The sequence below is a fragment of the Lonchura striata genome, chromosome 3 (assembly GCF_046129695.1).
Source record: "Lonchura striata isolate bLonStr1 chromosome 3, bLonStr1.mat, whole genome shotgun sequence".
In the NCBI taxonomy this organism is placed as follows: Eukaryota; Metazoa; Chordata; class Aves; order Passeriformes; family Estrildidae; genus Lonchura; species Lonchura striata.
The window spans coordinates 24,756,604-25,043,676 of record NC_134605.1 but is presented as its reverse complement, the minus strand read 5'-3'; the positions used below and the strand labels follow the sequence as shown (position 1 = coordinate 25,043,676).

General features: G+C 42.9%; 5 protein-coding genes and 2 long non-coding RNA genes across 10 annotated transcripts; 2 read left to right on the top strand and 5 right to left on the bottom strand.

The window, feature by feature from the left end:
- The first annotated feature begins 14,907 nt into the window (after positions 1 to 14,907).
- LOC110475803 (uncharacterized) lies at positions 14,908 to 18,422 on the top strand. Its single transcript, XR_002466331.2, has 3 exons — positions 14,908 to 15,032; positions 15,653 to 15,774; positions 18,330 to 18,422. It is a non-coding gene; the product is annotated as an uncharacterized LOC110475803 (long non-coding RNA).
- LOC110475802 (uncharacterized) lies at positions 16,858 to 21,730 on the bottom strand. Of its 2 annotated transcripts, none has more exons than XR_002466330.2 (3): positions 21,562 to 21,730; positions 19,879 to 20,046; positions 16,858 to 17,101 (listed from the first exon to the last, which is right to left on the bottom strand). It is a non-coding gene; the product is annotated as an uncharacterized LOC110475802 (long non-coding RNA). The 2 variants fall into 2 exon arrangements; XR_004148099.2 differs by having other exon boundaries at positions 16,858 to 17,070.
- Positions 21,731 to 37,392: 15,662 nt separating this feature from the next.
- On the bottom strand, positions 37,393 to 46,239 carry FAM161A (FAM161 centrosomal protein A). 2 transcript variants are annotated; one of them, XM_021540305.2, is made up of 6 exons: positions 46,099 to 46,239; positions 44,696 to 44,943; positions 43,074 to 44,258; positions 40,288 to 40,387; positions 39,701 to 39,852; positions 37,393 to 39,115 (listed from the first exon to the last, which is right to left on the bottom strand). In XM_021540305.2, the coding sequence occupies exons 1-6, from the start codon at positions 46,216 to 46,218 to the stop codon at positions 38,515 to 38,517; spliced, it is 2,406 nt and encodes an 801-aa protein (XP_021395980.1). In that variant the 5' UTR covers positions 46,219 to 46,239; the 3' UTR covers positions 37,393 to 38,514. The 2 variants fall into 2 exon arrangements, with proteins under 2 accessions (XP_021395980.1, XP_021395981.1); XM_021540306.2 differs by lacking the exon at positions 46,099 to 46,239 and having other exon boundaries at positions 43,074 to 44,202; positions 44,696 to 44,844.
- A 1,630-nt stretch (positions 46,240 to 47,869) lies between these two features.
- On the bottom strand, positions 47,870 to 53,917 carry CCT4 (chaperonin containing TCP1 subunit 4). The gene is made up of 14 exons (XM_021540303.3): positions 53,707 to 53,917; positions 53,190 to 53,242; positions 52,860 to 52,949; positions 52,154 to 52,262; positions 51,487 to 51,629; positions 51,076 to 51,197; positions 50,855 to 50,987; positions 50,376 to 50,515; positions 50,082 to 50,178; positions 49,660 to 49,770; positions 49,289 to 49,419; positions 48,960 to 49,194; positions 48,329 to 48,442; positions 47,870 to 48,049 (listed from the first exon to the last, which is right to left on the bottom strand). The coding sequence occupies exons 1-14, from the start codon at positions 53,822 to 53,824 to the stop codon at positions 48,032 to 48,034; spliced, it is 1,614 nt and encodes a 537-aa protein (XP_021395978.1). The 5' UTR covers positions 53,825 to 53,917; the 3' UTR covers positions 47,870 to 48,031.
- An 8,063-nt stretch (positions 53,918 to 61,980) lies between these two features.
- LRRN4 (leucine rich repeat neuronal 4) lies at positions 61,981 to 69,917 on the bottom strand. Its single transcript, XM_021540175.3, has 5 exons — positions 69,797 to 69,917; positions 67,646 to 68,362; positions 66,283 to 66,487; positions 65,068 to 65,205; positions 61,981 to 63,988 (listed from the first exon to the last, which is right to left on the bottom strand). The coding sequence occupies exons 2-5, from the start codon at positions 68,322 to 68,324 to the stop codon at positions 62,590 to 62,592; spliced, it is 2,421 nt and encodes an 806-aa protein (XP_021395850.1). The 5' UTR covers positions 68,325 to 68,362; positions 69,797 to 69,917; the 3' UTR covers positions 61,981 to 62,589.
- Positions 69,918 to 75,137: 5,220 nt separating this feature from the next.
- On the bottom strand, positions 75,138 to 94,137 carry FERMT1 (FERM domain containing kindlin 1). Of its 2 annotated transcripts, XM_021540299.3 has the most exons (15): positions 93,990 to 94,137; positions 90,862 to 91,035; positions 89,181 to 89,414; positions 87,616 to 87,762; positions 86,858 to 87,071; positions 86,282 to 86,384; positions 84,978 to 85,085; positions 84,005 to 84,136; positions 83,823 to 83,872; positions 81,549 to 81,673; positions 80,379 to 80,485; positions 79,594 to 79,815; positions 78,809 to 78,933; positions 76,902 to 77,043; positions 75,138 to 75,777 (listed from the first exon to the last, which is right to left on the bottom strand). In XM_021540299.3, the coding sequence occupies exons 2-15, from the start codon at positions 91,010 to 91,012 to the stop codon at positions 75,604 to 75,606; spliced, it is 2,034 nt and encodes a 677-aa protein (XP_021395974.1). In that variant the 5' UTR covers positions 91,013 to 91,035; positions 93,990 to 94,137; the 3' UTR covers positions 75,138 to 75,603. The 2 variants fall into 2 exon arrangements, with proteins under 2 accessions (XP_021395974.1, XP_021395977.1); XM_021540302.3 differs by lacking the exon at positions 75,138 to 75,777 and having other exon boundaries at positions 76,933 to 78,023.
- Positions 94,138 to 95,613: 1,476 nt separating this feature from the next.
- On the top strand, positions 95,614 to 282,816 carry BMP2 (bone morphogenetic protein 2). Its single transcript, XM_077781977.1, has 5 exons — positions 95,614 to 95,748; positions 182,885 to 182,990; positions 276,999 to 277,414; positions 278,180 to 278,538; positions 280,815 to 282,816. The coding sequence occupies exons 4-5, from the start codon at positions 278,187 to 278,189 to the stop codon at positions 281,657 to 281,659; spliced, it is 1,197 nt and encodes a 398-aa protein (XP_077638103.1). The 5' UTR covers positions 95,614 to 95,748; positions 182,885 to 182,990; positions 276,999 to 277,414; positions 278,180 to 278,186; the 3' UTR covers positions 281,660 to 282,816.
- The last annotated feature ends 4,257 nt before the right edge of the window (positions 282,817 to 287,073 follow it).

Genomic DNA, 287,073 nt, shown 5'->3' with positions numbered 1-287,073 from the left:
TCTGTTTATGACAAATAACAGCCTATGAGCCTGATTCTCCTTGCTCTACAGTAAATGCAACACAAACTTCTCTACACACTGGATCAGAGTCTCATTTATTTGCAGCAGGAACTGTGCAGCAAATCACCTCACTCCTGATTTCCTCTCCTGTTGGAATTTTCACTTTGTCCCAGCGGTTTTGCTCCCGGTTTTCCCCTGGCTGTTGGAATGTGCACGAGCACCAAAGCGAGGGGCTGTCGCTGTCGAGGCAGGACGGGAATGAGAAGACTGACTCAGAAGGCTGCTGAGAGTAAAACTCCCATTTATTCAAAATACACCGCTCTTTTATACAGAGCTTCGCAAGGATCAAATCCATTGGTTCTGAAGTGAAAACAATCTGCAGCATTGGTGTAAAGTGCTTGACGCACAGTGATAGAACTTAACTATAAACAATGTGAAAAACAAGAGAGATAAAGAATTATTTACATTCTCTCCAGCTCTTTCCCAGGCGTCTGCCTGGCTAGAAACTCTCAGTCTCTTTCTTTGACTGAATCTGAGACCCACAAGGGGCTGCGCTGGGAAAGGTCAGGCCAGCCTGGGGCACAGCGAAGAGCTGGCTGGGCAGTGGAAAGTTACAGCCCTGAGCTGCTGCAGGAGCTGCCCCGCTCCTCGGGAAATGTGATACCTGCTCGCAGAGGCCGTGTGGAAAAGGCTGAGTGCTCTCCAAAGTGCTCCTCTTGTTTGAGGGGAGTTTAGAGTGATTTTTCATGTATCTTTATTAGAGGAAATTTGCTTTAATCCCCGTAACCTATATCTGCTGCTTATAGTGCCAGGGACTGCAAATATTTGTGTTTTATCAGTATTTCTTAATTGAAAACTATTGTGATCTCAAGCATGATAATTCTGCATGAAAATGATAGCAAGCATGACTCAGTATGAGAAGAGTGATGGACAAAAATAGGCCAATTCTTATCAAATCCTATTCTGTCTTTAGTCCTTCCCTGTGTATTGTACCAGAGCCCATGAACACAGCTGAGCAATAATATTTGCTAGTAGCTGTTTGTGTTTCCAGTGGAAATCAGTGGTAAATACCAGTGTAAAAGTGTCTTTCATCCACAAGAAAGAGCTGTTTGTCCAAATTTCATTTGCTGGATGTAACATGGAATTTGTCTTTCTGCTTTTGGTAGGAACTCATTTAGTGATGTTTAATTTTACATCACATTCTAGTAACTGCTATAGAAAAGATCTGGGTGAAGGTTCATGACAACAGTCCAACTATTTGGCACAGGTTTTCTGTAAACAAATCAGTGAGTTGTTTAACCAGTGTGAAATAAGAATTTCCCAATGCCTTGTGAATGAACGTGCTGCAGTTGCAAAGAGATTTCATTAACTAATGTGAACCTCCAAAAGAAAAGGAAGGACAGGAAGAAAATCTCATGAAATGCATGTTGCAATTGTAGCTGGAGCTGTGGATCATGCAGTATGTTTTGGGTCTGGTTATTACGGAAAGGATGTGTTTTTCCCTACTGTGAACTGACTATTCTCCTTGTATTTCAATAATGCCTCAAGTCTGATAAGATGGGGAACTATCAGAAATTGCTGGTCTTGGGAACCCTGTGAGACCTAAACCAGCAGTAATCTGGGCTGTCATGGACCTGAAAGTGGTTTGGCCATTCTATTTAGAGACACACCAAAATATAAATATACTTTATAGTGTTTGAAATACCAGTATGTCTCTAGAGACTTTTATCATAAAAGATAAGAGTTGGAGCAATTCAAAGACAAGGCATGTTGTCAGTTCAAGGTGGCTTTAAAATACAGGGCAACCTGTGTGGTTTTAAGTCCTAGGAAGTGCATCACTCACTGATGACTAAACTCTGACACTGCGCAGAGACAATTCAGAATATGAGTTTAGTGTATCAGTAGAGATGTGATTTACAGTGCTGGTCAGAGTAAGCTGATAGCAGCCATGAAAATGAAGCTACATAGATAAGCTTTGGCAATATATCACATAAGCGTCTTCCAAATTGCTGAGCATTTAACATCTGCTTGCTACTATTTTGCACATCCCTTCACTGTGAGAGACCACGTGTTAGCAAAGAATTACTCGACTCAGTAATGACAAGTTTTTTTTAATGTTGTTTTGATGCTTCTAATGTGCTGTTCACACAGGAAGTCAGGCAGCCTGGTTTAAGTGGCTGCCCAGCTTTGTGGTAATGGGAGTAAGAGAGCCTCTGGACAGGAATCCAACTCCAAAACTCTGTTTTCCAGGATCTGCATTACCAATGAAACTCTAAGCCTTAGGTGTTCCTCACAAACTGCTCCATAAAATGCCATGGTGATAAGGTCCACGGATGACCACCAAGTGACCATATGGAAAAAGGGCTGAGCCCTATCTTCTAGCCTTGCTCCTGACCACTTGACTGAACATTGACAGCTTTCCTGAGCTCTGTTCCCATATCAGAGAAAGAGAGAAAAGCAATGTTCTGAGCTGGATACGTGTCCCCATTCAGTTAAATATCTAATCATGCTCTTTTCCATGAAGAGTGAGGTAAAGATGACATTTGTCCCTTCATTGTGATATCTCAGTATGTTCAGGAAAGTGTCTTTTCTGAGACACATACAGGACAAAAAAAGTTCAAGCACACATTCTGAACTTAGGAAGATTCCTTCTGTGTGGAAATTCTGTCCTCTAACAGGCCAATCAGTTACCTCATGTGGAAAAAGAGCTTTTGCTCAGCAACCAGAGGGCTAAAACACAGAGAGGATTCTCCTTGTTCTTGACATCCTTCTCTTTTGTGGCCTATGCAGCCAAATTATTCTTCCATTTGAAAAGCCAGTTCTCAGTTCTGGCTGCACCTGGCAGCAGCATCACAACTTTTTTTTGTGATATTAACTGAATAAAGGAAGATATGTCAGACTGGCAGCATACAACACTTGGAGGTGGCACTGAGACATGAATGTGTAGTTCATTAACAAAGATAAGCAGGAGGATGATCTTCTGTTGCTCTTTAGAATACCTTGGGCAGGCTCTGAAAAGGCCAAGTCTTTCTTTTTCTTAAAGCTTAAAGAGTTCCAGATGCCTTTAAGATAAGAAATAAGCAGCAGGTAAGTGAGCATTGCTTTTCCTTTTCTAACAGACTCCCCCGAGGTGCCAGGGATGTTTTGTGACCTCTGGCATGACTCTTTCAATGGGGCTGCAGAGTCAATACGAGCCCAGGCTGCTCTCACAGTGCCTTGGACACTATCAGTGACCGTGGAGCTGTTCAGTGTGAGCCTGGCAGGGTGGCAGTGACTTCCAGGGTTTGTTTAACATTCCTGGAGGCTGCAGGGTATCAGCTCCAGCACTAACAGAGCTCACTGCAGTTCACAGCTCTATGTTTTGGCTATGCTTGTACTTAAAATCCATCCCTGGCCAGTAAGTGGCCACAGGTTAAAGGAATGGCACACTGCTACTGATTAGGAGTGCTCTGTGACCTACTTGGGAGAGCAGAAGGGATCTACTAGAAACTGTAAAAAATTGATTGAATTTATCTGTGTAGTTAGCCAGTCATCTGGGAAAAGAAATCTTGCTTAATGCAACAGATTGTTTCAAAGTAAAAAAACAAACAAACCCAAGCTATAATGGGATTTGGATGGAAGACTTTGCATTTTAAACTGGACCCCCAAACCAAGAAAACACAAATTTTTCTTTTTACTGTTTTAGGAGTGGTAACATTTTTTCCCCCATTTGACTCCAAACTCAGTATCTTAACTTTGGTGGGTTTAAAACAAACAATTGGAATATGTATACTTGCAGCCATTCCTATGGTTCTAGGAAATTCAAAGCTGGTTTGTATAGTTTGAGCTTCCTGTAGGAATAAAAAATACTAGTCCCTTGTATCGAAATGGAATTTATTGTCTCCTGAGCTTGCTGGGTCACAGTGTGTCCCATGACATTCTAAATACCCTCAAACTTAACACTGGCTTGGCTACAGGGCAGTGAAGGAAAAAGAGGAATGTTCTGCATTGATAAGCCTGACACCAAGCCCATATGGGAGAGGTAGTGATTAAAAGGACCCTGGGTAACTCTGCCTGGCCCTGTGGTGGGTCTGTGAAGGGGCAAAGCCTGGGGTCTGTCTCCATTTTAACTGGTGGTGCCAGCAGAAACTTTTCTGTTAATTTTAGTATTAGATCCCCACATGACTGTGGAGTTTGATGTTTAACTGTATCATGTGTCTTCTTCTAGCAAACTCTGAAACGACTGAATAAAAGTAGAGTCACACAAGATTAATGGGAATTTTGATTGTTGTTGTTTGGTTGTTTTTTTTGTTTTTTGTTTTTTTGTTAAAGAGCACCATAAAATCTTTCGTAAATTCTGAAGAAATCCAAAGTGCTGCATGTGAGGCTTTACTGCCACCTCTCTTTTCAGCACAGGGCTGGTATTCTGCAGTATTGAGTGACTCCTGGGAGAAAAAGCTGTCCTGGCTGAGGGGCTGCTCCCTGCATTTAAACTGAGAGCTGCCTGACCCACCCAAGTAAATTTTTATTGAGATTACTCTTGGTTCTGGCACAGTGAGCTTCCCTTTCTCCTGAGCTGGCTGTAACACAGGTACCAATGACTACTGTAATCGATTAACTTCCTTTTGGGGTGAAAAGTTAAGAAAGCCTTAATCTTAGTCCATATCTGTGTCCTGGCTTGAAATGTTATTGAGCCTGAGATAGTGATGGGTGCATTTTGAAAGCAGTGCACTGAAGGCCCAAATGATGAATTGCAGCATTTCTAGGCTCTTACTGAAAATATATCCCAGCAATTCCAAGGGAGAACAGCTCCCACATCAGGGAGTGCAACTGTAGGAGACCCATTTGTGTGTATGTAGTTGGATCCAAGTAAAACTAAATCCAAAGTGGCAGTGGCCCAGGATGAAACTTGATGCTAATTGTACATAAATAGCAGAGGGACTGTCATATGACAGGCTATAATCAATAAAACATTCCTGTTGGGACTAATCTGCATGTCAAGTGTCCTTACTGGAATGGAGTGCTGGCACTGCTGTGTACCCTGATTTAAGAGTTGTTCAGGATTTATTCCTCACAGAAAATTAATTTCTACTTCTTTTCACTCAAGAGATCTGGACTAAGCCAATGAATGAAACATTATGTGGAGTAGCTGCTAGGCACTGTATCTATAGTTCTGATAAAATAATATATGTGTAAAAGTGCATTCTTGAAGTAAAAATTGACTTTTTTCCCCTAATAAGAAATTTAGGATTTTTTGTTTCACCTAGTTAGAAAGCAGAGCTCAGCCTTGGTAGATTCTATTCCTTTTTCTCTTTGCACAATATCACATGTCTAGAATTGTTCTAAGGCATAAGTCTGTTTAGTAGATTTTTTTTTTTTTTAACAAGGAACAGTTTGGTGCTCTTTGTGATCACATCACAAATAGCATGTTGAGAATTTGCTGATTTTTTTGGTAAATCTGAATTTCTAATAATTTGCAGCTACAATTGCTTGTAGCTCTAATACTATAATCACTTCTGAAACTTGACATGTAGGGAATTTTTTCCTTACTAAAATTATGTAGAGCTGTATTAAAATGATAATGGAGAAAAAGGAGTGATGGCTGCAAAGGAAACTGTAGAACCAGAGTTGAGAGAAGGTCTGTTAATGGCTGAAGAGTATGATTTCATTCAAACGAAAAGGAGGAAGTAATCTAAATAATTAATTAAATGTGTGATTTCATTCAAATGAAAATAAGGAACTACCCTAAATAGAGGTGTCAGGAAGATGAGCACCTGAACTGGAGCCATAAAATATTCTGATGGAGAACACTGTACTTGTGAGTGTTTGGGTGAGAATTCCACTGACTAAAGTCAGTGTGACCAGATTGACTTTTAAATAAATAACCATCTTCCTTTTTATAAAATCTCATACAGAATTTTGTTACAGGAGTTTCCTACAACAAAGTTAAAATCTTACTGTGTAAATGTTTGGAGGGCCAGAGAATTGTATGAAAATTGGTACATTATGAAAGGAAGTTGCAGGAATTTTCCTTCAACTTTATAAGTTTTAAATCTACTAAGAGGAATTAATTTTAGTCCTCTACATCAAAGAATCAAAAATGCCTGCGCAGAGAACTGGCTGATGAGATGAGCCCCGTTAAGAGCTGTCCCTCTGTGTGACAGTTCCTGCTGTCCCCCCTCTTTGGAGGATGTTTCTGGCACCCTGCAGGTTTGGGGGCTGCTGCACACAGCCAGCTCCCAGCTGACAGCTCCATTTGCAGCCACTTCTGGAGGGAGGCAAAAGTCTTCAGTTGTTAGGACAGAGTGAGGCAGTGTAGGACCTACTGTGGTGCTCTCTCAGAATATCCAGTGTTTTCCTCTCTTCCCCGTGCTTGTTTTCCCCTGTTCTACGAGGGCTGGGTGAGGCTCTTTTGGACTAGAGCAGAGATGAAGGTCCCAGGGACCTTGGGCACTTCTCAGAAGGGTACAAATAACACTTGAAGGGTGCATTGATTTGGGCCCGGCAAGAATTTATCTGGGGTTGGAGGAATCCTTGGGGATTATCCAGCTAAATATTTAGTTACTGAAGAAAACGTGTTCCCATTAATAGCACCATTTATCATTTTTGCTGCTGAGTCCCTTATTTAAGATTAAATTTATGAGACCTCTTATTAGATCCAGTTTCTATTTGGAATCCTGAAGTATCAAAAGAATAGGATGTATCTCACATCCAAAAAAAGCAAAAACTTTTTAAAATATTATTATTTTTGAAATTTTTTTGTTGTTTTGATTTTTTAAAAATTTTATTCCAGGCAATGCTGCAATCTCTCCCCTGTCCTCTGAGGAACATCTCAAAGCACAGTGCCCCACAGCAGGCATCATTCACAACTTCCTTCTCATCGAACCAAAGAATCCCTGAGCTGCATTTCCTCATTTCCCTTCTCTTAATAGTCCATTTTCCTTCCCCACCTTCTCACATTGCTGTCCTGGCATTCTCTTGCATGTGATATTTATATATTTCTTAGCTGGAAATGGATTTCTTCTGGACCTAGAATGGTCTGGGAATTGCATTACACTCCAAGGTGACTTTCCCTGTAGTTACAGCTCTGTTTCCTATGCTAGCAGGCACCAAAGTCTACCCTGCTCTTGTCATATGATGCATTTTTCCTCTTAAACAAGGAATTTCCTTGAAACAATTGTTATTTTTAGCCTAAAACCACCTGATAGTTTCTGATGTCACGTTGTGATTCAGCTCCTTCATCTGAACAAGTGAAGAAACTGTCACTATTTTACTACAAAACTGTTGGTGTTTGCTATTTAGGAGTCTTGAGCTTATGGAATTGTCACAGATCTGCTGGGATGAAATCCCAATATAATTCTGAAAGAGGAATATAGATTAAATTAATGTAATTTGCCTTTAAAAATTTTCTTTTTCATGTGATAATCTGATTAGAACTGAGGCACTGTTTCATGTTTTATTACCCACAGAGGAGAGGTTTATGCCAGGTTCTTGCCTCATGTTTGATTCAGATCTTTGTGAACTGTTGGTAACTGGCAAAACATCTCAGTACAGTTATTTGCATGGAGCTTTCTGAGCCTCTTCTTCAACATTATTGAATCTCTAGAAATAAACCTTTTTTTAAAGGTTCAGAGGCTTTAGTTCATGTGGATAAGCATAGAACATTTCACATCACTTCCAAAGTGCAGCAAGAATGTTTCTCTTATGATTTTTTTCTTTTTTCTTTAAGGATTTCCATGAATAAGGATGGAGTTATGACTGCAGCTTAGTGTCAATCCACTGCATAAACTCACCTGTGCTTTTGGAGAGGGCAGGGTGGTGACTGAATCATGACTTTTTTTATTTATAGGAGAGATTAGTTTATTTTTCAAATTTCAAGTAATATTTTCAAGCTGGTTTAAAGAAAGCATTTGGGTTTTTACCTTAGATAAATGACAGGCATTTGATCTCAGGTGAAACCCAAACACAAACAATGTTTGAAGTGAGTGGGATAAAAACTACATTATCTTCAACTAAAATTATTTCTGTGAGTGTTCACTTCTCCAGTGTTGCATTTTTTATTAACCTGTTTTTTCTCCTTAAATTTCTTTGTCTGGACAATAGAATAGAGTGAAGAACATTTCAGTGGAGTTACTGGAGGTGATGGGCCTGACTCACCATGACTGAATCTTGTAAAAAATTATGATCTCTGTAAAAGTCACAACAGAATTGTCCAAATCTTGTCTGGGCATCTAGAAGAGATGAGAATCCCTCTGCTCAGGGGAATGGGATGCAGTAGAGGTAGCACTCATTGCAGCAGGAAAGAATTCCACAAGATCCAGACAGAGGTATTGTGTGTGTTCCTGGTTCAGGCCAGTGGAATGGCTATGCCTTACCCCTTGGCCTTGATTGCAGGCACTATGAACTTCTCAAGGCAAGAACAGGGTGTTTGGAAAGTGCTTGGCGTGTCATGGATCCTACTGGGAATAATAATAATAATAATACTCAGGAAAAAAGGATTTCTTGGTTTTAGCATGAGGCAAACTTCTTGTCAAAAGTGCTGACCAATTGAGTTGAAATATGCTTGCATTTGTTGTGGGTTCTGAAAGTGTTAAACCTTATAAAAGCTTTCATGCTGCTGAATTCACCCTTTAGGGAAAGCCACTGGAAGGCTGGGACCTGTTGCTCAACACAGAAAGAAGCAGAGCACAATAAAATTTTGAGCATCTTCCCCTTAGGCCTCAAGGCTCCAAATCCTGTGAGAAGGTTGGGTTTTGCTGAACGATGGGGGGGATAATGTTGCATTCCCTGCACAGAAAGCAGCTGCTAGGGCTGGCATTGGGATGGGGCTGGGAAGTAGAGAGGAATTCAGAGTCCTGAAAATCTTCTGGCTCCTCCTCTGCCTCACTAGACATTTGGAGAAGCTCCTTTTCTGCAGCAGTGAGGATGACATGTGGGTGGAGCTGGGCTTCCAGGAATGCTCTTGGAGCCTGTGGGATGCTGGGCTTTGTTTTTCTTGCCTCAGTGCTCACTGTGCCTACATCCATTCTCTCAGATAAACAGAGCTGTGATTTCTCTCTCCCTTCTCCTCCCTATAGAACTGGAACATGTGTTCCACTGGGCACTTTCAAAGTAGGTCAAGGGGCTGTCTGGTGCTTAAACATCAAAATAATGTTGTGACCTAGTAGGTATAAGTGGGTTTTGAGGCAATGGTGTGATTCCAGGTAGTTCTTGTGGAATGGATCTTCCTCCTCTGGTAAATTATCTGTTCTCAGGTGATGCCACCCAGCTGTATATGTTGCTGATTGTTCACATCACCCTGCAATTCCTTCATTTTGGTCTTCTGCTTGACTGGGACTGCAGCAGAGTTCTGAAACAATCTCAGCCAGGGTAAGAAAGAAAGCATTTTCAGATGTCACCAACCACCACATTGGTTCATACATATCTTAACTCCCAGTCCTCAAGTGCTGTTATTTTTGACAAAATAAATGGGGTTTGTTATTTGCTGTTCATTTGTATACAAGTTTGTGGTGAGAGAATGGTGACATTTTTTTCCACATCAATTCTAAATCCTTTATTTTAGTTCTGGTCAGAAAATAGAGAAAATTATGCAAGAAAATAAAGTTCAGTGGAGGGGGAAAAATACTGATGCCTTGTGATTACTTTCACATTGAGAACTGGAGCATGTGTAGTTTAGAAATTCTATATACACATTTTAGAGCATGAGCCGTAGGTTCCCTCCAGCTTGCTTTACTTCTACTGGTTTTTGCATGGCTGGAGTTTTCTTGTTGTAACAGATAATCCCTAATAACTAATGGCACAGAATATTGGAGGGGTTTTCTCCCTGAGCCGTCAAGGACAAACCAAAACAAAAGAAATATGAACAGTCACACCCAGTGTTGAATTCCTGTGATCATTATTTACAGGACACTGCTCTTGAGAATACACTTGGGAGTCAGTGTGGTATTTTCAGCTTCAGTACTTTTAATGTGGCCAGAACTGGATTGAAGATTTTTAGGATTTCCCATCTCTTAAACACCAGTTCAATGGAGATATTCACACAAGAAGTTCCGCTGGTGTTCTGTGTGTGCACATCTTTGGAGGATCACTTGGAGGTTGGGTATTGAGGTGCTGAAGCATCCTTTTTTCTCCAAAAAAAAAAAAAAAAACAAACAAAAAACAAAAAAAAACCCCAACTTTCATTATCACTTGGCAATAAATAACTTTTAATATCACTTCTTTAAAAAATCCTTTTTTCCTCCTGTTTGATTTTGTCATTTTTTCCTCCTGTTTGATTTTGTCAAAGGCCCAGTTAAAAGTGGTATTCAGTGTCACATTTTGAGATCTATTTAGGCACAGAAAGACACCTTGGAGAGTTTTCAGAAGTGTTTAATATTTGGAATGTTTTCCCACGTCCAAGTCTCTTCTCTGCTGCACAGAAAACAACCCCTGTTGAGAGAAAAGAGCAGCTGAATTCCAGTGACTTTCTCCCTGTTTAGCTGGAGAGTGTGAGGCTGTTAGAACTTGTTCTCAGTTTCAGCTCAGTACTTCAGATCCCTGCTCTCTGGGATCCTGAGGAGGAAGTACATAATATGGGTGTAATTGGAGTACCACTCTCTCGTCCTACTCTTTCTGACAAGAAAACTGCTTTAGCTCACAGAGGAACTCTCAATTCATTTAGGCTCCTGTGCAGGGACACTCCCTGTGTTTATTTAACAGCACTTCGTGTTTCTGAGCACCAAAATAAATTATTTGCAGAAAATCCCTGAAATTTGTCTGTGATAAATGTGAACCTGAAGATTTCCCCTGAGCTATGTCTAGCATGAACTTTATTCACTGTAGGGATCATGTTTATGTAATTGAAATTTTGGACAGATTTTTGACAGATCTTTTAGGATGTAACATTTTGTTTCCCATTACATGAGCAAAACTGTTTATTGATGATGAGAAAAACTGAAAGTTTTGATTTACAGTTTGTTTGCTGCTTCATTATTTCAGTATCCTACATTTACAAGGGTTTGGCAAGAAATTAAGCACTTTAAATGAAAGATTGTTCATAGAAGTAAACAAAACACTGGCAGAACCTTCCTCTCACCTTGTCCATGGGTGTGTCTGACAATTTGCACATTTACCAGATTCATTTCTGTCAAGATAATTAATTGCAGAGGTTTGATGAATTGTAGCGTGACCAGAGATGGTAAGTGTTGGTAAATATTACCAAATTTGTGAGGGTTTTAATTATCATTAGGCTAAAAGCACTGAGTTCATATGAAAACTGAGAGTTCATATGAAAGTTCCATAAATCTGGTGATTTGATTTTTTTTCCCCAAACCACGTATCTGGCATTTATTTGTTCTTTCATACTGACATTCTTTATAAAGAATAATGCATTGTACAAAAATGTGCACTAAGAACAAGTCTTTAAGGGTTTTCATCCTCCAACTCTTTTAAATCAACGCTAGAATAAATTTGGCAGTAGATCACAAGTTTTTTTAGAAGATGAGGCTGAGAATTACCTACAAAATGGTCTGGTTAGCAGCATCCTTAATTTTGGGGTGTGATTTCTATGGTCAATAGACACCAATTCTCTTCTCTGATTATGTCAGCACAGCTGAAAGGTGCATGCAGGAATGGTGGTTAAAGGTAATGAAGGCTTCATGGCATTTTGTTGGGGGGGCTTTTGGATAATTGCTCTGCTTCTACCTGAGTAGCCACAGGAAAACATCAGAAGTTTTGAGAAATTCCAGATTTCGGGTTTGAATAAATAATTGCTCAACAATTAGCGCACAAATATTTTGGTATATGCCAAACTAATGAGCAGTTTGCCACACTACAAAGCAGACTGGCAGCCTGTCTCTCTGAAATACTGGGAAGAGTCTGAGCTCTAAGGCTTCACTGTGTTAGGATGGGGGAGCCAAGCCTTTGTGCAGAGCTGTCACCTTCAGTGGCTTTAGGAGTTCACAGAGGTTTGAAACTTTAAGGTTGGAACAGCTGCTGTAAGGTTGAGTGATGTCACACTGAGTGTTTTGGGTGTGAAAGCCGACTCTGAGCTTTCAGAAGCCTCTTAAATGTTTTTGTGTTCAAGCTTTTCAGAAAAAGACCTCATTGAGGAGCTGCTACTCTGTGTTAGAGATGAAGTTTTGCATCAGGAGTGGTGATCAGGACAAAGAGCAGCAGCTCTGAGGCAGCTGTGAACAGTCCATTTTAACCTCATTGCAATGTCACTTCTCAATGGGCATTAATAAAGGTAAGCTTCGACAATTGGAATACCACTTGTTTCTAAAACTGAAGAATTAAAACTAACCCTAATCTGATCTCTCTGCCTTTTTTATGCCATTCTGATAGTAAAAGGGTTTTAAAATCATGGGGATTAAGGGTTAAAAGGAAAAATGAGCTTAGTAGGCCCTAGAAAAATAAACACCCTAAGCACATGGAGAACTTGTACTTGCTAGAACTGCACCTGTACATGATAAATGATATAATTGTTAGATGTGATGATTGTTTAGTAATTAAATATAATTACTGTTTAATCATAAGAATAATCATGAGAAACTGTGGTCACGGACCTAAGAAAGATCACGAGAAACTCATGTCAATGTATACAATAGAAGAATATAAGTTTAATAATTAATATGTAAGTTATATAACTATAGAATAAAATACATTCAGCTCGAAAGCCGTGTTGGAGTCAGATTTGGGTCTGGACCCCTGATTCCCAGAGCTCTTAATAAAAGCACCTGCATATAATCATATCCCCTGATTATGTGTGTTCCAGAACGCTAACACCACCCTCTGGCCCTTGCTGGGGAAGACTCCTTCTGGAAGAGTAGGCATCTATTTAACTTACAGAACATTGATATAAGAAGAAAATACATCAAATATATTCTTCTTGGTATTTTGGTCATTAAATAGAGAAATCTACCAAAGTGTTGTAACTGTAGTCGGTCAGCAAAATAAATTATTTTGCTGTTGGCTGAAGTTCTGTGCCTTTGCAGGGTTGCCTCAGTGGCTAAACACATCTTGCAAACGCTTCACTTTCACCTTTGCTTGCAGCAGCAGTGTTAGTCACTGCAGCCTGTGAAAACTGCATGGAAAATTCCCTGCAGTGCAGCCATTTGGAGAAGATCCCTTTCCCCCTGCAAGCAGAACAGATCCCATTGGTATCCTGGAAGGAAGGACTGCTTGTCCAGAACAACTTGTCTCTGTTTCAGTGACAGCTTTGTGTTTAGTCAGGGACAGGCAGAGATTCAGCTCTTGTCTAACATATAATTTACACGGATTTTTCCCACAGGAATGATTTTCAGTGGTAGCACTTTGTTGGGTTGGGACTCCTCTGAGTTCTTTAGGGAGATTTATCAGTGATGTACAAGCCCATCAGCTGTTTTGCTGTGACATTACTTGTATCTACAGACCCATGGAATCAAAGGGTTTTGTTTGCAGCCTTGGATTGCAAATAATTCTGCAGTTTCCAGCATCTTCAGAAGCCAAGGATTTCTAGGATTATTTGGATAAGAGATAAAAAAAACCCGAAATAACAAAACCCAAAAACCAACTCGCAAATCAGCCATAAATTGAAAGTGGGACCTAGTGGTCATTTAGAAGTGATTCTTGAATATTTGTGGTAACGAGCACTGAATTGTCTCAGGAAAAGATTTTTTCCTCTTATGCTAATTTACTTACTCAGTTTTAAAGCAGTAAGAATATAAACCTATGAGAATTTACTATAACAACACAATAACTGCAGTGGCATCTTGTTAAAATAGTAATTTTAGCAGTGGGCCTAGTGGTGAACACAAACACAAGGACTCCTTATTTTATTGGAAGAATATTTTTGCAAAGAACCCTGCATTATTTGGAGTGTGTTAACTCTGTCCCAGATGTTTTACATCCCATCTGATAATCATAAATTGTGACATGAAAGAAGTCTAGAAATAACTGCAACTCTGACTCGTTTTTGTTGATCTCATGAAGGTGTGTGCTCAAGTCAGCCACACGTGATCATATTGCCTGTGAGAGCAAGGGAGCAGAAGTAAATGCCTCAATTAATCATTGCGGAAAGAATTCCAGATCTGTAAGCATTCTGCCTGAGTGAGGAACTGAGGATTAAACCTCAGGAGCAGCCAATGCTTTAAACATTTCCATGAAAAGGTCATCTCCAAGCCAGTATCGCTTATCCTGGCTTTTGTATTCCCTGTCAGTCACAAAGGGGGAACACACACATGCTGGAAGAAGGTAATTGTTGCAGATTAAAGCCTCATGTGAAATGAAAGGGCCATCAAAATTCTTTATAGTTGCTTGGCATGAGTTCTGATAATGCAGAGTTCTCTTTTATTATTATTTTAAAATGCAGCCTTCTAGCACAGACTAAACAAAAGTCCCCCAAGACAATAGGAGTAGCCTGTAAGCAGAGTGTGGAGCTGCTGTGCACAGCTGGAGCTGGCAGGTGAAACACAGGCACACAAGTGCTTCTTCAAATAGGAAGATTTCAATTTCTTTTACTTTCCCCCGGCCCCCATGTAGCTCCATCTTGTATTTTAGTTGCAGATAAGATTTTTTTGTTCTGCCGTATTTTAGATCTATCTACCAGCCTTTCTTTTACAGAGAAATATCTTTTTCTCTTGTTGGGAGAACAAAAAAACATCAAATTCCCTGGTGCAGCATGGCTGCTCATCATGGAAACTTAAAAAATAATAGTAATTAAATTTATTTCTTATGAAACTCAAATGCAACGACTACTTTTGACACATTATATGTGATAACAGTTTCAAGATATTTATAAAGGACACTTGGGTAATTTTCTTCAGGGTTGTGCTTGAATAAGTTACACACCAAGGAAGAATACAGGACATTTTTTTGCAGTCATTAGACGTTGTGCAGCTTTTTTTCTTGTTCTGTTTGTGTTTTGCACAGGTTGACCCCTGTGTGCTCCCTCTTTCAGGTTCTGTTGTTCCTGGTTGAAGTCAATGAGTGCTCTTAGTGCACACAAGAAAATGTAACCCAGTGAGGCTTCCACCTGCCCAGCCCTCAAGGAAATGTCAGCAGCCACTGATGGGAAGAGGCCTCCTAACTCAGAGGTGATTATTTTTGCTTTGATGCTTCTTAGTGCCTTTGTTGGTATATTCTGAGCAGCATGATCCCAAAATAAAACTAATTCAGGCTGACAGATGCTATCACACATTCAGTGTGAATGGAGTTCACTGAGATTTTGCAGTTTTAAATTACCTAATACTGAAAAGCAACTGCTAAAACATTATCAGCAACTGCTTTAAGTGATTAAAAGCCAAAATATTATGCTTAAGTATGTAAATGCAAGATTAAAAAGCTCAACAAAACTTTGAAATAAAATATCAATAATAAAAATATATTTAAAAGGATTTTTAAAGAAATCACAAAAATGTCAACTGGACTCAATTTTTCTGCTTTAATTTATGCCAAAATCATCCAAATTTTTGTGATTTCCCTTTTTTTCTGATCAAACTGTGGAACTTTCTACTTTGTTTCTGTTTTGCTACTGCAACTAAAGCAGCCAACAGCCGAAGTCATTGTAGAAAACCAAACTTTCAGTAAAATTTGAACAAATGCATGCCCTCCCCATGTTTGCAGCTTCTGTTCTCTGACCAATTTCTTTTTGTGGTGATTTAGACTGTCCAGAGCCTGCATGTTCAATCATCTTCATGTTTCTTCTTGTCCACAGTGAGCCCTGTTTCCCTTTGCAGTGCCTGTTCCAGTGGAAAATGTGTATTTTTAATTATCTGCTGTCCTTAATTGAAGAGATGTGTCCCTGCACTGTATCAATGTACTCCTGCTTGTTCCTTGGTGAGTACCCATGCACAGCAATTTATTAAAGTTGTAATTCGCTTTCTCCAAACATTTGCAGCTATGAGTGCTACATCTGTAACAGAAATTCCTTGGTAGGAACACTTGAAACTAGTCCAGAGTTGCTTTAATTTTTGAATTGTGCCTGTGCACAGATTAGTTTCAGATTTTAAAGAAGAACTTTTTCTGTAGATATTGAGATTCACTTTTCCTGACACTTTTCCATAGCTATTGCCCTCATCAATAGGGATGTAAGAACACAGTATGATGATGATAACAATAATAATAACAACAATATCTTATTTATTCATCCTTAAAATATAGGGTTTTTTTCTGTTTGTTTTCAAGAGGTTATCCAAAAGATAAGAAGAACATCCAGAGAAAATATGTTTGTTAGTAATATTGTTTAAATATGGGTGTTTGCCTACTGGTCTGAAAACATCAACTGGGAGGAGGAAGCCTTGAAATGGTTTTGGTTCATTACTGACTTTAGGCCCCTCCATAATTCAGAGCCTCACAGAACTGATCCAAAGCACTCAAATCCTTGGGATCCCTTCCCAAGGCCTTGGTATATTTTGGAGAAGTTGCTACCCAGAGTGTTCTCCCTTCCTGAGCAAGGGCAGATCTGGCAACATGTTTGGGATCACTCTGGAAATACCCATTACACAAACTTCCTTTGTCTGGGGCTGCTTGGCAAGCAGGATCATTTGTGCCAGTTTTAGGGGAGCTATGAAGCTTTTTGTGGGAATCAGACCTCTTCTTCTTACATAACACAAGGTTTTGTAAGAAGAATTGTAAAAAGCTGGTTAAAAAACACACCAAAAAAGTCCTTCCCAAGTTCTGGTTGTAACTGCTTGGAAGGTGTTGCACTGGATTCTTGGGCCTTATCAATTCCTTGTGAACAGCCTTAAGCGCTTAGTGCTGAGGATTCCAAGTATTTTTCTTGTAGTGCTATTTTTAAATATAAAAAAGCCTCTCTGCTAGGTAGAAAAAGGAATTTAAGCTTCTACTGGATGTGTTAAAAGAAGAAAACATGCCTTAAGCCACTGGTTGCTGCCTGTATACTCATGCTTAGCAGGTTATTTCAATAGCATGCAAGTTAAATTCATATTCTATATTTGTTATTGATGAATTTGCAGTGATGATTGTGAGTTTTTGTGAAACTGGACTTGTAAGTTCTTGGGCTCATTTCTGTCCATAGCTGAGTAGAATTGCCGATTATGAGAGCTTTTCTAGTTGCCAACAAAATGATGACTCAAGTTCACAGCACAAGTATCCCATGAAGCAGAGCAGGATCTGCAGGAGAATAGGAGAATGGTCTTCACAGCTGCAGGTTGGACAGAATTTGTTTTTTTAAGAAGAAGGTGCAAAACCTCTTTGAACTCCTGTCCCTGTAAATAAACCCCCACACCTCAGCAGGGATGCCTGGGAGAGTGAGGGCTGGGCAGGACTGGCATGCCTGGGGACAAGATGTGATTCCTCATATCTCAGTTGGGGTCTGCAAAGTCAAATAAGGAAATGGGAGATGGGGAGAAATGTTTGATACTCCAGGCATGCTGCCTGCCAACATAAAGCAGAGCTGTCCTGAAAAAGGATTTAGTAATTTCCCCTGCTGGATTTGAGAATCCAGTGTTTTGCAGCACTGGAAACTGGAGGGGTTCATGCCTTAATCAGGATGTTTTGGGTGGAAAGTGTTCCCCGTGTACCCACTAAAGACATGCAATGGGAGTTTTGCTGTAATGACTCTAATGAGGCTAAGATTTGATTGCACATCTTCTAATCCCACATTTCTGGGTTGATTCATGCCTCCATTTATTCCTCTTTGACCTTCAGGAGCCTGGAGGAGGCAGATTTGGTTTTTTGCCATATTTGTCAGCATTAGTAAAAACAGCATCTCTAAAACTTCTTGAATTCTGGGTAGTTCAACAGAATATTTTAAGCACAAGGAATCTGAAAAACACTGATATGCCTAAATAATTGTGTCTTTAAAAAAAATGTGTTGTTTGAGAGCATTTTGGTGTAGTATTTAGCTTGAAAGATGCCACTAAACTTCTCAGTGCTTAGTACAGTTTGAGGGAAAAAGGCTGGGAGGACAGACTGCAATCCTGAAAATTATGGAAGCAATTGCATAATGAGGCTGTAGTTAATAATTAATTGTAAATAGGCATTGTCTTAATTCCAAAATCTGCCTTTAAATTTTTTGGCTTGCAGAATTATTGTACCTGACAGTAAAATAAAAGGAGTTGAGCTTGACTTGTGTTTGGTGCTTTATTGGGCTAGAATAGATGAGAGGCCTGTTCCTAAAATGTTGAAGCAAGAATGTGTCTGAGGTCTTTGAAAATAAAACTGTAGAGAGAGATGAGAAGCAAAAGATGTGTGAATGACTTGTAATCACTGTCAATGCTTGGGAAAATTAATTTTTTTCTTTCTAGTTGTCTTTAATAGCATTTATACTCCATTCCAAGGTACTACTTTGTAATTTGAAAATGCCAACTTTGTTGTTTTATGGTAAGATTCTTTCACTCTTCAGTGACAAATAATTTCCCCTTTCCCAGCTTTCTTTTTTCAACCAGGAACCTCGTTGCTGTCTGTGAGCCTTTTGTAACCAATTCCAAAGCACCTTCAAAGCACACTCAAATCTTGTCAGCACCTCAGCTCTTTGTAGGGCACCCCAGGACAGGACAAAAGATGCACATGCAGGACTGCATAAGGTAATTTAATCAGTGTGTTGCCTTCTGAAGGGGTGGGTGACCCTCAGAGAGGTTGCCTGAGGTGTGAGTGCTTCACAGTGAGATTAAATTTCACTTTATAACTCCTTATGGATAGTGGATCTTTAACTGCCCCTCCCCTGCCTTGTCCTCCTGTCCAAACCTCGTTCCCCACTGCTCCTGCCATTGAACAGAAAAAAACAAGGGATATGTGGAAGTCCTGCAAAGCAGGCAAATCTTTAGGCTGACCTAGGCTGGGTTTTAAAAAGGTTCAACAGAATCAACCAACTGCCACCTTAATATGTTGAATTCAATAACACAAAAAAATATGAGTGCCTAGAAAATTAAAAGCTGATCTCCACTTAGCTGCTATGTGTTCAGCATCAGGCAAGAGAGGAAAAAGAATCCAAATGAAACAGTAGCATGTTGCTCATCCAGAAAATTTTTGACTAGAAACGCCACAAGCTGACTTTTTGAGTCATCACACCAAATACAGGGCTATGTCTGCATATAAGGCTCTGTCTGGGCCAAACTCCAAATTTCAGTAAACTCCATGTTAAATTGAGTGGTGTTTGTTCTGAGTTTTCTTCCACATATTGATCTTGTGCTGCCTTTAAATTACAGAATTGTTACTATATCTTTATTTTTATAATATTTATAAATATTTTATTTAATATTATAAATACAAAATATAATATTATTTTATATAGTATTTCTAATATTTATTTATATTTATAATTATTACTGTATTTTTAACTGTATCTTTAACTGGGAATTCTGTGACAGTAATAAATGGGTGAAAGTGGGACATTTGAGGACAACCTGCAACTAAAGAGGCACAGACACCTTCTGGCCCTCTTCAGGAAGCTGTCTTGTTTGGAACAATTTGGCTTTTTGAAACATTTTTCTAGTACTTGTAGGCTAAAGGGATTTTAGTTGCCGTATCTGGAAAACACTGGGATGAAAATTACCCTGGAAAGTCCTTCTAAGACCTTTGCAAGTAAAGTTTTCCTTTGTTATATCATCAAAAAATGCTGTGTAAGAGAATGTTTGCACCTGCTGTGTCTTCCATAACTATCCTGAGCTCAGCACTGGATTTTGTGTTCCTATTTTTAAAAGCCATTTTGCTAAATAGGTGCAGAGAATGTTCCCTCTGGAAGGGGAGGAGAACAGCAGTGCAGCATTAGGGGAGCGCCCTGAACTTGGCATGCCTTGTATCAGCTGAGAGTGTGAAAGGAGGCAGATAAGAGAGCTGAATAAATTAGCATGGCTTTTGTGTGCACCATGCTGACTTGCAACTCCCAATGTCAGCGAAGAAAAACTCTTTTTAAGTCTTTCATGTAGCATAAATCACCTAAGGGAGGGCTGGAATCATCTCTGAAGGAATTTATCTTACCTGCTGCTTAAGATGGAACAGATAATCCTAAGGAAAACGTCTTGCTTGGCTTGCAAGCGTTGGAATAAGTGTCTGAAGAAAGAGATAGCAAAGTAGGGATATTGCAACCAGACTTGTGCCTGCTGCTTGCCAGCTCTGGAGTCCCTTTATAGAAGCCAGCAGCCTTGCCTGGAAAAAGAGCCAAGGAATTATTGCAGCTTTCAGGAAGGCAGGGAAAACAAAGAGAAGGGAAAGCCACACAGAGCTCTTGTTTGGATAAACTGTGTATGGTTAGGCTGAGTGTGTTTGGGGAAAGAAATGGAGAAAAGAAAAGTTACAGCTTAGTGATTCCTCCCCCCTCCCAGTCTTTTTAAAATACTTGTTCAGCATCAATTCACTGCAGGGCTTGTCTGTGCTTAAACTTGCCTGCTTTAATTAAACTGATCACTTAAATCGATGTTAATACCTGAATGTGTGCAAGGATTCAGTACTTTGTATGAGTTTTGTATGCCTCTGTAAACTACAGAGTGGATTTAACCAGTTTGATGAATATTCCCAAGTGTATTTGGAGAGTCTAAATTACCAGCAACCAGTTTCCCCATTCTTTCACTTTGTGTGTGTAAATGTTCTGTTTTGGGAAGTGTGTTGTGTTAACAGTTCATTTGGGATTATTCATGAGATTAATTTTGAAACTCTGTAAGTAATAGGAAGTCTTTCTGTGTCTTGATCTTTGAGTCTTGTCTTGATTAATGTTGATTTCTGGGAACTGGGCAAAGATACTGGGTTGGAATTCCAGGGAAAGGAATTGCTTGCTTACTTGGATCTGACATTTTGTAGTCAGTGTCCTTATGAAGGATCTAGAATTTGTCATTGATTTCTCCTCCAACATGAGACTGGCAAAACTGCATCTTGATGCTTGGCAAAATGCTGATCATGATGTCAGAGCATGCACCCACACCATTTATATATGTATTGAAAAATGGAAGTGGCAGCTACATTAAATGAAGTGGCTTTTAAGGGAGAAAAGCAATAATATAAATGATACAGAACTCCTCTAAAAGGATCATAAAAACATAAGAGGGTAGAAGTGTGAGCTGTTTCAGTGGTGTGATTTAAGAGTGAGAATCCATACAAGATGAAATATTTAGGGAAAGCAGGAAACTTGGAGTTGCAATGAATATTATCAGGTGAGAGAAAATGTGGAGAACGTGAAAAAGTTCTCACCACTTGTATTTATAATAACGTGGGGGAGTTTTATGCCTGTTTGTACTGACACACATTCACGTACCCAGTGTTAACTAACAGAAGTACATAAAAGTATAGTTCAGCTGCAGGGTGGCAGATGCACAGCAATAGATTAGGAAAAAAATGAGCAGTGGTAGGAAGTTCTGGGTGGTATGAGTGGAATAATTCCAATGTGCAGGTGAGAAACATCATCTCCTCTATTAATTTGACTGGAGGCTGTTACTTGCTTTTGTTTGTTGTACATTTAATCAGAATTTCAGGAGGGAAATTCAGGAGGAAGGCAGCTGTAAAAACGATTTTGTTTTTTAATATTAACTAACCTAAGTTGTAGCCTGGGTTAGTCTGCCACCACCATCAAAAATTATCATTTTTCCTATGAGTAAAGAAAATCCCCAGTGGAGCTGTGTTCCACAGGAGAGGTCTCATCCGGTGAAAAAAGCTTTGGAAAGCTTTACTTACGTGTTTTACTTCGACAAGAGGTAACTCGAACATGCAGGACTGGGAGCAGACCTCAGCCTCGATCGTGGAATGCACAAAGCAGCTGTTTTGCCTATAAATAAACCAAGAGCCTCTTCCCGAGTGAGGCTTTTTTCACAGATATGCCATGGAAATTAAAACTGCCCCTTTAACTGTTGGTTTTAAAGTATGTGGTAGCGGCAGGATTTACGTTCTGGTGTGTGAAAGTCACGCCGGCATCAGGTTTCGGCCTTATCGCGGTGCGGTGGAACCGCTTGTGCTGCAAAGAGTTAAATCCGTCAGCATTTCTCTTCCTAATCCCCCCGAGTGCCACAGGTTTATATCTTTGGTAGAAAGCAAAACTCCGCTGCACATAGTCAAAAACATCTCCATGCACCTCTGATTATTTTGTTTCCATCTCTTTGTAAATGTCTCCATATTTTTGATAATTCAACAGAGAATTTTACTAGGGGAGGGCGGGGGTGGAATATCTGTTTGCTTTCCTGGGCTGATTGGCTTTCTTACATTTTTCTTTTCTTTTTTCCCCTTCGGTTTGTGGTTTGGTTTTTGTTTTGTGTGGCTTTTTTCTTCTCATTTTTCATGTGAATGCCGGGAGAATCAGCAGTAGGAATCGCACGGATCTTGAGGGCTGGCCCAGTGCCTGGGGACAGGGTCTCAGCGCCCCGGGTGGTTCTGGTGTCACTCGCTGTCTCCAGGAACTCAGGTTCTTGCACCTATTCAATGGCTGTAAATGACCATCTGGTTACCCCCAAAGCAGAAGCGTTGCCCTCACTCTGATCGCCTGTCCCGGGCGGGTCGCTGTATGGTGCAGGTGCAAAACCAGCAGCGTTCCCCAGCTCGGAATAAGGCGGCAGCTCCGCATGGAAACAGCCGGGCCAAGAGGAGAGGCAGCAGGGCCCCGATGGAGCTCGGTGCCGCCGGGGAGAGCCCGGCCCGGCGCTCCGGCTCCTGCGGGCGGGGCAGCGCCAGCGCCGGGACAGCAGCGGCTGCTGCCGCCCAGGGACGGAGCCCTGGCAGCCCTGGCAGCCCTGGCAGCCCTGGCGGCCCTGGCAGCCCTGCCGGCCCTGCCGGCCCTGGCAGCCCTGCCGGCCCTGGCAGCCCTGGCAGCCCTGCCGGCCCTGCCGGCCCTGGCAGCCCTGCCGGCCCTGGCAGCCCTGGCAGCCCTGCCGGCCCTGCCGGCCCTGGCAGCCCTGGCAGCCCTGGCAGCCCTGGCAGCCCTGCCGGCCCTGGCAGCCCTGGCAGCCCTGGCGGCCCTGGCAGCCCTGGCAGCCCTGCCGGCCCTGCCGGCCCTGCCGGCCCTGCCGGCCCTGGCAGCCCTGGCAGCCCTGGCAGCCCTGCCGGCCCTGGCAGCCCTGGCAGCCCTGGCAGCCCTGGCGGCCCTGCCGGCCCTGGCGGCCCTGGCGGCCCTGGCGGCCCTGGCAGCCCTGGCAGCCCTGGCGGCCCTGCCGGCCCTGGCGGCCCTGCCGGCCCTGGCGGCCCTGGCGGCCCTGGCGGCCCTGGCGGCCCTGCCGGCCCTGGCAGCCCTGGCGGCCCTGGCAGTCCTGGCGGCCCTGGCAGCCCTGGCAGCCCTGGCAGTCCTGGCAGCCCTGGCAGTCCTGGCAGCCCTGGCAGCCCTGGCAGCCCTGCCGGCCCTGGCAGCCCTGCCGGCCCTGGCAGCCCTGCCGGCCCTGCCGGCCCTGGCAGCCCTGCCGGCCCTGGCAGCCCTGCCGGCCCTGGCAGCCCTGGCAGCCCTGGCAGCCCTGGCAGCCCTGCCGGCCCTGGCAGCCCTGGCAGCCCTGGCAGCCCTGCCGGCCGAGCTCCCGCTCCTTCCCAGGGCTGGCTCGGGGCCACGGCTGCAGCTTCTGTCAGCGCATCTCCCGAGTGCTCGGCTGGGAGGGAGGGAGGGAGGGGAGAATTTGGCACCCTGAGCGTTTCTGTCCCTTCTCCTGAGTGGCAGCTGGACGCCAAGGACAGCACAGCGCCTTTTAAAGGAGCTCTTACCCAGTTTTGGGCACAAGGCACAGCTCTTCCTCAGAGGAGCTCTGTACACCTTCACCCTCTCTCCCTCTCTTCACCCCTCTTCTCAACAGGATAGCCAATTCCAAAAATAAAAGGAAAAACAAATGTTTTAGTTCTGTTTAATAGGTCTTGGCATTCTTGTATTTCCTTTGTGACTTTTGAGATCTTGCATTCACTTGGAGGAAAGTTTGAGGGGTTGGAAGTCAATGATCTTTGAGGTCCCTTCCAACCCATAGCATTTTATGACTATGTTTCTGTGATTTGTCTATCCAAATCGGTAATTCAGTTCTTCCTACTCAGCCTTAAGAAAACCAACCAAACAAAAAAAATCCACAGCTGATGTTCTTCTCAATTAAAAAACCCCAAACAACAACCAAACAAAACCAAAAACAACCCTACAAACTACAATAAAATAAATACTTTAACCATAGTGGCTGTTCACACAGGCAGTTCTAGTCAGGTATTAGTTCTAAATTTTATATTAACTCAAAGAAAGTTCTTTAAGCTTTTATTCTCAGTTTAGCCACTCAGATCTCAGAATGCAATTTACATGCTGACAGCCTGTCTTCAGAGGAGTGATTTGTTAATAGAATATTCAGTCTGTTCTTTCTCTGACAAAAGAACCTCCCCTTCTCTGACACAACCTCTTGTGTCAGAGGTGTTAATGTTAATGACAGTACTTTCCTGATCACAATCTGCATTGGCTAAAAGGGTCTTTCAAATAAGTCTGATCTCCCTCCAATAAGGAGAGGATGAAGTGGGCCAAATTTCTGCCAGCAGCTTTGCTGTGGGAAAGCAGATTTCTTCATGTTCTGTGTCCAGCCAGGCCCCTCTCCAGGCCAGGTTTGCTGGGGCTGGCAGCTGTGGCTTTTCTTGTTGGCCAGGGAGAGGATATTGAATGTTCTCCCTGCTGGTCCCTGCACAGAGTGTGCCCAGGGAAACAGGCAGGGCCCACGCTGGGGGCTCAGGGAGAAAGGATGTTCTGTTGATAAGGTAATGGAGTCTGCAGCCTCAGGGAAACTTGCCAAAACCTTTCTCTAGTAACTGCAGGGATTACCCAAAAATCAATAATGAAGTCGGTCACCAGGGGAAGGGAAAAAATGCATCTTCAAGGGAAGCCAAATTCTGTGAATGCTCCATGAGAGTAATCATGGCAGGATTTAGGGTAATTGTGAGGCAAATCAGATTGAGGAAAATTGTTTTAAAAGAGACCCTTAGCTAGCAATAAGGCCCATATGTTCTTTCTTATCTCTACAGAAGTGGCCATCTTTTTTAGCAGATTGACCTGTTTGAGTAGCTGCCGCAGTCTTGATTTTTAGCATCTACAAACATACTTGTAGTGAAAATAATGAATTGCCATAAATGAATATGTTCCATCAGTTTTTGTGCCTTTAGCCTTATTTCACCTCTACCAGATTGTGAAGTGTGTCATTTTAATCTGCAACATGCAGGAACATTGGGATGAATTTCCTGAAGTCAGTGGATCTCTCTCCTTTTATGTCAGGAGTGATTGTGGCTCATCTGTTGCCCCGTGTTCTTCTTCCCAGGTGGGCTGGAGTGATGGTTTCTTCTCCTTTTTTAAACACCAATTTGGTTTGTCTGTGTTTTGACACTATCCTTCCAGAAAAGCAGTGATTGCTCTGAACACTGAAATCATACTTTGGCTGCAGTGCTGCTGCAATCAGGAATATCAGCTATCGAAGGGAGCTCCTTTATGGTGTCATTTAACACTGCCTTAATAACTGGGTCTGGGTAGGACTTCAGAAACACTGACTTTTGTTTCATTTCTAGGGGCAGGATTTGTACTCAAGTGATTTTGTTGTAGTGTCCAGGAGCACCAGCCTTCAGGCTGCCACGTGTTCAGATTTATTTCACCATGAAAAAATATAAGAAATACATCTAGCTCCTCATAACTGGTGACCTGTAAGGCATTTTTGTGGCCTTTTAAAATGTCTGCTTCCATACAATCAGTGGGAGTTTATAGAAAGTAGAGCTTGGTGTTTTGGGAGACATCTACATGCTGTTAAAAAAGCTATCAATTCATCTCAGAAGGAATTGTGGCTTATGTTATTTTCTCATGACTTTGTTCTGATCCAAATAAATTAGCAGCCAACAGTGTGAAGAGCAGCTGCTACCATCCAGCTCTGAGTGTTCCCAGACCTGTGCCATTAGGACTCCTGCTTTCCTTTGTGTTCTCCCTCTCTCCAGTGTTCATTTCAAAGGTTATTAAATGAAATCAATTTCAGCCTTCCTTTAGCCTAATGCTTTCCAGTTTTTCTCTTCCCTGGCTCATGTGTCTCATCCTACAGGGATATTCTTGTCTCCACTTTAACCAGCTCCTCGTTTGAAGTGATTTCCTGAAGTCCAGACTGATGAGAAAAGTGATTCTTCTAAATATAGGTGATAAAATAAATCTAATCAAAGGCACATGCCTAGTTAGCTGAGAACTGGCCTTTTACAAATTAGTGTTATATTATATTGGATTAAGATTCAATACTCATTTGGCTGGGATGTTTACGTATATTTTTTTTCTGTTTTTGTTGAGGATGCAAGTTTGAGAGAGTTAGGAATTTTTATTCAAGGAAATTCCAAGCTTTATACCTCTGACGGTAGAAATTCTTTATATTATATTATAAATATTAGGTGTATTAATTTCCTTCTTAATTGTGGAACTGTACCTTGTGTATCCTTAATTTAATTTATTCAGATTCCTTAATTTCACATAGGTCTAAATTACACCTAGATCTTGGCAGCCAGACAGAAAATTACTGATACAATTTTAACACCTCAGTGTTTGACAGAGGATATTGCCGGCCCAAAGGATGTATTTTTGTTTGTTTGCTCAAAGCCATCAGGAGACCTGTGGGTAAGGTGTGAATCTGGGCTTTGCCATTGCCCTAATAGCAGCAGTTTTAATAAAGCATTAAAGCATTGATTAAGAGGTACTGTTTCTATTGAGAGGGACTGTTCTTAATTATTTTTGTTTTTCCCTGGGGGAATTAGTCACACTGTAGAGTTTTTCTGAAGTAAAAGGTAAAAACACTGATAAAATCAGTTTGGAATAAAGGCTAGGTCATTATTTAACTATATGATAGTGTGCCTGTAAGGCTTGTGTTTCATAAGAATGTAACTTTTTCTGCCTTAACCACCTAGATTATAAACTTTTGGGAAATATTTTTGCACTGTAATTCCAAGCACAGATTTGTCCTCAGTGGTCATGTAGTGTGACTAATCCTGATGATTTTATCATATGCAAACCTCTTCCATACAGCAATGAGAATTTGGATTAAGGTTCCAGAACCTTTTCACTTGGCATCTTTTCTGGACAGAAGTGAGCAGGAGCCCATCTGGCTCAGGATGCTGTCAGGAGCAGTCCCATGGAATACAAGAGCATTTGGGATCTCCTAATTGAGGAAGCAGAACTTGGTTCTTGGATAATGATCCACTTGATGATCCTGACAAAACACTCTTCTCTATTGAAGTGCTCAATTCCTTGGGCTACCTAAAGCTTTTCTAGGAAGTGCTGTAGAAATAATGAGATCACTTCTACTTCTCCATATACTTCAGCATTCTCAGCTCCACGTGGTTTTCCCAGTGTCCTAATCCTGGCATTTCTGATGTAACCATTACTGCTGCCATCGGGGTGTTTTTCATCTGAGACACCCCCTGGAAGGGATGTGAGAAGAGTGCAAGTGTCTTACTCTGTATTCCCTGAAATGATGTTGAACTGTCATTGTCAGTATCAAAACTTACATCTCTCAATATTTTCAGCTCCCTTTCTCTTTATCACGTCTTCTGAGTGCAAAGGTGTGTCAGTAAAGTGAGATGGACCAAAAATCAAACTATGGAGACCTTCCTATTTCAATGTAGTGCTTGTCAGGCATAATGCTTTGGTCTTTTTCCATGCTCCTGGCAATGTTTTTATGGCAAATTGTGAAAACTCGTAGATTTGTGATGGACAGGTGGTGTTTCCAGGTGACTTCACCCAATTCCTAACTAAAACTTATTCATGAAGAAAGTCTTACTGACTTCACCAATAGAAAATCACCTCTGTGGAGAGTATAAATTATGGTTCCATGAGACATATTGGATTTTGTTTTTATTCTTCTGATGAAAACCTGTATTGATCTTCTGCTATTTCTGTTTTCACTGAAGAAAAACTCTGCACTTTATTCTCAGAAATATCCAAGAGAGAAAAAAGAGATTATTTGGAAATTCAAATGAAAGAAAGGTAATAAAACCAAAGTTTTGGCCATTATATTAATTGTAATTGAATGGTGGCTGGTGAATCTGCCTTTAGTTCTTCCTAGAAATAGGAAGCAGGGGTATGTGCTGACATGCAGCTTGAGTTGCATCTGAAAAATGAAATTCTGTTCATTTCAAACTGCTCTTCCTGACTTTAACTGGTGCAAAATGAGATTTTTATAAGCTCTGTAACACCAAAGTAATTTTGAGACTGTTTGTTACTCATGAGGAGCAAGACTGCATAAAAATTCATTTTCATTCTGCTGGTGCTTATTAATTTGATTTTGTTTTGCTTCTGGGGCCCATATTCATCTCTTACAAAAATCCGAGTGTTTCCTTCATCTTCTCCTCAAAAATTAAGAGTTATATTTCCTTTTCTGCTTTTATACCTACTATCTGTTGATATATAAAAGAGAAAAAAAATCATTGCTTCTTCTGTTATTCTCTGAATGTTTCTTAGAGAAACCATTTTACTGCATAAGTTAAGAGTTTTAAGATTGTGTGTTTAGAAGTTTAATTTTTGATAGTATTAGAGAGAGACTGAGCTGGAAAAAAACCCAAATTAGTTACCCACTTCAAAAATCCCACTTTTTAATTATTTTTGAGATGAGGTAAAGGGTTAAGAGAATATAGTATTAATGGTATGGATTATATCTGCTAGGTATCTTTTACGTTTTTATAGATAATTTCAGAGAATTAACATGGCAGCTTGCCAACATTTTCACTTCTTAATGACATCAGTGGTAACATTATTTATTTGACCTGCTGAGAAGACTGATTACTTGAATAATACCACTGAGTTTGTCTCGTGCTGTGAATCCCATCTTAAGAAAATATCTGTTCAAGGAATAGGTGAAGTGAAAGTTAGATATTCCTTCTTGGAATGTTTGTGAGCTTTTACATCCTTAAGAAAGTATTTTATTCATCACACCAAGTAAGTCTTTTTGCACAGCTGGTGCCCTCTTTGGACTTCTCAAAAAGAGAATAACAAGTAAACAGCATAAAGTTTAAGCATTTTTATCCCCACTGTGTCTTCCTCTTTATCACTGTGCTGTGTCTATTCCCGGGCTTTCCCTGCACCTCCTTGAGGTGTAGCAGTCAGGAGAGGGGATGGTCTGTCCGTGTTTCAAGGGATTTACTTTGGAATAGCCCTTTAGTCCTTGGGACCAACTTCCCCCTTGTGGTTGGGAGGCATTTCTTGGTGGGCTTGATCCTAAAGAAATCCAGTTTGCATTTTTCCAGAGTACTCTACATGTGCAAGGCTGTCTGCCCAGAAACCTCAGTGAGTATTGGGAATGTGGATGGATATTATTTCTACTTTAGGATGAAGAAGCAGAAAGTCACTGTCCTGCCACCCCATAGTGGGTCAGAAAGAGAAACCTGAATCCTATTTTCCTGCTCAGTGGATTCCAAGTAGTCACTGTATCCACCACCTTAAACTTTGTATACCAGCCCCCTGCTCACTATAGAGAATATTCCTAGCTCTTTTCCATGTCTCCTCCCCATAACTGTTAGACCCATTCTCAAGAAGGAAACAGCAAAAGTACAGAACATTTAAAATCCTAAAACACTCTAGATGTCTGGCAGTGAGACCATATCAATTATACATATAGCTGTGTGTTCAGAAACTTAATAAAACTCTGCCATTTCTCAATGATCCAGAAGAACAGCCTGTTCTGTAAAAGGCATTTTCTAACTATAGGCAGGTATCAATTCCTTTATTGACTGGATTGATTCCTACCTCTGCTTAATGCATCTGCTGTCCTGATAAGGTGACTCTGACCTGTAGCTTTACTTTTTGGTGGAAGGGGTGAAAAAAAGTGGTGTTTTTTCCCCAGTGCTGTCAGTGTACAGTCACTGCTCACCAGTGCTTTGGAACATCAGTTGTGAGAACAACTGATTGCCCCCAAAGTCTCTTCACTTCTGGTCACTTAAGCAGCACACCACTCTATTCTAATTTCTTCCATCACCCAAATACATGGAAAGAATGAAAGCAACCAATCTTGGCCACTCCCTGATGTTATTTTTGTCTCTGACCACAAATTTCATTTGTTCAGAAGCTGATGAGTTTTATGTCTTCGTGGGGATCCCCACATTGGAATGAACTCCAGGCTCCCCTTGCCTGGGAAGCATTTGCCAGAACTCTGATGTGATTAAGCAGCTGGGAGAAACTCCAGTGCAGGTGAATTCCAGTCTTTGGAATTCCTTAAGGGAGTTGTTGGAGTGAGTGTGAAGTCAGTCTTGGGTTTTTTAAACATGGTTTAATTTTTTAAAAAATTTAAATTATTCCAGAGGTTTGAAGATGCTCGTAAATCATCCCAGCAGGAAGACCAAGCATCATAGTCTTAAGAGCATTCTCTTGGCCAGATTATTCCCCTACAGCTCTGGGGAAGAGGGAAATTGGGAAGGAATCCTAATGGAGAGACCAGAAGTGAAGAGCTACAGTCTCCAGCAGCCTCAGCTGAGAGGCAGAGAGCCCTGAGCATGAAACTTTGCTGCAGATGTGGAGAAAGATGAATCTGTTCTATCTCCCACACAGCTGGAGAAGGGTGAGTGCTGTGGCTGCCAGCATCTTGCTGCCTCAGAATGGAATCAGCAGTGCACTTGGGCAGACCCAGGGATGGGGAAACACAGATGGGATTTCATTAACATTAATGGAGTGGCTGAGGAAGAGCTCTGCATGCTGACAAGATAATGTACAGCTTCAATATAGCAAATTTCTACTGCTGGTGGGGACTCTGGTGTTTTCCTTGTGGAACATGCCCAGCTATAACATTTATTTTCACTGTTTAAAATGAGTCCTGAGGAAGATGTGGGTGAGATGCTGTTCCCTGTTTCTGTCAAAGCACCCACTTCTCTGACAAGGACCAGACTTCCCACCTCACTTTTTCAAATGATTGTTCAGACTCCTGAGGCTGAGCAGAAAACATTTAAGCTGTTTTTCAAATGAACATTTATCAGGTGGTGTCTTTCCCCCTTCCCAGGGCAGAGTATTAATTAAATTGGAGGACTCAAGAGCCTGTCTGGAAGGGATTCTGGATGGAGAGGAGGTGCAAACCCAGAGGAACAACATGAAATGCAGCCAGATGTTCTTCAAAAATGGAAGAGTTAAAAATCCAAGCTCAAAGAAAAGGAAAAAAAGGAGAAATTTTTATTCTAGAAAATGAGAAGCTGCTTATCAGAGGAAATGTGGATGTGTGATGCCAGGATGGAGCGGTTTGCTCTCCAGATCCTGTGCTCCCTCTGAGGTGGTTTGACTTCTGAAATATATAAAAGAAAGGTGACTTGTTGTTTGTTTCCTGTACTGGAAAGGATGGAATGGGAAAAGAGGGCAGATTTTGCAGCACTAATGTTGCAGAAGTAGAGGCATTCCCTTACTGTCTGTTGATATTGAAAACAGCCTGAAATGGCTTTTTTAGCTTTTTACTGGGAAAAATAACAGGAATATCAAAGGATCTTATTAGTTAGGAAAGAAGCAAGCAGCCTCAGCATGAATTTTGTGTTTGTTGTGGTCTGAAGAGAAACACTATATTGGTGGTGGCAGTGAAGATGAATTCTGGGGATGTAGATAAGATATCCCAATGCTTCCATGTTCTCCAGGGATGTCAGTTAGCAGGTTACAAGTCTGATCTGAGGCTAAGGGGAATGGATAGATGAAAAAAAAAAAACCCAGTATTTAACAGGTCAGGTCCTGAGAACTCAGTTGTACTTCCTGCAAAGTCAATGGTAGGGATCTTCCTGGGAATAAATGCTTGGAAATGTGCTGTTAAGTGCTTTTATGTCACACATCCCTCTTTTCTGAAGCTGGGATCCAGGCCCGATCAGCAGTTGGCCACTAAACACCTGCCCCAGTGCAAAATGGCCAAGTTTATCCAGAGAGCTGAGATGCTGCAACAAGTCACCCTCACTTTCCTGTCCTGCAGTTTCCAGTGCTCTGGAGCACTGGGATATGGTTGGAATTTTGCTCCAGGAAAATGTTACCCCTGGAACAGCTCTGTTAACCTCCAGCAAGTCACTTGAAACCTGCAGTGTTGGCCCAGGCATTCAGTGCAAACAAAGCACAAGCTGCTGTAGCACATTTGTGCCAGGGTTTCCTGATTCCAAGTGCAGCCAGATACGGCCTAAAATGAACCATTGTTGTAACAATGACAAGAGAAGCTGGGGTGAAAATCATGTTATTTCCTTTGTAAGGAAAGGAGTTCTATTTTTAACTATTTCCCCCTTAATCTTACTATTTTGTTCTACCAGTGTTTATAGCAGAGAGTACAATACTTCTTGTTGTGATTGTTCTTTGTGTGACTGGGATATAAGTAGATGTTCTGCAGCAAATTGTCTGGGATACAGAGTCCAAAGAGAATATGCTGCAGGAAGTTCTAAAAAAAACCCCAAACCCTTACACAACCCCCCACTCACTCTCTCCAAAAAGCCATAACCCAAACAAATAAAAACCCTGAAAGACTGTCATAGTTCCAAAATAACCACCAAAAACGTGTGCTAGGCTTAAAACAGAAGTCTGGGGGAAATGATTGTCACATCCCTGGGTGCATTTGAGAACTGATTTATGTACATGAAGCAGAAAAAAAAAAAGAAAAGCACACTTGGGCTGTGCTTGTGTGTTCTCACTGAGACAAATGAACAGCTCCTCTCATTCTTTGCTTCTCCATCTTTATTAGCAGTCATCTGATCTTCCCTCCCCTTCTGCATCCACTAATCCTCACCAAAATGGCTGGAAAGAACTTCTGTTGTGCTCTGGAGTGTTTTCCTGGGATTATTTCTACTACTTCAGCAAGCTCAGTAGAGTTACTGGATGCTCAGAAGGACTTTTTGGTCTGGACTTTACAAACCTTGGACCCTGTTCAACAGTAAGTAGCCAGGAGAAAGGAGAGGGACTGCTCCCTGTCACCTGAAACAAACTTAATTCCTTTCAAACAGTTCTTTGAGAGCAGACATTGGTAAAGTATAAAAGAATTCACAGGTACTTTACCAAGTACATTCTTCTGCCTCTGCCCTTTGTTCTCATTTATGTATCCACAGCCATTAATGCACAAATTACAAGTAATTTATCAGGCTATGATATTTTCCATTATTTTGCAGCATGATGACTGAAGGAAACAGCAGAGCTGGAGGCTTGTGTTGAGTGGGTGACGTATGAAAGGAGACTGAGGCAGTGAGTTAGGATGAAGCACAAATAACAAATAAAAGGGAAGCAGATTTTCAGCATCTATGTGCCATTGTTTAGAAAATGTGTTTTACTGATGCTCTGATAAATCTAATATTTAAAGAAAAATCCCCAAATCCAACCCCATCATGGAAACTACCTGGTTATTGCAGGATGATTTGTGTAAGTGGACAAATTGGGATGTGCAGCTTCTTTGGATAATTTTGTGCTCTGCTCTGAGAGACCTTCAGGCATCTCATCTACAGACTTGGCTCTTTTATCCTAATACCTATCCCTTCCAGAATGTCTTTTGCCTGAGGAGTTCAAAGCTTTTTGCAGACTTTGTAGAGCTTTCTTTGTCGAGATACAAGACTTGTGAGAATGTGATGGAAAGCAGGGACAGTGCTGGAAGGTCCTGGATGTTCCCCACTTGGTTTCCCTGCCCCTTCAGCTGCCAGCAGAAGCTGGGAATGGAAATTCTTTTGGGACATGGCAACTCTGACTCAAAAAGAGTACTATTCCCCAGAACCATCTTCCAGGGTGAACTTGATTTTCATTTAGTGTTAAATCAAGTGCAGTCACAGGTTACCAGTGCAGAGTTCAACTGGGTGCCCTCAAATGGGATTTTGGGATTTTCCACATTTTGTAGTTTCTGGCTCTGCATGAGGGTGGGAAGGCAGAGAGCTGAGCTGGCTGTGGTGCTGCCTGTGAGGTGTCTGAGAGAGAACTGACTGCTGCATAAACCTGAACAGCTTTTTCCTAGTTACCTTTTACACAAAGTTGAATATTACCCAGGAGTTGTGTGGCTGGTTGGAAACTGAGGGCTTTTTCTGGGCAACAGTGAGCTGCCTTTCAGTGGGAAAGGGAGGAGAGGGAGCTGTGGGAACAGGAGGGGCTGTGTGCCAGTTCTCAGGGTCAGGAACAAGCTGGAGCAGGCAAACAGGTACCCAGTGATCTCCAAGAGCAGAGTTCAACTCAGCCTCAGCTCGCTAGGCCCCAGTTAAATCAGCATTAACAGAGCACCAGGAGAAGGAAGGCTTCACCAGGGATAAACTGAGTCTGCTTAACAAGCAAAGGATACAGGAACTCTCACTGCCCCGGCAAGTCTCACGGTTCTGCTGCATCACAGATTTTATGAACCCATGGGTAGGTGTGTGTTAGGAGTGGATATTTTGCATGAGCAGCCCCTGTGTGTCAGTCAGATGAACTGCAGCACTGGGCTGGAATTCTGCTGAGCAATGTTTGCTGTTGCATTTTTGGTTAGAAGACTCAGACTTCAGAACCCCAAACTGGTCCTTTTCGAGTGCTGTTGCCTCACACACAACTGTTTGTGGGGCTGATCTGAGAGCTCATTGCTGGAGTAGCTGGGATGGTGCCCTTGGCAATTCCAGTACCTTGGGGATGAAGTTGTTACAGGATGGAACCCCCCAGAGCAGATCTTAAAGAATGACACACACCAAAAGCTGATTTTTTGATTGTTTGCTTTTACTACTTATTGCAAGCATACTCTGTGTGTCTTTCACCCATCTTAGAAAAATGTGGGATGGCATGGGAGGCACATTAAAAAGTACAGCAAGTTAACCTGAGAACAAGGTACACCTACAAGTGTGGAAAGCTGTGTCTGAAATAATCTGAATAATGTGGTTTGTATCAGTTCATTATCCTGGCAACCAGAATTTCCAGGCTGCTTTGGTAGCTTGGTTGCTACAGTTAATCAGCAACCTGCCTAATCTCACTAACCTTCTTTTTGTCACCTTCCTAACTATTGTGTAATCTGCTTATGGCACTGAGCACTGACTATTAGTAGCAAGTTTGGAGCTGTGCAGGTGCAAATAATTTTGTTTTCAGTCTTGTTCACAGCTGGCTTCCATGGTGTTTGTGGTCGCGAAATTAAACCTGATCTCATGGTGTTAATGATGAGAAAACAAGAGTATTTCTGGCCTGTTGACATCTGCTTCCTCTGTGCTACAGCCCCTGAGCCTGTGGGGGGATTGTCCCACTGGATGGGACAATAATCCTGGGATGTAGTTCCGTGGGACAGGGATCATGGCTCCCACAGCTGCTGGGGGATGTCCTGCTGGCCCTGTCACCTCCCTGTCACCTGCTGACCTTCACCCCCTCCCACCCTCTTCATGCCTTAGCCCTGGGACCCCTGACTTCTCTGCTCCAGCTGACTGCTGGGATTTTATTATCAGGAATTTTTCTGATACTCTTTGTGAGTTCTTAGTTCATTCCTCAAATTCCTGGAATTCTACTGAAGAAATAAGCAATTTTGAGTTTTGCTGGAGTATGCAAAGGTTTTTGTTTGTAGGTTTGGTTTTTTCTTCCCCTAAAGCCAAGTAATTACCAGAAAAGATGTAAAACTATAATTCCACTGAAGGATAAGGACAGACACCAAACTATTTTTAATTTCATCTCATTTTATATAATTTATATTATTTCATCAGTTTAATGTTTGTAAGCCAACAGCTGTCATATCTTGTAATAATGAACTAAACAGTATTCCTGGACAAATGTATTCGCTATACAAAACTCATGTTTGACTTCAGCTTGTGGCCAATGGGAAAGACACACTGTCAGAAATAATTAGTAATATATCTTGATCTTTAGGGTGCCTATAGTCTGCCAAGCTCAGGCAAATGTTTTGTTTGCTGCCATTAGAGAAGCCTTGAAAATTCTGCATGAGACCATAATTAATTCCAAAACAGGGATGGCTTTGAGTATTTTCTTCAAGAATTTGAATTATTTTGTTGTTCTCTTCATCTGGATCTGCTGTAAAAGGTAATGATGTAATAATATCTTTTTCCTCAAAGGAAAAAAGAACATAACCTGCTTGGTGTTGTGATAACTATGAACAGGAGGGGATGGTTTCTAGAGGAAGATACACTGTAAATACAAAAAGTGCTTCAAAAAGCACAATATCCCAAACTTCTGGCTTCTTATTTCAGAATAGAAATATAATTATTATATAGGAGCACTATTCTTGCACTTCGAAATTATTTCATACTACAGTTCACATGCAAAGTTACCCCCTTCCTCCCATGTTGTATTTTAAATCCCTTTTTTCAGATACACCTTTCTCATTTTCTTTGCAAATTTTTGAACATGTTCCTACTTTTGTGCTGTGGCCATTAGTTATAATATTAAAGACAGAATATTCAATAATCTGTGAGAAACTTTCCTATTCCTCTCCCTCCTGCTAGGTGGCTTCCCTGAAAGCATAACTCATCAGTATTTCTCCTTTAATGAGCTTCGTGCCTTAAAATGCATCTATTACATCACCTTTGGATTTCGATTTTCATGTTGAAGTTATTGGGGTTTTTTTCTTTAAATATAGGTTTGGTTTTGTTTGGTTTTTTTTTTGGTTTTTTTTTTTTTTTTCCCAGTGCTCTCATCCTATTAGTTATTCTGGATTGTCTACATTTAAATCATCCTCACTGAAAAAAAAAAAAAAATAGAGGTCAAACCATGACTTGGTTTTTAGGCCAGACTATTTTTCATCTCCTGACTGGTGTACATGACTCGTCTTTGTTTAAAATATTTTTTACTGCTTCATGAATTTCATTCACCCTGACCTGTCTGTCTTTGTTTCTATTCTGCCATCTCTGATTTTTCTTTGCTTTTTAATTCCTTATTGGAATGTTTATCCATTTGTTTCTAATGCAATTTCTGAACAGCTTTTTTGACTTAAATCTCATTATCCTCCCTGTCTAAAAAGTCTGTTGCTCCAAGTGATTTCCATAAATGGTTCCTTTAATACCCATTCATGAGGATCTTTCTTTTCCTATAAAAAGGTAGGTTTTTTTTAAGATATTTTGCTAGCACTTTATGTCCTAGAAATGCTTCCTGGAAATCTTGGGAAACCTTAATCAATTTGATCTACTTAGGCCACAATATTCTGTTTTTCTTTTCCAGAAATGCTAAAAAAAACTGAGGCATAACCTCCAAAATCTGTCCTAACACTTCCTGGTTATAGAATGTTTATCATGTTTCCTAATTTTGTAATTATTAAAGTTTGTATTTAAAATATTTAAAAAATCAGTGACAAACTCAATCTGAATTATACAGATTCCCAACGCATTTTAAAACCTTAAAAAACATTGGCTTTGCTACTTTCTCTATGTTCAGAGTAATTTTAGAGGTATTTTTAATCCCTTTCTCAGTAGTTCAATAATTATTTGTTCTTTTAGAATACTTAGGTGAGTGCTGTTAAATCTTAGAAACAGATTTGACTTCTTTTTTTTCCTTTGAAATCACTTCAACTAATCTGAGAAAAATCCCATAATTTAGAGGTCCTCTGCCTTTTTCAGAAAAGGATTTGATTTCCTAAAGGGCCAAGTCCCATCATATCTGACTGGTAATTGTACAACTCTTCAGAGTTACAGAATATTGACAACCACAAGTAAACTTCCTTGTGAAGCAAGGATTAATAATTTCACAGATATTTTATTCAAGTTTAAAAAAAGTTTCAAATTCACATTAGTTATGTTCACATTTGCAAAATAAATAAAAGTAAGAATGCTTAAAAAACTTCCAAACATAGAGAAACTGTCTAACAAAATAAAGAGGAAAAAATAATGACAATTTTTTTTTTGCAAGAAAGTCAGTAATAGTAGGGGAAGGTACTACAGATATAAGAAAATATCCAAATCCCAAACATTTTTGGAGAGTGTTTTGTGGAGTAGTTGAAATCCTGAGTAGCCAGTGTATAAGAAGAGGTATTAAAGCATTTCCTTGCATAGTTTCATACAACTGGAGTTACCTGAGGTAAAATTTCTCCCCTTTTCCAGGGATAAAATGGCAATTCCTGCTCCAAAATCTGCCATAGCTTTGCCAGCCCATGGGAAGAGCTGCGTATGAGCCCTCAGCAGTTACACAGCACACTGTGTAATTTATTAATTTATTATTAAACAATGAGGTTGCAGCTCATTTTGAGAATAGAGGTGCACTCATGTCACAGAAGAGTGCAACAAAGAAGAGTAATACAGAAATACTAAATTATTTTCTAGGTGAAAACTAGCAACTTGAGCTTTCTTACTGGAAAACAAACAGAATTCTTGCACTGGCAGGTCTCCTAAACTAAGAAGTAAAAATTCACAAACTAAGAAGTAAAAATATGGAATTTTGGATGTGTAGCAAAGCACCAAGTTTTTTTCTGGTGTCTGATATAATTGTTAATAATATATCTTGATCTTTAAAGTGCCCATAATCTGCCAAGCCCAGGCAAATGTTTTGCTTGCTGCCATTAGAGAAGCCTTGTGAATTCTACATGAGACCATAATTAATTTCAAAACAGGGATGGCTTTGAGTATTTTCTTCAAGAATTTGAATTCTTTTGTTATTCTCTTCATCTGGAGCAGCTGTAAAAGGTAATAGCTTTTTCCCCAAAATAAAAAGAACATAACCTGCTTGGTGTTGTGATAACTATGAACAGGAGAGGATGGTTTCTAGAGGAAGCAACATTGTAAATACAAAAAGTGCTTCAAAAAGCACAGCCAGCAGTGTAAGAGGTTCCTGAGTCCCAGCCCTTCCTGTCAGTGCCCTTCCTCATCACTGGCCCCCTCCTCAGAATCATCACTCTCATACTCCTCATCCTCATACTGGAAGGCACCCTCAGCTTCGGGCTCAGACTGAGCTTCCTCCTCATGCTCATGGGGCCTGTCAGACTGGGAGCTGGGTCTGGACTCATGCTCCTCCTCCTCCTCCTGGGAATGGCCGTGGGATGGGCTTGCCTTGGCTTCCTCCTCCTCTTCCTCCTCCTGGGAATGGTCCAGAGATGCGCCTGCTTTTGCTTCTTCCTCCTCTTCCTCCTCCTCCTTCTCCTCCTGGGAATGACCAAGCAATGGGCCTGCCTTTGATTCCTCTTCCTCCTCCTCTTCCTCCTGGGAATGGCCAAGTGTCAGGTCTGCACTGGCTTCCTCCTCCTCCTCCTCCCATTCAGGCTCAAGGACATCAGGGCTGGCTCTGGCCTCACCCCCATCCTCCAGGTCACTGCACTGCTCATCTGGGGTGGAGGTTTTGACACGTTTTCCCTTCTTTTCCTCCTCCTCCTCCTCCCAGGACTGCTCAGACTGGGGACTGTCACCAGCTGCTTCCTCAAAGGATCCCCTTTTTTTCATTTTAACCTTGGTGATTCTGAAAAGACAAATTGCATGTGGGGTTTTATTCTCTGAGAAGATGCTTTCTACCTTTATGTAACCCAGGACAAAGCCTGGTAGCCTTGGCTGGGGGGAAGGAAAAGGGAAGGAAAGGGAAGGGGGGACACACCTTCTTTATGCTAAAAAGTAACTCAATAGTATTATATATTCTGATTTTTTTCTTTAAATTTCTGCTTCCTTTTAAATCAAAAAACCCAATAGATACGAAAAACTATTTTAATAAAGTTCACTTAAAAATTTTAAAACATAAAGGTAGTGACTTACAGCAACCTGCCAGATTTTCGGATGAAAGGAACAAAGAAGGAATGTTTTTCTTCTTTTTTCCTTTGAACTGCATTGCATAACATAACCAGTTTGGTTGAGCAGTTCTCCTCTGTTTTATGAAATAATATTTAATTCAGGAAAAATAATCAAAAATACATACTAATGTTAACATACCACATAGTCAAATAGTTCCCTGGAAAATACTGAAAATCATAAAACCCTTAAATCTACACAAGGAAAATTTTCTAATCGTTAGATATGTAATGGGTAAAAAGAAAAAGCTTTCTGTCATCTGTACCTTGCTCTGCCAGCACTGGAGGTAAAATCTCCAGCAGTGGAGAACTGCAGTGATTTGGCTGCTCCTCCTTTCTTTGAAACAAACTCTGGGCAGATCCCCAGTGCTCTCAGTCTGTTTGAATAATACTTTTCTGCAGCTATTCTGGCATTTTTCTGTAGAAAAACCACAATGGTTAAATGTTATCTAATGCATTAAATGCCTGGCTTTTGATACTCTTATTTATATTAATCCTCTGATTCATTAATTGCTGCTGACAAGTGGCAATGATTATTCACTGAAGGTAAGAATGGCAAAACACCACTTGAAAATTTAATACCAGATTTTACTTTTCTGTACCAGCAATGCTTGGTTGTGGTCAGATTTACTCATGTTGTAGCTGATCCAGACACATTTACAACAGTTCTCTGTTCCCTGTGCAAGCACATCTCAAAAATGACTGATATTTACATGGAGATGGGGCAACAGAGATTGAAATGGAGAAAGACTGCCCTGAAAAGTGCTTTTGAAGTATCTTCTAAAAATGTCACACCACAAATGTCTTATTTGGTATCAGTCAAGATTAATTAGTAGTTCAGAAACAAGGCAACCTGAGCAACTCTTTCAAAAAGCAATGGCATTTGTTTTACTCTTTCTTCCATTTCTTGCAATTCTTGCAAATATTCCTGCTTTCTCTGCTTCTCGTTGTTCCTAAGGGGAGCAGAGTACAAGAGAAATCATTATTAATTTATAGTGCAAGGAGTCATTTTCCACAGTAGTTAAATTGCTCATAACAAATTAAATGTTGTTATACTTCAAGATACATTAGAGGTACTGAACAATTCATCTCTGAAGGAGTCACTTTGGCTAAGCAGAGGCAGGTCCTGGCCACTGGATTTAAACAGAGGCCGAGTTTGGATTCTTAAAGTTTTTTGGTAAAAGAAATGTGGATATTTAGGGGTTTTTACATGCTGATTTTATACAGATCTTCCAGTTGTTCTAAGCAAAATTAAACAGAATACACCACAGGAAATTAAGTGCATTAAATAAAAATCTGTACTTTTCAAGTCTGATGTTAAGCATCTTGCTACTTTAGCAGTTGATCACCCAAGAGAGGTGGCCACGCTCTAGATCACAGAACACTTTTTTCCTGAGTTGGTTTGTCAAGGGCCCAATCAATAGAGCAGGGTAATGAAACTGTTGATTCATAACTGGAATGATCTCTGGGATCACAGGGAGCATTTGATAATCCAGGTGGAATGGGTTGTAGCCCTTCCTCAGAGTGGGACAGGCAGGTCAGTGATGTGCCTCTGTACTGGGTACATCTGGCATTGCAGGTCAGGTACTTCAGGGCAAGGATGAGATCAAGGGGGACCTTTTACACCTCTGTTTCCTCCAGCCTCTCCCCCTGACCATCTCTGAATTCCTCACCATGCTGGGAAATCAACTTCCAAGGTTTGCTTTGAATGTCTGTCTGTCTGCCACTGACAGACCGTGCCAGTGCGACACATTCCAGCTGTGCTGAAATGAGCATTATCAGGTTCAACACCTGCACCAGGGAAGTGATCTTGCTTTGCAACAGCAGCATTTTACACCCAGAGACCCAGCATTTTACTCTCCTGACATCTGATTAAGCTGAACACTGTAGTGTGAAATTTGCTGTTGAACAAACCCAAATCACATCTACAATCACCTACTGGATCTCTTTAATTCTTCACCTACTCTGACTCCAGCTGTTTTCTGCTTCTGTCCCAGAGTCAGCAGATCACATGCTCGAGGACACATGGATTATAAAGCTCCTGTTACTAACAGTATGCCAGGTTACTGCAAATTAGGATTTGTGCTTGCTGCACAAGAATCCTGCCCAGGCATGAAGCAACAGGGGCAGAGCACTCAGTGTCTCTCACCATCCCCACATAACAGCACCTTACATTGACAACACTGCAGCAGTACCATTGTGCCAGGCCAGATCACAAACTTCACTAAAGACTTGTTCAGACAGGATTTATTTTTCTTAGGATTAGAAAAGCAGAAAGGGTTAAACTAGCCCCAGCCACGAGGCCAAGCAGCAGTCCTGGGGTTAGAGCTGTGTCAGAGCTGGAGGCATCTGGAGTGGCAGCTTACAGCACTCCAAGAAGGCCCTTGTGCTCTTCTGTGTGCTCAGTCATACACAGACTCTCTGCATTGCATCTCTACTGCAGGGAACCTTGGATTCCATTATTCCTGAGCACCAAGCAGCCTCCTCACTCACTGCTGTTACACTGTGAAGTTCAAGTATTCCCACTTTTGTTTCCCTCTTCAGTGGGGACCTGCTGGGACAAAGGAGTGAATTGTGAAATGTCCACTGCTGCATCAAAATGGTACCCACACCAGCTCTGTAAGGATATTCTGTATCCACACTGTTCCCTTTCCTTTTGATTTTTATAACCTTTTCCTCTTTAATTGATATATCAATGGAGAAAACACAGGACTCTCCTGTTACTGAATCCATAATAATCTAATGTGGTATATATATATTTCTATATGCTATATATTTTTATATTGTGAGCTCAATACAGGTTGGCAAAAATTTCCCAGTCGAAATGCTAAATTTGGCCACTTTTTCACCAGCTGCTTGCACCATGTTTAATTTACCACGTGTAAGTATCTAAACTTAGACTGTGCTTTTTTTTTAACACACTGTATGTTTAACATACAGTGCAATCCCAAACCTCTCCTTCTCATTGTTGAAAGAGGTGTTCAGGATTCAGGGGAATGCAACAAAATACCTGAATGTTTTTAATCTGGTTTTAGACATCTGAGCTAGGCTCTGATGTGGGTCACTGGCCTCAGCCCGAGCCATCACAATTTTCTGGAATTTTTTCATTCTTTGTTTCTGCTTGTTTCTGTTCCTTTTTTGTTGTTCTTCCACCTTTCTCTTTTCCTCAAGGGAATTCCTGGTGGGGAAAATAAACTAAGGCTGAATTCAGTTTAAATCTAGAGCAAGACTTCAAAGGAAGCTTTGGCAAAGATGATTCCAAAGAGAAAAACAGGGTTGCTATGAGAGGACACAACGTATGTGCCATTTCAAGGGATTCAGGATATCCTGGGAAACCAGTGTCATTTGTCTTCTTCTTAGAGACATGGTGACAAAAATGCACTATTAACAATAATAAATTTAACAATTATAAATTTAACAATAATAAATACTAATTAAGTCCTATATTTAAATATTTTAAGATTTATATTATAAGCCCTTATATTAACAAATGAAATCCTAGATTCGCTGCGTGGAAGAATTAACTACATATTGAGAAATACCAAAAATAATACCAAATAAAATACCAAATACATAGTAATTAAAAAAAAAAATCTACTTTTCAAGTATACATAAAGTCAAGCATCTCCAAGCAGTCACCTCAGGGCTTGCAGCCGTCGTCTCGTGGATTCTGTGGTTTTGGGAGGTTTGGATTTTCCTTCGCCCAGGAGATGTGGGTTTGCCCCTGACTGCCCCATCTGAGGCTTCCGTCTTGGAGAGGCAAATGGCCACCTTGTTTCCTTCAATTTTTCCTCATCCTCTTGCATGTCCTTCAAGATCTTGTCCTTTTTTGAGGGAATGTATGAAGTACAGAGGTCGAAAGGCTCACAGACTGTGAGGGGTTTTAATTTTTTTTGTTGCAGGAGGCGTTTCTGGAATTTCTCATGTAGGAGTTCAAAATCGGGAATGCTCGATTTGATCTTGAGCTTGTGTTCCATTCGCTTTGCTTCAGTGCTCTTGTGTTTCTTCTTTTTGTTGGTCTCTTTTAAGGCCAGTCTGCTGTTGGGTACAGATGAATTTTGTAGCAGCTCCTCAGCTCTCATCCTGATCCTGATTTCCCTGCAGAGCTCCTCCTCCTTTACCTTGTCACGGAAATCTGGACTATAAACACATTTTGGGACTGGTTTCGCTCTGAACACTTTAGTTTTATTTTCAGGCAGGGAAAGGTCTTTTAACTGCATTTTCCTGGCTTCATGCCTTTGCCTCTCTCGCTCAATGAATTTAAAGGGCTTTTGGGTAGCCAGGAGCTTGAGCTTGCTCCTCTCCCTCACAGACCTCCTGCGCTCCTCGTTCCGCTGCACAATGTCGTGGTAGAGCGGCAGGAAGACGGCGGCGGGCACGGGATTGGCTCGGAACTTTTTCTGACACTCTGCTTCCTCCTCCAGCTGCTTCTTCAGTAAGTGATTTTCCAGCTCAATCTGTGACTTGGATTTGACATTCTGCTCTTTCTTCTGAGCTTCTCTGATGGTCATCTGGAAGGGCTTGGGCACGGTGACTCTGGGGGACCACACTTTCTCTTTCTTGTGCCCCTTCCTGCAGGCTGGTGAGCTGGGCAAGCTGTGCTTGGCATGGGAAATGTAGTCTTCCAGGCAGAAGCCATCCCACATTTTTTCAATCTGCTGCTTAGCAAATAAGGATGATCCAGCTCCGCTGCAGTTTTCTTCAAACACTAATTCTTCATCAGACGTGTCCGATACGCTCGAGCCCAAGGGATCACTTAAGTCTGAGTCTGAAAAGGATTTGTGCAGGTTAAGAGGCTGATATGAACTCTTGTCCCAAGTTGGCCTTGAAAATAAAGAGGGAGAAAAAAACCCTTGGTTTGAGCCAGTCCAACATTGATGCAAAGCTGGTGACTTCCACTCTAAGGAATCATAACTAGAAACAAAAACAAGTGGCTGAGGGGCAAGAGAAGGGAAAAGAGCAGCACACAGGGCACTCAAAGCAGATCCTGGTTTTAGTGCTGGTCACCAAGTCAGCACTTCCTGACTTGGGAAAGGCCCTGTGCTTTCCTAAATGTGCTGCCCAATCCCTGCTGCACACGCATCTCTAAAACTCACAGACCACTAGCAAGGAAATGAGTGGTTTTATCTTCAAAACTGACTTTTCTCTGATTATCTGGTTATGAGTGTTGGGGAGTGGAACACTTTCCAGCCCAGAAACACAGCTGCCTGCAAAGCATTTGGGAATCTTCAGCTAAAAAACTGAACTGCCCCCAAACTTACCTACAGCACTTTGGAGAGGTGTCATTTCTTTTATCCAAGGCTTGTACTCCTTTTAAATAGAGTTTGTTTTGATACATACTTTCCAGTTTTGCCATTGTCTCCATGTGGGCATTCTTCAACTCTTCCAGCTTCAAGTAATACTCTTGATTTGAATTGTACATTTTGGAAAAGTCTATCCACGTGTCACAGTCTCTCTTTGGAGGGGAGGCCTGCTCTCTGTTAGTATTTGAATCCAAGTCGAAGCCATCCTAGAAGAGATGTTCATAATTTTTTTTCTGCTAGAAGGAAGGGGAACAAGGTTCTTAATATTGGTTTATTCTAATTAAGTCTAAGGATTGCTAAAGTTACACAGAGATACCTGTATACAAATGTTAATGTAGAAGTACATGGAATGTTCTTGTTGCATATTAATTTTTATCCTAAGGGTCCTATTTAAAGCCTGTAAAAATTCCCAAGTCTGCCCTGTAATCAATGTTTATAACAGGAAATATAATCAAAAGGAGTTACCAAAAGAAAAAAATTAACTATTTTGTAAAGTGTAATTTTTCCTTGATTACTATGCAGCTCTAAAAATGCCTTTCTTTACAAGCAAACAGAACCTTCTCTGCCTCCTAGTTCCATAACCAGTCTGAAAAGAAGTAATTACAGATGCGGTGCATAAATGTTTATTCCATTTCCATAACTTACTGTGAAATGACAGGGATTCTGTGCAGCTTATATTTCCAATACTGATTGTCAGTTTGCAGCTGTGTGCAGTGAATACTCTTTAAGCATTTTTAAAGCTTACACCACAAGTCAGAGAAGTTATTAAAGCCAGGTTAGTCAGCATCACAAAAGCTTCATTTTGTTCTAAGCAGCATGTTTTAAAAAGTCATGGGCCAGTTTCTTTACCAAAAAAAAAAAAAAAAAAAAAAAAAAAAAAAAAAAAAAAAATTAGAGGACTACTTTTCCACACAGAAGCCCCAGCGCCAGCACACTCCATCTCCCCGAACCTGCTGCTGCCACCGGCGTGTAGGAGCCAAGCTCCTTTTCTCGACCCGCGGAACGATGCCAGCCAGCCCTTTCCCCTTTCCTGGGCAGGGCAGGCCAGGCCAGTTCCTACATCTGGTCTCCAGACGCCGCGCTGCCACAAGCCTATTAAAGGATCGGCGCTGCGGCCGGGCCATCTGCCAGGTGTCCCCCGCGTGTGTGTGCGTGTGCGTGTCTGTGTGTGCGTGTCTGTGTGTGCGTGTCTGTGTGTCTGTGTGTGTCTGTGTGTGTGTGTGTGTGTCTGTGTCTGTGTGTGTGTGTGTGTCTGTGTCTGTGTGTGTGTGTGTCTGCGCGTGTGACCCCTCTGCAGAGCAGCTTCAGGCGGAGCCCCCGTCCCCCGGTGCCCAGCAGCCCCTCGGCCGTGCCCGCGGTACCTGCGCGGCGGCGGGCGGCGGTCCCCGCTCGTAGAGCGCGGCGGGAGCCCGTGTGCGCGGGTCGAGCGGCGTGCGGAGGCAGGAGGCGGCCAGCCGGGCGGCCCGGTGCGCGTCCTCCATGCCCGGGCGCCGGGAGGCGGTGCCGGGGGGCCGGGAGGCGGTGCCGGGAGGCGGTGCCGGGGGGCCGGGAGGCGGTGCCGGGGGCCGGGAGGCGGTGCCGGGAGGCGGTGCCGGGGGGCCGGGAGGCGGTGCCGGGGGGCCGGGAGGCGGTGCCGGGGGGCCGGGAGGCGGTGCCGGGGGGCCGGGAGGCGGTGCCGGGGGCCGGGAGGCGGTGCCGGGAGGCGGTGCCGGGGGGCCGGGAGGCGGTGCCGGGGGCCGGGAGGCGGTGCCGGGGGGCCGGGAGGCGGTGCCGGGAGGCGGCTCCTCTCCGCTCCGCCTCGCGGAGATGGCCCCGGGGCGGGGCGGAGCGCGACGCGTTAACGCCCGGCCCGAGCGCCGCCGCCGGCCACGGGCTGGGCTGGGCTGGGCTTCGCCGCGCTCGCAGCCGCTGCCCGTGCGGATTTTTAGGTAACTTCTTGCAGGATTTTAGTGGGAACCTCCAATTCTCACAGGCGAGCCTGCGTTTTTCGCGCCCTCAAGTTATTAAAGAAGGTTTTCCGTCTTGAAGTTTGTACTTCAGGTAAGCAATTGCATGGTAAGGCTAAAGCAGAAGCAGGATTCTGTCCTAGGAATATTCTATCCTAAACCAGAAGCAGGAGCATTCTGTCCTAGGAATATTCTATCCTAAACCAGAAGCAGGAATATTCTGCCCTAGGAATATTCTATCCTCTATGAGGACATATTCCTCTACAAAGCAGAGTTAATGCTGGATGGACCTATTTAATGTAGTGAAATTATAAATACTTTCTGTGATTAAATCACACACAATTGATGCTGTAATTCTTGTCAATAATTTTAACTGTGATAATGGGGGATGAAAACTTTAATCATAGTACATAAACTAAGATCATTGTTGGATGTGACTCTGCGGGGTAAGGCACTATTTGCGATTTTCAACAGGCAATGCATAATTAATGCAGAACATTAATGCCTAAATCAATTGTCTAATTTATTAATTAGTAGTTGAGTTACTCTGTTCTACTTGGCAAGTCACAACAGATCAACACCATGGTGGAAATTTACTCCAACCAACCATGCAACAAACCAACCAATCATGAACAGAAATGTGAAAAGAAATGGAAGAAACACTCTCCTTTAAACATGAAAAGGAATCAGGTTGTTTCAATGTAGCAATAATGGAGATGAAAGGGTTAATTCAAAATGTCACGCTAAGAATTAGGAGTTGGAAAGCTAATTTGCATTGTTATAGAGCAGTGTACTTTTGACTTCTCAGCCAGCTTTGGGAAAAGCAATTATTCTGGGGCCAGGGGGAGGAAACCATGGGAAGAACACTTTTTGTAGGGCTCTGGATCATGTGATGGCATCAGGATGCACACCTCAGGAAAGCAAGGAATGGGAGGTACTCCCACTGCAAAGATCCTCCTCCCCTCTAGCCTGGCATCGCTGAGGGCAGTACCACTACTCCCTTAGGGAAAGCTTTGGGAGAAGCAGCTATAAACTAGGTAAGTGTTGTTAGAGTGCACTTCAAGGGTGTTTTTAGAATGTATCACAAGAAGTGACTGGTTGCCTTAAACATTTCAGCCCTAAAGAGGAGCAGAGAAAAGCTAACGTAACTGAACATAAACTCCAAGAGAAATTAAACAGCAAAGAGTCAGGTAGACTACTGTGTGTTTATTAATATAACAGCATTTTCTTTTTGAAAACCAACTTAAGTTAAACCCGATCAAAGTACATCAGTCTTGGTGGAGTTTAAGACAATTCACACAGGTGCTAGGGCAAGAGCTTGAGGCCATGGTCCCCACCTCTGCTCAGCTTATCCTCGAGTGTTCACCTGCAGGGAGGACACAGAGTCAGGCAGAAGAAATCACAGGATATATCACAATTCCTTCTTTGTTTAAAGATCCTGGGCTTTTAGTAACTCTAATTTCTTGCTTTATGGTGCAGTACTTATAATTCATTTGAAGTTATTAAAAAGCTGAAGGGTCTTAAGCAGCACACAAACTGAGAACACTCACACAGTAACTGCATTTTGAAGCACAGCAAATGAATGACAACATGCTGATGCTTGTGAAGGAGGGAAAACCCAAACCACAATATCAACACCACTCACCACATCATCAATCTTGAGAATGCTGCGCACGGTTTCTGTGGCGAGGGTCAGTGCACTCAAAGACACCAGCAGAGGCTGCACAACCAGCTCCTCCAGGATGTTGGAAATGCCACCCTAGGCGAACAAGGAGCTTTCACTTTGTGCAAGACACACTACAGTCGCATATAGCACTTTTTCTTTGACCAGAATCCTGAGGGCAGTCAACTCCTGGACTATCACAAGGCTTTCAACTGCAGCAAGGGCATTACAGCACACATCTTCCCTCCCCAAGCACTTGCCATATCCAGTCAAAATTAGCCAACAAAAAAGGTCAACACTGCCAACTGAGAAAAAGCTGTGGTGCTACTCTCAACTCATGACCACCTTTCATTGTAGATCCTACCTACAGATCATTCTAAATGGATCTTTTGTTGTAGCTGAATCGCTTTTGTGGAGACATGAAATGTTTCCTGTCGTGTGCATAAAGCAGATAATATCTGCTATTATCAATGCTCAGGGTGAGCTCGTGAGAGAACAAGCTGTAATTTCCTTGTAATTTTAGGGAGGCTACCAGCTTGCCCCCTCCTTAGTCCAACCCTAAGGAGGTTAAGCATTTCCCCTGTAACACCCAGGTATTACAACCCCTCATTACCTTCCTGACATTAATGCCAGCTGTTTTCTCTCCTTGGGCATGTCTGTTTCTGAGCTCTGTCACCGTGGAGATGGGATTGAGCCCTGCATTCTCAGCCAGGGTGGAGGGAATGACCTCAAGTGCATCCCCATAGGCACGGACACAGTAGGAGTCCATCCCCTTCAGCGTCCGGGCGTACTCATTCAGCCGCAGCGCCAGCTCGATCTCTGGGGCTCCACCGCCAGCAATCAAAGCCCTGAGGGCACAGAAGTGACATCAAACCTCACTTCACACAAGTGCACACACAATCATGCTTTAAGTGTTACTAACTGACCCAACTGAGACATTACCTTTTCTTCACTAAGCACCTTATGACGCACAGGGCATCGTGAATGGAGCGCTCAGCTTCCTCCAGCACGAGTTTGTTGGATCCACGGACCACGATGCTCACAGTTTTCCCAGGGTTTGTGCAGCCTGTAATCTAAAATACAAAACCAGATACTGACATTGGGGAACAAATAGAAGTTTGGGACAAAAAGACACTGCCACTGGCATTTTCAAATTCTGTAACAGCACTGATGTCTGGCCAACCAAAACCACTGTGCCGGTGGCTACTCAGAGATTAGAAACAGGTACTTAAATGTAATAAATTCCACAGCTACCAGTTATTAAAACATCAGGCAGATGTTAAGTAGGTATTAACACTTTGTTCCTTGCTCACCTTTATCAGTTTCCCAGAACCGTTCAAACTGACTTCCTCTGCCAGCTCAGCAGAGCCCAGCATGTCAGGGGTGAACTGGTCAATGTGAGCCACAGGCTTAGTTCCAATAGTCTGGAAAAATAATGGGGAAAAAAAATTAATCCAGAGACTGACTGCAGAGTCAGCAAGTACACAGCATGTTGTTCTTCTGCATATGACAGTAAAATGCAGAAGGGACTGTAGCTTTTACATGTATCCTGAATCCTTCAATGGAAGTGTGAATGCTCAAAAGAGCAGAAATGTTTTTTAGGGCAATGTCTGCTCTTGCATTATAGTCAAAACATGAAACTTGTGAAAATATCACAATAAACTGGCCCTGGCTAGGCAGTTAGTTTGGGGGTAGATTTTAAAACACTGCTGCTCATTTATATGACCCACCTTACCTTACATATAAACTCAATGTCCTCTCTTTCAATGTCTTTAACCACCATGATCTTAACTTTGTTCAGAAAATGGAGGGCCAGGTCACTGAGAGCATCCCTGAAAATGAGAGGCAAGGAGTCAGTGCTCAAATTCTTCAGAGTACAAAGTAAGGATGCCATCAAACTCCAAATACAGACAGTGCTGGGTGCTGGTACAGCCATTTTTATTCTGCTAAGTGTGATTTGTGTTTGGCTTCAGTTTTCCAAACAATTCCTACTGTGCCGCAGAGGGCCAGTGCCTGGGTGTTAACGTACCTCAGGATGGACTTCTGAATGAGCAGCACATTGCACCCAGCCTTCTTGATCTGCTTCACCAGGTTCAGGATGTAGGCTCTCTCCTCACGCAGCACTCTGTCCATTTGAGCATAATCAGAAACAACAATTTGGTTGTCCATCTATTTCAATTAAAAAAAGAAAAAAGCAAGTGTCAAAGCATGCCACATTCTTTAATGAAAGATGCTGTAGTTCTAAACAAGCATAACAGCAAAATACTATTAGAAACAGTTCAGGTAACACTGAATTTAAGTTCAAGCAATTTTTAACATAATTGAAACGTAATTCATAATTTAAACAATGTTTTTTATACCATGCTGGATTTTTAGGATCCAGCAGCCCTTCACTCTAGCTGTGGTATGGAGTTGACACCACAGCATCTTAAAGAAGCATTTGTTATTCCGTTTGCTTGTCCCAAGTCTTAGAGGATGAGGATTTGCTATAGCCGCATTCTGACTTACATCTGTCTTTGGAGCAGACAAGCAGAACTGAATGAGACCAATTTTTGCTTTTTCCACTCTGGTTACGCCGGTATTTGCCACCTTCTGAGTCAGGACAAGTCCCTCAACCAGTTCACAATCATCAATTGTGCCCCTGGAAACAAACACAACCCAGGACTGTAGCACTCTGGAAAGCTGTGTTCACAGAGACAAAATGTGTCTAATTACGAATTGTTTCTTACCCCAGCTTCTTAACAATTTTAATATCTCTGAGGTCCACACTATTGGCTGTAGTTGGGTCAATCACCTTCATCACTGCATCCACACTCATTGGAGAAAGTAAACTGGAATACTGACACACAACCTAAGGGATTCAACAGTAAATAAACCATGCTGAGAGACTTCACCCTGATGAACAGCAGTTCCACAATATTGTTGCTGTGTTTCAATATTTGATGCCAGAATTTTGAAGCAAAGATGTCTTAAGAAGGCATCTTCTTCATGGCTGCTCCATGGCAAGGACAGAGTGGTGATTCTGGCGTGGGATAAAACCCACACCCAGGGATGTACAGAAAATGGAACTGCTCTTTTTTAGACTTGAAAAGCTACAAGGCCTGCCTGGGCTGGAACTACCAGTCCAAGTGCAGCTGTACCTTGGAGTTGAGGGAAGTGGTTGCACTGTTCAGCAAGGTCTCCCTGTCACTGAGCTCCACGGGCTGGGCCATGTTGGTCAGCACCTCGATACCTTTATCCAAAGCCTTCTGGAATGACTCCGAAATGATGGTGGGGTGAATTCCTGTGCACAGCATTAAAAATGCCTGTTAGACACTTCACCCTTTCAAAAACATGTCTTTTTGTTTCTTCTTCACCATCTCCTTCCATTTTAAAACTTGAGATGCTCAGGTCAGAACAAATTGAAGGCATTTCAGCAGAATGTTCTTCATTGGTATATGACCTCACTCATTATTTTCTGCTATTTAAACTGTAACATTCCAAGCAATTTATCCTCACAGATAAATCCAGCACATTTCCCTGTGATCCCTGACATCCCAGAAACACTTTTTCCAAATTCTCTTGGCATTCCTAAAGCTGCTGCTGTTCAGCTGATGCCTGTGAGGAGGCTGACACTGATAAAATTTCAGATTTTCAAAAACTGCTTTCCCACAGTCCTGTATGAAACTCCCCAATTTCCCTGGAGTGTGGGATGCACCCTTTATACTTCCAACTGATTACAGCTACTTTAAGCTTTATCCCACATGTGCAAGAGGACAAAATGACTTCAGTACCTACAGTCTCTGCATGTTAAATGATTATATTTACCTTTCTGAAGGAGTCTGGAACAGGCATCCAAGAGAGCTCCAGCAATGACCACAACAGAGGTTGTGCCATCACCAGCTTCAATATCTTGTGCTTTTGACAGCTCTACTAACTAAAGGAGAAATTATGGCAAAAAAATTAATATACAGATTGCTGTTTACCCGTACCCAGACACTTCTTTGAACAAAATACAGCTAGGGTACTGTAAGTTACTTCCAGAAGCAGAGCTTTTATTCCCAAATTTAAAACTGAACACACCTATCTTACAGGTTTGCCTTTTCCTTCTCTGGTGGAAAATCACAGGAAGCTCAATTCCATCTCCAACCACAACCAAATCCATGACCACTGAACATCTCAAAGGACAGCTACTGTATCCTCAGACCATCTGGTCACACCTCCTTCACTTATTCCCTTCTGTCCTAATGGTTTGGGACATGAGTTTTTCCTTCTCAAATGACACATGAAGGTTTGGACTACATTTTCTTAATATTCTTTCTTAAAATTTCATTTTTTTTATGTTTTAAAACATGTCCAGAGGAATTGTGCATAAGGGGCACTGGGTAATAAATAAGTAAGAGTTTGTAACTCTTGAGCACACACCACAATCAAAATAAATGCTCCTGGAGCACAAGACACAAAATCTCCTGCTCTGTTACTATCCTGGGTGATGCTCCTCTGATCTACACAGAATGGAAAAGAAACCACTCACCATTTTTGCTGCAGGGTGCAGAACCTGCATTTGTTTCAGGATGGTGGCACCATCGTTAGTGATTGTCACATCTCCCTTAGCATCCTGAATCTGACAATAAAGGGCAGGAACACAGTTGTGATTAGCAGCTGCAAGTCTCTCATTTAAGGCTCAAAATATTTTTTAACATCATTTTCCAAAGGAAGATGTCTATTCAGTTCCCACTTTCCCTTAAATACCTGGAACATGGCAAAAAATTGAGGCAAAATGTGGCATCCTCTATAAGGCACATTGAATTTACAGTATTTCCAGTAAGCTTAATGTTTTGAGAATTTAAAACACAAAGTTTACCATTTTATCCATTCCCTTTGGTCCAAGGCTCGTTCTAATTGCATCGGCAACAGCTAAGAAGAGAAAAAAACGTTTCCAATAGGATTTAAAGAACTAAAACCACTACATTTAAACGTCTTTTCTGAAAAGAAAATGCCTACCCCTTTTAAGTTCCCAGGCAGACTAAAGGATCCCAAAGAGCGAAGTGATGCAAAACGCTGCAGTCTCAAGCCTGATTTCCACAGTTCTTTTTTTTTAAACCATTATTACCTGCCGCTTGACTGCAGCCATTTTAAGTCTGGGCAATCACAAAGGAATAGAACCCAGCGCGGCCGGGACTCGTGTCAGCGACCAACGCCGCACCCCCATCCCGGGCAGCTCCCAACCATCGCACCCATGGAATTCCCGCTCGCACCCCTGGGGCACGGCCCGGCGGTGCCCGGCACCGGGGATCCACCGCCCCCGCCCCAATCGCGGCCCACGAGGGCCCGGCCCGGCTCCCCCCGGCCCCGGGGCGCTCCCCCCTCGGCCGCCGCACCTTTGCCGGCGGCGATGTTGCTGAAGCGGATCTGGGCGGGCTTGTCGCGGTCCTGGTAGGCGCCCTTGGCCCTGCTGCCGGCCCCGGCGGGGGCCCTGCCGGCCGCGCTCTCGGGCATGGCCGGGCCGAGCGGACACAGCGGGACGGGCCCGGGATGCTTCCAGAACGGGGCCTTCCGCCTCGCCTCCCGCGGGGCTGCCCGACGCGCGCCTGCGCGCTGCTCCAGCGGCCAGCGGAACGCCCCCTTCCACCTCCTTGCCGGCGAACGGCGAGGACGCCTATAGAGGAGCGGCGCGCTCTCTCGGGGGCTTAGGGGAGGTTTTCCCGCCGGGCAGGGCCGGGCTCGTCTCGCGCTGCGCTCCTGGCCGCTAGGGGGCGCCAGGGCGCGGCCGGGGGTTCCGCCCTGAGGGAGCCGGGGCTGAGGGAGGGACGGGGCTCAGAGCCTGGGGAGAGCCGGGGCGGAGGGAGGGACGGGGCTCAGAGCCCGGGGAGAGCCGGGGCGGAGGGAGGGACGGGGCTCAGAGCCCGGGGAGAGCCGGGGCTGAGGGAGGGACGGGGCTCAGAGCCTGGGGAGAGCCGGGGCGGAGGGAGGGACGGGGCTCAGAGCCGGGGCGGAGGGAGGGACGGGGCTCAGAGCCCGGGGAGAGCCGGGGATGAGGGAGGGACGGGGCTCAGAGCCCGGGGAGAGCCGGGGCGGAGGGAGGGGCGGGGCTCAGAGCCGGGGCGGAGGGAGGGACGGGGCTCAGAGCCCGGGGAGAGCCGGGGCGGAGGGAGGGACGGGGCTCAGAGCCCGGGGAGAGCCGGGGATGAGGGAGGGACGGGGCTCAGAGCCCGGGGAGAGCCGGGGCGGAGGGAGGGACGGGGCTCAGAGCCCGGGGGGAGCCGGGGCGGAGGGAGGGACGGGGCTCAGAGCCCGGGGAGAGCCGGGGCGGAGGGAGGGACGGGGCTCAGAGCCCGGGGAGAGCCGGGGCGGAGGGAGGGACGGGGCTCAGAGCCCGGGGAGAGCCGCGGCAGCCGGAGCCTTTCCCTTGTATAAATCTCGGTGTGGCACTTTGCAGCTTGTCCCTCCTAAGCTCAGGCCCTGCTGTGCCATCCCACATGTCCTGGGTAGGTTTTGAAGATCTGTTGTTTAGAGAACCCGTTGCCAAAAAAGGGGTTTAAGCCGCGGCTTTGTCACAGGTGAGTTTAGACAGGATTGCCTTACAGGAAAAGAACAGATACCAGGTATATTCTTTGTAACAGCCTGAACTTCCCATGTGTCTTGAGAGGCTCACCTTGTATCACCATTGTAGAACAGTAGGCTTTATCTTCACTAAAAATAAAGTTAGAATTGAAAAATAGCTTATACCTATTAGGATGAACTTAACCACTGTACTGCTATAAGAAGCTCCTGGGATTTTTTCTTTTTTATTTTATATTTCTGAATAGCTATTTAAGTTATTTTCTTCCCCCTTAAGAGAATACAAATATAGTGTAGTTTAGATGCAAAGCACATACTTGAACCCACAAAGTGAATTCATTTTGTATTGTGTTCACAGTAAAACACAGCAGCTGAAAAAAGCTGTGACTGAAAGGAAAATGCCCACATAATATCTAAACCCTATACTTTTTATGGCATATCTTTGGCTGGGTGTGAAATCCCAGGGTTAAAAGTGCTCCTGTGTAAAGAAAATGATCCAAGAAATGTACCCCTGCACCAGCAATGTGTAAGAAACAGGTGGAGAATAGGAGCTCCTGAGGTTGTTTTCAATTTTCAAGGACCTGCAGCCATATCAGGAGCTCATTGCAAGTGAAACACATCTTATAGTGAGCCGTTTTCCAGTGCTGGCGAGACATCAAAATCCAGCATTTGGGCAGTTATCGAAATGAAGAACTAGGGAAAACATGACTCTTATCATCTTTCAACCATTTTTAGCAATTGCTTTTGATTTTATTTCTTTGCTGGATTTATACACCCTTGAAATAGATAACTGAGAAGAGGATTTGGAAGTGGATGATCTTTGCTTTTTTATATTCAATTTTTAGCAGGCAGAGAGGAAACCAGTTTTTGTATAAAGGTAGAGAAATGCACACCTAGGTCATATACAGGGAAAAGGTGTACCTAGTAAAAGTTGGATACATCTGCATTCATATCACCTCTAAAATTATCCAAACACATCCTAAGTGACCAAAATCACTGTGAACTCTGACCCTGCTCTTCAATTACACCGAGCAAGGATGGCAGCAGTACCAAATCCTGGATACTGGGCACTAATGCAATGCTGCAGCTGGCTACAGCTCAGAAAAGAGCCAAGCTTTTAAAGGAGCTGTTGAGGAAGGTCTGAGTTGTGGTTGGTCACCTTGTTACCTTAGGTTAGGGATCATTTAGAGTTTGTTGTGGTATCCCAGGAAGTTTCTGGTTTCTCCTGGGTGTGTATAGTCAGTGGCATGGCTACATCTGAGAATACTGTGTAAATTTGGGTGGTGGCAGATGTCATTTCTCTGCTGCTGAGCTGGGCTTTGGGCTTGGTTTTGCCTCAGCATGCCACAAAGGACCTGAGAAGAAAACACAGAGGGATTGTGCACTGTTACCAGCAGTTACCATGTGCTGCTCAGTGGTGCCCTAGGGCTGAGAGCAAGGATTTTCCAGGATTTTGAAGGAAATCTTGAAGGTTAGAGCTGGTGCTGTCCCAGCCACCTAGTTACACAAGGCTCTGTGCTTGGCAAAAGCAGCTCCTCCAGTGCCAAGAATCATTTGGAGTCAGTTTGTTCCATTGCTGGGTGGAGCCTGGATTTTGAGTTGGCGTGTAGCAAGCTGCTGAGCTAAGTTTAGAGCTGCTGTGGTCAGTGGGTTTCTTACTAACAATTTTGGTCTGGCAGGGTTCCTTCCCTGGGGCTGGATTGGATGAAAGGGTTCATCAGCCCTCAGGGATATACTGGATTTAAGAGCAGTTGTCTGGTTGATTTAAGGGGGTTTTGTTATATACTTTTGTTATCCCTGTCATCCTTATCTGCCTCATTCTGTGTCCAGTATGAGCTCCCTGGCCATGGTTTTGTTCCATCCGAAGCCCTTGCAGATGTGAAGGTGACACTAGATGGGGACTGACCCAGAGCAGGCTCTGTGGTTTAGGATTTGTCATGTCAGGGTGAAGGCTGAGCTTTCAGCCAGGCCACCAAAGGACCAAAGGTGTCATTATGTCACATTTAAAGCCAGCATTTCCTGAAGCCTTTTGGTTTTGTTTTCAGAGCTGAGTTTAGGCTTGGAGTTGCCTGCACTTTATATTGTTCTCCTTATGCTCTTGTCATAATTTCTGGCTATTCTGGCCTTTTCCAGCATCTCCAAGAAGCAATGAGACAATAACAAATCCCATAATCAACACCCCCACACAAGATCCTGGGGTTGCAACAGAGTATTTTATCTTAGTTTCTTGGAAAAAAAAAAGAGGTTTGTGTTCTTAGTACTCTGTTCTTCAAATAGAACATGGACCTAACTGTGACCTATAGAAACTCTGCATTTTCTGGCTTCGTGTGAATGGGCAGCTTCAAGAAGAAGAGAGATTTTTAGTTAGAGCTGCACTGAGGACAGAGCTCAGTCCTCTGGAGACGTTTGTTGCTGACACAATGTTCCTGAAATGGAGGTTAATCTTCCAGGAGGTCTTTTTTGCTTCTCCCTGGAGATAACTCACTGAGAATCCTCGAGGCAGCAGTGATAACAGCAGAAGGAATGACTGCTACAAACAGAGTGACATAATTTCATCCCATGGCCTTAGATAAGTTATTAAGTACCATTCCTAATCATACTCTGTTAACAGTGAGTAGCTTCTAAACATTTAATAAATGTAATACTCAAGTCTTCCCAGCATTAAGTTTTTTGCACAAGTAAATTTTAGTTTTTCAGAGAAGAAGAAAGTCTCTACCTAGAGAATATTTTTTCTTCTTCTATCTGGAGTTTCATGCCAGAAGTTTTGGTTTGCAGTACTTGAGGCTGAGCCCTGCAGGAGCTGCCAGTCCTGCCTGCATGGGATGGCTGCATGGCTACTTCTACTTCCCGGAGAAGACAATGAATGAGGGATTCTGGATTTTATCTTTTTTTCTTGGGATTCTTTTACTTGATTTCTTCTGGTTTTGTTTCCTTCCTGCTCTGGACTATGTATAGTAAAGAGGTTTTGTCTCTTTCATCCTACTCCCTCCATTTCTTGTTAATGTTTTTGTGGGGTTTTTTCTCCCTTATGTTCCTTTAAAAAAGCTAATTTGACATCTGTAGATGAAAAGGCTGCTCACACAATCTTTTCAGCAAGGGATCTAGGAAAAATGAGGACACACACTGTGGGAGTGTGTCAGGAAATGCATGCAGTGCTATTCAAGTATTACCTTATTATGTGTTCTTGTAGGTAATGTCACCCAGCAAAGAAGGGTCAGGGTTCTGCAGCAGCACAATACAGCCCTGTGGCTTGGGAGGGAAGAAAACCACTCTGTTGATAGTGATTTTGTTCTTCTAAGACATCAGTGTAAACATTGTTTATTTTTCCTCTAAGTGCAATGAATGCAACCTGATCTCTGCTTCTAAATCTATAATAGTTAAAAAAAACCCCAAAAATCTTGCTGCACTTGTAGACTGATTTTCCAGTTTTTCCAGGCAGTAATTCCCTCCTTGTTCTTACCAAAAAAATACATTTTTCCTTATCAGTGGCAAGTTGGCAGAGAAGTTCCTGGTCATAAGGCTACAAAAGGAATGAGGCAGGGACACACAAGCAGCTGAATAAGTCTGTAGGACTGTTGCTGCTGTTAATTCTCAGCACTTCTTTTCCTTCACACAGGAGTAGGTGAGGACACACAGGAGCACACGGGTAGTGTAAGACAGTGACCCTTGGTCTGCAGGGTACAGGTTGAAGCTCTTAGGTGAAGGAATAAGTATTTCTTTGTGGGAATACCTGGGGAGATGATTCCCCCCTCTCCCTCTAGATGCCAGCAGAGCACTAGCCTTGTTGTGAGGCGTTGCCTCCTGGATGTATTTCAGAACAGTGTTAATTTGTAATGCTGCTTGATTACTTTTTAGAGAGGTTGGGATTAACGGATTGTCCTGTTCAGAACAAGCTCTGCATCCTTTGGAGAGCTGATGAAAAGAAAAAGCACCGGAGTTTAAACATGTTCTTTTATGGATCTGTTTCCGCAAATACGAAACATGTTCTCACCTGTGATATATCTTTGTATTTCACAGGTAAAGAACAAATTAGAGGCTTCTTGGCAAGCAACATCCTGAGCCCTCAGAGGCATCCTTGTTTGTAACTCCACACAAACGTGCTGTTCCAGAGATCCCTGGGGAGGAGTATGGCTGTTCAAGGGCAGTGCTTGCTGAGGGAGCATTGTGGTTGAACTTGTGCATCCTGCCAGGAAGAGGCTGATGGAGCCTGGGATGTGATGTGAGCTCTCTGCCTTGGGCTGCGTGACCTCCCAGCTGGGCCATTTAATGCCTGTCACTCCTCTGACCTGAGACAACTCTGAAAAGTGGGATTCCTTCTGGTGCTGAGATGGATCAGGCTGAAGCACCTTGTTGTGCTGCTCTGGGCTTTCCCACGTGCCTGCTTACAGGGCTCTCAGGGACTGCTTCTCTAATGGCATTTGTTGCACCAAAAGCAAGGTGGGTGTCCCTCTCTGCTCCCTCATAGCCAGCAAGAGTTCTGACCCTTAAAGAGCCTTTTTTTCCTGCATGGAGGGCATCAGCTCCATTTCCCAGAGTGTTTCTTCTGGGAGAGACTGAGACTCAGCGACTGATTTGCAAGTGCTGTTAGAGATGGAGCATTGTGCACTTCTGCCTTGACAACCAGGAGATGCACCCACAGGCACTGTTGGCTGTTGTGGACTCTGCTTGGACTTGGTTTTTGGGAAGACAAACACAAGTGAGTGGAGAAGGGTCTTGATAAGACTTCTTGCTGAGAAAGAAAAAACACAGAAAAAGCTACACAAGCTGTTAAAAAACTGTATTTCAATGCTCCCTGCACTTCCCCCGAGCAATCTTCCTCCCAGAGAAACAGAACAAGTGGAACTGTGCAACAGTAAGTGAAGTTTTAGTAATATTTTTTTATATGTTGGCTTTTGATAGCTATTGAAAATTGTTTCAGAGATGTTTGGGTAATCCAGTCACACTGCAAAAGCTGGAGGTAGAAACAAGATTTGCTGTTGGGTACAATCAGGAAAAGGGGGAGGAAGAAGCAGGCAGAGCAAAGCTGGGCAGCTCCCTGACATGGCTTTACCGGGAAAGTTTCTGTGCAGCCCATGGGTGGCTTTGCTCCTCTCACTGCCTCATTCCCGAGCAACTCTCTGAGAGCTCCCTCCACTGGAATAAGTTTAGTTAGTCATTACTAAAATGAATCCTGGTGAAAATACAAAGTGGGAGTAGCAAAAAATAAAACAAAGCAAAACAAAACAACCCACCAAAAAAAAAACCCAAAAAAACCAAACAGAAAAAAACCGCCCAAAAATCTGCATTTGAAACACTGATACTTCTCACAGGTGGTGATAAATACAAATCCCATGTTTTTAACCCTGCTGCTACATCTCATGCATTCCATACATTCCACTCATGGAAGGATTGAGTGTTACTGGGCAAGAGAGAGGCACTGCCCCTGGCTGGGGCATCTGTGCTTCAGGATGATTCATCAGCCCAGATGGAATTGAGCTGCTTAAGCTGGAACAAGTAGGGACTGTGGGAGCAGGACTTGTATATTTGTGTGGCTCCCAGAAAGGGCACCCTAAAAGAATGGGAGGATTTCCTTGGTTGTGAAATTCAGGAGAGGCTGGAGTTAGAGGTAGTTGGAGAAATAAATTGTTTAGAACTTCCTAATTCAGTGATTATGAGCTGCAGTGTGGTAAAGGGTAGTGAGATATGTCCTCCCAATATCTCAGTTTAAATGATGTCCCCTTGCTTTGGACTAGCTCATATTTAAGTTGCAGCAATCTTTTTTTCCTGCCCTTCTCTGGAGCTAATCTTCAAGACAATATAAATTGCTATTCACAGATCTTGTATTTTGCTTTGTTTCTGGTAAAACAAATCACCCCAGTCAAGGTGTCCTAGAACTATGCTGTACAAGCACAAGGGAATGTATGATCTCTGCCCCAGTTTGAGATAATGAGTCTTTGGCTCACTTGCTCACTTCAAATGACAATCGTATGTACCCGCTCACTAAATCCTTGAGAAAATGCAGGAGAAGCCAGGCCAGAAATAAGTATAAAAACCTAGGTCCAAACAGAGAAAATTCTGAACTACCAGAATGTGAAAATAGGAGATTTTCAAAGTGAAAGGTGACCCATCCTGCCTTCTTAATTTGCATTTCACTTCTATTATAAGTTTGAGTCATGGGAATCAGGTAAACTTGGGACAGACATGGCAGATCTGCATCGGTCCAGTGATGGTGTCATTCCCAGTGCAGTGCTGGGGAGAGGACAAATTCCCAGGAAAGGACTGCAAGCCTATAATGGTGCCAAGAAGCAATCCTTCTTCTGCCAATTACAAAATGAAAGCTCTTGGGACATCAGAGTACACAAATCTACCAATATAAAAACATTTCTTTACTACATGTTGAAAGTTAATTCCAAAACAACAAAAGGAGTTAATTTCTCAGGCTAAACACTGTAGATGGTAAAGACAACACCAAGATCCATGTCTTTAATAAAAAATCAGAACATAGCTCTGTGGCTTTTATTTCAGTAATACTGAAAACATTAAAAACCCCAAAAGAATGCAACAGAGACTCTTTTACACACTTCAGCACCTTCCCCTCAGAGTTCAGGGGGTTTTATGCATCGTGTCTGTACAGCAGGAACAGGCAGCTCCTGGAACTTGCCTATGGGGAAATATCAGATTGGGACACCTCTTTGGATTCCAATGGCAAGCTCAAAGTTGGGATTGTCAGCATTTCTTACTATTATTGTACAGAAATTGGCACCCAAGAGTTCATTTGAAAGGTGTCTGCAGAACTGTCTGCTGCTAGTGCAGAGGATTTAGGTTTTTCAAGCCTCAGCTGCACAGTAAATTGCTTCATTACTTGACTTTTTGCCTCTGTATGAGGTAAATCGTCATCTGCTAAATCTGTAGATGGGATGGATGATTGGGATGGAACATCCTCTCTGCTTAAAATCCACTGGGAAGCAAATGTTAAAATTTGGAGAGGATGCTCCCCTCCCCCCTTCTGTGGGTCACTGCTGTACTGCAAACCTCCCACTGCCTGTGAGCTTGTTTTGGGGAAGAATTCAGGAGACTCAGCTGTGGACAACCTTATAAAAAGTCATAACAAAACAATTGCCCCTAACCTAAAGATCCTGCACAATCAGTTTCTACAATTAAATTTCATGTTTCTTTTTCCTGAACTGAAGTTAGGTTGATCATCTGCATCCACTACATTTACTTAGATGAGTTAGATCTGCACAACATCTTGTCACTGAGCCCACTCACTCTTTTCAGCTGTACTCTTTATGGATAATACCTTTAAAAAAACTGAACCCCCAGCTTTGCTGTGTGAATAAAAGCAGAGTACGTCTTGCTAAGCCTAATGCACCTTGGATTACAGCTCTCATCTGACTGTGTTCATGAGGGATACTGGAGGCAGACAGCTGGCCAAGCAGCTTCTCACTGTGTGAAATTTATGCTACTCTATTTGTAGGTGATTGCAAAAACAACTTTTCAAAGTTAGTGTCAAGGCTTGCTGCTGCTTAGCATAAGAAGAGGACTCCAAAGACTTTTTTTCTGGTTGACTGCCTTCATTATTAGTTTTTCTTTTTTTGGTGGTTTTCTCTCCCTTAGAAATGTCAGGGTTATGGTTTTGCTGAAGGACACTGTCAGAATCTCACAAAAACACACCAAGGTGATGGAGATAGTGAATTTTGAATGTGTAGAACAATCACCCAGAGCTAATTAGAGGTTTGCAGTTTTAAGGGATAATCAAATGCTGGGTTCTTGTAGGAGACTAAGTGTGTGCCATAATGCTCACTCTGAGGCTTTTTACATGCCTTACACAGACATACAGACAAAATAATTGTGGTAATGAGAAAGAGTCCACTTGCTGCAGACAGACCAGCAAAAACATACTTGTAGCTGGGTTTTGTTTTAAAGCTGGTGCACGAATTACCTGGAATTTCCTGGCCTGTTGTCTGGCTTGACCCTGCTTTGTTGGAGGCTGTCACACAGATATGGTAAGTGGTGAATGGTAGCAGGTTGTACAGAGTGTACTGCCTGGCCGTGGGGTAGATGTTGTCCATGACAAACTTCCTGTCCTCATTGTCTTGGGCATGAAGCATCAGCTCATAGCTGTGAACAACTGAATATGGGGCACACCAGCGTATCTGTGCAGAGCTGTCAGTGATTTCAATCACCTCTCTGAGCCTGGGTGGGTCTGGAATCTCATCTTCCCTCGATGTGCCAGGACATGAACACTGGGATATGTTCTGGAGTTCCCTGCATGGCTTCTGCAGGTGCCTGCAAGGATTGTAGTCACAGGCAACCTGGGCTGTTTGCACTGGGGTTTCCTCCTTTGGTTGTTCATCATAGTCGTAGTCATCGGTATAATGTGGTGATGGCTCTGAGTGGGCACTGCTCGTTGTAGAGTTCAGCTGTGGGAGGCTCGTTTGGGGGGCACCTTCCTTGGCATGGGTGGTAAAGGAGTGAGTGTGGTGGTTGGTGGTGAGGGGGACTCCTGTTCCTCCAGCGGAATAATCACTGTTGCTCTGGTTCAATGGCCCTTCCAGGGGGAATGTTGTGTCGGTTGTTCTGAGCCCTCTCTGTAGCTGTTCTGTTCCACTTGTTCCGGCTGGACTTGTGGAGCTGTGCTCTGGGGACTGAGCAAAAAGTTCTGCGAAAAAAACTGGGAAGGAGGTTACAGATGCCAAGGAAGGGGTATTGCTTGTGGATTCTGAAACTGCCTCCACCTTGTGGGAGGAACTGTTGGCCTTTGTTAGGATGGGCTCTGTTGGATTGGATGTTGTCATGCTCACCACATCCCTCTGGATTAGGGAGCTGGTATAGGTGTCTTTGGTTAGCATTGGGTTGGATTCTGCAGTGCTCACCACATCCCTCTGGATTAGGGAGCTGGTGTGAGTCAAATCTGTGGTCAATAGAGCTGAGTCTGTTGTTACTACAGCAGAGGCATCATCACTGGTGAAGTTGAAAGCATCACGATCAGGAAGGGCTGTGTTTGAATTGGACTGTGTAACATTGCTCTCTGACTGGCATTTATTGTAGAGCTCCAGCAGTGAAAAGGATGTCGAAGGTCTGCCCAAATCTTCTTGGGATGTGCAAAAAGTCTCCCAAGCCCTGCAGAGGGAAACCAGAATAGTTTAGATCCAGAAGAACATTACAGGTTTCTGTAGGCTGCTTGGATTGGAATTGGTGACCTGCTGTCAGAGCAATCTTTATGTTGGTGAGAGTGTGAAATCTAGACCAAAACTAGATTGTCTTAACAGTCCAGGCAGCTTTCCACAGCACTGACTGTGGAATGTAGCTGGAACTGGCTTTTTGGTTTTGTAAGGTGCAGGGATATCTTATGCCCGAGGAGAAGTGTCCTTTGGTACAACAATGGCTGTGAACTTAAGCAAAGGGCATCGAGATTCAACTTGTCTTAAAGGGTCAGACTTCAATGCAGCAGTAACAAGGGAACACATGCAGAGAGCTGTAACAGGATTCCCGGAATTCTTAATCCATCTGGCTTAGGCAGCTGGAGGTGGGGCGGGACTTTTAAATGACTAACATCGAATTCTTTATTTACTCAGAGACTGAAGTTTTGGTAAAGAATGCAATTGCTAAGCCCAGTCCCGATGTAAAACTCTATTTTCAACAAGCTACTTCCCTGCTTTCAGAGAGATTTGATGACAAATCTTTTTGGTGGCCTTTGAAAAGGAAGAGAGACCATTTATATGCAAATATTTATTTTAACTGGTGTAATTAGTCTGTAAAACTGTAGGGGAGCATGAAAACAATAGGTGAGAAATGGTGCTATTTGCAAGGAGTTTTGTTGACTGCTGGTGGTGATGTAAGCTTTGCAAGTAGCAGGGTGAGGAGAAAATAATTTGTTAAAGATCATTCTAAGTTTTCCAGTTTCTGCTGGCACTTCAAGACAGTTCATTTTCTATCTTCAAGTAATATGGAAAAATGTGAAATATGGTCTAAAACAGAAAGAAAATATTCTCACCTTAAAGCAGAATCCACAGTTAATAACACTTTATGCTTTGTCCCTGAAAAGGACATTATTTTGCACTTCTACTTCTTGTGGAAGGGAAAAACACACAAGGAATTTGAATAACTTAGTGAATGGTGGTGAATGTATGGTCCCCAAACAACCTGCACAGTGAAGTTGTTTCTGAAGAGTATTACTTGATCTCCTTGAGCTCACTTACTTTTGCAGAACAACTGTCTTGGGCTTGGACAGCAGCCAGGAGAGCTGGCAGTTGCACAGCAGAGGATTCCCATACAAGTTGATGGTGATGCCATCCGATGAATTGGTGTTCCAAGGATTAAAGGAACTCAGGTTACAGCTACAAGAAGACAAATGCAATAATTAAAAAAAGATGAGCTACCTTCCAATGACTGGAGCTCGCATATTATCCCTTACCCTTAGTGTTGTGTAAGGCACAAAGCAATATTCCCAGTCCCCCTGGCAGTAACCAGTTATTAAACCCACCACCCTGCATGCTCAGAAGATGCTCTCTTTTTTCTAGGACTTTAATTCCTTTAAGTTTAGGCATGATTTTTAGCACTTTGAACTGGTATTCCTGCAAGTGTTGAAAAGTGCTGTGTAAATTCAGTAGGACAAACAAGGGGGGATGGAATCCATAGGATATTTGCTTTGTATGGGTTTATTTTCCTGAAACTGGTTTCTAGTTACAGCCAGTGATCTAGTGCTTGTTTTCTGATATGATTATATCTGGGTCGCTATTATAAAAATGTTTCAAAGTGCTCTCCAGATTTTTTCCTTTATGCTGACTGCTCTGTGTGCACTTCACGTGCTCTGATTTTGATAAATCACTTTTGGACTTTTGTCCCTCTTAGTATTTCAGGTATGTGATGTACCAAGAGGTGCTACCCTTAGAATGAGGACTAAAATACTGCTTTTACTAATGATGAACAAGGAGCTATATTAAACTCTCACACTAAAAGTGGGAGGGACAGGATTTTTGTCTGCTTCTGAGATGCAGGTTTTGGAGACCTGTCAGCACTCATCCTTGCAGAGCAGGGAACCCTCAGTGACCTGCTTCTCCTCTGATGGGATATTGCCCTTGGAAGCCTGGTCTTTATCACAAGCAGGATTCAGTGGATCTGTGCTGATCTAAACAGGCTGGGTGAATTCATCCATTGGACAGGGAGATAAGGCAGAGGAGTGGGAACACAATGGATACAACCTCAAGCAACAATTACTTGTGCTATGAGTCCCATGCTGCCTCTTTGGGCTGTACCAGCTTTATCAGGCCAGATCACAGATTTTGCATGGCAAAGACAGCAAGTCCACACCTCCTTCCTAAATCTGACAAACTGTTCAAGTCAGCTCCCAGGCACCACAGCGCTGTGAGGCAAAGGCAGTATTATGAGAGGAAGGACAAAAAAACCCAACTCACTTCTCAAATGAGAGATGGCTCAGATGAGGAGCACTGTCAAACATCTCTGTCTGCACGGAACCCAGAGAACGCGAGTCCTGACAGTGCAGCTCTTGGAGACCAGGCAGAGACTTGAAGATGTCACTGCTGAGGCTTCTTAACCGTGGCATGTTTGTCAGGTGAAGTGATCTGAGGTTGGTCAAATCTCTGGCCCACTCTGGTTGAACTGAAACAGAAAAATATTTACACGTATTGCCTGAACAGAGCATTCCTGTGGATTTCTGTCTAGAAAAAGGGTTTGAATTAATAGATATAAAGTATCTGTCACCTTCTGCAGCTATTCTCTTTGGGAAAGGAATAGGAAAAAGTCCGTACACCAGTGTGTAAACACCCATGCAGATGCATTTTTGCTATAGTCCCTGCAGGTCAGACTGTCATAGGGCAGAGAAAAAGAGGGGAAAGTAAGACAACAAAGCAAATAAGAGATGTGGAATAGATTTCTTATTGGGTGAAATTAAAGAACAAGGATTTCTCTGTTCAGGAAAATGGTCTACAAGGTCCTGACTGGTGCAAGAAAGGCAAATCACTTATTTTTCCTAGCACAGGGAAAAGAGCTGAGAGGCATGAAACTGAAAGTATAGGTCTTGTACGAAAGGGCCTTTCTATTCCATGACTCAATAGGGTAACTCACTACCACAAGAGGGATTAGGCAAATTCATGGAGGAAATTTGGTGGTGTAGCTGTTTAATGTGAGTTGAAGTGAAGCCTCTAGCTTGAGGAGGCCTTGGCCCTGCCCCAGGCTGAGAGCAGCTGGGCAAGGCATCTAACATCTGTGTGTCTCAACACCTCAGGCATAAACTGAGGCTGGCAGGGCAAAAGGGAAAAAACCTCCTGTGGATTGCTTGGGGCAAGGATTGTCTCCCCCCTCAGTGGAAGTATTCGGCTGGCTGTGGAAGGCACAAAAAGTCTCTCTCTGTGCTACTTCAATGCAGCTCTAAAAGCTGACTGTAACTGTGGGGACAAAGAAAGATTTCAACAGCCTGTCAGGAAAGAGAAACTAACTTCCTTCTGTGCTTCCCAAAACTAATCCCAGGGCTGACAAGGAGATGACTGTCAGTAGCAGACAGTGGGATTAGGATGGAGGTGGCTGACTACACTGGGACAAATCGTCCTGTCTCATGGTGTTTGGTCTCTGCCCTTCGTCTGGGACGCTGCTTTGTGTGAGAGTGCCTTGCATGCCTGGACCAGCTCTTTGCAGCTTTCAGTGTGGGGTGCTCCCCCTGCACTCCAGCCTCAGCCAGGATGGGAGCCATCATCCCGGCAAGGCTTTTGCTACCCAGTCTGACCAAGCCCTGTGTTTATAGCAGGAAATCGAGACACTTACTTTTCTCAAAAAAGGTCCCGCTCAGATCAAGTACATTGATGGAGTTTCCAGAACTGTTCATGGCTTCGTTGAGATCTGTGCTGATGGCAAAAGCAGAGTCCCTTATTCCTCTGCTGTCATCCTGCCCGAGCAGTGTTGCAGAGAGGTTCAAGACCTGCAGCTGAGGGTAGCAGGAAAAAGCCAGTGGCTGGATTTCAATCAGGGGATTTCCAGCCAAGGACAACCACCTCAGGTTAGGCAGGGCAGAACCATGGCAGGATGGCACAGATGACAGCTTATTAAAGCTCAAGTCCAGCTTGCGGAGACTGCTGAGGGTTTCAGATCCCCACCTCACTGACCAGAGGTGGTTGTGCCTCAGTGAGAGGACACGCAGCTGTGGAAGGTTTGATATCTCTGTGCCATTCATCTCTTCCAAGAGGTTATTGCTGAGATCCAAGGTCTCCAGGGCCTCTGGAAGGCAGATGGGGAATTCTGTCAGGTTGCTGTTGGTCAGCTGCAGGGTGATCCAGGTCCTGTTCTTCTGATCCTCACAGGACATGCTGGTGAGATTAACATTCTCCCAAGTGTCATCTTGAGCCAGCTGGAAAAAGGTGGTGACATCCCTGGATGCTGCTCTGCTCACGGGGCCATGTGCCGTGGTCCCCAGCAGCAGAGGGAGGATGAGCAAGGGTGACAACATCCTTCTCCCAGGTGCTTGCAGCTTGCAAGATCTGTTTCCTTTTTATTTTCAGGGAGGGGAAAACAAAGCATCAACATTTAAATTAAAATCTCTCCAGTCATCTAAAAACTTTTTAAAAGAAAAACAGTTTATTAGCACTTTTTTATTATATCCAGACAGTAATAAGTGATAATTAATAGCTCTTCTGTAATTAAGCCTAAGTAAACATTAATCCTTGGGGATAGAAGTATCATGCAGTCTTAGTCTAAGTGTGCCTACAATCATTCATGCAGGAAGCATGAACCAGTTTGTATCCCACACCAGGACCCTCACTGCCAGCAGGTTGTCCTGCTGTCCAGTTTGGCCAGCCCAGTGGGAAGAATTTCCAGTGGGGTGATGCCTAAACAACCGTGTTCAGTGTGCCTTAGCAAGGGACTGTTTCCTGTGAGGTGGTGTAAAGCAAATGAATGATCCAAGGACAGAGAAGAGTTGCTAAACTTGAAAGCCCAGGACCCCAGACTGGGCTGGGTTGTGTTGGAGTGGGCAGGTAAAAGTGCCTTTCCTGTTTTAGGAAGGACTTTCCTTTCCTTAGCAGAAGCTGGAACAGCAAAACCAGGGACTTGTGTGGGCTCTACCAGGGCAGTTCTGCCCCATTCTGAGGACAGTCCTAGAGGAACCCCACAGTGGGCTTGGGGCTCCTGAGCAGCTGGCAGAGCCCACAGCCTGTCTGCTGGGCCCTGCGGTAGATGAGAGCCACAGACAAGGCTGCACAGCCCTGCTGCTGGGAAAGGATGCACTGAAAATGCAGCTCCTGAGCCACATTTCAGTGGAAGTGGTCAGAAGCTGAGTACGCTCCTGGATCAGGGCCCCAAAGGCCTGAGTGCCAAGAAACGTGTTATTTAATGTTACGGCTCCCTCTGTGCTCCCTCCTCCCATCCCTGCTTTGGTCTTTGTAAAAAAAAAAAAAGTCCTTAGTTACTTGTGCGAGGTCCCCACAGGTAATGTGTGTCAGAGGAAAGAATTAACCCCAGTCCTAAACTCGTGCTTTTCTTGTTGAGCTGTCTTTTGCACTTCCTGGCAACAAAATGATTCTTCGTCCAGAAGTATACAGAGTAGGGTGGTAACCAAAGCCCCACGTATTATGAAATATCTCAGACTTATTCCAAAGTTTAATTGCTCCTTGTTGTTCCCTGAATGATGCCAAGTCTTGCCCAGACCGTTATCCTTTGCTGCCATCCCAGGTTTGAAGTAGGGACCAGCAAAATAGTATACACGGACCACCAACATAATGTGCTGTGTTTGCCTATGTCCTTTTTGTCAGACGGAACCATGCAAGCTCCAAGCAGCCTCAGGGCTTCCCGGTCACCGGAGCCGCTGGATCTCCTGCTCCGCAGCATATTGGCAGGGAGAGGATGGGAGGAATTGGGCTGCTGTATTTCAATCTTAGATTTAATCTTAATCCTTGCCCTTAAACCGCATCCGCTTGCACGTACCTGTCCAAAAGTCCGGGTGCCTCGTGCCTCCGCTCGGAGTGGCTCCGACTACTCGGCCTTGCTTTTATACGCTTGGAGTGACTCAGCCGGCAGCGTGAACTGCCTCCCTTCTCTTCCCAGCTTTCCCTGCTCCCAGCTCTGCCCACAAGCTCAGGCGAGGTTTGTTCCAGGCTCGCTCCTCCGCATCCAGCTTTGAGAGGGGGCGGCTCCGGGCAGCTTTCCCCGCTCCCTTGGCCCTAGCAGGAGGTGGGTGGAAGGGAGGGCTCTTATTTCCCAACACTCAGGCAGGGCTGCTCCTGTCTTTGTCTAAGCAGAGGGGGGTAAAAGGAAAAGATCAGTGTCAATAGTCCCAACTCTCACGTCTTCTACCGACCCGACGGGGGGGAGGGAGAGGAATTGTTGTGGTCCTTTGTTGGCAGGTCAGGATGATGTAAAGCTGAGGCTCTGCCTGCTGACATGAGCTTTGGTCTCTCTTTAGGCGCCAATAAGGGGCTTCAAGTGTTTAAATTTCTAAGACTCTTGCTCTTGGGGAGTAAATCCTGCAAAAGTTTACGCAGGACAAATTACTTTTCTAAGGAGACCCTTAGGATATGTTAGAAGTGAAACTTTCACCTGCTTCTCCCGCAGAGAAGGAATTCTCTCTGCCGATGGAGAGGGCATAGGGCATCTCACTCCCCGTGCGACGGCCTTTGGGAGGCCTCTCCTAGTCCCGCTGTGCGTGGGTTGTGTTCTCCGTTCTGCATCTGTGTACCACATGGTTTGGGAGAATTCTCTTCCTGCTACTTCTCTCATCCTTTGCTGGATAAGTAAAACTGACAACATAAACCACGTCCCGCTGAGGGACCTGCCCTGAGCTGGGTTTTTCAGCATTCCCACAATTCAAACAATAATTAGATCGAGAGCAGAGAATAAAGTCAGGGAAATGATCCCAGAAAGGGATGTGTTGATGGAGATTGTTCCAAAGTAAAAGCAAAAGGGTGGTTTGTTCTGTTGCTACTGTAGGACAACTAATTGTTAACATTTCCGAGGAGAAGAGTAGTCGTTTTTCCTTTATCGGGGCAACAAAACAGATCCCTGACATGAAGGTAGCACCGACCTATACATTTCCCTTCGGTGCTAAAGTGCAGATAAAGGTCTTGCTTGCCCAAAAACGTTGAGTCTGTAAGTACACATTAGGCAGACCTTATCTACTGACCGTGTAGGTCATTATGTGCGTGGGGAGAGAGCCTTGAAAAACGCCAGAACATCCACGGAACAGAGATAGGGGCTTCCAGTAGGACTCTCTGGAGCCATTCCCTTGGAGGCTGGGCGATGTGCACATGTTGTTCCCCTGCGGAACGGCTCTAGGGCAAGACAGATGGTTTCCTAAATGAGGGGCTAATCCCACCATTGACCCTGGTGGCGCAGGCGGAGCGGGGCAGCCGGGCCCGGCACGTGCGCGCCCGCAGGTACCTCCAGAGCTCTGCACTCGCTGCGGTTCAAAGGGCAAAGTGGAACAGGTTACAAAAATCTGAAGAATTTGGTATAGCAGGAAGAAAGCCCAGCTCCAGACGGGCCGGTCGAAACCCTGCCTTCCCTCTGGCTTCGCAGAGCTGCCGGCTGCGGTGCTGCTCTTTGGGAAGCCGAGGAGCAGGGAGGTGGCCTGGTTTTGTCCTGGACTATTAAATGCTTGTGTTTGCTGCCCTTAGCTCAGTATTTACAGACAGTGAATTTTCATTGCTTATTTTAGGGTTATTGGTTATCGTATTGATTTTAATATCTTACAAAAAATACTTCAGGAAACTCGGTGAGCCAAGAGCTGCCTTAATTTTAATAATTTCATCCTTACTGACTTAATTTTGGAGACTGAGTCGAGCAGACTGTCAGACTGGGAAAGCAGCTGCTTGTTTTGGTGAAGGTGGAAGGGAAGTGGAGGTTTTCTTTGCCCAGAGACCCTTGATTTCTCAGTCATACGGAGAACCTGTTGCAAGAGGCAGAGCACCCTTGGAAATGAGCTTTGGTTATTTTTATTTTCCATCTTTGTTTCTGCTTTTTTGGTTGCTCAGATTTTGTGACTATTGTATTTTCCCAGCTCTTTGCTTGGCTGCAAAGTTTCATCATCTGAAATATTTCTGCTATGGTGCTGCATCTCGGGCAGCTGCCCAGGTACTGGTGGAGGTTTCCCAGGGCAGGCAGCAGTCCTCGTTCACAAGTTTCTTTGAAATATCTGCTAACAGCAGGCAGAGATTTCCCCTTTGTGATTTACTTTGGCTTGTTCTCATGTCGCCTTTTATTCTTTTTTCCGCTTTTCTGAGAGTTTCGGTGACAACCTGAGGGAGTGGTTAGCAAAGGCAGGTGTTCCTGTCAGCCTTTTCACACGGGTAATGCAAAGAGAGCTGAAGCAGACGCCCCGTCCCCGGGGGCGATTCAGGGCTGCACAAAGCCCCTCTGCCAGCAGGAATTCTCAGGCTGAGCCCTGCATTCCTTAGTGACACCATGATAAGCAGAGCAGGAGAAGGTGAGGATGGTACCAGGCTGTAAAGTTTAAGAAGTGAATGTTTCTTACTGGCTGTGATCCAAGTGCTGGTTAAAAATGAAAATAACCTGAAAAAAAATCTGGAGAATGGCTTTTAAAGCCAACAAAAGAACTGTTTCACAGGTCTGTCCACAGAACAAGCACAAGCAAGATATTTTCCTACAGAGAAAGGGGAGAGAATGGCAAAACAGGATTTAGCCTGAGGTTTCAGAAAACAATGGGGTGGATGTGTGTCTCCTAACCGAGGCTGGGGGCAGTGGTGAAATGCCCTATGGAATTTGATGTCAGAGCAGCAGGACCCATCCAACATTGGCAGTGCTTTACCCTGACCTGGCTTGGGTTTAATTAAACACCTTGTACAGAATAGGGTTGCAGCTGAGCTGAGGTGTAAGTTTCCTGAAGGTTTGTTTTTGTCTAATAACATTCCTGTCCAGGATTTCATCTCTGTATTGCAAAACTTTAGGGCAGACGCCCCTGTCCTGCTTTCACTCATTCTGGGAAACCTCTCCCACATCTGGCACTGTGCAATTAATAACGTGGTTTCTACAGCCCACTGAGCCCGTGGTCTTAACCCTGTGTATAAATAAATGTGATGAGCTCATGAGAGCCAAGAGTACTCAAGTTATTCCACAAATTAGGGAGGGTGTGGAACTCCACGTGCATTGAGGGAATGTCTGGAGCTTGGTGGGACGTGCTGGGTGACATAGGGGGGATGAAAAATGACTCCAAGCTGTGGCTGGTGCAGGTGTCTGGCAGAGCAGGCTGGGGTAGGTCTTCTCTCAGGTGCTGCCCACCATATCCAGCCTGGAATTTGGAAGTGCAGGAATGCCCTGGGTCCTGCCTTCCCATTCCAACCTCTCCAGGAAGGAGTGTTACCACTGAAACCTCTCCTCTTTTTAGAAAGAGGAGCTGCAATCACGTGCAGCACTCAAAGAAGCTAGATGAAAAGTTTCCTTTCCCACCTATTCCCCACCTATTGTGAAAAAGCCTTGCAAAGTGAGTGGGGCAAGGAAATACAGCTGAATGGCCTAAGGAAATACAGCGAGAGGGCATCAGCAGGGGATCGATCACCCTCTTAAACCTAAAATGGCAAAGGATAGGGCTTACAGCCAGCCAGGATGAGCTGGCAGAACTCCTCCTTGCAAGGCAGCAGTGAAGGATTTAGTCGAAAGGCAGTGACACATTGGGTAAAATTGAAGGAGGGGCAGGAAAGAAAATGGAAATATTTGCTAGTTTCTCTGAAATCCCAGCAGAGACAGTTTGAACTGCAAATGAACGTGCTTGTTTAGCAATGAGCCACACTCTGCTAATGACAGATCTCTGCATTCCTGTGCTCAGGTCACATAAGCAAGTGGCAACTGCAGGGTCTTCATGCAGCACTCTGGGACAAGCTCTGCTGTGAGAGAAGCAAGCATAGGCTGTGCTTCCCAGGGAACAATCCACAGGAGTCTGGTATTGCTTGCTGCCAAATGTTCCATCAGGATCCTCACTGCAAAGCCTAAGTGGAGACTGATCTGGAAGGCAGCTGTTTTATGGAAGAGGTGCTGGCACTAATATAAGCATTTAGCTCTCCCATGGCACCCTTAGGCAAGCTTTAAATATGGCCAGTATTTGGACTTGGGTGGATCTCACAACGTGAGGAAAATACTTGGCTTGTGTCAAGCAGGTGACAAGTGACTAAGTTCTCTTCTGAAGGAAAACTGGATGGTCCCTCAGCCTGTACAAAGAGTGCTGATGAGAGGGAAGAACAGAGGGCTGGGAAGCAGGCTGTCATTTTTTCTTTTTGCTAAGTGTTAAGCCATAATTTAAACTGCACAAACTGTGAGTGATTCCGCTGAAGCCCATTGACAGGGGCTGGGGTAAAGCAGAGCACATTGCATGAAAACAAGGGCTCTCCATTTCCAGTGATGTTTATGAATTTATGCTGTGATTTCTGCAGCATCCCTTTATGATATGACAACACCTGTCCATGGTATTTCTTTAGATATGTGAAACCAGTTTTGGGTTGTCCAGCAGTTTCATGAATTCTCCTGGTTTCACTCTGTCCTTGTTTTACAGGGTAGTATTAAATTTCATTCACTTCGGTGGATGTGTGTGGCTCCTTCCAGCAGGCAGAGCTGCTGGCTTCAGATCTGGCTCCTCAGAGACATCTACAGCTCCTCTGGGAAACGTGTGCCAAGACCTTACCACCCCCACAGGGAAGAATTTCTCCCCAGCATCTGATCCAGCCCTGCCCTCTGTCAGTGGGAAGCCATTCCCCCTTGTCCTATCACTGTGTGCCCTTGGCAAAAGTCCCTGTCCAGCTCTCTCACCGCCTTTCCAGGGGCTCTAAGCTCTCCACAGAGCCTTCTCTTCTCCAGGCTGAACGCCCCCATCTCTCTCAGCCTGTCTCCAGAGCAGAGGGGCTCCAGCCCTCTGAGCATCACTCTTTGCATTTGCACACATGTAAAATAATTTCTACAGGCTTTTCAGATCCTCACATGAACAGCTTAGCTCAGTGACATGTCACAGTGAAACAGAGTAACAGAGACAGAAAATAGAAACATACTCAGAGGCCTCTTTAATAGTTTTAGATAGTTCCTAAAGCATATTTTTCAACCAGGTAAGTAACAATGTTCCTCAGAAGATGAACCTTTTGGATCCAGTATTGCCAAGATGAATGCCCTGTGACTTCTCTGGCTTTAAAGAAACCACTTCAGTGGATGAACATGGACATGGGTTCTACATCTTTGAGCAAATGAGTAACCATTACAGGAGTTTCCATAGCTTAGTCCGCAGGACTTTGTGATGTTTTGTGTTCTCAGGGCAAGTGTTAGACAAACCATGGAGCTTTAAAACACGTATTTATTCAGCTTTAGTTCTGATAAATGCTGGGCTCTTTAACAATGGCCAGTTAACAATGGAAGTTGCCTGGCTGTAACAGAGAAGAAAATTCACTGTACTATATCCTCAAGTTACTTGTTTTGGATGCTTAAAAAGATTGCTGCAATTAAAAATACTATATTTAAAAAATTGTCCAATGGCTAGACACCATTTATTTAAAAACATTGATCTGTACAAAAGGAAAACACAGATGATTAAATTTTCTCAAGTACTGATGATGGAGTTGTCATACTGCATCCAGTGACCTTAGCTTCAGTATTAAAAAAAAACCTGTAAACCATTCCAGTCATAGTAGAAAACTGACATGTACAAAAATTAGTAGCCAGCAATTAACAATCAGAGATATTTTTGTCTCTGGTAGTCTTAGCTAGAAGAAGAAGCAGGCAGTGGGAACAGAGTTTACTTCATCTCATTCCTGACCTCCAGTTAATTTGTGGAAGAGTTCTTCATCCAGCGTTTCATTGTGGTCCTTGGAACGTGTTGACAAGAAGATGTAGCCCCCAATATACTCATGGATGATTTTGCAGTCTGCACTCAGGCATGTGAAAGCAATGGACACATTCTGGTCAAACTCGATGGCAACCTAAGGAGAACAGATGTGGCAAAATCAGACAGATAAGAAAGAGAAGTGTGAGAACACAGCTGGATCACAAATACCGTGAAATACTGGTAAAGCACTACATGCCCCTACTAACCAGGAGTTCTGGGTCTCCGGGATGCTCAGGGTGTTTTGCTGCTTGGTTTTAGATTTGCTGCTACATCAGGGCCCTCTCGTGGTGAAACGTTTTTGCTTGTTCAAGCAGGCACCAACATATTTTCGCATTTTTCCAATGGCATATAAAGTGAACACTGGGAAGAGCAGGAATGGCAGGAATGGCACTCTTTGTCTAATGAATAATCTGTCCATTGTTATGTGCTGACCTAAAATCTGCCTTTGGGGTCCCAGTTTTGGTTTCCAGCTACCATTAGCTCTAAAATGCAGCTAACTGAGCTTAGTTGATCACTGTGGGTTCTGCCTTTTTAGAGAGGGATTTAATTTAATTTAATAAACCCAGCAACCTGACCCAGAATTACAGGCTCTGGTGCAGGGAGTACTGCAGGAGAGAAGTAGGGAGTGTATCTGATCTCTCCTGGTTCCTGCAGATGGATGTGGAAAGCTCCACAAGCAGGAAGCATTTCCAGGCTGCTCCAATTTACATCAGGTCACACTAGTTCCACCCCAGAAATCTACAATTTATAGCACTGGATTCAACCTTTGAAGCCCCAAATCAGGGACCACACATTGACACAGAATTGCAGGCCTTGCAAATCTCAGTTTGGGATCTGAAAGACAAACAGGGTTCCTGTATCCTTAGTCTGTAATAGAACCACCACAATGTAGAGGATGATGCATGAGAGTTAAAATGAGGATTTTTACTGACAGAGCAGTAAACACAATATGCTGGAATTCACTTTGGAGTCTTTTTAATCCCATCAAAATCAAGGGCAACTTGTCAAGAATAAGCTTGGTAGGAACCTTTAAAACTGGTGATCTTTTTGTTTCTGATTTTTGACTACAGACTCCACTAAGAAAAACTGCAGACAGCTTATGTAATGTCATGTCACAACACGTTCAAAATCTTTTCAGTGAGGGTAGAAAATATTTTCTGAAAGCATCCTTGAGTGTGTGAAATGCAAGGACTGAAGGCAGAGCTGTTCCAGGTTTACCTGGCGGATTTCCCAGTTCACATTCCACTGCTTCATGTTGGAGAACCTCCATGTTGTGATAGGATCTCCTGTGGCCAGATCTATCCGTATCAGCCTGTTATAGGACACTCCAAGCACATCATCCTTCTTGCTTCCTTTAAACCTGCAAAGAACCCAAAGCATTTGAGCAGATGTGCTTTGCAATGATTTCTGTCTAGAGAAACATTTCAGTTGCTTACCTCTGCAAGTGCAAAAGATGTGGGAAAAGTCACAAGAGCCTGGGGTTAAGGGGAGCTTGGACCCTTCTTAAGAACAGGACTTGTTATAAAGCAAAAGTGTAGGTTGGTGAGCCATGGTGTAAGATGGAAAATAGTCAGGAAGGTAGATCTGGCTGAAATCTTTCCAATTCATTGTTTCCTGCTAAAAAAATAGTGTTCTTCCCAAATGCATGAACTTGATTATATTTTTACTGGAAAAAATGCCAACAATTTTTGTTGCTTCATTTCTCTAATGTTGAAACATGTTCCTCTAGTTATATTAACCTATATTAATCTATATTAACCTAAATTATATAATCAGAACAACTGATATATACATGTTTTTCAGTATAAATCACATTACAAAATTACTGAGGCATTTTAACATTTCAACTTTCTTCTGATTAGAAATGAAAAATAAATACAAAAGCATCAGAATTTTTGGCAGACAGAATTTTTTGATTTGGGAACAGATTACTCTGATAAAGAAACAATCTTCCTCTATGTTCATGTTGAAAGCTGGGAGAAATCTCATCTGCTTGCTGTATTTTCAGTATTTCTGATCCTGTTTGTGAACCTTCTCTCTTTAGATGCAGCTGGACCTTAGGGAGAAAAAGTGACCTGGACACAATTTGTGCTTTGCTTAATGCCCTACCAAGACACTGCCCAGCACTGCGTAGCAATTCACCACTACAAAGTGCAGTTTAAGTGTTGGGTTTGTTCATGCTTTTAACAAGATTAATGGTAACAGAAAGCGCAAAAAATCTGTACCTGTGGTAGTAAATCCAACAGGATCAGGGACCATTTTGGGGCATGGAATTCAGGGAGAATTCTGGCTCCAAACAAGCAGAGCTCTCTCAAGTAACTCCTAGGCACAGTCTGGAACCTGGGACATCCAAGGACCAACATGATCTCAGTTCACATGAGGCTACTGGATTTTGGGAAGTCACAGTTCAATAGTGAAGATGTGGGCTGTTCTATGGCAGCTGGCCTCTGCCAGAGCGTGGCTCCCACCTGCTTCAATTTGTACCACAGATGAGTTCTAGCCAGTCCTGGAAGGCACATTAAGGAAGGTGCCTCCAAGTATGGTTGTGTCAGTAATTTTCAGCTTTTTGGTGTTTTGTCAAGAGAAACAGCTGCAAGTCAGACCTCTGCTGTGTCCAAGGAAGAAGGTGCTGTGAACACAATGGGACATTTTTTATGCTCACTGCTCTTCCAGATTAACTTTTTAAGGGCTCACTGCTCATCCCCTTAAAAAGGCATGATTTGCTGTTTTCTTATTGAAATACAAAAGAAAGTAGCATTTTATCGCATTGCAATGAACAAGGGTCAGAGTGAACACATCCTGCAAACCTGAGCACACCAATTAGACATGAATTTTATACATTTTGGAAAGTTTATGACAGTAAGAGTTTAATGCTAGTGAGAGGTTACTTCAGGCTAAACCCAAGAGGTCTGTACCAGGGCAGATGTAAAGCAGAGTGTCACTCCAGGAATGAGCTACTGGGTGTTACTCCTATAGAAAAAACTAGCAGGATGGAAATTACAAAAATTAAAAGAAGTGGGGGAAAAAAGAGAAAATGTTCTTGGAACAGGGTGTCAAAGAACTTCCTGCAAATCACTGAGCATGAACTTGTTACGGCAGCTTGACGTGAGTCCGAGTACAGTTACCTTACAATGTAGTAGGATAAACCAAACTCAGGGAGGGACTGCCAGGCTTGGATAAAACGCAGCTTGGCCTCCACCAGGGACATCTGGGATACATTTTGGTGGGCTTCCAGAATACGGGCAGTCAGCTGGGAAGCAGAGGAAGAGAGAAAGCTTTCAGCTGACTGGAGAACAAAAATTCTGTTGCTTTCACTAAATCAGAAATCATGAGGTCTGATTCTGTGTTCAGACACTTTATTGTCACTTTGTGCAGATGTAGCACAGAGGGCACCTGGGGACACAACCCAAGTACAAAGGGCAGAATGGACAGCAAGGTCTCAGGTCTGGGTTTGTGTGGCACTGCTCTGACTCCATACACTGCTCTGGGGACCCTCCTCAGGATGGGCAGGCTGAGCTCAAGCACAGGAAAAGCAAGGACAGGAATTAGGTGGAGAGCAAGGAAAGACTTGAGGGGCAAGAAGACCTGAAGACTCTGTTGCTTCAGAAGCAAACAGTGGTTTGCAGTCCTTCCTTTGTTACTCTGAAGAGACTTTCAGGAACAGTGTTATCAGGAGCAGAACATCATGAGTGACTTAAGCCAGGGTGTGGATGTAGGAGATGTGCTCGGAGGAGGTGCCAAGACAACCTGTCCCTGTATTCAGTTTGAAGAAAAGGTCTCTTCTAAAGGGACAAATGACTATTGCAGGGAGTTGTACTGCATGGCTTCTAAATGCTGCTTTGATCCAGCCTCATCCCTAAACAACCACTTGAATTGCCCATGCCCAGCCATGGAGCCATACTCAGGATACCTGCTTGGACTTGAATTTTTTGGTATAGCGTGGTGAGACGAAGCATTCGGGTTTCATATCTACATTCTCTGGCTCAGAGGCAGCCTGGGAACACATGGTCCAGTTCTTCATCTGGAGGAAGGACAGGATCTTTTGGACCTCGGGCTGGTAGGAGCTGTCAGCCATTGTTCTGCCCTTGGAGGCTAAAACACAAGCAGCCATCCACCGAGCGTACTGATCCTCCTGAAACAATTGTTTGTTACTGTTCTTCCTTCCTGACTGGACTAGTTCCAACTACACCTACGTTTAAAATTTTCTAAGAAATCCAGTACCTTGAAATAGATTCTCTTGGAAATTTTATTGCATTACTGGTTTTCACCTATTGAACACTTCTTACACGATTTGATCTGATACGTTTCAATAAACAGAAAACTAATTTAAGATGCTCATCATGCTCTCCTCATTCAAATGGGGAGAGTTCTAATTAAGAAAAAAGAAAACAAAATCCAAACCTCAATTCTCTGACAGCGCTGGAATAAAAGACTCTAACTTTTTTTTTTTTTTTTGATAGTTTGTTCTGGCTTTTTTCTTAATGGCTTTACTTGGCAACTGATGGTAAGCACAAGGTGACTCACTGTCCTTATGTCCCCAGAACAATTATGTATTTGTTAGGGCACCACATCATTATTAAATTTTCCAAAGATTTAGACAATAAGCTCTCTGCAGTATCCTCATTTTTCTATACAGATTCTAGAACAGGACAATCTGCTATAAATCTTGAATCCAAATTTTCTCTTATTACTCACGTTATCACATCTTAAATATACTTCATTCATGCCATCTGCAACAGGAATTAGTAATTTGATTCCAAACTTCTTCGCTGCAACATTTACATCTGGTACAACTTCACATCCTAGATCACAGGGAATCAGAAGGAAATTAATTTATTTCATTACTATATCAGTAACTTTAATTACTGCTTTAACACTAAGGAACAGTGCTTTGTGGTTGTTTTGCTTTGAGACTAAGGGCCAGGACTTTGAAGCTTAGGCCCTAATGAAAGGGTTTTGTTCCAGTTCACTGCCTGGTCTGGCTTGCCAGGGTGATGAATGTTCTGAGCTCAGGGAGCACGTGAGTCAGCATGGAAGTGAAAGGATGGGAGTGCTCCCAAAACTTCAGCCTGATCTTAGGAAACGCTCAGCACTAGAAATGGAGAGGAGCTGGAGGGAGAGGCTACTCTGTGAGGTTCCAGCCACCCTGGCTGTTTTTCCAGGCATTCTCTGACCTACTGAGGATATGCAGATTGGGATGCAGAGCCATTTGTTCACAGGGGTCAATCTTGTATTTCAAAGGTTTCTTCTAGGGTGAGTCCTCGGCATCACTGGTTCCCTGATGCTGAACAAAGGATGTCCCTGCAGGAGCAGATGTAGATGGAGGCTACACAGGGCGATGGTGTCTGTGTGCACAGCCAGGCCTCCTCCTCCAGCAGCTGGCTGTAATCATGGGAATCCTCATGTAGGACATAAATGAGGCACAGAGAAGGCCCTGGAGCTGTCCCTGCACAGCAGATTGCAGGGACAGCCTCTGGCATTCCTGCCCATGGCATCATCCCTAATCCTCTGCTGCCACTGTGTGTTTGCCAAGGACATGGGAGAACACTCCCTTTAGTGTCAAGTGGAAGTATTTGGAAATAAAGCATCCCACAAGTCACATTCCCTATCTGACTTGTCTTGAAGAATTCAAGTACAGGGGATTTTACAAATCAGGCTCTGATAATCCCAGCTCGGGTTAAACTATTGAATCCTTTCTGTTTAAGCTTCTTCTGCAGGTGCAATCTGCCTGCTTAGGAGTCTCAGGAATTGAAAAAGCTCTCAGACTAAATGCTGCTGTGCTTGCCTTCCTGAGTCTAGCAGGGATTTCTTGTTTTATTCAGTTCACAAATGTAACACAAAAAACAAAGAAAGGAGAATTCCTACCTTTCAGGTTTAGTTTCTCAATAGGTTCTCCCTGTGCAGATTCTTTGTTTTTAAAATAAGATATTGAAGTGTCTCTGAAGACAAACCAATATGTCTTGATAGCTTTGAGTGCCAGCTTCTTGGGCCTAAGAAGAAAAAAAGAAATCCCATTTATTTATATCAACACATACAAATTGCTAAGTCCCTCACAAATATTGCAGAGCCTCTGAAATTCAAGACCAGTCCCTCACAAATATTGCAGAGCCTCTGAAATTCAAGACCAGTCCCTCACAAATATTGCAGAGCCTCTGAAATTCAAGACCATACCCATGGCTTTAGTTGGGTATGACACCTCTGTGTCAGTGAGGGGGTGGCTAATGCCTGGATCCAATCCAGGTTATCCCAGGTATGGATGTGATTTTTACTCTAAATTTTAGCTGAATCTCATCTATGATTTTTTTCTCATTTATTTCTTCCATTACTAATCAAAGCCATTCCCTTCTATGGACTAAGTTTTTCCATTAACTCAGTAACACAAATGTAACCCCTGATTTATTAACATGAATTTGCATTAGTGCCTTATCTTGAATATTAGCACCCATTAAACCAACTCGTATTCATTATAAGGAAGCAGAGATCAGCTTTTTTGGCTTAATCTGAATCATATCTAACACAACAAAATTCTGCTTCTTCACTAAGTTTACAGAAGCTTTGTAGCCCTCCAGGAAAGAAAGCCAGAGATATTAGCATTTGAGTAGAGAAAATGTGAGTAGGGAAATACTTCACAGCTAGTGACAAAGGTCATCAATGAAGTGAAAAAAGAAAAAAAAAAGAAAAAATAATCCAGTATTTCACTTTAAATCTAAGAGGATGGTACAAAGATTATACAACCATCTGGAATATACTCTTACTATGTATAGCTCCAAACCGTCTCTAAAAATCCTACTTTGGAATCCTTTCTAGAAAATGGCAATTTTTATGTTTAAATTAAAAAACCTTGGATTTTCAAAACTATAAAATAATTTGGTTTTTAGTTTTCCAATACAGCAACATTTTTCAAACATAAGGGACTATAATTTTTTTAGACAGATAAAATTATTTTTATATTCTTGAAAAAGTTGCTGAAAACTTTTTAGAAAGCTTTTTCTTGTTGTTTTTGAAAAAATTATTGCAATTCTCCACAATACTGTCCTCATGTGAAAGTAGCATTTACTGTGGTGTGTAATGTGAATAAATAGGAATAAAACTTCACCATAGGAACAGTAAGCAATGGGACATGCACAGCTTTGCATTCAGGTTTACAATTAATCAAATAATTGTAGCCACAAAGTGTTGTTGTTTGAAGGAAAGTATTACACCCTATATGGATTCTACAATGCCTTAGGTTTGGTAAGTGATTTAGCATTTATATAGGAACTTTGTCATGATCATAAATGACTGCTAAATTCTTATAATAGCAAACTGTTCTACTGCTGGGGAAAACCAAACAACCTATTGTTAAAAGCCTTAATTCCCTTTCATTGTAAGCCACCTTCATAAGAATGTCAAATAAAATTCCAAATTGGAAAGTAATAATTAACAATTGTTAGCAGTTAACAACAGTTAAAATTTTTCAGGTGCAGTTTTCAGTTCCCAGATTAAAAATACCATCTGTCAACGGATTAATCTGATAAATACTTGTACAACAGAACACTTTATCTTTCTAAAACATAAAGACTGTTTTGTGATAAAAGGCATCTTGAGGTCTCTACAGTCTCTACAGTCATTTAAATCACCCATCAAACAAGATACTACAATGAGATCACAGAAACTCATTTTGAAATTAGAAAAAACAGCCTCCATGTTTGGTAAGAAAGGGGTAATTTGGATGCTCCTTTGGTTTAAAAAATACAATTTTTTAGAAATTCTTCTCAGGGAGAACTGCAAGTTTCTTCTGGATTTTTATTGGCAAAAAAAAAAAAAGTAAATATTATTGAAAATAAAACTTAGGCTTTTTTGTTTAGAGATGATGACTGATGACCACTAGAAAATACAGACAGCAGGGTCTTTTAATAAGTACAAATACAGCTACCCAGCATCTCAGGAGTGGGAAAGATTTGCCAAGGAACAGAAGCTTTGTCAGAAGCAGGAAGAGAAAGATTGGAAGAGAATATTAGGCTGATTAGACCTATCTGGGGTATTTGTCAATTTTTAACTGTCAGATGTACTGTTAGATAAGAATGAAAAACTCAAGAGACCTCTTGTAAGGTTAAGCTTTTGGTTTTGTATGTTTTATTATTAATTTTAACAACTCACCTAACTAGCTTGAGATTATCAGCAAGTTTTGGGATGTCTGTGATGTCCTCCTAATCAGGAATAATTAGGAATAATTTTAGTACAATGCACTATGTAATTAAAAAAATCAAGAACCAGGAAGGCTCATGAAAGTCAACAGATTTGACACAGCAACAGGAATTCCAGGATCCCAAAGGACGTACCAAAATGTTGCTTTTATTTCCACCTTCCAGTGTCACTTCCAGATTGGAAAGGGCGGCTTCTACTTCATCCACTTCCGATTCACAGGTGGAATCTTGTGTCTCTGATGATAATGATAACTTGCTTACGTGGTACTAAAATAAAACATCAGCATCCAATAGTCAATGCACCTATTACCAACACACAATCACAGTGTTTGAAAACAGATCATTTTGTCTCCTGGGTCTTGGACAACTCTACAGGAATCAGGGGGATTTCCCAAGGAAAGAGCCATGTCCACTGTGACTCCTGTGCAATGGCTGATAATGGTTTCCTATTTTAATTAACAGTGTTTGTATTCCTCTGCTGAATAATTGTCCCTGTTCTGGGAGGTTGCTACATTTGGACCCCTAGTTCTGCCATCCATACAAGCTGGAAACTTGGAAGCAAGGTGCTCTGGTGTTCTGTAGTGATAGGCTGTGGATTCTTGGCAGCTCTGTTTACATTTAAAAGGAAGGAATTTATTATCTATGAAGGTTTATTACCTGTGGTCAGAGACTAAGCCATGCTCAGTTATGTCAAATTTCCAAGTACTCCACAGTGCCCCTGTCTTCACATTATGCTGTGGCTTTTTTCCTGTCTGTTGGGAAATGGTGTACACATGATGTACACATAGTGTATTACAGGAATTTTCAGAAAGAGGTGAAGTGATGGTAGGTGTTATGGGAAACCACACTTCATACTAATACTGATATCAAAATTACATTCTGGGTGCAGATAATATTAGTGAATATTTCCATAATTGTGTGAATAATGGTGTTAGTGCTGCTACTGAGTTTAGTTGCTTTAGCTGATGGATGCTGCTGATTGGTTCTCACCCCAAGAGCAGACCCCCAATCCAAGCAGAGCTCCTGGCCCGAGCTCTGCCCTAGTGTTATCCTAACCTGTGCCTGCCTCATGAGGGAACAGGTTTTGCAAGTGGGCTCAAGTACATGCCTGCAGCGCGGCGAAGATGAGCATTTCCTCCTCGGTGCAATCAATCTCCTCCAGCAGGATGGCCCAGCGGGCCTGCTCGTATATTTGGTTGATGCGCACTGCATCATACTGCAGGGAAGAGCAAACAGTGCCCATCAGTGACCTCAGGCACAGCCTCACAGCCAGCTGCAGCTGATCCAACGCTGGGTTGAGCCGCAGTACTTGTTTCCTTCCTCCTCCCACCTCTGCTCCCTCCTTGCCTTGTACCAGCTTGTGTGATTGTGTGCATGGTACCAGGGCTTGCTGTGCTAACACAAAACCAACCAGGAGCCCCTGGCCGAGGCAGAACTGAGGCTCAACATCCCTTTGAGGCAGGAAGCCTTGGACTGGTGTAACCAAGATATGAAACCACACTCGGAGAAAATCATGTGACACAGCTGACCAAATGTAACCTGCAGAACTCTCTTGTTCCTCACTTCCTTTCTTCCACTTGGCTTTTTCACTTCCTGTTCTGTCTGTCTTTGCACTGGCTTGAGATTTTTCAGATCTGTTTTAATTCACTATCTGGTTTTTTGGATAGTGATTATTCCTTATTATCTACTTGGTTAATAAGGTGAAGTGACTCACAGAAATGTTCAAGCCCCAGAGCTGCTGAAATGTAGGTGATGGGAGGGTAAACCTTGGAGTGTGACCTCTCTCAGCAGAGGTGAGATACTAGGTTGCCTGAAGCTCTTTTGGGTTGTTTCATCCTATGGCTCCAGGGCTGGCTGGGGCAGAGAAAGGAAGTGTTTGGCCTGCTGAAGTTGAAACATGTACTTGGATTTCAGTGGGGTTCCATTTCACCCAAAAACATGCCAGATAAACTGGAAAGTGCCCTGATTTCTCTGAGGGCTTCAGCCCAGAGAAGCTGTGAAATTCAATGAGGACATTGCAATATTAATGTCATTTTTAAGCCAAATTTCAAAAACTGGACACTTTACATCATTTAGGATACTGCTAGTCTAGTCTTCCCCTTAACTTTTCCTGTTAAAAAAGATGCAGAAAGTAAAGCAGCCCCTCTGGAAATAAGGGTACTGTTTCTGGTGCTCTTCAGATCCCATCTTTAAATTTAAGATCCAATTTCATGTGAGGAACAGTGATTCAGTGTCCAGAGGGTAAAAGTGCAGCTGTAGCTGAGGGGAAGAAGCTGAATTTGATCTCTCTGAAGGGCTTGTTACCAATCCTAGTTAAAATTCTACATAGAGCTCTATATATTCTATATTGCTGTATAGCTCCTTGACATTAAAACAGGGAAACAATGAATAGCAATAAAAAGAGGCTCTTACTTTTGGATTCAAATCAAAGAAAGTGTAATATTTAAAGCGTAGAAGAAGTTGATCTTCCTCCAGAACACCCTGTTCCATAAGTGATCGAGATGAATCCAGCCAGCTGTGGAAGAAAACAACCCACAGATACATCTGTACAGAAGAAACCATCACACCTGCAGAGCTCCAGTGCAATTGGAGAAACCGTCACACCCGCAGAGCTCCAGGGCAATTGTGAAACAAAAGTGGGAACAAACAGCTCTAATTCCTCTAAATCTGGGGGAAATTCATGTAACTCAAGAAGGTGGAGCATTCATATAGACTTCCAACTTCCATTTTCTGTGTATATACGATAAGCAATGTTTACTTGTGCAGAACCCAGTCACCTATTTTTAATGCAAAATTATTGAACTTATCCACGTGTCTTTCCACTGTCTACTTAAAACCTTTGGAATTTGCCATCCAAATTGTCCTTTAGCTGTGCCCAGTGTGATCAGCTGAATTTGCTTTCATCTAACAACAGACTTCAGCCCAGAGCCTGTACAATGACATCATTCCTCATTTTAAACCCAAAGGATCTCAGGAGAGGCACCTTACCCTGCATTGAGCTTGGCTTTGTCAGCCAAAGTCCGTGGCTGGTACATCTCTGCCAGCATCTCCGGGGAACAGGTGGGATGACTGAGGGCCAGGATGCTGCAATTCTGCTCAGCCGAGGAACCATCACTGAACCATGTAATTGTGGAAGAAGCTGGTGACCCACTGACAGGATCATAAATAGGTGTCATGGTCTTGCTGTATAAACCTGGATTGGCTGCAAGTTAAGAGCATAATGTTATTCCCATGAAAAATGGTCCTGTCCACTACTTTCCATCATAAAAACCCTTTTCTTTCAAGACAGTCTCCTATTTCTGCTGTTTCCAGCTGGCCTTGTCCTTCCACAGGTGAGGTGACCTCAGGGACAGAAATGCTCTTTGTTGCTCTGTGAGATCTCAGTTTTGTTGGATGCAGGAAATGCATGCTTTCAAGCCTTTATTCCTCATTTTCCTTGCAGGTTGCCAAATTTCATGAACATTTAAAGTGTTGCCCCCCTTTTTCAAAGGGCAGCTGCATATCCTGTGTGCAGGGCCACAACCTGTTTTCTAGAGTGGCTTTTCTCATATCAGTGGAAAGGGAAACATTTCTAGAGACAACAGGGAAATACTGATGTATTGGAGATTTCCTGAAGCCACTGATTTCAGGCCCACTGCATCTCCAAGACCATCCTACGTGAAACTCGCCTCCTTTGTGTAACAAAGAATTTCTTCCTCCTTTTGACTTCCAGTCAGAACAATAAAATCATATTGTTTTTTCATTACCTGGTAATCCAGAACTCACAGGAGTGTTGCACAGGTTTAAGATATCTTCTGTAGCTGGTTCTTTGCTGTTCTTGTCTTTTTTCTTTTTCTTTTTGAGTGTGCCTTCTGATTGCTTCAACAAAGAGAGTTCTTCTGACCGCCTGATATCTGCAAAGGCAGTTTGGGAAGTGAAGCAAGATGATTACATCCAAAAGAGCAACCATGGTTGGTAACAGCATTTCAGGAAGCTTCATGTTGCAATCTGGACTTTATTTTTAGCAGGTTGAAAGTAGTAGCTGTGGAAAATTCACTAATTCTATAAAAAGGCCAAAGACTTCAGGCCATAAGAATGAGCTTAGATAGGATTTAAATCTCCTTTTGTAGGAAAATGTAACTGCATTTTAGAGTGTCAGGAAGAAGCTCTTTCTCCCTAACAGCACTGCAGTCACCTATGAGCATAATAATCTATGTGAAATATCTAAATTATGAATAAGCAAGGACCACTATAATTGAGGTTGATGCCTTTTATTATTCAATGTATTTCTCATACAAGATTCTTGGTTCTCACTGTTCCCTAATGCACTACTAATCCAGACAGGTATTTCCAGTCCCAAGCCTGGCACTTCATTTCTGAGAAACACTTTTACCCTGGGGTAAGCAAAGACATTTTTGACAGTATTCACTCATTCAAAGTTACAGTGTTCCTGTACTGACTCAATCTGGAGGGAAAATGTAGGAATATTTAATTTGGCCAAATGCCAGTTAGACAATTATGGCATCATTATATCAGAGCTATTAGGTATAATAAAGACGCTGCACCTTTCACAATCTACTGCTAGGAGATGACATTGAAAGTGGATCAATATGAGGCAGTAAATTCCTTCTGAAGATGAGTGTGTTAATGGATTAAGCTTTGAAGATCTTAATTAAGATGAGGAATATAATCCCTATTTTACCCTAAACTGAAGGGTACTACTAGTGCTTGTAGACTCAGCTGATTCCCATTGGTCACAGGCACACATCTGGCATGCTCCAAACCCTCTACTTGGAAATACTCCATTATTGGGAAGAGTGGGGGACTCAGTGCTGGGGTTGTTAGGTATGCCCTGACCCGAACAGATTTGGGCATACAGAAGTCTTGAACATTTAAAACATGCTACATCTGAAGTGAACACATATAGGCAGAGTTGGATATCATTAATGTTTGTGAAAATAGGTGATAAATCAGTTGACACCAGGAAAATTGCCTCTGGTGAAGGCTGGTGTAGGACATTGATAATCTTGTGCTCTTAGTCACTGGCACAGAATAATCATGACCAAGTCCTACACCAGGAGGACAAAGATTCCTAGAAAACTGCCAGCTTTGACTATCCAGTACTCCTGCAGCTCGTGGGACACATTGCTGACAGTGCATCAGTTATCACAAAGACTAAGAACCACTGACATACACTGCATAGTGAAACTCCCAAAAACCTGTCTCAAATTTCTCTTTGAGCTAAACAGTTTTGTGAGGAAGGACTTCACATCAAAACAAAATCACCCAATAAATGCTCCAGCTTAGTTGCCAGAGATTTATCTTTACTTACTGAGCATTTTGCAGATGTCACTGACAGCTCTAAACACCATGGAAGAGAAGCTGACTTTCAGTCTCACAGTCTTCATGTTTGGCAAGCGAAGCCGCAGCATTTTGTGCTGAGTAGTAAATATCAGCTTAGCATCTGCTTGCACCCCACATTTATCCAGTGTCCAGTGGGTTTTCAGAAGCCAACAATTTTTTTGTTCCCACCAAAAAGCATAGTCTGACCAATCTTGTGCTATTTCTAGGAAAATACAAAATGGTTACTAACAAACTATGGAGCATATATACAAAACACTTGGTTCAAAAACAGGTCTCTGCAAACACAAATATTTTAGATTAAAGCAGCAGCTACAGGTCTCAGCCTAGACCCTGTTTGCTGAATTCTTGTGGTAGTCACTGGGAACCAACTTTGTTTTCCCTGAAGACCTAACCTAGGTGCTGACTGTGGCACTGCCTTAGTCTTGTGGATATCCACAGGGAAAGAACGTCTCCTGAATCTTGTGCTACATATGGTGCAATGCTGTTAGGATTTTGCTGGGATAAGGACTAACAACAAAGTGTCCCAGTTCAGAACTTGTCAGTGCAAGCTGGAAATCCTCTACAAGATCTCCTGTGCACCCAAAAGGGCACAAGTTCTTCCACAGCCTACTGGCAGCAGCACTGAGCAGCTCATCTCGGTGTTAAGAACCAGCTTCAAGTCCATGGAAGTCTTAGTTACACACAGCTAAGCAGCAGCACATGCACAAGGAAGGAGATAAAGTATTTCTGCTCTCAATTCCATGGGAGTTCCAAGATTATATGACTTCCTAGATGTCAATATGCAGTAGCAGATAAAGCTTCTGTGTGATCTTGGCCAAGCTGTTTCAGTCTTTGTATCAATCCTTGCTCCTCATCAGCTCCATGAGGCAGAGGCTATTCCTCAGCATGTCCATAACACAGCAGAGCCCTGTCCTACTTTGGAGTCCCCTGGTAGGAGCTGTGTCTCAAGACAGCTGCTGGCACAAGTCAGTTACAGATTTGCTTTAAATATTAATACAGAAAGCTTTTCACACTAGCTGAGTATTTTTAAAAAATACTGTGAAAAATTATTCTGACTCAGTGGAAACTCTGTTTCCGTCTGAACCGTGTGTCTGAGTGTGCAGAGGGGTTGACAGAAGCGATCTCTTCCTGTGCTCCCTTGCTGTTCCTATACACAGGGGATTTTACTTTTCACTTCCTAACTTTGACTCGGCTAGTCTTGGCTTTTCCCAGCTCTTCCCTACTGTATATATGCAATGGGTAACACAGCTCAGACTTAGGCTAGAATGCCACAATAGCACAGAAAACAGGATTTCCGAAGTGCCTTTTAAAAACTCACCCTCTATGACAGGCTGGATAAACAGGGCATCACCTACCTCTCTTGCCCCCCAAACCACACACCTGTACCATTCTTCTGGAAAGGGACTTGAGCAGTTAGCCTGGTTTAATTATTTTCATCTAACTGAAAGACAACCCCAAAGTTTTGTTGGCACTATGGTAACACAGAGAGTGAAACATAGGGAGGGGTTCTGACCACAAGAACCTCCACACTCTGCTGTGACACAGAAGTGAGGCAGTACCATTTCAAAACACACAAAAGCCTTTCTTCATACAGGGAAAGCTGCACATATTATTTAGTAATACTGTAAATAAAACAGGTCTTTACTCACTGATTTTTTCTACTAATTTCAGCATCAGTCCTCCAACATGAAGGTCCCCTGTGACCTGTAGTGGAATTTCCTTTTCTACACCTTCATGTTGATGATCAACTGTCAGTAAGAGGTCCCAGGTGTGTGACCCATATTCAGTTGAGGAAACCATCTTGGGAAAGGTCTGTGTAAGCTCTGCAAAAGCAAACCAACCAAATGAACAGGATGTTTTTCCTCCACTCTGAAACAAATGCATTTCTCCAGTCTCAACATCATTCCATGCTGCCAGGACTTCACAGAGGCCTTGGGTGGAACTTCAGAGATGTTATCTTGTTACCTCTGAACTAGACTCTGCTCCTGCAATCGCTCTTGCAGGATAGGAATGTGGGATTTTTTGGTTTTATTCTGATTTTGCCACACCCCCAACCCAGATGCCTCCATTTGGGTAGATATAGCTCAGTTTTAACTGGGCTTGCCCACCATCCAGTGCTAATCTACCAGCCTGGACGCTGTAAAGCCTACAGTTGTGGGATCTGCTCTGGTAATCTGTCCAGTGAACAAAGGCATTTTGTTGACTTGTATGCTTAGGGCTCTAATTTTTACTGCAAATCCAAGTTTACATTTGCAGTTCTGCCAGCTTTCTCCCACAGGACCATATCCAGAGAGTAGCTTTACCTATTTGAGTACATGCAAGGGGAGACAACTTTAGTGGCTCTCTGCCAGCATTATCCAGACACAGATCTGCAGTTCTTGCTGACTTGCACAGGGATGTAGGCATGTGTCCTTCTCAGCAGGGTGAATCGTCTGAGATCTCACTAGGCTCCTGCCAGGACAGGTGAACAGTAATCATGCCAAGCCAAACTAGAGGAGACGCTCCAAGTAGAAGCTTTGGTTAACATCAGCTGGGTTCTGCTGAAGAAATAGCTTGTAGATATAAGGTAACTGATGGTGCAGGCAGGATTTGTGATATATAAACAGTGAGACAGCTCTCTGTCCTGAAAAAGGCCTTTCCAGTTGAGGTGTAGGCACTAAAATGGATGAATTCCTTTTATTGTTAACTTTCAACAACACACGAGAACCCAGCTCACAGCCTCTTGTTGAAGGGGCCCTACTCAGACTGCTTTTAACATAGCAAATAACTATGCCAGAAGGGATGAAGCAATGTTACAGGCTGTTGTAGATCTTCTTAAAAATAAGTATTTAGTAATGTAATACCTGATGTCAATGCCGCTGATATAAAATTTGTCATTAAAGGGATAATAGAGATGAGGTGGTAACGACAAACATAAAGGCAATGAAAATGTATACATTAAAGATTAAATGGATTTCCCCTTAAACAAATGACATTATAAATGAATAATCTGACCAGCTCAAAGCCATCATTTTAGTGGGAAATCACCTTACCAGTGAGTTTCACTGGGAAGGAGCTGGGAGTCTGCCCTGAAGTTCCAAAATTACACACACACACACACACACACACAGAGCCCTAAGTCGCAAAACTACAGCTTCATAACTGTGTGACTTGAAGAGGCCAACTCACCCTATGGAGCAAGCCCTGTTGTTAACTGGGTTCTTACATGTGCCAGCCTACACCTTTACACTAAACAGTTACTAAACCAACAAGGGCTGGTACTTATCCAAGAAATTTGCTTGCTTGCCTTGGTAAATAAAGGCATTATATTGGACACTGGGAACACTGCCTTTCCTGCCTCTGGGATAAAGGATTTTGAATTTGTGCTGCTGTGTGCCACATGATTTACGAGCTTAGGTATGCACTAGACCAGGGGGTACCCGTGGAGGGGAAGAGCTGTGGCTTTCCTAAAAATTCCAAGACCCAGCTCCCGAGACGGTCTCTGGGCAGGTGAGGCTTTTAGCACAAGTGCAGTACAAGGTGCACAGGACAGCTGTCGTTGTGCACCTCATAACAAAACAAAAGCCCTGACTTTAGGAAAGTCAAAATGCCCCTAGTTATGCTCCTAAGAATAAATAAACAACTTCAAAAGTAATCCATGGCCAAAGGATGACAACTTTGGGATTTTATTTCAGGAGCACAGGTGTGCAGTCCAGCAGATGAATTCTACTTCTGCCCACCCTTGTTCCACTATAAACTTTGTTCCACTATAAACCATTATTGTTGCAGAAAAGCAGCTGTCTCATCTGCCCTCCTGGGCCAGCGAAAACATTTAGGAATTGATCTGGATTTTTTTGGGGCGTCTTTAGATTAGGTTTCACTTCCCAATCTAATTCTGCACACAAAGCCTGTGCTGATGCGGGTGAAAATGAGCAGCAGCCTAAGGGGTGGGTGAAACCCTTTCTTTCACCAGCATGGAAAACCATGGCCCCAGTGCACTACTCCTGGCACTCCATCATTCCCTGAAGCCGCGCACCTCCCCACTTCCTCTTCTAACCAGGAGGTTTCAGTTTGAAGATAAGGCAACACAAACACTTGCAAATCTACCGGAGTACGCAGCACAAACAAAGCCTGGTCTCGAAAACGGGGCAAGGAAAGCAACGAGGACGACGAACCCCTCATTATTATACCCCAACCAAACCCAAACCGACAGGGTTTACATCTTACAGCCTTCAGGTCAAGCCTGGATCTGCTCGGGAACGCGCCCCAGCTCCTGGGCTCCACGTGGGAGCTGCAAGGCCTGGCACGGGTAGATCAAACAGGCCAGAAACGTGTCCTCAGGCTACTGCTGTCTCCACTCGGCATTTCTGCAGCGCACTGAAAATCAGCAGTTTCTGCAGATCGAGCTCTCCGCAGATTTTAGCACTCACAGCCCCAAACTTCTAACGCTGAGCGGGAACGGAGAAAGATGTGAATCGTGCTGGAGCAAGGTGCTAATGACGCGGGGTTAAGATCAAGAAGGTCCCGAAATATCTCTCAGGCTGGCGGTGCCCGGCGCAGCTCGGAGGGTGCCGGGGGCCCGGCCTGCGGCGCCCACGGTAGCGCCACTTCTACTTTAAGGAAGTACCGGCAGCCGCGGCCCCGCGGAAAGGGCTGTAAAAGCAACAAGCCCGGGCAGTCGGGCACTCCCGCCCCGCCGCAGGTGCCGCGGGGCAGCGCAGAGCCGCCCGCGGGTGCCCCGTGCTGGGGTCGCTCCGGCATCGCCCCGCGCTCCCCGCGGGCGCCCCGCGCTCCTCACCTGCCGTCCCCGCCGGCAGCGCTTCCCTCTCCTCCGCGCCCTACGCCGCTACCTTGCCTCGGAGAAACAGCGGGGGGAGGAGTGGAGCCCGGGAGGGCGGCCCTTCCTTCCCCTTCCCTCCAACAGCGCGCGGTGGGAGTAAGGCGGCGAGGAGCGCTGTCCGCCCGGCGGTGCTCAGGGTCACCCGCTCGCATACCCCCCAGAGTCACCACCTCATCGATGACCCCAGGCTGCCGGGCAGCTTCAGCTGCTGCTTTTAGAGGTTTGAGGCTACCCGGAGAAAATCGGTTCCGAGGGTGCAATGGCAAAGAACAGAAAGTTTGTGAGGTGGAGATGTGTTAGAAGAGGCGTGGATTGAACTGAGAGGAAAGGGGCAAAAGCTTTTCCATGAGCCAGATTTCCACAGAAAGTCTTTCTTGCCTTAAACTTTTGACTTACACGGTGGTACAGTGATGAGGTGAAGCACAGTGGAAAAACCATATCTATGAAAAAGAGAAACAGAGAGAATAAAGGACAAAATTATTTCAGATAAAACTCATATCCTGGAAAAAGACTGCAGAGATACAAAGTATGAATATTTGACACACTATGGGCAGCAAATAGTTACTCTCATGAGAACTATGCAGCTGTGAAGTTGTCAAACCACAGATAGTATCACAGGATATTTGCTCCCCTAGGCTTGCTCCCTGAGCTACTCTGATGATGCTTATCTCTTTAGATTGTCTATGCATGCACTTGTCGTATCAGACATCCTTGGAGACAGGAACTCCAAAGCTCATGAAGACTTTCAGAGCCTTCTATCACCTGAGGGCACACTGAGGCCTTTAATAACCTCAGCCAGACCCAGCCGGGACCAATTTCAGGCATTCTACTTAAGCTCAGGCTGAGGGGCATTTTGTTCTTGGGGTCATGTGGAGTAACTCTACTTTTGCTGCTCCTTGGCACTGGCTTGACACTGTCTTTTTAGCTCTTTGTAGGACAGTTGGGTAAGCTACCTGCTTATTATTATTTAAATAAACATACCTCTGTAGATGAGCAAATAAATATTTATGGACCATGGGGTAATGTAACATTCAGGTGTGAATTGGTTAGTGAACAACCAAGCCTGCTGTTGCTGTGACCTCAGGAACATATTCTTGGGTGTTTTTTTTTTTTTTGTTCTCTAAACAAATAAAGAAAAATCACAAACTTTTGACCAAATTGGGAAAAATGGCGCTTGGGAGATAATCAATAAAAGCAAAGAAGGTTGCCAGGCCAGTCAATAAACATTGATGTTTATCTCCATGCTGGTCCCAATTCTGACCTCTTTTAAGTGTGAGCGTTATTTCCCTTTCCAGTTGCCTGTGAGCTAACTTGAGAGAAGAGACTGTAGAGTTTGATGTCAGCCTAGTCCTGCTGTGCCAAGAGGGATGGGGCTCATGTTCCATCTGGACTGCTGGAAAAATCTGTCGCCTATCTGCCAGATCCCTTGGAGAGGAAATGCACTTGCTGGATGAAGAAAAAATGATCTGGAAAAAAGACAGAAGACAAAGAGGTGGGGGGTAAGCTCTCTGTGAATCTAACAGAAAGTATTGCAAGAAAATAGGTGGGTTTTCAGTTGACACTGATCAAACCCCCAGCATCTGAGGCAGTGATGGTTTACATCTGAAGAGTTGCAAATTAGGGAATGCTTTGGAGGCGGTGTTTTCATTTTCAGTCATCTCTCAAGGGGCTGAGGAAATCAGATTTGAAGACCTGTAATACCCTCATCCTGTCAGAGGTGAGTGGGGAAAACTGTAATTTAGTAATAAATTTTCTTTTCCAGAGTTCCCATGGAAAAGGACAGGAAATGGAACGTGCATTTGTAGCTTCTTAACAGTTTATATCATAAAAGCCTCCTTTAGTCAGGAATAAAGTTTGCTGGAATATAGGTAGTGTTAATTTATTCTTGGGGTTACTCAGCTAAGGCTGAATGTGATCTGTTTAGAGTTTGATCCCTTTTCCAAAGGGTCTACTAAACACCTCTAGCTGAGAGTGTCTTAGTAGACAAATATATGTTTTTGGGAGCATGAGGAAGTAACATGACAAAGACAGAATAATAAATACTGATTTTTTGGTAAAATGTGTATTTTTTTCTTCCAATATACTTTTAAAAGCTTTTCTTAGGCCAGTGTTATAAATTATCACCAAGTGATGATGTAATCATGTAAGACTGGCCCAATTGTTGTGTTAATGCACCGTCTGGAGGAATGTCTTCTCTTTTTTCATAGGCCTCTTTATTTCTGTTATGATTTTTCCTTAACTATAGGAAGAAAAAATGCTCAGTATTTAATTTTGGGTGAGATCACCCCAGTTTGTGGATGCATGTGTTTTCCGAATTCCCATTCCTCTCAAACTTGCCTTACTTAGATTCTCTGTGTTTCCATGCAATAGCTGTACTGCTTCCTCCTTCTCCCAAAGCAGCATTTCCCACTTGGGGTTTGCCAGGCTGTGGCAAAAGCAGATCTAGAGCAGAACCATGGGGGGATGGGGAACAGCAGCGACTTGTTGCAAGTGCTGCATTTCTCCCAGGTCTCTTTAGACACTCATTAACTTCAGTTTTAACAAGGAATTACTTGTGGGAGTGCCAAGAGTTAGGAGGGCAATTGGTAAGTTCTCAGTGTAGGAGAAGTTATATAAAGAAGTTTGTATAATATTTTAATGTTCCTGTGAGTTCCTGGCACATGTAAGTTTACTAAAGCTTTGAAGAAGCTACTGTTGGTGCTTGAACTGAGGGCTTAGATTGTAGGTGAGGACTAAAGCTGAGCAGAGAATGTCAGTGTTGTGTTCTTATATCCTGTAGCTGGTCAGTGGGCATCTTCATGTACTGACATCAAAACCAAGGAGGGGAGATGTAAAAGAGTGGCGCCCTCTCCCATCATGGAAAACTTGTTATTTTGTGATGTGATTTCTGAAATCTATGCTTGGTAGACAGATGGTTTTTGTTGTGCGAAATATTCCACTTGTAGGCAAAGAAGTAAAGTGTGTCTCTCTGTGTCCCCCCCCTTCACTGACAAAGAAATTAATCAATGCAAACCCTGGCATGAGCACCAGGCACTACTGACAAAGCTCTTGAGAAAAGCTGATCTGTACCACACAGGGTCTTCATGTTGAAAATCTGCACTCTGATAAATGTCCACAAGTGGGAGGTGGCAATACTTTATCCTTTGGTATCCCTTGGCTGTAGTGCTGGTTGGTGACACCAACAGCCATTATCTAAATATCTGAAGCTTTGGAAAAATTCAGTTCGTGTAAGAGAAAAATCTAAATCCTGTAAGTGGAACCTGGATTAAGAGGAACAATAAAAGTCCCTCATTTTCTTGGTTTAGAAGAGTTGAAGCTGCTGTTGCAGATCTGAAATGAGGTCTGAAACTGATGCACTGGGGTGCCCCTGGGCACAGAACAGACAGCACTGACCCATAATGAGTCAGGCTCACTAAGGGTGTCTGTGTTCCCACCCTCTGGGTGTTGGGACTTCTGGGGGTTTTTAAAGTCTGCTTTCTGACTCTGGCTGGCTCATGCTTGAAAAGCACCACATAGTGAAATACTTCCCTGCCTGGTGCAGAGGGTGAGTCATTTAACATTGCTACCAAAACCCCCTCCCTAGGGGGAACTGAGAAGGGTGAGAGGGAGGGATCAGAGCAGACTCAAGAGGAACTGACCAAAAAGGACCATAACAGTGAGCATGTTCACCAGACAGCTGATTGGTGACACAGACCTCTCTCATGATGCTTTCAGCTGAAGCAATGAAGCTTTGAAAAGCTAGAGTTGCAAACAGAACTATTTTTCATGACCAAGGATGAATTCATCCTACTATTCAGCCTTTTTACCTTCCCTCAGTCTGGTGGTTGCAAAACAGAGTAAAAAACATATGATGATTTAGACTGTCTTTTAGGCTTTTTCAAAAATGGTGGCTTGGTCATCATATCTATTACATGGTGTAAGACTTTCAGGAATCCTTACCTTTTCTGTGCGCTTGTAAGTCAGGGCTACAGGGAGATGGTACCAAGCTAATCTTGAAAACTTTCCTCCTAAATATGTATCTGCATGGTTAATTAAAGGAAATACATTTTCCTTTTTTACCCTTGGAGCCCAAGCACCTCCTGTGAGGTTGTAAAATTTGAGTTAAAAGTTGTTAATGCCTGACTGAGTACATAAAAGTTAAAGACTACAAGAGACAGCATTACATCAAATGGTGGCCAGTGAGTTGAGTCTGCATTCTTTGGGGGGTGTTTCTTGTGGATTCTGTCATGTCTGATGGGAATGTCTTGCAATTGTAATCTCAGCTGTAGGACCAAGTGAAGGAAGAATCCCAAAGTCTAACATAGGATTTGGTACTATCCTTTCCAAAACAGGAGTGAGAAAAGCTGGGTTCAAAATTATTGTCTGATTACATGCTGTTATTTTCTTTAGGATACTGGTTCTCAGCTGGAGTGACACTCTGAGATATTATCTGATGCTGGATTGAGGCTGTTTGAATGGAAGCTTTTAAGATAAATAGACTCACCTTTGTCTGACCTCTTCAGTTTAAAATTGCTCATATTAATAGTACCCTAAATCATTCTTCATCCTTTTTAGATGCTTTAAATATAACAGTTGTACTTACATGATCTAAATGAAACTGAAAGTTCTGTGTCTGTGCAGATGAACTAAAGATAGTAATTTGCCCTGAGGAGACTGAAACTGAAATGGGAGGCAGGATGGAATGTAAAAATGGCCCCACTCCATTCCCAGGAACAGCAGGATGGCTGGAGATTGCATAGTAGCTCTGTTTTAAATCAGCTGTTTGTGAGCCACAGGTGGCTGAGACAGAGTTCTATAGGTGTTCCCTACTCCAGCCCTCAGCCCTGGGTCAGCCCTAAGCGCTGCCTGAGTGCAGCTATGTGCTGCTCCCTCAGGGCCCACCAGGACCTCTGGTGCAGGTGGGATCTGTGCTGGCTTCCACTGAGCTGCTTCTGCCATCTCCTGAGCTTTGGGCCACAGCCCTGGTGAGAGCAGAGCTGTTGCTGCTAGGATTCTCCCTCTGCATGGGCCACACAGGTGTGCCCTGGGGCTGGACTAGACACTGGGGCTGGATTAGTTTGAGGGAACAGCTCTTCCCTGCTCCCCACAGCTAACTCGGTGTGGAGGAGAAGGCAACACTGTCTGAATTGTGCAATGCATCGGCAAACTTGGGATTCTGCTATGAAAGGGGGTTGTGCAACTTTCCTGAATGAAAAGCAATGCAAATGCTGTATTGCTAAACTTGGATTTCCATCCAAATGTGCAAATACACTTTAATATTTTTTTTTTTTTATGCTAGACCCAGCCTTTTAAGTAAAGAAGCTTTAAGTAAGACTTCCCTTTGTCTATTCCTGCACCTAAATCAGCATTTTCCAGAGACTGAGCAGCACCTGGAGTTCCCCTAAGGCATGTGCCTTGTGAAAGCTGTAGTGTAATTAACACTCTGAAAAATCATGTTGCAGATTCATGTGCCTAAGGGTAGGGATTTTCCCCGTTTCTTCTTTCTCACTCCCCCACCCTTTCCAGTCTCTAGCTGGATTGTCAACTCTTACGGTTTCATTGTTACTCTTGTGTTAATTCATGTTTCTTAGAGCTTACTCTCTAAAAGCCAGGCTAGACTTTGAGAACAGTGAGGAAAACCTCACAATATGGATTCAGGTGTGTTCCAAACCCATTAGCAAATATTTTACTGATTATTTAAAAACTAATTTAAGGAAGAGAAGAGTCTTGTCAGGGTGCAGATCCTTAAAAACTGGTGATGTTTTCAATCCTTGAAGTACTGCTTTAAATATTTCTTTAAAAAGAAGCAGTCTCTGAAGATGCCTGAAACAGCAGTTGTTATGATAGTGGTGTTATTTAATCTCTTCTTTTCGGCTCTGACACAATGTTGTGTTTCTTGCCTGTGCTTGCTGAAGGACCAGTCATCATTTTACTTGCTGTGACAGAAGAAAACTCTGATTTCTTTGTAAGACCAAGCAAGACTTGGATACTTGCATATGATCCTTTAACTGCTTTTTTTCAAAGCTGGGCTGTGTTTATTGCTTTGCAGTTAGAGCTGAGCACTGATAAAAGAGAAACTCCCTAAAGGCAAACTTCTCCCTTGTCCTGACACACTACATACAAATCTCATTGAGGTGTTCACCTTTTTTCTCTCTACCTGTGACTGAATCACATCCTATCACTCACGAATGCAGATCTGTCTGCGGACTGAAGAAATCAAACATTGCAAGATGTCATCTGAAATACCTAGGGAGCACCGAATGTCCCAGGCCAGGGGCTGGAAATAATTGACGTCGTGGACTTTCCCAGAGGCCCAGCTATGCCAGGCATCCAAAGGCACGGCTTTGCTGCTGGTGGGCTCCAGACTGATCACAGTCTGGCTGTAGTGGTACTTTCACCTTCAGAGGTTTTACATCTCCACGGGTGACAGGCACCTGGAGCTGCTGTTGCCGTAACGTCTCCAAAAGCACCGCAACAGTAGCAATAATAAATAATAATAACCGGGAAGAGCAGCGGAGAGAAAACAGTTGAGCAAGAGGCGTGAGAAGCTCTCGCGCCTCGTGGGACACGGGTAGCAATCCTGCCTGTGAGTGACCAGCAGGTGCCACTGCAGTCCCGGGAACAGCGGGGACTGCGGCACGGGGGACACCTGGTGGCCCTCTCGGTCCTCCAAGGCGATGAGAGCTTGTGCTGTGCCTCCTGATACTGGGGGTGTAAAAGGCACACTTGGGGTAAAAAACCCTTACAGACACATCTACATGATTAATTCTTAGGGCGGGGGACGCTCCTCCTATGTTGGACTCTCTGAAATGGTTGTTCTTCCTGTCTGAGTTCCCTGCTTGTGCTTGCCTTATGATAAAGTGAGATCCATCATGGTGTTTCTGCCTCTGCATGAAGGTGTGCAATTAATATTTCCTCCCAGGTTACTGTTTTGGGCCCAGCAAGCACTGGAGGTTTCTGTCACAAGTCCTGTGCTTGGCATAATATTCAGGATTTTATAAACTATTATTGGCTATTGCATGTTCATAAAATAGTTGACTAGTCAGCTTTCTTTAGTATAAAGATGATATCTGGGAGAAAAGATCTTCCATTGAAATAATACTTAATAAAAAACGGAGGTCATGATATATTTTAATATACTTCCCCCCCCCACCCCCCCCCCCCAGAAAAAGCGAAGAGCAGCAGACATGCAGTTTCTTCTGTAGTTCTAACTTCTAGGTAGTTAAAAAAATATTTTTAACCCCCTTACTGAAGTCTGTCTGGAGCATTATCTATTTAAAAGTCATTTCTTGTTACTCATATAAAACCTATCCTCATCAGAGGCCTTAAATTGCTGGGAGAAGATTCTGGGATTAGATCTGGTGCATCTGAGCTGTACAGATATCAGGAGAGTTTGAGGATGTGGTGGTGTCAGGTCTATGTATTTTGAGATTTTGTGTGGAATTTGTTAATGGCAAAAGTAGTTGACAGTGGTATCAATCTCTCTTTGGGCTTTTACAAGCCTGCTGGTGCTATTCCTGCCAGTTTCCTTCACATGGAAGTCTCCCCCTTCCTGTCACATCTCACCATCTCTATCAGGTAGATGTGTGCAGGGTTTCTGTGAGAGGATCCCTGCTCTGAGCACCTGTAACATGTTCAGGTAGCCCTCAAGGGGCACCCCCAGTGTGTTCTCCCTTCCTAGCCTGAATTCCTCTTAACATGAGCCCTTGTTCCTAAGGGTAGGATTATATATTCTGGATTGATGCCTTCTTAAGGCTGCCCTAGAACTGAGACTAGACAGAGTTAAAGAATAAAGTAGGGATTTATTAAAAGGCCTTAATGGATCCACCTTGGGCAGTACAAGTGCCCAGCCAGGGCTACACTCCAGGTTGAACCCAAAATGGTCACAAAGTGGACGACTGGTCACAGGGTCTCTCACTTTTATAAGTTTTGGGCCATTTGCATATTGGAGTTAATTGTCCAGTTATAGCTTTAGGTCATGAAGTCCCATCCTTCTTGTTTTTCTCTCTTCAGTCCACGTTATTTCTCCTCTTGAGCCTGAGATCTGGATAATTTGTCCTTGGTCCCCAGCTAGAGAAGGAATTGTTTTTTCTCCCTACTTTGTGAGCTCACAGTTCCTTAATATGAAGCTCAGAACTAAACACCAAAACAACCCAGAATCTGAAAAATATAAAAGCTAATACCTGAGGCATCAGGATCACTTTGGAAAAAACACTTCAACAGATGCTTAATTTCTGGATATGAGTGGTTCTGTTTAAGATGTTCCTTTGTGGTTGGCTTGGTGTGACTCTTGCTGGACCTTCATGGATCAAACCATGAGCAACTTTTACCTTGTCTGACACTGGAAAGGTGGGTTGTTGTTTTGGCTGAAGAGTACTGCAGATCAAGCAGTGCAGATCCCTCATGATATGATACAGATAGCTGCTCATTCTTACAAATAATTTCTGTCTAGTTTCATTATTTTGTCACTTTGACTTTTTATTTGAAATTTAAGCCCTTCAATGCAATCAAGTTCTATTGTCAGTCTTTACTGTGCAGCTGAAAGGAAGGGAGTTATACCTTGATGAAGTGGATGGTGACATTCAGGAGTGACTACATGAATAGAAGAAAGAAATAAAATACAAAAAATCCAATATAGGATTGGATCAAGAGTTGTGGTAGTCTTTCAAGGATTTGATTAAACTGGATTGGAGTCAGGGTCTTCTTTTCTCCAAAAGAAAGCACATAAGTGTAGTTAACAAGGGAAGAGTAATGCAGTTTAAATGGAGCTTGAAAAATCCTTTGTCTCTGTATGTGGATTCTTTTAAACAGATTACACTAATGTGGTTGTTTCTGTGATTTAATTATCTCTGCACTCAATGAGAACAAGTTGATTAAAAGTCTCTTCTTTTGTTGTCTGAGATGTATTAGTTTTTCCTGTGTGGAACATCATAGCTTTTGTTTGCTCCTCGTGTCACAGGCTGGTTTTGTTCAGTGCAGCTGTGTGCTCTCTACTGCATAATAACTCAATATAGCTGGCTTTGTAGCCCCTCCTTTTTGTGGGCTGGACAAAATTACCTCCAGGGATTCTCAAATGTAGGTCAGTAGTGTAAAAACACAATTCCCACTCCTATGTTAAAGTTTACTCCCAAGTGGGAAATCAGACTAGCTTCAGCAGGTTGGATGGCAGCCGCTTTGATGTTGGAAGGCTGAACGTGTGTGCAGGGAAATTGCTGGGCTTCCAAGCACAGTCTCAGTAGACTGGGTTTGGAAATTGTGTTTTGTTTATAACCAGAAAGGATTTTATTTTAGAAAGCTCTTGGGAGATGAGCTTAACCCTGTGCTACATTAATGTCAGGACTGAACAGGGCTGGGCATGGTTTGTATTTGGGTTGGCGGCAGGCAATGCTGCGTGACTCAGTAGCTGACACACTTCCTCCTGGGCATGAATGCCACAGCACGTTGGTAGGAGGTGCTGCATGCTCCATGAGTCATTAAACCCAAAGCACTGAATTTTTCCTGCTCATTAAACATCACTTGGCTTCCTTGGTCAGATCACAGCTTTGCCTTCTGACTAACCTGACTCCAGCTTCCTCCCTCCTTGGCAGTCAGGATCCTCATGTGCTCTTTGCTTTCCTGCTAAAGTGCTGCAGATCCATGATGTTGGTACAGAGTATCTGGTCCTCCTTAGTGCTGGGGAGATCCATGCACTTCCACAGCTTGAAACATGCAACCTCATCTAGAGCAAGGTGTCCCTGCCCATACAGGGAGCTGGAAATAGATCCTCTTTAGATTCCCTTCCAACCCAAACCAAATTCTGTGATTCTGTGAGACCATCAGACAATATAAACTGGACAATTGCTTTTGACTGTCAGTGCATGCAGGGCCAGGGATCTTGTGCTGTCTGTTCATTTTTTTAATCTTCTTCCTGAGATAAGTCCTTGGAGTGAAATCCACCAACCTGAAACTCAAATATTCAATGTCCATTTCAGGAGATGGGAATTGCTTCCCCTTACCTGCAGCAGGATCCAGAGGAGCTTTGAACTTTACAGGTTCCCAAGGATCTGCTATACTGTGATAGCCACAGATGTGCCTCCTTGTTCATCCATTACCTGGAGCAAGCTCCTGCTCATGTCCTTGCTGTGACAGGAGTGAAACATTTGCATTGTACCTGGCAGAGGAACCACATGCCAAGGCCACTATGACTTGAGGATACTGGGGCAGCTGTGTTCAAGAATGTTCTTTATGGGCAATGGCTCTAAACTTGACTAGAGGCCTTGATGGTAAGGTCACACCCTGGAAAAGGGAGCTCTCCTTTCTGACTCCTACAGAGCTGCAGGACTTCTATAGTTTTAGGAATTGCAGGTTCTGAACTGATGAGGATGAAAGAGGGAAAATGCAGAAAGGAAAAGTGGGCAGTTGTTCTCCCTGACCCCTGGACAGCTTTTGAGATTTGCATCTACTGTAATTTTCCATCTGTGTGGATTCCTACTGGTTTTTGGAGATGTCTTTTCTAGCAAGTTTCATATGTTAATCATGAGGATTTGTAAACAAAAAATTTTAATGTTGTACAGTATACCCTGCCAGCTCTGACTTATGTTTGATCTGGAAATTTTTTGGAAATACCCGAGTATGAAGGAAGTGCCTGTCCTTTAGATGAGAGTAGAGGAGGTGCTCCATTTCTAGGTGAATATCCCAGAATCTTTACAAATACCTTATTTGTAAAGATTGTATTTTGATAATATGTTTTTTTAAGTTACTTTCACAAGAGCCACAGTTCTGTATTTATTGGGATTTTGGCTTATTCAATGCATGGTCTATTTAGTTTGGTATATCAGATAAGGGTCTCAGGTTTCCAGCACAGAGATAAATGGTAACTTTTACTTATATATTTTTCCAAGGTTGATTTCAGAAACAAAAACTTAGAAGGAAGTGCCTACATAGAAAATGTAAATCATAGAGCTGTAATTAATCTTCCCTGGAATTTCTCTGGAAATTAAGGTAACTGTCATTCCAGTATTTGGAATCTTCTGTTGTATTGTCATTCATAGCGTGTTTTGAGATGTTATTCAGTGGCCATCCAGTACATACCTGCTTTATCAGGGCTTTTAAAGGCTCTGTTATATTTCTTGGAGGTGAGGTGAGCAGTTAATAAGTCTTTGACAGGAACAGGAGTATTGTCTTAACCCACTCACTAACTCAATACCTGGAAAACTCCTCAAGTCTCAGATTCAGGACTGCTTTTAAGTGGATACCTGCAATAATATTTGCAGCTCACACACTGATTCCATGCTGTGCTTGTTCTGCTCTCCCTTCAAGGACCTGATCCAAAACCAATTTTGAAATGAGCAGAAAGTCTTCTATTGATGTTGTGTTTGAGAGCAGATCCTGAAGAAACTGCAGAGGAAGTGATAACATAGTGGTGGGTCATGTGTCTTGTGTCTGCAGTACTAGGGAGCTGATGTCATGTTTATTAGAAGCCAAGATCAGAGTTCACAGGCTCAGGAAATGTCTGCAGAGTTTAGGAATGGTTTGTAACTTCTATCCCAATGACAGGTTTATTTGGCACTTCTTGATAAGTGGCCTGTTTGAAATTTCCTCTCCAAGTAAGCAATTTGTAATTCCCACTTGAAAGGGCTACTGTGGGGGATGGTGATGGGGCCATATTTGAAAACCACTTATGGTTACTAACATCCTGGCATCTGTCATCCAGGAGTCCTGTGCCTTTATTGTTTTGATCTGTCCAAAATGACTTCTTTATATAGAAACTGGAAAGCTCTCTTTGTGTCTTGAGTGCCGATAAAAATATTTACGGTCCCTTAAAACATATAAATAGAATTGGAGACTAAGCTAAAGGATCATTAGAAATAGTTCCACTGTTTTCCCATCATGAAATTCGCTCACTTTTTTTGGTCACCTTGTCTCATTCAACCTTATAGTGCATTTTTCTCTGTCCTTTGTTGAAATACCATCATTGTGGCACTCAAATTCTGCCGGTTCTGAGACATTGCACTGATTTCCAGTCCTCATTTCCTGAGCCCAGCCCCTGCTTCCGTAAGCAACAATGCAGTTTTTTTGCAGGTGTTGGAGATTTCCTTCTATTGACTCTCAAAAGCTGGAAGAACTCTTGTTGTACTGGTGATGTAGCTGTAGTATTTAAAGGATGTTAACTACTGGAAGCACTCAAATAATTGGGATTGTTCAGCCTGGAGAAGAGAAGCTTCAGGGTGACCTAACTATGGCCTTCCAATACCTGAAGGGAGCCAACAAGAAACATGAAGAGAGACCATTTACAAGGACATTTAGTGAAAGGACAAGGGGGAATGGCTTCAAACTGAGGGTAGGTTTAAGTTGGATATTTTAACAAGGCTCTTTTCTGTGAGAGTGGTGAGGCACTGGATTCTCTATCCCTGGAAGTGTTCAAGGCCAGGCAGCAAACTTAAACTTGGTTTTCAGCTACTCATTTTTATTTTAAGAATTAGGGCAGGTATTCAGGGAAGTGTCATTGAAACATAAGCTCTTCAGATTTAGCACTTAGGGACTTGGAGGAACCCAACTCCACTGTGTTTAAAGGAGGATTAGCAAGAGTTATGTTGTTACCAGAGTTCCTGAGACGCTCAAGTCTCCTAGAACAGGAATACTCTGGAAACCTACTCTTCAGTACATGTGCAATCCCTGGAAATAACTCTCAGACTACCGTGTATTTGTGTGCTCTTGAAATCTTCTCAGGTCCTTTTTTGGGTAAGATCTAGTTGGGAAAATGATGCCTTCCCTGTTCTGATGCTTTCAAAACCCAAATAGGTAGAGGAGACTTGATTTGCATAGAGACACCCTGAGGAAAAGCAGTGAGGTTGGGAGGACAATCTGGATCCCTTTTCCAAGCTGCTGCACTGTGTACTTGTGTTTGGAGTCACATAGGCCAGTCTTGAATCATATTCAAATTTATTTCTTGTCGTCAGAGGTTTTTTGCATCAAATATCCCCTGCCCTTTGTCCTTACTGGAGGCAAGCCAGAAAAAAACCATCCGAAAGCCATCTTGTCTCAGTCTTGATTTTGGTCTATTCCTGCTTTCCTGTTCAGTCTGTTCAATGCCTGCTGGCAATGATGTCCCAGAACCCCTGGGAAGGTGCTGCTGCTCAGCGTTAAAAGTTGAGGCTGGTTCCCACCAGCAGAGGACATTGTTGTTCAATAAATTTCTCCAAGAGCCTCTTTTGGATTTGCTTTGGCTCTTTAGCCTGATGTTTCATAGGGTTTCGATATACTTGGACAATTTGTTACACTTACGAAGTGTAGTTTGGTTGAGGACTGAAAACTTTCGAGACTTTTGAACACGAATTGCAACTTTACTATCACCCAGGTCCTGGAAGGAGAGAGCTTTTAGTCATGCCAGTTTTCAGCCAGGCATGCACTGATCATGGAAGCACTGCAGTCTGGCACCAGCACTACAAACATTGTGTGTTTTGGGTAAATGATCAGCAGGAAGAACACATTATGGATCTGTTATTAGTGAAAGTTTGACTTGCACATGAAATATAAGAAAGTGTTATGCAGTATTTGAAACTAAGGAGGCTGATGCTGCTGCAGAAGGTTTAGTGGAAAAAATTTTTGGTTTGTTCAGGCATTTCCTGGTAGCAGGTGCGGAGATGGGAGCTGGGGAATCAACCTGTTGATACAAAGGTCCAACAAGAGAAATGTGAGCTCCCACAGATACAGGGCAGCCTTAAGCCATGTGCAGAAGAGAGGAGGAGCTCTGGATTGCTGAACCTGGAAAGGAGTCCTTGCTTGTGTGCCATAGCTGTACTCAGAACTGGGAGCTTACATTTGGGTCAGGTGTCTTCTCCAGGAGGTTGATTCCAAAATTTAGAGGACTTTTGGATGGCACAAATATCTTGTGTGCCAAAACCAACCAACCCAACCCTAATAATCCTGTCTCCCTAACTTTGACAGTAAAAATAGACATTTAACAATTTCTTATTTCATCTGAAATTTCACCTCATTTTGCAAAATAATTTGCAGAATGAAAATAATGTGAAAGCTAACATTTGCTACTTCACAAATGCTTCTAATCTTCATTGTAGCAGAAAATCCTTTAATTCACTGTTAAGTTTTAAAATGAAGGTGGGAGGGAAGGTTTTAAACTGACTTCAGCACAGCAGAAATGTTTTCTGGTTTCTGAGACTGTTGAGTTAACGGGGAGGATTCAGCTTTTTGGTAGCAAGCCAGTGAACATCCTTTTGTCCTGCTTTTCCTTCAGTACTTCTGATGCCTGCCATCAGCCATGGCTCTGTTTCTGATGAGCACTTGAATGAAAATGCCCTGATGCCACTGCAAACTCCTCACTGTGGTCTCCTATCCTAGGCATGCAAACAGAACAATGCTGTTTCCTTATCTCCTGTGTTAGGGAAGAAATTCTGCCTCAGCTCTGTTTAAAAGGCAGGACAAGGACATGTTTTACAGGCTTTGTTCCATCAAGTTCAGTTACGCCGTATTTATATTAGCTGAGGATGTGGCTTTGGGTTCTGATTGCAGTTCTTGGTTGAGTCAGGAAACCCAAGTTTCTCGACTGTGATGCTTTTTTTTTTTTTGTTTGTCTACATGGAATCTGATTGTTGGAGATGGGTCTTTAAACAGAAAAATATGATAGCTAAAAAGAAAAAATGTGAGTCTCCTTTCACAGGTGAGAAAATCATAGACTTAACCAGGAAAGATGTGGTGAGCTTCATCTTTGCAGCTTCCTTTTCCCACTTTCTAGTGCAGAAGTTCAAGAGGGCTGCAAAACCTCAGGTTCCACAAAGTATGACTGTCCCTAATTATAAGGTTAAAGGATTAATATTGCATACAGTACCAGGAAGTGTGAGGAGGAAGTTACTACCCCCTTTTCAATAAAAATAGCCAACTCCAAATTTACAGTAGGAAACGTGAAAGTCCCAAGAGTCTCGGCCTCCTCTGAAGTAATTTCTTCCACTTCTGGGTAGTGAGCTTCCTATTTATTCAGCAACACTGCACCACCTGTGGGACAGAGAAAGCCAGACTTGTATGTGTGGCCTCCTCTGCTGAACCTCAGGGAAAAAGCGACGTCTTCCCCACCACTGCTTTTTCAGCTTTGATTTAACACTTGCACAAACCTGGTGATGGCCAAGGGAGAAAAAAGCACTTGGGACTACTGATACCAAAGAACTGGCAGCTGTTGTGCTGGTTTTAGGGAAGTAGCCATTGGCTTTGGGACCTCATTGGACAGGTAGCAGGTTTAGTCTGGCACCTCAGTCTTAGGCAGAGCCCTTGTTAAAGTTAGTAGGTCTCAGATGATAGGGATGGGATTTGAGAGTTTGAAATGGATGTTATAGTTCAGTGATTGAGAAGAATTAAACCCCAAAGACTGATTTACTTAATGAACTTTATTATGTCTCAGAGACTGGGTGGTTGCATGGTGAAGCGGGGAGAAAGAAGTTTTTGAAATCCAAGTGCCCTTGAGTTTTCCTGGTTGAGTGGTTTAATGAGTGGCCAAAAGCACAGAAGGGCTCTTGCTTCCAGTGCCAATTGGAAGTGGCAAGTTACAGATGAGACCTTTCTTTGTGGTGGAATTGGTGTGTTCTCCCTGTTCACTGGAAAAGGATAGAAGACACATTAGTACCTGGTTGTGCTTAAGAGACTGGCTTATATATGACTGATGGGCACTTAAGCCCTTGACTGAGCACATACCAACCACATCAGCTTTTGGATGTGTAAAATTAGCTGGAGTGGGTATGGAGGAGGAGGCAGGGAAAGTATTTGCCCTTTCCATGTTCCCAAAGCTTTAACTCAAGGTACTGGTACATTAATTTGCTTAATAATTTTATTTAGCTTGTCTTGCAGGTCTGCCTAGTCTCTGTGTAAGACTCACACATCTGGCCCCTCTGTCCTGCCCTCCCATCTCCCTACAGACAGCGTGTACATTTTAAGCATCTCGGCTTCCCTCCAAACTCCCCAGCTGCCCCTGCTCCCAGCATCCACATCTGGCATCTGTTAGTGGCAATTTATGGCATCACAGCTCTCCAGCCATCCACAAATGCAAACCTGTGCTGTGGCTTTGTCCTGTTGTGTGACTTGGCTTGTAGGACACCTCCCTCAAGACTTCAGGTGGTGGATCCTGATGCAGAAAGAAAGTCTTCTTGTTCTTAGCCTGATTTTTATTTGTGGTATGAGATAAACCAGTCAAATGGAAGTTTGAGAATAACATTCTCAATATTTTGAATTCTTTCTCAAAAATTAGCTTTAATAAGAGAGAATTTTTGAAGTTGTGTCCTAAAAATAGTAAAAGGAAAAACTTTGAGTGGGCCCTAATCCAAGTCACTTGCTCTCAGAAGGGAATGACAACTAGTGGCACCATCAGCTCAGTGAAGGCTGTGGACCAGCACTGTTGAGAACTGAGCTGGGTTTTGTTTCCAGTTCATCCAATGCTTCTAAGCCCATGTTTGACTTTAATCCTGTTAGTGATGCTGTGTGATGGTCAGGTAGAAGGTAAGAAGGTGCTGCTTCAGTTGTTCAGATGATGGTCCATCCCTGTGTTAAGTACAGGTGACATTGCCTGCTCTTGTGTGACCACTGTGGATGGGAGGACTCAGTGTTGGGGTTAACTGCTCATGCAGACAAGCAACTCTGCATGTTCCCCTACTGTCAGTGTGCAGAGGTAATATAGACAAAGGTGCCTTTGTGCAAATCCAGGGATCTTGAGATGAAGATCAGCCCTTTAATGCAAAGTGCTTTGAGAAGTGACTCAAAGTAGCTTCATTTCTAGTGTTGCTAATTTCCAGTCTTCTGGAAATTCTTCCAGTCTTCTTGTCTTTTCCTTTTAGTTATGCCACCAGCTTAAGGTGTTTGCTCTTGTCCTTTAGCATGGAACAGCAGAATTGTTTGGGTATTAGTGCATATGTGGAGTTCAAACTGGATGTCTGTGTCTAACGTGGATGTGTATGGATGGATGTGTCAGGTTTTAGAAAATTATTGGAAGCAGCTGTGGGTGGAAGAGAAACAAAGCCGTGGGTCTGTGAGCCAAACAATTAACATAGGAGTGGAATACCGTAGTTACATCAGTCTTTCTTAAAAAGCCAGAGTTTCTCCCCAGTTCCCAAATGTCTATTATTAATTCTCTTGGCATGTAGCATAGCAAAATGAGTGCATTTATGAACTTGACTACTTCTTTTAACAAGTTCCAATAACTGCTTCCTAAACCTTGTGTTTTTATATCAATTACATACAGTAAGCATTGAAATCAACCAAAGAGAACTGCTGAGGCCAAGAAGAGTTATTTATGTTAAATGAGGATTGCCAACTGCCAAAAGTAAAATGTGGATATAATTTTATAACACCATTTTATAATTAAAGTCATAAGTGAGGTTTCCTGCTATTGTTTAAAAATGTGTCACGATAAATTTAAATCAAGGATGAAGGCACAGAAGGGGCTACTAAAGAACATATCAATACAACAAAGATGGTGCAGTGAACATGTCTGTTGCAAAAGAAAAACATGTGCTAACAATTTCAGTGAAATAATGATATTTATTGCATATAGATTCTGTTTTGGGAACTATAACCACTTAGAAACTGTTTTCACTCATGTCAGATGGAGGTTAATTTGTTGTTACTGTATGTCTATAGATAGATTTTACTGTCAGAGAAATTTAATATGTTGGCTTAATGATAAGGCAGGCTTTTAGCTGGACCAGATTTTTTTATAAGGCAAAGAAATCCAGAAAATTTAATAGTTTATAGTTTTGGCTAATATTTATGTGTCCACAGCACTTTTGAGTTAATGTTGCATCAATAAAGAAAATAAAACCCTGGCAAGTAAGTACCCACTAGTCAGAAAAATATTTAAGCACATGCTGAACTTCAACAATTTTGGTGGAATGTTGATTTTAATAGAATTAAGCACATATCTAAGAGCTTCTATAGGGATTCTTTTTTCAGTTGTAGCCTGAACTTGAAGGAGAAATAACTACAAATTGTCAAAGTGAACAGGAATAACAACAGCCTTTTTTTTTTTTTTTTTTTTTTTTTGAATTTACTCATTGTCTGAAAATATAACAGCTCCTATATTGTCAGAGATCTTCCAAAGATTTTAAGGCTGACCCCTTGCAGCCTATGGGTGGTTGCATATGCTCCCTCTTTTCCCAGAAAGAAGTGGTTTAATTCCCATGCATTCGTAAGAGTTAATCTGTAGAACATTCCTGGCTTTGGTAAGTCATGTTCATGGAATAGGTAAGTAATTTCCAATGGATCATTTCATCCATCGCTTTGCTAATAGAACCCATGTGTTTCATATCAGCACCGAGGGGACATTCATCAGTGCACACCACTCCTGCCAGACGTATTCTGTGCACAGTCCCTGGTTACATCTCAAATGTCAATATGTGGAAAAAGATGAATAATAAAATGCAATAGATAGCATTTGTTACACATGCCATTTGTAAGTTCCTTTAAAACAGATCCCAGGGAAAGAGCTGATGGTAATACAGTGTTGAAGTTATGAAGCTTTCAGAGGAAAGAAATGCCAGAGTCCAGCAGTTCATTGTAATTCTGCTGCCTTCTGCATATGCATTATTGTCATACAGGCTTTAACTAGAGAACCACAGCTTATTTCTGCACTGACACAATGTGTTTTCCAAACTGGAAAAAATTTGGAAGCTGCACTATGCAGGAGCTATTGATGCCCTTAGGAATTCTACATCGTGCCTAGAAAATCTCAAGATGTGTTTTTAAGTTGTTCATGACTGTGCTGCAATGGAGGCAACTCTGTAACTGTAGCACAAGAAGTCACCATAGCCACTGGTCTAATAAAGGCTGAAAAATGTTATTGTTAGTGACACTAATTCTATCTTAATTCATCACTAACTTGAGGCAGAATTCTTTAAAGCCTTCCCACATTGCTGGGGGAAGAAGTGGTGCTAGGAAGAGATTGTGAGACAAGGAGTAATGAAATGGGATGTCAGGGGCAAGAGGAGATGCTGGGGGCTGGAAGGTGTAACTGCAATCAAGTAAATAATTAGCCAGAACCACTCTGACAGGGTCTAGAAATCTGTGACATGCGATTTCACAGTCTCTACAAATTACTCAACTTTTAAATATATTTTTGACTTCTCAGTTTAATTTATTTTGTTTTTATAATGAAGTCCTTCACTCCTGTCCTTGGGGGAGGAAGAGAACAAATGACTGACTTCTCTCCAACCCCCAGTTTGCTATCCTGCAGCATGTCTCTTTTTCCCTCTCTCTACTCTCTAAATCTTCTGATATTTTTTTTTTAAAGCCAGTTATCTTATAAAGATGAAATTTCTGTTTGTTCTGTTGCATGTATCAGTTTCTTACTCTTTCTTCTGTATCATAGAGGTTATGTTCAGGTCTACAGACTGAACTAAATGTTCCTAAACTCTTCCCTATCTCTTAAAAATCAACTCTCTGGTCTCCTGGAGTTCCATCTGTGTTTCCAGTGAGCACTGTGCAGATAGCCAGGAATGTCTCAGTGTCCTTAATTGTCTTTGTAAGTGCTCTGAAGTTATCATGTGTGGCTGATCTGGATATATTTAACTATTCCAAATATTTTTTAACATGTTTTCTTTCCGTAGTCTGGACTGTGCACTTAATTCTGTTGCTGTTAAGTTCAGCTTTAAGTATCTGATCTCATTTAACCTCCTTTAAAATCTGAAGCAGGAAAGGCCATGTTTAAGCCTTCTAGATGTTATCAATAGTCAGGAAAAGCATCACACATGCCCTCTCCTATTATGTGGTTTACTATCAATAGCTTGAGAAGGCAAACATGGAAATGTCTTGGAACATTTAGAGGAAAAGATTCTGCTACTGTGGTTTTGTGGGGGGTGGTGGTGGTGGGGGGGTGTTAATGCTGCCAGAAAGCTCAAACATTTGTAGATTACTCAATGTGAGAGCAGATGACTGAGCTGAAATCACAGCCTCCTGCCTTTAACAGCAGCAGGAAGCATTTTGTTTTGTTACTTCCTTGGGTGCTCTATAATGGCAGAAAAATTGCACATTTCTGTCTGGTGAAATTCAGTCAGAATCCTTGGTAGCTGGACAGAAATCAGGCTGGACAGAGCTGCTTAACATGGTTTGCATTACACATGAGCTGCAGATGCTGCCTTGAGGAGAGTATGCACACAGAATATTTTGTCTAATTAACTCCAGTCTGTGTCACCGAGAGGTTTCTAATCTTTGTCCTTGAAGTTAAGATGTTAAAAAGTACACAAGGCTTCTCCCTTTCATGTGTCTTTTCTTATATAGATACAGAAATAGTCTGAGAAACAAGAAAATGTAAGTGACAATGTTTAAGCTGAAGTAAAGTGTGAAGTCAATCCGGTGCTGACTAGTGAAGAGGATCTGGAATTTGGTGTTTTGCTGTTTCTGTAACCATGGGGATAAATGCAATTACTTTGGAGCTGCAGCAAATTTATATTTGCAATCTGAATATCAAACCTTTAGGAAGCCTGCTGCTAAACAGGCCTCTCCATGCTCTGCTGTGGAGAATCTACATGTGAATTCTTCAGTGCAATTAGAAAGAAAAATATTTTTTTTCATTGCTCAGAGAGAGCTGCCAAATGCTAGTGCGTTTTCTGGATTTCAAAATGAGCTGTGCTTATGCTTAGCATCTCTCTAGGATGGAGCACAGCCTTGATCCAAAGCTACACAGTGGTCAAGCCTCCACCTTCACTCCAAGTGCCTGCATTGGCCAGTGGCCCATTGTATGTTTGGACAGCACTGGTGAGAACCATTGTGAATTTTACCCCTTCCTGGTAAACTACATGAAGTATTCATGTTTCCCATCCTTGCTACATCTAAGCACTGGGAAGTCTTTAAAGCTTCTATCTTTCCATGACTTCCATGAGGTAGGAAGTCTCAGTTGCTTGGAAAATGGGGAGGTAGTTTCTCTGTGCCCCAACTTGTATAGGGACACTGTGACAGAGCAAAAGTGATCCTGGATTTCAACAGCTCAAGTGTTTTCTGTAGCTTTTAATCTTCCTTTAAACAGTGATCTTAAAAGCTGCCTCAGGAGCATTTCAGAGGATACTATGCAATGGAGTCCTTCTCTTTGTCCAGATGTTTTATCCTGGATCCAAGTGCATTGTTGTCAGTACTGATGAAACATTTTACAATGAAATCCTGTTTAAAAAGAGAAAACTAAACTTGCTCCTGTTTGTTACAGGAGATCAGTGTTGCTCTGGACAACCCTTACCTTGCCCTTTGACTGGCCTTTGGACCTCTGACCTACAAGCTGGTGTAACTTCTGCTCCTCTCAGCATGCTGGATATTCTAATCTGGTTGTCACAGCTTTCCTCAGCAGCTTGTACAATGCTCCCGTGGGTCTTGTGCATCATGGGATTGGTGGCAAAATTGTGATGTGGAGCTAGAATTAAGGAAAGCACTTTCAAAAAGCCCTAGAAACTTGCCTGGTTTCATGGATCATTAGAAACTTTAAACTCCTGCCATGCATGTTGAAAGATTTGCTTAAGTCAATGAAGTCTTTAGAGTGAGCCTCATCAGGCAAAATTGGTGGTTCCTCTGAGGATCCAGAAGAGCATTACCAATTTGAAGCAGCTTTCGCTATGAGATTTCTTTGATTCACTTGGAACTGACACAGTAGAGCTGTGGAGCAACATGAGAGAAAATACTTAAATGATCTACAAAGCAAAACCACAGAATTTTGTGAAGTTATCATTAGAGCTGTGTTGAAAACTAGATGGTTTTTTGAAAGGAGCAGGGAAATATGACACTAAGGTCTGCAAATATGCCTTACTTTGATTGGCACAGAAAGAAGCTCAAGCCTGGAAACTTCACCAACTGCTAAGTCTCATCAAGAGAACTTGGACCAGCCATTATTCCTGCAGCTACATGTTCAACTTCCCAGTCCTGAGCCAGATACTATATGAAGAAATACACAGTTGGAGCAGTCCTTGTCTTGAAGAGTCTCCTCTGTGCCCATTCAGCCTTCCAAGAGCTTTGTTATCCAAACTTTATTGAAAATAATTTGTACCTTTAATCTGCTTTGAAAATCTTAACTGTGGGAGGCTGATAACATTGATATCTAAAAACGAGAGCTGTTGAGAAAATGTGGGATTAAAATGGGCTTCATCTACAAGGAAACCTGAGGCATTTTCTTTGGACCCTCCTTTACAAGCTGTGCCTGCAGTACTCCTAATGCTGTAATTTCAAATATTTCAGTGACCTCCTTCTGAAGGTTTTCCATAGATTCTAATCCTGGTACTTCTGTATTATTTTGATTTTACTGTTTCAGTGTCCCTGTGTTCCTGTCGGGCAGGTTTGCCTGACCAGGTGCCCATACTGAATGACACTTAAAGATTCCTGAGATGTCCATGCTGTTCTTTTCCTTGTTTCTTTTCCAGTGGAGAGCTTCCATCAAATCAGAGGTGGCTGCACATACAGGAGTAAAGGAACATGAGGCAATTGAATTACAAGACCTGTAATACTGGAGTGGCTTTTTCAAATGGGTGTACTACTGGCTTTGGCTTTTTTTCCTTATCCAGAAGAAAATTACCTTTTCTGTGGAGAAATCCCATCTTTCAGCTTTCTGTACCCTGTACCTTTCTGTGGAAAGGTGTTTTACTCTGGAAATGATTCTTACCCATAGGGATGGTGGGACATTGCTTCAATTGGTTTCCATTTCTCTCAGAATTGTCACCCCTTACCTTCAGTGCTTGAAACCAAGACAAGCTTGTGAAAACAGCTCCTGCTGTTTTCTGTCTTTGTAGGGGAAATCAGACAATGGGAACCACACCTCTTATGATTCCATCTAGAATTTGGATCCCACAGGATTTAATTCTCATCTGGCCAGTTCCTCCCCTGAATTAATCCCCACCAGCCAGGGAAGTCAATCGAAGCACACCTGGACTCCAGGTACCCTACTCCATGCTCAGAGTGCTTGGCTTCCACCATCACCAGGCATGGCAGAAGTACAACCTCCACATATAAACCCCTTCCTGATATCACCAAAGCAAGGGGACCAGAGCCTTAAAATCCAAATTAAATGAACCTAATTTCCTCTGAGATGTTAATGTGCTGCACTGATTTCAAGTTAATCAAAACAGATGTTTTCAAAATGCATCAAACAGGATGTAGAAAATTTGGCTGTTTAATGCAGATTCAAAGCAAATTCCTTACAACCACCACAGAAACCATGGCTGTTTGCTCAGGGCCTGCTAAACCAGGCTGTGCTTTTTAAGTGCCATTTGCTACCTCTGCAAGTGGTTGCCTCCATTCTGTGCACTTATTTAAAGCTTGGTTATACAGAGCCACTAAAGATAGTTGGCCAAACCTTGTTCTTGGGTAATTAATGTATCCTGCCAGTTCCTTAAATAGATGCAGGTCCTGTGTAGGAAGAAGACAGTTTGTATTTTGTCATCTCTTCTGGAAGCTTTGCTCTGAAATTCAGACATTTTGCACAAAAGAATAACACAAACGGAATTCAACTGAGGAGTTCATGTCAGTATTTTCAGGTTCTTTATATCTGTATTTGCTCAGACTTGATTGTAACCCTTTCAATTCAATACCAGCAAGAAGCAAAAAAGAGTTGTCTTATTCCTTCTGAGGCAAAACCAATATTTGATCCACAACATCCATTTGTGTGGCTACCTGATATTAAAGGAGGCGAAGTCCAGTTAATGCAACAACACTTTAGTTGGGGATAAGCCAGTCTGAATCCCCCTCTTAAAATCTTTCCTACATGTATTAATGGATGAAGGAAAGAAAAAAAAATAAGTAGAAGAGAGAGTCTTGATACTTCAGTGTATATTAAACCTGGTCTGCACTTTTGCATTGTCATTGATTTTTATTGCAACTTAATGATTCTGGCATGACCTAATGGAGTAGAATTTGATGTCTATCAGCATTTTTAAAAAGCACCAAGGTAAGCTGAGGAGTTTGGGATTTCTACTTTTGAGAATGGAGAGTCTACAACCTCTTTGGATGACTTATCCCAGAGTTTGATCACTCTCACAATACAAAAAAAAAAAAAAAAGGCAGTTTTCCTATAGTCAGATGAAGTTTCCTGTGATTCAGTTTGTGCCTGTTCTCTCTTGTGCTGTCACTAGACTCTAGTGAGGAGACTCTGGCTCCTCCTAAAGGTATTTATTCCAGGTGATAAGATCTCCCTGAACCCTCTTTTCTAGGCTGAACAGTCCCAGCTCTCCTTGTCTCTCATCACGGGAGAGAGGCTCCAATCCCTTAATCATCCTTGTGGCACTCCACTGGACTCACAGCAGTAAATCCATAAGGGTTTTGTGTACTGGGAAGCCCAAGATTGAGGGAAAGTGTTCCTGATGATTCTTTTATGCTGTCTTCTTCCATTACATGGAATGTATTTTGTCCCAAGTCTTTTCTTCTGCAGATCCCACACTCTTCAATTGCCATTGTAAGTTGCATCACATTGGAACACCATCAAAAGCTCTGCACTGCTGAAGCAGGCTTTTTTTCTTTTTTTTTTTTTTTTAAAGAATTTTCTTATGAGACAGGCCAAATTATAGGAGTTTTTGGAAGAACAGACTATGAAATATGTTTTTTTTATTGCTGTATCCTACCAAAAACACTGCTCAAAATAGTGTGACAGTATTCAATGTTTATTAAGATCTGTGAGGATTTTGTTATTTTTATCTAAAACAAATGGAGATAAGTAGTTATTAAACATTGGATGAAATCCCCTTCTGTATAGAAGGACTTTGATATTTGATGCAAGAGGGACTCGGGTTTTTATAGAGATACAACTTATTCAAACATAACTGGTGAGTTTTTGTAAAGCAGCTGTTAAAATCCTCTCTGAAGCTGGTGGCTTCAGCTCTTTGGTGGCTGGTGTACTGTGATGGTCACAGGCTTTCCAGACATCTCAGGACTATGTAATTTGTGCTGTTTTATGCTCCAGATGATTGAGGACCCTTAAATTCATGTCACTGAGCTTTCTCAAAAGTCTGAAGTTTGAAACATTGTGCAAGACCTTGGGTACAAAGGAGCTCAAGTCCTGCTGATGTCACAGCAGCGTCTCACCTAAATCCTTCTGAAGATGTGGACTGAAGTGTCCCAGGAGCTGGATGTAGGATCATGTCCTGCTACACATGGGAAGTGATGTTCCTGAGAATTACACTCCACATTGCCCTTCCTTCTTGGCTGGCTCTTCCTGCACTTACATGTGCTTGAATGATAGAAGAGTTTAAGTTGGAGGGGAATCTCTGGAGGTCGTCTGGTCCAACCTTTAACCTCGTATTTGTGGAGGAAGGAAAATCACTTGTTTAAACTTTCAGCCGTAACCATTTGCAGTTGTTTAGCTCTCTGTGCCTCCAGGCACCCGTATTTGAATGTTTAATGTGCACACTTGCTGTATCAGTTCCTCAATGGCAAATTAAGGACTAAATGAATGGATTCCAAACCAAACATAAACCAGACCAGATACACATCCAACCAAGCATCTACACTGACTGTATAATCCAGACCACATTTATGAATAAATAGGTATGTTCTTTTTGGTGACTTTGATAATATGTTGTACTGAGTAGCAAATTCTAATTACTGCTCTTTGATACTCTAGCTGTGGGAGAAAAGCAACCTTCCCCTTGTATTTTTGCATGTTTTGTTTTCTGGTTTATAACTCATAATCCAAAAGCAGCATCTGTTTTTCTTTGTGGAATCATCTATGTTTTGTGAATTTATGGTTAGGAAAATTGAGATGTACTCAGGGAACAGTCATATATTTGACTGAGCAGTTGAATAAAAGCACACAGGAAAGGACTGGATTTCTTTTTTTTTTTAATAAATATTTTGAGCCTAGTGAAGGTTTATATAATACTGACTGATCAGCAGACTGAAGATTGGGGAATTGTGTTCTGTCTTGTGTAGCAGGGAGACTTACAATTACATTAAAAGGTTAAATTATGAAAAAATTTCAATTATTAAAAAAATTAATGAACCACAATTTTATACAATGTATATTTGCAATGTATTTGGAGTATCTTTGGAACTTCTTGTTGCCGGTCTGTGGTGAAGAGGCATTGAGTTCGTATCAGCTTTGCTGCTGGTGTGCAAAAAAAAAGAGTACTGAGGATGCTTGTAATTAAAACTCAGTGCTCTTTGAAGAGCCACCATGCTTCGTGGCAAAGTTCCCAGGTAGGATTGGCTCTTGCATCTCTCTGTGGCAGTGTTCTTGCACCTTCTGATGAGGAACCTGGTGGGGTCATGGGTCATTGCCAGGTCTGGGTGAGCTTGGGGCTTTTTCAGGGTGGCACTTTTTGCCTCTGAGGTTTTTTCAAATCTGAAGTTACAGCCTGGAGTAAAGCAGTAGGTGGCACTACAGACTCTCTGTTCTTCAGGGAACTTTTCACAGTAATTCCTCCTTGCCGGCTTGCCCTGAACAAGTGTCCATGCTTCCAAAAATAACAGGGCTGTTTCCAAGTTTTCTTGAAATATATGCAAGGCTGGTTAGTCATTCATAATCACTTCTTTGCAAACTGCGGATATTTCACATAAGAGCAGCACGTCAGAAACGGGAGTTTTGCAGGAATTCCCAATATTGTGGAAAGGAGCCCCTAAAAGGTTCTTTCTGGCAGCAGGGGTGGTGGGTCTGCCTACGTCAGTGACTGAGCTGCAGCGGTTTCCCTGCTCTCCTCTTGAAGCCTTCCTGGGGTTATAGCCTGTGGCACTGTCTGTCCAGCTGAAGGCGGAGGAGAGGCTTGCTGGAAAACTGCTCCTGTTTTCCAGAGGGTTCTGGGTCAGCTGAAGTTGTCTTGCTCCCTTCCAACCCTTGAGAGTGGAGGAGAGTGTATGTGGGAGGAGTGGCTGTTGTGAATGGATGGATTTTGCTAATTGTGTGAGTGAAATCAGAACTGGGCCCTTGAACTCATGCACCATCACTGCCATCTTGACCTGCATTTCTGGTTTTTTTTTTACCAGAAGTGCAAGGTTTGGTTATACAACAAATACCAAGACCAGGACAAGTGAAGGAGTGAAACCACTGCCATGGATTCTTCAGGATGAATGATGCAGAAGATGAAGCAGAATAGGCCAGCTTGGATGGATCTTAGAGCAGCCTGGCCTAGTGCGAGGTGCCCCTGCCCAAGGCAGGAGGTTGGAACGAGATGATCTTTAAAATCCCTTCCACCCCCAACTATTCTATGATTCTGTATCATTCTTTGTACTACACATGAGAGCTTGCTGCAGGCCTGGCCTGAAGTGCCTCAGGCAGAAGCAGTAAAAGGCTCCCAAGTTGATGAAGAGGTTTTAGCAATGTTTTGGAGCAATTTTCCTTTTCTCAGAGAGTTGTAAGGGTAGCTGCCCTCACTGACTCAAAGCTGTTGGCGGGAGCTCAGTGTCAGCATGGTCTTGCTCCTGTCGGGCTGAAGCAGTTGCAGGCTCCGAAACTGAGCCATGTCCTGCTTGTGGAAGAGAACAAACTTGAACCAAAGTGACTGCACATTCTTGCTCTGCCTGCACCAGTGCCTTTGCTCAGGTCCTACAGACTGGAATGCTTCCCGTGCTGAAAACTTATGTCCAAAACATGTCGTGGTTTGGATTTCCTGCTGCTGAGATTTGTCTGCTGGAGCCTCTTGCATGACAAGTTTATGCTAAATCTTCCTAAGACTTTGAACTTTGTCCCTTCTTCCTTGCTCCCTTCCCCACCAACCTGGTCCCATCTTCCCCTCATATCGTGACTCTTGCACCCTGATTTACAAACCCCATATTCCATCTGTTATTTGGGGAAGTATAAAAGCACCTGCTTTTGGCAGGGGATTAAAAGCAGCTGGTAATAAAGGAATTAATGGGACATGTGAACATGCTTAAAGCTTCAGCACCTGAAGATACTGGTCAGTTATGCTTCCCATGTGTTGGTGATGGCTGTTTCCTTTCCATGCACAGGGAGCTGTCAAAACAGGGCTCTGAACTACTTGATACCTGAAGTGGTGTAAATAAAAAAGGTGATCATTTTAGCTGCCTATACTGCTGCAAATGTGATTGCCATTTTTAATTTGATTTTTCTACCAACCTTGGTTCTTGAAGACATAGACTGTTTCCTTTGCTATCCAAGAACTCATGGTGTGAAGGAAGAACAATAAGGATGGGAGCAGCACGGGAAAACTATAGCCCAGGACAGCGCAATGTTTATGATTTTTTTTGTTTGTTTGTTTTTGCCTGCTGAAAAAGCAAGTATTTGATTCTGTTTCTTTTTGTTTAAACTCTGTCTTGAGAGATCAGCCTAAAAAGCCTGAATCAATTAGAAAACAAAGAAATGTTGTCCAAAGACTGTGCAATGAATTTCAGTTTGAAGAGACCCAGGACAAATGGATTGCTTTGAGCCCAGATCTACAAGGGGCACAGCCTCTGCCTTCCAGGGTCTTCTCCTGGGTCCCTGTCCCTCTGAGGGGCAGCCCGAGGCTCCAGCTCTGCCTCATCTTGGAGGAGCCTCCCCTCCTCTCTCCATGGACTGCCAGGGAGCCTAGGGAGATCAGCATCAATAAGGTGTTAAACTGTGCTGGTTGAAATGTTTCTACTCCCTCCTCTCTGCTGAGAACAGATACTTTAAATTTTGTTCAGTTTATTTTTTTTTTTAATGAATTGGAGATTTTAAGCTCTTATTTTCCCCCATTCTCTAAGCCTGTCCTGCAGACTAGAAGCTGCTCATCCTCTTTGCTTCAGCACATCAGTCATGCTGGTTATGCTAATGAAACAAGAGATAACTAGGATTGTCTCTGGCTCTCCAGCAGAACATGTCCCACTGTTGTGGGATTGCTTCCCGGTAGAGAGGTGAGATTTAGGTGCAAAATCAGCCATGTACTCACTAAGCAAGAGACAAAAGTCAGCTACCCACAGTGGTGCTTTGGCAGGAATTAAATTCCTGCACCTGGATTCTGCACATGTGGGTTAAAGCAGCTCCCCAAAGGCCAGTGCATCCTGCAGTGTGTGTACCATCCCCTCCAGTATGCTTTTCCTGCTAGGCTCTAGTGTAAATACAGCTGCTGCCACAGGTCAGTGCTGCCTGTCACATCTTTGGTACTACACTTGGCCAACACCAGGGTAATGGTAATGGTCTCTTTCACCAGCTTGTGTGCATGTTCTCTTTCTTTCCCCCTCTCAAAAAGAAAAAAAAAAAAGGGATTTGGGTGGTCTTAAGCCTATATTCATATAATTCTAAAGACCAAGAATCAGACTAACCAAGAGGCCCTGGGAATCTTTTTAATTGACAGCTGTGCTGTCACAAAGGCATTGCCTTCCTTGAACTTACAACTTAAAGCACTTTAAATAGAGGTTTCAGGAACTTCTTGAAATTGTTATTTATTTCTTGACTTTTGTCATGAAAATGCTTATTTAGCAGAGACAGTGGATGCTCTAAAACCACTGCACAGCTGCCTTTTCCTGGTGGTTGCTATGCCGAGGTAGTGAATGATCCAGGAGCATCTCTGATTCACTGAAATGAATTTTGAGAAGTGTGGAAAAGAAGGTGCTGTGTGACAATGTTGGGTCAGCGATGCTGGGGCAGTACAGGCTGTGGACATAACGTGGTAATTAGTTTACTTTCTCAACTATAAGCTTGACTAAGGTTGAACTCTGGGGTCAGTTAAGCCAGGGGAAAAAAAAATCCTTTCTAATGCTCTGCTTTTAAAAATACACCAAAGGTTTTGCGCTTCTTAAAGACCAAATTGAAACTGAAGGCTTTGGGGGTTTTCTAGAAAGTTTATATAAAACCGTCTACATTCCATGTATGAGAACTTTGTTCAGTGCGTGTATTGAAAAAAACCCCACGTTGTAGAGGATTATCCCCAGGAAAAACATTGAAAGCCTAGGAAATTGGAGATAATGATGTCCTGAAAAAAAAACCCTCTTGACATGGTAATATGAGCAATTGCAGAATCTAAATAAGCGGAACTCTCCCTAGGAGGTGACCCTTTCTTATGATTTCTGGAGCCATTGAGCACCTTTAGTTCTAAGCAAGTCAGTGGAAACTGTGGATGTGCAGCACCCTGGAACTGAGGCTCAGAAAGTCTTGTTTGTTCCCCCTGGGGTCCCTACTTTTTCCCAAGGAGAGATTTTAGTACAGCAACTCAGCAGGGAAATCCTGGGGTTATGATGAGGGTCTCTCTTAACCTCTTTGGATTAATGTCTGTGTAAAGGTTGGGAGAGTTAAAGTTTGCCAGGCTGTGGGGAAGGGATTTCATCACATTCCAGGGCAATTCCCAATGGGATTTGGTAGTTTCTGACCCAGGACATGAATGCTTGGCACTGCAGAATTTAATGGGACATCTCTTTCTGTGGACAGGCAGTGTGCCTGGATCTTTGACCAGGGTATAAATATCATAAACAACTTTTTTTTGCATTCATAAACAGTGCTCAGCTCTAAGAAATTTTAGAGAAATTACTGGGAGATGATCAAAAGTCTCCATCCTCTGTGAGGGGCTCTTTTGCAGATCTGTGCCCACATGAAGCAGAGCTCAGCACAATCCTGTCTTTATTTGCTGGGCAGTGAGCATGGAATTTTCTTTTCATTACTGCATCATTCATGACCTGGCCTGGTGGCTCCAAGAATCACGTAACCTTATCCTGTACTCACGTTAGCATGAGCAGTTTAAATCAACATTTCTGTTGCGGGAAGTTGTTTGGGAAGTGGGGAGCATCCAGTAGGTGTTTCTGCTGGGATGTTTTTCCTGTTGAGTCTCTCTATGGATTCAGATCCCTGTCTAAATACAGGTTCCTAACACTGGCAGTGCTGTTTTGTTGGGGTGGGCAGTGAGCTCAGATCACTACATCTTTGGGTGCAGCACCAGCCTTGTATTTTACTGGAGATTCCTACAGCAGCAGCAGAGCTCTTGTCTGCAGACTCACCGGTACTTCATTCACAAAAGGTGAGGCTTAATTGAAACCAGGATTTAGGCTCGACTTTTAGTGGGAATGAGGTTCCTAAATATACAAGAAGATGGGACTTTGTCTCAAACACGGGAGGCTGTAAGAGAAGCAACATTCATCGTGCAGTAATTTGTAAGAGTGTTTATCATTATTTTATATTGTTCTTATACAAGGATGAACAGTATTTGCAAGTGTATTCTTGTGGCGACATCAGTATACAGAAGACATTCTATTTTGGGATACTGAGATGATAAAGATGCTTAGGATGTCTAGTGAAGTGTCAGTTTGTCATACTGGCAACTACTGTTTGCAAGAGGAGGATAATAAAGATAACTGTCTTTTGGGTAAATCTGTCTTGGAATTTGCCTGATAAAGCTATATCACTGCACTCACATCAGGCAGTAACACTGATAGTGGTAAAATTTGATTTTCAAACACCAACCTTTGTCTACCAGCAACATGGTAAGAAAAATGGATCATTTTGATCATTCTAAATGCAATTTGTTCAGTTCCTTTCAAGCATATAATCCTGATACAATGCAGGGATTTTTGTTTGGGCATTTTTCAATTCAACCAGAACAAAAGCACAGACCACTTGGAGGTTGAATTATCACTTGCAGCTGCACTGATAAAAGAGCAAACACTAAATGCCTCCACAGTTCTGAATGCTTTAGAAGCACCCAAGTTTCTCTAAAGCAGCTGCTTTCTTCAGTGTTATCTGGTTTCTCATTGAAAGCAGTATCTGCTCCTTCCTAGGGCATGCCTGCATCTGTCTTATGCACGTAACACAGGCAGGGCTCAGCAGTGGGAGAAGATCAGTTTTGCAGCCTGGTATCTGTTCCCAGAGAGATGTCAGGTTATTATCTTCAGGCTCCAGCTTCTGGCTGAAGTGTGTTCAAATCAAATTGTGGGTTGTGACTCGGTGTGCTGTCTGGGGCTAAGGGCTTTCAGTGTCTTCATTCTGAATAGGAAATACAGGATATATCTGCACATCATAATATACTTATCTTCTGGAAGAAGAGGCAAATTGCATGGGGAAAATGAGAAACTCCTTGCTTTCAGTGATGCTTGGAATCTGTCATAGCTGTGTTCCTGAGATTCACACAGAGTCTTGGCCTGACATTCATCAAATTTTTAGTATTTCCCTGTGGCCACTGCAGAGATGGAGATAATGTACTAAAAAAGGCTGTGTGAACTCAGCCTCCCAGATTCTCTATAGTGAAGATCTTGATGTTCAGAGTCAGGAGAGAGAGGACTCCTCAGCAATGTGGGATGCTGTGTTTTCCCAGAATAAGCAGTATGATCTCTGCTGCTGTTCCACTCCATTCATTTTCACCTCGCTGCTGACAGTTGCTATCTGCAGCCTGGAGGTAAGCCAACACCAGTGCCACTTTGTGAGTCAAGTGTCAGGACATGGCTTGGACTGATAGTGCCTGAAATCTTCCTGGGCCCTTAGAGATAACAAAGCCAGGTGCTCTTGAGAGCTGAAGTTCAATTCCCATCACTTTCTGTCTGGGCTGCAATCTTGAAAGGCCAAGCGGTGAGGCAGCACGTGTTGACAAGTCAGAGGAGGGGTTTGCTCTGGACATTGACTTTCTGAGGAGTGGGAGAAGGTTGGCTGTATTCACACACTTGCTGGATACTATTCTTACATGTGTATGGGGGTATTTGGGTACTGTAAGAGAGTTGTCACAGACACTGAGACCCAGAGCCAGGCTCCCTCTGGGTGGAAATCAGAGCTGGGCAGGATGGGCTGCTCAGCCCTGGCCTGGGGCACATGCTGTGGGTTCAAACACAAGCACACCACCATGGAGGGCTTAATTAGCCCTCTCATTAACTCAATTTAGGCCTCTCATTAACACTCATCCACACTGCCAAGGCCCTTGGCAAAGCAGGGTTGGTCCCTCATGTCTTTGCATTAGTCATTGACAAAAAGTTAACGGTGGAATTGCCAATATTATTTTCACAGATAGCTAAACAAATAGTCACTCCTCTGGTTTATTTGATGAAAAATCAGACTCAGTTCAACAGAAACTATTTGTAGTAAAACTTGGCAAACCACTTCAGCCCAAATTTCATACCCTGGAAAAAAATGAGAGAAATGAGAGTTGTCACTTCAGTGCATTTTGCATGAAACGTTTAAGCTTTGTTTTGAAAGGAGCTCCAAGATCAGGTTCAATAAAACTTTCTTAAAAAAATTCTGAAAGTAAAGCAGTGCCCTCAAATGGAGAAAAAAACACTTGCCATTTGTGAACATAATGAAACATTTCTCCATTGTTTACTTTTTGACAAGCAAACAGAAACATTTTGGTTTTTGAGTGACCCTAAGCAATTAGAATGAGTAACCTGGAGAAATACTCCTTAGATCATCCCTGCTCCAGGCTCTCTGGGACATCATACATATGTGCTGATGCTAATGGAGGAGGTTTGGAGGGAATTTTATTTTGTGCTGAAGAAGCAAATTTGTGTCATCAGAACCAGCTCAGTGTCACAAGCCTGGTGCTGTAAATCACCCTCAGGACTCCAAGAAGTGCTGGGACAGTGATATGGGGGTGCCTTTTCTTCATGTCCCATTTGTTTGTATTTTGCATGAGGGAGGGAGTATGTCTTCAGCATTTTTATCAGATAATGCCACAAAGTGGGATAAATGAGGGGAAATGGAAGAAAAGAACATTTACAGCCCATCACCACAGCAGAAATTTGCTGCAGTGAAATTGAGGCCCAAGAGACACATATAAAAATAACTTCGGATATGTTTAGTTAAAATAAGACTAAATCTCAGCATTTTGGCCAAGTCAAGTGGAAGAATCAGATACTAACTGGACATCTGCAGCCAGAAATATTTTGGAAGTGGACCTGTTAAATGATCAAATGTGTGTTATGTGTGGAACCTTGTTTAAATCTGGATGTTAATACCACTCAGAAGATTTACAGAAACTGTTTGATTCTTAATACCTCTTCTAAAGATATATCTCTACAGCCCAAGTGTGTTTATTGCCCAATAATAAACAGTGTCAACAGGAAACTCACAGAGAGTAAACACGATCCTTATGTTTTACTTATCTGTTTTCATATGAGGTCAATGCCCTGCTACAACTTTCTTTTCCAAATTCTTAGCAGCTCAATTTAGATGTTTCTTCAGGCATATGTGTCATCAAAGAGTAAAAAAAGCTTAATTTAAGCTACGTTTTTTTAAGCCTGTGAAATATTTAACTGGTAAAAAAGGCTGTAGAAACACCTTACGTAAACAAACATTATTATTATTATTATTATTTCTAATTTGATTCCAGTAATAGCAGTAATTCTTGTACAAACTATTTTCTTCTCATACATTAAGCATTATGTTGACAAAAGTTAGACAGAGCTAGTTCAATAAAGTTAGATAAATTTAAATGTTGGCAGTATATCTTGTTCACATCTCCCATGGAAAATGTTTCTGATGAAAGACAACTTTTTTACTAGAGCATAAACATCACTTTTCTTGCTTTTTCATTAAAAATAGAGATGTTCATCTTTTAGATTGTTTTACCTTTTTATCCTTTATTGAGCCTGGATGCAATAGAACAAGGGTGTCAAAAAGCTTCAAAGGATGAAAGAAAGTCTAGAAAACCAAAAAAAGAAAAAAACAAAAAAAACCACCAAACCCCCCCTCCCCCCCAAAAAAAAAAACCCAAAAAACCCCAAACAAAGTAAGAAAAAGCTGAAAAAGAAACCTGGAAAAGATTCAATCAGTACCAGTGATAAGACATGATTTTGAACAATAAGAAAGGACAAAAAAAGTAACATCCATATTTTTAAAAACACTAAATATTTTATATAAGCATTTAATTTTTATAGGAAATGTTTTGGGAATATTTTAAACAACAATTAATTCCATTATGGAACAAAAATTGCTACAAAACTGCAAGTCTCTATCTAGGATTTCTGTATGTCATGGATTGCTGGCATATTTTAGTCAGGACTTGGAAGATCAGTGTTTAACTAGAGTGCCTGGCCTTTTTGTATCATTTTATTATTATCCAAAACATTTTTCTTTCCAGTTTTTAATTGCAGTGTAATAAATTTTGTAGAGTCTGAGAATTCTGGTAATGAAATAAGACTCATTTCCACCCTGTGTCTAGCTGGAGTTTTTGGAACCCTAATGAACAGCAGTAATAGTTGTAGAAACCTCCTTATAAGATCTGAAACTCAGGATTTTCATTTATGTTTCATTTTCTTGTGTCTCTGTGCTTTCATGGAAGATTCCGTAAAATTGAAGATTCCTGATTATTTTTTTAGAGAATGAGATAGATGAAGGTGTATCAAAATAATGATGTTTATAGATTTCCATCTCCTCAGCTTTGCAGAATTTACATTTTGCACAGATTGTCTCAGCTGGACACCAGCAGAGCCTGTTACAAGACTCTTGTAAAGAAGAAAAGCCTAAATCATGGAACCAGCATGGTTTGGGTTGGAACAGACTTCAAAGATCACCTAGATCCCCATGCCCTGTTGTGGACAGGGACATCTACCTAGACCAGGCTGCTCAGAGCTCCATCCAACCTGGCCTTGAACACTTTCAGGTATGAGGCATCAAACAGAATCTCAGGACCTTGTCTTAGAAAAATCACAGTGTAAATTTCCATCAGGAGGAGGCTCTTACCCTTTTGATTGCGTTAAGTTGTAGCATCCTTGTGCCAGCCTTGGGACACAGGGCTTTACTGTTGGTGTGCTGTGGACCCAGCTGGAACACGTCTTCTGGCTTGGTTTGATGGGAGAGAGTTCAGGTCCCGGGCCCTGAGCCAGCTTTGTGATGGGAACCAAAGTACAGCAAAGGAAAATGACTGAAAGATTTCTTTCAGGAAGATACTTGCTGATCAGCATTCAAGTTTTAGCATACACACACCCAAATTAGTTGGAAACAACAGAGAAACTTCCTTTCAGACACCTCTGTAATTAATTAGGTTCCTTTCAAGTGCAGACTAGTGAGTTTAGGGAAATATTGAAATTACAGAGCTTGGGAATATTTTTTTTTTTTCTGGTGTTCTCTGCTGAACTTTCTTTGAGTTTAGAAGCTGATGGTCTCTCTCTTCACTGCCAAAACTGTTGACTGATTGCCAAGGAGCAAGTTGTGGGGAGCTGAGCAAGATAAGAGGACCAAAAAACAGCCAGACAGGACATCTGGACCTTCCTATGCTGAATTTGTTCCTTGCTGAAGCTGCCCCATGAGGCCTGACTGCTGGGTAACTGAGCTTCTCCATTGCTGTGCCAGCTGAGACTCTAAAACTTAAACCAGCCCCAAACTCAGTGAGGGAGTGAAAAAGTGCTCTTCTCCTGAGTGACTGGGAGCTCATGCAGCTTCTCCATGTGAGTGTCTCAGGATTGGACTTAGGCTGTGCATGTGATAGATATTTTTCCAGACATGAGCCAGTGGGTGTGAGTTCTTCTCTGAATTCACCCATTAAACTGCTGTAGTGTTGCTGTTGAGACCTTTTGGCTGTAGGGAATTTTAGAAACATTTTTTTTTCTATTTCTGAAAAAGGGTTTTCTAGAAATTTTTGTTCTCTTTGTTTGCTCGCTTGCCAATAAATGAAGCACTAAGCCATTATAGCTCTTAAATGTTAAAAGCCAGAATAAATTTTATTCTAATCTGTATAAAGCTGTAACTTTCCCAAGTGAGGGAAGGTCACCGGCAGACAGAAGGTGCACAAATCTGGAGTCATGGGATGTGCTACATATTTATATTGTAATCAGCAGCTCCTTTGTGAGCTGAGCCGGAGAGTACAGTTCCTTTAGTCCCTCTGAGTTAATAAAATAAGGATTTATGTTTAGAAACACTTGTTTATTTGTATACTGCCATGTAGCTGTTAAACTCATGCAGGAAACCAAAATGGTCAGAGAAGACAAAGGCAAAACCCTCTTTCAGCAATGTCAACAGAGCTCCAGCACTGTTTTCCCAGTTAGTCTTTAAAACTGAGCTTAGAGGACTGTGGCCAGAGAGCAAGGCTAGTCCTGCTGCTGGTTTGTGCAGTTTAATCCAGGAGAAGCAGGAGGGAAGAGATCTTGCCTGAAGTCACAGAGCCAGGGGTGCCCTGGTGCACACCTGGGACTGCAGTGTTCACTCCACCCTGTCTGGCCTCTTATGAGCACCAAGGCTGAACTCAGCTCTCAGTTTTTATCTCTTGCATTGAGAAGATGGCTTTGGAGGCAGCAGCTGCTTGTCAGACCAGCATTGACCCCTGCTGGTCTCCTGTTGGGTTTTCTTCCTAAGGAATGATCAGTTATCCCTGTGTATCCATAGGAGTAGTAGCTTGGTCTATAAAAAACCTTGTACTGAGAGACTTTCTGAATCACTGAATCCCAGTGAAAAAAACTCCTTAGGAGACCAGTTCTGTGTCCTTTTCATTTTCTCCCTATGGAGCAAACACAGACTCTTTCCTGCTCTCTTATTTTATTTCAAATCAGTAATTTCATTGCACAGCTCTGCATCTTTCAGTTTCTTTCCCGTCCTGTGAGAGACTCTGGGGATGACCTCTTTCTTTCTGATCCTGTCATTCTCAACATCATTGGAAGGAGCATTTTCAGGACTCCTCTTGTTCCTTCTACCACCAGGAGAGTGCTTTGCAGGGCCCTGTGAGTGCATTTTCATCCTGCCATCCCTCAGGCATGAGCCAGGCATCTTCTGGCTTTCTGCTGCCAGTCAAGAAGTGTTAGCAGAGGTGGTCTTTCCTTTGAAGAAATACAGAACTCCTTGTTGTGGGCTATGGGTGTGATATAAGGATATTAAGTTTTGGCCATGGAATTTACATACCCTACTAGATAATTTCCATTAGGGAGCACCAGTAGTGTGTGGCATCACATGGAAAGTGAGCCTGTGCACTGGTTAGGGGTTTGCAAAGGGAAAATAAAGGTGTTTAAGTTTACTGCACAGTCATTGTCACCTTTACCTTGATTATTGTAGGTTTCATATAATTGTAAAGTTTTTAAATAGCTTACACAATTGTATGCTGGTTACCTTTAACATATTTGCTGTTCTTTTGCATTAGAATGGATAAATATCATTACCTCTCATGGGTACATATTTTTTCCCCACATGAAATGCGAAAAGCATTTCTACAAAAGAAGGGCTTGGGAACACTTAGAGGCATTTATTATTCCAATCTGGTTTTAACCAAGTAATACCCTTCTGAAAAAAAACCCAACAAACCCCTCAAGTTTGGAAAGGACTTTATTTTTTACATTGCGTACTGAATTTATCCTGGGAAAGTGGTGACAGCTTCTGGACATCTAAGCATGCAATTAGCTGATTCCTTGAGCTATCTAAGGTGAGTGCAATTTCCAACATATTTTAAAATAAATGGTTTCTACTTAAGGGTGAGCTGGTTCAAATTTAATGTATTTTGCAAAGGATTTGTGTTCTGGCATATTCATGCTGCTGGTCAGTGAGTTTATCAATATGAAAGTCTTCTGACAGAGTTAAATGCATTGAAGGTATCCTCACTGACGTTCTGGAGTATTTTCAGAAGTGGTGAAGCTGAAAACCCCCTCATCATTCTGTGTGAAGCACAGAGCCTTGTGCTGAAGCTCCGAGTGCTGAGGTCAGGCCCAGCCTTGTTACAATCAGTGACAACTTACTATTTTAATTCCCATTGGCTTCAACTGAGACAGAATTTCACCCTTTAGTTGTATAATTCCTGTAGGAAATCTCTGGGGAGGGGAAGCAGGAAAACATGACTTTTATGCTAGTGAAAGGAACCTGGGCTGATGTGTAGGGCTCAGCACAGGGTGGCAGCCTGGCCTGCTCAAAATGGGATGTGAGGGTAGGGCATGGGGTCAAGTTACTTCTGATGGGCCCTCTGCTGAAGGTTATCACAGGGGCATGGCTTGAGGAAGACAGGACAGCCAAGGGTGGTGGGGGCATAGTCAGAACATGAGGTTTTTGGTGGAGGTGATAAGAAGAAAATAAGGGGTTATCAAACACCAAGTGGCAGAGAACCCATAATGGTCTAAACGGGAACAGAAACTTGGAGTGGCTGTAACACTGGATAGAGTTGTGGTCATGGAGAGTTATTTTAGAAGTGCAAGGAAAACATCCAATAAGTACAGATGAAACTATAGCACAGAAGTGGGGAAGACAAGCCTGTGGTTTGGTGCTGCTGGGAGGTGTGCAGGCCATGCTGTGCAGCCACTCTGCTTGGCATTTAGAAATACCTGGGGTGAAATTCCCAAAATGCAGAATTATGTGCAAATCCTTTATGCCCTCTGTGACTTCTTCTCCTTGCCAGGTAATGCAATGTTCCGATCTCAGTATGAAGCCTTTTTATTCTCTGAAATTCAAGACTGGACTATGCAATCATATAAATGGGATTAATGAATGCAGCTCATTACCGGCTCTTGATTGAGACCACACATGATGGTAATCAATCACTTTGGAGTGCTAATGGCTTTGGGTGCCTGACCCCTAACCCAGTCTTTGATGGCCATCTTGTCGGGGACACTGAGCAGAGCGCTCTGGACAGCGTCCCAAGCTCTGTAAAGCAGTCCAAGGAAGGCTGGCCAGATGCATGTGTTGACTGGAGCAATGATGCACACTCCCAGGAATAAACTGCTGCTACACTCTGCTCTTCTGCCCCTGGTGATGGAACACCAGCTTGGGTTGTGCCAAGGAGATTTTGATGAGGAGGTCCTGTAAGAAAGAGATAAGAATTGCATAAAGGAAGGGCGTCAGGGTAAAAGTCCAGCTGAATTTCCCTTGGCAGCAGGGTCTGGTGGAGGCATTGGTGAATTCCTTCAGCTAGCACACTTCCCTGGTGTCACTCTGAGGAAGGGTGGGCCCTGAATCCCCTGGATGCTGGTGTGCATGACCTGGGGGGTGCTGGGAGGGGCTACAGGACTGTCCAGGGTTGCTGAAGGGTCAGCCTGGCTGCTTGGCAGTCTCCATCTTCAGCTGACTTCTAGGAGCATGGCTTACCTTTCCATGTTGTCCTGGCACTGTATGTTGTACCTAGTTACATCAAGACTGAGAAATACCTGTTCCCTCTAGGTTTGATAAATCCTCGTGGCTGGTTTCAATTGGCTGTAACAAAAATCTACATTGTTGTATTAGGCAATGATCTAAGATTATCTCAGTAAGATAATTTAGGCAGCTGCTGATTTGAAGCAGAATAACACTGGACTCTGAGAAACAGGAAAAAGAACTGTGGAGAAAGATTTGCTATGGAAACTGTGGTGAACCCTCTCATTCAGGGAATGAGCTTTTAGTTATACAGTGGCTACTCCAGGGAACTCTGGCCTTGGTTCTTAGCTAAGATTCATGCTGAACCTTAATCCTGACTTCTGTGCTGGTCAATTCTGCAGTAACTGAGGGTGAGACAGGTTTCTCCTACTCCCTCTACACTGCCCCCGAAATATAGAGCCTTTTGTTTTGCCTAAAAATTAAAAATTCAAGTGGTTCGTTTATGGTTCATTTACAAGATAAATTAAAGCCAGCTGGTCCTAAAATGGCTGAAACAAGTCAGGTTCCCAGAGCATTTGTCTTCGTGGCTGAAAGTATGGTTTGGAGGCCCACTGAATGCAGGTCTGCAGTTCATATTGATTCCCTCTCAATCCCAACTCCTTCTGCCCCGTGATTGCCAGGGGCTGGATATGTTGGCTCCCTGATTAAAATGCTGTTAGGAATAGGTTATACCCAGTCCAGACTATGAACCACTGGCCTGGAAGGATTAGGAACTAGGTTTTGATAGCCTTGCTCATGTTCACTAGTACAAAATAATTTTGAGGGATGGAGGTTGTGACTATAACATAGAGGCAAGAGTGTGACTGATGGAAGAACTGCTCTGTCTGAATTTTGGCCATTCTGCCTTTGGTCTCTCCTGTAATATTTTGACATTTTGGCTCAGTTTCAGCCCATGAAGAAATGTCCGAAGGGGGACACCGAGGTTGTGTGTTCAAGGCAGTAAGGATTGTGTTATCCTGATTAAGGCAGAGCAAGAACTGGTGTGTCTGCATAAAATTATGGAACAGTACAGACCGTGCAGTGCAGAAACGGCTATCCCCAAAACAATTCCATTACTTATATCTCATGGATTTTGTGCCTTTGATATTGCTTTGGCTATCTCTTACTAGGGGTTTCCTTCAGCAACAGGGCTGGATGTTCAGTTTTGACAAGCGGCCAGACGTTTTCAGTTCTCTCAGAGAGGTCACTGAGAGTTGGGCTGGCTATCTGACTGCAAATCTCATGGCTCTGGGTCTTCTCAGGAGATTTCTTATCCTCTGGGTTTTCCCTTGGCTGGCTGGAACTGTTTAACAGCTGCCCTTGTTTCACTACTTCTGGAGCTGGACTAGACGTAGAAGCAGAGGCATGTGCACTGCAGACCCATCATTGTGGTGCCTGGTTCACAGGGGAGGTTCAATGAGGAAAGCATTGGAGTTTGCCAGTTTTATCATGTAGTACCTGGTACTTTGCTAGGGGTTGCAAAAGGTTCTTCAAAGTAAGAAATCTTCAGTATCTATTAATAAAGGTTGATGTATTAATTAACACAACAAAAGGTTGTTCACAGTCAGCTGGTCAAAGAGAAAATAATTGAAATATGTGAGTAAAGCAAAGAAAATACCCCAAACTCAAACCTCAGACTTGCTTGAGATTCTTGTCCTAAAATAAATCAGCTGGCAAAAGACTTTAAATCAAATGAAGAGGAAATCCAGCAGCTTATGGCTGTGATGTGGAAATATAATTTCTACTCTGCACTGGGGCCTTATCACGTGGGTATTGTGGTTTAATCAACTGGGAATACAACATGGAATATTTGAAGGGCAGAAAGTCAAGGCACAGGCTGGAAGTTGAGCTTTTGTGTGGATTTCTCTTTTTTAATTGCAAGGAGGCTAAAAGAGGAAAAAAGCCTTAAACCAATGAAATTTTCATGAATACCTTGTTTTACACCCAGAATAGGAAGGGAAGGTGGGAATTAGGGGAGACTTCACTACAGACACCTGTTCAAATAACATTGCAAAGATAAAGAAGATTTTGATTATATTCTTCTGCTGCCTTGGTTTTCTGTGGAGACTGCACTGTTTTATACTTGCAGAGTTCATTGAAAAGGGAATAATGGAATCAGGCAAGAATCTCTTTGTGACTGCCAAAACCTGAAGAATATTCCCAGCCTCTGGCTTGGTTGATAAATTTCAGTGGAAACAGGATTTTTCAGAAAAAAAATCAGATTTAATTATGATAATAGTTTCACAAATATATGACACTTTTGCTTCTATGACACAGTCATTCTTCTATTTAAAAAATCATTCCAGTCAGGTAGATCTTGTAATCCAACAATTCAAGGGGGGTTTTGTTTCAAAACTGCCTCTTTTAAATGCTTCAGTATTGAAATAAAGTAATCCCTTCAGACTGAGTTACTGGTTCTTTGGACCCAAATTAAGTCATTACAAGGTTCTACTTCATTGGAAGTTTTTGAAAGACACTTGGATAGATCCAAACCAACGCAAACTCAGCATCAGTTATTACATAGTTCAGCTTCTGATGCTGATCCTGGTCTCGTTCAAGACAATGGAAATCCTGGATGTGACATAAGGTGATGGAAGTCCTTGAGATTTTTCTGCCAAAACATAAAATATTTTGAGAAAGAGGCACATCTTTCCTGTTGCCAACAGGCAAAGCCAGAATGTAGAAAGAAGACACTGGGGATGTTTTTCCTTTATTTCCCAGGATTAATGAATATTTTTCTGTCTCCATGGTTCTGCTGTATTTTCTGATCCTCACAAACATTTCCTATTCACAAACCTCACTGCTCACGATGCCCAAAGTGTCAGGATTGTGTTAGTCCCCTCCCTGTGTTTATGTTCTTAGCTGGGGACCAGACGGCAGAGACTTAAATTTGCAGTTACAACTGCAAATTTATGGGAGAGCAAATTCCTAACCCCCTTTTGCCTCAGTCCAGTGTCTGCTGTGGTGCTTGGAGGGTCTGCTGAGGTCTCCTGGAAGCAGTGAGATTCCATAGGGAGCAATCACAGATACGTGCAATTTCTGCCTTACTTGTCTTGCCAGTAAATGTCATTAAGGCTTTTTTATGAAACAAGTTTAATTAATTCCCCTGAATTTAATGGCCACATTGCAGTAGTCTGTCACCCATTTACAACATTAGTTTCTGAATGTACACAGTCCTTTTAGAAGATGAGAGCTGGCTTTGCTACATCAAGTTGTCATTAGGTTTAACTAGGTCTTTAATTATAACCAGATGGATGAATTATTTTAATCGCTGCTATATATCTTAACAGTAGTTTGTACATTGACACAAAGTTGAGAACATCAAACAGAAATTAACTGCTAGAGCAGGAAAGCTGCCAATCTCTAAGGGAAGCAGTTGATCAGAACCTGTCATCTTAAAAGGCTCAAAGAATGCAAAACAGTCAGGATTAGTATACTAAATATGGCTTATCAGCCCTACTCTCTTCTCTGATAATCCATCTATATCATTTATTTTAATACTTTGCTGTGCATATCTCAGAGTCTGTAATTAGACAGCTCCAGGTATTCGCTTCTTCCTGCCTTTGAAATTGTTTGCTTTGAGGCTCTTCAGAGAAAACGATAGTTATTACATGACTATTTGATGCACAGTACAAAAGGATTTCCTCCTAGAACTGTCCCTTTGTGAGTAACAATCAACTGAACTCCTACTGTTACCTCCAGGGATTCTTGCCTTTCAGAACAGCGTGATGGAAACTTGAGGAAAGAGCTTTCAGGTTGGGAGTGGGCAAGTTTTTTTGTGCCATGTTTATAAAAAAACTTTCTTGCACTGACTCCTGCACTGAGGGCACAGTGTTGAAGCCTCAGCTTCCTTGCTGGGAATGCAGGAGAATATCCCTCATCCAGCTGGGAAGAGGTTTAGGTATTTTTTCCTGTCATTACCCCCTGCTTTCTGCCTCTAAGCCTGATGCTGCTATTTGCCAGTCAATAAATCTGGGGTGTGGGTCCAGAAGTAAAGACTGGGAATGGTGTTTGCCTGGATTTGGTACTGGAGCAGACAGCAGGAATAAGAGGACCAGAAAACAGCCAGACAGGAGATATGAACTTTGTAAAGTCTGTGGTCCATGATCCCATGCACTGATGCCAGTTCCTGGGACAGAGCTGATGCTGCATTTCTGCACCTGCCCTCTTACAGTTGGGAAGGAATTAGGAAGGGGCTTCAGGAAGTCTCTGTACTGTCTCAGTACTGTTATTTGTGAATAAACCATCCAAAGGCATAGAATTTAAGTGACAGCAAGTGATTTTGTTAGAAACACCCAGGGTGATTTTGTCTGTTTGATGTCTGATTATACAGCAATTACTTTCTAGTTATGGTGTTGATTTGAATGAGATTATTGTACTCTTGATCAAATGCGAGTGCTGTGATAAAACCCACTGCATTTGTTTGTTTTCTTGCCAAGTAATGATGATGTATGAAGTTGGATTATATTGTCTTTTAAGAATGTTTTGTAATTATCAGTAATGGGCTAACTATGGCTTTTATTGTTTAAAAGAGTGAGCAGGTAGCTATGAAAAACAGTGAAGTTAAAATATACCAGTTTAATTTTCTCTTGACTTTGAATTATCTTACTCTGATAAATAAAGCAATAATTTATACTTTGTCAAGCTATTTTATCTGTAAAAAAGGCCCTCAAGTTGCAATATGCTTTTCATTCAGTTGGAATCTTTTTCTCCAGCCAGAGCCAAAACAACCCTTGCTGTAGGGTCCCACAAATATTTTCCCCCTATACACTTAGGAAGTTCAGAAAATGTTTGTACTCAGGAACTTCTTTACCTGCCTGATAATAGACTTGCTCTAAGACACTGGATGAATCTGTGACAGTCATTTTCATAGGGAATTCTATAAATACCTTTGGGTCTGCTGGTCAGACTCAATGCCTAACTTCCCTGAGTGTGAGGTGATCAGGCAGTGTAAGTTTTACAGACAGAAATCATAATTATATCTAAGGCAAAATGCTTTTTTAACTTCACTTCCTAGTTGTTCCAAACCTTCCCCATGGCAGGGATGGTTGCAGCGGTGTTTGGAAGGTCCTGAGGGTGATGCTCGTTGTGCAGGTTGCTGTGACAAATGTGGCAGAGGTGGCCTGGCCACAGTGGCAGCACATCCTGGGGCATGCTGAGAGGAGGGCTGGAACACCCAGGCAGAATGACCAGCATGAACACAGCAAGTGTCATGTAGTTATCTAAAAATTCATCTCTCTAATGGATAGATTAAAAAAGCCCAGAGCTGAGCGTGCAGGAACTTGCATCTTTGACAAGTAACTCTTGAAAACTGAGAGCTGCTTGCCACCTGAACGCTTGTCTTTCCAAAGATATTGCAAATGTTTTCTTTCAGTCACTTCTCCTTGTTCTATTTGGCAGTCGGTCCACTTTGAAAGCAGAACAGGCTCAGAATTCCTTGTTTAATACCCGAACACTAAAGTAAATGTCACCTAGCAAGTGGGTATCTGAAAAGGAAAGGAGACATTAATGAACTTTTACCTTCTGTCTCCCAGAAACCAGAAGGAAAGATGAGCAGAAATTGGAATTTTCACTCAGAGCTGCATCTCAGTATTTACTTTGACATTTACTTTCACAGAATCAAAGACTAATGCCAGCTTGGAGCAGCCTCTGCAGCCTACCAGGTCCACCCCTGTACTCAGGAGGGCAACTTTCGCCATTAGATTTTTTTAGTTCCTAGTCAGAGTAGAGAGTCAAAGTTCATATACCTTTAAATCTGATGGTTTATGTTTCCAAAAGGAAAGGGAATAAAAAGGTCAGACAAAAACCACTTTGATCCAGGAATGATGAAATATTCTTGATCAAAGTAGAATATTGTTGACATTCTTAAATTGAGACACTTCATTAGAATCTGTTTGACAATAAAATGCATCTGCCTGCAATCCCCTGGCCTCTTATCAGAGCTGCAGTGCCAGCTGCTGCTGCTTTGTTTTTCCTGGTGTACCACGCTTCCCAAGTTATGCTTCTAAAGATGTTCATTCCCTTCTCATGGCTTGCAATCATAGCTATGCTATTTTTCTAAAATTAAATGTGTGCTCTTGCCAGTCTGTAGAGCTACTTTGATCTTTCACAACTCTTCTGAATTTGCAGAAGAACTTCACAGCCTTTGTCCTGTGTGTGTTCTGGCAATTCTGAGGAATCTAGGAGATTTGCCTAAAGACATCATTATTGTTTTAGATGGATGTTTCTCTTCAAAGCCAGAGATTTTCATAATCCATCCCTAGACCTTCCGTTAGATAATTGTGGTGGAGGGGAAGAGAGTTGAGGAGTGAGACCTTTGTCTCCATGAGAAGGTGGATGTTTAAATGCTCTTTACCCACATGCATCTCCAACAGCTGGGAGTACCTCGCTTAGACAGCTTCTGCCAGGGAGAAATAGGGAAATGCATCAGGTGCAGGGATTTTCCTGGTCAGACTTAGAAGCTACTTTTATTAGTGATGGCATTGATGCACTGTTAGAGAAAATCAGCTTTGAAATTCCCTGTTTTCACAGGCAATTTACTGCAATATACCCTTGTGTTGAAGTGTTTGTGGAATCACTCACAGGGAAAAAGGAAAGCCCTGTCCTTTGTGCTGTGCTTGTGGATGACTGCCAGTGTGTAATAGTAGCCCAAAGGGCAGGCTCTGTATTCAGTCACCTCCAGAGTAGCCTGAGCATTTACACCTCCAGGCCTCACTGTACCTGTTGGATGGTGATGATGATGATGATGGTTTCCTTATGCCTCTGGTCCTGTTCCCCATTTAGCCATTCCTGGAACTGGCTTGATTTGCACACTCCCAAGATCCATTAAGGCAGTGGGACAAAGGAGCTCCTGCGAGCTGGGCCAAAAAAAGAAAGTAAAATAAAACCTCCATTCATGGGATGAAGGACGATGAAAGGCAGAGAGGAAAGATGACACAAAGCTGACAGCTGTGGCACACGTCTCCTCTCTTAGCCAAGAAAGCTGACAAGTAGATTGCTCAGGACAGGCACTTACAGGTTACCCTGTCAGCTACTTGAATGCCTTGTCTTTTATCTGCCACCTTCCTAGGAAAGAACAGAGAGAGCCTGTGCCCATCTGATGAGCTGGTTCATACTGGCACATCATCAGCTTTAGCAACACATGAACACAATTTAGTCCCAAAGCTCCACTTGGATTACTGAAATCTTTCCCCTCTCTTTTCTTGTGCTCGTGTCTGCATGGAGACACGTACCTGCCCAAGCAGCTGAGTGCCCTTGAAAAGTACTATTCATAGAAGTAAAATTCCCCCCCTCGTCAGAATCAGTCTATTTTTTTTGTCTCATAAAGCCTCATTCCATCAGTCACTGCACAACAGTGTGACTTGATTTGTGTAGAAGAACTCATGCAATGCCCAGAGCTTGTTCTGTCTGATGTGGTTTCAGTCCTTTTGCCTTGTTTCTGTCACAAATGAAGACAAGAACAATGAGAACTATGACTTTTTTTCCCTACAATTTGCTGAGTTTCATGTAAAAGAAAAGCTTTTTGTGTCTAATCTCAGAATGAGGGAGAAAGACATGGTGCAGCAGTGTGGGGTCAGGGAAGCAACTGACCTTCCCATAAAATGCATCCCAGTGAAAACTATCAATACAGCTGAGCAGAACTTGCCCAAATGCCATGAGAATCCCAGCATTTTCTAACTTCAGTTGTCGATGTTGCTATCCCCTATGTTGACTTAAGATGGGGTATATGCTGGGTGTAACTTAAACACCCTAAAATTTAATTTCAAACTATAATTGTTTTTTGTAACTCAGCCACACTAAAATTACCCCAGGAAGAACATCACTTTCTTTGCACAATTTTGAGTTATTTCTGACCATGACCATGTTGGAGTTACTTGACCTGGCAGCTCATCCTCTATCCTTATTTAGAGAAATGACTTGGTGCTACCTCTGTAAAATTCAGCCAGGAACCAATGTAAAACTTGAAAATTATCAGCCTTAACAGCTGCAGCTCTTTCAGCCATACCCAAAGCAAAGATGTTCCAGGTAACATTACCTATTGTTACCTTTCAAGTTAGACTTGCTCCACTTTCTATTAGTATCTGCAGTAAAGATCTCACTATTTGTCATGCAAGCAAGTAGAGTTTTAAGACTCTGCTCAAGAAAGAGAACTTCAGTACAATTTGTTTTGAGTACAGGCAAGATTTGGTGATGGATGAGCCTCCTGTATCTTGCCTGAATGCAATCTAGCAAGGCAGACAATGACTGCCACTGTAGGTAGTATGTCAAAGTGCTGCCTAGAACCAAATCAGGATGTTTGTCTGAATCATAGAACTAGGACAGGCCTCTGTTGACTCTCTAAGAAATTAACAAAAATAAATGCCAAACAGTCAGTCTTTCAGTGAATGTAGTAAATTCCCTCACACATCATCCTCTCCTTTTCTTCACCAGAACTGTGGAGTCTTTATAGAAGGTTAAACATGTTATGTGGTACAAGAGCTTAAAAATTAATTAGTAAACAATTATTATACACTTTGATGAGGAGAAGGGTTGACTGTGATTATGATAGAGATACATTTGTGGGCCATAGGCCATTCAGATTATTGCCAGTAATTAAAGATATGCTCAGTAACTCTTAATTAGCTTGGATAAATATATATATCTGCGGTATCATCAAGCAATTTTCTTGAGTGCACAGGTTTTGTTGTTATAGATTAAGATGATTGCATACAATGTGTTTTGTGGTTCATGGAATGAATTTAGCTGTCTACAACCCTCAGTATATATAAATCAGTGTCACTGCAGGCCCAGGGAGCTGTGCTGATTCATACCAGGGAAAGCTGCGTTCACTGGGGCTTCCTGGATCTTGTGAGCTTTTGTTGTCAGTAGTGGAGTATGGTCAGGCCAAGATTGTGTCCCTTTCCTGGAAAGGAAAAGACACTTATTTCCTCTGGGGTCTCAGTCCTATGTGCTTTTCAGCTGCCACTCACACTGATGACAAATAGCATTTCCTCATTCAAATACTCCAAAGCCAAACAGATTGTCTATGCCTCAGGAAATCTTGGTTCCAGCTCCCTCCCATTTATTGCCCTGCTTGAGCAACTTATTCACAGCCCAAGAAAATGGATTTGTATTTGGAATGCTCAAGTTGTTTGGGAGTGCTGATAAATAGTGACACCAAAGCTGTGCACCTTGAAGAAAAAAGCAGAGTAAACCAGAGAAAGCTCCTGCTGGCAGGACCACATCTTTGAGAAGCCTGGCTTTGCTGGCTGAGGTCTGTGGAGTGGGTGCGCCCGTTTAAGGAGAGAAAAGCAAGACCTGTTTATTAAAGCATTTGGAGCAAAAACGTGAAACCCTGCCAAGGGGCAAAAATTTGGATGACCTTGGCTGCAGTGAGAATATATTGTTCCTATTCAACAGAGAACAGAAACAAGGAGCTCTGCTCACTCCAGTGTCAGGAAAAAAATTTGTGTGTTCAGTACATTGGAGAAATGTCTAGAAATAGTTCACCTTAGTGAAAGTATTACTTCTGGAATAGTACCAAGGTCAGCAAGACCCTGACTTATCAATTCTGTTAATGTTCACATAAATTCAAGCTGTCAAACACTAACTTGTCCAGCTGAGATATTATGAAATCCATGTCTCTCTTATCTGTATTTCTTTCATTTTTGCACATTTCCATCCTTCTTCCATTGCAATTTAGAGGTTCAGCCTATGGCGAAGCAGGATTGCAAGGCTTTAGATTTTCTAGGCCTTAAATAAAGTAGAAAAGGGAGATTCTGCAACACCTTAAAATAATTCACAATTCCCAAAATGTCCTTTCAGTGTAGCCATGTCTGTGAACAGGACATCAGTGTCTTACACAGATCTGTCGGATAAGCACTGCTGTAGTGACTGTTCTGGTGAGGTTTCAGCACACGGGTTGTAATTCTCTCTCAGAGTTTGGTTCTGAGAGGGGTTGAACACTTTGACACTGGATTAGCAGAGCAAGGTAATGCTGGTTTAAAATGTGGCCTATGCTGTGTATAACCTTGTACATAAAACAAAATCTACATAGGCTCAAAGAAAGTGAATTTGGTCAGAACAGATGGGGGGAAACAAAGTCAGGGCAACTTTGTGGCTGTTTCCAGAGTACTGGTTTGTACCTGTGTGAAGCACATCTCCAGTCCAGCAACACTTCCTACACCTGGCTCACTCCTTATGCCTGACAAGTGCCTCTTATACCACCAAGGGGAGAGTGGCAAATGTGTCCCCTGTGCCTGTTTAAGCACGGTGGCACTGGTGCAGGTCTGTGGACCAACCTTGTCCCTTGGTCCCAGTGCCAGCTCCACTGCAGAGGAGTCTTCATCTCCCCATTTGCAGAGACAGAACAGGGACCTTCTTGCAGGATGGGAACTGCCAAGGCTAAAAACCCTTATGAAAACATAAAGCACAAAGCAATCAGGTCTGTTCTTTTCTTAAAAGTTCAAGAACTTTTTTGCCATTTATGGAAGAGATAATAAACAACTCAAACTTTCCTTTGTTTCCCTGTCTCTGTTTCTTGCTGCTTTAGAACAATAACTACATATATCTCAAAGACTGATAAAGAATGAGAACCCGGGGGTACTGGTGACATTTCACAGGATGAAGTTAAGAGATAGCTGACCTAATGTGACAAGTGTCTTTTTTCAAGTCTTTGCTAATAGCAATAACCACTTAGACTCCTTTAGGTGTGTGTCAAATGCCAAGGGCAGTCAACTGAATCATGTCAAAAGGCTGCCTCTCATGAGTGAATGGTCTCATATCAGCACAAAGCCCTGTAAATCCACCAGGTGGGCTTTAATCATTTTGCTTTCAATGGATTTGGTTAGCAAGAAGTGTTTGAGAGGCTAATATTTCACCCTCTGTGGCTGGAAGTATTTCAGTTCTGCTCAGTGATGCCGACCCTGTAGCTGTACAGATTGGGTTGGTATTCCCTTGTTTGGCCTTTGAGGATTTGACCTGATAACAAAGCTAGGGAATCTCCTGTTGGTTTTCACTGGACTTTAATAATTTTTGACCAACACTGAATTTTGAAGCACTTTTTAGTTGAAATTATGTTTAGAAGAGTCTATGAGAAGTAACCTCAAGGCAGACCAGCTGAATTTATGCCCGAGTATGATGCTTCAGTTCTGTATGGTCACCCTTTTCTTTTCTGTGCTCACATTCAATTAGACAATTCTAGAACAGACTTCCATTTTTCTTGGTGCTTTACAAGCATGTTACCAGGCGAGTCCAAAGAGATTCTAGTCCATTTGTGTTAATAATAAGGTCATATGACAGATGTTATCTTAGAAAGAAATAAAGGAACATAAAAAAATTGTAAAGTGAAGTTTCAGTTTGTTGTGCAGGATTATGTTTAAAAATGAATACGGAAAATAGGAGTGAAAAGCTGGAAATAGATTTAAAAATTCTACAATCTAAAGATTCATTTATCTCAGCAATTAATATACCTTACAGAAAATAGTTTCTTTACTGCCTTTCCCTTCTCCTCTCCCAGTCCCAGTCTTTTACCTACTACTTTCCAGTCCTTGCAATTTCCCTGGAAGAGGAATGATGCTGTCTAATTAGATAATGTCTAAAGCAGGAAAACCCTGAGGTGTTTTTGGCTTCTCCCCAGAAGAAAGAGCAAGTCACCAGCTGTGGCAAGAAAAGGCTGCTTGAGTCCCTCTGTTTGAACACAGGCGCACCTCCTTTTGTCCCAAGGCTTTCTCCAAGAGTGGCACACACTCTGTGGCCACACTTCCAGAGCTGGTACTGCATCCAGGCAGACCAGAGATGGGAGAAGCTGCTCTCCTTGTTCAGCTGTGCTGCAGCAGAAATTGCTGCTCCCAGCTTCTGATCCTGCCTCTCTGCTGAGCTGCTGATCCCACTGCAGAGGGGGACAGTGGTTCATGTGAGCAGTGCCAAATCTGGCTCAATCCACATGACCCAGTTCACTCTGGTTTTGTTAATCTGGTTTATTTTGAATGTAGTGAATTAGGAATTGCTCCTGTGGGATGTGCCCTTTGGGGAGATGCTGGTGGACTCTGAAGAGACAATCCATGCTCTGCTGTTCTCCAAACCCACCTCTCTTCACTCCACAGGTCTGCCAGGTGCTCCCTCCTACAGCTTGGGGCCACAAACATTGACAGCCTCAGATGTTCCATAGTCACTGATGCAAATGGGAGCTTGAAGGGAAAGATTTGAAAACTGATAATGGAATGGATTTCTCTTGTTTACAGTGAGTCCCACGCAGACTTGAGGAGAACTTTGCAGGAAGGCCTGAAAGTGCTCATTTGGAGTTGTCACAAATGGGCACAGGGCTGTTCCCACTGGCCAGAGGAAGCTGGAAGTTGGATGCCAGTGTGTGATAGATGGCAGTGCAGGGAAGAACAGGCCAAGAGGAGCCTGGAAATGGAGAGAATCTCATGCAATGTAAGGGGATGAGTCAAAAGTTTGTCCATGGTAACAGTTTCCTTATTATTTGCTGATCTTCATGCAAGTATTTGGGATTTTAGGCACTCATGTGGCCATTGCAGGTTTTTAAAATTATCATACTTTTAGTCTACTAACTTTCTTTTCTTCCTTCTTTCTTTTTTTTTCTTTCTCAAAGATTCATCCTTAGAAAAACTTAACTACATGGACAGGAAAAAAACCCAATCCCTTCCTTTGACAAATTGGAAATCTCTAAAGATTTATAAGCCAGTATGAAAGATTGACTTAATGGAGCAGTATATTTTTGATACAGCAAGGAGCCTCCCAATCCTCTGATTAGACTGATATAGATTTTCTAGAGATTAGCAAAATCTGAAATGCATTAAAAAAAAATCCAGTGTGACAAAACAGTTTTGACAGCATAAATGAAACCTAAAGCAATGTAAAATGTAATTACTGCAGCTATCCCTGTGACCCATCAGTGTACACTGCCTTGTTCTGCCCTCAGGAGAGCTGGGCTTATTTTCCACCTATTTATTTTTCTGCATGTTTGGCAAGGATATTTTTAGTTTAATCGTTTGCTTTTCTTTGGTGCCCCATTTCTGGTTCCTCTATGTTCTAACGTGGGTTTTGGTGAAAAGATTAAAAAAATAAATAAATAAGGGATTGGAAGGTTATGAGCAGGGTACAGGAAGCTCAAAGACAAACCGGAATCAATCCCTTACTGCCTTTCCACATGCTTTGGTGGTAGGGCTGTGTGGGTGCTTTATTTAACTTGCAGAGATCCAGGAGAAGTGCTGAGGTTTATTTACATTCCAGTGGTATGGAGGGGCCCTGCTGGCATTAGGAATTCACAGTGTTGGGCCCGTGCATCTGTGCAGTGACAGTTCCTGCTTTGGAGAAACCAAGTGACCATTGTGGGAACTCAAAATGTCTCTCAGACATTTTTAGAGGTTCCAGGCCTTGGTCAGAAGCATTTTAGACCCTGGCAGACAGCTGAAAAACAGCTGTGATTTTGAGTTTGAGCCATGGAATGAGTTACCAACTTTGGAGGTGGAACAAGCAGTCACAAAAGGTTAGATAGTATAGTAAAAGTAATTACAAAGTAGAGGGGAAATTTTTTTAGTATTGTACAGGGGGGGTTTAACACATGTACAGGGGGGTTTTCACTTTGTACATGGAGGTCAGAAGTTCTAAGATGGAGGAAAGTGGGCTGATCCTGTTCTTCCTCCTTCTTTTCCTTACCTCCATGTTCTTGGTGATGTTGGCACTCACAGATTGATTTAGAGTAGAAAAACACTTGGCAACGTAGGTAGTAGGTATTGGGGAATAATTGTAAACTTGTTATACGTAATATATCATATAAAAGATAGCAGCAGCCCTGGGCGGGGGGAGAGACGAAGAAGACAGCAGATAGAGAGGATGTCAGGGTGTGTGTGTGCCTCTACCCAGGCCGCTGATCAAATAGCCGCAGTCCAAGAACATAATCTGTTAGATAACTAGCAATAAACTGCCTTGAGACCGAACAGCTAAGCCTGCGGAGTTTTTCTTTGGAAGCACGGGTTGGAGGAGGAATTTCACCACCACATGAGACCCCAGAGCAAGCCCGGGGTTCTCATAGACCATGAGACAGGAGAGGAAGAAAAAGGCTTGGAAGTCCCACAGACACACAGAAAGTGGAGGAGTGTTGGCCTGTGCTTCACCCTCCAAGCAGCATTGCTTCCCAAATGAAGGTCCTGGCAGCAGCTACCCCAGCATTGGGAATGCAGCTCCACCTGCCAGAGCTGTCTTCTGAAAAGCTTCCTCCTCACTGATTTGTTTTTTTGCTGACGGTAACATTGTGGATCTACTGAACGTTGTACTTTGTGTGTCATATCTATACCTGGTTTCGAACTGGCAGCCTTGGGGAATCAGTTTTTGGTCCCTGAGCCCTTGTTTTCCTAGCCATTGCCACAGCAGGGAATGACAAATCAGTCAGCAGACAGCTCCAGATGCAAAAAAAAAACCCCAAACCCTTTAAAAATAAGCACAGGGCAGTCATTGGTGTTTTGGGAAGGGATCATGGTTGGAAATGTAATCTGGCTCTGGGACAGCACCTATCTGAGGTGTTTGTGTGGCTTCCATTCCCATGGGATGTGAGGAAGCCTGTGCTCACAGTGTGCTCCTGCCATAGTCCTGCTTGCAGGGCTGCTGCTCCTCTTGCAGGGTTCACCCTCAAGCCTTCAGAAAAGCCGCCAGTTGTGTGATTTTATCTGGATTCTAAAGCACAGTTTCCCCACATGTTTCTGACCTCTGGAAAGCTGGCAGCCCTCCAGTTTTCCCGGGCCTTGTTGCCATTTCCATCCCCACATCAGCAGAACTTTTAATTAGAGTTGCTGTTCCCTGTGGCTTGGTAGTGGCACATGCAAAATTTTATGCTGCTAATGTACCCTGTGATATTTTTACTGAGTTGCTTCTTCTGTCTTTTGCTCACTTATAATTCCTGATGGAAATTTTGCAGGAAAGGGCACCCTCTGTGTGGGTCCATGTCTTGGACAATGGGTTTTCTGTACAGATGGCAGTAGGTTTATGGTCATTTCTGTAAATGTATGATTATAACAACCATATCAGGGATTTAATTGATAAGCCAATGATAACAGACCCCATAGTAACTGGCAACACAAGCTGTGTTTTAAATTTATGTCTTTTCATACAATCAGATGGTTTTATTGCCCTGGAATTTAATGCATTTTAAGTTTGCTAATCTCTCAAAAATCTATACATCAGTTTAGTCAAAGGATTAAGGTTTCTTTAGTAAATCAAAAATATACTGCTCAATTAAGTCAATCTTTCACATCAGCTTATAAGCCTTTGGAGATTTTTAATCTGTAAAAGAAAATTTTTCAAGTAGGATTTACACTTCTACAATGCAGGAAAACAGAAAGAAATACTAAATAAATAGACATTACAAATAAGTAATGCCTGTGGAAAGAGGCATGTTTTTTCACCAAAATATCTAATATTGGAAATATAGATGTTCCATGTGAGGCACAATGAATTCATAGGGACTCAAGAATTTTATCCTTGAAGTTTTACTAAATAGATTCAGGTCAGTGAGATTTGAGACCAAATTAACTCCAAAATTGGTGTATCACTGCAGAAATTTTCATTATCTATGATGTTATGTCTGATACTCTATGAATCATCAAAAATGATGTCAAGAGGGAAGAAAAAGCCCCTCACAACTTTTGAAACATGCAGAAATCTTCCAGATCCAAGGCACAAATTCAGCCTCTGAGGAACAGGAACTGGGCAGAAATTTTCTGTCATTGGTAGCATTGGTGACCTGTAATTCCCCCAGTGGTCATGTGAGGATCCACTGGAGCTCATGGTTGTCAGTATATTTATTTCCCCAAACCTTTCAGCTGCAGAAAAGCTTAATTTATTGGCTTAATGTATTGACTTTACAGGCAGAGAGCTGAGGCACAGAGTCCCATACATTTGTGGGCACTCCCACACTTCAAAGCTATTGGGCAGGATTCACAGAGGATATGCTAAAGGGGAGACTGAACAGAGATCTTCCAAGCACCTAGACTTCTGGACCACCCACTGCATCTTTTCTCTGGTTATAGGCTGCTCCTAAATACACAGAGGGGCTGAAGCCAGTGGGAATAATTCCACAGTCCCTCAATGCAGTGGCTGCTGTGTTCCTTAATTGAGGTCCTCCTTCACTGTGTCAGCACACACCTGCATTGGTTTGTTGTGGTTGTGCTGCAGAACAGATAATGCCTGTTAGAAACTTGTGCAAACTTCTGCAAACTGCCTTTGAGCTAAGTGACTTATTTCACACAGGCCTGGGAAGGAGAACAAAGAGCCCAGGGTTCCTTATTTGTGCTGTGTGCCAGTGCAGCGCCGAGCTCACTGGGCATAAGGTGCAGCTAAGTTTGACTGCAGTGTCTTAGGAAAATTAATTTGCTGTGCAGGCCCTGTGTAAAAATTATTATAGCAAAGACAGTTGTTAAGGCTGAGTTCTAATCCCCACTCTTGGCTAATAACTTTTGCTAATAACTTTCTCAAATTCTTTTTGCTCAGAAATTTTCCGTGCTTAGTGTTACCCCTAAGGTGAAGTTTTTGGAAACTCTGAGAGGTTTTTTAGTTATGACAGCATGAATAAAATACATTTTTCCTGCTCATGTTTTAATGAAACTTTTACATTCTGAAAAGCCTCTGAAGCAAAAAGCTCCAGATTTGTAGCCCTGAGTAAGGAAAGGAAAGCAGCATAATGTCTGTAGAATATCCTGGGTCACAGAACTGCAAGACTTGTGCTAACTGTGTGTGGTCACAGCAAATTTAAAGAAGAAGGATGACATTCTCAGAAGTCTCTAATGGCTTAGACCCATTTCCAAAGCAACATTTGTTGCAGCATGCACTATGGGGGTGTGCTGGGTGCCTGCGGTGGGACACGGCCATCCCCCTGCGAGCTCTGCAATTGCAATTCCCAGTTATCGGCAGGTCCAACACACGGACAGACAGCAATGACACGGGTCTTGCCAAAGAACAAGATAAATTTATTCCTGGGCTCCCAGTGAGAACTGGGGGGGGGGGGGGGGGAATTGAATTGAAGTTTTTATACAGCAAGTCAGGAGCTGAGGTGTAGGAACATGAGGGTAAGGCTGGGGAGGGGTCAAAGGTGGGACTAACATTTTGTAAACCTATCAGGGAGAACAGGGGAGGGGAATAATACAAAGTAACAAATGGGGTGTTGAGGGCAACAAGACAGACACAGAACTCTGGAAAAAGGGGTAGGGATAGGGAAGACTGACAACTTGGAAGGGAGGAGGTTAGGGGAGGGGCTTGGGAAGATTGGCAACTGGGGAAGGGAGGGGATTAGGAAGGAGAACAGGGGGCAAACATGGATTCAAGGCAAAAGACACCACAACAAACATTGACATTTAGGAGATTAAATGTCATAGAATCTCATAGGATTGAAACACCTGCTTGCCTCTTGAAAGTAAAAACCTGTTTTATTAGAGCTGGGCAAGGAGAGTTTCTCTTTTAATGAAGCCTGGGATTATTTTGATCCCCAGGTTGGACCAGAACCTACCAACACTACATGGAACTCCCATGATGTGCCACAGAGGAGCCCATGGGGGAATACTGGGAATATGTAGTGAGGGACTTCCTCTCTCTGAAGGATGAGAGTCTTCAGCTGCAACTCCTGTGTGCTTTAGGGGCTGTAGGGTTGAGGAGATTCAGTTTGAAATGTTCTGTGTCCTTACAAAAAACTGAGCCTCACTGGCCCAATCTACATCTCTCAGTCAAAAGTTTGACCACTAATCTTAAATGAGACAAGTGAATAAAACAAACCCAATTTTAAGCAAACCTTTACATGGGAAAGTGTTGCAATCAGTCTCTGACTCTGTATGCACTGATAAACATGGCTTGGTTTTTAATTCAGTGACATCTCAAAAAGCTTCAACTGAAGTATTTAAAATGCATAAACGTGGCTCTTAAGGCCTTGGTTTAGTGGTGAACTTGGTAGTGTTTGATTTACAGTTGGATTTGATCTTAAAGGTCTTTTCCAAACTAAAGAATTTTATGGGTCTTTAAACTCAGCTTGAAGTGTCTATTAAAGCTCTAAGATACCTCCAACAAGAGAAGCAAAAAAAAAATTATGCTTCAGTGCTTCCTATGGCTTTTCCACTGCTGTTGGCCAGATCTGAAAGGTCTTTTCCAAGTTACAGGAACAGATTTGTGGCTAAATAAATTTACTTGCCTACATCTTCCATTTTCTTTCACTATTATGTTGACTCTTTGTGTGTTTTTCTAGTAAAGGTTTGCTGCTTGAAGTTCTTAGAGGATCTGAACTTCCACCAAGGAACTTGGCTCTCAAATGCAAGATCCCTTGGTCTGTTAATGATACCTGGCTGAAGGCTGCCGGAGTTAAAAAAATGTTCATTTTCTGGTGCCTCCATCAGAGCTGTCCCAGGTGTTGGTTCCTAAAACACTGCACCTTTACAATGAATGAAAGAAGTAATTGAGATGGTGCAGCTCTTAGAAATCCCTCTATGCTTTAAAGAATTGAAAAATCAGTGCTGGGATAATGTGAAAGCTGAGGAGTCCAAAGTTCAGAGAGGAGGTTTCTGAAATACAAAATTTGTGTCACTGACTGAGCAGTGTGCACATGCACAGGGTGAGACCAGAAGGCATTTTCCAGTTCAGCTTTCCTTGTTAAATATAATATATAATTGTTTATTATTTAATCTATGCTTTGCAGTATACAGAGCGTATTAATGGGGCTGAATCAGTACTGTGACTGGAAAGGTAATTTTTGGATTTTTTTTTAATCACTTCTGGCCTTTTATTTTTTTGTTTTAACTTGGATTTAGTGACAACTTATACATTTTCATAATCTACAGAGGAATGGAGTGGCTTGAATTTGTGCTGGAGTGCCTGCCCTGGGACCAACAGGAAGTGATTCTCCTCTTGATCCCTCAAAACTCCCACTCCCAGCTGAATTAGCTAGATGAGCCTTTAACTGTATCCAACTTGTTTGCTTTCTCTCTCATTTGAACTATTTTTTTTAAACCAATGCCATTATTACTTCCTTCTTAGCAGATCTGCTCCCGTAAAAATTTTAATACAGAGCACCTTCCTTTCCTTGCATTTCTATCATACATTTCTGTATGTCCTGTTTGGTCTTGGAAGTCCAGGGAGTTTTAGATTTTCTTAGGACAATTTCCCCCAATAGCTTTGCAGTGAATCTGCATCATAAGTGCCATGTGCTAAGCGGCTAAATTGCATTATGAATTGGGGCAGTAAGTATCAGCCTCAGATTATGGCATTATTAACACCTTAATACTGATTACTCTTAGCAGTTCACAAGACCATCAAATGTTTTCTTATTAATACTGTCACCGATTTTTCAGCCGGTGCTGGAGATAACAGCCCCATAGAGTTTGATGTATGTGTCTGGAGAGGGGGAAGAAAAAGAAAAGTCGAGACCCTCCAGTCAAACCAATGTCTTTAATGGCTTCCATAGATTAAAATAATCCCTATGGGAAATCCACCATGACAACAGTTCTTATACAGATTTTCTGATTTTCCAGTCACTGCTTCTGTGCCACAACCATTCTTTGAAACTGTTTATGTTAGTGAAAAGCCACATTCTCAGAGCCTTTTTTTTTTCCCTTTTAAAAGAATGTGTTTTTACTCCATTAAGGGGAGTTTGAAGTCCTCACTTTCTTCCTTGGCCATTAGTGTGCCTATTAGTCCTGCATCTTCTGGATGTTTGACAACGTGAAGAAACGTAGGGGTCAGTTCTGACTCTTGTATTAAAGGTCATCCAAGTGTTTGCACTTCAGTACAGTATTTATAACACAGGTCAGTTCAGCCCCTGGGGGGATTGAAGAATTAGGCTGCATGACAGAAGGCCAGGCAGGGACAGTGCTAAAGCACATTGCTGGTGTTAATTTAAAATCAAAATGAGAAAACAGATTTGCAGTACCAGAACCAGGCACGCTTCTTGCTGTTCAGATGTAGCTGCAGTACAAATGTAGCCTTTAACAGGCTCTCTTCAAAAACAAGACCTGAGGCTAGAGTCTTAAGATGGGGAACTTTTTTAAGAGCCCAAGTTCATTCAACACTTTTTTGTTGGAGGAAAAAGTTATAATTTTTGATAATGACAGGAATTAAAACTACTGAGGAAGTTTCAATCTGCTGGGGTGGGGGGGAGATATGAGAGAGTGCAAAGGACTGGAGTGTTTCTGTGGGTGTCCACTGAGAACCAAGATCACATGTTTGTAGCACTGTTATACTTAACCTCTGTACCTCTGCTTCAGGTTCTGTGCTCAGCCAGAGAGCTGTGAACATGATGGAGGTCAGACTATTATTTGTATCCCTGGCACTAAAATTCTGTTGGAACACATTTCTGTGGGCATGGTCAGAGACAGGTCAGAGACTGTCAAATTACAAATGAAGCTTGGACTTTTCCTGCTCGCCACCAGTTCTGTGGGGCTTTTGACTGCTAGGTAGATGTTTAAGAAGCAGTTTCTCCTGATCCCTTGGTGGTGGCAGGAATCAGGTTGATCCCTTTGTGTTCCAGCCCTGAGTGTCTGTACAATAAGGAGCTCTGCAGCTTCTGCAGTATTTTTGGAAGTCCATTGTTACTGCAGCACCCTTCACTGGTTCCTCTGCCTACTTTGCCTCTCTGAAAGATTAATTCTTGTGTATATAATGTAAAAAGCAGCCATTTATTCCCAGTTTAGAGGGGTGCCTCAGGCACCATGCAAATATCAGTGTTGTATTGAGATTAGCTAGAAAAATGCAATAAAACCTATTTTGCTAAAAGTAGTTACGACTCAAGACCCAAACTTGTGATCAAAGGCTACATGGTGTGAGATACATTAGAGATTTAGCAAAAGAAGTTAGTTCAGCCTGAAAGAAGAGAGAGGTGGAGATGAATGGTGCAGTGGACAATGACAGAATAGAATCATAGAATGGTTTGGTTTGGAAAGGACCTCAAAGATCATCTTGTTCCAACCCCTTGCCATGAGCAGGGATACCTCCCTTTATCCCAGGTTGCTCCAAGCCCCAACCAAGCTGGTCTTGAACACTTCTAGGGATGGGGAACCCACAACTTATCTGGAGATCTGGAGAACCTGAAATTCGAGTATCTCTTAGTCTTGTGTCACTCTTGTAGCCAAATGCCTTTCTGGGTTAGTGATTTCTTTTGGTGGTGATGGATAAGTGAAATCAAACCATCTTCAAGGGGTTAAGCTGAAGTTTGTTGTGAAGCTTTGGAAGAAGAAAGTCAAAGTTAGCACAGTTTCAATAGGGGTCAGCCCTGGGTGTGGTGACCTTTCTGCTCTAACTACCACCCAGCTGAAAGTTCAACTACATTAACAGAATCTCAGGGGTGTTTACATGAGAGACTATAAAAATAATGTTGCTTCAGTGAATTTTCACGCTTCCATTTGTTTTAAGAGTTTGAAAAAAAAAAATCAACATTTCATAAATTCTTTTTTTCACATGTCTGCCTGAATGAAACAAGCAGTCCCACAACTTCATTTTAAGCTGCTTTTCCTGTTTCCCACACATTGCAGTCAGCAATCTTTGCCTGGGGCAGGATGACCACTGATTGATATGGAATATCCAAGTCCTGCCTGTAGTGGTAGGGATGCTCCAGCAACTAGGATGTTTGTTCCACTTGCAGGTCAAGGAAAAAGGAATTTCTGGAATGATCTGGATAACAAATAACTGTTTCTTTTGGCTGTCTTGCTTGGACAGTCCTTGAGCTGTTATGTGGTGGTTCTATTTACACCAGGAAAATTCAAGCAAACAGGCTGCCCTGGGCTATCAGGATGCCTTAAGTTTCCAGCATATTTTTCCTGCATATCAAAAGTTTGTATCTTTGCCATGTAGTCATTCTACAGAGATGTGAGTGGAAAGCACTCCAGTTGTGGACAGTCTGTTTCCTAAGCTCTCCAACTCCTGCTTTTCTAGGAATGGTCAGCACAGCCTCCTATCAAATAAATACTTCTAAATTTGTCCTTTCTTGATTTAATTCTCTACAAACAACTGCCCCTCCTGGGCTGTTTTTAGTGCTTGCAACACTGTTGTGTTCATTTAATCCTTGCTCCCTGTACAAATAGACAGCAAGGACCAGGCTCTACACCATGATGGCAGCCATGGGAAATGTGGGAGAAAACACATTGTTTTCTGAATGTTGGTGTATGTCAACAGGCACTCTGTGGTATCATATATGGGGATATTGTATTTCCAGGAATCATCTCCAAGCTTTATTTACCAGGGAAATAGGAAAGGAGCTGTTCATGTTTCCCATAAACAGCTTTCTGGTGCTTCAGATGGATGTTTGCTCATTCTGTTTACATCATGGGGAAAAAAAAATGAAAGTCTGAGATGTAAATCCACAGATTTACATCCCTCTTGCTTCGTTCAGGCCTGGGCAGCTGGATGGGAGAGCACAGAGAAGGGCTTTGGACCTGTGCCTGGCTCTTCCCAGCTCTGCTGTCCAGCCAGGAATGACCTTGGCTGAGCTGTGCCTCCATTTCCTTGTGTGTGAAAAGTCAGTCTGTCATGATCCTGTTGGTTTTTGTTTCTTTTTTTTTCAAAGTATTTTGACCCCTGCTGCTGAAAAGAGCCAGACACTCCTATCCATAATTTACCCAGGTGCATGGGATAAAAGCAGGCTGCCTGGGAGGAACAGGCTCCCTTCTTTGGAGAGCATGGTGTTGCTGGAGGTGCATGACTGTCTGAAGTGTTTACATCCTGGGCTTCTAAAGTAATATCTGTAGGCCATCACTTTGGGTTGAAAATTGATTTTATTAGGTGAAAATGAAAATGAAGTGAAGAAATGAACTGTGAGCCACATTGCTGGGCTTACAAAACACGTTACCCAGCCTGATGTGCCTGGATGCAATGAATACACTGAGACCACCTACTTTGAACACTCCTCTGATTTTCCAGTTTCTTTAAAGTCCAATAATACTGGCGATGCAGGATGAAAGCAATTGTGAAAAGTGAAAAAGTCCTTGTTTGCCTATCCTGTCATCTGGGGTCTGTTTCACTGAAGCTGAAAATGAAGGTAACTTGCCTTAATGCTGTAGGACAGCTTTTAGTCTAATTGAACCATGCATCGGCCAGAACCCAGTATTGAGCCTTCAGTCTCGGGTTAATCCTTTTTATTGGCTTGGGTGCAGGTTATCATCCCTTCTTATCAAACAAGGACCCCTTTCTTCTCATTCAGGATCAGAACTAAAAACCGGTTGAGAAAGAAGTGGCAAATTCAAAGCTTTAAGCCTCCCCCCCTGCCAAAACCCATCTTGTGGACCCATGAGGTGTTGTGCGACACACACACTTCAGCTGGGAGGCTGGGGTGCATTTTTGTTGCTAGGAGGCTCCCTCCCCTTTCAGCTGTGATTTTTTGGAGCTGCAGCTTCAAAGTGTGGACTTGGTTCAATTGTTTTGCCCAGCATTCTCTGAGCAGGATGTCAGATTAAATGTATAGGCAGTGCTTAGTGTTTGAACACCTGTTTCAGCCTCTTCTGCCAGCACAGCTCTGAGCAGAGGTATGTTGAAGTCACCAATAGCCCGTGTGGAATGTGGGTCACTAATTTTTTTTCAAAGGAAAATAAAGAGGGCTTTGGGGAAAGAAAGTGATAAACAGTTATTTTGTATCAGGGAGCTGGTCAGCCTCCTGGGTCACAATTGTCCTTTCTGACCTTAAATGCTGCTTAAACTAACATGAGCAAAAATCCCCCACATTTATTAGGAAACTGTTTTACTATGCTTACAGGTCAAATCACCAAAAAGCAAAGAAAATAAAAGGTTATACTCTGCATATTTTAAATACAAGCAAAGATTTTTAAATTAAATAGGAAATCCCTGACAAAAATCATGCTATGTATGCTTCCGATTTATCCTATACTGGGTTTTGAGAGTGACTTCTCAAAGTTACTTATTCTGGCATGGTATTGTTAAAAATTAGTATAAAAGTACAAAAAAAAAAAAAAACCCAACCCACTTTTCCCCCCTTGATAATCAGTGCCTTGCTCATTTAAAACAGATTCTATAGTGCAAGTAATATTTTAACAGGTTTTATGACAATGGACAGGAGGAGAAAATAGGTTTATTAAAGATATAGTAGGGGATGAAGTAAAAGGAGATCTTTATGAAGGCCTAAACCCTTGGTGCTTCTGCAGTTGGGTTTTTTGTGCTTTCTTATCAAACATCTGCTGTGTGGGTCTCAGAAACAGGATCCCAAATGAACTGAACCACTGATCCTGTTGGAATTGCAGGGTTTGATCCTGTTTGGCATTGCAGTTCCCCGGGTCTGATCCTGTTTGGCATTGCAGTTCCTGCTTGTACAACCCATACTCCAGCAGCCAACAGCAACTGGAGGAGTGTGAGATGTGTATGACCCAGCAAGTTTTTGATGCCCCTGGAAGAATCCAAGCCTCTTTTTTTTGGGGGATGTTCAGCCAAATTCTTCCCATCCTCTGTTGCTTTGCCTTCAATATGCTTCCTGTGCAGGCCCCCAAAAGGAGAGGTTGCAACATCTTAAAAAACTTTCTTTCTCTCCATATTATTCTTTGGGAAAAGTGTAGCTGGCTGGGATGTTTTTTTCATATAAACCAGCCCAATGCCTGCTGGCTTGGGTATCCAAAATATAGTTTTATTGTTGTGGAAAGGCCTTAATGAGGAAGAAAAAAACCCTATTTAATAAAGTGCATCAAGTGCCCTTGGGAAAAATTAGCACACAATGACTTCTTGTGCCGCCAATTGAAAACGGCAGATTGGAGTAGTGATAGGCTTTACAGGAAATATTAAAAAAGCACAGATGGCTCAAGTTTACATGTTTACAGTGGAGCTGGAACAGCAGCTAAAACCTTCCAGGATAGTATAATTTACTAAAAGGTCACAGACCTAGTGGTTAGGAGTGAACCTGAAGACTATTGTAAACATGCTGTTAGGATTTGTAGAGGTTTAATCCCAGCATTTTTTGTTATTTTTTTGCAGTATTAGAAGCAATTGGCTGCAGCAATAGTGAAAAAAGATACTTAAAGCATGGAAAAATGTGACATTCCATTGGTGAGTGTGGAACTGAGCCCTTGCAGGGAGCTGGGAGGGGGTTATGCAATTGCTACTGTTACTATGTAATTAGAGGCTCTTTGGCACTAATCTATGGTTCGGCTCACAACGTGATAAAAAAAAAAATACTGAAAAATGTAAGTTGAAACAAGCTGCTTCGGCAGTCACAAGAGTATCTGCTGTGCCCCCAGAGCCCTGCTCCACAGTTCTGAGGGAGGCTGGCCAGGGAAGGATACCCTAGGGATCTGGGTTTATGGCCTTGCCCTGCCACCAGCTTCCTCGAGCATCTCAGTCAAGCCAGCTAGGATGGTTTCTTATTTAAGTAACTAATGAAATGCTAATCTATTAGAACAACTATTTTATTTCCTAAGTTTGTGGCATTTCTGGTGGGACCTGGTGGAAACATGAGCACAGAAGAGAGCAGGGCACTCAGCATTCTTCGAACTCCCTGAGCAGACTTTTCGTCCTCTAACTGTGGCAAATGTCACTTCTTTCATTCTTCCTCCTGTCCATTCAGACTGTCAGATCTTCAGGATACAAACTGTAACATTCCAAACTCAGAAAATGGATTTAAGGCCTGTTTCAATCTGCAGTGTAAAATGATAAACTGGGATCTCTGAACAGACTAACTGCCTTTAGTGACAGGTGTCCTTTAATGATGTGGTTCGTTCCCTGCAGAAATCAGCTTGGTCTATCAGCTTAATGACATTTGAATGTGGAACCATGTCCTGCCTCCCCTGCAGTTTGAGCTACTTTGTGTCCTTAAAACAATCCGTAGCCCATAGAAACGGGACAAGCAGCTAATCTGGCCCAGACACTGAGAGTAAATCTGAAGCAACAAAAATCCCTAAACAAAAGTATAACAAAATCTGGCTCATGTATTTCCCAGTTTTCAAAGCACTGGGGAAAACAGTTCAGTATTGTTATTCCCTTCCAACAGATGGACTGACTGAAGCATGAAGAGGTGAGGTAGTTTGCCAGAGAAGTGATGAAGTTTGGATTCAGAGACGGGTGTTGTGATCTCCCAGTCCAGCATTCTGTCCTTTGGAGCAGAACCACTGGGCTGTGCCCTTTGTATTTTCACAGATATGGTAGCTCACCTTGTGCAATTAATTGCCACTGATTCAAATGACATCATTCCAAGTGCTGTCAGTCCAGGAGCTGCTTTCTTATTGTTGTTTTTTTTCCTTGCACATGTACATGCAAATGTAAATGGCGTTATTTTCATTTAACAAGCTCCTGTGATATCGTTGGAATAGCTCGGTAGTTAAATCATGTTAAATTAAAACTGGAGGCTGCCTCATCACAATCAACAGTACAATAGGTACCTTATTAACTGAATATTTACTTTGCAGACATTTATCTGCCTCATCAGAAAGTTGACTTCACCTGGGAATGTTAAAATGGGTGAGTTGAAGCTGGAGTTCTTGGCTAATCTGGTGCTGATCTAGATGGCAATATCTCCATGTGAATTTTACCAAATGAAACCCGCATGACTCACCCCATAAAAATCTCAACCAATAACATGAGCTCATTAAACACAAATCAATCACCACAGCAACTAAAACCATAACGTGTCAAGGAGTATTTCAAAAAAAGGGAAATTTGGGTGAAAGTGCCCACCATACCCAGCTTTTCAAGCTGAGTCCAGTGCTAGTGATGATTAGGCACTAGAGAAGATGGTGAGGACTCAGCCCATGGCAAGAGTAGAGACTTTCTGAAAAACCCATGTTTTGTTCACAACACAACATTTTCCAGCTCCTTGCAGCAGAACTCACTTCAGGGGCCAGAAGCCTGGGAGCAAGCCTTGCAATTTAATATCTGGTGTATTTTCAACCTCTCCACTTTTCCACCAGAGATGGGGCATGCCTGGAATACTGTGTCAGGGGCTGAAGTCCACATGAAGAGAGAAGTGGTGTGCAGCACATTGTTAGCTTCAGCCAGGTCAGAAGGAGGGAGTCCACCTCCAGGGCCCTTGAGGTCAAGAGTCAAACACCCTCTGATTACTGCAGCAAGAGCAAGAACCTGTGATGATGCTGGACACAAAGGGAGACCTTTGGGTCGAGCTCAGAGCTGCTTTGGCCTCATGCAGTCTTTCTGTGCCAGCCCTCAGCTTATTCTGGGGATTCTGCCAACCAAAATTCCCTGCTCACTGTGTGAGTAGGTTTTAAACATCTCAGACTAATCTAGGGGTGTAGTTTGCCACCATTTCTAATGGCCTTCTATGAATGCCAGGTTCAGGAGCCCTTTTCAGCTGAGTAGCTTGCAGTTTAATAGGACTTATTCTCTGAAGGATACCTTTGCCAGTGGGAACGATCGAGCAGGCACTAGAGAATGCCATGAGCCAAAACCAGCATCATCAGCCACATGGTGATTTTCATAGAATCACAGAGTGGTTTGGGTTGGAAGGCACCTTAAAGATCATCTCATTCAACTGCCTGTTATAGGCAGAGACACCTCCCACTGTTCCAGCTACTCCAAGCCCCGTCCATCCTGGTCTTGAACACTTAGAGGGATAAGGAATCCACAACTTCTCTGGACAGCTTGTGCTAGGAACTCACCACTCTCACAGGGAAGAATGTCTTCCTAATAGCTAATCTAAACCTACTCTCATTTTGTCCACTATGTGTTTTTCAATAGTCAGTGAAAATTGAGTTTGAATTGATCTGCATGGGATTTATTTGGTATCTGTTTGTGGGTGTATTTGGGTAGAAGCAGCTGGATGATGTGCTGTGATTCTCCTACACACTTCCCTGTGGGGAGAGAAAGGTGATATCCCATGGCAGACAGTTCTCCTCAGCAAGGTCTCCTCGTGTGTCCAAGCCTCATTTCCCAGTTTCTTACCAGTAAGGCTGATGTTCCCAATATGCCTGAGACTGGAGAGCTTCTGCACTGGTGGATGCAATCCTCATGGCTGCAAGAGAAGGAGCACGGAGACAGAATTTATGCTCCAAAACTCACAGGGAATGACAAATCTATCAATTGCAATGGGATCCAGATTGGATCATGCTGAGACCCCTGTTGAATGGTTGTGAATCAATGTATGTGACAATATCCCACTTTTTCAGAGCTGCAGTTAAGTTAAATGACATGCACATACATCCATATTTTAATACACAGGCACACTTATGTAGGCCCATAACCCTCTTTGGTAGCAGCAGTTTTAGTTTATAGAAAGAAACTGAATAGACAGACCCTGTCCATCTCTAGATCCATATGTTTACATGGGCCAGAGTTCCCTGTGATGTAAATCAGTGATAGCCATTAAATTCAGTGATGGATATGAGCTGAGACTGCACTGTTTCTATTTACAGCACAAGCCCTACTGTGTTTTATGTTTTGATAAGAACTGAAAATGAATTACGGGGGCAGGGGGGGGAAAGTTGAAGTTGCTCAGCAGAGAGAACTTCTTAGGCAGAAAATGTTAAAAGGGCTTTAATTCCTGACAAGAAAATGTGACAGGGAAACACTGGGATTTGGAACTGACCTCAGCAAATTCAAATGAGAAGTAGAATATAGTGAAATATAATGTTGGTTAGAGGGAGATAAAACAAATTGTCAAAGGGAAGAGTGGGTTCTCAATGTGAGTGTTTCTTCTTCAAAAATGAGTTACATTTTTTTGGAAAATACACTCAAGCCAAATGTAAGTCAGTGGCATACATATAGAAAACTTGACCTGTGTTAAGCATGAGATCATCACTAAACATTCTAAATCATCCCTTCTGACTCCAAATCTGGCCCATGAAATCCTACTGTGTGTTTACATAAATCCTGGCACAATTAGTTCTTGACCTCAGCTGTGACTTGGTGGTATAATAATTATTAAAAGTGAAATTTTGTCTCCATATGTACGAATGAAAAAATAATTATTTGTGTTAGCTGTAGGTGTGAATTGAAAATGATGTTTTTAGAATGCTTTATACATTGATGAACAAGCACTTCAGAAATAAAGGACAATTTTGGAAGAGAAAGCAGAGAAATCCATTTGTGGCCACAACTTGAAATCAGTTGTTTGGATTTAACAAGGATTTAACATAGTTTAAAAGAACTCCTCCCTAAATTCAAATTAAACTTTCAATCAGTGTCCTCAAGTTGTCCCCATGTAGACAAGTCTGTGGTCATGATACTCCTGCTTGTGCCTTCCAGAATCTCCACACCTAAGCTGTTTCCTCATCTCTTTCTGATGATGGTAATTCTGTCCTTTATCTCCAGATGACTTCTTACACTAAATGCAGAATACATTAAATTGGATCACTCTCAGTTTGGATGAAATTTATTACTTCAGGGCTTAACATTTCATCTTGGCTTATGATTAGGAGGATGAATGCTGATAGAATGTTGTCTTCATTCTCCAGGAATGCCAGAGAGGTAAATACAATGTCTTGCTGAGCACAGTTTGGACCACACCAGTTGTTGGTGCTCCTTCATGTGTGTATCTTTTTAGAGAAAGAAATCTACTGCTGGAAGCACCCTTAAATTAGGGACAGAAGCATGGCAAAGGGTTGGTGGTGCAGGGTGGGAAAAAATCCTGGCACTGCATGGTCTGTACCTTTGGAATTTACTGCAGATTTGCTCCAGTGTGGAATTAGTGTTTAGCAGACATAGCTTGGGTGATTTATGGTCTTTATATTGATGCTTCAAGTTTAAATTCTCTTTCTGTCACAAGCTTCCTGCATGAAATAAGAAATTATAATCCTGCCCAAACGTTGTTAAAATTCAGGAGAAATTTGCTGTCACATCTCTGGATACTGTTACCTGGTTTGGCCAGAGGAGATGATCTCCCACCATGTGTGCAGTGCCTAAAAGATGAGAACATAAAGAGAGGGACTCTCAGGTGACCTGCCCCTTACAGCTCTTTGTGCTTGTGGCTTTCACTAAAGAGAAAGGATCAGACTAAAATCCATGTGAATAAATGCATCATGTCAGGAAAGGAGAGGGCTTTGGTTTTCTCTTCTGTTCAGCTGAGGCAAGCTCCACATTGGCTTCAGAGAAATCACACTGGGAGCAGAATTGTTCAATTGTTCCAGGGGTTACAAACAGGTGACACTTGTGGGCTGCAATAGCTGTGAACTTCTGAGCTCTTCCTAAAGCAGTTCAGTGCCTTCAGCTTTCACCAGGAAATTCTGCTACTTGTGTCTCCTGCAAAGATGTTGAAACATCACCTTGAATATTCAGTGGTCAGCAAATATCATCTGTTCTGCCCCCAGTTTGCCCTGCATTATATTGCCTTGCTGGATTATATTTCACTACTTCCTTTAGAAGTCATATTAGACTTGAGTCAAGAGACTGGAAAATTCAAGAATAAAATTCCTCTGAGACTGTTTAATGCAAAGGCACCATCTGTGGTTCACAAAATTCACTACTTGGGAATGCAGAGCTGGGGGAATCTCAGGGTGAGCATCCCTGCCTGTGCACCCTGGCTGTGTGACTGCTCTCACAGACAGAATCAGGGGTTGGAGGGACTTGTGGTGGCACTTGTTGCCCTGTCCCATGTTGGTCTCTGCTTCCACCTCTCCATTTACTTTGAGGACCCACATGTGGTGCTCTGTTTCCCTATGAATGCCTCTATCCAGGGAGTGATGATGGGGTTAGAGGCATTAATGATCTCCCCTTGCAGTCCTCACTGAGGTCGCTACAGGTGCTGTACAAGTCTCTGCAACAACAGCCTTGGAGCCAAAGGGTGGGGTTTTCATCTTCATCTCAAGATTGGAGAGGAGAAGTGCTTGCACCACCAAATCCCTATGACACTCATAAATCTCTCTTTCCCAATAGACAAGGCAGATGTACAGTGGGAAAGGAAAACAATTGAAAGAGGAGTGAAGGGATTTGCTTGCTGTTACAAAGCAGTTCTTGGCACAGCCAAGCATGGGTTTCAGGGGATTTTTTAGCTTTTCTTCTGTGCAGTGGACATTTCCTCTACTCTATCACGTCCTTTCAGGGAAATGCTCTTGTTAAACCAAATTATTTAAAAGCTTTAATTCAAATACTTCTCTCCAAGCACCAGGTGATGACTCAGAACAGTAAGCTGTCATTTCCACCCCTAAATCCTGCATGTTCTGGCAGTTCCAATATGAGAAACAATAACTTGGGACAAGTAGTTTCAGTGATTCCCATTTTTGACCACTTCTCATCACTTAGGTGATCAGAGATGCTCTCTTTAACCCTGGCTCAGCCTCTGAATATTCCCTACTCTTTTAAGCAGCATTTGGAGCTGCTGAAGCTGCTTTGAAGGCATGATTGAGTTAAACCATCTATAAATCTTACTTGACACAGTATCTATTTCAAGGTAGGGAAGTATACACTTAAACAAAGTCGTTCAGAATCATTAGCTGGTGCTGGGAGAGCGGAAGTATTTCAATCAAAGCTTACAAGCATTTTGTCTTACATTAGCTTTTGACAAGACCCCAAGGGCCCAACTTTTGTCTTTTTAGTGTCAGAGACATCACACAGGACTCAGAAGTCTGGATGAAATATTCACTTACCAGAGAGATTTCTCAGAAATCATTGATGCAATTCAATAGATGGGATTGGAGACATTTACTGCAGCTAAGTAGTGGCTGGATGTGGAGCTCCAGGGAGGAAGATATTACTCTGTATATCTTGCCCATATATAAAGTAGACAAAATGTAGTTTTATCAGGAGTATGTAAGAGTTACCAGCTCTCAGTCATTGTGTCCCGGTGTTAAGTGTATTTAGAAGCCTGCAACATGGATTTTTATTAATTCATAATAGTTGAAGGCCATTGGATACTGTGCTTTGACCTTCTAAACAGCAACAGCAAATCATTCTCCCCAGGTGATTGTGTGATGAAACCAGTAACTGCTCTTGAAAAGTGAGCATATTTTAAAAAGAACAGCGATTTGTAAAGATCTAGTCAGAGGGTTTGTCGACCAATCATGGTCTCCAGGTGTGGGATTTTGGGGTCAGCACCTTTGTTTTTGTATATTGCACCGTGCCGAGCCCTCTAGTAGCTCAGCAAAAGCACTCCACAGTGCAGAGGTTGTAGGAATCAGCCAAACTTCTCACTGGTGTAATGGCCTTGGGGCTGTTCAGGATGCGGCAGGAATTAATTGTCTCTCTTTGACAGAAGTGAGTAACCAGTCCTCTTGTGCCTGGAAGCACCTGGGTGTGCTGCTTCTGTCTGACTCAAACAATAGCTTGGGCATGGGAAAGCTGTGCTGAGGGAGAAGAGACAGACCCATTGTTTCCCTTCTCTTAATCTTCCTTATTTGGTTCATTTTTAAAACATCTTTGAAGAACTGTGCAGTTATCACACAGCTGTCATGAAACAGTTCTGAAGTTCCTTCTTAGCCCTGAGTATTCCATCTGCTGTCACTGCTTCACTGTCAGAGTGTGAAGGACCAAAGTAGGTTAACTGTCCTTTTTGGTAGGATACAGCTAAAAATCCTTATGTGGTGCTATCTGGAAGTAGTTTCCTATGCCTTTCTTATGGTGCAGGACCAACTTAAGCATGACTGCTACAGATCAGTATGTACTGGTATCAAAGTGTGAGCTGCAATGAAGTCTGAACATGCTGCTGCTGCTAGACTTGTTTGCCATGGAGAAAACTGGAAAGAAGGAAGTTGGAAGCAGGGAAACAATAGGCTGGGGAATGCTGATGATGGAGAAGAGATGATTAAAACTTACATCGATGTTTCTTGCATGCAACTTTATGTTGAGTTTGCAGATTTGGAAGTTTTGTTGATCATAATATTGCACCCTCCTCTTAAACGGGCGCAGGAGATTTGTCTTAATCTTTGCTTTGGTACCCAGGGCACCAAGCAGTGGGGTCCAGTCCCTGCTCACTCTCAGTTCTGCAGTGTCCAGGACTCCTCCATTGATTTATTAACAACTCTCAGTAAAACCTTTCTCTTGTCAGTGCCACATTTGATTGTAGTTACTAAGAATTTGGATTATGTGCCAGGCAAGCTGTTGATGTAAGACACCCCTGTGCACCTGTCCACTTAGAAGGTTGATCTTATATCGGTCTTTACTTCAGGAAATGGCTGCTACTAATAATTTATTGGGTGCTGACAGCCTGTTCTTCCCTATCCAAAATACCTCCTCTCTCCAAAGACTGCGTACTGAGTGAGGCAGACAGTGCCTTATAAATCATTATCAAATACAGCCATGCTGCAGTGATTCAATATGTGATTCATTTAAGGTTGAAGGGAAGGAGGAGAGATGGGAAAAGATGGGATAAAAGCAATTTTCCTGAAGAATGCAAAGCCTCGATCACAGATTATTTTCAATTAGATTTGCTGGCATGAGGCTTATGCATGCAGGCAGGAACTGGTTGTCTTGTGAACTGTCTGCTTTATTCACAGGAGCAATGCTTAGATGTCCTTCTCAGGAGCTACTTAAAAAGCAGGGCTGTTTATCTGTAAAGGGAAAAATTATACATGTTGCTCTTCTTTTCAGCCCTAAGGTTATGTCTCTTCTTACCAAGGTCTTGATAAGCATTTGTTCTTGAATCAAAAGATACTTTCAATTGATGAATGCAATTAAATGATTTGACAGTGGCTGTCTGTGTTAGGTCTGTCTTTAAGGATTTTGGTGTCTCAGAAATACTACACTGAAGATTTCTGATGTGTGTCAAAGAACTTGATTTAAACTCTGATTCTGGGGCAGGGTGTGTGTGTAATGACACAGGAGAGGGAGTCTGTCTTTCAGTTCTGGTGTCTGAAGAGGTGTTCAGAAGATTCCACAGCTTTTGTCAGAGCTGCTTTCTTGTGTGAATGACTTAAAGGTTCAAAGAGATGCTTCCACAGACCTACGTCTGAGTGCCTGCCCTCCATCGGGAGTGTCAGCCCAACCTCTGCTCATGGCCACTGAATGATCCCCTGGGAAGTACAGGGGTCCGTGGGAGCACTGTGAAAGAACCTGCAGGGCACAGGAAGTGCAAGGTTCCAAGTTTGACCCTAAGTTGTGTCTTGGGAATATTTATCCCAAAGGTGTCCAGTTCTGGACAGACGCAGAAAAAAGGTACACCATGATCAAAGCCTGGGGGCTGCTCTGCTGTGGAAAGTTCTGTTTTCCCACAGGGTAGGAGTCCTTTGCACACTGTGTTGCCATTTACTGGAGGTAAAGTCTTTTAAGAGCATCAGCATGATTTGGGACTCTCTAGGTTCTGACTACCTTATATGAGACTTGATATTACTGCCCTTGCTCCTCTGATGGACACGGTTGTCCTTAGACAGCAGGTCCTGACCTACTTGGAATTACCACTTTTTCCAGCCTGACATGTTCAAGTTTACCTTTATTCTGCTGTCTTGGCTTATTTTTATGTGTCAGCCTGACAGTCAAGGTTCATGGTACCTTTGCTCTCTGCCAGCTTCTGTCTGAGTCCCACGCTCATCCCCTTGCTTGTCTGTGGGACATTGGGGATTGTCACACAGTAATGTCCCTATGGCAGCTGCTGGCCTGTTGATCATCCTGACTAATGGGAGTGGCAGTACATCCCAGGGTGTCAGGGAATGAATTCTGGCACCTCCAGGGCTATGGCCAAGCTACAGTTCTAGAGTCCAGAAATTCCCCTCTGCATTTGGGCCATGCAGGTGCTGTGCAGGTGATGTGTTCAGCATGCCTGGATGGACAGACAGAGCTTCTGTTCAGGTGCCAAGCAGGAATCTGCATCTGTGCTTTGGTTTGGATTGTGCTTCAGGGGAATTTCAAAAGGAATCTTTCTACTACCACACAACAATTCACATCGCAGAGCAGTCCTGCCATAACATCTGCACATAAAGCTCTAAACCTTGGCAAGCATCTGGTTCGTGGGTTAGGCTTAGGGCTGGAGTACATCTCAACACTTTATTTTCCTATATCCTCTTGTATCACTCCACAGTATCTGGCGATGTCATTGTAGGCTTAGGCTGCTCTTAAGGATGGCTTTGGGCTGCAGTAATCCAGGTTCTTTTTAAAACAGGGTCTGTTTTCAGATGTACTCCAAAGCAATGTTGCCTGTTATAAACTGTTAGAAATCTTCACAAAATTAGATAGCAAAAAGATAAAAATCAAGGAGTTTCAATTTTTCCTTGCTAAATTGGGATACAGACCTGAATGACTCAGAAGGAATGGATTCAGCCCTCCCCTCTCTTGCACTATGTGTGGGATTTTACAGCAGCACATCCATGGTGGTTCTCAGGTTACCAAACCACAGTGGTAGCACCTGCCCTGGGCTTGGGGCATACAACAGGCACAGTTCCTGTAGGGCCAGGGAATGACAGCTGGTATCAGGGAGGCTTTTCCTCAGGTACAGCATATCAAAGCATTGCCTTGACCACAGGCACCATTTCAGGCTGGCAGGTTCCTCTATCCTTGAGAAGGCAGCGAGGCTTTAGGGAGCCTGCCACCCTTGCCCAGAACAAGGGTCATCTTAGCCTGCCTTTCACAAACAGGTGAGTGCTCAGTGTCCCAAAGTCAGGCCTGTGTCAGTCATCTCTGGGGTGGAGGGAGCTGAGATTTTTCTGTGAGGGAATTGACCAGACTTCCCTGCAGCACTGTGGGGAACCTGTGAAAAACCCACTGGCTGCCTCTGTGGCTGTGGGTGGACTGGAATCCCCACCATGAATTGTACAAACTCTTCCAGCGAAGGAGTGGGGCCGTTCAAATTCCAGGCACAAGAACAACTTTGGAATGGATAGTTTTCATCTCTGAGTCACTGACATATGGCAGGTTGGGTTCCTCTCCCATCCCCAAAAGTTTCCTGGTAGGGAGTTCTAGCAACCTGCCGAGTTGTGCAGCAAGCTGGGGAAAGGTCAGGCATTGCTTGTGCTCTGCACCTACACAGAGAACGTGTAGCGACAAATCCCAGCTGGAAAGAGGAGCTTTGTGAATTCCCAGCACTCAATGTACTTGTCAATACACATTTATTCTCAGTAGACTTGGGCTTAAGATCTAATTAGGATTTATTAGAAGGTAAATGATCTTCTTAACAGAAAATACAGTTTAAACTGATGAGGGTTTTGTATTAGCACACATGTGCACACACAGAGATTTGTATAAGATTATTATTACCCAAGCTCTTGCTGTAGAAACCAATATGAATATTTTTTTCTAGTGAATCAGACAAAGGAATTTATTGTTTTTCTTTTTATTAATTAAATATATATTTGAAGTCAAATTGATTTGAGTGTCACTGGTTATGAGTATCAAAATAATGGTTGTTAGAAAACCAGGCATTCTTTCTGCAGCCAGAGCCTCAAGATATGCTTCCTGGGCCATTTCTTAATCCTGTGAAGAGCTGCTGAGGTGGTGAGGCTGCTGGAGCAGCCCATCTGTAGCTCCAGGAGCACAAGGCTGTGTTTTTGAGCACTCCTGACATTAGTGCCACCTAAATGACTTTGATAAATCATGAGGTATCCATGGACAGGTTTGTGAAGTGAGGTCTCTGTGTGCACAGGAGGTGGGACAGGCTTGGAAGCATTCCATGCTCTTATCCTTCTGCATAACCACTCCTGACTCGTGATGTGGGTTTGCCCGTCAGCACTCAGTGAACCAGCGAGCAGGCAAGCTGGACCATTCCCATTGCTTTACCAGCCCTCCTCATGGATCTTTTGTATGTGGGAACAGTAGGGGAGATGGTTTGGTGTGGGAGAGGGGCTGGGTCAGTGAGAGTGGCTGCTCAGTGTGTTCTACACAAGAGAAATGCTTCTCCTGGGAAGGATAGAAGGAAGGATGGAAGGAAGGAGGGGAGGAAGGGGAGGGAGGGAGGGGGGGAGGAGGAAGGAAGGAAGGAAGGAAGGAAGGAAGGAAGGAAGGAAGGAAGGAAGGAAGGAAGGAAGGAAGGAAGGAAGGAAGGAAGGAAGGAAGGAAGGAAGGAAGGAAGGAAGGAAGGAAAGTTGCTGTCCCTCTGCTAATATGACTGTTCCTCTACTGGGAGAGTGACTGCCTGTGCTGGAACAGTCTCTTGTGAGGTTTTGGCTGCCGCAGCACCCAGCGCTGCCCTGGGTTGTTCTGGAGCAAGGTCTGGCAGCAGCCATGCTCCCAGGGCTGTCCCCAGGGCTGTTTGCATGCAGCCTCCCTGTTTTGAAGAGTAAGGGTGTTTACTGGCAGAGACTCGCGCTGTTCCCTGCCAGCTGGCCTCTGTGCCCAGGAATGTTCCCAGGCACACTTCATTTACTTGTATAGATAGAAGCTAATGTTACCAGCTATCATCTGTCCCTGAATCTCACAGCATGGGGCTGGACTGGCTGGGTGCTGCACACAAAGCTTTTGCAGCAGTGTCTTCTGCTGCATGGAGTGTTTATGGCTGGTGTTGTGCATGTTTGAAACCAGGTCAGGTTGCCTTCACTGAGAACCCTAACACCACCACCAGCTTTGTCCCAGACATATTTCTGCTGTAAGGGCTCCAATCACTGCTGCTATTGGGACTTCAGGAATGAACCACCCTTTATGGTCATGACTTTCAGTTCATCAGCAGTTCAGGTTGCCGTGCTGCATGTTCTTATTTACTTCTCATTAACATTAAGTTTACTTTGGAATTGTTGCTTCCAAAAGTAGGAATCCCAACCCAAATGAACTGAGTGGAAAATTTACACTGATTCTATATGGATAGGATTTTGCTGTAATTTCCTGTCATAGAATCACAAATTGGTTTGGTTTGGAAGGGACATTAAAGATCATCTAAGTCCAGATCCATTGCCATGGGCAGGGACAACTTCCACTAACCCAGGTTGCTCAGAGCCCCATCCAGCCTGGCCTTCAACACTTCCAGGGATGGGGGAGGCACAGCTTCTCTGGGCAACCTGTGCCAGGGCCTCACCATCCTCGGGGTAAAGAATTTCTTTGTAATATCCAATCCAACCCTAATCTCTTTCAATTTGAGGCCACTCCCCTTGTCCTGTCACTTCAGGTCCTTGCAAAAAATCCTTCTCCATCTTTCCTGTAGGCGCTCTTCAGGAACTGAAGGCCACAATTAGGTGACCTAAGGCCTTTCTTCTCCAGGCTGAACAATCCAAATTCTCTCAAGCTTTCCTCATAGGAGAGGGGCTCCATCCCACTTATAACCTTGGCCTCCTCTGGACTCTCTCCAACAGAGGTGATATCCATCAATTAACTCCCTGTGTTCCAGGTTATTTTACTTTAGATGAACTTCTTGTAGTCTTTCTAGTTATTTTCTTTCAATATCTTTTGTCCTTCTGAGTCCCACTGTATGATTTTTCTCCTCCTTCTTTGCTATTTTCCTCTTCTCATTCCCAGTCCATCTCTTTCTATAAAAAATCTTTGAACTTTTTTTGTTGTAGTTAATGAAGCTGTATTTGCAGAAGTTTAGGGCAGCAGAGATCACAAAAAAATAACAGGTCTAGTGGAAAAATATAATTTTTGCATGACAGCATCTCCTTTTGGATCAATAGCAGTGAGTCATATGCCAGGGGGTCTAGTTGGATGTGATTTCTTCTTTGGTGATTTGGAGGAAAATATAATGTATTTTAGGATTGTCATCTGTATTCTATTCAAAGACCCTAAGGATGCTTCAAAGACATGATTTACAGTAAGCTGTTAGTCATAGCTGAGACAGTCACCATTTTGTAATGTGGGAGTGATGCTGATATTTTGTATATTCTTTATTAGGTGTCTGTAATTACCCCTTACAACAGGGGTCACTAAACTACCACCTCTGTCACCTCTGTCACTAAGCCAAGGCAAACCAGACATTTTGGCTTATTGTAGTACAATTGTTGAATTTAGTTTTTAATTTTTATATGGATTAATCTTTTGTTGGATTTAATTTTTCATCACCTGCACAGTGATGTCACCTGCAGATAATATTGGGGCAGCTTCTTCCCTCAAATATAGTGGGTTATTTTGGGTAGTTGGAAATAATCATCAAGTTTTGTGTTCTCAGAAGAGCTGCTCAGCTTGGTGCAGGTGATTGATGTGCAAATAACAGACTTGGGGTGCTTTTGCAGGAAATAAAGAAGCAGGGAGCCCTCCATGGTCTTTAATACTGCTGCTTATATAAATGATAAGAGACTGTGGGTTTGAAGGCAAGGCTACTGCCTGATTTCTCCCTGGGAGCTGAACATCTGAAATGCTTACGGTATTAAAATCTGTGATTGCTCCTTCTGAGCAAGTTTCACTTAGATCCAAAGTGGTAGTAGTTCAGAACTGTTGCATTGACCTTGTTTTAAATTCAGATGTTCTTCTATCTATCTATCTATCTATCTATCTATCTATCTATCTATCTATCTATCTATCTATCTATCTATCTATCTATCATCTATCATATATATCTATATATGCCCATTTTGATCCAGTTTTCTGATTTGGTGGGTACAGTTCCTTGGTAAAGACAGAAGCAGTTTCAAAGCATGTTGCACATCTCTTGTATCTCCTGAAGAGATACATTTTATTCTCCTCTGGACCATCAGCTCCACAGCCACATTAGCTGCCTCTATGAGGAGAAAAGACAAATGGACCCAAAGGAAAGTTTTAGGGTTTAATGAAACAGTAAAAAAACAAATACTAAGTTTTTAATGAAAGAAATGGAAATGAAAAGCACACAGTAGTCACTTCTTTATGATCCATTAATTCCTTTCTCTTGCTCTGCAGAAAGCACATGTGTTCTGCAGTAGCTGAGCTGATCCTGTTGGCAGATCATTCATTCATTGTAATGGTGCAGGATCAAGGATTTAGGAAGGAAACTGGGAATACAAGAAGTAGGTGAAATCTGCTGAGACATAGATCCAGCCATCTGCTATCTGCACATAAAATCACTTGCAGCTTTTCAAACCTCCATCTCTAATGGATTTCTTTGTTCTCACAGCCTCCCTTAGCTAGCTTTTCTAGTGACTCAACTTCTTATCTTTTTTTTTTGCCCAGATTGATTCACTGTAGATGCCACTTTTCTTGAGTCAAAGTTGTTTTTAGCTCTCCTGGATCTTCTCCCTGCCGTGCATCCCTCTGCCCTACGTGGTGAGAGAGCAACATTCCCTCTGCCTCTCCCTGTCTAGCTGTCGGCCATCACAGCTACACCCTTCCTTCTGTCACCTGCTTGTGCTGCCCTGTCCCAGAATTCCTGCTTAGTACTGGAAGGCACACATGATGACCCCAATGTTAGTCCCACTTTGGAGACCACCCCAGCATGCTCCAGTGGTGACAGCAAATGGATATGAGCTGTGGTGTCTCACAAATATCAAACCAAACACAATGTATTTATGTAGATGGCTTTTTGTATTCAGCATCAACTTTTCTTCAAAGAAGAATCTGACAATTTCTGTGGGCAAATTAATCACCAAACACAATAGGATCATGAACAGCAAAGGCTTTTAGGGAGCACTGTAATGTGAATAATTGTCATTGCAGCAGCACTTCCAAAATAAGAATTTCCAAATGATTTTATAGTTTTGCTACATAAGTCACACAGTACCCAGGTAGGCTCAAATCAAAGTATTTAGACCGTAGTATATTTGAGCTAAGCCTTGATTGATGGAAATTTTCATGGAACACGTTTTCTTATGGAAATTCAATTTTCTCCATGTTGTATTCTTCGAATACAACATTTGAAGTTGTATTTCTTGCAGATGAAGTGAGTGTGCTTGTTCATTGTGAAGATAACAATACAGCCAATGAATTGCATATGCCTGAGTAAACTCTAAACACACAAGCCTAACATGGAATATAAATCTAAATGTCTTGCACATGCTATGCAAATTCAAGAGTCTTCAATAGGGCCCTGTTTCACCAAGGAGCTGATTCCAGAAAAGTTGGAAAAAGCAGTGGAATAACTTTAACATTATTAACCCACATAAAGACTCCTGAATATAGTACAAAATCACTCATGTTGATATTGGCTCCCCCCTGGAAAGAAAAAGAGATCAAAGTTGTTTTTTTTTTTTTCTTTTCCCTGAAAATATTAGCCTTGAGTTTGTTTTCAGATCTTTAATGTAAAATTGCATTTACTTTCTATGTTTTCAAGACTGAGGCATTATTGTTACTCCAGTTCAGTAGGCTTTTAATAATTTGTTCTTATACTCACATTTGTTTAGCTCTTTCTGAATGGCAAGGAGAAGATTTTCCCCACCAAAAATGGAGGGTCTTTTCAAAGGTGGAAATAACTTAAAGAACTGCACCTTTATGGTTATTCCTAGATTTGTTTATAAGGTTAGAGACCCATAAAGCATTCAGAAGTAGTTTAATGGGTAAGTTGATGCAGATGCTGAGAAGTAGTTTAACGGGTAAGTTGACATAAATTGCTGCATCCTGATACTTTGTTCACTTTCTGTTCTAGCATATTGTACTTTTGAGTTCATTGTAGTACCAGGTTACTCAAACAAGATAAGAATGCTCATTTCAACAAGAGTAGGACTAAATCTGTTTTTTTTCTGAAGAATATAGCACATTGTCTTTTATTGTTACAATTTCAAAATGGTGCCTGTGTATTCTTTTCAAAACACAGGGAATTTCAATGCATCTTAATGGGATGTATTTGTTTAATATCTGCAGAGAAAAACCCTAAGTAACCCTCTCATTTTGAGTTTCTGCTTTGTATTTTTGTTCATCAGGGACCACCCTGACTCCGGGGTTTAGCACTAAAACTTTACCAGTCAATGCACTGCTTCACTTCCAGGCAGAGCCTTACATGGGGTGAGAGGGTGTGAAAAAACCCTCTTCCATTCCAATTTTTCAGTCTAGAATTTCTACGTCCTTCACTTCCCAGGAGTGACAATCCCTTTGTCATAAACTGCTGGTACTGCAAAAATCCAGGCACCCCAGATCCTGGGTGACACCAGCAATTCTGTTCACTCTGCTGAGAAGAAATGCTGAAAATTCTCCTGCTTCCCCAGGGTCTTGAGAGACAGCTGGAAAACCACTGCATGGTCCATTCTTCACAACGCTTGAGAACTGAGGGGAAGCATCTCTGTCCAACCTTTGGCTCCTTTTTCCTGATAAGAAGAACCAAATAGCTGATGTAGAGGGAATGGTGAGAACCAGGATAGCTTCTCTCTGTCCTTCAAAGTTAGGACCCTCTCCTGCAGTCCTGATTTAGAAGGGAGGTCTTGCCTGAGTGAGGAATGCAGCCCCAAATGAGTTCCTTACTCCAGGATGTTAGTTGCTGTTGAGAATATTTACAAATGGGCTTATTTGATGAAGTGATTTGTTGATCCTAAGAAACTTCTTTATCTCATCAAGTCCACAGCACAGGAAATCTAATGTGAAGGTTTGGTCCCAGCAAAGTATGCTTGGCTTCAAGAAAAGAATCACACTTTGGAAAGAAAGGAATAATGGAATGTTAAATTACTAATGACTTTTGCAGCTTGTTTGCAGTTTGATCTTTCTATGCTGTAAAATTTATTTCAGTATTTAATTTCTGGGGCTTAATTTGTGCCTTAGCTTGGGTTATTTAAAAAAAAAAATTCCTTCTGCTTGGGAGAGTTTGTTTCCTACAACAAAAGAATAGTATTACAATAGATGGTTTGCCTTTGGCTGCCAGAAGCCCCAGCTGTTGATAGGAGGTTATTCTGCACAAGTGTGTAAATAATGTTAAGACTGTTAGGCTTCCTTGAAACTGTATGAAAACACAGCTTACCTCTCCCAAACCTCCAGTCCAGGGTGTGATTTTCTGTGTGCTACCTTGGCTTTGATAGGTCTGCTCACACACTTTGCTCAGATAAATGCTCATGTGCTTGACTGGATCAGATTCGTGCAGCTGTGTCTGCTGTGGGCTGCAGCTCCTGTAATCTTGCTCAAACAGTCTTTACATGAAGCCTCTTGCCAGTGCTGTGAATATGGACATGGGAAGCTGGAGCTCAGCATATGGTGCCAAGGCCTGGGCAGCCTGTGCTGAGCCTTGGCCACACATCACAGCCTCCAGGCAGCTTGCTGACATTAGATTGGCACAAGCTGTGGGTGCTGCTTTCAGGTGCCTCAGAGAGCTGGGACTACATGAGGATACTAGTGGGGTCACTTTGTATCCTTCTGTGGGGATAACAGAGCTTACTTGGCCCACAAGAGGGGCAGAGGGAGAGTTCCACCTGCTGACGTGGAGCGGGTGTCTCCATCTGTTTGTCTCCTGTTCCAGACATACCTGGATTTCTCCACACATGAGCTTGTTAAACTGCATACCTCATTCTACAAAAGGGAAGCTGACCTGTGGAGACCTGACATGATTTGCACAGGGTCAGGAATGGTAGAGCTGAAGACTGAATCAAAGTCTCTTGAAACCACACCAGTGCCTCAGCCACAGGGTCACCATTCCTTTGGAGAATATTTTCCTTTGGCTCTAGCAGCTTTTGCAGCTGCCTGGCTTTGTAGAGCAGATCCAAGGCTCACTGAAGTCACTGGGAGTCTACTTACTGATTTCCAGCAGGCTTTGGATCAGTCCCATTAGGTGCATTTTTCCTATATATTAGAAAGAACATGCTCCCATTACCTGTCCCAGTTGTGTGTTAGGGAAGCTGTAGGGCTGGAGATTAGTGCTGTTTCTTTTACCTTGTAAGGACCCCTGGCAACTCTTTGAAAACACTGATAGAAACCAAGGTCATTGCTCCCATCTCCCCACTGGAAATTTCTGCTCCCTCAGAGCACAGCTACATAAACAGCTGATTTGGCATTTACCACAAGGAAAGGAATGGAAACACTTGGCAGGGTGGTGGGAATGAGCTATTGGAAGTGATGGGGGTAGGGCCAAAACCTTGGAGCAGAGCTACTGGTGGTGGAAGAAGCTGTGCTGGATGCTGAATCCACAGTTTCTGTGGCTGCAGCCTCTTTGAAGAGATGGGAACTATCAGATGTGGGTGGGAAGGGATCTCTTCAACTGCTAGTAAAATGTTATGATCAGTGTGATCACTGATCACCCACTTAACCAACAGTTGTAAGTGAAGATTTCCTTTAGTTCCCCAGGGTCAATACTATTCTCTGCCATTACCCCAGACTGCAAAAATGTTGGGTGGGAATTCACTGCTGTTTTTACATTCCCATATTCCCTCACCTGTGGTAATACCAATTTTTCTTAGCGCCCTTGTCTCTGCCCATGAGGATGTCAATTCTGTTTTTTATGAGATCAGTGCCTTCTGTGACATGGTTTCCTGAGGTTTCCTCTGTGAGGGAGGGAGAAGGCTGAGCAGAGCTGAACACAAACCTGATGTGCACCAAAACCCACCAAAACCTGAGTTGTATTTCTGTTGACTGTATTTGGCTTCTGTTTTTACCCAAAGACCATTGAAACAGTCACTTAGATGAGGCTGTCTACTGCAACTACAGAACAGTCATTAGCTTTGTTTAAAATTATATACATGGACTCAAACAAAATTGTGCTCCTGGCAGGTTTTCTACCTGTTTGCTGGTCCTTCTGAGGACCCTGAGTCTAGATTCATCCCAGTTTGCATTAGATTCTTAGTCAATTGTTTGAGTTGGAGACCTAATTCCTTTGGGCCTGGGAGCCCTCAGTAATCAGCGGAGAAAAAAGGTACTTCCCAAAATCAATTCAGAAATTTAGATGGGATGTAAGTGCCTAAATGTCTTCAGTCATTTCTACTGAATATAAAGGGAATTCCGAATAGGGAAACTCCTAGTTTAAGCAGTTTAGTGAAGTGCCTGAAGTTAGATGAGATGGATCTGTGCGTTGGTGACAAGTGATTTCTCATGGACCTCACTAGACTTTCATGGAGCTGCTTAACTACAGATATGTTGTTTAATAAGGAAAAGAGAAACCTGTGGGAAAACAAAGAATATCAATAATCACACATACTTACAAAAAATATCACTAATCACGCATACTTACATCTGGCAATAAAGTTTTTGGAAAAAAATCAGTGCAGCAGCTTGTTGCCTTTGAAACATAATGCTATTAAAATGTTCAACATGAAGTTTCTATTTTTAAAATAGCAGTTGAAAAAAATGCACAAGATTAATAAGAAACTAAATTGAAACCATGTTGGTTCATAGGTAACACAGACAAACACTGAGTTAATGGGGAGGGCTGTGTGTGCGCTCCAGTTTGGGCCACTGCTTGTTTGGTTTTTATTTCGTCTTTCTTAGGAAGCAGAAGGGGGTAGAAATACCAGCCTGTTTAATCTCTTACTTCCTTTCTTTGGCTGTTGTTCAGTCGAGTTTATTAAGCCTTCTGGAACAGCAGCTTATGGCAAGTTAAGACATCATCTGCCACCCCAATACATAGGGAGTTGCTGATATAAACTGTTCTCCAGCAGAAATGGACAACAGTCTGCCCACAGAAAGGCCTTAAACACAAACAAGGGGTTATGTAGCAATCATATTGGAAATTGAGGTTTGAGTATTGAGCTATTGGCCTGGAAGGCAGAAATCACCTGACATAGGTGTCCAGGAGAACTGCAGATTTCTGTCTCTGTTGTTGGAGCAGATGCAGCTGAGAATAAGCAATTCTTGTCCAGATAAAAAGCAGGAGAGAGAAGCTGCACCTCCAAGGAAGTGTGTACAAAAGCATATGGGATTTTGTTCCAAGGTGACTGCAATCTCATGTTAATAACCACAGCTGCCAGCCCAGAGAATTTGATGAACTCAAGTCCTTGATATTAGATTAGAAAAAAGATATTGAGTAGGGAAGTAGAGTGTTGGTAGGTTGGACCCTGGAGAAAAGCTTTGGTTTTGTTGGCACTGTTGTGACCATTTACAGGATATCAAAATCTGTCCCACTGACTGCAGTGGATTTAGGATGATATTTGCCAGCAGCACAACAGTCCCACATGGCTTCTATTTTCTCCCAGATTATTAATTTTGTTTTAAAGTCTAAAGGAACTGTCTGGGTGGCAGTAACAGAAGAATGAGCACTGGAGGACCTTGTTAGTAGCCCAAAGGAGAATATGCAGATAGTGGCTTGGTTCAAGAATTGTTGGCAGCAGCATGAATGTTACCAGCAGAACTGTTGGAGCTGTGTATGGAATAACCTGCTGTAAATAAATGACACACAATGTCCAGAGAACATTTACATAAGTCTGTAAAATATTAAAGAAGTAAATGTAGGAAGGAACTAAGAACTCGTTGGAACTGAATGACAAGATAAAGCCAGGAGAATTTCTGCCCCAAGGCACTCTCAGTCAGCTCCAGCAGTCTCCCTCCATGTGAATATGACCTCCAGACATATTTCCCAAAACCAGGTTTCTGGCTATTCCTCTGAGGATGTTTGATTTTCAGTTGAACCCTGCATGTCTCATAACAAGCTCCAGGTCGTGGTTTGTGCTCCATTTCTTAGATAATGGAGATTGGGATAGAGTCAGTGATGAGAACCTTTGGGAAGGCCACAGATATATGGGGAGGGATCTGCTAGTGTTTAACAAGAGAACATTAAAGTCTTTCAGTTGACTGCTGCAATTACTCTGATTTTATGTATGAGCAAGTTACATAGGTTGCAAAGCTTCAATAACTTAAGCTCTGCAAAACATACACATGAAAACAGGAACACAGGTGCAAATTGCCTGATGGCAGCATTGCTAAATAAATTTTTTTTTTCTGGCCAGAACTGTCCAGAATTAAAGAAAAATAAACAAAAACCTCAGAATTTTGAGTGTTAGCTGAAGAAATCACATTTTTTTCTCATTGACCATATATCCTATTTTCTCAGACACTGACCTATTTACTCAAGCACTTTGAAGTCTCAGAGTTATTGTTTAAGTGTTATATGCTACTGGTAAAATTTGTTGGAAAGTAGAACTTTCTCTATTAGAACAAAATTTGAAGTTTCAAAATGAGTTTGCATACCCCATTGGGAAATCAGGCACTCAATGAAGTTGGAGTGTGTTGGGCACTCACAGTGTAGGGAATATTCTGAGAAGTTTTACTTTGGAAGTGTCAAAATATTTTGATTCTGAAATTTGAAAATACAATGTTTGATAGCAGTGATTTTCTATTATCATACCATAAAGTGTAACAGTGTAAGCTCACTGGGGTGTAACATTTTGCACATATGGTATGTATCAACATTTGTTTTCATGTAACAGATGTATGAGTTGAAACAATGAAATACAGTGATATGGTGAGAATAAAACATATGAGTCAAGATTAACTTGGAAAGTTAAAACATTCAGCTGTAAAACAATTTGGTTTCACAAAAAAACGGTCTTTATTATGTAAAAACTACTACCTCAAACTGCTCCTAGCTTTCAAGCAAGTTTCATTATTATAAGTGAAACCAGTGATGTCCAACAATTTCTATTGTGGCAGCTTCTAATGCTGTTAAACTTTTACCATGCATGCTGAAATCATCCATGCTGAGGGCTGCTGCAGGCTGGGCTTCCCTGGAAATGATCAGCAGAAGTGTTTCAGCAGTTTCTGAGGCTGAGCACAGGGAAGAATATGTAATTTTGCTTACATTAAAACACTACAACTGTTTCAGAGAAAAGTATTAAAAAGGGTACTGGGGTGGGTTTTTTGCCTCCCAAGCATCTGCCCTGGTTTGGCCAAGGTCATATCTCATATCATGTTCACACTTTCTCTATGTAGCTCAGGAGCTCTGTTGGCTCAAGGAGGGATTGGTGGAACCAGGGACTCATGTCTGGCTTTTTGTTTCTCATTTTTTTGCTGCTCAGATATGTAGGCAAGATTTGGAAGGAACAGTAGCTTCAAATACTTTGTGTTCTTGATTGATCTAATTAGGTAATTGTGCCCTCCTACTAAGGGAAAACCAGCTGATCTGCAGAAAACTCAGTTTGGTTCATGGAACATCTGCTGTTCTTCCTTTTCTGCCTTCAACCTCAAGTCCACATTTCGAGGCAGTCACGGTGAGATGATGCTCTCCTCCATGCCAAGGCAGAGCCGGCGGTGCCAGAGATCTAATCAGGTGGTGACATCAAGGACTGGCAGGGATTTATGTGAACATGGAAAAAGTAGTTCTCCTGGCTCTCCCACTCATGTGGCTGTCCAGAAGCGAGGTTTCAATTATAAGCAAGGCTGAAGTACATTTGTGTTAATGAGAAATCTGTCAGCCAAGGTGCAGATACTCCAAGAGTACATGTGATAGGATAATGTGCATGTTGCAAATTCATTTGACATAGCTGCTCACTTGAGTTTGGTTAATTAAGATGGATGATCCCTTTTGTCTGGGAAGTGGCATCACTGAACCCAAATGTCTGTGAGAAGTTTAAGATGTTGTGTTTCCTGGGCTGCTGGATGTCAGGATTTACCTCAGAACACCTGACCGGGGTCTGTGGGGGAAGGGTGGGTGGCAAGGTGCAGGTTGTCACTGCTAACATGGAACGGGGTGGCTTGACAACCCTGCTGCGTGAAAACCTTCAGAACCAATTTTTGGGGGATTTCTGAATGTTTTGGAACACTAAAGCTGCTCTTCCCTGCCCAGCTCTGGGTGCCTGGGCATCAGTCTCCTTGTGAGGCGGGGTTCTCTGAGGCTGTGGGGAGAGATGGGAGGCTGCTCTCTGAGACTGTGAGGGGAGGAAGTGGCTACCCTGGACTGTGAGGAGAGGAAGGGGCACTGCCTGAGCTGTGAGGGACAAGGGGTTCCCTAAGGCTGTGAGAAGAAGAGGGAGCCCTCTGAAGAGTGTGAGGAGAGAGTGGGAGCTCCTCTCTGAAGCTCTGAGGAGAGGACGAGGCTCTCCGAAGCTGTGAGGGGACACAGGGGCTGCTCCCGCCGGCCACAGCAGCCAGCAGCCCCACCCCAGAGTGCATCTGAGTGCAGCACTGAACTAACAATAGCTGAAGGATTTGGAATTAATTCCTACACTGTTTTTGTAAATTATTGAAATCCTTTCTTTCAAAAAGGTAATGGTATTTTGATTGGTTTATTTCTGTTGATAACTTTTACTTAAACAGGCAGCAATAGTCAAGATACTCACTATGAGTTCTTTTTCCTGAAACCTAATTTCTTCCACCCAGATGTCTTGTGGGAATCTCAATGCCATCCAACCATGAGCTCCTGTTTATAATTCAGCTTCCTGAGGGGAGGACAAGCTCAGCTCTGATTTGTTTGCACACATCAGGTCTAACTTTCTCCTTTGGGCTCCTACATGGCACCAAGGGACCTGCCACTCCTGCCCAAAGCCCTCCATGCAGTGTGGAATGTAACCTGGTGTCCAGGGCAGGCTGCTAATTACAGCTTTAATTTTATTGTGCTTAGGAGGAGACAGATATCCAAGCTTCCCTTACTTGTAAGTATGGATCTGAAGAAAGGCAGATAAGGTGTGCTGACGGATGGGACAGCCCAATGGCAAATTGCCCATCAGGTGAGTAAAACCTGCGACTGATGAGCCCCATGAAAGGGTGACTGTTACTAGAACAATACATATGGATAGATAAAACTATGTATCTACATATATATTACACACACACACACCCACCCACACCCCCCCCCCCCACGTATATGTATTTGTTTCTATGTGGTGTTAAGAGCATCAGTTCCAGAAGGATTTAGAAAATAAGAAAATGTGTGTTTTATATTATTCCTGTGTATACATTTTCTTACCTAATACATTCTTCATTTCCTCCTGAGCCTTCTTAAGTAAGTTGCTAATGTATATGCAATGCAACTTATAAGAAACTAATGGGTATCTAAATAATGTCTTGCAATGTCTAATTTTGGTGATAAGTTAAACCCCCCTGCACTTCATGGCTCAGAAACAACCTATTATTTTAGAAGAAATGATCTATTATTTTACAATAAGAAAATAAAAACAAGGGTATGCTCTTAGCTGTAAATACTGCAAAAATTATTTTAAATTTAAAAATGGTAAGCTGTGGTTTTGTTAGTTGCAAATTGCTGCAGCTCCATAACTTTGAAAGGGGGATCAGCTGATTTATATCAGTTGAAAATTTCTCTTGGAGTTCTTGATGTTTTATTCATAATTCTTGGATCACAGTACATTAGAAATCACTGTGGTGGATTTACCATAAATATTACGGTTCTGTGGTGCATTATTCTTTGAATAATCCCATTAATTTCAGAGGCTGAAAAGTACTCAAGAGGACTGATTCCACTGGAAAGAAGAAACGCTGATCAGCCTTGGACTATGGTTCTGGGAGTATCAGCACAGCCTACTTCCCAGTGTGGTGCTGAACTGAGCTCTGTAGTAGTTGCTCTGCTCCTTGTTCTGTGTGCTGTTGTTAACCCAGCTGTGCTAGGTTCAATACAGCACCTCTTGGGATGGGCAGTAGCCTTTCCACTGACTTATCAGGCATGGGGTGTTCAGGGATCTTGAAGGAGATCAAATAGCAGCTAGCAATGGTGTCTGGCCTTCTTCCAGCTTTAGTTATTGCCTGTAGTGCTTATACAACCTATTTGGTACCTAATTTTTTCTCATTTCATAAAACAGAGAGTGACTCAGCCATGCTATGCCACTTGGTATTGTTTGTATATTTTCACTTATCTTTGTTTCCAAAGGAGCTAAATCCAACAGCTATCCAGTTACTGACCTTTTCTATATGAGTTTGTGTCTCCAAAGGCTGACTGTTACCTTTATATGACTAACCAAAATATGAAAGTTCAAATCCTTGTTCATTCTCTCTTAAAATGTTCATTTTTCAAAACTGGGACAGATGTTTGGTGCCATTGGAAGAAAAACCTGCAAAACCTGGAACAACAGTAAGGTCGATGTTAAGGTACTGATGATGTTTCAGAAATGGAGCTGGTTGAAATATTTCAGATTTTAAGATGTTGTTGGTCTCTTCAAATATAAATTTTGGGCAAAGAAAAAAAGCAATAATAGAAATTACTACAAAAAATATTTCCATTATGTAGTTTACATATTTTTGCACTCATAAGATTTGAAAAGGGGAGACACAGTTGATCAGGAGCAACCAAGTGTCAAAGGCACATGAGTTTGGTACTGTAGATGCTGAATGTGTTTCTGCACTGATCACTGAAGAACACCAGACATCCACCATCTGGAGTTTGGTAGCTCTCATCACACCAGGACTGTGCTCTCATTTTTCTCCACTTCCACCAGCAGTTTGTCCTGCTTGCTGAGTTTTTTCCTTCAGGTTATTTGAGGGAAACAGGTGTTTCCCAGGAAGCCTCAGTGCTCACAGCCCTAATCGTTGTCTCTGGCAAATGGATCCTTTGTGCTGTCTGGAGGATTAATAGAGGGTTAGGTGCTTAAAAAAATAAACAGTGAGTTCAAACAGTGGGAAGGAGTGAAGCTGTATGTGGCTGATGAGCGAGGTGATGTCATTTATTTAGCAGAGGTGATACAGTAGTCAGAGATGCCATGAGGGGAAGGCTCCTTTGAAGGAAACAGGAGAGTTATGAGGCAAACCACAGAGGAGCTGTTAGTGGCTGATGGAAAAAGGTTGTTGGGTTTGAAAGCTCGGAGCTCAGGTGCAGTGCAAGAGAATAGGGGCTCATTGTTAAGGCAAGGATCAGCACTCCCTTTTGTTCTGTGCCCTGCCCCCCTCCTCCTCTGGCACTACAATAATAATATCTTGTCACTCCTAAGACATGCTGGCACAGATCGTGTTCACTGATGGATGTTCGCTCAATGGACGTACAAAAATGGTTTGTTTCTGTTGATGTATGTCTTTGCAGGCTCATCTAATGGGAGTGTAAATAAATGAACCCTTCAGCAGGGATTTCTTTCACTGCAGTCCAGTTTAACCTCTGAGTGCCTTGCTGTCAGGAGTCACTCCAAATGCTTTACTGCCTTATACTACTGCTGCCTTTTTCTGGAGTTTCATGTATTCCATTTGCTGCTCATTTGCACAGGCAACTTGCTATATGTGGATGCAATTAATATTTTATAATGAGTATTTAGTAAAACAAGACTGAGAAATTAGGATGAGCACTCAAGGAAGGTAAGAGCCTAATGTTCACTGAGACAGTTAAAAGGATTTCCCATTATTTCACCCAGGGGTGATGACAAGCTCTTGAGATTAATTTATTTCAAGTTGTGTGCAAGACCTGGTTTGTATGAAGTTGTGAATCATAGAACTGGAACATTTTCCTGTGGTCAAAATACATAAATACTACAGTGGTACTTTTCCTCAAGACAATGGAACTCAAAGACATCTTCAGAAATCACGCAGAATGAGTGTATAATAGTGATAAACCAAAAATAGCTTTGCAAAGAAGGCAATCCCTAATGTATTATTCTTTGGAGATTTTTTCACCATAAGTATGTGGGAATAGAGTTTTGAAAGGAGGTCAGCATAGTTTTCATAGCTCTGTTTTAGAGTTTGAAGTGCTCATGTTTGGCACACTTTGCCTAGCCTGGAAGTGCCATAATCTGTTATTCTGCATTTAAAGAACCATTTAATGGTCACTGACCAAACCCCATTTTGTCAAGTCTCCGCTTAAAAAGGCTTCTCCAAAGAAACTTGTACACCAGCAGCAAGGAGCTTCTGGTGAAGATGGAAATGGAAGGTAACAGGCCTAGTGCTGACAGAGAAATTTCAATTGCTACTTGGAAAAATTACAAAACTAGTTGCAGTTTTCCTACCATTTCCATTATCAGTCGAATCAGTCATGGAATAGGATATGCTTGCACAGTGAGAGAATGTCACACAGCTACAGAAATGCTCACCAAGTGCAGAGATCTGACATGATCCGTGTAACCTCCTAACAAGTTGTGTGTTGGGACAACATTCTGTTATATCATACATCTGCAACAAAGACAATTAAAAGCAGCCTTCTCCCACTTCAGTGTCAGGCATGCAAATGGAGATACAAATGCCAGATTTTGCCAGGAGACCCAACTATTGACAGACATTAGCCTTTCCTGAAGTGCTTCTGCTAATTCTAATGCCCTCCGTTCTATTTGGAGTTTTCAATGCAAATGTACTCACTAAGGGAGAAAATCCTCTTTTTCAAATATGCAATTTATTTTTCAGCCTATGTGTTTGCTGACCCTGCTAATAAAGTGCAATTTAAATGCTGCATTCTAGAATGGGGAACACTGTCCCTCCATCCCTTCTCTTATGTGTTTATTGTAGTGAAAATGTAAGGACTTTATTGGAAGGTTGGCCATGAGGACACTGGAACAGAGCATGCAGTATCTCCATATCATTCCTTCATTATTTATGGTTGCAACGTAGTACATGATGCACCAGATGTGCATAAGAAGAAGGAGGGGTGCAAATGAGAACTTCAAATGACTGTGATGAATAGTTGAAAGTGAACAGAGGGGCTTTTAAGGCTCCTTTAAAGAAAGCCTAATGTTCTGCTTCCCTAAGCAGCAGGCTACTGATGATGGAAAAGTCACAGACATACCTACAGAGATTTGGGAAGCTCTTGTTTCAGTAGGTCTTTATGGTAGCTAAAAAAATAGAATTCCTGTGCTCCTGCCAACTAGGCTGGTGTGTCCAGCTCACTTTTCTCCTTTCCATTTTGCTCTATAAGGACAATGTGCAATGACTTGGACAGTGCTGAACACCAAACCAGGTCTGTCCTTCTTTAGCCACCCTCCTAAGACTAGGTCCTACTTGTGAGTGGCACTTCTCCATACTTGAGCAGTGCCATCTCTGAGGACTTCTGATTCTTGTTCTGTTCTGGTTCTGATGGTGGCATAAAGTGCCAGGCCCTGCAAACTATGAATCTTCTTTGCCTTATTAAAAAAAGTGGTGATATTTTCTTAGACATACACAACCTGCACTTCCCTGATGGCATCCTGGAAATCCAACATTAGTATAAATCAGGAAGGAAAAGCCTTATATCCTCTTCCTGTATCACCCTGTTATATAACAAGCTTTCTAAACTATTCTGAATACAGGCTAAAAATTACTGGCTTTTCCAACCAACAAACTCCTTGATTAATTTTTTTGTTTCCCTTTTTGGTAACCTGATTTGAAAAATACAGCAAAAATGTCACAGATGCAAAAGGTTTTTTTTATAGGAATTCTTGAAGCTTTTAACTGAGTCTGTTTTCTGAGCACAGCTAAAATTGTTTAGAGCGGAATCAAACAGCCTTTGTGCACTCCGGGTTCTGCGGGATCACATCTCTGAGGGGGATGCACTGTGTGGATGCCAATGTTCAGCTGACACTGAGCTACTGCTTCATGCTGTCCCCCCATGGGCTTTTTCCCTTGTGCCACTTCCACTTTCTCCATGGTGGTGGGTGTGCTTCAGGATGAGCCCTGAGTGTGGCTGAATCCTGGAGGTGAGGGGGAAGGGGATCTGGGCAGCCTGTGGGTATTACAGAGAGTGGGCAGTGAGGCATGTAAAACACCACCCTGATGTACAACCACCCCGAGCAGCAGCGCTGCCTGAACTCAGCATTTCCTTGGTTTGTGCTGATTGAACTGATAGAAACGTGCCCTCAAAGAGCTTCAGCTCCTAAGTTAACACCATTCTTGTGAGGGTGAATTCATCGCCAGAGCAGACCACCCCTCCTCGCACAGGTCTTTAGGAAAGGGTAAAGCAAATAAGTGCCATGGTGCCGAAATCAGAGCAATGGCTGATGGAGCCCCGATGGGGAGAAGAGCCAAACAGCCTGAATGAAATGTCAGTAAGCATGGAAGTTAAAAATACACTTCTCAGACCTTGAGGACACTCTGGGGACTACAAATCTATATTGATACTAGACTTCAAAAGTTCCAAATAAACAGCAGGATTTTCTCAATGCACAGAAGTGCATACTTGTGATGTCAGAGCAATGTTATTTCTGCACTGCAAATCTCAAGGCACATGCCTTAAAAGCCAGTCCAGATAAGTTGCAACTTATTTAATTTACATTTATAATTGCTCTTATTTTATTTTCATGTATCATAGAAACGTAGTTTTAGATTCATACTGTGATTCCCAAATTTTCATCTTTCTGAAGAGAATGTTACTCTCTTTAGAGTAGAGCTTGTGTGAGAGCAAGTGATTCATACTGTGATTCCCAAATTTTCATCTTTCTGAAGAGAACATTACTCTCTTTAGAGTAGAGAGCTTGTGTGAGAGCAAGTGATCTTTCTGAGGGTTAATATTCATTCTGTGCTAGATGACCTTGGACAATTGAATTAGGAATGATTACATTGATTTGCTTTGGGAGATACTTATCCACAGATAACAGTGAGCCTCTAAAACCAGACCTTTTCTGAATGTGCCTCATTCTAAGTGTTTGGAACACCAACATGTTTCTTGTTTGAATACAGATGGCATCCCAGTTCTCAAAAGGCTTTGTCTTTTTACTATAGAAAAAAGAGAACTGTAGATACCATTGCCTGGATGGAAATTGCTGAAAATAGCTGTAAGTCTGCTTTTTCCCTCTGTGTTACACACAGGAGTTGCTTTTGTGGATGTATTTTAACTTACTTAGATTTGTCTAGGAGAACTTGGAAAGACTGTAGTGTATGGAGAACATATTTTATATTTGTGTCTTTTTGGTCTAATAGTAAAGCTCAGATAGAACCAAACTCATGACAAATACCATAAAAGAAAATCAAGTGTACAGATTTTTTTAATAGTAAACAGAGCCTGTGGAATATTTTTCCATGATATAAAATCCTTAAATTAATTTGTTGTAGGATGAATTAATCAATGACTGTAGCTTATGTGTAGATCAGAGTGGTGAATTGTAACAGTACTCTCAGAGGTAAAAACCCCGAGCACTGATCTAGAGTAAGCGGAAGAGGTTGTATTTATGATAAATGCCAGCCTCCTAACAGGGAGCCAAATCACATATTTTATGAGTTTGTGAGTGTGACATTTGACTGCTGCTGGAAGAACAACCACACTCATGGCAGCAGAGTTTAGGCATAGGTTGATCTGAGTTAAAATAGCAATCTGCATGGCTTCATGGGAAAGCTTAATTCTGAGAACATGAAACTCCTGTTCTACACATGCAGGGAGCAGCATTCTCCTTGTGTGACTGTTTCAGTGTAAAAGGGAACAGCCATATTTAAGGGGGAAGGAGGAGAATTCCATATATATTGTATGTCAGAGGACACTTCACTCCCCAGAGCATGAAGAAACATGCCCTCTATAACTGTATTTTTAATACAACCAAACTCTTTGCATGAGGACAAAGCTCAGAAATATTGCTGAGTTTTTCCATGTGCGTCCCACTGTTCAAACTCCCTTAGTTAATCTCATCTCTGTGTTCAGTAGGATGTGGGGGCTCTGAAGTGCTGGTAGCACTAAGGGGAGCTGCTTTTAGAGCTGGATTTGAGCTCTGTTACTGAGAACTCCTTGGAGGGTTGGGCACTGCAAAGTAGGACACTTGAAAGCCAGGTGCTGGGGAAAGGGAAAGTGCTGCATGAGCAAGAAGTGAGATTATAAATTAGAGTTCAGCTCAGCACGTTTGGAGTCACATTAATAGCTTAGGGGTTTGTAAGAGAACACCATCAAGGATTCAGAATTACAGCCAAAGTGGAGGGAAAGCATAATGCTTTAGTACCGTGTGATTTATGCACCAAATAAGTTAGAATTAGTCACCAATGTGAAGTGGGTTTGGAAATATTAATAACCCTTATCCAGCACTTATTGTATGATGATCAGCTACAAATCTTCTTTGAGCGAAACGGGAAGTAGCCAAATCCTTTCTCCCTGCATATGGGAAGTACTCATGCTGTTGTTCAAGGGCTGCCTGGTTTGAATTCTGTTTTTTTTTTTCTTGGGGTGAGGCCATGGATTGCTCATGGCAACTTGAGCATTTCCAGTTGGCTCAGAGTACACATGATGCAGATGGGATAACTGTGTGGAACTGGGAACTCTCATTTCCCTGGGCTGAAGCAGTGTACACAGTTCACTCATTGGAATGGGCATTTTTGCCCAGAGAGGGCATAAAAAAGGTGTGAAAACTCTGTATGTTGCAAACTCAACATTGTTGCTGTTCATGGTCTGACTATTTTGGTCCTGAATAACTTTTAAGATCTTTTTCCTACTTTTTGTGGTTGTTTGAAGTGGAAAACTTTCCATTAAGGCTAAAATTCTGTTCTGGTTGATGCTTTGCCCATTTGTATTTGTGCCAAAACCAGTACAAGTTTTGATTTCTTCTGAGCATCTGTCAGCTGGTGACCCACCACACCTTCTCTTGTGTGGCCTATATAAACCAGTGCCGACCAAAGCTTCAAAGAGTGACTTCCCTCCCTGTAAGACTCTACCTCACACTTATTTCCAATAAGCTGCCATCCTCTCAATTTTCCACAAGCAACATGTAATTGAGCAGTAACCTCAGTGTATGAAAATCTGTGTGGCAGATGAAAAAAATATCATTATACTAGAGGCATCTGGAGTGCAGTCATGGAGTGTAAAGAGCTCAGCTCCTGTAGAAGCTCTTTCATGGATATTTAGAGTTTAGGACAAAAAAAAAAAAAATGTTTGGTGGAGGTGAAATCCTTACCAACCCAGGAAAGAGGGAGAGCTGTTTGAGGAAACAAATGTTGAAGTGGGCTGCTAGATCAGCCAAGTGTGAATGGCCAAATTTGCTTAGGTTGTTGAGGGTGTTGTGTCCCAGAAAATGCAGAGTCCATAAGACACAGGGAGTCCTGTGCATGGCAGAACAGACTTTAATGCTGTGCCATAAAAGGATATCTTTTGTTTCATGCAGCCTTTTTTATTTTAAATAAGTGTTTGGCATTGTTTTGTTACCTGAAGTCACTCAGCTGATATTTAAAGCAGCTTTTTGTTGCAGACTTGCTGGACAAGATGTAGTTGTTCTGTGTAAAACATCCTGGTGAGCTGAAGCACAAGACTGTGAGAGATACTCAGCACTTGTTCTTTGAGTCCATCCTGAGAAATGTTCAAGCCTTCCCTTCCCTGAGAGTGCACCAAGGAGGTTGTTGTGGTTGCTGGGAAGCCAGGAGTGGAGATTAGAAATGGTTCCTGCTCTTTTCAGTTTAGCTGAGCAGGCCTAGAGAGCTGAAGTAGTTCCTAAACCAAGAGTCACGTGTGCTACCTCAGCTGTTGCCCAGACAAGTTGTTCCAGAGGACCTTGGAACAAGCTGGAATATCCACATGAAAAATCAAGCAAGAATCCTCTTAGTTTAGTCTTACCTTTTCCAAACTGACACGGAAGTACTTGCAAAGCTCTTCAGTAAATCTTTTCCTGGGATTACTTTTGGGAATAATGATTGTGGAATCAGAACCATAAAAGGCATTAGAATTCTCTTCCTAAGCAAACTTTCCCTGTGCACATCTGTGGAATGTGATTTTGAAATGCCTCAAATTCACACACACAGCATCTGTCACCATTCCCTGTGACCTTGATCAGGAGCATTTCTCTTAATGCCTGTTTTGCTTCCAGATAAGCAGAGCACCTCCCATTGACCCAGGCAGGTCATTATCCTCTTTCCCTTTATCAGGAATCCTTCAGCCAATTAATCACACACTGCTCTGCAATCTTGAGGCTCAATTATGCCTGGACAAGTGTTGCTCAGCTGTTCCTCCTACTACAGATGTGACATATCCTGAGATTAGCTCCAATTCACAGAAGTCACTGATCCCATATCAGGCGCTAAGAAAAGCAGGGCAGTCTGGGAGGGAGGTGACACCATCTTGGAAACATTTTATCACAGAGTAAGTGAAGATGTCTAAAAAATCCTGCTTGCCACCACCACATCACGGCAAGTCCTTCTCACTGGCTGTTGCCTCTCAGCCTGAGACAATTTACCAGTATTTTCTAGATGAGATGTCATCAGACTAATAAACTGTTAGTAGTGCACCGATGACAGACAGTAGCTAGTTCTGCTTTGGGATAGTAGATAGCTTAACTTGGAATCCCTGTGAGAAACCTATTTTCTTCTCTTTTGTGAAAACCTGTTTTATGCACATCAAATAGCTTCTAGTTTTATTTTATTTTCCTATTGTTACCATTTGCTTAGGATAGTCCATCGTGGATGTGCAAGTGAAATATTTTGATGGTATTTTTTTTTTAGCCTGAAAATTCTGCCTTAAGTTTTTTGTTTTAGTTGTTGGTTGTTGGGGTTTTTTTTTTTCACTAGCTCTGGCTTGAAACACTTAATTGTTCTTAGAGGGCCTTGGTCAGAATAAATTATGTAGCCCACAGAAGTACTATGTGACACCCACTGAAACTATCAGCAAGCTGTACCTTATCTTGGCAGTGTGATTCTGTGTTTGCGAGGTTGTTCTTTGTAACCATTTTTAGCTACACAGAAACTCAGGCAAACATTTAGTACAGATGCTTGCAATTCTATAAAATTGTGTTATTCTTTTAAAAAAATGGCCTTCTGAGTTCTATAAGCAGACCTTGTTAAAAACAAATTCTGAGTTTTGAATATTTAATTATGATTCCTCCCATTTTTATTTTTCAAAAGCTCATTTTTGAACAAGATAAGCAGATGTTGAATATGTAGTTGCTTACTATGGAAAATCATAAAATCTGCAGAATAACTACCCTTTATCACTTTCAGGCTTCAAATGAATTCTCTTAGAAACCCCTATGGAATGAAGGCATTTGCATTTCCCCTGTGGATGGTGCCACAGAGAGTCAGTTGGCAGATAGGATCTTCTTCTGCACCCTGTCCCTGCCTGGGGGCTCTTTGCACACTGGTGTGAATGCAGGACATGAAAGCAACTTAAATAGGATTTGGGGCTGTAGAAGAACAACTGGATTTAGCTGGGGCTGAGGCAGCTGTGAGCACACAGCAGGACTGGGTGTGAGCTCAGGGCTGAGCTGGAAAACGTCTGTCTTAAAACACCCAGAAATTCTGTCCCTGGTTTTCTGCAGAGAGAGCCATTGCTGTGACTTCTCACACTGGTATCTCAATTTGCAATATAGACCAAGCCTGTTTGTGGATCAGATATCACAGCAGTATTGCACCAGATATTGCAGTATTTGCATTTTTAATGGCCTTTATGGATCAGATTCTCACATACAAATTCTCACTGACTAGTCAGTTCACCTTGTGGGTGAGTCCAACTGTGTCAAGACTCTGAAAAAGGATTTTTACTTCCAAGAGTGTCTTGCAATCCAAGTATGGGGCTACAGGAGTCTGATGTGATAGATTTGCTGCTTAAAAAGCTATTTGCATCTTATCAACAAGACACAGAAAACGGAGACTGTGTAAACATGCATGTGTAAAAAGGATAGTTCACTTGAAACTTGTTGCATTTTACTTTAATTCTCAAAATTATGAGGTAATCCTTGAGTATGGCTGATTCTTCAGTAGCAAATACTGTATATTTATCTATTTTTTATGACACAGCTATTTGAATTATAACACTTCTATTATTTTGGCTCTCACACAGAGAATATAAACTGCCTCTGTTTCTGCAGCTCAGAGCTCTCCAACCATCCCCCTCCCACATCTTAAGATTAATTAAAGGGAACTTTAAACTCAAACACATCTCAAAAAAATCCAAATAGAGGTGGTCTCATCTTTAAGATGAAGAAGAGGATTAGAACTGGAGGAAACTGAAGTTATTTTGGTGTTTTATAAATAATCTTCCAATCTTTCCTATCACTTGCCTCTTCATTTCTTGTAGGGTTACTGCTGGATTCTGCTACTCTTTTTTTTCCCAGACTTTCTGCTTTCTGTGGTGATCAGCTACAGGAGTGGAAAAGAAGCGGGAAAGATGAAAGGAGTTACAGACTCCTAAAGAAGGCACAAGAAATTTCTAGGGATGCAGGTAGGAGCAGGGTGTGCAGTTCAGCAGGGGGGGGGAAGCTAATTTGCCATCTAGTCCCCATAGGAACAGGCAGAGCTAAGAATACAGCAGGTAGGACATCTGGCTTCTGATGAGGAAAGTAAAGGACACATTTTTTGTATCAAATCCTGAAATTCTCAACCTCTTTGGCTAGGAATTAAAGTATTTAACATGTAATCTGAAAGGGGGTTGTGTAGTTTGCTTCTCCAGTGTTGCTCTCCAGTGATGCATCTGTTAGTCTACTTGGGGTCTTAGCAAAATGAAGAAATGCTGAATAAAGTTTATTTCCTCTGTGGCCAGATTTTATCAGTGTAAAAGCATGTCCTTTTATTTTATTACCATAAGTTCTAAAAGGATCCCTTTCTGCTTGGAAAAAGTTACATGTTTTTCTTGTTTTCAATGTATTTCACTAGTTTTAAAATACAGCTTTAAAATACAGCTTTACTTATGGTCTGGGCTGTGAGAACACCAACACCACTTACCTTTCACAGGTGGGGATGTGGAGGTGCAGAATTATCAAGAAAACCCCAGGACCATGCTTTAAATCAGGATGCAAACCCCATGTTCTCTGCATAACCCAAGAAACATCACCTTTTTGGGGACACTTAAAATTTTGTTGAATTGACCAAGGAAAATATTTGTGTTCAGACTCTCCTAATCTAACAGGTGTGACTGGATGTGATTTAGCACAGGGTCTTTACTAAGTTAGGAAAAAAAAGACAAACCATGTGATATCTAGTATGTAAACTGCAATAAAATGAAAATATTTCATTCAAACATAAAAACAAAACTGAGAGCTTGACCTTAGAATGAATTATGGTGGCAAAACACTACTGTGAGGTGAGGTGAGATGAGATGGGGCCCTAAATTCAGAGTCCCTATTAAAGTGTCTGTCAGTTTAAGGAAAATTGCATTCTGTAAGTGGTCCTGTAAATATCTGTACTGTTTTCTTCTGTGAAAACATCTCATTCGTAAGTCCTGCTTCTCCTTCCCTTTTTTTCCCTGGAGGAATGATGAGCACTGTTAGTGGTGATTGTACTTTGCCTTTCCCAAGTTCCATGTTTCTGGATGGATGTAGCACGGATTTCACGAGATTTTCGATTAAGGCCCTGTGAGCAGATGCCAGCATGTGTGTAAGCACTGATGTATGCTTTTCTCCTCCTCTCATTTAATACATTGCAGCATCTGAATACAGAGGAAATTAGAGATTCAGATTTGTACTTCTCAAAGAAAAAAAAAAAAAGGGGAAAAATACTGAAAGAAAAAAGAAAAAGAAAGGGGGAAGGATCCCACCAAAATTGCTTTGTGATTCACTGTGGGGTCATGACCCTGTCCTGCTGAGATTTCTGTTCCAAAGTAGTAACTTGGTAGCTGGAGTTTTTTTAAGTGGTTGTTGATTGGCTTAGCTGTAAGAAAATCACATTTTCCTGAAACTCTTAGGGATACTTTAAATGGGTGGATTATCCAGCTGCCTGATTAGAAGTTTGGGTTATGTAAACACCGAGTGTTTAGATTTAGGCTTTTCAGTTGAAGTCCAGGCAGCTGTTTGCACTTAACTCCATCAAGAAGCCCAGTTAATCAAAGAGCAGGAAGGATTTTTTACCTTCTTAAACCCGTGTCATTATTTCTGCTGTCCAAACCCTTTGGAGTTGGGCTTGTTGCAATGTAGAGCAAGGTCTTTTGGATGTTCTGCTGAGGAAACAGGAAAGAATGGATGGGGTTTGGGTTAGTGAGATGTGGTGCCTTGTGGATTTTTCCCTTTTGCTATGACATAATAATTTTTCCATTAGTTGAAGTCAAACTTGACTTTTTGAGTCTTGGAGAGCTGCTCAGAAGAGAAGGTGGAGGCAGATCCACCTCAAGGCTCTGGCTCTGTCCTACACATGTAACAACTCCAACCATGAGGATCTGTGGAACCTGTTTACACTGGATTTATTTTAGGGCATTCTTGACAGTGTGAATAGGTAGCAGAGTAAGCAACTAGCTTAACACTTCAGGATCCAAGCAATGAAAGAGTCTTTGTATAGTGAAGAAATAGAGCCTTTCTTCTCCAGGAAAAGGAAAAAAAAGGGAATAAGGAAAAAAAAAAATCTAAAAAGTTTGTTTATTTTCCTGTGTTCTGTTTTATCCATTACCATTTTGGAAATTTAAAATTTCAGGAGAAGAAAACCCCTCAAAACTCTTTGTAAAGCAGCTTCTCTCAGTGGTTGTCTCTTTACATTCCTCTTCTGATTGTTGCAATTATAACTTTATTAATTGTTGATTTCTATTTCTGACATTTTTCTTTATTTTCTAAGTCTAGGGGTAGCCAGATGAAACAGGGAGCACTTTAATGTGCATCTATAGCTTGTGTACTTGTGATTAGCTGAAATTAATTTCTGACTATTTGATATAAGTAAGATTTGCTGCCTTTTCTGTATGCTCACAGTTGCACTGTATGCTACGGAAACCTAAATATATAATGTATTATGAATTTTGAAAGTTCTAAACCAAGTTTGGCAGTGAGAAGCAAAGCATATAAAAATATTTTATTTTTTCTAAAACCATATTCTCCAAATCTTTAAAAATTGGAAGCTATTATGTAGTTCTGACCATTGACAGTATCACCAGGGAGCTTTGGTGATGCTGTTAGCACACAAGTGATCCTCCTGAAGCCATCAAGGTCCAGCTGTGATTTTTTATTTTTTCACCCAGAGAACTGTGGTTTCATAGGGCAGGCATTTCTCTATCAGTTTAGTGGATGATAAAACCAAGACCCATAATTTCAGCCTGAATTACTAATCAGTGTCATATTGTAATTATAGAAAATATATTCAAGAACATTGTTGCTAAATATTGATTTGCTTTTAATCTATAAAATAAGCCTTAATTTATATTTTATAATGTAGTTATCTTTCCCTGTAATTACATCTAATGTTTATGATGTTAACAAAAAAAAAAGTGTGCCAAATAATTTTGGAGAAACCCTAATTTCTATCACTGTGTGGTGCCTGGGGACACATCTGCTCCTGTAAGAACTGGAATAAAACCCCTACAAACAATAAGCATATGGAAATGCAATAGGCAGCAAAGGACTCTGGTGAAAAATTGGTTTGTCTTTGCTGACATTTCATTGTGTCATTTGATACTGAGCTATTGATCAATATTTGCAGACAATTTAAAGTGATCAGATGGTCCTGTCAGGAAAACCAGAGAGTTCAATGATCCTTTATGTTTTCCTTCAGCAGGGGCAAGATTATTTAGAAGGGTCTGGAGTGGCAGGACAAGAGGGAATGAATTCAAGAGAACAGGCTTAAATTGGATATTAGGGAAAAAAATCTTCCCGGGCGGGGGGGGGGGTGGGCACTGGAACCAGAGAAGCTGTGGCTGCCCTATCCCTGGAAGTGTTCAAGGCCAGGCTGGATGTGCCTTGGAGCAGCCTGGTCTGGTGGGAAATGTCCTTGCTTGTGGCAGGGGTCTTGGAATGAGATGATCTTTGACGTCCCCTTCCAACCCAAACCATTCTGTGACTCTGACACTGCCTGGTCTCTTGGAAATGCTTCCACCTTATACTCACCAGGCCACTTTATGTCACCATTGCTCCACATACAAAACATGTTTGAAGCAGCATTAATTAAGCAGCAGGCAAAGATGCACTTTCCAGCTTGTTATAGACCTCAGCCTCCCAGAAATGAGAACTCAGAATTGTCCTTGCATGGCTCCTTTTTGTTGGGAACATCGCTCTTGGTTTTTTACCAGCCAGGTGACTCTGATTTCCAAATGCAGGAGATGCCTGGTCACGTGGGTCCCCTGGGTCATTAGTTTCTTTCAGGCTGTTCTCCCTAGGCTTTAGCTGGAAGTAGATGGGCTGAGGAATGATTTCAGTAACATTCTCTCCTTTCTCTCCAACTTTTGGGACAGTTGCTTAGCAGCCACCCAGTGGGGAATGGTAGCAAGCCAGTCCTCCCTCTCTGCAGGCAGGCTGTGGCCAATAAGTAATGTCGTGCTTGCCAAGATAAGCGTAAAAAAATCTCATGCTTGAGGGCATAAGACAGTCATTGCAGAAGTCAAGCTGGAGTCCCTCCCCAGAAGTGCTCTAGCAGTACACAGCTACCTCAGCCAACAGCCCTTGTGAGTCTCCCACAGAGAACCTTCTCTGTGCAAGGAAGGGCCCCTCACACAGTCTGTTCTCCATTTCTGCACCTTGCATCTTCCATGTAACTGTTCTAGTGCTTGTGCACAAAAGTGAAGTTGGAAAAGCTGGGGTTAGTCAGAACCTCACCTTGATGCCAGCTGTGCTGTGGCTCTGTGCTGGTATCTATTTATCATGGACTTTTGGGTTTTCCTCCTTCCTTTAGGGCACATGGCTACCCTGAAGTGATTTCTGCAAAATTCCTGCTGTTGTGATGCAGCTGCAAGGGAGGAAGTGTGAGTTTAAACAAGCTGTGAATATTTCCACCTCTGTAAAGCTCAGCTTTACATCCAGGCTTGGTAGAAATGTGTGCCAGAGAGAAAGTCTAGAGGTTTAAATCATCAGTTGGTATAAATGGGCATCATTCCATTGACTTCAGTGCAGTGACATTTGCCTCTGCCAGCTCAGGAGTCTCTGTGGTGGGCAGAGAAACTGAAAAAAAAAACAACTGTGAGTAGTTTTTGTTCATTTGATTTAGCTTGGGAAGTAATGGAGTATTTTCTCGAGCAACTTGAGTCCAGAAAAGGACTTGAGTTCCCGCAGACTCTGGCTGGCAGCATGGGCTCCCTGAGAGTGCCCTGGGAGCTGGACAGAGGAAGTGCCCAGCCTGGCCTTTTGCAAAATGCCTCTTTCCATGGGCATTGGGAGGCAGGAGCCTAGGGGGAAAAAGGTGTTTTAATGGCCTTTTGATAAAGGAAATGGATGTGAAATGGTGCTTCCCTTTTAGACATGACACTCTGAAGTCTGGTGAATTCTGTGTTTGCACAGTGAATCAGATTCATCACAGAATTACTGATCAGCAGTGATGGAATAAAGAGGAAATAAAGGAATAAAGAAGAATCTCTAATTATGATTCAGTAGGAAAATATACAGTGGTTGATGACCCCCGTAACTCTTCTGTCAGTGTGTGTGCTGCAGCAGTGCAGTTCAGTGTCCTGAGCTCCAATACGGAATACCTACATATTAGAGTGGACTGGATTTTCACAGTTCTCTTCCTGTAGTAAGAGAACAGCTATGTGAACTTTGAATTTTCCTCTTCTGAAGGGAGAGGTGCTGCCATGCCCCATCTACATGACAGACTGCAGTGGGAATTGGGAATCAGTTGCTAGGGAGGTTGGAGCTTCTCAACCCTGGGCAGCTGATCTTTATCTCCTAAACATTGTTGTATTTTATTAGCTGATTCACCTACCACATCCATTGATTATGCTCAATTTTTGGGATAAGTACCTGTATCAATGGTAAAATTGTTTAGACCAATTAGACAAAAATAATTAGGATTATGGAAAGATTATGCTTTTTTTTTTTTTTTTTTACACTCTAAGTATTGAATCCTTATATAGTCCACTACTGAAACACAGGCACAGAATATACTATTGTGAAAGTTTGGTCAGACAAGTGTGGCCCAGAATTTTCTTACAGGAATTACCTGTTTCTGTTAAATACCACTGTAGTGTTTCAAACCCAAGAAGTAAAGGACTGGGGTACTACAATACTACAAGATGCTCAGCTCCTGAAATCTCCCAGAGTTAATGTGATCAGGTGTTTTCATTATCCAGTTGTTCAACCTACCTAGTCCTTTCAGGCTTCTCTCTTTAGCTGTAGAAAAAAGAAAAATGCCTCTGTTTTAAAGTAGTTATTTTTCAGTAAATTCACCCACACCAATAAGCCCAAGAAAGCTGATTCAGTGTCAAGCATCCACCCCATTTTGCCAAGGTACACTGTGCCATGTATTTACTCTGGGGGAGCCTACGAATAGCAAATAATTCCATCGTCTCATTTTACCCATGGCAAGGCTCAGAAGATAACCTGCTGTTAGCAGAGGAGCCATGGAAAGGGAGGTAGCCCAGGGTGCTCAGGATATAAAGATGTGTGTGTTAGTGCAGGGGAGCAGCCAGCTCTTTGCACTGCTCACTTACCTTTCATTTTCAGCACCTCATCTTGGCCCTGACTGCCTCCAATTCTGACAGCCAATTCCTGACCTTTCACTCTCTTATGATCACTGCTGGTTTGTGCAAGAAACTTAGTCTCCTTTCTTGTCCAAAAATTTTAAGCAAATACTGTTGTTAGTATGATTGCCTCTGCAGTATTGGCTTCTAGGAACCAAGAAAAATCTCACATCACCACTGTGCACAGTTACATCATCTCAACATCAGAGCTGCCAACTCTCACTCTTTGCTGGAGAGTCATTATTTCTGCTTTAAAGAGATGGAGTGACCTCATGAGTTTCTGAAGAAAGCCCACAGCTTCCTGCCTGCCATACTGACAGAATAAAGTGGTCAGATGGGACTTGAGTTGATTAATGCTTCAATACAGAAGCACCTGTGCTCATGGCAAGAGATCAGGTCCTCTCCACTGAATCAGATCCTAAATCTGAGCTACTCTTCTGTGTCCTTTTAAAGTGGTAGGCTGAGAATGGAAAAGAATAACTGTTGTCCACAGCTAATCTGAAGTGTGTTGGGATTTAAAAACAAAAGAAATCTGGCATCAGTTCAAGCTTCATTTTTAACTGAAACAAATCTAAATGTAATTGAAAACAAGAATGTGCATAGAAATTACCAACCTGATTCTTATTTACTCTGCAGAGTCTTTGCACCTCTCCAGCAGTGTGAAAGGTCTTGGAGCGTGGTTCAGTTATTTTTACATTTCGATGATGGGCCTGTTTGTTGACATGGAGCTCAGAAATATTTATAGGAGTGTAGGATTTGCCTTTCAGAGCAGTGGAAAGTCTGCACCTCACGGCTGCTGGGCACTGTGCTTTTACTTATTTAGGGTATCCAGTTGGACTGTTGAGGGGAAAATTAGGGTCTGGAACACAGTTGGTCAGAGGTTCAGTAATGAAATGTGAAGTGCCTCATCAGCAGGTCATTTTTGTGAATCAAGTAGGCTTTGGTTATTGGTTGGAAGCAAAGTGGCCTTTCAAGCCCAGGTAAAAGCAAATGGTCTCTGGGTTATGTCCTTGGCCAGATGATCTCATCCCAACTGGCAGCATTTGACAGTCCCACCTTTGATTTGATGATGTAGCTTTCACTGAGCAACCTAAAGGTGCTGCAAGATAATGAAGTACCCTCGTGTCCTAACGGGAGAAGACCTGCAGGCCAAGGTACTCAGCATCCTGAGTGGGACAGTGCATGGAAAACTTATTTTGCTGTTGCCTTTTCTATGCCCATTCTGAGGACTAACAGGCACCATGAGGCTCCTGGGTGACTGAATGCTTCTGCTGAAAGCTTTAAATTGTCTTAACCTTTACTGAAGGAATGATAGAAAACGGAGATGCAAGATGAGACAGTGAAGGAGTGGTCAGGGAGAAACACAGTCATGATGAAGCCAGCAGGAAAAGAAGGGATTGATTATGTAGCTGTAAGAGGGCCCTGCCAACCTGCAGTGCAAGGGTAAGAACTTGAGCTGGTAACAGCCCTTTCTTGGGGCCTGTGTGTAAGGGAGGTGCTTTATGCACGGGGACTTTCCTTCTCCTGCTGTGCCAGTCCAGCTCTGCAGCCAAGATTGTGGTTCTGCCATGGCCCAGGTTCCCTAGTCAGCTGCCTCTCACTGCCTGGGACATAAACAGTTCCTCAGTGTTCCTATTGTAACAGAATAAACCAGGCCTGCGACTGCCATACATTTCTTTTTTCATGTTTTATCAGTTGTCATGGATTTTCTTAATGCATGAACTCCAGGATTTACAGAAGAATTTAACTTTACAGTTTTAAATGAATGTTTTCTCTACATCTGGAAACCACCAGATGTTTTAAAACTTACTCAGAATGAAATAAAAGGACACAAAGTCAATGTCTTAAAAAGTCCTGAGCACTATTTGAGGAATGCTGGAGAGGAAAAAAGATGGAGATATTCAGGTTATTGCCAACACAAAGTACTTGTTATGCAACAACTAACACAGCAAAGCCTTGCTCAAGTATTTTTTCACATTTTGAAAAATTTCACATTTTTCACACTTCCAATTTTCTACTGCAGCACCAATATTTGAATTCATGCAGAATGGAGGAGGTCAAAAGCAAGAACAAGTTCATACCTTCTAGCCAAGCCAAGAATGTTTTCAAGATCCCCCTCCGCAGAGGAGCCAAACCACTGGCAAATCACAGCTTCAAAAATGTTTGACTAAACGCAAAAGTTTTATGAATCAATATTAAAAATAGACCTCAAGAATTGGACTTTAAAAATATTAATTCTGCTGCCCCGAATTTCCTGTCACTCTTGGATGTTGTATTAAATTTTGATATGAAATGTATTTTCCTGAACTGGAATTTGTCCTTAAATTGCTTATGAACAATGAACTCTTTCAAGAAAAATAACTGCTTTCTTATCACAAGAATTAATGCTGTGGTTTTTCTAAGTGGGTTTCCATAGCTTATCAAATCCTTTCGTTCCTCTTAGTTGGAGGGGAACTGAAAAATGTCTATCGGTTAATTCGCTTCAATTTCATTATTTTAAATCAGGTAATAGTCCTTACTTTACTTTGTTCAAAGTGGCTACAGGCCACTATTCATTCTTGTTCTCCCTTTTAATATCTTTAACCCAGAGAAACTCAATCTCTTTTTTTCACTCATTTTCCAGCTGCTTTAACTATGGAATAGTATTAACACCAGGCCATGTGTACCTATGCTCTTTTGCGGCCAGTTTGGCTCTGCAGGATCCCAGCGTGGTTGTGTTTGCCACTGAAGCACTGCCACCTGTGGGTGAATACCATCCCTGATTCCCCACAGCAGGGGAGCGGGAGGGGAAGATTCTGAAAGAGTGATAAAAATGTCTGTTCTGCACCATTTCAAAGCTTAGTCATGCTTACTTGGGAGTGTCACGTTAGTTTTGTGTGCAAAAGGGACATTTCAACCCTTTGGCCCTCAGGCTGATGCTGCATTAGTGCTAATAAGATTAGTTCAAGCCGTAGCTAATGAAAGAGTAGTGTAGCAGACTGATTACAAGACTGTCTAGATGGAAGGTGCCACCAGTGGCCTTGGCTTCTGGCATGCCTTGAAGGTCAGAGCTTAAGGGCCTTTTCACAGGGACACGACACATTACACGTGTTTCTGGTGGTGCCTTGCAGCAGACAGAGCTTGGATATGGGACCTTGTCACAAGACTCCAGGTAATTTCTGCAGTGCTGGTAAGAAGATAAATGTTTCTTGAACACTTGATCCAAACTCAATGGCAATCAAGAGAACTTTGAATCTTTTCTTTGGTGAACTCTGGAAGTTCTCCCAAGCCCTGGCTCCCAAATAAGATTAAATTTCCTGAGTTCAAACCAGCCACAGAGCTTAATCAAATAAACCATTTGAGCCCATAGGAAATCTGGGAGTGTGGTGTGAGATGCGGACCTACCCTGCATGGCACTGGTGGTGCTGAAGACATATCCCAGAACATGGTCCATGTTCACTACTGGATGAAGTGTGAGTGGATTTCAAAGGCTCTTCCTATCAGGATTCAGAGAGGAGGACGAACAACGGATGAGTGTGAAACAGGCAGAGCTTTGAAAGACGGGAGACATCAGTGTATGGAGCTCAAGGAACAGCACTGGTTATGCTGAGCCTTGCTTTTAAAGGCACATAGTTTCATTTGTGAGGCCATGGTTTCTTGGTGATGGGCAGAATGGTTGATTAGAGGACTATGAAAATCTGATGATGAGGAGTCACCTGATTTTGAATATGTCTGTATTTAAATTCTGTGAAATCCTTGGGAGTGTCAATGACTACAAGAAAAACATGTGAAGTTTAGGTGAACTGCATAATTTCTAGTTCAGGTAATCATTTAAGCACAATTTTATTTGCTTCAGGAACTGCAAGAATACCTCCAAAAGTAGTTGTTTCTTCTACTGGAGCTAACAGCTATGAATTGTAGCAACTGTGTCATTATATATTGTTCATTGTTTTTGGAACCCTGAGAAGTACAGGTATGTCATCAGAGTGAATATGTATAGTTCCATACAATAATATGTTCTTTGTACTTTCATTTATGCAAAAAAAAATAATATTGGTTTTCCTTAATGCTGTTGAAGTATGTGCCTGAATAACATGTCATTTGTAAAGCTGAAAGCAGATATCTACAGCAAGTATTTAAAAAGAAAAATTGGATTTCCTAATTTGTATAAAAGGGAAACCCATTAAAAGGGTAGAAAGGATAATGCTGAGATTATTTTTAAAACAATGCACAACTTGCCTAATCCCATTATGAACAGTACACATTTCACAGCCCATCTGGCAGACAATAAACTTTGGGTCTCTGTGGTCTTGAAATGCTGGGTATTGTACTGCCAGAAAGACAAGTTCTGCACATATGGCATTGGGTGGAAAAGAAGTCATGGCATGTCTCACCCCCAACATCCATTATGTTTGTTAGTTTTATGCTTTCTGCAAAATAATGTGTATTTAGTAACTGCTAAGCAGACCTATGAAAGTACTCACTACCTGCTGCTGAAGTGGCAGGATCTTGCCATGCTGGACTGCCACAAAGGCACTGTATAGAACATCAGGCTAATGAATTTGCTCTTCCTGGAATTGCCTGAGCACTCTTTAAGGGATTTTGGTTGGAAGAGCCAGTCAGTCGAGGGAAATGCAGAAGCTGGAGTCATCAGAATATGACACCTTAAGTTGTGGAATATTTTGATGTCCTTAAAAACACATGCACCGTGTTGCTATTAGATCTCAGTTTAACCACTGGAAGTCTTGTGTATCACATTGTTGAATGCTGCTGTCTTCCAAGAGCTCAGGGCTGTAACCTCCTGCAAGTTCAGCATTAGTTCACATCACCTGAGGATGTGACACAAGGTAACTCTCCACACCTGCAATTGGGTTTCCAAAACATCTGGATTGTGCTGGGGACAAGCTTTGCTGATACTTTTGATGTAAGGAATGGAAGGTGTGACCCTTTCCAAGATCCATTACAGGATGAGGTGTGTCATGTAGTCAGTTCTGGTACCTGTGAGTATGAGGCTTCATTTCAGATCTTTCTGGACCCCTATTACTCATGCCATTAGATGTCAAGTTCCAACTTCAATGTGAGAAAAGAGGAAGCAAGCATGTTATTTCCACACCTTGGAGAGTTGGAAAACCTGGGGCTTAGCAAATTGAGTGTTGCCATGATGATGGGCTTTTTTCCCCATATCTTGACTCATTCAACTCCTGGGGGTGTGTGACAACCAGCAGAACAGACAGTGCCCAAAAGAAACACATTTCTACCGTCAGCTGCCTTAACATTATGATTAACATTACCTCTTATGGCATCACTACAGTGAGATCAGATTACTTGGTTTTACAAATTCCATACTTGTACTGATAGTGGAAAAAGTAAATTTGAAGTAGTTTAAAACCCCCTGTCCTTTGCTCCCTTCTGATTTCAGTCTCTTTAAATATTTATGAGTGCTGTAGCCCCATAGTAGCTAAGCCTTCATGATTGCAGCACTGTGGTATTCCTGTGAGGCAGACAATTACCACTGCATTTTGTAGCTGGAGAGTTAAGGCAAAGCAAGGTTCTCCATGACCTGTTCAGGATTATTCGGGTACCCTGAGACAGAATAGAACCAAACATTTGCACATCCCAACTCCTGTTTCACTCATTGACTTGGCTGTCCTGAGATGCCCTTCCTTTTCTACCCATCTGGGCAGTGCTAGGAGGGCTTCCTGTGGTAAACAAAAGCTAATGAAACTCAGTAGCTGCATGTAGGTATTATTTGCTTGAGGTGAGAGTTTTCCAAGTGACTGAAACTGGCACACTGATGAAAACAAGCAAGATTATTTTATGACTGGGAAAGTATTTAAATCGTTGCTTTAGTGGAGGAGTTTCAAAGGATTGTCATGAAAGAGTAGGAAGCATGGTTTCCTGCTTCTGTAATTTTGTTGTTCTCTATAGTTGATTAGAAGTTGAAGAGAGAACTGAGAAGTTCATTGGAGCTTCTTTTTTGTGGAGATCCAGAACTGATTGCTTGTAGGACATCTATTTTCAGCTGCATTCTCAGCAATGTTGCTGTTGGGAAGCTGATAGGCTTTTGTGAGATTTAACTTTCTGAAAAACTCAAGTGTCAATTTGCAATGTTCAAACTCTCTTTTATCATGGCACCTTTGATCTGCAGCTTGTGCCTTCAGCACACAGTCAGGTTGGGCATTTAGTATTTGTACTTTATATTTTCTGTGTCCCATGCAAAACTGTAGTGAGCTTGGCACTTTCATCAACACAGATGACAGCGGCAGACCTGGGAGCAAGATTAGAATATGGGCTTTGGGTTGGTTTGGGATAGTCACACTTTGTGTGGAAGTTAAGTCATTCCAGCCTGGCTTGTCCTTCTCTGTCTTTTTACAACTCTTCATCTAAAAGAAAGGCCAGTTCCCCAGAGACTCCCTGGGTAAGAGCTGTGTGGTGACCTAGGATCATTAGGATATACTTGCTTTGTACTGTGGTTGCTCACTTCTACACCTAACTAACTCAGGTCCTGCTTACCAGAGATAGTGAAGATACATCCTAAAATCCCATCTTCAGCTGGAGTCTCTGCTTCTGGAAATACAGAGGTATCTCATATTTAGAGAAAAATTCATCTAATTTCAGCAAGTCAATAGGTGGGAAAAACCTTCCATAGACACTTAAATGAAAAACAGAGGGATTTTTACTGCTCGAGATCAGTGATGTCTTTGATTGCAAGTCTGAGCATTCAAAATCCTAAGCATCTACCAGAGTCCCATATTAAACACTGAGCAGCTGATGGTCTCCCTCAGATGTCATTGCATCCAGAGGACATTAATTCTGCCTCTAAATTGTGAAAAAACTCCTCCCCTTTCCTCAGTATTTGAATTGCTTTCTACAAAAATATGCAAAAGGCTGTTTTCCCTAGTTTGGTGATAAATCAATTTTTCTTCATGTCAAGAGACAGAAAATGAGGATGACAAATGCTGCCTCCCGGCAGCTCATATGCAAATGCCTTCCCATCTGATTTAGGGAGAGTTTCACATACAGAAAAGCTGCTGAGTGCATAGCCCCTGTTAGCTCCGGAAAGGTAGCAGCCTTTAAACAGAATTAAGGCAAGTGGCCTTAAAAGACATTAGGTGGTCTTGTGACTGGAGAAAAGCAACTGATCTTTCTAAATTGTTCTTTTCATTCAAATCCACTGAAGAAATGGAGTGGCTCTCACTGACATTTTTCTTTGAATCTAGTCCACATGACTGAGGGCAGCTTTATTGTGCAAGAGCGTCCTGGCTGTACTAATCACATATGCAAAATGAGTCCTTCTGCTTTGTGTCTTGCAAAGGGCTGAGCCATCAAGTTGCCTGATCCCAGCTGGCAGGGGGAGTCCCACAGGAGCTGCTGGTCAGCTGGATGTCCTCGCTCTGCCAGTAGCCACTAATCTGACTTTGGGTGTTCTCGTGTAGTATTCCCTGAGAGTCAGTGTTGTTAGCAATGATTTTCACAAAAGGAGAAATCCTAGGATCTAGAACAGTGGCTTTCAACTTGCCACCCATGTTATCCTGGGAAAGAGGCTGTTTGAAGCTGACAAAGCTCACAGAACTCCCTCATGAGAAGATCTTCGCCCTGGGCTCACTGCTGACAGATGTTTCATAAGTCCCTTGCCTTGCTGCATCTTCTTGCTCCTTGTGCACACAGACTGAGCTCTACAGGCAGGAGTACAGTGCCCTGGTCCTGCCTAGTCCCCCTAGGGCCCACCACGGTATAAATCACTTTAGCTGTAACTGATGGGAATGATTCTGGGTGAGGATGCACAAACAACCAGCAGAATCCAGCTGGCCCCTTTACACATGTGTGTTCTCCAGAGTGGTAGAAATGAAGCAATTGAAGCTGCAGATGCTTATGAAGACTTTGATTACCCACAGGAAGCACTAGATCTATAGAATAAATCAGTGTGGTAGTTTCTTTTCAGACTAAAAGGTATATTGAAGTCAGGAACAAACTTGCAGTTGTTGGGAATATTCTGTGAATGGGTAAGTAGTGTTGTTTTTGGCAGTAGTTACAGACATCTTAGGATGGTAACTGCAGGATCACTGATCATACTCAGGCAGCATTCCTGCTCATTACTAGCAGGTATTTGGATCTCTGCTTTCTTCTCAGAAAGTGATTATTCCAAACAACAGAAGATTTTGAAATATGTCACTTCAGCATGCTGTGTTTATCTCAGGAAATAGTATGTTTGATCATTCTACTTAAAATAGTAGCGCGTTGTTCAGCAGCATGTGGTTCAAAGGTCGAGTGTACCACCTGTTTTAATACAGCCTTTGAGATTTCACTGTGGCTGCTAGGAAAATGGGAAAGTACAAGCAGGAGATGACTAAGGCAGCAGATAACTTTAAAAGGCCATAGACTTCAGCTGGAAATGGTGCAGTTGGCAGGTACATGTTGTACCTTATAGCTGTTTTCAGCCCTGCCTGAGGTCTGCCTGGCATTAGTTTCAAATTCCAGCCATGTCATTATGGTGGGGGATCTGATATGCAAGAACAATGTTTAAAAAGGCACTTTCCTTTTATTTTTTAAATTGACTTAGAGATGCAGGTATTTCAGTCTGATTGGCAAGATGTAGAGTCCTATGCAGAAGAGATCAGACTTTGTTTTTGAGATATGTTTTTTCAAAAGAATGAGACATTTACTTGAAGTTAAAATCTTTTGGAATAACGAGTTGTTTTGGATGTTGGGTCTTTTAAATTTTTTTTTTTAAAGAAAACTCAGTTATGCCAGCTACAAACATTACAATTGATTTGTTGAGGATGGGGGAGGAGATGGGAGGGCATTTGAGTCCTATTTTTCATTTGCTTTTGGGAGTGGCTTAATGGCTGAGTGTGCTGAAGGTGTTGCTTGAAGCATATCAAGAAAATTAATCTAGGCCAGAGGGAGCTATTCTTCATCTGGTTCTTCTGGTCAGGCACTTCTCAAATGCCTTTCCTCACCTGGCAGAGTGAAGACTAAGCTTGGATCATGGCCCTACTGTTAAAATCACAATCATCCAATGCATGGCTGCTGGGACATTTTGTTGGGTTTTTTGTTGTTGTTATTGGGTTTTTTGTTTGTTTGTTTTTTGGGGTTTTTCCTAATTTTTTCTGGTTTTTTGTTAGTTTTGTTTTTATTTTTTCTTGTTTGTTTAATTTTCTTTTTTTTGTGGTTTTTTTTTGTTTTGTTTTGTTTTGTTTTTGTTTTTTTTTTTTTTTTTGGAGAGAGAAATCAATTTGGTTTGGGTTTTTATGTGGCTCATTCTTGTTGCAGTGGAGGGGTTTGTGCCTGCAGAACAACACTGACAGATTGGTACCTGCAATCATTTGGTGACCTTTTGCTTCCCTTTTGGCATGTGTACGCTTGCAGAAAATTTGGTTTGAAATAAAATGCATCTCACTGCTAAGCATTTGAGTTATTTAGTAAACATTTTTACACATGTGCTTAAAGGCAAGCCTGAACAATACAGTGCAAAACAGGGCCTTCTTTGTTTCTTATTAAAACATATTAAGCCCAGCTCTATTCTGGGCTTTACCACTTTTCCGTTTTACTTGATTATAAAATCTTTGGAAGGAATCATGCCACATAATGCGCTGTTCTGGTTCTCCCTTTGGACAGGTTGCACAGACAGTGTTCCTCTTTTGAAGGGATCAGGATTTTTAATGCTCTAGCTCACACAGTGCATCAGAGGAGAGCAGGCATCTTCTTCAACAGGTCAGCAAGGGAATCTGGACAAGCCTGTGCTTTGCTGTTGATTTTACTGTTCCTGGTTCAGAGTCCTTCTGTGCATCCTCCAAAAATGAGACATGCAAATGTACTGGCCCAGTCTGGTCATTTATCTTGTGGAGTTTCCCAGCTCAGTCATCAAAGTGTTTTTGTACTGAAAACCCCCCACAGTTTCCACTGTCATGCCTGGGAACTAAAATCTGTAAGCATTCAGCATCAAAGGTTTTATGATACAATTGTGTTTCCTACCCTTCTTACAGTACCTTCATATTCCAATAGCGATAAGTAATTCCTTCTGCCCAATTCTGTGAAGAGTATCACCTTGTTCTCTTAATTTCATGTTGACAATATCCCCCACAAATACTAATTACTGTTTCTTAAATAGATGGCCACACTGAGTACATGTTCAATTAAACTTCAGGCATTTTTTCTTTTAGTTTGCATTTAGTTATGCCCCAGAGATGAACGTCACTCCAAGTGCTGCTGGCCAGGGGTACACGATACAGTGACCTTTATCCAATTGCTCTTCTGCTTATCACATGGCTGTTAGTGATGCATGCCTAGCATAAACACGGGGTGAGGAAAAGAACTGTAACCATAGCGAAAAAAAGAAAAAAGAAAAGATTAATAACCAGAAAATGTAAGGTGAAAGACCAGAATATTTCTGGACCTGGCTTTAGACTTCTTTCTTTAAGCTTCTTTAAACCTGGCTTCTATTTGGATTGATCCTCTGTGGTCTCCTCCCTTAAAGATGATAGATATATGACATTTGAAATGTAATTCACTTAAGGAGTTTGGCTTAAATGAACACCAAAGAACAAAATCCATCTCCCATGGAATATTGCAAAGGCATGCAAAAATGTCTTTGTGCATGGCTGGAATACTTAAATATTTTGAACAATCAGTTTCTTCAGGGAAAAAAAGGATCCTTTTCATGCAGAATGGGCACTTTTCAGAAGAATTGTGTTACAAAAAACCCCACTCTCCATCAAAACATCTGCGACTCATTTCCAGACCACTATATATAATGATAGCTAATTTGATTCATATTTTCATCTTTCTCTTCACAAGTTGTGTGTAAAAAGATGGTGATTTTCACATATGGCTTTACATTTCAGCTATGCTTGTCAAACAGTCTTTGCCTACAGATCATTAACTGCCAGTTTGTTGAAAAGATTCAAGATCCAAAATTTAATTGGTGTTGAGCTGCTGTGACATGGTATAGATGGTGGCATTTCCAAAATAGCTGGTTAATCTACCTTTATTGCTACTGAAGTCAGAAATTATGTCTAGAAAGGAAGATGAAGCTGCCTTGGATACAAAGGTATAGTTTCTGCCAGCAAATATTAAAAGACTGGAACTGTTAAGAGCAATAGTAAATAGTAGGATCTAGCTTTCAAAAGATCTCAACACCAAGCTCACTTCAGAAAAGCAGTGCTGAGTTGTGTCCTCCCTGGTGAGAATACTGGGTGGTGAAGAACGCTGGGTGTGCTTGGCATATTTGAGCATCTGGGCATTCCATTGATATACCAGCCAGGAATTGGGGTGCATGTAAGAATGTGTCCTCTAGTGGGGATGGTGAACTATTTCAAACCAGTCTTTTAGTGCTCATTGCTGGCTGTGTTTACAGGACTGAGATTTTAAAAAAGCACCTCTAGAGCTCAAATTCAATTGAAAATAGATAGCCCGTGTTCCTCATCCACTGAAGAACATTTTATGTCAGTGCAAATTGGAGAAGTCAATATCTGTAGATTGCTGGCCCTAAGATATCACTGAAATTTGTCCCTAAATGACTTGGAACAGAGCATGTGCCACTGATTTTAGTGAGGGAGATGTTGGCATTTATGGAAGACTACCTACAGGGCTCTGGAGTTCTCTTTGGCATGCCCAGGCCAACACATGCATGGGGAGAGGGAACGACAGGGTTTTCCCACATCACCTTCATGACCAAAACCATGTAGGTGTTTACCTCTGGCCATGGGAGTGCCCTCACTTAAATCTTGCTCCACATTTGGCTGACGATGGAGTTGGGATGAGGAGTTCAAGGGACAGCTGCCCAGCACCCCTGAGCCCTGTCGTGGAGGGCAGCTCTAAGCACAGGATCTGGGCAGGCTGCTGTGTGTCCCTTGTGTCACCCAACCCAGTGGGTGATCCCCCTGCCAAGGCATAGCATGTGCCTGCCCACATTGAGAGAGATCCTGGGGACTTTCCCAGTGAAAACAAGGGGCTGGCAAAGTCAAGATCTGGGAATGCTTGTCTGACTAGTAGAATTAGGACTGACTCCAAAAGGGGGTTTTTGCTCTTAACTTCCTCTTGAAAATGGGACTTTGACTCCTAAGTGAGTAAAGAGCTTTTAAAAACATGAGCTTTAACCTTTTTGAAAATCCCAACCTTGATCCCCACCAGCAGTAATTTGCATTGGTACTGCGTGAATGAAATTAGCCCAGTATGTTTCCTGGCATTATTTGCTTACTTGGAAAGTCTGACTATCTCATCCTTCTGTGTCTGAATTCTCTTTTACCCTTGTCTCCAAGCCATCTGGGGCACATGGGGTTTAATCCTATGCAGACCTTTGGAGTTGGGGAGTTTTATTCTCCCTTTTTTCCCCTCTCTCGTTTTTTTTCTAACAGACCTGAGGCATTTGGCTCACAGCCTGGGGTGAATAAAGAGAAATAAGGAGGAGAGGGGAGGAGTCTGAGTGAGGTGAGAAAACCTTGAGAGCATGATGAGGCAAAGGACAGAAAGTTGGCTGCCATGGAGGTGGAGGAGTAGTGACAATATACAGAGGGTGTGATGGCACAGGCTGAAGGTTGTGTTCTATCATGGGATTTGGTGGAGGAGGAGGAAAAGCCAGAACATATTAGGCCACGGGTTCTGGTGAGGCCTGACACATTTCTGTGAAGAAATAACTCAGTAATGTTCCAGCCTCTCTTTTTGCATTGTTATGAGGATGATGCAGGCTGAATTTACAAGGAGGTGGAAATTAGTCAAGGGGAACATAGGAAAAAAAGAATAGGCAAATGTGGGAAAAGAAGAAAGGGTATGCTGCTGGGCTGAACAAGGAAAGAGGTAAACAGAAAGGTAGAGGGAAGTGTCACAACAGCACAAAGGTTAAGTGGAATGTAATTTCCTTGATATTCCAGCCTTTCCCATATGGAGGAAAATTCCAGCATTTGCAGAGATAACTGATGAAATCCCTGATTGTGTGGCTGAGCTCTTTCCTTGCAAAGGGAACTGTAAGATAGGGACTTGAGATACTGATTTTTAAAATCTGGAATTTATGATTTACGGTCTTTTTTAAGGAGAAGGAGTAGCTTTTCAGAGTCACTTGTGGTCTAGAAGGGGAAAAAATTGTGGCATAATTAGGGACAAGAAGAAAAGGTAAAGGCTTTCCTATATTTTTTGTCACCTGAATGTGGTGGGAAAAAATACAGCTTATGTGTATTTCCATAGAAAAAATGCAGATGTGTTTTTTATTTGCATTTTTTTTTAACCTGAGCTAGATAATTCAGATTAAACGAGATAAACTAGAGCAATCTGAGAGCCATCAATGTTATTTTAACTGGAATTATCTGATCCAATTAAGAACACACATTTGTAGCCTTGCCCTGTGCTAGACAGCTGTAGCTGTGTCCATATTGGCTCTGGTAAAAATACCTGTGCAGTCACCATGGGAGGGTTTGGCTGTGATGGCAGCTCTGAAATCTTGTGCCTGGCTGTGCTGCCCCAGGAGCAGAGGGAACTGGAGAGATTGCTGGAGTTATCTAGGATCAGACAGGGAATTTTGCACAGACAGGGATATCCCAGCACATGGAATTAGATAAGCAAAGATTTAATGTTGGGTTTCTGTTAAGAATATGCAGAATTATGAACATTGAGCTTCTTTCCCAGGAGCATTCCTCAATACTGATTTAAAATGTACCATTTCTACCAATATTCCTGCCATAAAATTAATTCAGTAAAATATTTGTTGAAAGCAAGTATGAAAAGGGGGTTGGCACAGGGCTGAAGGAAATTAATGTTAAGGATTCAAATGAATATTAAATCTCTTTTGCAATAGTACATTCCTGCCTCTAATTATGGCTCTGGGTGAGTAAATGACTGCAAAGTCACTCCTGGAAGGTGTATATACAGCAATCAGTGTGATAGCAGCCTTGCAGCTCCAAGTGGGTGGATGACTTGAGCACTATGGTAATGATCTGTGGAACCTTCCCTGCCTTGGAGACAAATTCCAGCTGATCTCCCATCAATAGTGGGGTGAGCATTATTGCTTGTGGAGAAGCTCTGCAACACAGGGACATCCAGAGGCTGGGGTCTTTCAGGACATGCCAGGCACAGATATGCCAGGTCCAGGACGTGCCCAAGTAGGCCAGGCCTGAGCAATTGGAGTCCTTAGGACAAAGGACCCTGCAGGGATACTGGTATGGATGGGAGCTGCAGGAAGTGACCACCCATTCCAACCAGCTCCAGAGATCTCTTGGTTGCATTCACCCAAGGTCAGATGCACCCTTTTAGGTACCTGAAGAAAACAGAAGATTTTGGACTAAAATAAAGAAGTATTTTGAGATGCAATGGCCTGTGGTACACAGCAGTGATCTGAGGGCTGTGGAAAACCTGCGTGGGATGAGCTGACCTGCCTGTACCTACTGTAGAAGAGTTGTGCTGGTTCCCAGAAGCTGGGTTCCAGTGCTGTGTCCACAGGCTCCTGCCCAGCACTCGGAGCCAGCTGCATGGCGTGGGGGATAATTTGTCAGGAAAACAGCCTCCCCTATATTTTTTTTTAGCTTTTCCCCGTTGTCTCTTGCTCCTTTGTTACTCATCTAAATGGCTTTTTATTTCATGATAGGTGACTTTGGCTTTGTCTTCCTCATACCATTATTTTTCTTCAGCCTCTTTCACTTTCTCCTCCTTGCTTCCCTGCTGTCCCCTCTCCTTTTGTTCCTTTCCTCCACTGTTTATGCCAGTAGATGGTGGTATTCAGCAAGTTCTAGGAGTGCCAATGTCGCTCCCTTTGTCACTGCTGTCTGTCCAGCTCAGAAGCAGGGAGAGCTGTTCGTGTGCCAGTTTTTCTCTGCCTGGGTGACTGTCACGGCGGTGACCTGTATGAACAAGAAGCACAAGTTCTGCTAAATTATTCTTTATTTTCCTTCTTGTTAAGTCACTGAAAGAGCTGTCATATTGACAGAATCATAAATGTCACCAGGGTCATCAATTATTAGTTGTGATATATGGGATTTGGGAGAACTTTGTGTACACATTTCTGTGGGGTTACTCACCCAGCTGGCAGAGGCTGTGTTGGTTTTGTAGCCTACTGTTTGACAAAAAAATAGTGCAAGAAATCGTAGAATCATAGAATGGCTTGGGTTGGAAGGGACCTCAAAGATCATCTAGGTCCAGCCCCTTCTGCTGTCCCAGGTTGCTCAGAGCTCCATCCAATCTGGCTTGAAGTCTTCCAGGGATGGGGTATCCACCGCTTCTCTGGTCAACCTGGGCCAGAGCCTCACCACCCTCATAGGGAAACATTTCTCCCCAGTATCTAATCTAGACCTACCCTCTTTCATCTGCAAGCCATTCACTCTTGTCTTGTCACTCCAGATCCTTGTAAAAAGTCTCCATGTTTTTTTACAGGCTTCTTTCAGGTACCGGAAGGTCACAATTAGGTCATCCCTAAGCCTTCTCTTTTCCAGGTGGAACAAACTCACTTCTCTCACCTTTTCCTGACAGGAAAGATGCTCCATCTCTCTAATTATCTTGGTGGCCTGCTCTAGGCTTGCTCCAACAGCTTTGTGTCCTTCCTGTGCTGAGGACTCCAGAGATGCACACAGCACTGCAGGTGGGGTCTCAAAAGAACAGAAGGGCAGAATCCCCTCCCTTGGCTTGTTGCTCAGGCTGCTTTGGATACAGCTTCAGGGAATGAGGGAACTTATTTCTGGATAAGATTATCACTGGTTGCATGTCTTGGGTCTGTATGCCCAATACAGACAGTTGGATTATAAAACCTCAGACCCCTTTAAACTCTCTTGTGTCAGGCACCAGAGAATTGAAGTTCATGGTACTTCAGCAAGTGAGTTTTCGGCAAGCCTCAGCTCTGCTTAAGGGCAGGATTTGCTGCAGGAGGTTGGCTGAGAGTTTTCCTCTTATCATGGAAAGTTTAATGGGACTGCACCTGCTTTGCAGCCAGTGTGATGCCACCAGGGAAGAGCCTTATTCCAATATGAGAGCTCATTGCTCTGCAGGGGAAACTGTGGCTGTTCTTCCACACCTGCATCTGTTTTATTAATTCACATGATGTCCATGTTCCTCCTTGGAAATTATTTTTATACCAGGACTGATGCTTACTTGTGTCAGTGGGAGGCTGCAAAGAAGTTACAGAAATTGGATAGAAATTCTGTTAAGGATTAAAGCAAGGATTTTAAAATTTGAGGGTGGGTGTAGAGTGCAAAATTCCTTCTGAAAAAGGATGAGCAGCAGTACAAGCAGCACGTGTGCTAGGTTCTGCTCTGTGATGCTTATAAGATCTAACCAGCACTGGCCAAAGCTTTTTTAGAAAAAGAAATGCTTCGAGTATGAAATTCTTCTTGCCTTGCTTCTAACATCCCTCTATATTTCTCCTTTATGGTCTTTCCATCCCAAGTCCCTTTTGGGCAGGCTTGAGTGGGAATAGTGTTTATTCTTTCTCTGCGTGTTTATTATATTTATAATTTGAACTCCCTTCCTATGGACAGCTTAACTCCAGTGGCAGATATGAAACAAATTTGCTGTTTACTATGGAGAATATAATTAGTTAAGAGTAGCCAGAAAATAAGAACTAAAATGTTGAAGTGTGAAGCTTTCCTTAAGCTGGAAAATTATTGATTCATTATAGAAAAACCCCTGGAGAAGTCTGAAGCAGTTTGCTGTATTGGGTGTATATTTTAAAAGATTTTGCAGGTCTCTGGTATTCAAGAGTTGCCTAGAACTTGCTTCCTACAAGAAGTTGTTTTAAACAGTTTTACCTGAAAAACAAATACTTTGCAGATCTAAAGCAAGAGTCACTTGACCTTAGAAACCTTAAACATAACCCTGAGAAAGACCTTGAGTGTCACTGCAAGAGCTGCTGCAGTTTCCATGCCCCAGCCTGTCACTGAGAATACCCTTATCTCTTGGTAGTGATGTACCTCAGCAAGGCATCTTGTCCCAGGAAGTGTCTCTCTTCCTTTTTCAGTTGCAGCACCCTATTGTTTCTTGTTCTTGCAAGAAGTGTTTCATAGCCAATATGTCTCTTTCCCATTCTTTCTCTCCTTTGTCATTCCCTGGGGCTTAACCAGCCCAGTTGATAAACGTTCATCAGCATGTTGTGGATTACCTCATCTGAAGATAAGAACTCAATACACAATTACAATTCTATTTCCAAATAGCAGTTGGCCAGGCTGTAATGCCTTTCCTCTTCCCAAGAGAAGAATATTTGATCTGAGCTCCAGAGTGAAGTCCAATGGATTTTGATTAATTATTATTTTTTCAGTATTTCTCTTCTTTAATTTTCATCTTGTTTTTATGGATATATTCCAAAGATTGCTGTCCCACATCTGAATATCTTTGAATAAAAAGTGTGTTCTCCAAGATCCTGAGATGAATGATATCTATGTCTCCTAAATGTTAGCAATGTTACTAATGTTGCTTTGTTTCCACATGTATTAACAGGACTGCCTTAATGATGCCTTTTCCATGCAGAAAAACACTATTAAAATATCTCTTCCTCTACTATTTTTGAAGTATGCTTTATCCAAATTTCTTTTGTGAGGAGGCTCCAATAAGAATCAAAAGCAAGAACTACTATAAAGGGGAATTTCAACATCTGAAATAGTGTTTCATTTTTTAAATCAAAGATACTTTTTGATCTACAATCACAGTGTTTAGTTTGGGATTTTCATTGAAACTGAGTTTTCAATAAAAACTCCTGAATTTTGCTGACAGTTGAATTGTGTTAGTTGAAGATGCCAAATTCCTTCAACATAAGTCATGCCCAGTTCTAATCAGCAGTGCTGGAAGAAATTGTCTGATGCTGCAGAAGTCCCCTGCAATCATTGAAAAGACATAATGAGCTCTGGACTTACTTCCCTCCATGTAACCCTGACCCACATTGCTGCTGCTCTCCCAAATCATCCTGCTGACACCAAACCCTGCTCAATGTGGAGCTGAAATTGCCAGTGCATTATGATGTGTTTGTACCAGCAACATCTGCAGGCTTGGGGTTCATTTGCAGAAAAACGTCTCAGGCCACCTGAACAACATTTCACTAATCCTAAATGCAGTTCTTTGCAGGAGAGAGCTGTAGTGTGCTAGAACCCATTTCTAACCTGTTTGCCCACTGAAATGCTGCTCTCCACTCTACCAGAGCCAGCTGACCCTTGGGGAAATGTGTGATGCACACTGGTCCTCTCTCTTACTCTCAGCCCTGGTTTCAGAAGTGTTGTCTATGTAAATAATACATGATTCTAATGGGCTGTTAGTTTTAGGATTCCTGGCTAATTGCAAGTAGACACTTGGTTGACTTCACAGTGTAAAGTACAGCTCACTTCAGCCACTAGCACTGCCAACCAGTTTTGCTAACCCAAAGCATTAAGAAGCCATGAGTTAAGCTTCTCAAATCACACCACTGGTTGAAAATTATGAGATTTTGTAAGTAACACCTTCTAGGGAGCTTTTTTGACTGGGGATTGTTCATGGTTCTACACTTCATTATCTGCAACTGAGGGAATTAGCATTTTACTATTTTGCGTTTTTTTCTCTAAGAGCAGCTCTGATCATTGCCTGATATTATATACTGATATATAATTGTTATTGAATACTGGTCATATGCACCAGTATAAAACCTAGCCTATCAAACTTAACTCTCAAACTTGAGCAGAACTTCCTGAAAAATTTTAAAGATAAGCATATGGGGTAATTTCAAAGATACTTGATCCAGACATTTCCAGGTTATGGGACTGACAATTCATTATCATTCTTAGGTTTACATGGCATGAGATGACATTTCCAAAAAGATGTCTGGTTAGTCCTGCTCTCATGTAATATTTCAAACTCTTGGAATTTAGGTTTTGGTGGGCACTGGGTGAGGAATAGCATGTGGTGACATCCATAGGAGAGAGCATCCTGTGGTATAATAGGTACTACCATGCCCCTTCTTAAAGGGATTTTTCCTTTCCTTACAGGGTCTTTTTCCCAGCTTTTATCCACTTAGATATTACAGAAGGTGTTCTGCATGAAAGGCAATTTTTATAGTAGGGAGGTACTAATGAGGGGTGGAATGGAAGGCCATGTCATTATTTTCTCTTTTTGTTGCTGGCTATTTAAATAAAAGGAATTTCCTTTTCAGAAATTATCATTGTTTGATAGTTATGAGAAGCTGAATAGTGCTGGGATGAGTCTCCTCTTTGGTCCTTGCTCTCTCCATTGTGCACCTCTGCACACATAAACCAAATGAAGCTAAAGGGTCTCTTTCCAGTTTGAAGAAGGCAAAGGAGAAAATACTTTATTCCTGTTGTCTGTGACTTCTTGATAAAATGCCAGTTTTTGAAGAGTCACAGACTTGCTCTGGGAACACCTCTGGTAACCAAAGATGTAGAGGTGGTTTCTCTTGTATTCCAGGACTCTCCAGGTGTGTACAAAGTATAAAACAGGCACTGATGCTGATGAGGTATTCCTGTCAGCTCCTGTCCTTTCATCTGCAGTTGGTAAGGAACCTCCTTTGAAAAGCTTTTTACTAGGAGAAAGTAAGTCTCTCCCAAGGATCAGTGCCATGACAGGGAAAGTAAATGGTTCATAACATGGGAGATCTCACATCTCTATCTCTTTCATCCCCTACCAGAAGCTCCACTTCAGCACCCAAAGTATCCTCTAATGTAGCATGTAGTGTCTTGTACAAGGCTTCCCTAGATACTGTAACATGCAAGAGAAGCTTCAAGGTCTGTAGAATGAAGTCAAGATTACAGTTAGGGGTGGATTTCATACCCTAAACCCTCTGTGCTTGTGCGTAAGAGTCCCTGACATTTTGGTATCAAAGCTTTCTAGAGGAAAATACAGTATGAATGCTTTTTCTCAAGCCCTGATAAAAGCTCTGCAATTCCATCAACATTAATTGCATGTCTAAAGACAAAACATCAAAATCTTTCTTTGGTCTTTCTTGTTTTGATTTTACTTTTTCCTTTTGTTAAAAAATATCAGCATTGATGCATTTAAAAACACAGGAAATATTTTTGTTTCTTTAAACCTTTTTGGTATAAATATATATATATTTTTTTTGGTAGAAAATATTTCTCACTTTTCTTCTAGTTGTGATCAGTGTCTCATCTGCACTTGTCAGATGTTATCCAGATCTAATCAGAGCAGGCATAAGGAGATGCTTGAAGCTGTCAAAATGGCAGATATATCTGAAAAGCATTCTGTGAACAAACTCCGTGCAAGTTGGTGGTGGGGGAAGGGAAAGTAAAACTGAATTTTAAGCTGTTTGGGAGAGGCACTGTCATTATGCACTGTGTGCATTAAATGCAAACACAGAACAGGTTCAGTTCTGTGGCTGCTGCTCTTAGGTGTGACAGCAGTACAAATGAAATAATAAGATCAGGTAATCTCAGCTGGTCATTAACCCTGCAGTAAATGCCTGTTTCATTTGCCAGGTAGGAGCACTCAGGGACCTCAGCTAAAATTGGCACCTCGTTGTGCTAAGCACACACAGACACCTAATTAAAGACAGTCCCTTTCAATGAAGTGTTTTTGGTGTAGATGGGCAAGACAGATAAAGGGTGGGAGCATAATCAGCCCTGTTGCACAGATAGGGAGCTGAGGAGCTCTGGTGTCCCAGGGACTCTGCCGTGGGTTTGCTGTGCTATCCTGGAGAGTTGCTCTGGTCAGCAGGGTCTTACAGCCCAGCTCCGTGCTTCAGCCTCAAGCCCAACCTTCCCCTGCAGAAGGATGCACCGAGTTTCTTGTTGCTTAAGTAGAATCCTCAATTTACATGTTCCTTGTTCCTCTTTTAAAAAAAGCTTCCTGATAATTTTGGTTTCTCTCATCCTCTCGGTGTGTTAGTCATCATTTAAAATACACACAATGATTAAAATGAGTCTGATCATGTTCTAGTACAATATTTCAGGGTGGCTACTTGGTGTGACTTGCATTGAGGACATGAAATGCCAGAAGGACCAGTGCAATCAACAGCAAACCTCTGTGCCAGAGCGAGTGGGTGGGGTCATGTGCCATATACAAGGGATTCATAAATGTTTACTATAATTTGCTGCCTGATTATATTTGACCTCTGTGGGTTGGCACATGAACTGATTTATTGCATCCATGCTATCTTAATTACTAAGGACACAGCTGAGAGCTTTTTGAAATTAAAAGTGACTTATTTTCCTCAATTACTTAAGTGCAGAGGCTCAGGCACATAGGCAGTTGTATTTTTCTATCAAAAGAATATATGATTTGTACAGCCAGTTACACTTGTTTGTGGTTCCCTGGACTCTGGGTATGTGCAGAGGCAGGCACTCAGAGCTGGCTCATAGAGATATGTTTACCAAGACTTAGCAAACTTTTCCTTCTCCCACTGCTGGTCCTGCTTACAAAATATTGCTCTTCCGAGTCTCAGCTGGAACTGGAAGGCAAAATGAGGAAAGTCTCTCAAAGGTTGCTCCCAGTGTTTTTCTAGCCCAGCTGGATGCAGGTATTATTGGAGACCTCATGAGAAGGATTATTCCAGCAAAATTTTCACCCTGGCCTCATGGGCTAAGGGATACAAACAACTTTTAAATAAGTATCCAAACTTACACTTGCTTAGCCAAAGTGAGACAGTGAAGCTTTTGAGGCAACACTCATTGTTGGACCATTTTGAATGTATGACACCAAGCAGCTATGTAGCAGGTCAGCAAAGATTAATTGGATTTTTTTTAAAGTTCTCTTTTAAATGTTGAAAATACCTCTGAACAACCATGTCAGACATTAGGAAATCTGGTTTTCTGTCAGCTATAACCCTGTCTTGCCTTTTACAAATTTGGGGAAAGATAATGAGAAGCTGTTTGAGATTTTAAGTTATCTGTCCGGAACTTGAGACTTCCTCAAAGTCTCCAGTTTTCGGAGGCCCTCTCAGCGTAGCCTTTAAAACAGAAGGGTCCAAATTGTTCTTACCTTTCTCTTAGTTACTGTTGCACTCCTGTGTGCAGAAAAGGTACATGACCACATCTATGGATCTGAATTTGCAGGTGCTAGAGCAGAGTTGTGGACTTAGGGATTTACAGACTTTATTATTTCACATTAATTGTGCTCATACATAATTCAGCTGCAGCTGATGGCATTTGTCTTCACATCAGATAGCAGAACAATGCAGTAATTTCCAATATCTGATTCCAGGATCCCACAAATCCTCTGCATGATACAAGACAAGTAAAATATTCACATCTCTTCTGAAAGTGGAAACAAGCTGTAAACTCTGAACTGCTATAAGAAAGGTGGTAATAATTTTCTTTAAATCTCTGTGATATTTCCTCTCATGCTCATCCCCTGATTTAAAATACATAGTGCAATCAGCAACTTCATATAGAAGTATGTTTCTTCCTTTGAGATCACTTGTTGAGAAAGCAGCTGAAATAAATCCAGGTTATTCCAGTCCTAAGTCTGCCTTCTTTTCCAGAGTGTGAGGAGGAAAAGGAATAGACTGAATTATCACTCTGTGTGTAAGCTGCTATGAATCCATACAGCTGCTGTAAGACAAACAGGCAGCCTACAGGCAGGCAAGATCACTCAGTCCAACCTTCCAGCCCCCCTTGCTGCTCAGGCCACTCATGCTAGTCCTGGGAACGCAGCACAAAGAGGGGCACAGTTCCCTGCTCACCCACTGTGTCCCTACAGTGCAACTGGGGGTGTGATAGCAGAGCAGATAGCCAAATAACAACCAGCTTTAATCTTCCCCAGGTTTGCAGCAGGCTGGACAAGCCTGCCTGGGATGCCATGTGCATATTCAACATCTGCTGCCTGAACAGGGTGTTCTCCACTGCTTAAGGTACCCAAAGGAGCAGGACTGAAGCTGGTCAGTGTGTTGCTGGTATGCCTTTGATTGCAAGGCTGCTGTAAATTGAGGTGTTGGAAGTTCTCTGTCCAGAATTACTTTTGAGATTGTCCCACTGCTGTCCAAATCTCAAGTCCCATTGCTCTCACTGCTGTGAATGTGGAATCACTTGCAGTTGGAATGTGCAGGACATCTCTCTGTACAGGCAAGTTAGATCTGACAGGGGAGTGACTTCTCAATGGTCATGCCAGAAGGCCAGAATGATCTGGAAACAGACCAAATTGCCAGTCCAGATCCATAATAACAACAAGAAGTCATTTTCTCTAGATCAGGATCTGTTTATAGATCTGCGTAACGAAAGGATATTAAATACATAAGACCCAATGATGGAGGAGAGAAAAGTAGGGGAAAGGTAAAAAAGCACTGGAAACTTGAGACAACAAGGGAGAGAAAACTGAAGCTGTTAAGATGTAAACATGGATGACGCATCCTCAGGTACGCCTGGCACAGGGAGCTGTGTCTGGGACTGTGCAGTACCAGAGGAAGAAGGGAAGTATAAGGAGCACAAAGCTTTCAAACAGGCCTCTGCAACAAGTCAGAACTAACCCCTGGGGTGAGATTGGAGGGAAATCAGCCTTAGAGACCTAGAGAATCAGATAGTTAAAAGTTGTGTAAACCCCAAGTCCAATGGCAGAAGAGTCCTGCATGAAATCATTATTCTACTGAAATCAGTGGCAAAAATCCCAGTGATGTCAGTGCAACACCTCCTGGCATTTCCCCATAACAATCTCTGCTGCTTCTGCTAATGAGCTCCAGGACTGTATGTGGTGCCATGTCTGCATGAAGCACAAAGGGCAGTTATAGGCAGATGTGCACCAAAAGCACTTTTTCAGAAATGTGGCTCTTTGATTAGGTGTGTTTCTTTGAAAAGTATTCTTTGGGAAGTACCACTGTCACATCAAAATATATGAAATCTTGAAGAACAGTAACTTTTCAGCTGAAGAAGGTGTCCATTCTGGAAAATGTAATTCATCCCAAGAACCTGATGGGACACCAGAGACACCATCTTGAGCCCCAGTATTCAGAGACTGGCTGGAATACTGCAGTGATGTTCTATCTCCATGTCAAATTTCACAACACAAACCCTCATTCTGTTTTGTGAGCAAAGCAGAAGCTGAACTCAGAGGCCTCCTTGGACAAAACCCTGTTTGTCCAGCCACTGCATAGGAAAAATCAGCTTCTTCCCAGGATAAGCCAGAATCTTGTCACCCATCAGAAGGTGTATTGTCACATTTCCAAGGGTAACGGCATCTCGGGCTGAGTCCCTGGATGCAGGAATTGGACCGGGACCGACTGTGGCAGTCAGTAGAGGGGGGCAGAGAGCCACACATGGAGTGGAGCCTGTGCTGGGCTTTGCAGCTTTGGGAGCAAATGCGTGAGAAGTGGCATTTTGTGCTTTGCTTTTACAGTGCACTGTAGTGTTGGTCAGTGAGCAGACACCCTGCATGCTTGGATGGATGGAGAATAATAGTTCAACAAAGGAGCATTGTTGGATAAATCTTACTTAAAATGAAGGCTGATTTTGCAAATCAAATTCATAGCCATGACAAGCAAGACTTCATTTTATCTGCTGCTAAAAGGAAGATGCTTAAGGGCCTGTCTCCAAAGGGAAAATACATGCTCATTTAATTGCATCTTTTCTGGTGAAGGGAGAGTTCATTATTATTATTATTATTATTATTATTATTATTATTATTATTATTATTGTTAGACATATTAGAAAGAGCTGTCTGCTGTAATATCCTTCACTGCAACCACATTGGTTAGCACTGAGAATGCAGTATAATAGCAACACGAGGCACATAGGACTCGTCTGGCCTGTCCTGGTTGTTCCTTAATTATGCATTTATAAAATAAGAGGTACAGCACCTGTGGAGATTCCCAGCACCTCCTGCAATGCTGAGGCAGGGGCTGCACTGCATGAGAGTGGTAACCAAATCCTGTGAGTGTGTTTACATTTTGAACTTACCAAATCTTCCCAAGTGGAATGCAGGGTCCGGTTTCAGCCAAGGAACTGTTAGCAGTGAGTGAGAGTTAATGGATCAATCTGCTGTCTCTTGTCAGTGCTTTTACTGTTGACTTCTGGAATGTGTTTGATGAAAACAAAGCAACTTCTTGAGACAGAAGATACAGATGTAGCATGTTAGGGTTGGGACCTACCCGAACAATAAAGCAATGTTATCAGCACTTCGCTTCCCCCGTGCTGCTTGCCAAAACTGACAATAGAATAGCAGCAAAGCATTTCTTTTTTTAACTACCATAACTGTTTGTTAACCATTTGCTCTGATTCTCTTTGCAGACATAGTCAGATGTTGTGCTGGTGTTATAAGTGAAAGGTGCTGGATATTTTATCTGGGACAATGTTGCACAGCCCCTTGCTGCCTTTCTGAAGCCAGTGGAAACTGAATTAAAATAGAATTTTTAGGACTGTTCAGCAGAACCTGTTGAATTTCTGTTCTAAACTTCTGATCAAAACTGTTGGCTTCCTGTATTTTACATGCTGCCCACCAGCAGAATGCCCATGCACCATGCCAATCTTATGGGATGATACCTGTACCCCAGTGAGTTAGGCTGTGACCCAAATTGCAGTGTGATTTTGGAGCATGTGGTTTACTCCTGCCCAGCAGAATGGAGTGTTGTGTGGAGGGACCCAGGCTAGCTCCTGGGAATGCTGTGGTGAGGGCAATCAGATTATATTCCACTCTCCAACACTAGGATATGCTCCTCTCTCTGAGCCAGGCTATTGGGAGTCATCTCTGATGTGCCTGCTCAGCACTATGGATACCCCCTTGCTGTGTAGACATAACCACAGAGGCTAAAGCCCAGATCCATGGAGGTATTTAGGCTTTTAACTCTCACTGAAATGAGCAGGAGTTAAAAGCCTAAATACCTTTGGGGATTTGGGCCTAAGTGGCTTACAGAAAGCCTGTGGCACAGCAGAGGCTCAGAGATTTTGATTCAGAGGCCAGTGCCTCTGATATGAAATCATTCTTCCTCTCTACATCTGGTAGCAGTTTGCATTCACATTTCCCAGCTCAGGCCATCAAAAATATACCCATGCTTAGGACAGGAGGTGAAGAATAATTTAGGTAATTGAAACTACAGCAGGAATGTGATTCTGTCAGAGGGCTGTTGCCTGACCTGGAATTTAACCAGACAAGTAGGGACTGGGGAAACTGCGCGTCAGTTCCCGCCTTTCAGGTGCATGGAAGGCAGTTAGTTTCTTTGGAAGAAGGGCTATAAATAATTGAGCTTATGTGTCTGTTGAAAAGGAAGCCATATTGCTGGGAATGAAAGCAGGAGATGTGCCAAACACTTGCCTTGTTATCCACATGACTGTTTATCAGTTATAACTAGCACTGAGCCAGTAATTCTTAATGGGTAATTCATATGATGAATATCTCCCCCTTACACTACATGTGAATGGTGTATGAACCAGCCATTACTTTCAAATATTTATTTACTAGTCACAATTATTTGTTTAATACTGTGAATAATTCATGGTTTGTGTAATGTTTTCAGGCAGTTATCTGAAAGTAGCCAATACCCAGGCTATTTTCATTGGACAGGGAAGTAAATGTGGCCTTTTTATGATTATGCCAGTGTTAACTGAGGATAACTTGAAGTCAAAAGGCTGGATCCCTCACTGATGTAATTTGGCATAGCTCCATTTTTTTTTTCCATTGATTTCAAATGTGCAGTGTTAATTCACACCAGCTTACTTGAAGGCCCTGAAAAGAAGAATTGTACGAAGGAAGAATGACTCCCACACCATATTGTCCCAGGACTGGCTAAATGTACTGCATTTCACAGTCACATCTTTTCATTAACATTCTCATATGTATAAATTCAAAATTCACATTTAAAAATATCAGTTTTAATTAATATCTCAGTTGCCTATTAGTGAGTAACTTTGCAGTGAATTATGCTTGTGTGATTGCACACACAAAGTGATGCTTTTTGCAGAAATAGTCTAAGTTTTTATTTGCAAGGCAGTGGAGAAATTGTTTTGAGGACAAATCTGTGGCTTGTGTTGAGGTTAACCTGAAAAACTTCCTTGTCCAGTGTGCAGTATTTTTCAGTTCCAGTATTACTTTTACCATTACAAAATCTTCCCTTATATAAGACTCACTGACGTCAGTGGAGCTTTGCCACTTGTATTTGCCTTATCAGATTTCCAATCCTTAAAGCTATTTTAGAAGACATTTTTAACCACCTTCTCTGTGGTCCCCAGCTAATGATGGTAAAAGTGGAGCGAGGGGTTGTGTTGAGTTGTGAGGGGTGTCTCTCTGATTTTTGCACCTGTTTCCTGTGGTCTCCAAGGGCTGTCTGCCAGAAGGATATGGAATACTTCGTGCCTTGTTTGTCTCCTATATCTGTCCCTTTCTGTAACAGTTCCCTCAATTACAAAAGCAAATTATATGTAGGATACCACAAGAGAACCAGGTTGGAATTAAAGGCTTGGTCCCTAAAAGCAGATTTGTAGGTAGTTTCTGTTTCCAGATTTCCAGAGCAGCACACCCGGCTTGCACTCAACATTGCTGCAAATTTGCCAGCTAAATCTCAAAACACCTTTGTTTTTCTTATATAGCTGTACAGAAAAAATTGTAAATTTTGGCCACTCAGATTGTTACCACGATGTGGCCATGGTCTTGGCTGCAGGATCCTTGTGTTCATGGCAAAGAGATTGTTAACAGCACTTCACAGGGAGCAGTCCTGTGCTTTTCTTTCTTCCTTTTTATTCTTGCTCTTCACTATTTCCTCTCTACTAATGCTGTAGCTCCTAGAAATGCAAAAGCATAAAGAAAAAAAGTCACATTTCAGAAAGATCTGTTGCTTTTCTTGATGGAGTAGCACAACTAATTTGACTGTTAAAGAAACTACTCAGACTAAATGTCCAGGTGCACGTCATTGCTCACTACATGTAATTTACTAATGAGTGGATCCAGACAAACAAACTGAAGATCCAGCATGCCCTCTGGCTGCCTATAAAATGAGGAAAGATAATGAAGTGGTGTGAATCAGGGCCTTTCTGTAGCAGTGAGGCATGAAAAAACTGGAACACAATAGCTTTTGCAGTTAGGTATTAAACACAATCTCAACAGTTCTGTACCCAAGCACAGGGACAAGTCCATTCCACAAACCTTGAAAAACATACACGGCTGGCTATTTAATATTTTTCATGTCCCAGGTTTCACGTTTCTGGATGTCTACACTGTGAATTTGTCTGCATTTGGGTTTTGGCCATGCAAAGGTAAGCGCGATTCTCAGAAAGCTCCTGACCTTTTTTTAATTACAAGCAAATGCAGGGGTTGATGGATATTACCATACTGTTGGTCTCTGTTGAGTGAACATTAGTGAATGGCCTTCTGAGAAACAGAGGGGTCTTTGTAGCACAGACTGCAGCTCACCAGGAACACACCTGACTACACCAAGCTCTCTTTAAGCAGAGCCCTGCACAGTGTCAAAGGAAAATGTTTTATTGTAAGTGTAGGGAAGAGCAGATGCAGCGAAGAAAGGTCAAAGAAGAAGAGAAACAATTGACCAGCTTAAACAGACCATTTTTGGGGATTTCTTAGCAAAAAACCTTTTTGTCTTCCAGCCACTGTGATGGTGCAACCTTCACTGTGATGGTGATGCTGTGACCTGAAAGATATGGTACCTTTTGTATCAAGTCCTTCCAGCTAACTCAAAGGCAATAGTTCTCCAGCCATGTACTGTCATACAGCTGTGTCCTGGGCTGTGATTCAGGGCTCAGCCCTGCAAACACTTGGTTTCCCATTTGTGTTTGTTCTTGTATGACTCCCTCTTATGAGACACAGTCCTCAGACCTGCAGGATTGTCAGATTGTCCCTGTGGCACAGGCAGTCCAGGAGTCAGAGAACTCACTCGGGCCACACAGGGGAGCTGGCTGCCTGCATGGTGGTGCAACCACACTGTGTGCCACTGGCTGGGGACACTGTCTACTCCTGTAGAGCTGCAGCAGGGTCCTGGTATGTTGGGCTATTTCAGCAGGACAGACATGTGTGCATGCCCCATATGGAGATGCCTCTAAGGGGGACATTTGCATTTAATTTGAGATAACAGTGAGCTGCTGAAATATCGCCCAGTGACCCCCCCCCCCCTCCCCCGCCCCCCACAAAACTGCACATTTATGTCACACTCACTCATGGAGGACATCAACAGAATTCCTCTGGGGTGGCTTCAGGACTGCACCTGGCCCAGACCAGCTCTTGCTGGTTGCTGCTGCCATTAGGCTTCAGCTCTCCAAAGGAAAGCAGGGAATGGAAATGCCCTGTGTGGATGTCAGGTTCTTGGCACCGACTCTGTGTATCCATGTTCCTCTTGTTTTACGCCGCTTGCTGTTACAGATGTGGTCAGAGATGCTGCAAGTCCCACCCAAGCACACTGGCCTTCCTTCCCCTCCCTAGGGCCATGCTGTTCATTTCTGACATATATATAACACTTTTGGAAATCACGTTTCCTTTGGTGAGACTATCCATGCGCTTGCAGTGATTTCTTTATGCACACACCTTGGTGAATAGGGTGAATAGTTCGGATAAGGCAGCTGCAAAGCTACGGGGTGTGTAAGGGGCAAAGGGTGAATTTCCTTCTCTCCCCTTCTATAGTATCTGATCACATCTCATGATATTCCCCTTCCCATTAGTTGCACTCACATAATTACCAGCCCTTGCTCTTTCGTGCTGCCTCTGGAGGCTGGCACTGTTGAAGCATGTAGTGCTTCCCTATGGACCCTCTGGGGCAAAGATAGGAAGAAACACTGAAATTAAATGTAGGTGGGGTAGCAATTATAATTATGTTGGATCATAAGTTCCACTGATATAATTAATGCCACCTAAGTTGTGGCTTGTGCAACTGCTTTGATTTATTGGTGATATCCACAGTTGGCAGAGTGATGTTTTTGTAGAGGGCCCATGGCTCTGATACACAGAATGATAGAAGGTGGATTTCATGAACATCATGTGGTAAGTCGTAAAGCTGCCTGTTTGTGATGCTCTTTAAAGGCACTGGAAACTGGGGACCAGATAGGATTAATCAAATAGGCTGTCTGGCCCAATTAACTTCCCTCCAGCCCAAATCCCTCACACAGCTCTTAAAAGAACATTTTTCTACTGAATGTGACAGAACAAGCTCTAGGTGTTTCCAACATTAAGTGACAGTAAAACATGGTTCTCACCTAAGTTCCAGTTTATGTATTTGTTTTATTGCTCAGGATATGTCTGGATTTTACAGCTGAGTATGTCAGGAATTTAGTTACAGGTTGAAACCGCTTTATAATGCATGGCTATAAAGATCAAAGGTTGCAAAACCAACCTTGAAGAGCCAGGTCCTGCTCTTCCAAGGCTCATCAATCATGACTTAGTTCTGGCCCATCTCACATGATCTTACATCGTGTACTGTCATTTGGACAAATGTTTATCTGTAGCATTGGACCAGAGACTCCAACAACTCTTAGGCTAAGTATTGTCAGTGATCCCTGACAGCATTTTCCTGCTTTTTATTTACCTGCTATCTCTTTTTCCTCCTCTGATTTTTTCTTTATCTCAAAGTTGATAATTTTAGGTATGTGTTTCTCCTAGTGGCACACTGGGAATTCTCCAGCTGGGAAAAAATCAAGATCAATATAAGGTCAAGATAATGATCTTCCCTGGTTCCCTCTGGCTGTTTGCTGAAGACCATTACTTTGTACTTACTGAAGTTTGGTGATGCTCTGTTAGCCCATGAAGCCAAAATAAGGCAGGAGAAATCAAAATAAAGGTTTTATCAGTGAGTCTGACCATAATCTACCAGACAGGTCACTAAGGGAAGAGTGAACCAGACTTTCTGCACCACTGCTGTCAGTCTGTGCTGGGGCACTGGACAAGTCACATTAGTTTTGGTTTCCCACCTTTGCTTTTCTTTCAGTTGTGACCCCCTTAAGAAAGGGCCAGTCCTTTACATATCTGGGCAATCTTAGGACACTTTCACTGTAGTAGAAAAAATTATCTTTGTGCAATTTATCATCCCAACTTTGCCTGGGAAAACTGGAATGCTTATTGTAAGCTTTTCTATGAAAGATTCCTTAGTGGGAGATATAGGAAGAACTGGTAGGCTCTGGGATCACTGGCAATTCTGGGTTTTCGATCTTCCTAAGTTAATTTATCCCCAATATATGAATTCTGTCAAAAACATTTAAAAAATTACTTTTTTCTCAAATAAGATGTATTGTGCTATCTGAACCAAAATGGTTAATTTATTATTTTTTAAAACCGTTTAGCAGCTTCTTAGATGAAAAAATTCAGAATTTCTCCAGTAATATCTCAATTAAATATTTCAATAAAAATGAACATCTGTGTATTAGATCTAACAGTAAAACATAACAGCTGTTAAATTTGGGTTTTAGTTTTGCCTGCTTAGGAGATAGAGTTTGAGAAAGTCAGTGGGATAAAACGTACTTTAGTATTTTTGAGAACTAAAACTTTTCCCTACTTCTGTTCCTGAATAAACTTCATAGAACCCTGAGGAGTCAATTTAGTATATAGTCAGTTGTCATTTAAATTACAGGGTTATAAATGAGATCAATCCGAGTATCTGTTCAAATAACTCGTTTGTTTCCTTTCTGAAGTGTCTGTTTCTGCAGACCCCGCCCAGTTTTCTCACCCCATACTGCCTATTGCTCCCAAGGATTGCTGGGAAGAATAATGAGGAATGTAATTTGCTTGTTATTGTGGATGTCACTGTCATGGCTGGAGGGTCAGAGTCCCATTTGACAGTGAAAAGCAGATTTTAAGTGATTGCTGAGTCTATTTTTTATTTTTTTTTACTGTCTTGTCTTTGGATATGTGAGAAAAGCTTGAAGGATTGAGCCTTAATTTTTGAAGGTGCCTGAGAAAAGAGTCTCAGGCACAACTGCTTCCTGTTCTACTTTGTGCCTTTGAGGGTGCAAGAAAGTTGCATCAAAAGGGAAAGCAGAAAAAAAAAAACCAAACCAAAACAGGGAAGTTGTATTATCATTTTGAAGAAGCATTTTTATGCAAATGCATGTAACAGTTAAAATAAAGCTCATATTATGTTGCCTTTGACTTTTGTAACTGCTGGGGTGTGACAGGATTCAAACTTTTCATGGCATGCCAAAAATATTTCTTAACATAAAGGTACTTTGCCTAGCTAATGTAATTATGTCCATTACTCACAGTCTTGTCCTGGACTTTGTCTTATTCCCATATTTACTGCTAGGAGGAGATGGAGCCAGGTTTTGATACTGGCATTTTGGTGTTTCTTGCTGCTGCTACTCCCCACTGGCGAGCCTGCCAGAAGTTTCATGGGGAAGGAAGACAAGAATCTGGCTTGCTCGAGGGTTGGGAATGACAGGAGTTCCTGGTAGAGCTGGAGGTGGAGGGAGGATTTGGGCTGGTGGCTGCTACAGACCTGAGGCAGAGACTGGGTGAATCATACTGGATGGATCCCCTATGGGGCCATGGCCTGTATTTCCAGCTGGAAGGATCCCTGGGGATGAACTGAGTCAACACTGACTTAGGCTGGGGGTCTGGCTTGTGTAGGTTTGTGCAGATCTTCAGGAAAAAAGTCATGGGAGGGTCTGGAACTGGTGAAGGCATAAGCCTACGTTTGGCAGCACTGGGACCCTCTGCTTGGATTTTCACCTGAGGCCATTTGGGATTCCAGTTTGAATTTGACTGCTTGGCTGCTTTTGTTGAGAATTAGGTTGTGTACCATTGGATGGAAATTTCAAAGACATGCAGCAAAAAGTCCTTTAACCTGCAAGAGGGCAAAGTTGTTTCTCCCCATTGGTATCCATCACTTCTGAGGGAGCCATTTTTCCATCCCCTGGAGGCACAGCCCAGAAGTTTGGGTCACACATCTCAGTAAGCACAGGACCATGTGGATGCACTGCTCCCTGCCCGCCTGGGCAGGCTTATGGGCAGCTGCAGAGACCCAGAGCCTTGAGTTGATTTGATCTGTACCTGCCTCTGTAACTACGCCTGGTTTCCTCTGACCCAAATTACCTAACTTGGTTGGAATTTCCTTCCTCATATTCCTGGCCTTACATCTCTGGATTCACCTGCTGTATTTAACTGTCTGCAGTGGGGAGGTGGGGAAACCGTGCTCTAATTCTGAGCCCACCTCTGCCCTTCTCCCCGCCTGGCTTGGAGACACACTGTGTAAATGGAATTTTTAACATCAAAAGTTTCAATTACAGCAGGAAATGTCAGGCCGACAGAGTGCAACTGTTCCAGGTTTCCCATAAGGAATACTCCCACCCCTACTATTTACCCATATGGAAAAAACAACCTCTGATGGTATTTTTTTAAGTTCTCAGGTAAACGAGGCTGAATGGTATCATCACATACACGGCAGGCTTTCTGCAGGAGATGAAAAAGTGTAAATCATGGCACAAGGTCCAGAGCCTTTACAGTGCCTTTTTCATGGAAGAAAACCCTGGGATACGGGCTAAACGGGATGGGGGCTGTTTGAGAGACAGCTTAACCCCCAGCAATTCAGCAGCCTCAAGGAAAGAGGAGCAACATGGAAATGTTGCTCTTGGATCAGGAGATCCTACAGAAGGCAGCAAACATTTTGCTGGAGTAGCTGGGTTATGGGAGAGCCTTCCAGGAGACACTGGAGGTCAGTGCATCTTCCAGAAGAGCCTGGCTCTGCCTCCTTGAAGCTGTCTCAGGAATAAGGTCTCCTATCCATCTTTTCTTCTAGAGGCTGAGCAAATCTAATTCTCTCAGCCACTCCTTTGCCACCATGAGCTCCAAGTCCTGATCATCTTGGTTACTTTCTCCTTAATCCAGCAAGAAAACGTATCTGCAACACGTTTTGCAGGTCAGGAGACTCAGCTTTTATTGGACAAAATGTAAGGCTTTTACTGTGGCCTCAGAGATCCCCACTGGTGCTGGCCTTGCTCCATAGCACAGAAATACACTGCTGAGATGGGTGATACACTCCTTACTCCCTACAACCCTGCAGAGACTCTATCATTTTCCTCCAGCAGGAAGAAGGTCGTGCTTTTAATGACAGCATTCAACCTGTGGGATCATCTTGGACATACTGGTTCCTGGAATTGCAATTGGGGCTTCCAAAAAAGCCTGGAGAGCTTCAGTGGTCAAATTAAATCAGTGAGTGTAGTAAGGAATTTGGCACTTAACTCAGCTGGCTCTTCAGGATAATTCAGTATATCCCAAAAGCAGGCTCAGTCAGAGTATTGTCCGCCAGAAAAATTGTTGCTGTTGAGTCTTCAGAAGTGTTTAGGATTTCCGAATGGCTCAGCAAGCTGCTTCCCAATGGGAAGTGTCTGTCTTCATGTGTGCTGAATGCTCAGATTGCTACTCACCCAGAGGAGGGAGATTTTGTGGGAGGTGAGTTGGTAATCTCACATGAAACCTCCTTGTGTTTCTCTGCAGGACAGCACAAATCAGCACAGTACAATGTGTTTGGTGGACATGGGGCTACAATGCTTCTGGTTAGGCGAGTGGGAACACAAACATTTAATTTTGTAGAAAAGGGTGAGGTTTCAAATGTGCTTTCATTCAATAGGAAGATGAAATCTTTCTTGAAATGAAAATGAAATGGATGGAGAACATTTTAAAAAACAGCCTTTAGTTTATTGGTTAAATAATTCACCCAGGCAGAGGGACCTGAGCACTGAACTTGCTAACTTGCTGCCCTTGATCAAAGAGAGCAGGAATTTTTCCCAACATCTTTGAGTGAGCCTGGGTGGTAGTGAAGAGAGCTCTGTCCTCAGGGGGACTCAGGGATTTTTGGGATGGGTTGCAGCACTATTTGGGGAGATGAAAACGGAACAGAGCTATGCGTCAGGAAGCAGATCAAGCCATGGGTTCATCCATGGGCACCATCCTTGGCAACTCACCTCAGCTCTGCCCCACATGACACTGGGACGACCCTCTAATGAATAGAGGAGGAGGAAGCAGGAAGTGAGACAGAGTGTGAGGAGGCATTCTCACATCTTTATCTCCAAATACAAGTTTAATAGATGTCAAGGGTGCTTGTTTGTCTTTTCTTTTTTGAAGAAGTTTATTAATGATAGGAAAAAATACAGAGCTCTTCCCCATGATGTAAATCTGTAGAGATTTAAATTGATGGGAGAAATTTGCAGCTTGTGTAAACAGGCATGGCTCTGTGGAGTCACAAGAAATTATTCTAGTTGAGGATACAGACCATCATTTTTAATAGTTTTGTTCTTCCACATAAGAGAAGGCAAGGAAATGGGAGATGTAACGGAGAAAATGAAGGAAAAAACACAGCACAGGATTTACAAAGTCTTGGCCATCACATTTCTCAGCCTCTGCATGGAAAAATATATGCATGTTATAGAGCATTTTGATGTGTGACTTACAAATTTGGGCTCTCCTACCTTGGGAATGGCACATTCACAGGGCACTGCTTCCCTGGTGGCAGCTGCCTTCGCAGGGAACAGGTGAGTCAAGTATTGCCAAGGGTGGCTGAATATACACCACCTGCTAATCTCAGCGAGTTCATTCTGCTGGTCTGTAAATAAATATGGAAAGGGTCACAATTGTTGCTCTATTGTAGATACTAAAGTTAAGAAGCTGCCTCAAATGACTGATGCTTAGTAGTAGAGTGTGATCTTTCCATGGAAAGTTGATGGCTCCTATAAGGTACACAGAGTGTTGGTAAAATAAATAACATCTTTCTCTTAGAAGCTAATGAAGAATGTATGGTCATGCATTAGAACTGTGCAGCTTTCAAATTTCAGAGATCTGCTGGGTGAACCACTGAGCAGGACTGCAGGAGACCAGCAGAATTATTTACAAAGATCCCTGTTGGGCTTTATGTCTCTCCCTGTAGGAACCTGGCTGACCAGTTCTGTGCCAAGCCTTCATGCTGCAGCAGCACCTCCTATGCATATGGTGGTCTTCATGCTCTCGTTGCTTTTGGAGGTGCAGGAAGAGCAGCAGATTCCCTGTCCTAGGTTCAGTCATAAAATGCAGCTCAGAACAAGGCAAAACAGGATGGCAGGAACTAAAAAGATGCACACCAGGCCTACTGAGTGTGCAAAACAACTGCACTTTTCCTTTGTTGTAGCCACTCAGCATCTGAGCACTCACCTGGGATGGAATTCCTTGGGATGTAGGTGGACAGGGACAGCTGATGAGAAGCTAAATGGCCTTTGCAGCTGCCTGGGAGTGATACTGATCTCCTCCTAAGGGAGGCATCTGCTATAGGCCAGATGATTTTCTTCCTAGAAGTGCCTACTCACTCCATTAACTCTGGTGGGAGGTGAATGTGGCTGAGCAGATGTAGATACCAGATTGTTGGGATTTGGGTTAGAAAAATACCCCATCCTTTGCTGCAGGGCATGTGATGGTGAGGCTGGCTCCTGGGGAACAACAGCAGGTCAGTGAGTGAAGGGTCAGTCAGACAAACCTGCCTGAAGGCCTCTGACCGCCCTCCAACCCAGCAAGAAAGAGTGGCGCCTTTGGAAAACTGGCCCTGAAATAATCAGTTATCTTTCACCAGCTGCCAAGCCAGGCAAGGTGTGACTTTGTTTCTAGGTTGTCTTTGGAGACAGTTGTGTTGGAAAAAACAAAGACAGCATTTTGTGTGGCAGGAAGTGGCCAGCACTGGACAACTTGTGAAAAATCCTGTTTTCTGAGCCTGGCCAAGCCAAATCTCTCCAGTGGAGGCAAACTCAGCAATGACATCAGTGATGATGTGCATTAGATGTCAGTAAAGCAACTGAGCACTTTGGATGGACTTGCCCTTGAAAAAGAATGCTCCCTTTCGATCTCATCCACAGATCCTTTGCCCTTGATGTGTGGGTCTGTGCACCTCACTTCTTCCACATGCTGACATCAGTGGAAACTCCACATTGGGACGGGAGCAATACATCTGGTAATGAGAGTCATCACAGAGATAAGGGCTCTGGACTAATTGTGGAGGAAAATTCCCCATCCTGCTCCTAGCCACTGTTTAATTTTGTGTTACATAGGGGGAGAGGATGGTTCTGTGATTTATCCTCCTCTGAGATCACTGAGTTTTCTCTATGGCGATACTTGGCATACCAATATGAGTCATTTAGGGAGCTCAATTAGTAACTTATGAAACAAATTAGCGTGATACAGTAATGTATTTCTGAAGTGATATGATGAAGGAGTTGCAATGCAAACTATTGTATCTGATAATAATAAAGCAAACTGATTAATTCAAAAGAAAATATTCATATTCTGAGGTTACCATCCTCTGCCAGGAATGTGGCACTGGACCAGGACTAGCACTGCACAGTGCCAGTGAGCAAAGGAGAAGGGGTTTTTTATGAGAATGGCATTAGCTTGTAGGTTGCAATTAGGTATCTAGGAGTCAAAGTCACTCTTTCTGTACCTGTGAAATCCTGAACAAGTCTTAAGGCTGAATCTGGACTGCAGTTGGGCCAGAGGATCCCAGAGCTCATCACTGCAGCTGGACTGGCTTTAAATTCCAGATTTTGAGTGTCAGGAGCACTTATACTATCACACAAAGGAATGTCCATGTTGTTCACTGGACATACCCTCTGCTCTTGGTGAACATGCCCACTAAGAGCCCTCCTGAGCCTGAGTTTGGAGAGGGACAATGAATATATAGGAGGGGAGGAGAGAAGAGAGGTGCAGTTGATTCCCCAGTACATGTGGCCAAAGCCAGGTTGCCTGACTTAGTTATGGGTGCAGTCTGGTGTGCATTCCAGTTGGAGATAGACCTCAAAAGAGGTCCTGTGCTCAGCTCTTCCCCAGTGCAATGTTGAGACTTAGGGCCCAAGCAGCAGCCAGGCTAGCAGCCAGAAATATGGACAAAAGGCAGGTAAGTCACAGGGCTGGGCACACTTGAACTGGATCTCACTCACTACACAGTGATGTGGAAAGAGCCTTGGATTATATTTTAAAACTATTTAGCCCTGACCCACATTGCAATGAAGTCAATGTGATGTTGTCAGTGACTAAAATGGGCTCTGGAACAGGCCTGCAATGTTACCAGTGCCTTCAAATACTTCCTTAACCTGTAGGATGAAAGTCCTTCTCCCGAGTCAGTGGGCCTCCTTACTTCTTCCTCCCCTCTCAGTTTCCATGGGCCCCTAGCATGGGAAACAGCCTTATTCATCTTTGTATTTCCATGTGTCTGAATCAGGCAGGTTCTGGGTATATTCCACATAGAAGCCTGTTATCTTTTCAAATGGCAAAAAAGAGGGGATTTTTCCATAGTCACATAGTTTTTCCACAGAAATGTATTCATGAGAGTTAAACTTGCCCAAACTATGTTAATGTATGTGGTTGGCTTCTGTGCCAATTTTCATTGTGAATAAAACACAAAATAAAAGGGCTCTTGTGTCTCCCTTTCCTCCTCCTTGAATCCCTCCCATAATTTTTGAGTTCATAAGCCCATTTTGTATGTGAATCAGATCAGGAGAGGAAAGCAAGGGGGATTACTTTTCCTTTTAAACCATGCCTTTGCTTTAAGCTACTGATAGACACATGGAAGTTATGACTGAAACAAGGGGTTGATACAATGGGGCTGGATATTATAGTCAGTGTAAATTGGGCTAACTCCACTTATTCTGAGCAAAACTTCCTGATTTACACCAAAGGAGGACACAGCCTTAGCTCTTTAGCTCTGTTCATTGCTGCCTTGTTATTCCAAGGCAATTTCATCTGACAAGAGAAATGGTGTCTCTTTTTAATGCAGATGCTTGACTTGAGCTTGACAGTCTCCTTCCAGAGTGTGCCTGGTGGGTCAGCACAGCACACACAACATATGAGCTGAGTTCAGGCAGCTCTGTAGCCAGATGGCTATGAAACATTCATAATACAAGCTGTAGCTATTATGAGCCATTTCTCTTTGGTGCATGTCCTGACAAGCTGCTGTTATTAAGTTTCAGTGTATTTCTGTTAATGTTACCTACCTATTTTCATTCCTGTGTGCTGTCACACGGAGCTGGTTGGCGTGGTCTTGGGAACTGGGCTTCAAGGCTCCTCCCTGTGAAAGTTGCCAGCTCATTTATTTGTTTCTTTCCAGTGGTTCAAGCTGGTGCGTTATTCAGAAACTTCTGAAAGAGTGGGGTTGGGTAAACCTCTGATTCAGTTTGTTTGAAAGCACACTTGAAGTCCTCCTCCACATCTTGCCCTCCTGTGGCTCTGAAATAGGCTTGACTGGGCTAATTTGGAGCCCGTTCCTGTGAAATCATTGGTGCTGCTGTTGGAAAGGTTCCTCAACTTGAAGGTCCCTGTCCTTGCTTGCAGATCTGGGATAATTCTAGTTTGGGCCCTGGCTCTCCCTGGTTTGCTTTTTACATGGCAGTAGTCAAGTTGCACCCAAAAAAGTGTAATCTTGAGGTTGGCTTCAGATTTTAGTACACAGAGTTGGGTGAATGTTGACTTCTGTTTTTTTCATTAGAGGCACCCAGCTCTTATTCACAGAGGATAAAACTGACTTGAAATCAGAGATGAGTTCTTAGGTATAAAAATTATTTTAGTGGAAAGTCACTGTGTGTAGTACTACTCACTATAAAGTTGTAGGAGTTGGTCATTCTGGAGAAATCAGGCAACATCTGGTATTTGAAGAAATTATTCACAATACCAGGAGAGCCTTTTGCTCTGGTTCAGCTGAATATGTATTAGGCAGATCTAAATTACAATTTGCAAATGTTTTGCTACAGTGGTGTGTGCAGGACCCTGACAGGGTGGATGAGGCAAAAATAAGGTCTCTGACAGATCTTGGTATCTCATTTCAGCTGCTGCTTTCTGGGGAGGAAGAGAGAAGAGTAAACGCTTAGCAGCTGTTTTGTAATGGGTAGCCTGACAAATTTCCATCACAGCTCCAATCTGCTCAGGTAGACCCGTGTTCTCCTTTCCCAGCCTGTGAAAGGAGACAAAATGTCTGGCAGACAACAAATAAATTATTCAGAAATTTTCTCCAAGTGCTTTTCACCATGGTGCTTGACTACCCAGTCCTGCAGCCTTCCTTCCCTTGGCCTCGGCTCTAACCTCTGGTGCTCCCACCCTGCCCTGGTAGGGAGCCTTCTTTCCCATCTCTCATGGGGATACCAAGGTCAGCCAGGTGTTCATCTACAGAAATCAATGTCTTGGGCTCTGCTGCAGACCCTGAGCTGCACCAGGGAAGTGGCCTGGGAGACCTGCTCACCCATCCACCTCTGTGTGTTCAGAAACTGTAGCAAGGCTTTACGGTGTGTTTCCCAGCTGCAAAGGGAGAAGGGTTTCCTTTGCAGTTGTGTGCAAATTATTGTGGAAATGGAGAGTAATAACATTCTCATTTTGAGAATTGTCATGAATGCTTGGTTTTGAGGCCAATCATTCAGCTCCCGTTATCTCTAGGAATCAAGATGTTTATCTGTCTAAATGATTGCAGTATGTCTAAGGTATTTGAAGATGGTTCTTCCTATTTGTGGGAAAAAAATTAAAATAATCAATCTTTGTTTCCCAAACTATCAAAAGCTTGTTAGCCTCCAGCAGATCTTTTTATCTGCAAGGAATAAAGCAGATATGTCTAGACCCTCAGCCAGTATAAATTAGTTTAATGCCTTTTGCCCATTATTTTTTCTCATGCAATATCTCTCAAGAGGGATTTAGGCAATGTTTAAGCATCTTCTTATTTTCATGTGTCCAGTGTAAGGCTTAACAGAACTACCATTAGCCCTGGCTTTTGGAGGGCTTGCATCTGATGCCATCCAGGTCTCCAGGGCCTACAGATTGGAGGAGGAAAGATGTGTCTCATTGGCCAAGCAAGACAATTTCTTTGAAGGGACAGTGGAGAGATGTGAGCTCAAAAGTTGAATGAGAAGATGGTGGAGCTGAGTTCAGGTGACCCCAGATGCCAACATCATGCATACATGTGCCCCTCAGGTCACTACAAGGCTGCGGCAGCTTTATCTGATGTTTAGGCAGAGCTTCACTTAAGGCAGTGGGTGCCCTGGAGGGCTGCTGAAGTTTAACACTTCTCAGTTTTCCAGTTGAATTGACTGGTGCTCTGGCCAAGTGGAATATGTCACTAAAAAAATCTGGTTGCCATATGAAATTGAATTTTTTTCCTCCCAAAATAAAGCCCACAAATTCTACCTGCAGGTGGTTAGATTGACTGGGGAACATAGAGTTGAAAATGTTCATAGAGACAGAGACCCCTCTGCTCAGACAAAAACCTGCCTGACTCAGTCCTGACCCCTCTGGCAGCTTCCAGCCCCACAGAGTACCCCTGTGTGCACCCCTGCCAAAAGGCCAGGGCAAATCCTCATGGATCCACAAGCAGTTTCCTTGTGGATGGAGCTATCAAATCAAAGCACATTGACCATTGTGGCCAAGAAGGTCAAGTTGCTGCAGTTTTCACCCACACTTCTTCCTTTTCTATTTTAAGGGTGTGGTATATTTTGTAAGTTTTGTGTTTATCAAGAAGTTGATTGTGTAAATAAAATTGTGGCCTTGTGTGCCAAATAGCTGGGCTATGGTTTGCTGGAGGGGAGCCAAAGCAGTGTGTGGGAGCGTGCCAGTGTTGATACATTCACTTTGCTGAGGAATACGGCATGTGTGGAGCATGAAGGGAGGACGCTTCCAGCCTGGCGCTGCTTAACCCTTCCCTGGGCCCCCCTCTCCAAGCCTGCATTGGGCTTCCCCCAGCAGGGCTGCACAAACACTGGGAGCATTCACCACAGCTGAGGCTCTCCTGGAATTGCCTGGAGCCTGGCCAGGTCAACAGGGACTTCGCAAGGCTCAGGATCCCACCCAGATTCCCCTCCCCTGGCAGGATCCCGGTGTTTCCTTCAGCAAAGGCTCCAACACACAGACCTCAAAGAGGCCTCTGAAAGAGGCCAGGTCAGGCACATGCCTGGGGATGCCAGGGCAGGGAGAAGGGCCTTGGGCTAAATGACAATCAACTCCCTGACTGTAATGACTTTATTCCCTATTTACTACTAAGTGCTATCCAGAGTTTATCCTATTTCTACCCTGCAAAGGCAGCCAGAAGTTTTCTCCAGTGGCTGTTCAAATAGCAGCAGAATAACCAAACAGTTTCAGAGTATTTTCAGCAGGGGATGGTGCTTCATGGGACTGAAGGCAATGGGAAGATTGATAGGAAGCTTTGGGAACACCAGAATTATGCTCTGGTTGCTTCTTTTGTTACTTTTCCCCTACAAATCATGCAGTCTCCATCTCAGAGCAGCTCATATCTCCTTCCTCTCATCCTTAGGTCATTACATTCTGGAAGTATTTAAAATAAATGAATGCAGAAAATGTAACTTCCTGTTTTCCTGCAAAAAAGAACTAGTAAGTCAACTCCTTCTGCAGCCAAAGCAAAAGTCCCAAAGATGCAGGAAAGGACTTCATTTTGCCAAGCAGCAGGGAGTGGAGTAGTTGTGTTACAGTGGAGAGGGGGTGGGGAGCCTCCATGTGTGAGGAATTCTTGCAACTCAGACAAAAATAGTGACTTCCATTATTTACCTACCTAAGCCGGAAACCTGCTTGCATTTCAGGCATTTATTGTAATTCTTCACATAGCTGGGGATGATAAGCCCTGCTAACTAGTCATTGCATGCTGCCTGAAAATGATCGTTAATGTACACCGGCTACCCAAACAACCTTCTTCTTTAACCCTTTCAAACTTGTTGGCTTTGGGGATTTGTATTTTCTCAGATAATATTGCTGCTGTTTAGCCTGGCCTCAGCCCTCTGTCTTTATAAAATTCTGTTTAATGGAAAACTTTGATCGCAGTCTAATCTATATGGGAGACTTCTCAGAGCAGGTCACATGTCTAAGATACAGTGACAGTTATGTTTCAAATTTCAAAGGAATCAAAGGAAGCCATTTGGCCAACTTCCACTAAATGTCATCAAGATTTGGATGCATAACTCCTTGAGTAGGCTAGATACTGTGTTTTTGGTCTGTTAGTGATCCTGAGCTGTAGCCTGTTACAGAAAAGGAATTATTTTCTTTGTGCACTCTTTGGTGGCATCTAGGCCCAAATGCCAAGGTAGAAGGTGTCTCCTCTCAGGGGAGATACGGGGGAGTAAGCATCTACCCAAGGCTTGGCGTTTCAGCAGGGGGAACTTACCTGTAATCCATCTGTGCCTGTGCATGTATCCATGTGTTCCTGCAGCCATCCTGCCTTGCTGCAGCTGGCATGGGTGTCTCAGCTGCAGGGGTGTGCTTGGTTGTCCCAAATGTCCCATGCCAGGGCTCTGTCCTGTTGGCAGTGTGCTTGGTTTTCCCCAGTGTCCCATGCCAGGGCTCTGTCCTGTTGGCAGTGTGCTCGGTTTTCCCCAGTGTCCCATGCCAGGGCTCTGTCCTGTTGGCAGTGTGCTTGGTTTTCCCCAGTGTCCCATCCCAGGCAGGCAGTCCCATTGGCAGCGAGCTGTGTGTGCTACCCGGGTGCTGCATGGCACTGAGCCCTAGACCTGAAATCACTACTCAACTGCTTGATGGAAACATCTCCTAATCTCAATTTGTGAGGGAAAGGAGAGGAAGAGTTTGCAGCAGGGCTCCTGCCCAGAGCTGTTTGTGGCAGGATGGGGCATCACATGACTCCCAGCAGGCCATTGTTCCAGGGATTTGGCAGCCTCCGAGATACAAAGTGCATGTTGATGTTTGGTACCAATGTTATATAAAAGCTGCTTGCACAAGCCCAGCAGCTGATTTTACAAGATGTGGGGAAAGACGCATCATTTTCCAAGGGCAGGATTTAGCCTTAACTGCAATACCTTCCCAGCCATGATACAATAACAATACTTAGCAGGCATGTAGTTCTTAACATCATCAAAGTGATGTACAAGCAGCAACTAATTAATCCTCACAACACCCCTGTGAGGCAAGTATTACCATCCCATTTCACAGGTGGGGATGATGTGACTTTGGAAGGTCAAGTGACTTGTCCAGAGCTAAACAGTCTGCAATGGAGCTCATTAGCTCCTGGCTGACAGTCACTGCTCAATGTACTTGCCCAAACTATTATTGTATTTTATTATGCAAATCCCCATGGAAATTAGAAGCTCAAAGCAACCCACAGATCTAAACATGGCACCTTGGATTTAAATGCTGTGTCCGTTTTGTTTGAAATCAGTTCTGGAGGCCTTACAGTAATTTCACTGGATTTTGGATGGCAATGTCAAAAACCGGAAGAGACTGTCATGCCTGGAATTCTCCAAGGATAACAGAGGTTGTGAAGATGTGTGTTCATGGCTGTCCAACTTCACCACTGTTTGCAGAGGCCACCAAATAGTGCCAAACTGGACAGGGTGTCATTGATAGCAGTAAAACAGCCTCAGTTCCTGCAGGTGTATTGCAAGCAGTGAATGGAGACTGCTCTGCCTAGTCCCTGCAAGATTCTTTGGCCACACGGTTAAAGCTGGCAGAAGGGACAGCCCAGGCAAGCCAGCCAGCTGCAGTCAACTGGGGTCTCATTCAGATCTCAGGGTTTTTACAGTGCTGGCAAGTTTTGCTCAAAGGCTGATGTTGTCCATGCAAACTGGCACTATTTGGATGATTCAGAATGTAAGCCAAGCCCTGTTTGGCTTGCACAACTGCAGTTCTTCTGGAAATTGCCAGGGAATTTGTGTGTGCAAGGAAAGGAAAAGATATTCAGCATGCAACATTGGATCGGGACTGGTTCTTGGTTCCACATTTTATGGACGGACTAGTATGGTGCTAGATTTCATGAGGGTGTCATCATGCCACTGAAAGTTATTTACACCAAGTCACCCTCCAGGAACTGGGTCATAACTTTTTCTTTCATGAATCTTGGCAGGGATCTCAAGGTTTACTAGAAGCTGAAGAGAGGATGTCTATGTACAACGCCAAAACCAACGGAGATGTAAAGGGAACTGGGCCCTGTGCCACTGATCAGTGCACGGCATGTCAGGCTTTGAAGGTGATGGGATGGGACTTTGCTGATTTGCAGCTCCAGTGGTTGCTGCTGGTTGTCTTTTGCACTCTGAACAGGTGTAAATGACTCCCCAGAGGCAAGACATGGCAGAATCGGGGCCAGATCTTCAGCTAGTGTCAATCAGTGCCTCAGCTTCAATGGGGCTGCATCAATTTGCCTTAGGAAAGGGTGTAATGTGGGAAACAGAGATAAAGGAACTCATGTTCTAGCGCCCTATATCCTATATAATTGCTTCAATGAGAGCACAGCCCAGAACGGGTTTGCCAGATGCTGGGGTGGTGCAGAGTCCAACCTGTGTTTCACGAGCAGGTTCAAACACCCAAAGGGAGGCCAGCTCCAGCCAGGCCGGGCACAGCTGCCACTCAGTAATACCAAGGCAGAGCAGGACGTGGCTGTAGAACCTGGGCACAGACCTCATGTAGGAGGCCTTACCCGCAGCTGCTGGGCTGTGCTCGGCTATGCCTCCATGTCTCCTCTGACCCACGGGAGCTGGAGTGAAGCCAGCACAGGTCTGGGGGCTGGAGCAACAATCGTACCTTTGTTTTGTGGGCAGATGAATAGAGAGATAACAGGGAGTTAATGGATAGCAGCCCCTTCCCCCCTCCAACGTCAGTCCTATCACTCACCTCCTCCCCAGCACAACGAGGCCTTGGGGACAGAGAAAGAGCGCAAAGATTAAAACTAACCCATTGCTTTGGAACTCCTCAGCGAAAGGGGCTGATAAGAGAAGGCTGAGATCAGGGATCAGATTTCAGGGGTAACAAATGAATAACCAGAAAACGGAAGGATGCTGAAAGGGTTATCAAAAGAGAGCGAGCTGGTGAGCACGTCCCAACAGCTTCTCTTTCAAAAAAAAAAGAGGAAAGGTGTTTCTCTTGTAGCAGCTACAGACACAAAGAGCTGTTCAGACCACTCTGCACCCACCAAGACCCTGGAAAGACAGAAGCCTGCTCCAGAAGTAAACTGTTAGTCAAGTACATTTTCCATGTTGACACATTCCTGGGAGCTGTAAGTCCTCCTGTTTTGTGCTCTGGCTGGGAAGCAATCAGCACTGGAAAGACTTGGGGAGTAGACAGAGCTCATGCAGCAGGCTCTGGCTCAGGGTGGACAATGTAGTTTCAATATAGGAACTCTCAAAGCCTCCCTAAAGGCAGAGTTAACATAAAAGTCCATATTCTTGCAGTGCAGAAGTCTTGGAAAGATTGTCCCCACCTCTGGAGAGGAGCATGATTCAGCAAAAGAGCCTTCACAGAAGCCCTGCAAAGGTAAGTTCACAGCTCTGCAGATGTCACAAAGTTGTTGGAGTAATTGTGCAATCCAAGTCATGTATTTCCCCTGCCAAGACATGGGCTGTTCATATATTCAGAAATACAGTTGGAGAGAGGCATCAGGGAGCTTTTCCTCTTTTCATGGATGGTGAGGAATGGGATGTCATTTGCTGTCTTTCACCAAGCAGAGATTGCAGAGGGATGTTTAACTTGGAGGAGGAAGGCAGAGCTGTGGCTGTTCCAACAAGTGCACAATTAACAGGCTTCTGCCCATCAGCTGGAAGATCTGTGTGGAGCTCTGAAAGAGACTAAAAACAGGCAAGGAGGATCCTGGTGCTTTTTCCCTCCTACCTCAAGTGGGGTGAGCTGGGCTGATTTTGATTCTGTGTTTAAAAATAAAGATAAGCCTAAGGAAAGGGAGGACAAAAGAGCTGCCTTTGGGAATTTGTTTTGCCATTCACAGCCGATGAGCCTGTCTACTCACTCACTTGGGCACGTAGTAGTTAATACAGGATTCTCAATAATAATAGTTTGGGGACTCTGAAAAGCCAGCAGGTGGGAGCCAGATAAAGGTAAGGTACCTGTGAAGGTAAACTGTGACAACTCCTCAGATGACCCCAGCCATGTCTGGCAGGGCTATGGCCTTGGAGTCCTGTCTACAGCTGTTCTTGGTGCCAGAGAGCTCCCTTGAGTTAGCACCAGACACCAGTGCCATCATCAACTTCCAAGAGAGTTCTTTAGCACCCACCTGAGTGGTGGATAGGCTGTGATGGCAGGGGTTTCCTTCTTTGGAACTTCTGGATTTGGAGCCTGCATCAATTCCCTGGTTTTGCACCTTCAGTGACTCTAGGCAGACCCAAGGCTGTCTGGGACCATTGCAATGTCAGGAGTTTTAATGGCTGTACTTGGGATCATAACACTTGGGGAAGAGTTAGAATATTTGACAATTTTCCTGGAACCTAGTCTGAAGAACCATTTTTAGGCTTGCTTTACAGTAAAAGTTACCTTGATACATTTTTTTTGTTAGGAAAATGTTCTTGGAGTTTTTTTATCATTGGTTATACTGGGACAAGGCCTCATGATGAATGCACTTATTTTGGTGTCAAAGTGTCGAAGTATCATACAGCTCTTCTTTCCACAAAGAGCTGTAGTGTTTTCCCTTTTCTAATATATTCTACAATGCTCTACCTTTGTAGGTAGATGAGATGTTAATGGCAGAGACTTCATTGCAGCATGGTGAGGGCGAGCAGGAAGGTAATTAGAGCCTTGTTTTTCATTGTCCTTATATAATACTGCTGTGGATATTTTCCACCCCAGCTGTGGCTCCCAGCCTGCCCAGTCTTACCTTCCATTGTGGATTTTGTATTCCACAGATTCAGGGACGTGTGGCAAGATACCATAGGATATCTGTTCATTTTCTGCAGAGGCAGACCTGTGCCTACAGATTTTGTCTGCGCAGGAAGCCAGGGATACTCCTCAGTCTTCTAATCAGTTTTCTAGAGCAAAGACCCAAACAATGGATTCTTAGAACCATCAGATTTTCAAGGATACCTGAAATCTGAACTTTTATTTCTCCCCAAGTCTTGTTACCATAAGTGTTAGCACTTATGGTAAATTAGATCTGTGTTATAGTATCAGAAATCACTTAATAAATTTCAACTGTCCTGTGCAAGCACCTGCCCCCTGCAGAACACAACCACTGTGAGTGTGACTCTTCTCTGGAAGAGCTGGAGGACAGTGTGCTTCTCTTGGGCTCTGGGTTTTTGCTGGCTGGGTGGCTGTGCTTTGCTCAACCTTGTGGGAGGGCTCAGTCATGTGAGAACCTTCCCTCAGCATGAAGGGAACTGTGTTCCTGGAAATCCCAGACTAACAGAGTCATTCCTCAACTCCTATCAGGTGAGATTTCCAAGCAGGGAAATCAAGGGTGGAAAAAGGAACTGCAACAGCATTTCTTAGGCTGTGTGTTATTCCTCCCCAGCAGTTCTTGACAAATTCTGCAAAATTACTTCATAAATCCTTTCGCTGAGGTGAGAGTATTCTTGCACTCTGGAGAAGCAGAAATCTCTGCAAGAGCTCAGTTGGCATTTCACACCTGATGGAGTTCTGACAGAAATATTTAAGGAATATTAAAAAAAACCCCAAACATTCTTTAGGGTTTCATCCCATGTCCAGAAAAGATACCAACAGGGATCTTATACTTGAACAACCCTTATGATTGCACATTTAGATCTTCTGTGATTCCTTGGGGAGATAAGAAGACAGCACACATCCCGTGAAGTAACTGGTAGGGCTATAAAACCGCTGTCTCACCACCTTTGGGATGCTGAGTCACAAATCCTTTTGTTGAAGGCCTGTAGAAGACCTGGCATGCTGGAACCTGTTAGCACCACAATGACAGGATTATTAATATTACTCCTATTAACACCACTACTGCTACTAATATGTTAATGAGTCTTATGTTAATAGATTAAGAATGAATTATGTACTGAGGTAATGTATGTTGCACTTGATTTCCAGTGAAGGTCATTTGCAAATGTCATGCATGCCTTGCTAAGGGGGTATATTTCCCTGCTTAGGAACTCCAGAGCTAGAGAAACATTTGGCATTGCTCCTGTTTTCCTAGAAGTTTTCCACAGAGCTGCTGTTTGTAAAATGGTGCTGTTCATTTTACTCTTGTTTTTGTTAATAAAATAAGAAAGAACCCAATTCTATATTTTTGAGGCCCACATTTCCCCATTAGTTTTGAAAGGAACTAGAAAGATAATGAGAAATGCAGGGTCAGTCCTCAAATATGCTCTTTGAGATGGTGGGTGAGGGACAAGAGAGCATTCCTCTTTTTGACTCCTGCAATTACACAGAAAATTCCCAGAGAAACTACTTTTGCAAAATAATATTCATATTGTACCCGCGGTGGCCTGGACAGTGTACTTGTTGCCCACAGGAGTATTTCTCAGAGTCATCACAAGGATATTTGATTTCTATTGCTGTTTTGAAATTTGATGCTCTGATTGGATTTTTGGAGGAACTGTGTTCCCTTGCAGGGGAAATTGGAGGGAAGAAGGGAAGGAGGGAAGGAGGGAAGGAAGGAAGGAAGGAGGAAGGGAGGGAGGAAGGGAGGAAGGAAAGGTGGGAGGGAGGGAGGGAGGGAGAGAAAAGAAAGAAAAAGAAAGAAAAAGAAAGAAGAAAGAAAGAAAAGAAAGAAAGAAAGAAAGAAAGAAAGAAAGAAAGAAAGAAAGAAAGAAAGAAAGAAAGAAAGAAAGAAAGAAAGAAAGAAAGAAAGAAAGAAAAGAAAAGAAAAGAAAAGAGAGAGAATGACAGGTTGTGATAGTATTATGTTACCAATAGGATAAACTGACAAAACAGCCTACTGTGACTTGGGGGAGTTTAATTTTGTACATTTTGGCAACTTCTTAAAGCAGAAAATGAGAGCAGTACTGTCAACAGGGCTTTTGATATTCCTTGGTGTTTATCCTAGAGATGAAAGTGCATTCTGAATGAGGGTGGAAGGCAGCAGGCCAGATCCCGACTCCGGCAACCAGAAGTGCTAAACACTGTGGATCTGCCCCCCGTAACAGCGGAGAGGAAATGCTTCTCCTGTTGCTCAGCATGCTGGGAGATTTCCTGTATTTTCCACTCTGCCTGCAAGACACAGGATCTGTAAAGGGATTTGTTTTTCCTGATTACTGCAATAACCTAGTGGATAGCCAAGTCACTGCTCTGGCACATGGATACCCAGGGTCATGTTCTTGCTCTTTCTGGGTCACTGTTCTGCAGAACTGCTCTGGTTGTTACCTGTAAATGTCCTTATATGCAATGTGAAGTAACTGCTATGGGAAAGTAACATTGAAGAATGGCCTCTTGCCTGGGGGTTAAGATATCCCTCTTGGATTTAGGAGATCCAAGTTCAACTCCCTGATCTGTATCAGGCCTTTAGAAATGCATCCTCTGGCTGCCGAAATTGTTGGCTACTCTAGCTGGGTTTGTTTTGCCCAGAAGATTACTCCTGGACCAGAGAAACCTTTTCCCAGTGGCAGTTTTGCTAAGCTAATGTGCGTAAGTAACCAGAAAAACATGTTGGAGATGACAACAAGCTATCAAAACCAATTCTCTGAACAAATAAGGGTTCAGACATGTTTGCCAGCAAACCAAATCAGTCTGTGTGCCATTGTATTCTTTTGCTGAGATTTCATGGAAAGAGCTATAAATTGTGGTTCTGATTAGCCAGCAAGAAAGGTATCTGTCAGGCAAGTTCTGCCACCTTTACTCATGTGCAGATTTCATTCCACTGGTTGTCTCAACAGTTTTGCTGGACCATCCCTGTCAGGCTGCTCTGCCCTGCTCCTCTCTGCCTCCAGCAGTGCTATTAAGGGAAGGAGGGAGTTGTGAATTCCTGCAGTCTTTGGTGAGGTACAACTTCCTTCCTTGCTCACAGCTAATGAGAAAGGCTTCACCTCTTCTCCAGACCTTCTGGCTTGTTTATTTATAGAGGCCAGTATCCAGACACTATGGGGAATGCTGCAAACCAGACTTGGACCTGGGATGTAGCTGGTCCAGCTCAGCTGCACAGTAGAGTTTTTGTTGGGTGGAGGCATCTCAGTGTCCTTCTTGGGACATAATATCTCACCTCTAAATAAATGCTCTGCCCTGCAGGGAAAGGTGATTCTCAACAGAAGTGAGGCTGGTGGAACCAGGCTTATAAAAATATCTGAGAAGGGGAAGAAAATAACTGCTGTTTTTCAAGAAGATGCACTTTTCTATTTTAATTTTTTAAGGCTGTGATAAAATTAATGTTGTCTATGATGTAAAGCTGAAGGGTTGACCAGAACTTCCCTTGTGGTCAAGCTCTTTTTTTGTTGATTGATTTTAAGTCCTCTAAATTTATCAGGCTCACAAGTGCATGGTGACTTCAATTATAAGAGAATGTTTGTGTCTTTAAGGAAAAATACAGCAATCCCTCCTCCTGCTTGCCCTTCTCAACCTTGCAAGGAAACCAGCACTTGACCAGAATTTTCTCCCTTTGTGGAAAATGTTGATTAAATACTCAGAAAAAAATAGCAATTAAATCCCCCAGACTCCTAAATCTCAAAAATCTTTAATGGGGAAACTGCTGATTATAGAATAGTGGTATAGTTTTGGCTGAGAATACATATTGGCATTTTTCTGTAGAAGTCCAAAACTCTAAGAATGTCTTGAAAAAATCACTTTTTGATTGATAAAAGAGATCTTTTATCAGACACTTCTATTCAGGTTGTTCTGCTATTGAGCTAGTTGAGCAAACCATATCTGTGTCACTGAAAGGCATATGGGGGACTTTTAATACTCTTTTTTTTTTTTGTCCTGAGCCAGGAATTGTTTCAGTTGAGCTTTTTGGTCATTCTTCACACAGAGCAGACACCAGAGTTTGGGCTGGGATCATCTCAGTGGTCAGGTCCAGTCTCGTCACACTGCACTGCTGCTGTTGGCCCCTCAGGGTCTGGCACCAAGAGCTCTCTGCATTTTTGGGGCACATCTTTGCTTAGCTGGTTTTTCTGGGGTTAAAATTCCTGCTCTTATTAATCCCCACTGGCGTACATTGCTTTCCTGCTGACTCAAGTTTGTTCCAAAAGCAGTGTGCAAGTGTTGTGTGAGGAAGTACAAAACATGAAGTGACCAGGGCGGATGACCAGGTGAACTCTGTGTAGTGAAGTCACAAAGGACTCACTCCATGAAGAACACAGAATTACTCATCTTCCTTCAAAATCCATGCCTGCTCATGTAGCTGGCTTTTGAATGGAGAAATGTATGGGATCTGGATACATGAAGGGAATTCAGGGAGGAGAAAACAAGCAATATGAATATGGGAGAGATTTGCACGTGCATGTAAATCCTGCACTGTTTCTCTTGCTCTTGGGAATGCTGGCTGCTTCTCTAGGGTATTCCCATAGTCCCCAGTTAAGAGGAATTCTGTGTCTGATCCCGCTTCCCTCTGACTGGGTCTTGCTTCTGGCTGAAGATTGAGAGAATAGATGGATATTGGCATTCTGCAAGAGAAGAGTTGGGGCCACGTTTTGATGTCATTTGAGTTCATTGACACCCTTTAGGATATGGACTTCTCTACTTTGTTTTCCCTCAAGGAAAAGAGATACAGAGAAATTAGAGGAGCTCTGGTATGTGATTGCACTGTCAGTCAGCAGCAGAATCAGCCATGTAGGTTGCCTGTGGGGGTATTTCCTCATGTTGGCTCAGTCTGACTGTTGTTGAAGTCAGTTTTTCCAGTGATCTCTATTATGGGAGCTGAGGTTGGCCATTCCTCGTCCACATCCAGTTGGCAAGGGGCCCCTACACTGGTCAGGAGTACAGCTCCAGAGTAAACTAGATGCTCACAAGGTAGTTTTCAGTGGCACTATTGAAAACAGGGAACATAAGGGAATGAGATTTCTTTCCACAGACCTTTGTTTTAAAGGGTATTTTGGGGTACGGGTTCACCTCTCCTTGGGTCTTTTGCCAGCAGGTGGGAACTTTTTCAAGTTGTCCCTTTCTGAGAAGGGCTGAATCGTCCGCCCTAAAGCATCCCTTAATGCAATTAAAACCAGCAGGACTGCTTCTCCAACACTGGGGCCTCCGATACTGGGAGGGGAAGTGGTGGCTCTTCTTTGAAGTCCCACCTACGTGAACATCAGTGGCAGGACTTCAAAGGGAAGCTGCTGTTTCCTGTTGGAGCTCAGCCCTGGTGCTCAGCACTGCTAACAAAGCAGTCAGACTGGTTGCAAAGGCACTGATCCAGCAGAGAATTTAAGCACATGCTTAAGTCCCTCAGGACTTATCCACATGATCTGCTGGGTTGGGACTCACCTCCACTGGAGACTGGACTGATGGTCAGGGTTGTGTCTCCCAGGTTGGATTTGCAAGGGGAAGAGTGAGGTGAAGGAGCCTGTCACAAATGGGTGGATGGAGCTGGAACACTGGGCTCACCATTCGTTACCTTGGGGCAGCTGGGCAGTGGCAGGAGGGGGAAACACCACAGGCCATACTGTGGAACTCAGCAAACAACCTGGAGACAGACAGCAGGCCACTATCAGCAGATGCTTGTAAATCACAGATTCAGAGCTAGCCCAAATCAGCATCGCTGAGTTCAGGTGAGAATCTGGCCCAGTAATTAGAGCTGTAAAGGTGGCAGTCTGTTTGCAAGCAGCTAGGAAATGCTAAAGGCACAATCATTCAGCCTCCCCCTTGTACTGGATAATATTTTATTTTCATGTAGTTCCTCTGCTGTCTCTGGAACTGCTTGCAGGCTAATGGATGGCAGCATGGAGATGTAATTTTATAATAGGCATTATTTAGGTAATTCATATAATTTGTACCAATTTATGCTCTCAGTTTTTGTCCTGAGGCTACAGACATTGTGGCCGTAATCTGCAGCTGATACACAGGTACCACCCTGCTCTTGCCCTGTTCTCAGCATCACATCATCCCCTCTTTAGCAGTGCAGCAAAAGAGCTTTTCCCTCATCACAACCTACATGGACCCTCATGGTTGCCTCATGTGTAGCAATTAAAAGATATCTGGTATATGTTCCATCCTGGGAGTATGGATAGAAGCCTTTGGTGTCTGGGATATGTTTCATGCTGGGAGCATGGATAGAAGCCTTTCACAATTTGAAAGGCTGCTCTTCTTTGCAGAACAGATATATTGGATTTATTCCCACAGCCTACTGAACACAACCTGAATGAACAGGTCATGAAGCCTGTGAGACCCCAGTAGGTTCCAGGTCCTGCTCCCTTATGTTGTCCTGTTCCTAGGGTAGTACTTCCTGCCAAACCCGATTGTAGGCTGCAGTTTTCCTCCACCTTGCTCTTCTCCCTATAGGGGAACTCACTCCCTGGTTGTTAATCTCCTGTCCCAAGTGAGTGAATTGAAAACACTGCATTTCCTGGAGATTATTCTCTGAGACAAACTAGAAGCATCTTCATTTGGATTATGAAGTATCTATGCCACCAGTTTGGGACGTTATCAGCAGACATCTGCTCATTTGTCCATGTTTCCAGAAGAAACTTCCTGTGTATCCTCACAGTGTGGATGTAAATGGAGTCATTTTCAGTGCTGACTGAAGTAGCAAGGCTCAACTCTGCTGAGCTGCTCAGTGATGTACCCACAGTTCTGTGGCACTGCCCAGACAAGGTAAGACCCCCATGGCTCAAGTGCAGGTTGCCACTACAGTGCTACAGTTACTGCGTGATGCCTCCTTGGCATGCTCCTCATGGATCAGGCAGGGGTCTCCAGTGTGATTTGTCTGGAAGTGCCCAAACACAGGCAGCTGACATGCCCTCATTTGCGTGGGAGGTTGGATGGGGCAGTGGTTGATTCTGCTCATGCCTGAGTGCTCTACAAGGGGCTTTGTTCCTGAAACTGAGTCTTGTCACTTCACCTAAGTGAAGAGGGAAGCTGGTGACCTCAGAGACTTAGAAAATTAAACCCCAGCATTCCTGTTCCTGGAAAATTCACAAGAAGCAACTGATGTTGCTTCTTGGGAAGGAAGCCTTATGTTGTGACTGAGGCATGGGACTCAAGCAAAAAAACTCTTTGCCCCAGGTGTTTCAGGTGACCTTGCAAAGTTCACTTGGTCTTTTTTTCTTTTGGTCTCCCACCTGTAAATTAGGCTAATAACCCCTTACCCATGTGTCTGCTAGACAGGTAAGGGTGTATCTCATTGTATGTTGTATAGGTACCAGATTTGCTCTTGAGCAGGATTATCCTCCAAAGAGAAAAAATAATAACCAGTTGAGACAGGATGGCATTTTGGAAGGACTTCTTGCAAAGGCTCTGTGGATTCAAAGAATGTGCATTTTTTAATCTTCTTCATTTGTGTGGTTCCTACCCATGAGTTAGTACTAAAAGGGTTTTGTCCAATTCAGGGTGTACATGCAAATATTTCTATTTGAATAATACTGGAGAATAAATTTAGAAATGTTTGAAGAGGGCATGAATGCCTCAATCTGCTAGGTGGAAAAATTACTACTTCTTGTGGGTAACCCAACCTGTTTAAGTTGCTAAAAACATACCTGATTAAAAAAAAAAAAAGAAGGAATCGCTGAAAAGAGAGCTTTTTAAAAAAACAACTCTCTTCAGATTTCTAGTTTAATATTTCAGTATGCAACAGTATTTTCATTACTGCAGCTTTTTTGGGTAGAGGTGGGGGAAATTAAAATATATTAAAGAACTCTGGAAACCACTTTCTATTTGTAAAACATGTTGTGTGTGTATCATAACACCTACAGTACTTGTAGCTCTGCCAGATAGTGCATTGACTGCCAGAATTCTCCTTGCTAAATGACATTATACTACTTTGTGGGTATTGAAAACAAATATTTTGAGGAGCAGGAGCATTCTCATCCATAAAACATTCGTCACACTTGCACTATTCAGTCATAGCCTTTTATTTGAAGGGTGCTGCATTTTTCAGCTGCTTGCCATGAGTGAAAGGATAGGTTTGAGGAATGTTTTGCTCTCCAGCTTGTCTTTAATGTGTATTTTTTGCAATCTAGCAGCCTCTAGGGGCTCTGGAGGAGATGAGGGCTTTGGGATACTGGGCACCATATGGGCATGTAAGTGAAGGACATTACTGGGAATGAAAATTTTGATGGTGGTTTTCAGAAGCGCAGCCCCAGAACAGCTCTTCTTGCACAAGGTGGTTTTGGGAGGGATGAAAGATTGCCCAGATGGAGCAGGGAGTGAGGTCAGGCCCAGTGCATCCATGGGGCACTGCAAGGGGCACTGCTGGCCTGTGCCTGATGCTGGAAATGACGGTGATGAGAGAGCTGCACTGCTGGCTGGCAGCTGTCACTGCTGCTGGATAGCTGATGCAGAGGCTGCAGGAGATGCAGGGACACTGCTGATATCTGACTGAGGTTCCCAGTTAACCCAGTTACCCACACCTTGTATGTTTTGAGGGTGGCACAGGGGTGCTTCCTTGCCAACATGAGATGAACCTTGACACATCCCTCTTGTAAAAACCTGCAGAAGAGGAGCGAGGAAGTAGAAAATCAGATTAGTGTCTCTGAGGTCTCCTTGGTTCAGCTGCTGGAACAGCCTCCACTGGGGTTTTGTTGCTGCTCATGAAGCCAAGCTGCCTTAGACTGCTCTCACTTACGCCAGGGTTATGCTCCAGCCACAGCCTGGTGCATTCCTGTGCCAGAGCCCAAGAGGAGCAGGGAGCATTGCCTAATGCCCTTCCGTGCCCTGGTGGCATCAGCACATTGCAAGCTGCACTTGCCAAGCTCTAAAGTGGAGACATTTGCTGACATTTTATATTATGTTTCAGTGGCACTCCTGTGTTTGTTTGGCATAAAAGCCACGATTAAAATGCAAGCTAATTAGTAGCTACTTACTAATATCTCCTGGATTTTTAATCATAATAGACAGATGCGATCAGTTTTCACAGGTATAAAGAGTAGTGTCCTGCTAAAAACTGTAGCATGCTTTAATCCACAGTTGAGGAGTTTGCTGTGACTGGATAGACCTGTTGGTTTTTAGAATTTGTTATTAGAGATGGATGATTAAAGTAGAAAGGAAATAGAAAGACCTTTTAGAGGCAGTTAGGAAAAAAAAAATCTTCAGGAATGGACTTACCCATTTTTTGGTTTAGTTTTTTTCCCCCGTCCTTCTAGAAATGACACTATCTGAGACGGACAGAGCTACTCCAGAGGCTGCAGGGCACATTAAAGGGTAATAAGAAGGGCATGGGGTGAGAAAAAGGTTCTTGCTGGGTTAAAGAGAGACACCTGATAGCTCATCTGGGAGCAGAGAGTCAGGTTTAATAATGTCTTTGCTAAACGCTGTTAATAATTGAGGTCAGGGCCCTGGGTGAGGGCAATAAGGGGATAGTGTCCCATGTGTGGAGTGATGGGGTAAGGACAAGCTGTTCAGAGCACACAAGCCATGCTGATTGCAGGCACACAGCACAGCCAGCTTGGGTCACCTGGGACCCTGATGGCAGCAGGTTGCTCACAAAACACTGCTTTTTTGTATGCTTGTGGTTTTCTTCTTATTATTATTTTTTTAATTTTCTTTTTAATTTTCTTTTTATTTCAAATGCTTGATACTTGCATTGCTTGCAGAATAGGGGGGCAGTATAAAAGCGAATGTGCTGGCTTGACAGAGCCAAAATGTTCACTGATCAGCCTGAGAGATCTGGGTAAGACAACAGGCTTATCTTGCTCCATCTTGCTGCTGTGGTAATGTATAGCTGGAATTAGGAGCTAAAGGGCTATAAATGTTTCCACCAGAAGGATCAAGTTTAAGTATCTGAGGGTCATTATACATGCTGTACATCAGAGTCCCTTCCAGAACCCAGGGCAGCCATCCTCAGAGCACTCTGCTGAAGGCAGAATTACTTTTTCGTTGTTGTACAGGTGAGGAATCAAACTATCAAGTACCTGAGAGACTTGGCTACAGCTGTGCAGGGAGTCTCAAAGCAGAGTTAGTTTGCACTCTGAGCACTGGTGCTGACCGCTTCCCTTAGGGCACAACTTATTTAATGTTCCTCCCGTTTCTCATGGCCTGTGTTTGTGGCCCTGATCCTGCCACAAGGTGCAGATGGAAGGATATCCATTGGTTTTGGTGGGGCCATGGACTGTGTGCTGCAAGCCTGGGGCATTTAGCAACAATATTTGAGCTGCAGCTCTCTGGGATGAGGCACATGCCATTCCTGGCACAGCAGGGAAAAGCAAGCTCAACCCATCACAGTTTCTTCCACCTCATGGCAAAGCTGGAGGGAGGATGGGGAAAAAGCCGCTCTCTGATTACAGTTCATGTATGTGCTTTGGCAGAGAGAACACAGCATAATTGTGGGCCAGAATTTTGCCATTAAGTGGTAAATCCTTGAAAACCATAATTTTGCAGACTTCAGGTGAGGGAAAAGCCTGTTTTCTAGGTTTGCTGTGGAGGGTTAAGCTGCAGACACTTGCCCAGTTCCTGTTGTAGGATGGCCCCCCCTGTGCACATGGTCAGCCAGCACTTTATTGCCATTCCCATTACATAGGAGGGGGATGCTACCTCTGCCTGCTCAGAAAAGCTGGGAAAAGCCTTTTTTCTAGTCAATACATTGCCCAGCACAGCATCCAGACGTTACTTAGCACAGGCAGGGTCCTGTGACCTGCAGGGACTGCTGTGCCAGAAATTAATAATAAATCACAAGTATCGTACAAGTTCTCTGACAGACCCTTCCTTCCTTCCACGGGCTTGTACTCCAGGCATGGGGTAAGAAAAACAAAAAAGGAAAGGAACAGCTTAAAAATGGTCATATTGCATTAGTTTGGCAGTTCTTGCTTGAAAAAGGCCTGGTAACACATGAAAAATTAATCAGTATGTGAAGGATTGGAACATAAGCGCAAGATCTAGTAGACTGATGAAGGACTGAAAATAGTGCATGACTAAGTCATTCATAGCTTATCATCCCAGTAATCATTTCCTCAGTGATAACAACTTTTTAGAAAGCATTAAACTGAACATGGCACGGACTTAAAATTTAAGATAAATCCGGGTGACATTTTGGCTGTCTGTGAGGTTGAGTAGCAGAGGGGGGATGCAGGAAACCAATCTTTTCTGTGAGCTTTTTGTGCAGAGACACATGCTGGGCAAGTCCCCAGGGGCACCAGCACCCATAGGGGCATCTTTTAAGGGATGCAGCTTCATAAAATTCCTCTCATATCCAAATGCTGCACTCATCCTGTGTCACTAAAGCCCTTGATATAGGATTGTCACCATAGCATGTTGGAAGCTGGACCTTCCCTGTCCCTGCTCAGGAGCATGGGTACTAATTTCAAAAAATAGTATGTGGTTTGCAGAAAAATACTATACTGTGAGGCATAAGTAAATCTTAATTGCTGCATTTCCTCACTTTTTAGGCTTGGCTTTGTCACTACCATAATGTTCTTTTAATGTTATTATTGTTTCTTACAATACATTAAGTGTTTTACAAATGATGGATGGCCAAGTCTCCCTGATGTTTGGTTGCAGCAGCTCAGTTCATTATGCGGTGAAAACGTGAGCCAAAGGAGACATTAGGGGTCTGTGTGTGCAGCTAAGATGGATTTGGGGCTTCTGATCCTCTGGCTGGGTGTTGTCTGCCCTCACAGGCATTACTGGCCCAGATTATGCTGCTGTACCCCAGCTGTGACTCTGGCATTACTGCACTGTTCCCAGGGGAGAATCCATCCCTGCTAGTGGTGGCTGGTGCTCCCCAAATCACAGAGTTCCAATTGTCCTCACTGTGCGATTGGTTTGCCACATGTTTAAAAATGAATGTAGGTATATGAATAAGAGGAAAAGTTCAGGCAGAGGAATAATTTATAATTCCCAATAATATTGCTTCTAGCTACTGCTCTATAGTGCCAGTTCCTGCCCACTGTGGTTTGAGCAGCTAACAGCTATAAAAGTTTGTTGACCTGAGAGGTTTAGTATCAACCATAGGTACAGTCAAAGTCAATATGGAGGCTGAAAATCTAGTGCTAATAGAAAAATAGAAGTCAATATTTAGAATGTGAGTCAGGTACTTAAAATAGGAAAGTGAAACAGATGAGGGCTGTAGCTGCAAGAGTGCTGGAGGTGAAATGTTTAGGTACAAGGACCACTGCTGATTACTATCTTCTCCTCTAACAAGGTTGCTTATTCTGCTTCCAAAATTCATTTCCAGTGGCTAGGCCACCTCCCTGACCTATATTCCTCAGACTGCCATTACGTCAGAGCTTGCCTATTTGGGGCTATAAGTGAAATCCTCTGTCTTCTAGGTGAAATCTACAGGTAATTATATGTGGGACAAATATGGGCTGGGGCACGGAGAGGCCAGAAGAAGAGTTTGGCTTAGCTCTGTTTATACTGGAAAATCCCCTTTCTAAGGCTGTACTGTTAAGTCTTGGAGGGGAGGGGGTACAGGGAACTCCCCCCTTGCAAGGTGGTAGCTGCTGGGAACAGGGATTTCACAGTGCGGCTCTTCCAGCGAAGCATCAGGTGGAAAAGCAACCAGTCCTAAGTGGGGTTTTCACGTTGGACAGGGGCATGAGGAACTGAGAGCTCTTACCCACAAATGAAAATGCTGTGGCCTTATTTACACTGTGAGGGATGGGGAGCAATGCCCAAGCACACCAGTGATGAATTTATGTGCCCTGAAGTGAGGGGGTGTTTTAATTTCTACATCCTTTCCACACTTTGGTTGCAGTGGATCAGATCTCCTAAAGATGTGAATCTGTCCAACCTCACTGGAGGCAGTAGAGCCCCTTTATTCCAGCTAGGGACCACATCCACATCTCCTGATTTCTAAAGAAATTGCCACCTTCCAGGTTCTCCTGTTGCACTTCCTTTTCAGAGAGAGTCTTGGTAGCCAAGAAGGTGTCCCACGATTCACAGTAATATTATTTTGCTACTGTAAGAGGACCCCATGGTGTCTGACACATCTGACACATGTGATGACATTCCTTTGTTTTAGCTTTGATGTCACAACATTGTTTTCATAGACTTGCCCTGATCTTGTTTTGACAAGGTCAAGTCCCATTCAATTCAAGAGGAAAGTATCAATACGAGGGTGGAAACCCTGGTATTAATTAAGCTCTGAGCAGTAACTTCAGGTGGATGCTTCTGCCTTTATTTCTTGCATCTACAGTGCTCCAGCCAACACCACTGGTTCATGGGGCAATCCCAGTTTTGGTTTCAAAAAAGGTATATATTCTAAAAATGATTGCTGGACAGCAAAGAACCAGGTTCCAATTTTGAACTGTGCTCCAGTAACACCAGAAGTCACAGGGAGATCAGCCTGACAAATTGTGTCATGATACCACAGGGTAGACTGGCAAAATCTGCTGTTGCAGTTATTTTTTCTATATAATTTGAGCTTTTTATTTTTACATCCAAAATGTCCAAATATTTAAGCTGAAACAGTTTGATTGTAATAGAGTTCCTGTTTCATGCTGCCCCATCTGAATATTGTGAACCACACCAGGTTTTAATTTAATGTAATTGCTGGCATCTATAATTTGCAAGTATTATTGTAATATCAATAATGTTTGTTATTTTTTCTGACCAAGTGCTTAGGCAATATGGCATGTCGGCACATTCTAAAATGTATTAACTGGGTTATGCAATGCCTGGTAGCTATTTAACTGAGTATTTCAGGTGCAGAAACTGATGTCTATTGCACAGAATGATTTGCCCATTGTTCTTAATGCAACATGTTGTGCACTAAATATGTAACTGGATCCCAGCCTAATGAGATGGTTCTGAAGTGGGAGAAGTCCAGCCACCTCATACTCCCCTTTACTGTAGCCTTACTTTTGCTAAGTAAGAAATAAGGACATTTCTGTTCATCTCACCTCAGGGACCAATATTAAAGTGGATATGGCACCTTTCAGCCCATCTTTTTCAGCTGGAGAGTTCTCAGATATAAGCTATCCATATCGATACATTATCTGGACATAAGCGTGTACGTAGGGGTTTCTCTTAAGGCTGGCAGAAATCCAGGTTTTCTGATTCTCCATAAACCTAAAGAAACTTTCTTTATTTTTTAACTTCAGGTAAAGCAGCAGCTCTTGCACTTGGCAGCTGCTCAGTTTCCCTTCTGTAGCAATCCCATTGAGGCTGCACTTCAGAGCCTTTCTGCCTCTGAGGGAAAGGCCAGTGCAGTCTTGGTGCCCTGGCTGGCCTTGGCTCTGTCCTCCATCCCTCTGTAGCAGTAGGATGGCCTATCACCAGTGCTGCCCCTGGGGATTTTGTACCTGTGCTATGGGCTGAGTGATGAACTCACTGCTGATCCCAGCATGCCATGGAGCTCAGGGAACTTCCACTCTTCCCCTGCTGAAGCACAGGGCAGAGGATGCCTGTTTTGGAGTCACACACATCATCTGCTTCTTCCAAGTATTGCAGCAACACAGGCTGATCTTTTTCCTAATCTTTGCTTTGCCTTTGGAAGGGCATAAGTCAATCAGATGCAGGATATTTCAAATGAAACTTTTTTGAGGTTCCTTGAACCATTGTGTCTGATGTAACTTTGGTTCCATGGAGAGCCTTTTGACTGGGAGCAGTTTTCATCATCAAACCTCTGGGGTAGGCCCAGATTTCAGAACAGATGAGCCATGAGCCAGTTATAAACAAAAGAGCAAATAAGGTTTTGTTTGCAGACCATTGTATCAAAGGCTTTGAAGGTTTTGTTTTAAATATAGTTCTGTCAAACACTGCTGTTACAACATATAGACTTCTATCATCTGGATACAAGTTCAGCAGAACAGATTTTAGAGGGACAGAATGTACTAAACTGACCTAAAATTCTTTTACTCTGCATAAACATGTCATGATTTTTAAAGAACTTAGGCTCTTTTATGGACAGACACTTGGAATGTCTTCCCTCAGACAATACAAAGATTTCCTTTGTGAGCTCTGATGAGTCAGGAAATATTGCATCTTAGACTTATCATTCTTGTAAGACTGAATATTGCATATTCTATTTCCCAGGAGGTTGTAATTTTGGAGAGGTGTTGCCAGTTGAGGAAGAAAACTTGAATCACTGTCACCTGGACTTATATCTAAGGAGATGTCCCCGAGGAGGAATACTGACAAGTGTTTCCTTACTTTGCCAAAAAGAGGCTGGAAAATATCTTGACAAGTGGATATAAAGAACTTTGCAAAACTGCTCTAAAAATGAGTTGCAAGACCAAGTAACAATCCCTGTATTGAACCCATGACTGTTCAGAGCAGCAGAAGAAACCTTCTTCCCTGTCATCCCAACATGAAAGAAGGGGTGCCTAGACAGGTTAAAACACCAGCTCTGTTTCCCAGACCTTCTTATAAAACTGATCATAGAGAGAGGAGAAGTTAGAAAGTAAAATAAAATATCCCTAAGAAGCTATTTGGCACACAGAATAATAACATAAGAGAGAGGACAAGAGCCCTCACACCCTTGCAAGTCCCCTGGGAAAAGCTGGAACAAACCAACCTCCAGCTTCTGGGCCAACCTGCTGTAGGTACATTTGACCCTCTTGCCCAAGCTGTATTTCATCAGTGTATCTCAAAGAGGATGGGCTGTTAAATGATTCAAGCTGGATAAGATTTGCCGCAATGGAAAACTTGTGTGCCTCTGTGCCTCTGTAGTTGAAAAATCCTTTGCAAAAATAGATTAGCAAGCCATCGTTGTGAGCTAGACTGTTAACCTAAGAGTAGAAAATACAATGGGGTTTGAAACTGCATTTTAATTCGTCATGCTGGTGAATAATTTATCCTACATCTCACCATATATTGAAATTAAAACCTGAAGTATGACATACAGTAAATAATTCAGACTGGATCTTTCATCGAGTGTGAGCCAGGTTATTGATACTTCATTTTAGTGAGATGGACATCCATGTCAGCTCCTGCTGGGCTCTCTAATTTTGCTTATGTTGGTACCAGTGAAAAAATTTAGAGCTACAAAGGCATCCAGAGGGCTGGGCAGAGTTGGAGTTGTTCAGTCTGTTGCAGCCTTTCAGTACTTAAAGTGGGCTTATAAGAGACATGGGACAGATTTTTTTAGTGATAAAGTAATGGTTTTAAACTAAAGGACAGTAGATTTAGATTAGATATAAGGAAGAAGTTTTTTATCATGAGGGGATGAAACACTGGCACAGATTGCCCAGAGGGGTGGTAGGTGCTCTGTCCCTGGACACATTCAAGGTGAGGCTGATGAGGCTCTCAGCAACCTGATCCAACTGAAGATGTCCTTGCTCATTGCAGGGGGGCTGGATTAAATGACCTTCAAAGGTCCCTTCCAACCCAAATTATGCTGTGATTCTGTGAAATCCTTCTTTAGGCAATCCATGAACTCCCTAGGTACTCCTTCATTTCTCCTAATAAAATGACAGTAAGGAAAACTTCCTGTAGCCTGAGAAGCAAGGAAAAATGAGCTGATCTGAGGGTGCAGCCTCACAAATACTTTGGGAGCAGCCACACGAGCTTGAGGAGCAAGCTGGAGGTATTGATCCAAACCCACTCACCTCCAGCACCCATCTTAGACGTGTGCGTTGCAGGGGGCAGCAGAAGCCAGGGCAGCAGTGCTGTGTGGTTGGCAGGTTGGTGGCACGTGCTTGCAAGTTGGCAAACACAAACAGATGGTTACAACACAACTGTTCACGTTATTTGAGATCGAAATCTTAACAGCTAATTAGTATCTCATTAGGGTTCTATTTACATAGCTAATGAAGGTAATTTATGAGGAAAGAAAACATTTGAGACTCCCCAGCACAGTCAATTGACTTGAACTGTGGTGGAGCAGACAGCCAGCTGCATTTAGAACCTCCTTTTTTCCTGGATAAAAGGAACAACAAAAAGACATTAATCCATGGGAAAATGTGACTTAAACCTCCCTGTACCTCAATTCCCACTAAGCAGGGGCAATGAGTTCTCAATTCTGTATCCACTATATCGGGTACTGACTTCTTCTAAGCAGGTAAAGGCAAAAGGCATGGTTTGCCTTTTGCAAAAGAAGGTGGGTCATCAGACATACTCAAAATATGAGCATTGGTCCTGTTCAGCCCATTTCAGAGGAGATTTCTGCTTTTGAAGGTAATCAAGGGTTTACTGCAGAGCAGTCTGAACTTGTCATTCCCAAGTTCAGGGAAATATTTGTTTCTCTAGTGAAAAATTAGTTTCTCTACTTCTTTAAAGAAGTAGAAGTATCCGAGCAGTGCTTTGGGTGGCTGTGCTTACCTACCTTGGCATTCCAGTGGTCCTCTGCTTTCTTGGCAGAATGGCTTATAAAAGACAATAGTTTATAAGTAAGAGTAAGGAGACACTCGATTCCCATCAAAACCAAATATTGACATTTCCTGCCTGCTAAACCTTTTGTTCTTGAACCATTGTTAAGGAAAAATATTTACAAAGTTAGGAAACAGTTTAAAGCTAGAGGCCACATGGGGATCATGCATCTTTCTTTCAGGAAAAGATCCTGGTGTTTTGTCATGTTCAATCTAGGATGAGTCCCAGAAATACCAAGATACTGTAACAACTGTTTTTAGGAAGGATCTTCAGCTAGGATGAGTACTTACAGTTTCAGCTGAGCTTTACAAGTTCACTGGATTTAGCCTTCCTATTCCTCTCCAAGACTTCAAATGGGAACACTAAAAAGCTGCAAACCAAAGCTGAGCTAAAGCAAAAATTGTTCTGTGTCACACTATTCATATTCAGACCCAAAAGAAGCTATACAAAAATGTGAACCTGTAATTATGATCTGATTGTAATTAGGAGCAAATTGCACTCTAGAGATTAAATCACTGGTACAGGCTGTAGAGAACTTTTTCAGTAGACCTTTGGGTGGGCATGGGAGATTATCCAATAATGACATTTGGGCAGTAAAATCAGATATAATTCATCTTCTTTTCCTGACTAATAACTCCTTGATCACTCCTGGTCTTTCTGAGAATCTGTGTGGTGAGATTCTGAAATTTGTGCTTTTCTGGTTTTTCTTCCCTTTGCCATTTATGGTGTGGTAGAAGCTCTGGATTCACGTGGTGTTGCTGATCCAGTTGATGCAGATCACATGGACAGCATTCCCAGAGAGACCAGGTCACCCACGAAATCAGCTTGGGAAAAATCACTCCTCTTTTTTCCTATGTCCTTGTTGCTCCTGCCCCCATTCCTGTGTGTCTATCTCTCTCACACTAAAAAGAAAAAGAAGATGAAAAAGAGGAAAAAAAGCTTTGAAGGCTTAAATATACTTGAGCTTGTATTGCCCTTTTTTATAATCTAGGAAAGCTTACGTTCACTTAAAATGGCAATTACTTGAATCTAATTGGAATAATTTTATGTAGCTCCAAACTCATTGCTTGATCTCAATAATAAATGAACTTAAAAAATATTTTTGTTACTAAAACAATTGAAGTTGTGCAGTCCAGATCATCAATCATGATTTCCTTTTGTGGGCCTAATGTGAACCTCATTTGATTTTGAGCAAAAGGTTAGCTGAAACATTAGCTACTGTACCTTCAGCTATGGCAGGGAAGGGAGCATGGCTCCTATAGGCTTTTAAATCCTAGTTTTCAAGGTAAAGATATTAACTGAGATTTACTTGTTAAATGAATTTACATTGCATTTAAATATAAAGGAAAGAATATATTTGTAATGTAGAAGTTCCAACCTTGATCAGAACCCCACTGGACAAAGTGCTGTGCACGTGCTCCAAGAAGGTTTTACTTTTCAGACAAACCAGCTCTTTGAACCTGTTTGTGGCAGCAGTTTTGGCAGAGGAGATGGAGCAGGGCTGGGAGTGATGGTGGCAGCCTGTGCATTGATCAGCTACATTGTTTGGGACTCTGTTCATGGCAGCCAGGCTGGCTTCAGAAAGTTCCTGTGCTGAACAGAAGGCAGATGCAGCAAGGAGGGAAGGGTCCTTCATCTCTGGAATAAATTAGCCACGGGAAATGCCAAACCTGAGTCCAAACAGGGGGTCATCAAACTGCAGCACGGATGGGAGAAGTGGCTTTGCGGTGGTTGTGCAGAAACCCTGACACTTCCTGCCCAGTTTATGGCTTGATAGTGAAGAAATAAAATGTGATTGAGGTTTGACTGATTTTCTCTAGGACAGATTGCTTTTATGTTTGTCTGGTAAACTGAATAAGAGTTTCTTCATATCTATCACTGAGGGTTTTTATAAAAGGAAAAAAACCCTGAGATAAAAACCTGCCCAAAGAGGTATTGGTCACACATCCTCATCTGGCAGCAGCACTTTCTGCCAAACATTCTTGCTCTTCTCCCTCTCCCTGGAGATGCTTCCTCCTTTCACCTGCCAGCAGAGCAGCATGTACAATCGCTCCCTAACTCAGAAAAAATAGAGTCAGCTGAAATGTCTGGAGAAGTTTCATCCTAACTTGGAGAGAGCTGAGGTAGGGAATAGTTGAGTGTGAGATGTGGAAGAGGCCCTCAGTGGGGATATGGGAGGAAAAGGTGATTCCTTTCCCTGCTCCCTGGAACCAAGACAGGGTTTATGGCTGTGGAGTGACACCCTGATGAAGAGAATGCAAATCAAAGCTGGGTGCCAGCTTGGACCAGCTTGTGGATCAAACATGATGCAGAACTCTGTTGTGGTATTTGCCAGAGGTGTGCCAGTGCAGAGCTCCACTGATCCTGGCAAACCTGTGCAGAGTTTGTGGCAAACACCCCTCAGCCCCTCTGTGGGAATGGCTGAGCACTGGGGCTTTGGGAGTCCTCTCACCTCATACTCCTCAGCCCCACTGGGTGTTCAGGAATTCTCTCACCTCCCCAGGGCTCTGGCTCCCTGGAATCCCACCTCAGCCTGCCCCAGAGCTGCTCTCTGGATCACCGCATCTTTGCTTTCAAGTGGTTTCCCCTCTGGGCGCTTTAAATGCTCCCTTATCAACAGCTCCTGTGCAGATAAAAGTGTGCTCAGCACTGGGTGAAATCCCCAGCAGCTGACTGAAGTGGTGACAGCCTTAACCCAGGTCCTGCGTCCTCTGGGCAGGCAGAAGTGGGATGGTCTTTGGAACATCTGCATGGGTCCACACTGCAGTGCCTGGGACCACATCCAAAGCCAGTGATCGTGGGGCTGTCAGGACACCCCCGGTGTGCCTTTTGGTCAGGCCAGGAAGCTCTGTCCTGGGTGGTTTCTTACTGTCTAACCTCCCTGGGACCATCCCAAGCAGCACTTTGCATGCATGAGGAAGCCAGCAGTGAAGCAGGCTTTTCCATGGCAGTTGGCCTCCATGCCCAGAAATGTTCCCAGGCACTCTGGATTTACTAGCAGAGATGTAGCCTCAGAGGAAGAGATACAAACAGAGCTGTGGGTTTAGTTTGCTCCCATGGAATTTGGCTCTGGGCTTTGGAAGGAGAGGGTTTTGCTCCTCTGAAAATGCAGTGGGCTCATGAGGAACATAGAGCTGTGGGAAGAGAAGGAAGCAGGGAACAAGGTACACTTCTGTCAGTGCTCTGAGATGGGGCAGTGATATGACAGATCACTTTGGTATTGCTGCATTTCTGTTTAATGCCCTAAGGTAGGTATAATTAGAGTTTTCCACACAAGTAAAGGAAAAGTTGCAGTTTCAGTAACCTGGGAAGAAACTAGAGGCACTCTGCCCCCTGAATCCCCATTTCTGGCTGGAAATCCTTGCCTTCCTTCAGCACAGCAGGGTGGCTGCAACCCTCCAAACTCCAGGTGCCAAGCTCCAATTGCCCACTGGCTTGGCAAGGGTGAGACAGAGATTCCCTTCAGAGGGTCACACAGTTGACTTGGAAGGGACCTTAAAGATCATCCAGCTCCAACCCCTGCCGTGGACAGGGACACATCCCACTAGACCAGGCTGATCCAAGCCCCATCCAGCCTGGCCTTGAACACTTCCCCACAGTTAACTTGTGGTTTTCTTTTCCCCCTTAAGATGGGATTTGTTGCTGCAATTTCTTCCACTTTCAGGATGGGAAATATTAAAATAAGAGAAAAGCTCTGAAGACTGGTCATTCAGGGGAGTTATGTATCTTTTTATGGTTTTATTACATTGCTTATATCAAAGTAATGGTATTAGAAATGCTTTTATCAGTAGCAGGACTAATTAAGAGGTTGCCAGGAGCAGTTATTCCCCTCTCGAAGAACATTGGAAAATACTATTTCTCTGAACACAATGGTGATAGTCCTGCTAACCTGCTGCTCTACTTAAAAATATTAAAAGTTCAAAAGCTTAAAAATTTAAATTATGTCCATGTGGCAGCTCAGGAGCCTCCTTTCCACATGGGGTTTTGGGAAAGCTTATGGATAGCAGTGATTTCTCTTCATCTTAACAGGAATAAATCTTTCTTTTATCATATAAGTACATATTCCTTTGGAGAGTTCATAGAAAAGCTTTTTCATAGTTTCAGACCTGGAAAATTGAGCTTGTTTTATCTGAACATATCCAATATTGTAAATGAATGAAGGGAAGAAATGAAAAAATAATATTGACATATTATTTCAGTAGTGCATTTTTTTAATCTATCACAATTTCTCAAAATTAACGTTTGACATTTTAGAAATTGCTTAGGGGGGAAAAAAGATACACAAAACAGTCTACTTTTTATTAAGCTTATTTTGTAAGGAAACTATTTTCCCACCAGCTGCAGAAATGAATGTCACATTTGATTGCACAACTTGGATTTTCAATTTTCCACTGGTATGGAGAGAACAGCCCTGATTTTCCAAGGATTTATTCACAAACTTGAGTTTCAGGTCCTCAGGATTCTTCCTAGGCTGTGTGAGCATCTGAACCAGGACTTATAGTTTATTTTAAATTATTTAAATTATTTAAGGTATTAATCTGGGGCTTGTGGTGGTCTTACTTCTTTCCTGATTCAAGTGCTAGCTGCCCTTTCTGACAAAGATTGGCAGGAGGAACTTCGGGGTAATTTCTTTTTTGAAACCCATTGGCTGTCAGGGTGTATGCTTCAGTTTGGGATGTACAAAGGGAAGAAGAAAGCAAAGGAGACAGTCAAAGGTGCAAAAGAAATGAAGTTTATTCCATGCTTCCCCAGCTCATTTGTTTGTTTAGTATTTTGATTTATTTGAAAGGAGTTTATTCCACAGCTGACTAAAGGAATGTATGCAATATTTAGTACACCCACCTGAAGTGGATGTGAATGTTTACAGAGCCTCTACACCTGAATACTTGAGAGGAAACAGAAAATGTAAGGGAGGGAAAATCTACAGTAACACAACACCAAGGCTGCCTAAGTCCAGAACGAGAAAACAGAATTGATGGAATAATGGAATTAGTAATTGGACAATGCTGCACATCATGGATGTTTTATGCTACTGCTTTTCCAGACTAATCTTGAACAGTCTGATGGATGTGCTTGCTTTGATGAGCACATAAATTATGAGGAGATAGGCCACTGCAAATATCAGAAAAAAAGCAGGAAGCTGTGTGGTGTTGGAGGGCAGTTAAAGGTATTAAGGAATATAAAGGTTGGCAGAGGCTTTCCCAGAGTGCTGAGCAGATTGACTGCACAGTGCCCATCCTGCAGTGGGGCCTGGAAAAATGTGAAGGGAGAAGGTGATGGCACAGCAAATGAGGGAATTCAGTGTGTCCCTCTCCTATGGAGACTAATTCAGGTTAGGAACAAACCTGTCAAGTGGATACCCTGACTGGTACCTTTATTATCCTGACCAAGGCTGTAAAAACCCCCTCTCTCTTCTGTGTAAATAAACTCTTACCACATCAGAGCTTTCCTCTGCAGTTGAATGGTATTATCATATTTCTGCTAGGATTTATGGGTTGAAGTAAGAACTGTGGACAAGGCACTGCAGGAATTTGTCAGGAAACTATTGGGTAATAGATTTGGTATCAGGCTTTTAAAAAATGTCTCCATAAGCTGAGTACTGAACATCTCACTTGAAGTTTAGGGATTTTAACCCAAAGACTTGTGTCTAACCTGCTTATGCATTGTTGAAAATCTGAGTGTGACCTCCACAGGTCTTTGGGCTCCTGTGTACCTCAGTGAAAATAACCTTTTTCTGGTCTCTGCCCCTTCTTTCCTTCCGTAAAATGGTGACAGTGGATATTCCTCTCCTTGGAGAGGAATGTGGAGGCTGGATACAGGGCCATGACTCTACGACTCTGTAACTTTAAGGTTACAGATGTTCTGAGGATAAACAGTACCTTGAAGCAGTTGAATGTGTGCTGCTACTAATTAGTCCCTGCAATCTGGAATGTGCTGGAGCAGACAAGAGCCCGGGAACAGTCAAAGGATGCTGTTCTCCTAAGGTCCCTCCCAGCCAGTAGATTCTGTAGCACAAGCAAACAGGCTCCCAAATAGAAGTTCCATGGTAATGTCTGAATGGGGAGCTGTGCCCACTGGAGCCCCTCTTGAGGCTGGGAACAAGGGATGGGATTGAAAGCAGCTCGCAAAGGGCTTTGCTGCCAGCACAAAGCAGGTGCAGCAGCTGATCACTTGTGCCCAGCACATGCCACCAAGCAGGCACAAATCTTCACTAATGCTCTCTGGAGTTCTGCCTACTCCTAAGAGGATATTTAAAAATTGGAATGATAATGACTTGAGCAAACATGACTCTACAGCAGAAAATAAAATTGTGAGCATTAACTATCAAAGGCAAAGAAGTGTTGGAGAACAAGAATGCCTGATCATGCAATGCTTTTCATCCTGCAACTGAGCACAGAAAACCTTTTCATATGCCCTAAATCTGCAGCTACAATAAAGCCTTCATACAGACAATCTGCTTAAACAGAACGTCACGCTTGCCTTTATTTTATTTTAATTGCAAAATATTATCCAGTTTCACTGCTAAAATATGCACTTCTTAAGGCAATATGCGTAGCTTTATTTTATCCTCCATTTTGCTTGACGTCATCTCTGCAGTGATGAAATTATAAGCTCTTGAAGTGGACCATCTATGACGCAGCCATTTCCCTTTCTTGTGGGAGAACACCCTCCCTTGTCTTCCTAACAAGACTTATATAATTAAAAAATCCCACTTTGCTCCAAATCTTCTGACCAGAAGAGTTGGCATCCCTGTCTCTTCATTGCTTAAACATGTAAGCCTGTACCACCAAAACAAGTAGGAACTTTGCCACTGTCTTTGAGGCAAGACTGAACCCTGGAATCCCAGATATTTGAGATTATTATTGGTATTAACATAATATTTAACCCCAAGCAATTGCAGTGACTAATTCTTAGGGCCTTTACTTGAAGGTCTTGCAGGAACTTACAAGTGAGGATCAGCACGATCATCCCATTTCCATGGTGGGAAAACCAAGGCACTGTGGAAAGTAAAAGGACACTCCTATTGCTGGGAAGAGAACTGGGATCTTCTGAATCAGCTCGGGGCCTACTGAATTGCCCTAGTCTATGGCTATTCTCACTGCATGGAATTAAATATGCATCAGTGGTGGGACTGCCTCAGAATCTGTCCAGTGATGGTTTGGTTGTTCTCCAGACTGTATTGAGGTCTTGTGGCATTTTCACCTCTTCATGATAAAAGCAACAGGTCAAATGCTGGATTTTGAAATCTGGAACTTTGCAGCATCAAAGGAAAAGACACTAAAAAAAAAAAAAAAAGGCTATCATATTAGCCTCCCCTTTTCCTCTTTGACCAGTAATTTTATTACAAATTGTAGGAATTAGTCTTGCAGTTTCAAAGCTGCACATCCACATGAACTGATTGCTGCAGTCTATATTTGCAGATGTAACAGAGTTGGGAGTAACTGCTATTCTTCACTAGCAGTGGAGACATACTGGAAATTGAGAAAATTCTGGGTCTGCATTGTATTTCCTGATAAATTCCAATTTCCCTGCCATATGATAGAAAGCAAGCTGAGATTTGATGAATGAAATTGAGACTCACTGTGAAACAGAGCAACAGCTTTGAAGAGCTGCCAGATTTCAGCAAAGGTGAATAAAAAAGAAGTAGACATTTCTGAATAAGCTGCCTTTCCTCTCTTCAAAAACAAATCACCTTCTTGTAAATTATCTTCTCAGGTGAGAATCCATCCTTCACAGAACAGGAGACAGGCTGTGCAGCAGAGCCAGTTGATAGATGTTAAAAGACAAACCACCAAAAGTCAAATGTGTCTTTGGAAAACAGTATTAAGTAATATTTTAAAGAATGGCTACACATCATATTCATACAAATGCCAATAGGAAGCACAGTTCAGGAAAAGAAAAGCTTTCAGATAATGTCTACCCATTCTGAAGGCAAAACCTCAACATCACTAACACATCTTAACTCATTTTCAGCCATCGCCCTGCTCACATTTGATGCTGTACTGTGTATATGTTTCATACTTCAGCACAGAATTTTATCAAGAGGGTTATTCACTGAAATGTGCAAAATCCATAAAAAAACCCTCACTACCATTAATATTTCATATCTCACATACTTATCATATCCAGAGGACAGTGGTCTAAAGTGGGAATTCTCAAAAATACTCTCTATTGGTGACATAGGGCTGCTGGTGCCAGTAGTAAAATGTTGAGTATCACTGTGCATCGAGTGACGCGAGTGTTTCTGCAGGCTCGTGTCTCTAACTAAACCAGAATTTAAGCCATTTTGTTAAGGACTGCAAGCTGTGGTCACAGAGCCCATAGAACCTTTCTCATCTAGGTCCTCCAGCTGAAGTCTCCTGCCCACAGCCACCAGCAGTGCTGGTTGCAGTGTAATCAAGTTGGAAAAAAAGACACTACATTGTGGCAGCATATAAATGTGATTTTGTACAGTACTTGTAATCAAAAATTCTGAGGGAAGAAAATATTTTCTTCTTTCCTGTCTACCTTGAAAAAAGGACTCTCAGCCTTGCTGTAAAACATGTCCTTATTTGGATATTTTTCCACCCTTTTACTAAGAAAGCCCAACAACACCTGAAGTTGATATCTATCAGCTGTGTTTGGGTCCTAGCAAGGAACACCTGGATCTGAAACATTAGCAGCAGGTGCCACTAATTGAGTACTTACTGGCTAAACACCTGCCAAAAAAAAGACAAAAAAAAGGAGTGCATGTGGTAAAGAAGAAAGAAACGAATTAGTGAAGTTTGGTGGGGGAGAAGTGAAATTTCACAAAGGTGATTAACAAATATGCATAGTCAGCTTTACTGACATGGATCTTTTCAGTGTAAGTGGTGGTTTCTCTCTCTGACAGGGCTTGGGCTGAAGAGGAGGATTGCTCTTGAAATAACTTTGTAAAATGCAATGACAGTGTGGAAGCCCACCTGGATGGGGCTGGATATTTAGCTGATGTACCACTCAACTCCTCATTTTCACAGAACTTGTGAGGAATTTCAGCTGCAGGAAATGCAGGAGTTGAGCTTTAGTTTCTTTATCTCAAGTGTGCTGCTGCACAGCTCTAGGAGTGGGAGGGGGACAAGGGCTCATTTGTGGAGCTGGGAGTCTGCGTGGGCACATCCAGATGTGTTTGCCTCCAGTTCATTACACCTAAATACACCTGTCTCTAATTCTGTCTGTAATCATGAAGATGCTTCTCAGCTGGTGAACTCAGGTGTGCAGGTGCTGGGGTGGAGCAGGCCTGAACATAAGGCAGAATTTAGTCAGGTTTTGTGCTGAGGAGATGGAGGCCACAACAGGGATAATGCTTTTTAACCTTTTCCTCCATATTCCAGTATACTACCTCAATGGAGCTGGACCTGCCTTAGTGAGCAATCTTTCTGTGGGGAAGGTGGGGGGCTATGGTTGAGGTTCTGGTGTGGGTGGGTGCCAGTTGTTTTTTGGGGCCTTAAGGAAATGGATGGGAAGGCAGAGTTGCTGCCCCAGCAGCTCCAGATCAAAATAGATTGAGACATGACAAAATGTAAGGGCAAGGTATTTTATGGCCAAGAGAAGTGTCTGAGAGATTATTTATACTTAAAATTAGAGAAGGGCAAGTTGAGATCAGAGTGTGTGCAGGCCTTCAGAGCAACCACAAACACGTTTCTCCCTTCTAAGGCTCATTATCCTAATATAGGGAGCTCCTGGAGATAACACTGTGCTGGGCATACAGTAGAGTCTATGCTCCAGGCACAGGGAGTAAGTGTTGAGGCAAGAAATGACTTTTTCCTGGCATCACCTACTAAGATTGAACTGGAATGGCAATTAGAAGTTGAAGTGCTCATTTAATGTCAGTGATGTGTAAACTATGTTGCCATTGTTATTTTAGTGCTGATTTACATAATTGGCATACCCTGAAGTCACACTCCACGAACTTTCAGTTCATGCTAAAGACTTGCAGGAAGTCATAAAATTAAACATTATCTGTGCTGGAATGCAAGGGAAAAGAACTCAACTTTTGAGGGATTTCACCTTGCTTGTGTCCCCTCTCCCACTGTGTGCACGGCAGCGAGTGAAAATCAGGTTAGCGTTTGGAGCTGTTGGCATGAAGGAGCTTTAGCAGCCCTTTAATTATGCTGGTGCAGTTCTGGGGGGGTTTGTTTTGCTGGTATGTACGTCCCTGGGTGAGCTCCTCATCCTTCAGGGATGTTTCATGGGAATGGCTAGAGTCGTGATAGAGAAGCCAAGGGAGGAAGGTCCACAGAAGGAATTATTCCAGCCCAAATGGGCTGAATTCCTGTCTCAAATTGGTGTTCTTCCTACACTAAGAAGTTGTAAGATGGAGGGAAAAGGCCGCTCCCAAAGGAGGAGCTGGTAATGGAGCTGTCTCAGTTGTTATTGCTTTTAAGTCCTCCTCCGCAGTAATTCAAGGTGTCACAGGCTGGCTGTGTCTTTTGCAAATGAAGCCCCTGAGAGATATTGGGAAGAGGAGGTGGAGCAGAGTACTTGCCTTGCCGGGAAGGCACCAGGACCCCGGCTAATGATGGTGTGCCGATGGCTTTGGCTTTGATGAGGACCCTAAATTGCTAGGTATCGCATACCTATGCAAGGGCCTGGCCCTACCGCAGAGCCCAGCAGACAAACAAGAGATTGGGCAAAAGACACAGTCCTGCTCGCGAGTTACTCGTTGTATCAGGAAATTTGCCAGCGTCAGGAAGGGATCGAGGGATGCAGCTGGGATTGGGAGCACAATTGCACTGGGCATGGACCCGCTTTCTCCACCCGTGTCACCGCTGTCCTGTTCCATGGTCGATGCCACGAGCTGTTGAGGCTATAGCCCGGGGAGCACTGGCGTGCGCATGGGTGGGCCCCGATCCCGCGGGGAGCGCGGCTCAGCCCCGGGGCAGGTGCGGGGCTGTTCGTGCCGGGGCTGCCGCTCCGGGCCGGGCGATCCGCCGCCGTTCCGCCACTGGAGGGCAGCCACATCTTAAAAAAACCCACCCAGCCCAACCCCTCCACTGCCCGCACGGGGCTGAGGCCGCATCGGATGCGCCGGGGCAGCGCTGCGGGAGGAGACGTCTCCCGAGTTTGGGCGCTTCTCTTTCGGAGACGAGAGCGAGGAAACCCCCTTATTTCCAGCCCTCGCCCCAGGCTCGTACAGCGAGCTCCACGCTCTGGTGGGGGAGAGAAAAATAAATAACTACCTAGACGTATTTTTAAAGTAGTTCTAAAGCACCGGGATTCTCCCGGTACCTTACGTGACCTTCGCACTTTCCCACCCCGGCAGTCCGGGCCACGGCGTTAATCCGATTTGCGGCGGCGGAGCGCTCGGGCTGTACAATGGGTCATTGTTCGACCCGGCCTGGTCCCGCTCCGCCGCTGCCGCTCAGAGCGGGACTCGGAACCGGGCGGGCCCGGGGTCTTCGCGCATCGGATCAGTCGCCGGTACCGCAGTTTAACGGGACAGCCGCCCGCCCCCTCCTTCGCCGCGGCGACACTGCGACCTGGGCGCGGGCGGCAGCCGCGGCGAGGGAGGGAGCGGGCGAGGGAGGAGGGAGGGAAGGAGCGAGGGAGGGAGGCGGCGTCTCCTTTAAAAGCCGTGCGGGGCCGCAGCCCGCTCCCACAGGGCGGCTGTGATTGGCGCGGGCCCCCGAGCCTCCGGGGTCGTGACATCGCCGCGCAACAAAAAGCCCCGGCAGCAGCGGCGGGCGGCCACCCCCGGCCATGGTGCGGTGCGGCGCCGGCGGGGAGCCCGGCGCGGTGCCCTAGCGCGGCCGCTCCACGCGGGACGGCGGGCGGCTCCCCACCCCCTTTTTTTTTTTTTTTTTTTTTCTTTTATTTACCCTCCTCCCTCCTTTTTCCTTTCTTTTTTAAGGGAGCAGAGACAAGTCAAGCTTGATGTTGCTGCGGGAGTGTCGGTAAATGTCCATCTGTCTGATGAGCGTGATGCAAAGGACATTTTTGAAAAGGAGCCTTTTAACTCCGTAGACACGTAGGGACCCATTCACGGGCAGGCACACACACGCGAGGAGGAGGAAGAAGAAGCAACTTCACGATCGCTGCTTTTAAAAGAGAGAAGCTTTTTCCCTGGCTGGGACTTGCCTTCTGCCTCCTCAACCAGCTGCTAAAAGTATGCTTCCGAGGCGGACTGCACTTCAGGGAACTTCTATTTTCTGCTCGGCAGCTGTAGAGGAGCAGCAGCGAAGTTTGGAGTAACACCAAGTGATGCGGGAAAAACACCCCGAGAGCAGAACACCCTCCTGCAGACACAACCCCTGCTGCTGCACACAGGTATAGCTCCGGCGGTCACAGATCCGCTGAAAGCCTTCTCCGCAGGATGACTCCGTGGGCCACGGCGGAGGTGCTAGCGCACTGGAAGAGAGAGGGGGGACGGGACACTAATCATAACTATTATAATAATCCATCCCAAAGTTTCACGGGGGAGAATGTCACCCTGTGGGTTTGGCTCAGGACGTAGCAGGATATGTACTTTCCTCCTTCCCCTTCTTCCACTCCGCTAAGGCAGAACAGCTCTCCTTTTCCCTCGCTGAGGGAAGCCGCTGCCCCGTCGCGGGGGGGCTCGGTCCCGAGCCCCCTCGGCTCGGCTCAGCGGGGTGTGTGGGGGGAAGCCCGGGGGTCGGGACGGGAGCGCAGGGGGGAGCTGGCTTTGCTGGGCAGCCGCCCCTTCCCCTCCCGGTGAGCGGTGGCGGCGGGAGGCCCGACCCGGCGCACACCTGCGCCCCGGCCACGGCGGTGCCCCCGGCCGCGTCCCCTCCTCCCCTTCACCTCCGCGCTCCTTTGTTGCGGAGCGCCCCGCTCCGCTCCCCCGTCCCGCCTCGCTCCCTTTGATCTCCTGCCACGGGGATTTCGGTGCCGCCGCGCACCTGAAGCGGCCCCTCGCGGGGCTCCGCCGGCCGGTCCGCGGCGGGGGCTCCGCCGGCCATGCTCCGGCGCCCGGGTGGGTCCCACCTACGGACCGTCCCCGCCCGTACCCTCCCTCCCCCGGCGCGGTGTCCGCGCTGACTGGCTCCCATCGCCTCCTCCTCCTCCGCGCAGGTTGATCATGGTTGCCGTGACCCGCTCGCTCCTGGCGCTGCTGCTCTGCCAGGCGCTGCTGGGCGGCGCGGCCGGGCTCATGCCGGAGGTGGGTCGGCGGCGCTTCAGCGAGCCGGGCCGCGCCGCCTCGGCCGCGCAGCGCCCCGAGGACCTGCTCAGCGAGTTCGAGCTGCGCCTGCTCCACATGTTCGGGCTGAAGCGGCGGCCCAGCCCCGGCAAGGACGTCGTCATCCCGCCCTACATGCTGGACCTCTACCGCCTGCACGCGGGGCAGCAGCTGGGGCAGCCGGCGGCGCTGGGCTTCCCGCTGGAGCGGGCGGCCAGCCGCGCCAACACCGTCCGCAGCTTCCACCACGAAGGTACCGGCGGGCGGGGGCTCCGCGGGCTGCGGGAGCGGAGGGGAGGGCAGGGCCGGAGGAGGAGCGGGGGGCGGATTCCTCCCACCGGTACCGCGGGCTTCGCATAGTGCATCTCCCGGCCGAGTGCGTTGCCCGACGAGCTCTGCTGCGGAGCTCTTGCTCTGCCAACTCTCTTCTCCCCAGTCTCCGTCCGTCAGGGCGCTCCCGGGACTTTTCCCGCTAAACCAGCGCGACTCCGCGTTAAGCGTTCCCGCAGGTCACTGCTCTCCTGCGAGGCTAGAAAGCAGGGAAGGCTCCCTAATGCGCGGCTGAGCCCGGCCGCTGCGGAGGTTTCTAATCCCTGTCTAATTCCCGTGAGAGATAAATGAAACAATCAGTCGCGACATCCTCGGAGGCTGCCGTCGAGGAGCGCTACAGCCAGAGCCTCCCGGGCTCACAGTGCCCAGGCTAACCAAAGCCCCGTGGCCGCGCTTGGCTCTCACCTGCAAGGCTTCTAGCAGCGCTTCTGCGGCACCTCCCTGCCTCCATCACCCCCCGAGACAGCGATTCTCTGGGACAGACCCTCGCTCAGCAGTCGGGGGCGTTTCCTGGCTCCCGCGGCCGAAGCGGCGGCTGTGACTTTAACCGGGCCGCGGAGCCGGTGGGGCGCGTGTCGCTCACGTGCTTTTTTGGGAAGCGTTTCCTCAGGTTGTAATTGCTCCTGGCTGCGGCTCTTCGGTGCTGCCGTGCAGCGGCTCCGCTGCAAAAGTAATGAAAACGCATTTCCCCCTCTGCTTTTAGAGCAAAATTGTGTCAAGAAAGGATAAAAATTAGTTTTAAAGTTTCTAAAAGGAGACGGCCTCTGAGAAGTGGATGTGCTGTTTAGTGGAAAGCCTTAGGGCGAGGAAGATGGATGGTGAAATCTAACTTCTCCTCATCCACCTTTTCCTACATGGGAATTAAAACCTGGCAGTTAATGGGGAAAAGCCAGCACATGGATCATTCATGTTAAACCCAAGGATTGTGGGCAAGGGGCTGAGTGAGAGAGGAGTTGGACAGGCAAAGTTGATAAAATTTAGGCAAATGTAAAAATATGTAATCATATGATTACAGCAAAAGCTGATTTTGTTAGAAAATTAGTGTTAAAATTCTTTAAAGGTTAAAAATTTGGAAGAAAATCAGTGTGACTCCCATTTTTTTCATTGAGTTTTCACCGAGTTCTCACTGCTTTTGTGATTTCTTGAGAGCAGAAGTTTGTCTTATGGCCATTCAAAAATATCTGCATATTAGCAAATACTGGTCTGGTCCTGAAATACCATAAGGCTGAGATTTACCTTATGCAAAAATTTGTACTGGATTCAAAGGGGAATGGTTACACGACTAAGAATTGCTAATAGCAGTTATGGCTCCCCCTTAGAAAGTAATCCCCCTCCCCCCCCTCCTTCAGTATGTTTACCAGCAAAGGTAAAAACTATGAGAGGGTTTTATTTTGGAAAATACTTTTAACTTCTTGATGACAATGTACTTGGCAACCCTAGGTATATTGTACTCCTTCTGAAGCTCCATTCTGTTGTTACTCAAAGGTGGGAATGGCCTGGAGTTTACTGACTCCTTGAATGTTTGGTTTTGGTGGTTTTACAAACTTCTTGTTAGGAGGTGACTTTGTTTCATTGTCTCTTTTCCATCCACCCTTATTTCAGCAGTTGAATCTTCCTGCTGCTCTTTATGGCCCTTTTGGGTAAATACTCTGGGGTATGCTTCATAAAGTACTGTTATGGATGCCGAGTTCACCGTCTCTAATTAAACACACAAAAATCCATTAAGATTTTTAGGTCACCTAAATTGCAGAGTAATGTTTTTCAGAATGGAGTATAAGGGATTAATGTTAGAGCTGTATTCTTAGAAAAAAACAGAAATGCAACAGTCACCAAAAGTCCTCCACAAGTTTTAATAATTCCCCAGTGCTTGAGTTTTTCGTTCATGTCCTTGAAGTCCAAATTAATGCTGTATAGTTCTGCCTTCTGATGATAACTATCTGGAAGGCAAAGGCCACCAGGATCCAATCCAAATGTGTAACAATGAATGAAGCATTTTTAATTTCATGCTATACATGCTTGCACAAACAAACTAACAAGGGACACAGTATTTTCTGCCTAAAAGTCTTTCAGGTCTTGTGTATCACATGTGGTAGCTGTCATTTGAAAGCTGCAGTCTTAAGGGGTTTGATTGTTTGTCTCAGCTTCTGATTTTTTTTCCTTTCTTATTTTTTTATTTTTATTTATTTCTAATCAAATTAGAAGTTTTGGAAGAACTGCCAGAAATGAGAGGGAAAACAGCACGGCGTTTCTTCTTTAATTTAACTTCCATCCCTCATGAGGAGTCTATCACCTCAGCGGAACTCCAGATTTTTCGGAAACAGGTGCACGGAGCCTTTGAGAACAACAGCAGCTACCATCATCGTATTAATATTTATGAAATTATAAAGCCAGCCACAGCCACCTCTAAGGACCCTGTCACAAGACTTTTGGACACCAGGTTGGTGCATCATAATGCAAGTAAATGGGAAAGTTTTGATGTAACGCCAGCTGTTTTGAGGTGGATTGCACATGGACAACCTAATCATGGGTTTGTGGTAGAAGTGGTTCACTTGGACAAAGAGAACAGTGCCTCCAAGAGGCACGTTAGGATTAGCAGGTCTTTACATCAGGATGAAGATAGCTGGTCTCAGCTCAGGCCATTGTTAGTGACGTTTGGGCATGATGGCAAGGGACACCCGCTCCATAAAAGAGAAAAGCGTCAAGCGAAACACAAACAGCGTAAACGCCACAAATACAGTTGCAAAAGGCATCCGTTATATGTGGACTTCAATGATGTGGGGTGGAATGACTGGATTGTTGCCCCGCCGGGGTATAGTGCCTTTTACTGCCATGGGGAATGTCCTTTTCCACTGGCAGATCATCTAAACTCAACAAACCATGCCATTGTTCAGACTTTGGTCAATTCAGTGAATTCCAAAATCCCCAAGGCTTGCTGTGTGCCGACAGAACTGAGTGCTATTTCCATGCTCTACCTTGATGAAAATGAAAAAGTTGTATTAAAGAACTATCAAGATATGGTTGTGGAGGGTTGTGGGTGCCGCTAACACAGCAAATATATTAGACAAATGCAAAAAAAAAAAAAAATAGCTGACACTTTAATATTTCCCAATGAAGACTTTATTTATGTAATGAAATTGAAAGAAAAAAACACAACTATTTTGAAAATATATTTATGTCTACGAAAAAGTTGGGAAAACAAATATTTTAATCAGAGAAATATTCCTTTAAAGATTTTAAATGTATTTTAGTTGTACATTTTATATGGGTTTAACCCCCAGCACATGAAGTATAATGGTCAGATTCTTATTTTGTATTTATTTACTATTATAACCACTTTTTAGAAGAATAGCTAATTTGTATTTATATGTAATCAAAAAAGAAAAAAATATAGGGTTTGTACATAATTTTCCAAAATTGTAGCTGTTTCAATTGTGTGTATTTAAGTTGAAAAGAATACATGGAAGGTTACTATGGCAAAGTGCATAGCACATTTGCTTTCTGCTGTGCTACTGTTAAGGTCACAAGTTCAAGTCCAGAAAAAAGTGGATAATCCACTCTGCTGACTTTCAAGATTATATTGTACAATTCTCAGGAATGCTGCAGGGTGGGCTGTCCAATCCATGAGAACTGGCATCCTCTTTAGGTGGAACATTTGGCTAAGAACCAGAAGTTGCTGATCTAGTATAAATACTGCTATTCCCAACTAATTTGCAGTGTGAATATAAGGGCCAATAGAAATCCTATGGGAGCTGGGGGTGGGGGAAGACTGAATCCTTTCTAGACCTACAGAAAAGTGAATGTTTGATGTTTCCTTTAAAAATCCTTCCTTTAAAAGTCCTGGCCAAATATAAAATAATAAAAACTAAAATGTCATCCTTTTTTTTGTGATTATCTATGCTAAAGAGGAATACCTACCTAATTTGTACTGGCCCTTGTCTTTAACAGTTGGAAAAGCCTTGCATACTTCCTCACCTCAGATGATAGCTCACTTCTGTGGAGTGTTACAGTGAAATTAATCTGCAATTTTTGCCCTACATGCAGCAAGCTGTTGTCATATGCAGCCTTCTCTCTAACCTCAGCTGATGGTTTTGCTGTTTGGCAGATTAGCCTCTCTTCATTTCCAGGGTTTTGTGTTGGAAAGTTTTTTTTCCCCTTCCCAAATGTTTAAATCTATTTCAGATAATAAACCATAGAATTCTGATATTTCTTTCTGAGAAGTCCAGTCTGTAAGAAAAAATGGTTCACTTGTGCAGTCATCACAACTTGTGCTTGCATCATCTTGCTGGTTTTTAAACCCTTCATGTAAGGGGCAAACTGTGATTTGCAGTAGACAAACGGAGCATAAAAGCTCATACTGATTGTGCCTGTTTCGTGTTCCACACCTGGTGTGGCAGGCAGAGCCTGGGGGTGTTGTGTGAAAGTTGTGCTGAAACAGGAGAGCAGGAAAGGAGCTTAAATGGGCTTCTTGGTCATCCTCTCAAGCTCTGTTGTGGATCCAGTTCTGGATTTGGTGAACTGTGGCTACACTTCCTGATGCCACGTGTGCATTGGGCCCTCTCGGAATCTTGCTAAGTCAGCTGTGGGAATCTCTGATTTGGGCCTCCTGATGTTTTGTTAATGAACCCCTCTTTTTTTGTCCTGGCCTTCTGCAAACTCCTCCTTTTTTACCAGAATCATCTGGGTTGCAGCAATGGTACTAACTAGATGGGTTGATCAGAAAAGCAAACTTGATGATGTCTTACAGGTCCTCTTGTAGAGCAGTCCTTTACTGCTGTTCATCACAAAAAGCAGAGGGTACAGAGGATAGGAGAGAAAAACTAATTACCTGTTGGCTGCTTCCAATTTTTTCCTTGTGAGCTTAAAAATTTCTTTGGCTGTAAGGCTCTGTGGTGAGATAAAACTGATGTATTTCTTTGTACCAGCAGTGTTTTTAACAGCTATCAGAGAACAATCCACCACTCTGCAGTTAGGCTCTGCTTAATTTTGAGAGGTAGCTGATGTTAGTCATGCTGATACTACATAGCAACCTGTGGTCTGGCTGAGTGGACAATCTCCAGGTGCTTTTTCAAAACACTGGTGCTGTTTTGGTGGCTGATGTTTTTAGGGATGAAGCATCTTGTGTGCAGGAGTTTGGTTTGCCTTTTGCTTCTTGCCAGCTCTCCTAGTGCTGAATGAGTTTGTGGTTGTTGCTTTGGCAAGGTTGTCAGGGCTGCAATGGAGATTCAGCAAGGATTTAGTGTTTGTGATGTGTGGTTGCATAGCCAAGTCAGAGCTGTGTTACTGTACTGTAAAACCTAAACTTGAGGAAGCTGATAAGTGCTGAGAATTTAATGATGAGCATGAAAGGTGTGATCTCAACCCTGTGAAATTGTAAAGAACCCACAGCATTTCTAACCAGATTCTCAGCTCTGGTGCTGTAAAGCTGGAGTCTCACAGCTCCTTCATGTGTGATGAGACTGAGGGAGGCTCTTTACAGAGTGGTGACTCCTGTAAGGCATGAGAACTCGTTGATGCTAATTTTGTTGCCAAAAACTTTGCTACAGCACTTGTCTATGCAGGAGCTGGCTCATGGCATGGTGCCGCATTCCTTGTGCAGGCAAACCTCCTAGTGCTTGACAAGGAATTGCATCCTTAGTGAAATATACTGAGAGGTCAGTGTATCACTGCAAACTTAAGACCCACTTTTGTATGCATTTCTGTAACTGCTTAGTGTTAGCCACAGAATCATCAGTTCCATACTGATTTTGAGGAGGAAATATGCAGGTATCAAGCTCAGCACGTCACTAAATGTCTGCAGAACTGGTTTGGTAGTGTACCTTTAAAACCCTAACCTCACTCTGTAGGTTGGCAGCATGAGAGTGCTGTACTAAAGACTTTGTTTAGGACTTAAAGTAAAAGAAACAGAACAAACTTTCACAGATGAGTAGTAGGAAGTTCTCTTAGAGATCAGTTGGGTTCCTGAATTCTTCTAGATAGGGTTGATGATCAGACAGCCTCTTCTGAAAGGTTTGGTCTTTCTGGCATCTTTTGAAAGTCTGGTAATGACTGCTAAATAATGCTAAATACTAAAGGTATGGTGTTAGCACAGCACACTAGTACTTCAGTTCTTTAGTACTGATTAGTATTATAGTGCTCTACAAAGAGAAAAGAGCTTTTTTCCTCTTAATAGGAGAAAAAGCAAAATATTTTGAAGGCACGACTGCCTTTGTTACCCTATAGCTCCTAAACATTTTGCTTCTAGGCACTTATATAATCTATATAGGCAGAGATTGTGATAGATAATGTCACCCTTTGTGCATTTCAGATAAGCATCTCTCTAAACACAAATGTGATCAGCATGTCTCCTTGTCCTTTTGAGACTCAGTAGCAGCTTTGTCGAGTGGCTTGATAATTTTTGCGCAAAATTCAGTTGGACTTCTGAGGTCAGCAGCATGTAGAGGAGGATCTTCAGTTGAGGTAAGCTCTCCCGAGAGCATTGGCCATTGCCAGTGAGCAGGGGCTGCTCTGCTGGGCTCCCTTGGGCTCACCACAGCCAGGTGTGGACCCCTTCCCTGCCCATGCAGGGATTGGGTGGCCACATCCACCCCTGCCAGGCAGGTGAGGTTCAGAGAGGAACGTGATTTGTTATGCTCTCAGCTGTGCAGGAGGAGCTCATCCACACTGTGTTTGTATGAGACCCACTTTGCTGCACTGTTAGAAGAGGATAATTATTGAGCTATTTCATTGAATGGTTATTGTTGATTTCTGGCGGGGGGGGGGGGGGGGGGCGGTTAATTGATTTCAGGAGGCAGCTAATTGCCATATGGCAGCTTGATGTTAATGTTTTATGAAGATCAGGAAACAAAAGTTTATGAAACAAAAGCTTTTGTATAGTAACTGCAGAGTTTCAAGAACTGTTTTATACTTCCTGACAGTGCAGGTCTGGCTTAATGGTTTGTTTTTATTGCTTAAGAGCGTAAACCTTTCTTTAGCCGATGTGTGGAAATTATATCCTCATCCCACATTACGCATTTCTCATTGCTCATTACTCATTCCTACTTTCGTTGCTGCCATCTGTAATCGGAGCTTTACTGTTTCAACTGCATGCAAAATGCTCCTATCCTTTGCATAATAAGATACTTTTCCTTAGCATTCACCCACCCTTTCAAAAAAGAAAAAGGGGAGGGGGGGTGAAGGGGAAAAAAAAAGTGGGGGGTGGAAAAACCTACTCTGTCTATATTGTTTTTGTCTGTTTTGGGTGGAGTCTGTGTTAGATTCTGGTTGCTAGATGGTTTCTGTAGTAACAAGCAGAGTAAAATCCAAGCCTGAAAAGGCACTTTTAAAGGTGCCATATCTTGCCTGAAGTATTATTTATCTAATTATGGATATGGAATGTTTCGTTTCTTCTTTATATCAAGGCAAGCCTTTTTGGGAGGGCAGACTGCTGTGAGAACTCGATATGTGATCTTAAAACAGGAGAACCACAAATCTTGTTCCCAGTTGACTTAAGCTGCTGAAAATAATAACAAAAAAGCCAAAGGCATTAAATGCATTTTTAAAGATTGCTACAGGCACAGAGCACTTTGTTCTTTAGTTACATAGGAAGGGAAGAAAGAAACTGGGTTCAGAAGGACACTTGGATTGTATGTGTTAGTGCAGTAAGGAGGGTGTTGGATACAAGCAACAGTGGTTTGTTTTGTTAGACTACTGTGTACAAGGAGAAAAATCCCAGCTCCTTCAGAATATGCCTTTGCTGTACTCCAGGTTTGGGTTTTTTTTTTTGTTGTTTTTTTTTTTTTTTTTTTTTTGTTTTTTTTTTGTTTATTTCTCCAGAGAGGTTTTGTAGCTGTGTGAGAATGCAGGCACACACATGGCTACTGCTTTTGTCTTGCTTAGGCACAAAAAGAATTCTAAAAGTATTTTAAGATTACTGCTTTCCTGTCTTTCTTCAGTACTAATCTTTCATTACCTGTATTCCTGAGACCCTTGCCTGCAACAAACAGTAATGGCTTCCTAAGGTAGAGTTTACTTTTTTTGGAATCTTGTCACCTGTCAGTGCCCTCCATGATTTAGCAACCTTCTGTCCATGAACCCTGTGAAATGGTAACTTAGAAAAGCAGCTACACTGGGTTTGTCCTGGTTCTGTATCCTTTGCAGAGAGGACTTTGTCTCAGCCTTCAGCAGGAATCTTAGTTTGGGACAGGTCTGAAGGTGTACTCCCACTGGGCACAGCAGGGACTGGAACTTGCCTGAAAGATAGGGCCAGAGCTCATTTCCATCAGTGTTTCCACAGTGCTGTGAAGGCACTCAGCTGGAATACCTGCCTGGCTTTGTGTTTCCCACCCCAGAGGAACAGAGGCTGAGAGCTCTTGTGCCTCTCCAGGGGCAGGGAATTTGCAGTGGGCAGCCTTGGCTCAGGAGAGGTGGGTTTGCTCTACATGGTTCGTTCTTGCAGGGCCTTCTGCAAAATATGCTTGGC

Excerpts from the sequence above, each read along its gene's own strand:
- FAM161A (XM_021540305.2), bottom strand. The coding sequence starts at position 46,218 with ATGGAGGACGCGCACCGGGCCGCCCGGCTGGCCGCCTCCTGCCTCCGC. Across the intron at positions 40,388-43,073 it reads CGACGGCTGCAAGCCCTGAG|GAACAACGAGAAGCAGAGAA; the intron begins GTGACTGCTTGG and ends TGCTCCCCTTAG. Across the intron at positions 39,116-39,700 it reads TCCAGTGCTGGCAGAGCAAG|AATCACCAAGGTTAAAATGA; the intron begins GTACAGATGACA and ends TTGTCTTTTCAG.
- CCT4 (XM_021540303.3), bottom strand. The coding sequence starts at position 53,824 with ATGCCCGAGAGCGCGGCCGGCAGGGCCCCCGCCGGGGCCGGCAGCAGG. Across the intron at positions 50,988-51,075 it reads AAAATTGTTAAGAAGCTGGG|GGGCACAATTGATGATTGTG; the intron begins GTAAGAAACAAT and ends GTTTGTTTCCAG. Across the intron at positions 50,516-50,854 it reads TGTCTGCTCCAAAGACAGAT|ATGGACAACCAAATTGTTGT; the intron begins GTAAGTCAGAAT and ends TAATTGAAATAG.
- LRRN4 (XM_021540175.3), bottom strand. The coding sequence starts at position 68,324 with ATGTTGTCACCCTTGCTCATCCTCCCTCTGCTGCTGGGGACCACGGCA. Across the intron at positions 66,488-67,645 it reads CGGGACCTTTTTTGAGAAAA|TTCAACCAGAGTGGGCCAGA; the intron begins GTAAGTGTCTCG and ends TTTCTGTTTCAG. Across the intron at positions 65,206-66,282 it reads AGCCATCTCTCATTTGAGAA|CTGTAACCTGAGTTCCTTTA; the intron begins GTGAGTTGGGTT and ends GTCTTCTTGTAG.
- FERMT1 (XM_021540299.3), bottom strand. The coding sequence starts at position 91,012 with ATGGTTTCCTCAACTGAATATGGGTCACACACCTGGGACCTCTTACTG. Across the intron at positions 87,072-87,615 it reads TGTGAGTTCTGGATTACCAG|CCAATCCAGGTTTATACAGC; the intron begins GTAATGAAAAAA and ends CTTAACTTGCAG. Across the intron at positions 75,778-76,901 it reads TGAACTGGGAAATCCGCCAG|GTTGCCATCGAGTTTGACCA; the intron begins GTAAACCTGGAA and ends TGTTCTCCTTAG.
- BMP2 (XM_077781977.1), top strand. The coding sequence starts at position 278,187 with ATGGTTGCCGTGACCCGCTCGCTCCTGGCGCTGCTGCTCTGCCAGGCG. Across the intron at positions 278,539-280,814 it reads CCGCAGCTTCCACCACGAAG|AAGTTTTGGAAGAACTGCCA; the intron begins GTACCGGCGGGC and ends TAATCAAATTAG.